This window comes from Chlorocebus sabaeus, chromosome 12 (assembly GCF_047675955.1).
Source record: "Chlorocebus sabaeus isolate Y175 chromosome 12, mChlSab1.0.hap1, whole genome shotgun sequence".
Classification (NCBI taxonomy): Eukaryota; Metazoa; Chordata; class Mammalia; order Primates; family Cercopithecidae; genus Chlorocebus; species Chlorocebus sabaeus.
Window position 1 is genome coordinate 109,573,176 of NC_132915.1, and position 249,876 is coordinate 109,823,051.

Below are 249,876 nucleotides of genomic sequence, written 5' to 3' on the forward strand. Positions count from 1 at the left end.
TAATTGAAATTTAACAATACTAATACAACTTTTCAAATTTCTATTGCACAATGTCAAGGCAGAAAAGAATAAAAGGAAATACGACACATGTTTTTTAAAATGACATGAATGTCACCACTTCCAGATGCCATTCCTATGAAAACACATAAATTCCCAAATCAGGTGGTTTTAGGCAAGAAAAACTACTCTTTCATACATGGTAAAAATGACAACTCTCTGATGATTTTTAGTCATCTAAAAAAAGAGTGATGGCTTGTCTAACCTACTTCTAAGATTTTCAAACAAAAATATTCAGGACAGCACAGTATTAGCAGAGAGATGAGCAAGCAGACCAAGGGGAAAAAAAGTCTTAATGATCCAGCATTTATACGGAAAGTTGAGGAATGATACAGTAGGCACTGTAGAATAGAAAAAGAAATCACATGCACTTTAAAATATGAGGCAAACCAGGTTGGCATCTACTTGGGAACATGCATTGCATTCTTCTCTATTCCATGAACAATAATCAGCTTATTATATATTCAAATATGAAAGATAAAACCAGAACACTTTCAGAAGTCACAGGACGATTTTTTTTTTACGAAGGATTAGTCAGAATTTTTTTTATGTAAGAAAAAAGTGATAAAGGAACAGACAAACTCAAACATATTAAAATTTAGAAAATAAAAAGAAAATAGAGTGGGCCGGGCATGGTGGCTCACACCTGTAATCCCAGCACCTTGAGAGGCTGAGGCGGGTGATCACTTGAGGTCAGGAGGTTGAGACCAGCCTGCCCAACATGGCAAAACCCTGTCTTTTTGTTGTTTGTTTGTTTGTTTTTTGAGATGGAGTCTCACATTGTCCCTTGGGCTGGGGTGCAGTGGTAAGATCTTGGCTCACTGCAACCTTAACCTCCTGGGCTCAAGCAATTTTCTTGCCTCAGCCTCCCTCAGCTGGGATTACAGGTGCCTGCCACCACGCTCAGATAATTTTTTTGTATTTTTAGTAGAGACAGAGTTTCACCATGTGGGCCAGGCTGCTTTGGAACTCCTGACCTCGTGATTCGCCCACCTTGGCCTCCCAAAGGGCTGGGATTACAGGCATGAGCTACCGTGCCAGGCCTAAAACCCTGTGTTTACTAAAAATACGAAAATTAGCTGGGTGTGGTGGTGGGTGCCTATAATCCCAGTTACTTGGGAGGCTGACACAGGAGAATCACTTGAACCCAGAAGGCAGAGGTTGCAGTAAGCAGAGACGGCGCCACTGCACTCCAGCTGGGCTACAGAGCAAGACTGCGTCTCCTAAAAACAAACAACAACAACAAAAAACACTCAGATATCCAGATAAGAGGATACAGACGTGTCCACTGTCATAAATTCTTCACCAAGCTACAAGAGGGGAATTGACATTTTGGTGAATCTTTGTAAATCATCAATTTATCTATCACACTTTTAGTTCACCAGTAGCATTGACAAAGCTAAGTGCTACAATTCCATTTGAAATTACCCTTAAAAAGTACAGACCTTTAAAACTTACTACACTCACTCTGGGGGAGAAATAAATACGAATTTTTAACAAATAAAATACATCATTTTACCTTGCCTCTTTGGAAATAGTATTTTCATCTTTCAAGTTGTACTGACAAAATGTATCTTACAGTCAGTGAAAACCTGAAACTCAAATAAGCGGACAAGCCTTTAAAAGGTAACAAACTCAGGGAGAGGCAGTGCTGACTCCAACACAGACCTTTCTAAGTGTCACAGCAGGCCATTCCATCCCTCGGGACACCCATCCTGTTCAGTAAAGTACTCAGTGACCACCTAGGAGGCACTGGCACTGCTCTTTGTCCTCCTGTGGGCCTTAAGTGCATTTTAATATTCAGGTTCTTGCACATCCTCTCTGGGGTGGGTTTTCCTTGTCCTTTGGGACAGTTTTTCTCTCTTCACAAGTCTGAGACAATCTAGAGAGCAGAAATCATTTCTGCCTTTTCCTCTCAATATCAGCATCCAATTGACAAACCAACAATGTGTCTCCGAGGAATAAAAACTCGGGCTGGAGGAATAATTGTAATGACCTTTCATGACATTACATTGTATTGTCCATTAATTTTAATGTCCTAAAATTTTAACGACCCTAAAGGGTCACCATTTTAGATGAAACTATACCAAGAGATTCCTCTAAGGCCAAGAGCATCCAGCTGCTCCCCTGAGAGACTCTACCCCCTACCTCAGGCTGTCCTTGGGGATGAGGTGACCCCGGGACTGATACTCACTAGACCCTCCAATAGACATGGCCACTGTGGGTATCCTGGGTCATATGTACACTTAGGAAAGATGAAAAGAAGAGAGACACAAAGATTTTTTTACAGTAGAGTGTCAGATTATTTATTCTCTACTTTCCTCTCATGTAAAATGTTTGGAAACAGAAAAATATTTTGGCCAAGGTGGCTCATGCCTGTAATCCCAGTGCTTTAGGAGGCCGAAGCGGGCGATCAATTCAGGTCAGGAGTTCTAAACCAACCTAGCCAACATGGGGAAACCCTGTGTCTACTAAACATACAAAAATTAGCTGGACGTGGTGGTGGCGCCTGTAAGCCCAGCTACTTGGGAGACTGAGGCAGGAGAATCGCTTGAACCCGGGAGTCAGAGGTTGCTGTGAGCTGACACTGCATCATTGCACTCCAGCCTGGCGACAGGGCGAGACTCCGTCTCAAAAAAAAAAAAATATATATATATATATATGCGCATATGTGTGTATATATATGCATATATGTATATATATGTATATATGTGTATATATATGTGTGTGTATATATGTATGGTTTGCTTCCTCATTTACCTTATCAAAGCCTCTCATTTACGCCCCTCTCGTGGACCCCAAACCACAAACCATGACTGCGGTACCCGTTTATGAATCGCGTTTGCTCAAACACGCCGTTTAACGTTTTAACAAAGCCTCAGGTTAATTTTAGGGGGAGAAAGGTGGGACTGGAAGCTCCATGAACCACAGCTCCTCCCACGCTGGAACCCCGCACACCGAGCCGGGCTCTCCCGGATCACCCTCCCGTGGTCACCGCACTACCTGGGTGGGGGAGGCGCAGGGTTCCCTAGAGGGTTCCCGCCGGCGGAAGCGGCGCCCACAGGTACAGACAGGACGCAGGGGTCCCGCTGCCCGCGCCGCCCGGCCCTGCACAGAAGCGGACTGAGGCCCGGCTGCGCCGCCGCGACTCGATCCGCAGGTTCCGCAGCCGATGGCTGGTCCCAGCAGGTTTCACCCAGCCCTCTTCCCCACTTCGGGAAGCCAGGCACAGTCCACTCACCGTTCCTCGGCTCCCCGGGTGTCCCGGCGTCAGCTAGGGATGTCCCAATACCCGCAGGTCACAGGGTGGCAGAGGCTGCTGCAGAGCCACCGGGCCTCCCAGAGCCAGGAAGCAGCAGCGGAGACTCACAGAAAGAGCCTACGGTGGCCAAGGCGAGACAAAGCGCCCGCCAGCCGGGTCCCGGAAGCCGCCCTCTCCTTTCCGGCGGCGCGCCAGATTAAACGGTCCCCACCCCCCAGCGCCCCTGATTGTATGGGGCTTTAGGCCCCGCCCCCTCAGGCCCTGAGTGACAGGAGATTGCGATCTCACATGAGGCTGGATGTGGCCAGAATGACCGTTTTGGCCTAGCGGTTTGTAGGGGGTGCGTCCTTCCTGCGCTGGGATCTGACCACGCAGGGAGCACATTCGCATTTACCCTTGCATACAAGGTTATAGCTATTTTGCGTAATAAGATATAAAATTGCAAGCAATATAATGGCAATTCTGTAACTGCCCAGTGGGTTCACCTTGCCCGCTACCTAGACAGAGCCGGTTTCTCAAGACGGGGGGAATAGCAATAGAGAAGGAGTAATTCATGCAGAGGCGGCTGTGCAGGAGACCAGAGATTTGATTTTTATTTTATCTTATTTATTTTATTTTATTTTATTTTATATTTTATTTTATTTTATTTTATTTTTCTGAAACAGAGTCTTGCTCTGTCGCCCAGGCTGGAGTGCAGCCTCGGAGTTTTATGATTATTCAAATCAGTCTCCTTGAGCATTTGGGGATAAGAGTATTTAGGAAGTTTATTTTGCCAGGGTTCAGGATGCTTGTGCATGACACAGCCTCAGGATGTCCTGATGACAGTTGCCCAAGGTGGTCAGAGCACAGCTTGGTTTTGTTGGAGATAAATGCTCGGTGCCCCAAGGTGAAACCAGCACTCAAGTAAAAGTTTTATCAGCAACGCAATTTACCTCTGCGGAAGCGTGCTGCTGCTCGCATCAATCACAATCGCAAGAGCACACGAAACAAAGGAAAGCCAGGGTTTTCATTCCTGACGCAATCCCCACCTCTGGCATGGGCTGGGGCCAGACCTCAAGATCTAAACTGACCCGGTTGGCTATCTGTGAATACTTTCCCAAATAAGGAAGGGGGAAGGGGGTTGTAAGTTACAAAGATGGAGTGTGTGGTTTCGAAGGGAGAAATGGGTGCAGAGCAGGTAACCAAGGGAACAGATGTGAGTGATTGATTAGAACTGACGGGAGGGAAGGTTGTTTACAGTAACTAAGGGCAAGGAGGCATGGAGAACAAGAAAGTTGGGTTCGACAACAAAACACAAGAACGTTAACATGCCAAACCTTGGAAGAGAAACTGACTGTATCTGACAGTTTTATACATTTTAGGGAGACAAGAGACATCAATCAACATATGTAAGATGAACACTGGTTTGATCCGGTACAACCAGAAGCAAAAGTGGGTCAACTCGAAGCCAGGAGGGGGGTTCCAGGTCACAGGTAGGTGAGAGAGGGACGGTTGCATTCTTCTAAGTTTCTGATGAGCCTTTCCAAAGGAGGCAATAAGATATGCATTCTTCTCAGCGAGCAGCGGATGACTTTGAATAGAATGGGAGGCAAGTTTGCCCTAAGCAGTTCCCAGACTGGCTTTTCCCTTTATCTGAGTGATTTGGGGGACCCAAAATATTTTCCTTTCCAATTCCCCCTTTAGTTTTAACAATATTTTGGAGAAAGCATTTTAGAAGAAAATCAGTCTCTGGTGCCAGGTTTTGTCTGATTTCTCATGGAGTAGCTGGGATTATAGGCGCGTGACACCACATCTAGCTAATTTTTTTTTTTTTTTTTTTTTTTGGTAGAAACGGGGGTCTGCCTCGGTTGCCCAGGCTGGTCTCTGGTGCCCAATGCGGGGCTCCCCGTAATCTCTACAGATAATCCAGTGAAGGAACACCAGAGTGTGGAAAGCTGAGGACGACCGACAAAGGACTCCCGAGTAGGTTTTCACTTCAAGCTCTAGGGTAAGGAGGGCGCTCGGAGAATTCCAGGGAAACCTCAGGAAAATATGGGTCAGGCAGAGAGTAAGTTCACTAATTACTTAAGCCTTGTACTGCAGTTACTGCGCTGCGGAGGGGTAATGGTGAGTACCCAAAATCTCACATGTTTGTTCCGTCTGGTAGACAAGTATTCTCCTTGGTTCCCGGAATATGGAACCATGAATGTAGAAGATTGGGACAAGGTCGGATCAGACTTAAAACCAGCACAAGAGGGCCATGATATTCCCCTCTCTGCTTGGTCTGTGTGATCGGCAGTTAAAACAGCACTGGAGCCCTTCCACACTGAGGAGGAGGAGGAGGAGTTTCAGGATGACATAGGAAAGTTGAATAATCAGGAGTCTAATTATCAGCAAAGTGAACCACGACAGTCTAGTTTTAAAAAAGGGCAAGAAACAAGAAGGTATGTATGCTAATCTCCAAAAACGTAGAAAAGAAACTGTGCCACCTACTGCGCCTTTAGGGGAAGGTCTGGAATGGCCATCTCCATGCCAGACTTAGGAATTTTTGGAAGGGGAGCCTGAGATGCGCCTTGCGTCTCCCATTGTTGCAGACCCCGCCAGTAACTATGGCGAAAGGAAGCTTCAGGCTTGTCCAACAGCCAATTACCATAAGGGAATGATCCAGGCTTGCCCACCTGCTAACTATGTAGAGGAGTGCTGTGAGCCGGTCCAAATACAAATTATGGCACAGGGACAATCCAGGCATCCATTTGCCAGGCACAAGAAATGGGGGATTTGAATGCTTGGCAGTTTCTGGTCGTTATTTCGCCAGCTGAGGAGGCTAGAGAACTTGCTCAAGCATGCTGGGAGCCATTTCCTTTTAAAATATTAAAAGACTTAAAGCAAACAATTGGACAATATGCGCCAAATTCTCCTTACGTTCATTCCTTGTTACAACGTGTGACTTGTAACAGACGTTGAATACGTATGGATTGGGAGGCATTAGCCAGATCCACCCTGTCCCCCTGTGAATTTCTCCAATTGAAAACCTGGTGGACAGATGAAGCAACAAATCAGGCACGCATAAATGCTCAAGACCAATGTCCCGTTAATATCACATCTGATCAATTGCTTGGAATCGGACAGGCATGGAGTACTCTAAATCAACAGATGGTAATGGGTGATAAGGCTGTTGATCAGCTCAGAACTACATGCCTAAGAGCCTGGGAAAAAATTTACGACGCTGGTTCTGCTTATCCTTCTTTTAACACAGTTCAACAGGGTCCAAGGGAGCCTTTTCCAGATTCTATCACTCCTTTGCTGGATGCAGCTCAAAAGGCTATTTCCGATTCTCATGCCAAGAAAGTGATCATTCAGCTGCTTGCTCGTGAAAATGTTAATATAGAATGTCAGGCAGCAATTAGACCTATTAAGGGATTGGCAGATCTAAATGAGGAAAAAACTTTAAGTGAATACACTAAAGTCTATGATGGCATTGGGGGGCACTTATATAAGGCCAGCATCCTTATATAAGGCCAGGGGGAGAGAGGGGGATCCTATTACTCCCGATATCGTGGGGGGTACCTCACCCCACTGTGATGAGGATCTAACAGCGAGGGGGAGAGAGAGGGTTGCTATTACTCACCATTACGATGTGAATCGTAATCATTACTCCCCCTGCAATGTGTGTCCATTACTAACAATCTCCTTTGTTCAGGATATTAGGAACAATTTCACAGGTTTTGTGTACACAGCCTGCGATAGGAGAAGAATACCATCCTTCTCCTATCTCACCTCCGGATATTAGGAACCATACCACACAATGGGTGTACACTTTTTGGGAGATTTGGGGTAATGTCCTCCTGTGTTTCCCTGAATATTTGGAGACATATCACAGGGCGGCTGTACACCCACTACTCTCTTGGCAGGAACATCATACTTTACCTACTGGAAATTAGGAGCAATATCACGGACTGGATGTCAAGCCACTGTCATATTGGAAGTAATATCATGCTCTACCCCACAAGTTATGAGGAACAATAACACGGGGGGTGTGTACCTTCTCCGGTAGTGGAAGTAGTATCATCATCTCTTCCTTTAGATGACAGTGTAACAGGACGAGCCACAGACAAGACTCCTCAGACACCGGATTAAAGAAGGAAGAGGTTTTTTATTCAGCCGGGAGCGTCAGCAGACTTGCGTCTTAAGAACCGAGCTCCCTGAAGAAGAAATACGTGGCCTTTTTGGGTCATGATAAATCAAGCATGTGTGGAAAACATGACGAGGGGCTACATGCGTCAGCTAACAGAACAAAATGTTTTACAGTGCTTTCTCATACAATGTCTGGAATTTACAGATAACACTAGTAGTTTTGGTCAGGGGTTGATATTATCATTATTATTTTAACCACCAGGGCCAGGTGGTGGTGCCAAGGTCGTCTAGCTATTTATCTTATTTCTGTTTCTTTCCAACTTTTGCTTTCTGTCTCTTCTCCTGTCTTATAAACTAGGGAAAAGGGGAGAGGGGAAAAGCTGGGAAAGACAGCAGGAGAAGTGGTGGTCTCATTCTATATTTCCCCCCTTTGAGAATTTTCACTTTTTCAGTGGGAGTTCTCACTCTCATCTTCACTTTCTGAGTCTCTCTGCGAGATAGAGCGATAGTGATTCACATAAAACGCATGTGCTGAAGTTTTCTGATGAACCAAAGTAACAACAAAATTTTTATTATTTGAAAAAGCAAGGGTAATACACAGGGGAGCAGCAAGCAAGTTCCTATTACTAGCAATACACCTACAACGAGGGTTTTAAATCCTGCTATATCTGGAAACCATTTTCCAAATAAAGACTCAGGATCAAACTCATGCCAAACCTGTACAGGCACATGTGCCAACTTTGTCATGTCCCTGACTATGTTTTCAACCACCTGTCCTTGATCATCTATTTGTAGGCAGCAATTGGTTACGTTAAATTTTCCACAGACTCCTCCTTCAGCTGCCAGCAAGTAGTCCAAGGCCAGTCTATTCTGCTAGATAGCCTTTCTTATTTGGGTTTCCTGCCGAGCTAAAGCAGTCAAAGCTCTGCCAGTTTCATTAGTAATTATTTCTAAGACAGCCTGCAACCATATGATCCGATTGAGCATGTAAATGGAGGTCCAGTATCCCCATGAGCCGTCTTGTGCCCATGTGGCAGGCCCATAATACTGTGTGATCCTTTCAGGAGGCCATCATTATCTTTCCAGTTTCCTATAACTATGCCTCTCTTTTCTCGGGAGGAATAGACAGGGAAACCTAGGCGCTCACCCGTTTTTACAGGTAATAAGAAAAAGGACGGTTTAACAGTGCCAATAGCACAACTACCTATCCATTTATTAGGTAACCGAATATAGGCTCTGTGCCCACATATCCAGTATAGTCTAGCAGGAGCCTTCCAGTCCTGATAAGATTCTGTATGAGCCCAGGCAGTTTTTAATGTAGAAAATTTACTGAATGGATTCTTTTCAGTGTGATTTAGGCCCCACCAACTAATTGTTTTTGTTGCGCTGTTGTACAACTTCTGTCCTATACAATTAAGCTTTCCTACAGGGATGATGAAGTCTTTTCCTTCTCTAGCTATACAGCATTGTACAATAATTGAGGTTTTTAAGACCCAGAAGTTGCTAGCTTGGGCCTTCTGAACTGGAATTATATCAGGAGCTGGATCAGTGGGCACCAACTCTCGGGCTTCCCAAGGCCATCGGTCTCCGATAGTGGTTCCCCCGCATACGTAATAAGAAGTAACATTAAGGGAATGAGCTACATTTTCTGCTAATTGGAGAAACAAATTTTTTGTCTTTTTCAGAAGTTCTGGTGCTGGCAGATTCAGCTCCTCCTAAAAGGTTTGAAACACTGGTTTGGGAGAGCGCCTGTAGACCTCCCCTTGGACTAAAATGGCAACGTGGGGGTTTAACCCTGTCCCATCGATCCCCAGGGTTACACGTTCTCCCTTTTTCCAATGGGGGTCTAGGGGATTGGTGATTATTAGTTCCAGTGGGTTATAGTGACCAGCAGCACAGGAGGGGCTGGCTTTCCCCTTCTGAAGATGAACCGGGTCCTTTTGTTCTTTTTTCAAGTAGCCCAAATAACACATGGCCAAAAGGCACAATTTTCACAAACCCCTGACTCAAGACAAACATATTTATTTGCTACTCTGTAGCTCCTTTCCCAGTTAAGAGAACCACATCCTGTTCCTAGCTTGTTACTGTTAATGGCTGCACAAGCATCAAATCTTAAAATTACTTGTTTGAGGATTTTTCCTCAGTTCTAGTTATTATTTTACTTGTATCACCTAGGAAAAGGCCAGTTCTTAATCTTATTTCAAAAACGGTGGTTGCAGGGGACTCAGATGGGTTATAACACACATCAGATTGGTCCTTTCCCGGGCTACATACCTTGTACTGAGTGGCATTATGCAAACAACTTTCTTTCAACGTTCCCATACATTCATAAGAACTATAGAACAGAAAGATTGTTTTAATTTGTTGTCCTACCTCAGTGACCTGATGAATACACTGGGAACAGTCACCAGTTTGAGTAAGGTCAATTGAAGTCCTTACTGTATAAGTCCAAAATTTAAGAAAGATGAATCCCACGATGAGATTCCTCATGTTTCGGCCGTGCATGGACCAGTCAGCTTCTGGGTGTGACTGGAGCAGGGCTTGTTGTCTTCTTCAGGATCACTCTGCAAAGGTTGTCCAGGCTTGGTCTTGCCTCCCAGGTTTCAGGTGCTGCAGGTTTTACACGGCTGTGGTGGATCCAGGATGGGATTCCCTCTACCTTCACAGCGGTGGGAGTGGTCAAGATAACAGTCTGGGGTCCTTTCCACCATGGGCACAAAGAGGCTATGTTCCAGTCCTTGATCCACACTTGATCACCTGGGGAGAAAGGGTGAACGGGGAGAATAAGCTAACAGGGCATCTCTCATTTACCCAGGCTGAGATTGTTTGTGTAATTTTCCCTAAAGCCTGTAACTGTCGCTGTAACTCAATTTCACCTAACTCTCGGGGAGTGCCTGGAAGTCCCCACAAAGTGGGAGGGGGCCTATGATATAATATTTCATAAGGGGAATAACCTGTTCTTTTAGAAGGGGTACATCTAATTTTAAATAATACCATAGGGAGAGCCTGTATCCATTTTAATCCTGTTTCCTGACGTACTTTCGCTAAACCATTTTTGATAGTCCGATTCATCCGCTCCACCTTTCCGGAACTCTGAGGCCGGTAGGCAGCATGCAATTTCCATGTGATCCCCAATACCTTTGCTGTCTTCTGTACCAAGTCAGCCACAAACGCCGGCCCGTTATCTGAGCCGATCCGTAAAGGCAGTCCAAATCTAGGAATAAGATCTCGAAGAAGCACACGGGTTACTTCACGAGCTTTCTCAGTTCGTGTTGGATAAGCCTCAACCCACCCAGAGTAGGTACACATAAGAACTAGTAAATACTTGTTACCTCCACACTTTGGCATCTCTGTGAAGTCCAGGAGAAAGTCCTTTTCTTCTTTAGAATAAGTAGGTACAAGATCAGGTGCTTGAGGGAGCAGGGGGGCTGTGACTGATGCCCAGAACGGGGCAGATGCTGCTTTTCGAGCCTCTGAGTCAGCACGGGAATTCCCCAAACCCACCAAGATGGAAACTCGCTGGCGTCCTCTGCAATGCATAACTGCCACCTTGTGGGGTTTCCATACTGCTTCTAATAATTGTAAGATTTCTTGTTGATATCTTATGTCCTTTCCCCCAGAGTTCAATATGCCCTTTTCTTTATATAATGCTCTATGCACTTGAAGAGTTAAAAAGGCATACCGAGAATCAGTGTAAATGTTTACAGTCTTACCTTCACTGAGTTCTAAGGCCTGAATTAAAGCAATGAGTTCAGCTTTCTGGGCTGAAGTGCCCTGGGGCAACGATCTGGCTTCAACAACAGTGTCCAGGGTTACCACTGCATAGCCTGCACATCTCTCTCCTTGTGGGTTGATGAAGCTGCTCCCATCCACGTATAGTTCCCAGTCTACTGATGCCCAAGGCTGGTCCCGGAGGTCAGGTCTGCTAGAGTAAACTGAGTCCAACACTTCTACACAGTCATGCTTGACAGGGCTCTCTGATACCGGGAACAAGGTGGCGGGATTCAGGGTATTACAAACCTCAATGGTTGTGTGGGGATTCTCACAGAGCAAACTTTGGTACTTGGTGAGTCTAGCATTCGTTAGCCAATGATGTCCTTTAGTGTTCATTAAAGTCACCACAGCATGGGGGGCCTTTATGTTCAGGTTTTGCCCAAGAGTCAGCTTATCTGCTTCTTGTACTAGTAGAGCAGTTGCTGCCAAGGCCCTCAAACGAGGGGGCCATCCTTTAGAAACCCCGTCTAGTTGTTTCAAGAGGTAAGCCACTGGCCTCGACCAGGGCCCCACCTTTTGGGTTAAAACTTCAACTGCCATCTTTTCTCTCTCCGACACATACAATGTAAAAGGCTTTGTCAGATCAGGTAGCCCCAGGGCTGAGGCTGACATAAGTTTTTCCTTTAACTCATGAAAGGCTTGCTGTTGTTGGGATCCCCATTCAAAAAGTTCCCGGTCCGCCCCCTTTGTGACCTCATACAAAGGCTTGGCTACTATTGCAAAGTTTGGGATTCACAGTCTGCAAAATCCCACAGCTCCTAAGAATTTTCTCACCTGTCTTCTGCTCTTAGGCTCCGGTAGATTGTCAATGACCTGCTTTCTTTCTGATCCCAGGCTGTGCTCCCCCTGTCGGATAGTAAATCCCAGGTAAGGTACCTTCTGTAGGCAGATCTGAGCTTTTTTCTTGGACACTTTATACCCACAGTCCTCTAGGTGCCGGAGTAGGGCATCCGTTCCCTTGGCGCACCCGACTGCCGTGGGGTGTCCCAGCAGAAGGTCATTGACATACTGGAGCAACACGCAGCCTATGTCTCTGGTGGAAAACTTCTGGAGGTCTCGAGCCAATGCCTCCCCAAAGATGGTGGGGGAGTTCTTGAACCCTTGGGGAAGCTGGGTCCAAGTGTACTGAGTAGTGACACCTGACTCCGGATCTTCCCACTGAAAGGCAAAGAGCTTCTGGCTCTCAGGGGCTAATCTGATGCTAAAGAAAGCGTCTTTCAGGTCCAAGCAGGTGAACCAGGTGTCCTCAACTGGCAGCAACCCCAACAATGTGTACGGGTTAGGTACTGTTGGATGTAAAGTCACTGTAGCTTGACTAACCAAGCGCAAATCCTGTACTGGCCTGTAGTCCCTGGTCCCTGGCTTCGGAACTGGCAGGAGGGGAGTATTCCATGGAGACTGACAAGAAACTATAATTCCAAAGGTTCTTAGGCGCTTGAGATGGACCTGGATACCTTCAAGAGCTTCTCTGGGGACCGGGTACTCTTTTTGCCTAACCGGCTGGGCCCCAGGCTTAACTTCTATAAGTACGTGGGCTTGGTTGACTGCTAACCCTGGAGGGTTGTCTTCAGCTCACACTTTTGGCCACCGCTTAGCTTGGTCTTATCTCTTGGACCAGCTCAGTTAAGAAAAGCCTCCATTCCTCCTCTCGGGGTACCATAAGGGTCATAATGACTCCCGTTCCAGGTAAGTTTAGCAGCAAAGAGCCACGCTCTGTAAAAGAGATAGTGGCTGTCAGCTTGCTAAGCAAGTCCCTTCCCAACAAGGGCAAGGGACCGTCAGGCATGTACAAAAACTGATGAATCACTTTATGTCCTCCTACAGTACAAGTCCGAGGCAAGCAGAAAGCTTGCTTTGCTGAAACCCCCGTGGCTCCGATTATGTCAATGGTCTTTTTGGATAAGGGGGAGACCGGGGTGGATACTACAGAATGTTCAGCACCAGTATCTACAAGAAAATCAATGTCTTTACCCCCGACTGTCATCCTGACCATAGGCTCTTTGGGAGCACTTGAGCCCGGTCCCCCTCAGTCCAACAACCCTTCTGCCAGGTTGAGCAGGGTCCCTTCCTCTTTGTCTGGGGCCTCCTGCTCTGAGTCTCCTTGTTTTCCTTTTAGCTGAGGGCATTTGTTCTTCCAATGTCCCATTTCTTTACAAGAAGCACACTGGTTACGCTGCAGACTCTGACAGCCAGGCTGAGTTTCTTTCCCAGGGCCGCCCTTCCCTTGCCTCTTTAGGGGGACCCCTCTAATTGCTGCAGCCAACAGGTCGGCGTTTCGCTGGGCCTGGCGTTCATTCTCTTTGCGATTTTCCTTACGGCTTACTGCATCCCTGTTTACAAACACCTGGTGAGCTATTTCTAATAACTGTGATATATTCATCCCTGCAAACCCAGCCTGCTTCTGCAGTTTTCTTCTAATGTCTTCTGCGCTCTGACTACTAAAGCCATGTTAATCATGCGCTGATTTTCAGGGCTATCAGGATCAAAGGGAGTATACATATGATAGACCTCACACAGTCTCTCGTAGAATTGTGCTGGACTTTCTTCTTTTCCCTGAATGACCTCAGAGACCTTGTTAACGTTTGTGGCCTTCTGGGCTCCCCTCTTTAATCCTTCCAGGAGAGCTTCCCTGTATCGGTTCAGCCTTTGCACACCCTCTCTTTCATTTGGGTCCCACCGGGGGTCGGTTCCTGGTAACTGGGTCCTTACATACTCTTGGGGGTTTTGGTAATCAGCTGGTACATGTTCCTCTAGCCACTTGGTTGCTGCTTGGAGCACTCTCCGCCTTTCATCTGTGTTAAAGAGGAACATGAGCAGCTGGTGGCAATCAGCCCAGGTGGGGATATGGGTCTGGATAATAGTTTGGAGCAAATCAATTAGAGCTTGTGGCTTCTCAGTATAGGACGGGGTATTGTTTTTCCAGTTGAGAAGGTCGGCAGAGGTGAGGGGCTGGTACACAAAAACACGCCTCTCCACCATGTGACCATCCTCATCTATCCCAGTATACCGCTGCTCTCTCAGGGGCATTTGTACCCCAGTTTTGGGTCGCAAACAAGCTGCCAAGGGAGGGCTTTCTCCTGAGGCTTCACCTCCTCTCTTATCTACTCTTGGTGGCCTAGGGATATGTTTGTCTTGCAGAGGCGCAAGCTTTGTGGGCTCAAGAGTGGGGAGCCTCTCTCCCTGGTAAGGGGAGGGCACCACTGGGATCACTGGTGCCGTCTCCTTCAATGGATCTTCTGATGTTGGGTCGAACAGAACTTCAGGAGTTGATTTCCCTCAGTGAGTGGAGCGGGATCCTTCCTTGGCTATCTGTCCCTTTGCCACTAGCACTGCTGCTGCTTGCCCTCTTAGCCACTGTGGGGCGTCTAGCACCAGCTGTAACCAAGTGTCTATGTATGGGAACTGGTCTGACTGTCCTAACTTACCAGTTACCTTATGCCATACCTTAGAAACAAGGGACCTGTCCAGGCTTCCTTCTGATGGCCAACCCACTTCTAATGTTGGCCAATCTATTTCACACAAAGTTCTAAGTTTTCCTGGTGTCATAGTAACCCCATAGTCTCCATTAAATCCCTTCTTAAAATTTTTCAACATAGTTCCTAGCGGAGTGGGCTCACTTTGTGTCTGACCCATGTTTCCTACGAGACAAAACACCACGCTCACATCACACGCACGCCACAAAACAAAGAACAGGTAAAAAAGGGCACACACACACTTTTTCAGTTTATACCAAACCAGAATCAAAACCAAAATCAGAGTATCCAGAAATCCGAGCCAGGTCAAAACCAAAACCAAAGTATCAAACAATTCAAGTCAAGTCAAAAACAAAAACCAAAGTGCCAGTACAGGCACGCCATGGGTGATCAGACCACGCTTCCACTCAAATGGAGTGGGCAAGTTCCAAAGACTAGCCTTACCAAGTTTCAGATGTGCAGACTTAAAGTGCCCGTTCCTTCCCGGTGTTCAGTCACTGTGTTGATCCTCCGCGGGGCCCTACTGTGCACTCTGTGCTGTGTACTGGGACCTGAAACAGCACCCAGCACCCTGAGAGCACAGGAATTCTGAGGGTCAGGAAAGAATGAACGCAGCTTCTTATGTGCCCTACCCAATCATCCCAAGTGAAGCATGGACCTGCGAGCTGAAGTGACAAGCTGGAGGTCAGGCAGTTCTGTTACTTAAGCCTGGTTCTTCCTGACTCCAAAGGCCAGGCGCCACCCCATGCTCCTTCCCAGCAGAAGTTGGTTTTCACCTGGTCAGGAGGACAGGATGGCTATTCCTGACCGTTGTACAGCAGTGCCACATCTCCTAGTTTCCAGAACATTTAATGTGCTACTGTGGAGGCCTGACAGCTCTGAAGTAACCCCTTGCGCCCAGGAGAAACCGGGCCTGGAGGGGCGGGATGGGGTAGGCTGAGACTTCCAGTATCCCACGTGGGCATCCCGTTGCTAAGGGCAACCGCCCCTCCCTGGGAGGGTGGGGAAGGAACAGGGAGGCACACCCTTCCTCCCTCCGCGTTTCACTGGAGATGACCTGCTTCCTACCATGGTTGCACGTGGACCAGCCCAGAGGGACTGGAGTGACTCTTCCCGCAGGTGGGGCGCAGCCGTCCTGGGTGCAGGGCCTCACCGCAATCCCTGGACCCTGCCTCCCTGGGGATCTCCAGGGGCTGTCCTGCGACTCGGTGGGCTGGGGGTGTGGGGGACCACAGATGAGGCAGGCGCCTAAATTGCTTGGGCGGAGTCTGGCTGCTTTCTCCCTCCATGCCCCTCCCTGTGTCCTCGGGCCCCTCGGGTCCTGGCAGCAGGCCGGCCGCGGTCCGGTGTCAGAAGTTCGAGTTCAGGCTGACTCCTCAGACGCACTGACTTTGCCTAGGAGAGCTGGGGAGAGGACAGGCCCAAAGTGTCATCTTTGATTATTCTTTGACCCCAAAGCCAGCCTTGGGCGTGTGCCCAGCACAGGGATTGCTGCTGCCTCCGCAGGCTCTGGCTTGCCCTGAGTTTGAGTCACTTTTGCTTCCTCGCCCCTCTCTGCTCTGTTTGGTTTAAAAAACAAAAACCAACACCTGAGGGTGGGGCGAGGCGAGCCTTGACCCACCCGCTTCCGCCCCTGCAGCCTCGGGGCTCCATCCTCCTGCGTGGCCGCACTAGGGGTGCTGGGGGGCAGAGTGAGGACCAGACCTGAGGGAGTTCTGGGTTCGGCTTCCCAGCAGCAACAGCTGGGGCATCATCAGTGGGGCAGGTGACCCAGGATCTGAGCAGGAATCTTCCAGGTGGAGGTAGGGCCACCCTTCTGCTTCCCACAGCTGGCTTCTGCTCTGAGGGCAACACTGGCTGAGAATCCAGTGAAGTAAGGGCTTTGAAATGGCCTTGATTTAGAAAATAATATTTAGCCATTCCTTTTATATATATATGTACTTTAAGTTCTCGGTTACATGTGCAGTTTTGTTACATAGGTATACCCGTGCCCTGGGGGTTTGCTGCACCCATCAACCCATCACCTACATTAGGTATTTTTCCTAACGTTATCCCTCCCTTTCATTCTCCCCCACCCCCCGACAGGCCTGCATCCTACCGTGTGTGATATTCCCCTCCCTGTGTACCTGTGTTCTCATTGTTCAAGTTCCACTTATGAGTGAGAACATGCAGTGTTTGGTTTTCTGATCTTGTGATAGTTTGCTGAGAATGATGGTTTCCGCCTTCATCCATGTCCCTGCAAAGAACATGAACTCATCCTTTTTTATGGCGGCATAGTATTCCATGGTGTATATGTGCCACATTTTCTTAATCCACTCTATCATTGATGGACATTTGGGTTGGTTCCAAGTCTTTGCTGTTGTGAATAGTGCCACAATCAATACACGTGTGCCTGTATCTTTATCATAGACTGATTTATAATCCTTTGGGTATATGCTCAGTAATGGGATTGCTGGGTCAAATGGTATCTCCAATTCTAGATCCTTGAGGGATTGCCACACTGTCTTCCACAATGGTTGAACTAATTTACACTCCCACCAACAAAGTAAAAGCTTTCCTATTTCTCCACAACCTCTCCAGAATCTGTTGCTTCCTGACTTTTCAATGATCGCCATTCTAACTGGCGTAAGATGGTATCTCATTGTGGTTTTGATTTGCATTTCTCTAATGACCAGTGATGATGAGCACTTTTTCATATGTCTGTTGGCTGCATAAATGTCTTCTTTTGAGAAGTGTCTGTCCATATCCTTTGCCCATTTTTTGATGGGGTTGTTTTTTTCTTGTAAATTTGTTTCTTTGTAGATTCTAGTAATTAGCCCTTTGTCAGATGGATAGATTGCAAAAATTTTCCCCCATTCTGTAGGTTGCCTGTTCACTCTGATGATAGTTTCTTCTGCTGTGCAGAAGCTCTTTAGTTTAATTAGATCCCATTTGTCAATTTTGACTTTTGTTGCCATTGATTTTGGTGTTTTAGACATGAAGTCTTTGCCCATGCCTATGTCCTGAATGGTATTGCCAAGTGGTATTTTCTTCTAGGATTTTTATTGTCCTAGGTCTTGCATTTAAGTCTTTGATCCATCTTGAGTTGATTTTTGTAAAAGTTGTAATGAAGGGGTCCAATTTCTCCATATGGCTAGCCAGTTTTCCCAACATCATTTATTAAATAGGGAATATTTTCTCCATTGCTCGTGTGTGTCAGGTTTATCAAAGGTCAGATGGTTGTAGCTGTGTGGGGTTATTTCTGAGGCCTCCGTTCTGTTCCATTGGTCTACGTATCTGTTTTGGTACCAGTTGTTTTGGTTACTGTAGCCTTGTAGTATAGTTTGAAGTCAGGTAGTGTGATGCCTCCAGCTTTATTCTTCTTGCCCAGGATTGTCTTGGCTATGCAGCCTCTTTTTTGGTTCCATATGAAGTTTAAAGTAGTTTTTTTCCAATTCTGTGAAGAAAGTCAGTGGTAGCTTGATGAGGATAGCATTGAATCTATAGATTACTTTGGGCAGTATGGCCGTTTTCATGATATTGATTGTTCCTATCCATGAGCGTGGAATATTTTTCCATTTGTTTGTGTCCTCTCTTATTTTCTTGAGCAGTGGTTTGTAGTTCTCCTTGAAGAGGTCCTTCATATCTCTTGTAAGTTGTATTCCTAGGTATTTTATTTTCTTAGCAGCAATTGTGAATGGGAGTTCACTCATGATTTGGTTTTCTGTTTGTCTGTTATTGGTGTATAGGAATGCTTGTTATTTTTGCACATTGATTTTGTATCCTGAGACTTTGCTGAAGTTGCTTATCAGCTTAAGGTTTTCTGTGGGATCAGTGGTGATATACCCTATATCTTTTTTTTTTTTTTTTTTTTTTTTTTTTTTTTTTTTTTTTTGCATCTATTCGATTCTTCTCTATTTTCTTATTTATTAATCTGGCTAGCGATCTATCTATTTTTTTGGTTTTTTTTTTAAATAGGTCCTGGATTCATTGATTTTTTGAAAGGTTTTTTATGTCTCTATCTCCTTCAGTTCTGCTCTGATCTTAGTTATTTCATGTCTTCTGCTAGCTTTTGAATTTGTTTGCTGTTGCTTCTCTAGTTCTTTTAATTTTTATATTAGGGTGTCAATTTTAGATATTTTCTGCTTTCTCTTGTGGGCATTTAGTGCTATAAATTTCCCTCTAAACATTACTTTAAATGTGTCCCAGAGATTCTAGTATGTTTTGTCTTCATTCTCATTGTTTTCAAAGAACATCTTTATTTCTGCCTTCACTTGGTTATTTACCCAGTAGTCATTCAGGAGCAGGTTGTTCAGGTTCCTTGTATTTGTGCGGTTTTGAGTGAGTTTCTTAATCCTGAGTTCCAATTTGGTTGCACTGTGGTCTGAGAGACTGTTTGTTATGATTTCCATTCTTTTGCATTTGCTGAGGAGTGTTTTACTTCCAATTATGTGGTTAACTTTAGAATAAGTGTGATGAGGTGCTGAGAAGAATGTATATTCGGTTGATTTGGAGTGGAGAGTTCTGTAGATGTCTATTAGGTCCTCTTGGTCCAGAGCTGAGTTCAAGTCCTGAATATCCTTGTTAATTTTCTGTCTTGTTGATCTGTCTAATATTGACAGTGGGGTGTTAAAGTCTCCCATTATTATTGTGTGGGAGTCTAAGTCTCTTTGTAGGTCTCTAAGAACTTGCTTTATGAATATAGGTGCTCCTGTATTGGGTGCATATATATTCAGGATAGTTAGCTCTTCTTGCTGCATTGTTCCCTTTACCATTATATAATGCCCTTCTTTGTCTCTTTTGATCTTTGTTGGTTTAAAGTCTGTTTTATCAGAGATTAGGATTGTAACTCCTGCTTTTTTTTACTTTCCATTTGCTTGGTAAATATTCCTCCATCCCTTTATTTTGAGCCTATGTCTTTGCATGTGAGATGGGTCTCCTGAATACAGCACACTGATGGGCCTTGACTCTTTATCCAATTTGCCAGTCTGTGTCTTTTAATTGGGGCATTTAGCCCATTTACATTGAAGGTTAATATTGTTATGTGTGAATTCGATACTGTCATTATGATGCTAGCTGGTTAATGTGCCTGCTAGTTAATGCAGTTTCTTCACAATGTCAATGTTCTTTACAATTTGGTATGTTTTTGCAGTGGCTGGTACCAGTTGTTCCTTTCCATGTTTAGTGCTTCTTTCAGGAGCTCTTGTAAGGCAGGTCTGGTGGTGACAAAATCCCTCAGCATTTGCTTGTCTGTAAAGGATTTTATTTCTCCTTTGCTTATGAAGCTTAGTTTGGCTGAATGTGAAATTCTGGGTTGAAAATTCTTTTCTTTAAGAAGATTGAATATTGGCCCCCACTCTCTTCTGGCCTGTAGGGCTTCTGCAGAGAGATCCACTGTTAGTCTGATGGGCTTCCCTTTGTGGATAACCCAGCCTTTCTCTCTGGCTGTCCTTAATATTTTTTTCCTTCATTTCAACGTTGGTGAATCTGATGATTATGTGTCTTGAGGTTGCTCTTCTTGAGGAGTGTCTTTGTGGTGTTCTCTGTGTTTCCTGAATTTGAATGTTGGCCTGTCTTGCTAGGTTGGGGAAGTTCTCCTGGAAAATATCCTGAAGAGTGTTTTCCAACTTGGTTCCATTTTCCCCATCCCTTTCAGGTACACCAATCAAATGTAGATTTGGTCTTTTCACAAAGTCCCATGTATCTTGGAGGCTTTGTTCATTCCTTTTTATTCTTTTTTATCTAATCTTGTCTTCTCTCTTTAATTTATTAAGTTGACCTTCAGTCATTGATATCTGTAAGATTCTACCCAGGGCTTGAAAGCTTAAGGAGATGAATAACTCCTCCCTTCTCAGGCCCAGTTGCAAGGTGCAACTAGCGCTAGCAGCGTGCACCAGCGAGATAGCAGGAGCAGGAAGAGAGCAGGCTGGAAGACACCTACCCTTGCCGAAGACACATACCCCTGAAGATCATGAAAGAGGTCATCCGGGTACAAGGTAACAGTCATGTCAGACTGGGACACTTCCTGTTTACAGAGGGCTATAAAACCTTTGCTCCGTCCTCACTTGGGGCTGATGCCATTTTAGGCCTCAGCCCACCTGCACTTAGCTGCTTATTAAAACAGCGTGTTGCTCCACATTGCTTCGTGTTGTCTGTTGGCCCACTCTTGGGGTTCAAACTGATACAAGAACCTTACATCTGGTGCCAAAATCCGGGAGGGGCTCTGGTCCACATCCCCCACAGATATACCCCTCCACCCCAGAGTGCAGGCCACAGCAGCTGGACGAAGGAAGCTCCTTAGCCTCCAGTCACCTCTCTGCGCATGCACATCAGTCACTGATTTTGCCTACTGGTAAGTTTCCCTAGAAGCCCTGTTAACAGGGGAAAATCCGCACAGCCTCTCTTAGTTTCTCTGGTCTGAAAATCCAACGTTGGTCCAAGAAGGCTCCAGTGTGTGCCAGGCACTCACTGATCATCTGGTCTTAGAGGGATGCCTCTAAGTCATTTGATCCCATTCCGGGAATGAAAAAGGCAGTGGTGACAATTGCTCCTTTTATTGTCTCCCTCCGGCTATCCAGGACAGTCTCCTTTTCCCTGTTCTCCTGAGCCTACCCTCCATTATGGGAAACTCCCAGTCCTCCATTCCAAAAAATAGCCCTCTAGTCTGCCTCATAAAAAACTTGCAAACCTTAGGCCTCAGGCAAGATATCCACCCTAAGTGCCTTGTCGTTTTTTGCAATTCAGTCTGGCCACAATACGAATTGGACAGTAGGTCCAAACGGCCCGCAGATGGAACATTTGACTTCACAATTTTAACTGACTTCAGCAATTATTGCCAACAACTGGAGAAATGGGGAGAAATTCCTTATGTCCAGGCCTTTTTGTACTCAGATCACAACCTGACCTGTGCAATTCTTGCTCACCTGTTCAAATCCTTCTCCATTCTCACCACCCTGATTGCCTTTCTCTTTCCGACTCTACCTCTTTTTCCTCGTTAGATGGAGCAGACTGCTGTCCACCCTTCCCAGTCCCTACCTCTTCCTCTCAACTGTCTTATTTAACGCCCTCAAGCCTCCTCATTGTCTTCTCAGCCACCATCTATCCCAGCCGCCATCTTCCCTGTTGCCGTCTTCTCAGCCTTCATCTTCCCAGCTGCCATCTTCCCAGCTGGCATCACCTCCAAAAGTACTCATTTCTTTTCCTACACCATCCTCTCCTCAGGACAGCGTTAGCATTGCCTGTACTCATTCTCCTTCCTCACTGCCCTCTCCCAAAGCCTGTAAAACCATCCTGCCCTTTACACCCCTATCTATCCTCCACTGCCTATCAACTCAACCCCCCTTCCCCCTTCAAACCCTCAGCAGGAACCACTTAGGGCTCATTTCTTCTCTCCCACCCACACTCACTCGGATGCCATATTTGGCCCAAGCCCCACCCTTACTTCAGCGCCTGTGTTAGAGTGCCCTCTTCAGGAAGTAGCAGGAACTGAAGATATTGTTAGCAGTCATGTTCCCTTCTCCCTCATTGATCTATCTCAAATTAACAAAAGACTCGGTTTATCCCAGAAGACCCTACCTCTTATATTAGAGAGTTTCAGTAACTCTCCCAGTCTTGTGAACTAACCTGGCAGGACTTCTATGCTATTCTCTCTTCCATCCTCACCCCAGAAGACCAAGACTGTATCTGGACCCTAGTTTAGGCACATGCTGATGCAATTCATAACCAAGCTCTTGCCCAGCCTACTGGCGCAGAGGCAGTCCCAACCAGGACCCCCACTAGGAGTATCAAGACAGGGCCTCTGGATGCCACCATGGAGACCACACGATTGTGTTTCTCCTTGCAGTACTCAAAAAGGGTGTCCATAACGCAAGAAACTATGAAAAACTTTCAGAAATCACCCAAGGTCCTGACGAAAACCCAGTCCTTTTTCTCTCTCATTTAACTGAAGCCATGAGAAAATATACCAACCTAGACCCAGCCAGCCCAGAAGAAACCACTATTTTAAACCTTTGGTTCATCTTCCAATCCACGCCTGATAATTGGTGCAAGCTTCAGAAACTTGACGACAGCCCTCAAACCCCACAACGAGACCTTCTTAATTTAGTCTTCAAAGTCGTTAACAATCATGATGAGGAAAGTAAAAGGCACAAACAGGCAGAGTTTCAAATGCTTGCCTCTGCCATCAGGGGCCCTGCAGGCCCACAGGGCTGCAGCTCCACACAGAAGCCTCCTAGCAATCCACCTCCACCTGGCACCTGTTTCAAGTGCAGCAATGAAGGCCACAGGTCCAGACAATGCCCAAACCCAGGTAAGCCCACCAGGCCGTGCCCCCTCTGTGGAGGACCCCACTGGAAGTTGGACTGTGAGTGGCCCCCACAAGGACCGCCCCCATCCCTTCCTGAGCCGGCCAAAACCTCCTACTTGGATCTCATCAGCCTTACCGCTGAAGACTAACCGTGCCCTGAAACAGATGCCCTGGCAACTACCATCACTTCATCCGAGCCAAGGGTAACCCTGGTGGTGGCAAGTAGGCCAGTATTTTTTTTTAATTAGTATCAGGGCAACCTACTCTGGTTTACCTAATTTTTCAGGACCCACCCAGTCCTCCCAAGTCTCTGTTGTGGGAATTGATGGACAAGTCTCCAAACACCGAGCCCCACCCTCTACTCTTCTACTCCCTTCACTCCTTTTCCTTCACTCACTCTTAGTCCTGCCCTCGTGCCCAGCTCTGCTCCTAGCAGAGACATCCTTTCAAAATTCCACACCACTTTCCACTTCCATGTTCCCCATAGTACCCAACACATCCACCCAGACCCCTCTGGGACATCTAACTTTCTTCTACTCCTCCAACCTCCCACCTTAAAACATGCAACTTTTCCTTATCCCCCATCTGTAGTTAACCCCACTGTTTGGGATACTTCCACACCCTCAGGCACAGAACACCACACCCCTGGCCGTATTACCCTTAAAGACCCCACCCAGTTCCTATCACAGAAGCAGTAGCTCATCCCCCAAGCAGCTCTCATAGACCTGAAGCCTATCATTTCTCGCCTCCTCGCCAGTCATCTCCTCTGCCCAACAAACTTCCCTTTTAACACACCAATTCTACGCGTTAAAAAGCCAGATGGAACTTAACGCTTAGTCCGGGACCTCAGGCTCATTAACCAAGTTGTACTCCCAGTATATCCAGTAGTTCCTAACCCGTATACTTTACTTTCTGCAATTCCCTCCAATACCACCCATTTTTCTGTTCTAAACCTAAAGGATGCTTTTTGTTCACAACTCCTTTGCACTGTGATTCCCAAGGCTTTTTTGCCTTTACGTGGGAAAATCCTGACACCCACCTTTCACGTCAGCTCACCTGGCACGTACTACCTCAAGGTTTCAGAGACAGCCCCACCTTTTCGGACAGGCCCTTGCTTGCGACCTCTGTACCTTATCCCTAAAACTGTCCATTCTCCTTCAATGTGTTAATGACCTGGTCCTGCATAGCCCCTCTCAAAGAGACTGCAACACCCATACTATCTCTCTCTTTAAAACTTCTTGGCAGAACGAGGGTATTGGGCCTCCCCTAAGAAAGCACGAATATGTACCCCCTCAGTCACCTATCTATGCCTAGCTCTTACCCCGTGAACCCGAGGGCTCACAACCAACCTCATATCCCTCCTCCAGCCCCTCCCGCCTCCGCAAACTAAGCAAGAAATTCTCTCTTTTCTAGGACTAGTGGGATATTTTGGGCTCTGGGTTCCCTCCTTCGCTCTACTTGCCAAACCGTTATACCAAGTCGCTAAGGCCTTCTCCATGAGCCTTTAAATCCTGCACAGCCTATTACCCAACCTTTCCATCTACTCCAGAAGGCTCTCACCTGAGCCCCCGTCCGCACCCTCCCAGACCTCGCCAAACCTTTCTCCCTCTACACCGGTGAACGGTGTGGAGTTACACTAGGTGTTCCAACCCAGTCTAAGGGACCCACCCTCCAGGTTGTTGCCTGGTCCCTAGTCTAAGGGAGCCACCCTCCCGGTTGTTGCCTGGTCCCTAGTCTAAGGGAGCCACCCTCCCGGTTGTTGCCTGGTCCCTAGTCTAAGGGAGCTACCTCTCCAAACAGCTTGAAGCCACACTTCTCGGATGGTCTGCCTGTCTCCAAGCATTGGCAGTAGCTGCTGTCCTCACCCTTGAAAGCCTCAAACTATCTCTCCATGCCAACCTAACAGTGTTTTCAGCCCACAACATCAAAGACATGCTAGCTCCCTGCAGTGTACTAAGTCTCATCTCTGCCCACAGCTCCTCCAATTGTATACACTATTCATAGAAACCCCCCAAATCACCGTGCTAACCAGCTCCTATCTAAACCCAGCCACGCTCCCACCTGAAGCTACAACCTCCCAAGACCCTGCACACTTCTGTGTGAACACTGTTCAAACCTTTCTTATACCTTTTCCAAACCTAACAGACCAACCCCTTCCAGATGCCTCCTTTACTTGGTTTGTAGATGGCAGCTCCTTCCTGCATCAAGGGTGCTGGCATGCTGGCTATGATATGGCGTCACCCGCCACACTATTGAGGGCAATCCGCACCCCCTGGCACCACCTCCCACAAAGCTGAACTCATCGCCCTCACTTGAGCTCTCACTCTAGTAGCTGGACAACAGATCAACATATATTCAAATTCTCATGATGTGTTCCACATGGTGCATTCGCACTCGTCCGTCTGGAAAGAATGCGGTTTCCTAACTGCAAAAAACACTCTTCTCATAAATGGCTGTCTCATCAGCAAGCTCCCTCAAGCTGCCAGACTCCCGCAGAAAGTTGTCATCATTCGATGCAGTGGCCACCAAACCCCAGACAATCCTGTATCAGCTGGAAATGAGCTAGCAGATAGCCAAACAAGTAGCCCTACTACCCATGCAAGGCCAGTTTCTGTCCCTGTCCTTGTTCTCTCCTCTTCACTCCTCAGAAGAAAAGGAGGACTTCTGAGCCCAAAACCTTCAAAAGCAAGGACCATGGTTTGTCAAGGAAGGGCGCTTCACTCTTCCTCACTCTGAAAGAATTCCTATCCTCCAAAGACTCCACAACTCTTTCCCTGTTGGTTACAAACCTCTCTTGCAACTTCTCCGCCCTATTCTCACTTGTCCTCAGCTTTCCAGCCATGTTTGAGAAATTACCCAGTCCTGCTCTATCTGCTACTCAGTGTCACCCCAGGGATCCCTCCGGTCGCCGCCTTTTCCTACCCACCACGCCCGGGCCCAGGTACCTGGGCAAAATTGGCAGGTAGATTTCACTCACATGCCGCGCAATAAACGGCTCCACTGTCTTCTGGTCTTTGTCTGTACTTTCTCCGGGTGGGTAGAAGCGTTCCTGACAACTTCAGAAGGTGCACATATCATCACACAAACTCTCATCATGCATATAATTCCCAGTTTCGGACTCCCAGCATCCATTCAGTCTGATAACGGGCCCACCTTCATCAGCCAAATTACCCAAGGCGTCTCTACATCCGTGGGAATAAAATGGGTTCTCTACACACAGTACAGGCCTCAATCTACAGGCAAAGTTGAAAAGGTCAACTCTGTCCTTAAAGCCTGACTCACCAACCTGGCTCTAGAAACCTGCCACTCGTGGACAAAAAAAAATCTCCCTTTCGCCCTCATGAGACTCTGCGCAACACCAAAAGCACCCTCTTTTTATGGTCCCTTTGACATCATGTATGACCCAACTTTTGTCTTAGGGCCTCCACCCTTACCAGCCTCTGAGCCACTTGGGAATTAGTTCCCCTCCTTAATCCAGACACAGTCTTTCATTTGTGAAGCAGCGAATGAGGCCATGCCTCTCCCTGCCAACACCTCCTTGTCCTCTCAACATAACTATCTTGCAGGCACAGACGTGTTTATCTGCCAAACCAATACTCACAAAAAGCTACAACCAAAATGGACAGGCCCCTACACTGTGGTACTGAGCTCACCAACTGCAGTGAGAGTCCACGGACTCCCCAGCTGGGTCCATCGCACCAGGGTCAAGCTCACCCCCAAGGCTACTCCTTCCTCCAAAACATATCAGCAGGCAACACCCTCAGAGTCCCTGTGTATGATAACTTAAACAGGCCGGGCGCGGTGGCTCAAGCCTGTAATCCCAGCACTTTGGGAGGCCGAGACGGGCGGATCACGAGGTCAGCAGATCGAGACCATCCTGGCTAACACGGTGAAACCCCGTCTCTACTAACAAAATACAAAAAAAACTAGCCGGGTGAGGTGGCGGGCGCCTGTAGTCCCAGCTACTCGGGAGGCTGAGGCAGGAGAATGGCGTGAACTCGGGAGGCGGAGCTTGCAGTGAGCTGAGATCCGGCCACTGCACTCCAGCCCGGGCGACAGAGCGAGACTCTGTCTCAAAAAAAAAATAAAATAAAAAAAATAAAAATAAAAATAAAAATAAAAAATAAAAAAGATAACTTAAACAGAGAAAAGTGATCCTTCAAGGTAGAAGGAAGCCATTCTTTTGGCCTCCGCATCAGATCCTCGAATATTACGTTCCTGCCACTTGGGTGGAGGATGGTTCATGGGCTGATTGCACTCCCATATATATGCTAAATATATAGAATAACCAATGTAGAGAAGAACGTAAATGACCTGATGGAGCTGAAAAACACAGCATGAGAACTTCGTGAAGAATAACAGACTAATTAGACTACTCAAGAATAATTAGACTGCAGGTGGTCCTAGAGATTATCACTAACCAAACTGCCTCAGCCCTGGAAATGCTCCCACAACAACAAAACCAAACGCGCGCGCCAATTTATCAAAACAGGCTAGCACGAGACTACTTATTAGCAGAAGAGGGTGGAGTCTGTGGTAAGTTTAATATCTCTAATTGCTCTCTCAACATAGATGATAATGGAAAAGTGGTTCTAGAAATCACTTCAAACATGAGAAAAATAGCCCATGTACCAGTCCAAACCTGGAAGGGATGGGACCCAACGAGCCTTCTAGGAGGGTGGTTCTCCAATTTACAACGATTTAAAACGCTGGTAGGGACAGTAATCTTCATCATTAGGTTCCTCCTGTTTCTCCCCTGTGTTATCCCACTAATAATGAAAGGCTTTAAAACTCTTGTTGAAACTACAGTTAACCGCCAGACAATCTAGACGCTCCTGCTTCAATGACACGATGGATACCAACCCATCTATCACGAATATCCCAAAAATTAAGGTTTTCTTTTTCCAAGGTGCCCTCGCCACCCCCTATGTTACGCCTAAAGTAGTTATTGAGAAAGACGTCCCTTTTCCCTTTTCTATAACCAAATAGGAATGTAAGATTCTCCCCATGGCCTGAAAACTTAAGGAGATGAATAACTCCTCCCTTCTCAGTCCCAGTCCCAAGGCACAACTTGCGCCAGCAGCCTGTGCCAGCAAGATGGCAGACGCAGGAAGAGAGCCGGCCAGAAGACACCTACCCTGGCAGGAAGACACGTACCCCTGAAGATCGAGAAAGAGGTCATCCGGGTACAAGGGAACAGTCACGTCAGACTGGGACACTTCCTGTTTACAGAGGACTATAAAACCTTTGCCCCATCCTCACTTGGGGCTGATGCCGTTTTAGGCGTCAGCCCATCTGCACCCAGGCGCTCATTAAAACAGCGTGTTGCTCCACACCACCTCGTGTTGTCTGTTGACGTAGTCTTGGGGTTCGAACTGATAGGAGAACCTTACAATATCCTATCTTCCGTTTGGTCGATTCGGCTATTGATACTGGTGTATTCTTCACGAAGTTCTCATGCTGTGTTTTTCAGCTCCATCAGGTCATTTATGCTCTTCTCTACATGGCTATTCTAGTTAGCAATTCTACTAATCTTTTTTCAAGGTTCTTAGCTTCCTTGCATTGGGTTAGAACGTGCTCCTTTAGCCCGGAGTTGTTTGTTATCAACCACCTTCTGAAGCCTACTTCTGTCAGTTCATCAAACTCGTTCTCCATCCAGTTTTGTTTCCTTGCTGGCAAGGAGTTGCGATCCTTTGGAGGAGGAGAGGCGTTCTGGTTTTTGGAATTTTCAGCCTTTTTTGCACTAGTTTTTCCCCATCTTTGTGGATTTATCTACCTTTGGTCTTTGATGCTGGTGACCTTCTGATGGAATCTTTAAGTGGACGTCCTAATCCTTTGTGTTTCTCTTCCTTCTAACAGTCAGGCCCCTCTGCTGCCAGTCTGCTGGAGTTTGCGGGAAGTCCACTCCCAACCCTGTTTGCTTGGGTATCACCAGCGGAGGCTGCAGAACAGCAGAGATTGCTGCCTGCTCTTTTCTCTGGAAGCTTCGACCCAGAGAGGCACCTGCCAGATGCCAGCCAGAGCTCTCCTGTATGAGGTGTCTGTCGGCCCCAACTGGGAGGTGTTTCCCAGTCAGTACACACAGGGGTCAGGGACCCACTTCAGGCGGCAGACTGACCCTTAACAGAGCTCGAACGCTGTGCTGGGAGGTCTGCTGTTCTCTTCAGAGCTGTCAGGCAGGGACGTTTAAGTCTGCTATAAGCCCCTGACTGGGGCTGCTGCCTTTTTCACAGAGATACCCTGTCCAGAGAAGAGCAATCTGGCAGTCTGGCCCCAGAGGACTCGCTGAGCTGCAGCGGGCTCTGCCCAGTTCAAACTTGCCAGCAATTTTGTTTACACTGTGGCCGTAAAAAACGCCTACTGAAGCCTCAGCAATGGCGGATGCCCCACCCTTGCACCAAGCTGGACCTTCCCAGGTGGATCTCAGATTGCTGCTGTGCTGGCAGTGAGAGTTTCAAGCTAGTGGATCTTAGTTTCCTGGGCTGTGTGGGGATGGCACCCTCTGAGCCAGACCACTTGGCTCCCTGGCTTCAGTCCCCCTTTCCAGGGGAGTGAACGGTTCTGTCTCACTGGCATTCCAGGCGCCACTGGGGTATGGAAGAAAGAAAAGCTCCTGCAGCTAGTTCGGTGCCTGCCCAATTGGCCGCCCAGTTTTGTACTTGAAACCCAGGGACCTGATGGGGTAGTCACAGGAGGGAATCTCCTGGTTTGCGGGTTGTGAAGACTGTGGGATGAGTGCAGTATCTGTGCCGGAGTTCCTCAGGCTCAGACCCTCACGGCTTCCCTTGGGTAGGGGGCAAACTTCCCCCGCCCCTTCCGCTTCCAGGTGAGGTGAGGCCGCCACCCTGCTTCTGCTCGCCCTCTGTGGGCTGCACGCACTGTCCAACCAGTCCCAGTGAGATGAACCGGGTGCCTCAGTTGGAAATTCAGAAATCACCCACCTTCTGTGTCAGTCTCACGGGGAGCTGCAGACCAGTGCTGTTCCTATTCAGCCATCTTAAATCTCCTTCTTTTTTTGGTTTTTTGTTTTTCTGTTTGTTTGAGACAGGGTCTCACTCTGACACCCAGACTGGAGTGTGGTGGTGCAATCTGGGCTCACTGCAACCTCCACCTCACAGGTTCAAGTGATTCTCCTGCCTCAGCCTCCTGAGTAGTTGGGATTACAGGCACCCAATACCACACCCAGCTAATTTTTGTATTATTTAGTAGAGATGGAGTTTCATGATTTTGGCCAGGCTGGTCTCAAACTCCTGACCTCAGGAGATTCACCCGCCTGGTCTTCCCAAAGCACTGGGATTTCAGCCGTGAGCCACCACACCCAGCCATGTTTAGCAACTCTTAAAAGTTGTGAATGGAGAATTAAGTCTATTCTTAACATTAGAAAATCTAAGTTAAAATTCAATGACTCTAGTAAGAATTGGCCTTTAGGTGTCCTGGGTCCCCCTCTGCCACTGACCTCTCTCCCACCCCCAGAAAAGAGTTTTCTAATTTTTCTTATTTATAAAATGGGTTTGATTCAAAATGGACCTTTCCTCTTCACAGAGTCTCACAGGTCCTTCCCCAAGTCCAAGAGGCTCTTCTATGGCCTGATGGTGAGTAGCTGCCTAGTCGTGGTAGCACCTCCTGTCACATGGTAAGGAGCCCCTCCCCAGGGCCACACCTGGCAGAAGATGGCTCATGGTGTTAGAAGCTTGAAAATAGTGTAAACCAAAAATAAAATTCTAAGCCCACTCCCCCAACCATCTGAATGGACCCCTCCTCTTGGCCAGGGCAACCCAAAGTTAACCTGAAAAACTGGTTCAGGCTATGAAGAGAAGGTGGGGTGGGGTGGACATGCCTCATCTATGTCCTCCTCCCTTTTGAAATTCAGCAAAGGCTGACCAGCATGGAACATCAACAAAGACCTTAAGTCTAATAAGAGGCATTTACAATCTATTCTTTCTGAAGCGTGCTATGTGGAGGCTTCCTCTGCGTGATAAAACTTTAGTCTCCAAATCCCTTATCATAACCTAGACATTCCTTTCTAGTGATAATAACTCTTCCAAGCAATTGCCAATAAAAAAAAATTTCAATCTACCTCTAACCTGGAACCTCCCCGCTCCATCTTCGAGTTGTCCCACCTTTCTGGACGGAAACAATGTGTATCTTGCATGTATTTGATTGATGTCTCATGTCTCCCTAAAATGTATACTATTAGGCTGTGCCCAGATTGCCTTGGGCACATGTTCTCAGGACCTCCTGAGGGCTGTGTCTCGGGCCATGGTCACTCAGATTTGGCTCAGAATAAATCTCTTCAAATATTTTACAGAGTTTGACTTTTTGTCGGCAATAAGCTCATCAAATTAAAGCTGTTGGAACTTTAAGTTACTTTGAGCCCTGATGGAATGTGATTGTGAGACCCTGGTCAATCTGCAAGTCACTGTGAACTTTGCTTCTCCAATTATAGATTGACGCTCTTCCTTTCTTGATTTGTAAAATGTTATGAAAGACTAAATGGCACCAGATATAAGACCCCTTACTTCTCTTCCTTACTGACCTTTCATTATAGATTAACTTCCTTCTTTATTTTCTTGCTCCCAACTCAGACCAGATGGCACAAAAGACACCATGCCTATCAAATAGCATAAGACAGTATGTTAAATATACTTTTCCCAAAGGGATAAAGATATAACCAAACAAATTGCTGCAACTCATAAGCCAATCTTATGTGGAAAATGTAATCATGCTAAACCTCCTTGTGTTTTCCCATTTAAGTGAAGCCCTAATCCCTCCACCTCAGAGCACCGAACCCATTCCTTTAGTCTGTGTTTTCTGAGTGGTGGTCCTCAAACTTAGAATAAACTCCATAACATTGGATTTTGAGCCTTTCAATTATTTATTTCAGGTTGCAGAAGAAACACACAAACCCCACCTCTTCCTTTGGAGTTCTGTACTGCTCATTTCAAAGGGATTTCATTCTTTCTGTTGTAACCACCCAAGAGGTTCCTCCTGCTCCCTTCCTAAATAAAGACCATGCATTCCAGTAAAGAAAGAGTTTAATAGACACAGGCAGGCCACACCACATGGGAGAGAGAGTTTGTACTCAAATCATTTCATCAAAGGCTCGTAGGTAGGGGTTTTCCAAGGCAATTTGGGGGGTCAGAGGTGGCTAAGTAACAGGTACTGATTGGCTGGGGCAGACATGAACTCATAGAGGGTCAGAGCTGTCCTTCTGCAGGCTAAATCGCTCCTTAGGGAGGTGCCACAGGAGTGAGGTTGGCGGGTCCAGGTAGAGCCATGGGAACCAGACATGCAAAAAACCTGAAAAGATATCTCAAAAGACCAATCTACAGTAGGAGAAATTGTGTATTTTACTAGAGCGGTCTACACCTTAGCTCTTCCCTCTAGTCTCATAGTTTTCATTAGCTTTACAGAGGCAGAAGAGTTTTGGGGGAGACCTGTTGTTATTTAAACCATAAATTAAATGTCTCCCAAGGTTAGTTCAGCCCAAAAGCCCAGGAATCATTAAGGGAAAGGAAAGATGGGGGGTGCCTTAGCTCAGGTCACTCTTATAATTTTTCTCATTGATAGAGTTTTTGCAAAGGTGGTTTCACTTTCAGCGTGGTCCTTCTCTTAACCTCTCCTGCTTCCTCAGGTCCTCACCCCAAACCAGCACCCACCCTGCACTCCCAGGGTGTACCCTCCCTTCCCTCCTGCTCACCTGGGCCTATCCTAAGTTCCCCCCAGGAGCTGTGGAAGGTCCCAGTGGTGCCACCTTGGCCTCCAGGCATCACTCTCCAGCTTCTTCCCTCCTCCCTCCACAGGAACCTTGCCTCAAACATCAGTCCCGCTGCTCTCTGCTGCACTCAGCCTCTTCCTGGCAAGCGTGCCCCTCCCCTCTTGAAAAAGAAGCCATCACCAGCCTCTTGTGCCCTCCCCCATCTAGATCCCCCACTCCTCTCCAGTCTCAGTGTCTCGGAAGAGCCTCTGGGTCACAGGGGCTGGGAAATTCGGCTGGTCATCCCCGCCAAGCAAACACATTCTCCCATCTAGAGTCCCTCAGTGGGTGAAGGCTGAGCCCCAGTAAAGGACAGATCATCGCTGTCACCGGCGAGTGAACTAGAGCAACTCCATGCTGAGTAGGGGCTGGGAAAAATGAGGCTGAACCTTCCTTGCTGCGTTCTCAGGTTGGGCATTCTTAGTCACAGGATCAGATAGGAGGTTGGTAGGATTAGTATCACCAGATACAAGTCACCGAGACCCTGCTGATCCAACAGGAAGCAGTAAAGAAGCTGGCCAAAACCCACCAAAACCAAGATGGCGACAAAAGTAACCTCCAGTCGTCCTCACTGCTCATTATGTGCTAATTGTAATGCATTAGCTGCTAAAAGACACTCTCACCTGTGTCATGACAGTTTACAAATGCCATGGCAATGTACAGAAGTTACCCTATATGGTCTAAAAAGGGGAGGGACCCTCAGTTCAGAAAAATCCCCTTCTCTTTCTTGGAATCCACCCGTTGTTTAGCATATAATCAAGGAATAACCATAACTATACTCAGTCAAGATCCAAAAGCCCTGTCTTGGGGTATGGACTGGGACTCCTTTCTGGTAACACTACTAGGATACATGGAGCCCCCACATCCCAGGGCAAGTGATGCAGAAGCCTAAGCCATCAGCAGCCACACCTGTCAGGCTCCTATGTGGACTCCTTGGTGCAGGGCATTTGGTTTACCAGGCCTGAGAGACCCACTCCTGAAGCGCTAGCCCAGCCCCATCACCGCAGTGCAGACACAAAACTGCAGCGCACCCCCACACCGCAGCCCAGCCCCACACCGCAGCCCAGCCCCACACTGCAGCCCAGCCCCACCACCGCAGCCCAGCCCCACCACCGCAGCCCAGCCCCACACTGCAGCCCAGCCCCACCACTGCAGCCCAGCCCCACCACTGCAGCCCAGCCCCATCACTGCAGCCCAGACACACCACTGCAGCCCGGCCACAACACTGCAGCCCAGACACAACACTGCAGCCCAGACACACCACTGCAGCCCGGCCACACACTTCAGCCCGGCCACAACACTGCAGCCCGGCCACAACACTGCAGCCCAGACACACCACTGCAGCCCAGACACACCACTGCAGCCCAGCCCCACACTGCAGCCCAGACACAACACTGCAGCCCAGACACAACACTGCAGCCCAGCCACAACACTGCAGTCCAGCCCCACACTGCAGCCCAGCCCCATCACTGCAGCCCAGACACACCACTGCAGCCCAGACACACCACTGCAGCCCAGACACACCACTGCAGCCCAGCCCCACACTTCAGCCCAGCCACACCACTGCAGCCCAGCCACACCACTGCAGCCCAGACACACCACTGCAGCCCAGCCCCACCACTGCAGCCCAGCCCCACCACTGCAGCCCAGCCCCACACTGCAGCCCAGCCCCATCACTGCAGCCCAGACACATCACTGCAGCCCAGACACACCACTGCAGCCCAGACACACCACTGCAGCCCAGCCCCACCACTGCAGCCCAGACACACCACTGCAGCCCAGCCCCATCACTGCAGCCCAGCCACAACACTGCAGCCCGGCCACAACACTGCAGCCCAGCCACAACACTGCAGCCCAGCTCCAGCACCGCAGCCCAGGCCCTGCAGTTGTTGTCCCTGCTAGGTCTGTGTGCAGGAATCAGAGAGAACACTCTGGAAAGTGCTGGACACATGAGAGACCCTCAAGGAATGGTGGCTGCCACTGAGAAATCTGTTTCTGTGGTGCTTTCTGGACAGATGGCTCCTTTGCAGATTTTTATTCCAAAACTAAGCTCCCATCACCCAGTCCTGTCCTCCCTGCTGGCAGAGCTTGTCCCTGGATCCAAGCTCTCTCCTCTGCACCAAATCTGGTGGCCTCGAGTCCCAGCTCTGCTTTGCACAGGGGCTTTTCGAAGCCCTGTCTGCCCTGCTGTGAGATGGGGTTACCCAGCTGCCCCCCAGGGGGTGGTGTTGCTGATGGAGCAGGTGAGGACGATGCCAAGAGCTTTGCGTGGTCTGGCTTTCCCAGGCTGGATGTGCCCCTCTGGTCCTCAGTGTCCCCGCATGGAGAATGGTTGATGCTGACCACCCACACTTGGTTCCCCAGAGCCAAGGGGGATCCTCGAGGAGAGGGATCTGACCCCCACATAGGGCCCCCAGGATCTGCTTGACGGAGGCACCAGGCAGTTCTTCCGGAAGGCAGGGCATGTCCTCAGGGCTCTCTGGGGTTGGGTGGGCCTGGGTCATCGCCGCCTCTGCCCACAGTCTTTCTAGAGGCTTCCCCAAGTGCCAGAGCTGCCCTGCAGGGCCAGGGTTACTGGAAAGCCCAAAGGGAGAAAGTCAGAGAGACACCGGCCCACCCAAGAAGCGCAGGGCCTTGGGGACACCAAGGGTGAACTCTGTGCTGTGAAGGGCAGGCCTGGCCTGGAGAGAGGGAGCCTGCGGAGGAGACAGGGGATCTCCCGGTGAGGAAGCCCTGGATCTCCCACTGTGTTCTGCTCTCCTGGGCGGGCAGGTGTCAGGGTGGGCAGGTGTCAGGATGGTGCCTGGCACAGTCGGTTTTGGGCAGAAGCCCCGCCCGTGGCCTGCAGGTTGGGTGTCTGTGGATTGGGTCTTTGCTCTGCAGCCTCAGCAGGTACTGTGACGGGGGATGGCCGGGCAGGGACCTGGCCAGCTCTTTGTCTTAGCTGCCTTCACACGGCAGGGTTTGCTTTGCACATCACATCCCTGTGAACATACAGGTAGGATTCGTTTGCTGGTTTGTGGCAGGGTGATTTTTTCTCCTTCCTAGAAATAGGAGTTAGTGGATTTTTAGCTTCCCGGGTTTCATCTGAACCAATGACTTGGAATTTAAGACAATGGCTACATGCTTTCGACTGGGTTTGGAATTTGTGATCTAAAAGGGTTCTTTGATCATTTTGTTATATGGCTAGAAGATGAGATGATTTTTAGTGGCTTTAAAGAAATATAATGAAGCGTTGGCCACGTTAACATCGACCAAGACCAGAGCAACATTTAAAAAAGGGACAAAATCGCCGGGGAGTGTGGCTTCTTGTTGCTGGGGGGCGCCCAGCCTTCTGCATGGCCGGAGAAAAAGCGGTGGCGCAGGGAAACAGGCATGGAGAGTAGAAAACTGATTTCTGGCCAGGCACGGTGGCTCACACCTGTAATGCCAGCACTTTTGGAGGCCAAGGTGGGCGGATCACCAGAGGTCAGGAGTTCAAGACCACCCTAGCCAACATGGCAAAAACTTGTCTACTAAAAATATAACAACTTAGCAGGGTGTGGTGGCAGGCGCCTGTAATGTCAGATACTTGGGAGTCGGAGGCAGGAGAATTACCTGAACCCAGGAGGCAGATGTTGCAGTGAGCTAAGATCCTGCCATGGTATTCCAGTCTGGGCAAAAAGACAGAAACTCCATCTCGAAAATAAATAAATGAAGAAATAAATAAATAAAATATAATGAATCTGGAGGACTGCATGGTGTCCTATAGCATGATGTTTAAAAGTTGGGGTTTTGGAAACAAGTCAGCCTTGAAATTGCAGCTTTGCTGCTGCCTGAGCCACTGGACCTTCTGAGCCTGGTTTTCCTCCTGTGTCAACTGAGGGTGGTGACTTGGGCTCCTGCTCAGGGGTTGAAAGAGATTCTGCAGCCTCTGGAGCTGCCACTCATCATGTCATCACTGGGTCTGCTGTTCTTGGTACCTGCCTGGGTGGATGTTTCTGTGACTTCTCAACAGAAGTGGCAGTCTCAGGCAAACGCTGTAACAATGGCCATCCCTTGAGGTGCCTGTTTCTTTTCTTTTCTTTTTTTTTTTTTTTTTTTTTTTTTTTTGAGACGGAGTCTTGCTTTGTTGCCCAGGCTGGAGTGCAGTGGCCGGATCTCAGCTCACTGCAAGCTCCGCCTCACGGGTTCACGCCATTCTCCTGCCTCAGCCTCCCAAGTAGCTGGGACTACAGGCGCCCGCCACCTTGCCCGGCTAGATTTTTGTATTTTTTAGTAGAGACGGGGTTTCACCATTTTAGCCAGGATGGTCTCGATCTCCTGACCTCATGATCTGCCCGTCTCAGCCTCCCAAAGTGCTGGGATTACAGGCTTGAGCCACCGCGCCCGGCCGAGGTGCCTGTTTCTTGCTCTGTTTTTATTTAAAGATCTGTGGAAATGTTGAACAGGAAAAATGAACCGCAATATCCAGAACGAAAATAAACTAGGCAAAGTATTCTTGATTAAAAAAAAAAAATTTATATATAATATAAAAATTAGCCAGATGTGGTGGCAATCACCTGTAATTCCAGCTACTTGGGAGGCTGAGGCAGGAGAACCACTTGAACCCGGGAGGCAGAGGTTGCAGTAAGCCGAGATCGCGCCATTACACTCCAGTCTAGGCAACAAGAGCAAAACTCTATCTCAAAAACAAACAAACAAACAAAAAGCCTTTTCTCTCAGGTTTAGGGGAGCATGTGCAGGACTGTTACAGAGGTAACCTCCATGTCTCGCGGGTTTTGTGTACAGGTTACTGAGTCACCCAGGTAATAAGCATGGTACCCGATTGGGTATTTTTTTTTATCCTCTCCTTCCTCCCACGCTTCACCCTTAAGTAGACCCCAGTATCTGTTGTTCCCCTCTTTGTATCCAAGCATTTCTGATTAATGAACCTAAAGAAATAGTGAAAGAACAAGGAAACAAATCTGTTCTCTTTGCTGCTCCACGCCCCCATCTCTCTAGAAAACAACGGTTTTAACCTTGGCTGCATATTAGAGTCACTCGGGGTGCTTTTAAAATTCCCTTTGCCAGGCCCCACACTTGAACATTGTGATTTAGTTGCCTGGTCCAGGCATCAGTATTTTTTTTTTTAAGAGATGGGGTCTTTCTCTGTTGTCCAGGCTGGAATGCGGTGCTGTAATCATAGCGCACTGTAGCCTTGAACTCCTGGGCTCAAGAAATCCTCCCACCTCAACTTATTGAGTAGCTGGGACTGCGGACACGTGCCACCATGCCTGGCTAATTTTTAAAAAGTTTTGTAGAGATGGAGTCTCACTATGTTGCTTAGGCTGGTCTCTAACTTCTGGGCTCAAGCAATCTCCCGCCTCAGCCTCCCAAAGTGCTGGGAATATAGGCATGAGCCACTGTGCCCGGCTGGCCTCAGTATCTTTTGAGGTTTCCCCGATGACTCTACAGAGCAGCCACAGTTGACAGCCATTGCCCTGGAATCATCGTGTTCACTCACATTTCATTTTTACAATGACTGTAATTGAAAAGACACATTTGGTCATGAGGAAGAGGAAACAGACAACTCATGTCTCATACAAATCACAACAAGTACCTCCCGCTGGAAGCAGCAGGCCTCTGGGAAGGTTCTAGAAAGAATGGGTCCCTGTGTCTGGAGCTGTGCTTCTGAGCAACTGCCTGGCTGGGGCGCCCCCGCTCACTGGGTGGTCACTAAGCTTCACACACTCTCCCCAGCTACGCTTTCCTCCTTCATGCTTCCTTCTCCTTGCTTGACTGGACTCCAACCAGGAAGGCTTTTTTTGTTCATGATTAAAAGAGTCATAAGTGCTCATGGGAGAAAAATAAAGTCATATAGAAGAAGACAGGTTGGGTGCGGTGGCTCACGCCTGTAATCCCAGCACTTTGGGAGGCTGAGGTGGGTGGATCACTGGAGGTCAGGAGTTTGAGACTAACCTGGGGAAGATGGCGAAATCCCATCTCTACAAACAATGCAAATTAAAAGAAAAATTAGCCAAGTGTGGTGGCACTCACCTGTAGTCCCAGCTACTCAGGAGGGTGAGGTGTGAGGTTCACTTGAGCCTGGGAGTTCAAGGCTGCAACGAGCCGTGATCAGGCCACTGCATTCCAGCCTGGAGGACCCAGCCAGACCATGTCTCGAAATAAAATAAAATTAAAATTAAAATTAAAAAGGAAGGAGATGAGCAGAAAGTAACCACCCATCCCCAAAATCTCCTCTACCTGGGACAATATGTGGGGGGAGTGTGGCACCCCGGAGCCACAAGGCCCAGGCTCCTGACCCACTCACTACAGGCCATCTCTGTCTCTAACCCCAAGCCTGAGTCTCCTTGCTTGCAAAACGGAGAGGACAGCAGAGCCTGCCCCTGGCCTGGGAATGAGGAGTAAACGAGTCTGAGCATTACCGGCACGTGGGGCAGCAGAAGTGCTGCGTCCTATTTTTACACACATGCACAGCTGTAAAAGTTGTTTTTTGTTTGTTTGTTTGTTTTTTTGACAGAGTCTCGTTCTGTCGCCCAGGCTGGAGTACGGTGGTGCGATCTCGGCTCACTACAAGTTCCGCCTCCCGGGTTCACGCCATTCTCCTGCCTCAGCCTCCCAAGTAGCTGGGATTATAGGCGCTGCCACCACACCCGACTAATTTTCTGTATTTTTAGTAGAGACGAGGTTTCACCGTGTTGGCCAGGCTGGTCTCGAACTCCTGACCTCAAGTGATCCACCCGCCTCCGCCTCCCAAAGTGCTAGGATCCGTGTGCCTTTAATTCCTTCCCTTTCGGAGTCCCGGTGCTGTAAGCAGCACTGCCCCGGGGTAAGTAAGGGTGGACACTGGAGACTGGCAGGGCTCACCAGCTCCCCTAGCTGGTAAGTATGGCAGTCATCGAGCCTGGGGGGCACGGAAAGCAGCACTGGGATTTCTACCCGCTGAGCTGGGCAGGTCTCCCCTCTGCCCAGGGCGCTGCCGTGCCCCCAGAGGGCTTTGGGAAATGTGAGTTGCTTTTGTGGCTGTTCCTATGCCTGGGGAATTTGGGAGAGACCAATGCCATTGGGAGGGACAGAAAGTACCACGCACTGAAGAAGCGTGCCCAGTCCCCCAACCGCAGGATGCTCAGGAGAGGACCACTGGGAAGACAGCTGATGAACATTCCAGATCTGTCTCACTGGGTGACTGGGGAGAGAAGGCGCTCCTGGCCAGCTCGTTCTTGAGCGTACACGCACTCCGTGTTGGAGCCCATTTAGAATAAACATTCAAACCCTCAGAGCCCATCGGAGGGCTCAGGGCCATTCACCTTGACTAAGAAACGATCCCCACAGCCTTGAAGCTGAGTGGAAGCTCAGGTAGGTGGTCAGCGTCCCTGAGTCAGCCCGTCTGCCCAGCTCCAGGCTGGGTGCAGCTCCGCACCGCCGGGCCCCACCTACCGGCCCCGCCCCGACCACGCCCACTCCGCCCCTCGACACAGCCTTGACCCTGCTCCACTGGACCGGCCCCAACCACGCTCCTCCCACTCCTCGGCCCCGCCCATGTCGGCCCTGCCTCCCCCGCTCAGCTCAGCCGGCACTGGGCCTGGACCTCCCTGGTCCCTTTCGTTTTTTTTTTTTTTTGAGATGGAGTCTCGCTCTGTCGCCCGGGCTGGAGTGCAGTGGCCGGATCTCAGCTCACTGCAAGCTCCGCCTCCCGGGTTTACGCCATTCTCCTGCCTCAGCCTCCCGAGTAGCTGGGACTACAGGCGCCGCCACCTCGCCCGGCTAATTTTCTTGTATTTTTAGTAGAGACGGGGTTTCACCGTGTTAGCCAGGATGGTCTCGATCTCCTGACCTCGTGATCCGCCTGTCTCGGCCTCCCAAAGTGCTGGGATTACAGGCTCGAGCCACCGTGCCCGGCCTCCCTGGTCCCTTTCTATCCTCCCCTCCACCCTGTCCTCCCTAACCGAATTCCCTCCTCATCTAGAGCCCTAGCCTGTAGATGGGGCAGGGTTTACAGATCATAAGCCAGGCCCTGCTGCTGACCTGGAGGCTGCGGACAGCCGCCCTTCACCCTGGTGGGGCACCCTGCCAGGAGCTGGCCAGGCCTGCAGGCGGGGCCCGGGGCTGAATTTGGAGTCGCTGCTCCCTCTGCCCACGGTTCTTCCCCCAACCCTGGCCCGGCTCTGCTGGGGGCCTTTCTCTCACCTCTCTCCCTTTTGTTGTTGCTGGAAAATGCTGCTGTTTTCCTCATGGCTAAGTTACATATGCTCTTAAAAAGCAAAGCCTGGCGTGGAGGCTCACACCTTCAATCCCAGCACTTCAGGAGGTGGAGGCGGGAGGATCCCTTGAGCCCAGGAGTTCAAGACCAGCCTGGGCAACAAAGTGACATCTCCAGCTTTCCAGGCAGCAGCTGCCTGAGTAGCGGGTGGTATCTGGGACCAGGAGACCTGATTCTGCCTGGCTGGGACTCAGTTTCCCAGGAGGTGACCTGAACAGGGTCACCCCACACCCTCTCTATGGCACCTGGCTTGGGACTCCCTCCCTCCCTCCCTCCCCACTGCTCTTCCTTCTCCTTACTCCTGGGATCTTCCAGGAAAGTGCTGATCCCAGAGTAAGATTTGGAGGACTGTTCCTGTGCTGGCCTCAAGCCCCCTGTGTACCCCTTCCCCAGCTGCAGAGCGTGGGCGTCCGGTTCTCCAGGAGAACAGCTGGGCTAGGAGCTTAGTGTGTTCCCCGTGTCACGGGGCCTCTTCCACCCCCTGGCTCATGGACCCCATGCTGGCCGCAATGCCTGCCACTCCCCTCCAGGGATCAGCCTTCTGGAAGGGGGATGTTGAGCCCGTAAGGAGCTCCATGAGTGGGGAAGCAGGTGGGGACAGCCGTGTCCACAGCATCACCTTGGCAGCTGATGGGCAGGAGGACAGGTCCAGGCAGCCTCCAGGCACGTTCCTGTTTGTGTGACATTCACCGTGACATGGTGCCTGCTGTGGCACACAGGGTCCTGTGTTCAGATAAGTCAGGGCCTCGGAGGAACTCAGGCAGAAGAGCCGGAACACAAACACAGCGCGACCTTTCCCGGGAAGGAGCCCCTCCACGAATGCGTCCTGGGCCCCCTGCCACGCCCTGGGCCCCCATGGCCAAGTGCCCCTCTCTTCTACCACCCACGACTCCACTCAGCCCAGTTGAGCCCCAGGAGCCTCTGCTGAGCCCAGCCCGGAAGGGCAAGGGAGCCCGGGTGGCCAGAGAGGGCCGAGGCCTGTCGGGATGACTGGGCTCCTTCAGGACAGGCACCCACCTGTAACAGGGACGTGCAGGGACCGCTGCAGCTGTCCTGGTCCAAGACACCCCAGAGGCCACGTGGGCAGGGCCCCTTCCTCCTCCAGGAGGTGGGACTGGGCTGGGTTTTGAAGGATGGCAGCAGTCGGGTGGACACAGGGCACAGACAGGGAAGGCCATGCAGGCCTAAAACACACAGACTCAGGCGGGTGGGAACTTCAAGGTCAAGTCCTGGAGCCCTTGGAGGGGACTCAGGAAATCGATGCTCAGTGGGGGGCCTAGTTTGGAGCCCTGGGCTTGGGGCAGGAGGCGGCATGTCCAGCAGAGGCGCTGCTGCCCGCCATGGCAGGCCTTGCCCTTGGCATTGGCCCCGGGGAAGTGCAGGGTGCAGGAGAGACGCCACAAGGCCCTTGGGTGTCCTTCCTGCAGCTTCCTTCGGTCCCAGGTGGGTGACACATCTATGTCACCGCATCCACACAAGACTCTCTGTTAGAAAAAAGACAGGAAGCCGGCCGAGCAGCCTGCACCCCGGTCTAGGGCCTTCCCTTTCCCACCCAGGAGAGCTCTGGTGCTGGGGAGGTGGACAGACCTGCTGGGAGGCCCCTCTCAGCCCCTCCTACAATGTTTGAGGACAAACTGTGCCACTGAGGTGCCTCGGCTGGAGAGGCCCTGAGGGGGCAGAGGCCCCGGATCAGACCCCGTGGGCTACCAGGGGCAGTGCTGGGTACCGCTCACCTCCTCCTCCGACTGGGGAATGTGATCTGCTGAGCTGGGGCAGAGCTTTCCGCCTCCACCACTCCCCATTCTCTCACCCTCAGATGAAAACCCTCAGATGAAAGTTGAGAGCAAAGGGGCAGTGCTCGGCAAGATACACCTGACAGAGAACGCTCAGTGATGCCACCTGCTGTTATTATTGTTCTAATTAAACACAGAGTAATTTTGGAAGAAAGTGTAAAAGAATAAAATAAGAGCCAGGGGCGGTGGCTCAGATCTATAACTTCAGCACTTTGGAAAGCCAAGGTAGGTGGATCACCTGAGGTCAGCAGTTTGAGACCAGCCTGGACAACATGGCAAAACCCCGTCTCTACTAAAAATACAAAAATTAGCCAGGCGTGGTGGCACATGATTCTCCTGCCTGGTGGTTGAAGCAATTCTCCTGCTTCAGCCTCCCGAGTAGCTGGGATTACAGGCACACACCACCACACCCAGCTAATTTTTTGTATCTTTAGTAGAGACGGGGTTTCGCCATGTTGGCCAGGCTGGTCTCGAACTCCTGATCTCATGATCCACCCGCCTCAGCCTCCCGAAGTGCTGGGATTACAGGCGTGAGCCACTGCACCCAGCTGTAAGGTTCTTATACTAGAGGAAAGTAGACTGTGATAAATTAAAGACATACTATAAACCCTAAAGCACCTGTTAAAGTCAACAAACAAGAAAACAAAAGACTGTCAGTGAATATTACAACAATAAACTGAAAAGATTGTTTTAAAAACTAAAATCAAAAGAAGACCAGTAAGAGGGAAAGGGGCCTGGCGCGGTGGCTCACGCCTGTAATCCCAACACTTTGGGAGGCTGAAGTGGGCAGATCACTTTAGGTCAGGAGTTTGAGACCAGCCTCATCAACATGGTGAAACCCTGTCTCTACCAAAAATACAAAAATTATCCAGGCATTGTGGCATGCACCTGCAGTCCCAGCCACTCAGGAGGCTGAGGCAGGAGAATCACTTGAGCTTGGGAGGCAGAGGCTGCAGTGAGCCGAGACTGTGCCACTGCAGTCCAGCCTGGGTGACAGAGTGAGATTCTGTCTAAAAAAAAAAAAAAAAGAAAAGAAAAGAAAAAAAAAAAGCCATGGCAGACACAGGCCCTGCAGTGGGATTGGGGTGAAAGTTCAGCATCTGCGACCTCAGATGTGTCATATCCTTGCTCATCACGGCTTCAGCATTGATCACACAGGCATTCATTCATTCATTCAAGAGATATTTGCTGGCCGGGCGTGGTGGCTCACACCTGTAATCCCAGCACTTTGGGAGGCCAAGGCCAGTGGATCATCTGAGGTCAGGAGTTCAAGACCAGCCTGGCCAACATGGTGAAACCCCGTCTCTACTGAAAATCCAAAAGTTAGCTGGGCGTGGTGGCAGATGCCTGTAATCCCAGCTTTCGGGAGGCTGAGGCAGGAGAATTGCTTGAACCCAGGAGGTGGAGGTTGCAGTGAGCCAAGATCGCACCATTGCACTGCAGCCTGGGCAACAAGAGTGAAACTCTATCCCAAAAAAAAAAAAAAAAAAAAAAAAAAAGGCCGGACGCGGTGGTTCATGCCTGTAATCCCAGCACCTTGGGAGGCTGAGGCGGGCGGATCATGAGGTCAAGAGATCGAGACCATCCTGGCTAACACAGTGAAACCCCTTCTCTACTAAAAATACAAAAAAAATTAGCCAGGCGCAGTGGCGGGCGCCTGTAGGCCCAGCTACTAGGGAGGCTGAGGCAGGAGAATGGCGTGAGGCAGAGGCAGAGCTTGCAGTGAGCTGAGATCGTGCCACTGCACTCCAGCCTGGGCAACAGAGCGAGACTCCATCTCAAAAAAAAAAAAAAAAGAGAGACAATTGCTGAACGCCCACTAAGTGTTAAGTGCCGGGCACCATTCTGGGTGCGGCCTCATTGCTGGATAATGCAGGCAGAAGCCCCAGCCGTGGAGCGCGTCCTTGGTGAGGTGATTTCCTTGCAGAACTCTGTGAAGGTCAGAGAGGATGGATGGGAGGCCTGCCAGGGGGAGGCGCTCCCGAAGTCTCTTCACCGCCCCCTCCCCACTCCTTCACTCCTTTCTTGTTGCTCCTCTTTCAGGCCTGGGTGTTTGGGGAGCTTCGTTCACTCCTTCCACAGATGTGCCCAAAGCGCCCGCCTGGCCTGCGCTGAGCCTGGCCCAGGTTTGTTGAATGCAGAAGTGCCCAGAGGGGTCACTCCGGCTGCTGGTCGCTGGGAACCTCGCTGCATCTGCCCCGGGCCCAGGTGCTCCCCTTTCACTGGAGCATCAGCCGAGAGCAGTCCCCCGCCGGGTATGGCAGGCCCAGGCCGCAGAGCTTTCTTCGTGAAACAGGAGCTAAGCGTGACCAAGATCTTGCCACGTCCCAGGCGTGAGTCTCAGCACACTGCTGGTGTCATCTCATGAGACCACACAGCCCTTCGCAGCAGGTCCCCGAGTGTACCCTTTCACAGGTATGGACACTGCAGCAGAGACAGAACCCAAAAGTCTGAGTCGAACGCGTGAGTCGCTGCCCGGCAGGTGGACTCACGGCCTCTAGCTGTCTTAGAAGGTCCTTCCCCCATGGCCTGGCTCTGCCCGTGAACCGCTGAAGGTCTCTGCTCCCTTTGCCACTTCGGCCTTCCTGATACTGGGGAACCAGGTCATCTCTCTACTCTTTCCTGCAATCTTCTGTTTTCCAAGGATCACGATGATACCGGGACTGAGAAACTGAGGAGCTGCACAGACCCAAGACAAGCCCTTTCCCACCAACCCACAGATGTCCTGTCCATGGGCCAGGCGCAGTGGCTCACGCCTGTAATCCCAGCACTTTGGGAGGCTGAGGTGATCAGATCACCCGAGGTCAGGAGTTTGAGACCAGCCTGGCCAACATGGTGAAACCCCATCTCCGCTAAAAACATAAACATTAGCTGGGTGTGGTGGTGGGCGCCTGTAACCTCAGCCACTCAGGAGGCTAAGGCAGGAGAATCGCTTGAAGCCGGGAGGCGGAGGGGTTGCAGTGAGACAAGATCACACCACTGCACTCCAGGCTGGGTGACAGAGCAAGAGTCCCTCTCAAAAAAATAAAAATAAAAAAACGTACTGTCTATGTTTACTGATGACTTTATGTAGTTAGTGGATCCTGCCAGCACAGCCAGAGTTCCCGCTGATCTGTCCCGCGGCTGACCACCCCATTTGTGTTTTTGCCCCAGCCTGTATTGCTGGGCTTGAGTCTTCTGTCCTCTGCCTTGTGCCTCGAGACCTTCATCGGGGACTCAGACACAGTTCTTCTGCTCTAGGGACATGTCAGTCCTTGGCCTGAGAGTCAAGGCTCTGCACAGACCGGTTGTCCTCACAGGAACTCTGTCCCCAGGGAAACTCCCCACGTGTCAGGATCTTCCCTTCTTTGTTAGAGAAAACAAAAAATTCTTCCTCTCTTGGCCAGGAGCAGTGGCTCACGCCTGTAATCCCAGCACTTCGGGAGGCTGAGACGGCAGAATTGCTTGAGGCCAGGAGTTCAAGACCAACCTAGCCAACACAGCAAGATCCCATCTCTTTATAGATCTATATCTATATATCATCTCTCTAGCTATATATATAGTATATATAATATGTATGTTATATTTCATATAACAATCGTATATAAAATTCTTCCTTTTTTTTTTTTTGAGATGGAGTCTCACTCTGTCACCCAGGCTGGAGTGCAGTGGCGTGATCTTGGCTCACTGCAACCTTCCCCTCCTGGTTCAAGCGATTCTCCTGCCTCAGTCTCCTAAGTAGCTGGGACTACAGGCACGTACTACCATGCCCGGCTAATTTTTGTATCTTTTTTTTCTTCTTCTTTTTGAGATGGAGCTTCACTCTTGTTGCCCAGGCTGGAGTGCAATGGCGGGATCTCGGCTCACTGCAACCTCCGCCTCCCTGGTTCAAGCGATTCTCCTGACTCAGCCTCCTGAGAAGCTGGGATTAAAGGTGCCTGCCACCACGCCCAGCTATTTTTTAAAAATATTTTTGGTAGAGACAGGGTTTCACCATGTTGGCCAGGCTAGTCTTGAACTCCCGACCTCAGGTGATCCGCCAGCCTCAGCCTCCCAAAGTGGTGGTTACAGGCGTAAGCCACCGCGCCTGGCCAATTTTTGTAACTTTAGTAGAGATGAGGTTTCGCCATGTTGGCCTGGCTGGTCTCGAACTGCTGACCTCAGGTGATCTGCCTGCCTCAGCCTCCCAAAGTTCTGGGATTATAGGCATGAGCCACCACGCCCAGCCAATTCTTCCTTTCTTGAATGCCCTTTTCTGCCATCCTAATTTTCCCATCGTTCGGGGTCAAGGTCAATGGTCACCTTCCCCAGTAAGCCCTCCCAGACCTCTTCCCACTTCCTGTGGGGTAAGCAGGGCAGCTCAGTGAGCTGGAGGCACACGCCTCACAGCTGGGAAGCCCTGGTTTTTGCTCTGACCCCACTGCTTCTGGCTGACCCTGGAGAAGCCATCCACACTGAGCTGCAGAAGGGCCACAGCAGCCTGCACGCAGCCCTCACACGGTGTCTACGGGAGTTACTGCAGCGATGCGGGGCATTCCTTGCGGAGCTCACCGAGCAGGCAGGTGTTCCACCCCAGAGCGTGCTGAAATCATTCCAATGAGCCAAGCCTAAGCCTCCCCACTGCCTTGCCCACTCCTTCCCATGGAAACCACACTACGGGCTCTCAGCCACAGTTCTGCCCTCTCCTGCCTCCTGACAGACTCCAGCACTTCCCCGTGTGGCCCTGTGTGGCATGGAGGTGCCCCTTCTCCCGGAAACTGTAGCAAACTATCTTTTCAATGGCAATTATCTCCTGATCTGGTGGCCTTACTGAACCTCACATCTTCAATAAATACATTGTTTTTTAAGCCAGGCTTAATAGCATGCACTTGTAGTCTCAGCCACTTGGGAGGCTGAGGTGGGAGGATCGCTTGAGGCCAGGAGTTCGTGGCCGTGGTGCAGTATGATTGCAACTGTGAATAGCCACTGCACTCCCCCCTGGGCAACATAGGGGGACCCTGTGTCTGAAAAATAAGTACTGTATTTTAAAAACAAGCAGACTATGCATGGAGTCCCAAGGTGAACAAGTGTCAGGGAGGAAGCGGGAGTGTAGAGAAAGCCAGGAGGAGGTGGGAACAGGAAACCCTCAGGTTTAGCTCAAATTTTTTTTTTTTTTTTTTGAGACGGAGTCTCGCTCTGTCGTCCAGGCTGGAGTGCAGTGGCTGGATCTCAGCTCACTGCAAGCTCCGCCTCCCAGGTTCACGCCATTCTCCTGCCTCAGGTTCCCGAGTAGCTGGGGCTACAGGTACCCGCCACCTTGCCTGGCTAGTTTTTTTTTTTTTTAGTAGAGACGGGGTTTCACCGTGTTAGCCAGGATGGTCTCGATCTCCTGACCTCGTGATCCGCCCGTCTCAGCCTCCCAAAGTGCTGGGATTACAGGCTTGAGCCACCACGCCGGCCTAACTCAAAATTTTTTTAACGACATTTAACGTCAGGTAACGACACTGATTCCTTGAAATATCTTACGACTTCCTTTCTAGACAAAGTAGGTGGTCAATTCCCATCCATGTTCCATATACGCTTGGAAAGGGTATGTATTCTTTCCAGATACTGTTGTGTCTGTCTCCTAGCTCAAGCTCATACCCATCTCACATCTGACCTTTCACGGGGCTTTTTCATCAGTAGTCACTATTAACAGTCACACCAGCTCCCTTTCGGTTACAATCTTCGTCTCGTTAACGGGAGAGTTTCATCAAAAGAATTTTATTTACAGCGGTATCACCCACGTGTCACTAAAATTCACCTGAGTTTATTCAACCTGCATTCATTTTGATTGCCTGGAGCTTTGGATTTAATTCTTCCATTCCATTTCATATCTTCCAATCACTTCACTCTCTCCAGCTTTTACTCTTTCTTTCTCTTTCCCTTGGGCCAATGCACTTGACCCAACTCACACGCGTGGCCTCTGGGGAAGGTACTGCTCTCTCCCTCCCTCTGAATTCGGAGGTGAAATGCCGCCCCGAGGCACTGAGGAACAGAAAGGAATGAGACCCCAACAGGCAGAAGCCAAGAAAGGGGGGAGCAGATGTGGGGTTTTGCCCCAGAAGGCACCATGCCTGGATGTGCTCCCACCACTCCTGAGTGCCAGGTGCCCACACGCCACACCTCAGGGTTGTCCTCTGTTCCAGTCAGCTGCGGACTAACGTGGCTGGGCAGCAGAGGCCACCCTCTTCCGTCCTGTGGCCCCTGCGAACACAGGCAGCAGGAAAGGGGCAGTGACTGCCCACCCCCACCGTTCCTCCTCCCTGACCCTGCAAACCTTGGGGAAGCTTTCAGGCCCGGGAAAGAAGACTGGGCCCCAGTGTGGCTCGCCCTTTCCCCGGGCCCGGGTCTGAAGGCCCCGGACCCTGTTTTGAAGGATGACGCAGAAACATTCTCTTTCACACACGTGATCTGAGCCCTCACAACTCAGCAGAGCACGACAGTGTGCCCCTCACACGCAGAGGCCGCGGTCTGTGGAGATCCTGGGACAGAGCCAGCATCAAGGACTCAGAGGATCCCCTGGAGCCTCCCAGGACAGAGACGGCAGCCCCAGGTGGGAAAGACTCAGACCAGGCCTGCGCGCTCCAGGTCCTGCGGCAGGATGCGGCCCTTCTTGCGAGCCCTGAGCAGGCGGCGCTCGGCGCGGGCCGCCTTCTTCCTGCGCAGGTTCTGCCGACGCCGGTCCTGGCGCTGCTGCATCTTCTCCACCACGCCGGCCGTGCGCTTCTCCCACCGGCGCTGCCGCTGCGCCCTGCGCTTCTCCTTACGCTTCAGGGCCTCCTGCAGCAGGCGTTCGTCATCGCGGATCTTCACGCCCTCTGCCTTGTACAGGAGGTTGGTCCACTTCATCTTGGCCTCCAGCTCCTGCGCCTTCCCCTCATCCTGGTCGCGCAGCTCGTCCAGCCGGCTCTGCCGTGCCTGCAGGCGCTCCAGCAGCTGCCGGTAGTTCCTCCCGGTCAGCGGCGTGAGGTTCCCCTTCACCCTCTGCCTCTTCTCCTTTCTGCGCTGAGCCTTGCTGGCCGGCTCCTCTTCGTTCACCTCCACCTGGGAAGAAGGTATGACATGAGCTCATGCCAGCCCCACACTAGGCCCCAGTCTTGGCAGGCACCCTAAGGGACCTGCGCTGTCTCCGTCACCACCTTACAGATGTGATGAAGTCCGGAGGAAGGTCATGAAGCTAACAAGGGGCAACGCTGAGGACTGAAGCCGACCCAGTCCGCCCCAGCTCCCACTCACCTTATTGAAGATCAGCCCCGGCGGCTCCTGCGGCTCCGTGCAGGCCCCCTCTGGGGTTGGCTCCACCGCCTCCTGGGCCTCCGCGGCCTCCTCAGCCTTCCTGGCCTTCTCTTTCGCCCGCAGCTCCTTTCGCTTCCTCTTCTTCCGGTCCCGTTCCTGCTTTCTCCTCCGCTTTTTCTCCAGGGCGGCAGGGGACAGCTCCTTGGCACTGCCCTGGGGGCAGAGGCGCCCACTCATTAAAGTTCTCTCGACCCCAGGGTCCCCCAGCCTGGCCCACGGTTGAGAAGAATCAGGGCTGGAAGGCAGGTGAGGAAATCCTCACGCAGAACAAGGGGCCCACGGAGTTCAATGTTCCACAACAGAGGATGTTCCTCAAAAATGCAAATAACCCCAAAAGGGAGAAGGGACCCCCAAGTAAGAATCACAGCTTCCAATTCCCAGGCGCTTACCCCATGCCAGGATACGTTACAAACATGGCTCCACATGTTTCACAGAAGAGGAGGGTCAACACCACTGCCTAGAACTTGGAGTTGGGGTCTGAACACCTGTTCTGACCGCTGCCTATTCTGTTCACCAGGTGCCCAAACCAAGCCCTCCCCAGTGGCCCTTCGCATCCCCGGGCCAACAAGAGTCCTACACTAGCCCAAAGGAGGCCTGTGCTTCAGGAACAAGGGCCCAGAGCCTTGATCGCCTCTTAGGAACCATACGCTGTACCTTGGGATGGCGGAGGAGAGTAGCTGGGGACTGTCCCCCACACAGCATGAGGCCTTAAGGAAGGGCCCCAGGGAAAGGGTGGGTAGGGGCCAACACAGAGGGGACAGCACCGTTCAGCACAAAGAGCTGCACTGGTGCTTCTTGTGCCACCCACTCAGCTCAGGTCCCTGCTCAACTCACAGGACTATCACACATTCGGAGAAACAGACACAGGAGGTGCCTATCCCAGTGTCAGTTCAGCAAAGGCAGCTTCCCAGAAGGAAGGAGGCCGATAACTTTGGGGACTGAGGTTCTCCAAGAAAATAACTGCTCTCCCAGGGCAGAGCTGCTGGGGCCCTGGCAGACTCACTGTAGAGGGGAGAACAGGGGCTACAGCCCCTCGCTGAGAGCCGACCCCAGGGAGAACACAGGCAGAGCAGTGACAGCACTCCAGCAAACCTGCCTGCCTACCTGGCCCCGGGCCTCCTGGATCTTCTCATGCAGTCGCTGTCGCAGAACATCCAGTGCAAAGACAGACTCAGGCTCAGTGGCCAGGCCATCTGCAGGGAAGGAGACAGGACTGCAGGGGGCCCTCTCTCCCTCCCTCCCTAGGGCCACAAATCCCTGTCCCACTGTGGCCACTCATGGATCTGCAGGGCAATTTCAGTAAATTCCACTCCACCGCTTCAACCTAGACGGGTTCCTACAACATCCTCCAGGACAGGTAACTGAGCGCCTTGCCAGGTAGGTCACTGTGGTATGAGAAAACACGTCCTACGGCGCCAGCCAAACCACCTCCTCCACAGTCTGTAGCCTGCGCCCCAGAACAAGTGGGCTCTCACGATGCCCCTGCAGAGACCTGAGGGCAGTGAAGCTCAAGTCAAGCTGCTCCAGGTCCTCAGAGAGACACGGCCTTGCCCCCTGACATCCTCCTAGCCATGTGGCCTGGAACGCCACACAGTTCCTTCGGTCCCATCCGCCCTAGCGCTCCCAGGATCACTGCTCTTGGGGAAGTCTTGTGCTATCCCTGTGTGCCTGACAATGCTTTTTTTTTTTAACAACAGAGGGGACCAAGCCCAAGCCCAGCCCCAGCCCCGCCCTGCACAGAACCAACATGTCCTGAGGCCTCTCACCTGCAGGGTTCCCGGCTGAACTGGAAGCCCAAGCTGCTTCCTCTTTGGCTGCCTCAGGCCTCCTGGCCCCAGAGGCTGCTGGAGACTTCTCTCCCAAGGACTTGGCCTTGTGCTCAGCAGCCTTCTCTTCCCGCTCCCGGAATTTCTTTTGTGTTTTCTTCCTTTTCTTTTTTGGGGGCCCTGCAGCTTCTGGGCCTCGAGTTTTGCCCGCTGAAATGCAAAATAAGAAAGAGTTGCCATCCCAGCTGGGCGCGGTGGCTCACACCTGTAATCCCAGCACTTTGGGAGGCTGAGGCAGGCGAATCACAAGGTCAGGAGTTCGAGAGGAGCCTGGCTAACATGGTGAAACCCCGTCTCTACTAAAAATACAAAAAATTAGCCAGGCGTAGTGGCAGGCGCTTGTATTCTCAACCTCTCGGGAGGCTGAGGCAGGAGAATAGCTTGAACCTGGGATGTGAAGGTTGCAGTGAACTGAGATCACTCCACTGCACTCCAGCCTGGGCAACAGAAAAGGACTCCGTCTCAAAAAAAAAAAAAGAAAGAGTTGCCGTCCCAATCTCATGGCCCATTCAATAGGCAGGAAAGGTTCACCAAGGCTTCGATCCTAGGTGTATGCAAAAAGAGGATCAGGATTGGGAGGCAGAGACACACTGATCCTACAACTCAGAACCATAACCTTGACCAAGTAGTTCTGCTTGTGAGAATCCATCATGCACAAAGACCAGGCTTCAAGGACGTTCATCATATGATTTGAGTGAAAAATTAGAAAAACCTGAATATCCACCTCTACTAACAAGTTCTGACCCTGCTTCACAATAAGCTACCATGTTGCCATCAAACACAATGACAAGGGCTTTCATTTTAGCTGCTGGGGGTAATGTTTACTTTTTTTTTTTTTTTTTTTGAGACAGAGTCTCGCTGTGTTGCCCAGGCTGGAGTGCAATGGCACCATCTCTCCTCACTGCAAACTCCGCCTCCCGGGTTCAAGCGATTCTCTTGCCTCAGCCTCCCCAGTAGCTGGGATTACAGGCGTCCAGCACTGTGCCCGGCTATTTTTTGTATTTTTAGTAGAGACGGGGTTTCACCATGTTGGCCAGGATGGTCTCGATCTCCTGACCTTGTAATCCACCTGCCTCGGCCTCCCAAAGTTCTGGGATTACAGGCGTGAGGCCCCGTGCCCGGACAATGTTTACATTTTAAATGGGAGAAATCAGTATGTAAAATAGGAGCTGAATCATTTTAATAAATGAAAAAAAAAAAAAAACTTGAAAAAGGATGAGAAAAGACAGACGGAAGACATACTGAGTAATGAGAAAATTCACAAGATTTTGGATTTACTATCACCAATATACCGTCCTTGAATAAAAAGGAAACCCCGTTTAACCTCTAGTGGGTCCAGAGACCCTGCTGCTCTCCTCTCCTCCTGGGCCCAGACAGCACTGACAAGTCCCCGCTGTCGGCTTCCCCGCCCGATTATCTACTTCCCTTGTGCAGCCTGGTCACCAGGCCACGAGAACCCTAAGCGCAGGAGCCCTCTGCCATCCTCCTCCTCCCCACACCGCACCATGTCCGTAGTGAAGGGACTGAAAGGGTCTTTTCCCACTGACTGACCGTTACTCCTGCCTCTACTAAACCCCCTCTCTACTAAAAATGCAAAAATTAGCTGGGCGTGGTGACGCGCGCCTGTAATCCCGGCTACTCTGGAGGCTGAGACAAGAGAATCTCTTGAACCCGGGAGGCGGAGCTTGCAGTGAGGCGAGATCGCATCACTGCACTCCAGCCTGGGCGACAGAGCGAGACTCCGTCTTTTTCAAGAAAAAAAAAAAAAAGCAATGGAAACGGCGGTAATTTCACAAGTCACTTAGATTTTTTTTTTCCAGTACTTTACAGACTCGTCTACACAGGCTCCGGCCGCGTCCCCGTTTCGCAGGCCCCTCAGTCCCAGCCCGGCCATGTGCGTTACCCCGCGTGCGCGCCTGCTGCTCCGGGCCCGAATGGGAGCAGATCTTCTTGGCCAGGCTCTGCAGGTAGGCGTCTTTGGCGAGTAGAGAGGCCATGGCGGAGACCCGGGTCGTTCACGACTCACACCTTCCCCGCTGCGCGTGCGACTCTCACCACGTCCGCCGGAAACCAACACACGGGCAGGCGCCGCCAGACGAGCGCCGAGCCGCCAGCCCGCGTGCTCGATTAGTCAGGCCTGATTCCGCCGGAAGCGGCGCGCGGGGCGGGGCGCACAGCATTGTGGGCCGAGGGCAGCCAATCTCCGCCGGGAGTCGGTGCAGCCGGGGACCCCGAGGCAGGGCAGCAGCGCCTCCATCACCCGGGTCCCGCACGTGTCCCTGCGCTCCCCTCACCCCCACAGCCGGCACAGCAGGCGCTCATGAGTAGGGGCGAAATGAGGGAATGACCAGCAGTGCATTCATTCAGTCCTTTGGAGTGGGGGCCTCCGGTCTCAGGCGGACGCAGACTGAGCGCCTGGCACGTGGCAGGCCCTAGCTTCAGTCCTAGGGGACACAAGCAGCGTGTCACACACACAGATGTGCTCTTGGCGAGGGTCTGCCGTAGAGGTGACTGATAAACCTGGCAAGCGTGTGGCTGTCAGGTGAGGGCAGCGCCAAAGAAAGTCCCAGGGTGAAAAGGGAGAAGTGTTGGGCCGGAGGGAGCCGGCGTGTTCGAGGAAGAGCCCCTGCGCGGTGACTTTTGCTCTGAAAAATAGACTTACACGCTACGATCTTCCCTCCGCCCCGGGAAAGGAGTCTCGCTCTGTCGCTCAGGCTGGAGTGAAGTGGCGAGATCTCGGCTCACTGCAAACTCCGCCTCCCGGGTTCAAGCAATTCTCTGGCCTCAGCCTCCCGAGTAGCTGGGATTACGGGCGTGTATCACCACGCCCAGCTAATTTTTTTTTTTGAGACGGAGTCTGGCTCTGTCGCCCAGGCTGGAGTGCAGTGGCCGGATCTCGGCTCACTGCAAGCTGTGCCTCCCGGGTTCACGCCATTCTCCTGCCTCAGCCTCCCAAGTAGCTGGGACTACAGGCGCCGCCACCACGCCCGGCTAATTTTTTGTGTTTTTTAGTAGAGACGGGGTTTCACCGTGTTACTCAGGATGGTCTCGATCTCCTGACCTCGTGATCCGCCCGCCTCGACGTCTCAAAGTGCTGGGATTACAGACGTGAGCCACCGCACCAGGCCTAATTTTTGTATTTTTAGTAGAGACGGGGTTTCACCATGTTGGCCAGGCTTGTCTCGAACTCCTGACCTCAGGTGATCCACCTACCTCCGCCTCCCATAGTGCTGGGACTGCAGGCATGAGCCACTGTGCCTGGCCCACACTACGATTTTTAACACAAGATGTGGCCTTTATAATAACTCACTAGGGGCAGGAGAAAGGAGAGGTCATGGTCTGAGGCTTGGACCCACCACACCCCAGTTCCTGCACTGGAAAATTACAGGCTCGTTAAGGACCCAGAGCCCCTTCCAGGGCCACCCTGTTAGTTGAGAAGGGAGAACTTAGTCTTAAATTACAATTTGAAAAGGTGGCTGCTAATGTATATATATTAGAAACAGTAAGAACTGTTGTATTTGAAACAGAACTAAACTTTCTTCCCCTAACTTCTGCCATGAAGTGATTAAAAAAAGTTTTTTTTGGCTGGGCACAGTGGCTCACACCTGTAATCCCAGCACTTTGGGAGGCCAAGGCGGGAGGATCACTTGAGCCCTAGAGTTGGAAACCAGCCTGGGCAACATAGCGAAACCCTGTCTCCACACACAAAAAAATTAAATTAGCCGAGCATGGTGGCCGGCCCCTGTAGTCCCAACTACTCAGGAGACTGAGAAGAGAGGATCACTTGAACCCGGGAGGCAGAGGTTGCAGTGAGCCAAGATCACGCCTCTGCATTCTAGCCTGGAGTTCCAGGCTGTCTCAAGAAACATATACCTTTTTCATTTTTGAAAAGGGCAGTCAAATTTAGCAGTGTGGGGTTGAATGCCAACTACAATGATACTAAGGTTAATTAGTTCTGACATCCACTGCCATTCAGACCAGGCTAGAGGTGATGTTGCATGGAGGATGGGTGTGACGCTGCTGATGACTCCCCTGAACTGCTGGGTATCTTAACGGCATCACCTACTGAGTTCAGAATGGGCATCTAACCCCCCCCAAGCCCCATCTCTTCCTCTAACTGCCAACCCTTTTTTCAGTTAAAGCGGCTCCATCCTTCCAGGTGCTTGGGCCAGACCTTGAAACCACTGACTCTTATTCCCCACATCCAATGCTTCAGCAAATCCTGTCAACTGTGCCTTCAGAGCACCTCCAGAATCTGACTGGACTCACTCCCATCTCACCACCACTCTGGTCCTGTTTTATTTTTTGAAACGGGGAGTCTCACTCTTTCTCCCAGGCTGGAGTGCAATGGTATGATCTTGGCTCACTGCAATCTCCACCTCCTGGGTTCAAGTGATTCTCCTGCCTCAGTCTCGTAAGTAGCTGGGACTACAGGCGCGTGCCACCATGCCTGGCTAATTTCTTTTTCTTTCTTTCTTTCTTTTTTTTTTTTTTTTTTTTTTTTTTGAGGTAGTTTTGCTCTTGTTGCCCAGGCTGGAGTGCAGTGGCCCAATCTCGGCTCACTGCAACCTCCACCTCCTGGGTTCAAGCGATTCTCCTGCCTCTGCCTCCTGAGCAGCTGAGATTACAGGCATGCGCCACCACGGCTGGCTAATTTTTGTATTTTCAGTAGAGATGGGGTTTCTCCATGTTCGTCAGGCTGGTCTCGAAATCCTGACCTCAAGTGATCTGCCCGCCCTGGCCTCCCAAAGTGCTGGGATTACAGGCGTGAGCCACCACGCCCAGCTAATTTCTATATTTTTTTTTAGTAGAGAAGGGGTTTTGGCATGTTGCCCAGACTAGTCTCAAAACTCCTGACCTTAAGTGATCTGTCCATTTTGGCTTCCCAAAGTTTTGGGATTACAGGCATGAGCCACCATGCCTGACCTGGTCCTGTTTTACATTTTAAGACTCCAAAATAACAACCACATGCAACACACAATAAAAACAGGCATAAAAGCCTTGCAGCTGGAACCGCCATCTTCCAGTAACTGGCCAAAATGACGAACACAAAGGGAAAGAGGAGAGGTACCTGATACATGTTCTCTAAGCCTTTTAGAAAACATGCAGTTGTTCCTTTGGCCACGTATATGTGAATCAATAAGAAGGGTGATAGTGTAGACATTAAGGGAATGGGTACTGTTCAAAAAGGAATGGCCCCCAAGTGTTACCATGGCTCAACTGCAAGAGTCTACAATGTTCCCCAGCATGCTGCTGGCATTGTTGTAAACAAACAAGTTAAGGGCAAGATTCTTGCCAAGAGAATTAATATGTGTAATGAGCACATGAAGGACTCTAAGAGCCGAGATGGCTTCCTGAAACGCGTGAAGGAAAATGATCAGAAAAAGAAAGAAGCCAAAGAGAAAGGTACCCGGATTCAACTGAAGCGCCAGCCTGCTCCACCCAGAGAAGTGCCCTTTGTGAGAACCAATGGGAAGGAGCCTGAGCTGCTGGAACCTCTTCCCTATGAATTCATGGCATCATAGGTGCTAAAAAGAAAAGACCTCTGGAATAGGGGAAAAAAAAAAAAAAAAAGGCATAAAAAAACTATTTGGGGAACAACTGAAGAAATCTGAATGTGACTAGATACTAGAGGATATGGAATCATCATCCATTTTGGTTGTGGTGATGGGAGAAGAAGAATGTGCTCAGAGAGGCAAACTGACAAGTACTTCCATGAGCTCAACTGCCCTCAAAATAAAGAGCTTGGGATAAAAGAGTGACATAGACTGAGGATGGGCCAGGGCTTAGGAACATGAAGGCCACTGGTGACCTTAATACGCATAGTTTTGCTAGAGTCATGGAGACAAAACCTGTCTGACACAGGCCCAAGAGAACCGCAAATGGGTATCAGCTACTTCCCCATGGAGCTCTGCTGCCAAGAGCCAGGAGCTGGAGAGGAAAAGGGGTCAGCAGAGTGGCTTGGCTCTAAGGAGAAACGACTTGATTTTCACATGGGAATGATGGTCCTGGTCAAGCAGAAAACAAAACTGACGGCAGAAGGCCTCACTGCTCAGGTTTTTAGGAGCAGGACAAGTGGGATCCCACCACGAAGTCTGGCCAGTCCCTTCCGGGCTTTCCCTTCCTATATGCTTCCATCTGGTTGTAATATTTTTCTTCCTTAGTGGTTAAGTACAAGGCATTTCCACAGCTAAAACAGTGCAGGAGATCACCACACATATCAATGGGGAAATCATCCCTCAGAGGGGAAGCAACTTCCCTAGGCCACCCCAAAAGCCAGACCCAGAGTCAGGGCTAGGCCTCAGGCTCCTGTCTGTCTAGTGCCTGCTGCTTGGCTGTGAGGTTCTCTGGTTCACGTGGTGACGGGTCAGCTGTGTTCTCACCTGTCCCCAAGGCTGGATCCTGGGCTGTCACCTCATTCACACATCGGGGAAGACGATGGCCTCCCCATGAGAAGATGAAGCACATGGATGGTGGTGGAGGAATTGGGGGTGGGGGAGTTAGGGGGCAGGTGTGCTCCCCTCACACTTCCTGCCCAGTGCTGTGACTTCTACATTTCTAAGGTGAGCCTGGCACCAAAAGACACTGGGTCTAGACTTCCATCAGGTTCAAGTTCTGATTTCTGCCACTTCACTTCCTAGGGGTGGGTACACCTCACCCCTTCTAAGTCCACATTCTCTCCTCTCTGAAATATCGGCACTAGGAGCACCGGCTCCGGTGGCAGTGAGGATGAGATGCCAGCAGAGGCACAGATGCCTGGATGTGCAATGATGGCAGCAGGTCCATTCACTGAATACTGGGGACCTACCAGGTGCCAATGGCGAGAGGGTGACTTCAGGCCAGGCTGTCCAGGCAGAGCTGAGGAGCTGCTGCTCGGACAGCTGCTGGGAGACCAAGGGTGGTCCTGAACTGACGAGGAATGAGGAAGAAAGAGGAGCAACACAAAAGGGTGGTGGAGTTTTAATCAAGTCTCATTACAAAGGCAGAATTAGGAATGAGTCCCACCTAGCTTCCACGTGTGTGGGCAGCCGCTGTCACACGCACCTGTTGTGGCATTTAGCCCATGGCACAGACATATGTGGCTCAGGGCAAAAACCAGTGGGTGGGGCTCTGCACAGGAACCCTGGCCTCAGAATGGGAGACCCAGCCTGCCCAACACTGCTCAGAGCCCCTCCCAACTCTGACAACAGGCTCAGGTCAGGACTCCCCTGAAATCACGTGTCCTCCTGCCCCACTGCTGAGATCCCCAACATGCCAGACCTAGCTTGGAAACCTTCTTTCACCTGGTCAGCCAGGGAGGCAGCAAACAGAGATGACAACTCAGGGAATGATGTGCTGTTCGGAAATGGCTAGGGAAACAACTGTTTCCCTACTGTCCTGGCTGGACCCACCCTGGGCTAACAAGCTTCCCAAGGAAGTCCCCAAATGGGAACCTAGGCTGAGAGAAGCAAGGCTATGGCGGCATCCAGAGGGCAGCCTCAGGTTTTGTTCCTGAGAACGAAGGGTGGCCCCAGAGGCTCAGGCATGCTCAGTGGGGCCAGGGCCACCAGCATGAGAGTGGGCAGGGGCTGCCACCTGTAGGGGGCCAGCACTGGGCTCCGGGGACGCCAGCAGAGGGGCCGAGAGGCCATCAGCAGAGTCTGTGTCGAGGTCCAGCCTCCCATAAGCTTCGCACAGAGGCAGGTCATTAGCTTCGCAAAGGCTTGAGCTTTTCCACCACCAGAAACCCCAGGGAGAGACAGGAGCAGGCAGAGAGGAAAGCCAGGGGAGGGGAGAGCAAGACAGAAGCAGAGTTAAGAAAACACGACCACACCCCAGACCTGCCTTTCCCTTTCTCCACTCCTGCTCCATCTGACCCGAGTCAGCAGGCCTGGCAGAGAGAGGGGCCAGCGTTGAGAGCCACCCCAGCATCCTTAAAGGAGGAAGCCGCCCTGGCCCAACCACCAGCAGCTGTGTGACCTCAGCAAGCCCTTCCTGCCCAGCCTCCACGTGGGCCTGGCCTAGCCTGTGCTTCCCAGCTGGTGCTGGTCCCCCTCCTCTTGCAAGAAGCTGTCAGGCTGGCAGCCCTCCCTCCTCCCTGACTGCAGAAACCCCAGTGTCACTGCACTGCAAAGAGCTCTTGGAGGGCCGAGACTGTGTCTTCTTTCTGGGTCGGTCGCTGCCTGAAACTTAGCCTGAAGGGGGCGACAGCTGGGAACACAGGCCCTGGCACTTCCTGGTAGTGCTACACCAGCCAGGTGGCCTCCAGCAGGCGTCCTCACCTCTAACGCAGGGAATCCTCGCGGCAGCCAGGATGCAGGTGAAGAGCACAGCTAGCCCTTCCCATGCCCGCAGCTGTGACAGTCCATGCTCGCCTCGTGCTAACCTGCAGGCAGGGGTCCTGGCTTTCCCACGGCCTGCCTCGCCCCTGGCTTCCTCTCTTGCTCCTGCCCTCAGTGTTCAGTCTCAGAACCGTCCTGGGCACAGAGTGGCATCCCGAGGAAAGCGGAGGATAGGCAGAGCCAGAAAGAGCAACTAAACAGCGGAGAGGGGACAGGCGAGCACGGACGAACAGCTCATGCGGGATGGGGCGGGGAACGGAGCGCCCTTTGGGAAGGGACAGAGGAAACTCAGCCCAGCCCTTGTCGCTTAAAGGCGACGTACAGAGGAGGGAGCAGCTGCTTCTGCCACAGGAGCTGTGTGAGGCCCCCAGGGGCGCTGGTGCAGACAGCATGCCTGCGGGAGGAGACACAGGCTGGCCTGGAAGCCCCTCTGGGTGAAGCCAAGGGACTGTTGGGGGAGGGCATGGGAAGCCTGGCACACACGTCCTGGGTTTGCGCCCTGCTTTGCTGCAGGGCCATGGGCAGCTTCCCTCTCTCCCTGCCCCATGGCAAGGCAGGCAGGCTGAATTACAGGCCCACAGCTGCTCTGTCCAGGGGCCCTCAGCGACAGTGGCTGCCTCAAAGAGACAGACAAACCAAACAGTTGTGGAAGGAGATGCCCAGAAGGGTGTGAAACACCCCAGGACCCCTCTCAGCCACTAGTGTGGAGGAAATGCTGTCTCATATCTGCTGAGTTAATGAGTACTGAAGACCAAATATTCCCCAGAACGCCCTGGAAAACTCTAGAACTACTGCAGCTGAGCAGTGCTACTGAGCCCAGGGCAGGGAAACCAAGTCCCAGGTCATGCTGGCTCTGGACATCTGTGGCTCCCAGCACGGCCATTGGGCAGAAAGGGGCATTTTAAATCCACCACCAGGAAGGTTTGTCCAGGAGAAGGCACAAGAAGGACACAGACACTGCCTCTGCTGGACTGAATCTTGATTTTCTAAGCTAATGGGGCAGAGTGGAGGGCCTCCCTGTCTCCAGCCTAAGTTTACCCCAGGGCCCCACAGAAATCAGAAATCAGAGACTCTGATTTCTCAGGGCCCCTCCAGCTCAAACGGCCGAAGGTTTCAGCTTCTTACATGGCCCCACGAGGGTCAGGATAATGGGTTTTGACCCTTCTGCATCCCCGGGGCCCAGCACGAGCCTTGGAATGTAGGTCGGCTCCAGCTCCGTGGATAAGGCTGAGTGGGTCAGAAACTGGAGCTCCAACGGCTTTCAAGGCCATTCCCTCATTGCCTGCCTGGGCTTCATCCCCCTACACTCCTATGACTGTCCCTGCCTCCACACTGGGGTTTGGTGACATCCACATGGAATTGTAACCCTGGTGCCCTGGACATAGGTGTGGACCTGACTGCCCAAGAGGGGCTGGCCCAGCCTTGGCTGAAATCTCTACATATGGATTCAGAAGCTAACAGGAGCAGCCCAGCCCCAGAAGGCACTGCCTGAGGAGGAAGGCTCTGGGAAGAGGACCTGCGGGGGATACAGCCAGGCGCCTCCCTTCTCCAGACCTGGCCTATCCGACTGGCATTGAGTCCTGTGGTTTTCATCACACTGCACTGTGGGAAAGGCCCAGGGCCCTGGCAGATGGTTGTGAATTGTCTGTCGATCAAATGCTCTGGTCAGAAGCTCTGCTCTGAAACCCAGGCACGGCTCCACTGCCAAGACCAGCAAGAATTTGAAACAGCAGAAGGCAGCCTTGCCTGCTGGCCCGGCCCAGGTAGGCGGGCTCCCGCTCTGCATGGGGAGTCCAGCGCTATTTATACCTGGACGAGTAATACTCCTCCTCCAGCTCATAGAGGTCGATGGAGATCTCGTCTCGCAGCGTGATGAGCTTCCGGTCGCACTCCTCCTGCAGCGCGCGCAGCTGCTGATTGCGCTGGTCGATGGCCTCATTCACTGAGGGGAAGTCGTTGAGGATCAGGAACTGCTTGAGGTCGGACACCAGCTTCATCAAGGACTCGCCAGCTCGGACCTGTGGCCATCAGAACCAGGGCGGGCACAGGGTGAGGGGTGACAGTGGCCCTGCCTGCAGGTGGCTGATGTGGGACAAGAGATGGCCTTTCTGGGAGCCTCAGCTCCTCATCTGCAAAGTGGGACTCTACCCCTGACCTCCACAGGTTCATTTATGAGAATTAACTGAGCAAACTAGGATGTCAGTTCTGCAGGGCAGGCCCTCCCCTCCCTCAGCCTCTGGCTTCCACTCCTGCAGGACTGGCCTCCAGTCCAATCATGCAGGTGCACATTCTGCTCTTGAAAAACTCAAACTCCACAGATAAAACTATGATCCCATTTTGCCTCCTGCCCCGGGGTAGGGGTAGTATGGCTGCCACCTGGGTAGAGCTCCTGTGAGACCTTTTGTCGTGCATTTTGAGCCCTGGACGTGCACCTGCAGGAATATCTGCTTGCTGTGTTTCTCCTGTGATCCGAAGGAATCCAATGGCGCCTACAGTTCCATTCGGCTGTTTGTCTTTTCACTCACAACTGACCTTAGGAACTCGTGAGTTAGCAGGAAGGGCTGCCCTCTTCCCTGCCACTGCACAGCTACAGGATGGGCATGGGCGGCTCCCTGCCAGGGCGGCTCCCTGCCCAGCCCTCCTCCAAGTGCCCTATGTGAGGACGATCTCCTGAGAAATGATTTGCCCCCACGTCATTCTTTAAAGCTGCTGAGTGGTGAAACCAAAGCGTCTCTACATTTGCCTCCTTCTGCTCCTTCTCAGGGGAAGAAAAGCAGACCAGCCCCAAAACCCCCTACACTCCACCCAGGAAACCCCAGCCGGGACTGATGCTCCTGGAGCCCAGGCCGTGCCCTCCACCCTGGCCACTCACAATGTTGGCGGCTCGCACGTGCATCTCGTAATTGTCCTGTTCACCCTGAGTGGCCCGTGACACCTGCGTCTCGTCCTCAATCTGGGGGCAAACAAGAAAACCTAGAATCAACCCAGTCAAGGCATCCACACCCCTGGCCCGGCCCAGCCCAGCTTACGGTAAGTGTCATCTGCCCAGGATGCCCACACTATCCACAACCTGTCTGTGGTGCTGTCTACAGACCTGAGTGCTGTCAGCCAGACCTCTGGCAAGGTTCAGTTCCACCCTCTCTTGTTCTGGCCATGGGAGACAACAGGCACCTTGCTCAAGACAAATGGAGGCAACTCACACTGTTACTGTGCTACATGCAGGGATGGGGGCTTATCTTGGACCAGTCTTTTTGGGCTGTGGGAGCCCTGTCTGGTGGGAACCCTTGTCACTTGCTTGGCATTTGGTAAACTGCTGGATGAGTGAAGGGATGATGTATTTTCTTTTCAGCGACCATTTCCTGATCACTTCCCAGGTGCCAGGCTGTGTCACGCACTTAACCACCATCAGCCCATGACATTTTCACAGAAGCCTGGCCTGCCACCCCTGGTTTATAGGTGGCCAAGCGAGACTGGGACAGACTGGTGTGGGTAAGGAGTCTCAGATGGTGAACAGAGGGGCCAGGAGCCCAGCCAGTGCGTTCGGCTAACCTGGACAGGACTTCCCAGCAGGTCTTGCAAGGGCTCAGCTCGGGGTGGGTGTCAGGTACCCTCAGTGGTTAAGACCCAGACTTTGTGGGTTCAAATCCTGGCTCAGCCAGTTATGAGCTGAGTCACCTTGGGCAAGTCACTAAGTCTCCTGGGCCTGGGTTTCCTCCTGAAATGAAGAGGACAACAGTGGCCACCTCAGAGTCCTCATGAAGATTCAGCAGAACAGGCATAGGCAGCCTCACAACGTGGTTTGACACATAGCAAGCACTTAGTACATGCTAGCGTCCATACTTATCATCATCGCTTATGGAGCCTGCCAGGTCGGCAACAGCCAGGAGGGATCCAGCCCAATCTAGTGCAGTTGCAGCAGTCAGCAGGCCCCAGTGCTGACCGCTCCACCTGCCTGGAGGGCCCCCCACTTCTCCCCTCAGTCTGTTTTTCTCCTGCTCACTGGCTCTGTGCCCAAAGTAACTGTTTTACATAGGTAAACTCACCAGTCATCATAAGGTCATTGTGGGGTCATCATAAGGACCCCACAATGCAGGAGAAACTGAGGTACTAAAAAGTGAAATCTCCACCCAAACCCATACTGTCAGTAAGGGCTGGACTTGGGGCCGCAGCAGTCCAGCCAGAGTCCCCTGTGCTGCTTTGCCAGGACGTGCCATTATTTGGTGTATCTACTGACCAGCTCCCTGTGCACTGGGTGCTTCCTGCCTGGAACACTATCCACTCACGCTGCTCAGCCCCTGGCCTCTCCTGTCTCCATCTCTTCCCAAACCCTGCTCCCCTTGGTGGTCCCCCCCACCCCCACCTTGGCGGTCTTGATGATCTCCGTGAAGTTGTCCATGATGGACTTAATGTCATCCTTCAGCCGCTTGTTGTAGGACTGCAGCAGCGTCTCCTTGCTCTGGGGCAGGGCTCTCTGCTGGGCCATGGCCGAGCCTCAGGCAGCGCAGCGGGAAGACCTGGGACCTTATAGAGTGCAGCACAGACCTCTGAGTGCAGGCAGAGTCAACCCGGGCACCCTCTATGCCCCGACCTTAGCAGAACACGCAGATTTCTGGGGATTCCCTTTCTGCCCAATAAAGTCAATCACTGAAACACAGATGAACTCAGTCCCTCAGCAGGCACTGCAGGGGGTTCCAGGACTCTCCTCTGGCCCCGCCTTTGCCAGAGCAAGCTCATCCTGGAACTCCTGGCCAGCCCTCCAAGCCCTGTCCAGGGCTGCAGTCCAGACTTCATATCCAGGCCCACAGAGTGTCCCAGAGAGGCCTGCAAGCTCATCACCAGCCCCTGGCATAACTTCTTAGCCCGCCGCCACCCTCACCACGCCCTCCCATCGGAGGAGTCCTTCTGCACCGCCTACATCCACGCTTTCCTTCTATTTCCCACTCCGGCTGCCCCGCTCCAGACCTCATCCCTGCACTGGGACCCGCTCCCTTCAGTCTCTGCGCGGCAGAGAAGAGGTCCTAAAAAGTGGTCATTCGGGCCGGGCGCGGTGGCTCACGCCTCTAATCCCAGCACGGGAGGCCAAGGCAGGGATCACCTGAGGTCAGGAGTTTGAGACTAGCCTGACCAACATAGTGAAACCCCGTCTCTACTGAAAATACAAAAATTAGCGGGGAGTGGTGGCGGCGCCTGTAGTCCCAGCTACTCGGGAGGCTGAGGCAGGAGAACCGCTTGAACCCGGGAAGCGCAGGTTGCAGTGAGCCGAGAGCGCGCCACTGCACTCCAGCCTGGGCGACAGGGGGAGACAACGTCTCAAAAGAAAAAAAGGGGGGGTCACTCCACTCCTTCGCTTAACATCCCTCATGGCTCCTCCACCGGGACAAGGGGCTCAAGCCCCGCGCGCCTCTCGGCCTCTGCCGTAAGCCGCACTGGACAGCCTCGGCGCCGGACCTGCCTGGCCTTCGGGCCGGGCCTCTGCGCGCGGTGCTCAGGGAGGGTCCGGGGCCCCTAGGTTCGCGGCCTGGCGCACGGCCCAGCGGACTCCCGGAAGCACTCGCGTTGTTTGAGCCCATTTTTGACGGGGTGGGGGAATTAAGTCACACGTAGGAAAGTGGATCCCCGACCTCTGCGCCTACGCACCCACACACCCCCCACACCCGCCACACACCCACCCCACCTCCATCCCCACTCCCCACCACACCCTCATACCCACCCCGGCGCCCGCGCACCAGACGCCGCGTCCGCCGGGTCGGCCTGGGGCGGGGTGGACAAGCGCCTCTGGGACCCGCACTTTCCCGCGTCTCTCCCCCGGCCGGGCCCGCCCGCCGCAGCGTCTCTTCCCCGCCGCGCCGCAGCCTCTCGGCCCCGCCTCGATTTTTTACATTTATAGGAGTGCTGTTGCTTTAAATCTGAAATCCCGTGCCGGTATGAACTCTCGCGATCTCCAAGGCCGCATACATATTACCCACAATTCCCTTTTCTTTCTTTCTCCTCCCGCCGCCCAAGATGGTGAGTGAGTGCTATTTCCGTGCCACTGTAGCCAGGTCTCTGGTGTATCCGCTGCCATCCTCCTCCAGGCGCGGCCGCGGAGGGCCTCCTGCTCCGCCTGGCGCTAGGAGAGCCCTGCCCGGTGTGGCGCGGAGACATTGAGATGGACTAGAGTCCCGGGCGGCCGGGAGCGGGATGCGTTGATCCCGGTGTTGCTGGGCTGGGGGAGGAGGGCCTGGAGCGCCGCAGTGCGCGGCTCGGAGTGGACGGGGCCGAGGCGCCCGGAGCCTTAGCGTCTCCTGGGCTTCCTGGGGGCCGCTCCAGAGGTCTTGAGCGACGAGTTCTGAGCCCGCCCTGTTGCTTCTAGAACCTGCGGGGCCGCGATCCAGAGGGATCATGAGTTCGGGGCGTCTCCTGGGTTGGCGACGCGAAGAGAGCGTGGCCTCGGGCTTAGCCGGGCTCCGGCCGCTCGGGGTTCCTGGGGGCTGCGTGCTCGTGCTGATGTGAGACACTCCTGTCGAGGGGTGGTGCTGGGGGGCTGCAGAACGCTGCTCGCCGGTCTAGTTCAGGCAGGGGCTGTCGGCGCCCCGTGTTTTGGAGGAGCCAGCCCGAGACCTACCCCGGACAAAGCGAGTGGAGGCGGCGGTTTAACTGACGTTTTCTTTCTGCGCAGCCGAAAGGAAAGAAGGCCAAGGGAAAGAAGGTGGCTCCGGCCCCTGCTGTCGTGAAAAAGCAGGAGGCCAAGAAAGTGGTGAATCCCCTGTTTGAGAAGAGACCTAAGAATTTTGGCATTGGTGAGTAACGGCAGAATGAACACTGTTTTCCCAAGGGAAAATGGTAATTGGGTTGTGTCGTATTTTGTAGGTTTTAGTGGGTGTAAAGTGGTCGCAGTCCTTAACCCGTGTCTCTTAGAGACGGGGGTAATGATGACACGTGCTCCTTGCTTTCATTGGGAGTTGCTGTGTGAGCATTCAGCTCAATAGGGTAGTGACCTTGGAGTCAGCTTAGCCATCCGGAAACAAGTACAGTAGCATTGTCACGGCGAGGCACTAGAACAACAATTCTGCTGTACTTGGTGGCGCCTTGGCTTGTTAGATGAGGAAAAGCATCATGCTCTCGGGTTCTCAGGTGTTTGTGTGCAGATGATGTAAAAGAATATTTGCTATCTGAAAGATGGTGATGACATTTTAAACCACCAAGATCGCTGATGCACCAACACCCTTCTTGGCGGCCCCAGACGTGAACTTGACGTGGGATTTGAACCTCACTCGATGTCACCCTTTACTTCTCAGGCCAGGACATCCAGCCCAAAAGAGACCTCACCCGCTTTGTGAAATGGCCTCGCTATATCAGGTTGCAGCGGCAGAGAGCCATCCTCTACAAGCGGCTGAAAGTGCCTCCTGCTATTAACCAGTTCACCCAGGCCCTGGACCGCCAAACAGGTGAGTTCTGTGGCATGGAAAGAGTTTCTCAGGCAAGGATTCCTTATTTCATCCAGAACATGAGGGTGGATGGCCTTAGGTTTCTTGAACTGCATCTGTCATTACATTATAGTCATCATATAGCAGGACAATGGTCTAGCATTTGTATTAAGCGACAAGGATTAGAACCTTGACTGCAAGCCTAAACTGAAGAGTGTTTTTCCAGCTACTCAGCTGCTTAAGCTGGCCCACAAGTACAGACCAGAGACAAAGCAAGAGAAGAAGCAGAGGCTGTTGGCCCGGGCCGAGAAGAAAGCTGCTGGCAAAGGGGACGTCCCCACTAAGAGACCACCTGTCCTTCGAGCAGGTGAGTAGGCCCCACCTTAGGGTGAACACTAGGGGCAGGCTGTTGGAGTGATGTAGAATTTCTTCACCTGAAATCACTGTGAAGAGCAAAACCAAGCTTTTTAACACTGAGTAAACAGCTGAGCCCAGCAGCTTCTTGTGACGGGAGCAAGCCCTGTGGTTGCTCACAAAGTGGTTGTGTGTTCTAGGAGTTAACACCATCACCACCTTGGTGGAGAACAAGAAGGCTCAGCTGGTGGTGATTGCACATGACGTGGATCCCATCGAGGTGCGTTTGCCTGTTGACTGCTAACCCAAGGGCTTCTGTGTCAGTATTGGGAAGAGAGAGTAGGCCTAATGCCAAGTCAGTGGTGGGACTGAAGTGGGTGAGGACGGTACTGACACAGATCCAGCACATGCGTGGCTCTTGCAATGATGTGAATCTCTCACTGAATTCAACCTTGAAGTGCAAATCCATGAGCTTTTTAACCCTGAGCAATTGCCACCAAGCGAACTCTGAAATTTACTGCTTTTGGTCAAAATACACTCTTCAGCTAATGCTTTCTTCCAGCTGGTTGTCTTCTTGCCTGCCCTGTGTCGTAAAATGGGGGTCCCTTACTGCATTATCAAGGGGAAGGCCAGACTGGGCCGTCTAGTCCACAGGAAGACCTGCACGACTGTCGCCTTCACACAGGTGAACTCGTAAGTACACAGCCTGGCCCCAAACCTCCCCTAGCTCGTTTAATCCATGCCTCCCAGTTGTTTGCTTTTGCCTTAAAGGCATATCTTTTAGTTTAAGAAATACATTTGCCGGATGCAGTGGCTCACACCTGTAATCCCAGCACTTTGGGAGGCCGAGGTGGGTGGATCATGAGGTCAGGAGATCGAGACCATCCTGGCTAACACGGTGAAACCCCATCTCTACTAAAAAATACAAAAAAAATTAGCCAGGCGTGGTGGCGGGCACCTGTAGTCCCAGCTGCTGAGGTAGGAGAATGGCATGAATCCTGGAGGCGGAGCTTGCAGTGAGCTGAGAGCGAGCCACTGCACTCCAGCCTGGGCGACAGAGCAAGACTCTGTCTCAAAAAAAAAAAAATGTATTTGAACTTTTGCCAATGATGGTTAAGAATTTCTTCACCTGAATAAACCATGTGGTCAACATTGCATCTGAGGCAAAAGATCGTCTTGAGCTAAAACTGAAAGTATTTCTGCGTTCTAAAAGGGAAACTAAGAAAAAAAAGCCCCACTTTTGTTTTCCCTCCTGCCTTTTAGGGAAGACAAAGGCGCTTTGGCTAAGCTGGTGGAAGCTATCAGGACCAATTACAACGACAGATACGATGAGGTAAGAGCTTTACACAAAATATTGTCATGCACAAGTCATTTTACCAAATAACTGGCTGGCTTAACTTATGAGAAGTTCTGACGATCAGCTTGTAACAGTCCCAACAGAATAACGCAACTAATAACCTTGAAAATATCAGAAAACAAGTCAAGCTGACCGCCTCTTTCTGTCTTTTCAGATCCGCCGTCACTGGGGTGGCAACGTCCTGGGTCCCAAGTCTGTGGCTCGTATCGCTAAGCTCGAAAAGGCAAAGGCTAAAGAACTTGCCACTAAGCTGGGTTAAATGTACACTGTTGAGTTTTCTGTACATAAAAATAATTAAAATACAAATTTTCCTTGAGCCAGCATCTGTTGAGTATCTTCGGTTGAATCTTATTTGGGGCTAAGTACCCTTTTTTTGAGACAGCCTCACTCTGTTGCCCAGGCTGGAGTTGCAGTGGCGTGATCTCACAGCAACCTTCGCCTCCCAGGTTCAGGATATTCTGGTGCCTCAGCATCCCAGGTGGCTGGCTGATTCATGTTAGCCAGGCTGGTCTCAGCTCTTGACTTCAAGTGAGCCACCACACCTGGTCCTTCCCACCTTTATATATTCTTACACCAGGTGTTTTGTTTCCTAGAGATGTAACTTGCCAAGTTTTGGGAAAGTTCTTTGGACTGAAACCAAGCCAGGATTTTATTATCAACCCTTCATGAGCTCATTTAAGGTAGAAGGCCAGAACTTTATACTAGCAGCACATGATCCAGCATAAAGGCAGTCTTTTTACTTCATTATTCAGGGACAGGGCTTTAGCAGCTGATCTGTCACACACCAGGTGTCCCACGTAGGAATTTCTTAAACCACAGGTATGATGTAGCTGCAGAGAGTCCATACCTTGGGGTTGAAAGAAAGCTAGCATTAGGCTGCTGGGCTGAAGGGGAGGGAGCCAGAGGGTCGCTGGGGACTCACCAGGTCACGATGTACTGCAGATGCTCGTTCCTCAGAGTAACTCTGGTTTGCCCTCCAATGGGTCCTCCAGGGACTGTGCTCTCTGCAGAGACAGCAGACTTGAAGTCCACCCTCTGCTGCCTGCCAGCCTCTGCATTACTTCCTAGTGGTTGTCATTTTTGCGTGGCCAGTTGGAAGTCCTGCATGGCCTTTACCTTGGGTGACCATCCCCAGCCTTGTCTGCTCAGTACTTGCCAAGGTTCCTCTTTGCTGAGTTGCTGCCCCCCTTCCCCCACTCATATACACACATGCGAGAACATAAGCCATGGCAGTGACTGGGCAATGAGAGTTAGGAGGAAGGACAGTTATTCACAAAAGCTACTTATTCCGGGGTGGGCTGGTCACAACGTACGGAAGTTGGCGTCAATGAAGATGGGCTCTGCGCCTGTGATTCTGGCCATAGCTTCCAGGTCCCGGTAATACCAGTGGTTCCTTTCTGGATTGTTCTCGGGGACAAAAGGTTGCCTGGTTTCTGTCAGCCTCACCACCCCAATGAGGTCCACTTCTCCCTCAATCTATAAAGGAAGGTGTGAGACTGCACAAAGCCTGGCGGACTCCCAGAGCCTTCTCTAAAGTAGGAAGAGTCCATGTCCCTTACCTGGCCTTTCTGCCGGGTTTCAGGATTCACTTTCTTCCTGGGAACGAACCCTCTATTTACCAGGATGGTGGTTCTAGGGTAATGAAAGTGCTACGTCAGGTGGGGAGGGTTTTTGAATAAACACGGTCACTCAGGCACCCATAGGAACAACTAGAGCACCAAGGAAGGCTTTTAAAACAGGACTGGCTCAGGGGAGCCCTGGCAGTGCCACACAGGCAGTCTTCCTCTCTTGAGGCCCCTTCGTGGTCAGTAAAAGCCTCCCTGAAAAATGCGGCTTTCCCCTCTATCTCTGCATCTCGTGGTCTACCCACTACAGTGTGCAACTGGTGAGCAACACTGCCATCCAAGAGTAGACCCCACACCTCTCCCCTGAACTGTGGCAATGGCTGTCTCCAATCCCTCATAACCAGGGCAGCCATGAGGAGCAACCCTGTCACCCCAGCCTGCTGGAGATGAGCATTTGGGCCCTATCCCCGGCCTAAAACAGGAACCCATGGGTTAACAAGAGCCCCAGGTATTTTCATTTGTACGTGAATCCTCCAGTTGCCCAGTTAATCACACAGGTGCTCCTGTACCTATCATTTGCTTTGCCCGGAATGTTCTTCCCATCTCTTAACGCCCCCTAGGGAACCATCCCTGCCTCCACTCCCTCAAGGTAGAGCTGAGGTCCTTTCTCTTGAATTCCTCTCAACTGGCCTCTCTTCATAGTCCGCCATCATCTAATGTGTGGGCAACTGGACAGTTCTCCAAAGGAGGGTCCCCTGTTTCATGAATCCCTCCTTTCCCTTCAGAGGTCAACATATAGAAATTACCCAGTCATAAATGAACCAGCTGAGAAGCTTAAGTCAATGTCACAATTAGGGACTTTAAACGATGCAAGGAATTGAATCTTCTGGGTACCTTGGGTTCCTCAGGGTCTTACCAAGGTTTTGTGAAGGGATTGTGAAGGAAATAGTGATGTAAATTAGTATACCCCGACTGCCTCTGCCAGGACAGCCAGCTCCCACATACCCTACTCACCCCAGGTCAGTGCAGTGGAAGGGAGTGACCACATAGGCCCCACTCTGAGTTGAGGAGGAGATGCGGCCGGCCTCCCAGGCCTCCCGGGCAGGGTCCACCATGGTCCGGGGCATCATATACAGCTCCTTGGAGTGGTCAAAGCACCCTTTGACCTTCACTGGCCTATACTCCATATTTTTCAGTTCCACTGGGCTGCATGGAGATAAGAACAGTGGCCGAGCAAGGTTTGGCTGGAAAACGAATCCCCTAATGAGGGTGGCAGACTACACAGCCCACCAGGGCCAGACAAGTAAAGGAGAAAGGCAAAGGGCATGCTCTCTGAAGGGGAAGTGGCCCTCATGCCATGTGGGAATGGGGATCTGCACTGCCAGAGTCCAGCTTTACAAGAGAAGCTAAAAATCTAGACTCCTCAATGAATATGTGGAATTTTAAAAAATATGTGGGCCAAAATCCCAGCTGCAGGCCAAATCTAGCATACTGTTTGCTGCCCTGAATGGCAGATGTGGGTGAATATACCTGTCTCTGTAGGGCATATTCTAGGGAGACAGCAGACAAATCATTTAGGGCACGTTTTCAAAAGACCACCTCACAGTGAGACCTACATTATCTGTCCTCAGCCACAGAGCCTTGGGCCCTGTGGAGGGTAAGTTCACTACACCTGAAAAAAGGGTGACACCCAGGATGCAAAGTAAGACTTTCCTCCATATGTCAGGAGGTGGCCTCAGGTAGCTTCACAAGGGCAGTCATGTGTCAAGAGCAAGCCCAACAGGATGACTGATAATGAGAGCTCCCACCTGAGGTCAAGGCAGTGACTAAAAGTCCTGCCAAAAGGGGCAGGCTGGCCAGCAGAAGCCAGGGCTCCGCTGTTGGACTCCAGTGAGACTGGCCCTGGGGGCAGCCACACACTCACTCTGCTGGCAGAGGGACAGGCTCAGCCAGAACTCGAGACTCCAACTCTGCAATTAGGTTCAGCTTCCACTTCCGACGTTGGACCTACAGTGACAGAGCATAAGCCCAAGCAGATGGCAGCAGGGTCAAGGGCCCAGAGTTACGCACACCAGATGCCCGTCTTTACCTGCCATGTCCCCAAGCCAAAGGCAGTCACAGGGATGAGGAGCAGGACCCACTGAAGAATGGAGTCATCTTCCGCTTTTGTGGCAGATGCTTCTGCTGCAGAACTGCCACATCTGCTTGGCCTCCAGGCCACCCCTGGAGAAAGTTTCACAACACTGACATGGGGCCAGGAGCCCTTGAACAGATACCTGGAGCAGCCAGTTCCAAGACAGACTCCAGTACTACCAAACAAAACCTGCTTCCTAGAGCCAACTAGCAGCACCTGTATCCAGCCCAGCTCCTAACCTAGTGGCCGGGACATGGCACACACTGAGTATGTTTGCCAACTGAGTGAGATCTAGGGCTCAGTGCTGGCTTGGCCACCAACCACGACCCTGGGTAACTCATGCCTTTTTACTCAACAATATAGATGTATTCCACTGCACTAAGATGCACCATTCATCCATTCAAAATGCATTTAATAAACAGCTACAGTTGGCCGGGCGTGGTGGCTCACGCCCGTAATCCCCACACTTTGGGAGGCCAAGGTGGGTGGATCACAAGGTCAGGAGTTTGAGACCAGCCTGACCAATATGGGAAAACCCCGTCTCTACTAAAAACACAAAAATCAGCCTGGCATGGTGGCACATGCCTATAATCCCAACTACTCGGGAGGCTGAGGCAGGCAAATCGCTTGAACCTGGGAGGAGGTGGTTGCCGTGAGCAGACTGTTCCACTGCACTCCAGCCTGGGCAATTAGAGGGAAACTGTCTCAAAAAATAAAACACAAAAAATAAGCAGCTACAGTTACTAAGTAGCTTAGCCAGGCACTAGTGGTTATTGTGTTATGTAGAGAAACATATCAGCTCAGAGTAATGGCTCACAGAGCTCTCTTAACAGCTTTCCATTTTTACAACTCATTGTAAATGTAAAGATGGAAGAATGTACACAGAAGGTGCCTTTAAGCTCTCAGAGGGTGAGTCCCATCCGCTGAAAAGCACCAGCGGCCTTGCGGATGCTATTTATTAAAAAAAAAAAAAAAAGGACGGGCGCGGTGGCTCACGCCTGTAATCCCAGCACTTTGGGAGGCCGAGACGGGCGGATCACGAGGTCAGGAGATCGAGACCATCCTGACTAACACAGTGAAACCCCATCTCTACTAAAAACACACACAAAAAAAGCCGGGCGTGGTGGCTGGCGCCTGTAGTCCCAGCGACTCGGGAGGCTGAGGCAGGAGAAGGGCGTGAACCTGGGAGGCGGAGCTTGCAGTGAGCCGAGACAGCGCCACTGCACTGTAGCCTGGGCAACAGAGCGAGACTCCGTCTCAAAAAAAAAAACACGCAGCTGGCAGGCTTGCACAGCACTCTACACACGGCAAAATAACCTGTGCTGCACACTGAGAGGAACACGTAAGCCGCAGTGTTTAGATGCGCTTTAACTTTTAGAGCCCTGGGCTTTCAGCCTGGGCTGGCCACCCATTCGCTGGATGGGACGTTAGGAAGTAATTCTCGAGCCTTCTCTGTAACACAGGAACGACCAAGGAGCTACCCCTCGCGTTGTTGTGAGGACAAAGCGCTCGCTACATGCCCGGCACACGACCACAGTTCCACTGAGAGCATTTTAATATGGAACTTCTCACTCCCAGGGAACCTCCGCTCAGCCGGCAGTTGGCTCATTTCAATCCCCACGACACTCCTTCAAAGCGCAGGGCAGACAGCAGGTGGCTCTGCCCAGGCGCCTAGATCACCGCCCGGCCTGCGGCCCTCACCTGGGCGCGGGGACACCCCGAGGACGCTCCTCCAGGCGGCGCTGGCAGTGGCCTGCGGACACGGACGGGCGGGCTGAGCTCCGGGACCCCTCCCCTCGCCCCGTACCGCCCTCTCGTCCCCGGCGCCCCACGCTCACCCGTCCCAGCCCCGCCGCCCGCAGCCCCAGCTGCAGCGCAGCCACCGCCGCCATCGCACCCGGCCCGGCAGGCTCTTCCAGGACGCAGGAGGCATCTGCTTCCGGGTCGCCGCCGAGTCCCGCCCAGAGCCCCGCTCCCGGCCCCACGTGCTGGGAGCTGCTTCCGCCGGGGTGGTCTGTGGGCGCCTCGGCCATGAGCGAGTTCCCGGCCGACGTGCAGGCCTTCCTGCGCGAGCACCCGAGCCTGCGGCTCCAACCGGACGCCCGCAAGGTTCGCGGCGCGGGAGGGGAATGGAGTGGCGGAGAAGGGCGCAGTTGGGATGAGGGGGCTGAGGGGAGGGCAGGGGAGAGGGGAGGGCAGGAGAAAGGACGCGGCGAGGTCAGGGGAGGGGAGGGAAGGGGGCGCGGCAGGAGGGGCACCGGGGAGCGGGCGTGGCAGGAGCCCCGGCCCTCCTGACCGCCTGCCCCTGCGTCCGCAGGTGAGGTGCATCTTGACTGGTCATGAGCTGCCCTGCCGCCTGCCGGAGCTCCAGGTGTACACCCGCGGCAAAAAGTACCAGCGGCTGGTGCGCGCCTCCCCGGCCTTCGACTTTGCAGAGTTCGAGCCGCACATCGTGCCCAGCACCAAGAACCCGTAGGTGGTCCGCGGCGGCGTGGGGAGGCCCAGAGCAATTAGGACAGCCCCTCCGCTGGTGCCCCCCGGTGCCTGAGCCCCCTCTAAGGGAGCTTCCCGGGAGGGCTCGGCTGAGGACAGGTCCTGGGTGGTGAACCCCAAAATTCCCTCCTCCTGAGGACTCCGCCAGTGCTGCAGCCCCCGCTCTTTCAGAGTTGGGAGCCCTGGGATCTAGGTGGGCGCCCGGGTGCTGGAGTCACCTGCGATCCTGGCGAGGCCTCTCGGTGAGCTCGTTTGCTTTTCGGTAAACCTGACGTTTGTCTTGTGGGGTGTGGCTGCTTCACAGAGGAGTAGAGGTTTGTGCTTTGTCACCTGAGGTTGTGAACAGCGTTGGGTTCTTCTCTTGACCCCAGAAGGGATCTTTGATTTACCAGGGAACTAGGGTTGGTAATAATCGTCAAAACAGAGATGGGATCTTTCCATTCATTGAGCACTTGGCCAGGTGGAGTCGTCCTCTTGCATGAACTCATCTTGGAGCAGTCAGCGAGGCTGCCATGCCTACTTTTCCGGTAAACATTAAGAGGCTGCAGTCTGCCTGGGTCAGCGGTTCTCCGCCCAGCTTCAGAGTGGAATTGCTCCGGGAGCCTTTAAAAGCCCTATGCCCAAGCCGCATGGTACAACGTCCCCGGTAGACCGTCCAGGGATGAGTCCAAGACACAGCCACCAGTCTGAATCCTTGCTGTGAACTGTCCCTACAAACTTGGTCTCTCTGCTCTGTAGGCACCAGTTGTTCTGCAAACTCACCCTGCGGCACATCAACAAGTGCCCAGAACACGTGCTGAGGCACACCCAGGGCCGGCGGTACCAGCGAGCTCTGTGTAAATGTAAGTCCCAGTGAACCCCCATCAGTGCATCGCCATCTGAGTGCATGCCCGCCCTGCCCCAAATGGAGCGTGCTTGAAGGCAGGTCATCCTTCAGCAATCCGTGTTGATGCACCATGCCTGTTTTTGGCACAATGAAGAGAGGGATGATGGCCCCTGACCCCACAGCTTCTAGTGCAGGCAGGCGCAGAGCCAGAAGCAGGCTTGGGAGGGAGGGGGTGCACGTGGCGATGCAAAGTGTGGAAGAAACCTGGCGAGGGACCTGGGGTGGGCTTGCGGAGACAGGAGGGCTGGGGAGGCTTGCTGAGGGATTCGCTCGAGGCTGAGGCTGGAGGGATGTGGTAGCAGTGGGGTCGGGGAGAACAGCACCCCAGGGAGAAGCCAGGGTCCATGGATGTCTGAGGCAAAAATGTGTTAGCTGAGGTAGGCTCCAAAGGACAGGCTGGGCTAGTGTGCACAGCAGGGGTGGCCCGGAGGCCCGGCCAGGAGCGCTGCAGTGGGTGTGTGGAGAGGGCTGGCCGGGGCTGCGCGGACAGTGTGCGTGGTTGAGAAGGGAGGGCCCCTTGACTGTGGCCATCCAGGAAAAGACGGTGGGTTTTGGGGGAAGAATTCAGAGTCCCTTTGAAGGTTTGAAGCTTGAGCTGTATTAGGAAAGGTGTGTATTAGGGAAGTATCGGGTTTTTGAAACAGGGACACCCATGCTGAGAGCACCCAGCGCGAGTTTAGAGAAGGGAGAGAGGACTGGTCCTGAGCCTCAGCAAGAGAATGGAAGTCCTCCCGTGTTACTGAAGGGAAGATGAGGACAGACAAATGATGTATTTGATAACGTGGAGGCCCCTGGCAACCTTGGTGAGGCACCCGAAGTTTGGCAGGGACACCTGGCTGGAGTGGAGCGTAGGCTGCAGCCCATGAAGGCAGTATCCGGCCTTAGGCACGTGCTGGGTCACCGAAAGGTCTTTCTGGAGTCTAGCTAAGGAGGGAAATGGACAGAGGCTGGAGCGGACAGATTCAGGTTGGCTCGTGGATGGGAAGATGCGTCCACGGGCTTTTGATGAGTCTTCGGAGAGGCGGTCCAGCCCTCCCAAGCATGAGCGTGGATTGAGAAGGCGGACTAGGGTTTCTCAGGTAGAAGGCGGGCACCTTGCAGAGGCCTTGCAGGCACGAGGGCTCCCAGCCTGGGGCTTGGACTTTTTCCAGCTAGTATGTTAGCTGTCGGGCAGTGGGCAGGAAGGTTCTAACTGCAGGCGGCCACGGGGTTCCCATGAAGAGTGGTTATGATGGACCGTGGAGCTGAGACGGGACTGGGGTGCTGAGGTCCCTACAAGGCAGTGGTCCAGAGAAGTCCGAACGTGGCTGTGAGGGGGCTCTGCCTTCAAGTTCTGGTGGTGACAAGGCTGCTGCGTGGCCATGGGGGTGGGTGGCAGAGAGAAGGAGGGCAAGAGCCCTGGAGATGGGCCACCACATCAACGGCTAGGGCCCAGCAGGGCTCGTGCAGCCCATGAGGGACGAGGATGGGAGCTGCGCTGGACTGGAGGGCAAGCCCCAGCAGACCCTCTACTATACGAGGGGACAACGGTGGTGATTCCAGTGAGGTCCTTCCATGGAAGCCTTGTCCCAACTCCCCTCTCACCCACTAAGGGGCAGCAAAGGCCAGGCAGCCAACCTCCACTGACCCCCGCCCATGTGCTGAGGGAGGGCTTCAGGCTGCTGGGGAGAGGGTGGCATCACTGCCAGCCCACACTGCCTTTGAGAGGCCATGCCAACCTAACTGGGGCATAGTTGGCCTTGGGCCACCTCAGTGCCCTCCTAGTCATGGCTTCCTAGGCCTGGCTGGATCCAGGATGAGTGGTCAAGGCCCAGTAGACCTGTACCATCTTCTTGCCTCCTGGTTGCAGCCCTGCCCCACCGCCCTCCCTGCACGCCTGATAGGAACAGAGCTGAGGCACCCAGCAGCTGCTTTGGTTTTTGTCCAGGGCAGTGGGGCTGTGGGGCCCTGGCCAAGTGCAGGCTCCACGGGTTAGCTGTGGCCCAGAGGACCGTGGGGGGTGTGGAGGTGCCCAGCGTGTGCTGGCTTATCTCCCAGATGAAGAATGTCAGAAGCAAGGGGTGGAGTACGTCCCTGCCTGCCTGGTGCACCGGAGGAGGAGGAGGGAGGACCAGATGGACGGTGACGGGCCTAGCCCGCGGGAAGCCTTCTGGGAGGCCACATCCAGTGATGAAGGGGGAGCTCCAAGTGACGACAGCATGACAGACCTGTACCCACGTAAGCGGAACGACCCCTGCCTCTCCCTGACCCTCTCCTGTCAGCAGGGAGCAGACCGTGGTGCGGCGTCCCCTGCAAAGAAGGTGGTGAACTCAGCCTAAAATAACCGTCAGCCAATCCCTGTGTTCCTCCCAGCTGAGCTATTCACCAGAAAGGACCTTGGAAGCACAGAGGACGCGGATGGCACTGATGACTTTTTGACAGAGGAACAGGATGAGAAGGCAAAGCCCCCAAGAGAGAAGGTCACTGATGAGGGCAGGAGAGAGACAGCCGTGTACCGAGGACTGGTCCAGAAGCGCGGGAAGGTGAGCTGTCACCTCTACTCTGTTAGTGTGGCAGTGGCTTCCTCTAGTGATGGTTTTCCATTTGTTTAAAAAAAGAAAACGGCCGGGCACGGTGGCTCAAGCCTGTAATCCCGGCACTTTGGGAGGCAGAGACGGGCGGATCACGAGGTCAGGAGATAGAGACCATCCTGGCTCACATAGTGAAACCCCATCTCTACTAAAAAATACAAAATACTAGCCCGGCGCGGTGGCGGGCGCCTGCAGTCCCAGCTACCCGGGAGGCTGAGGCAGGAGAATGGCGTAAACCCGGGAGGCGGAGCTTGCAGTGAGCCGAGATCCGGCCACTGCACTCCAGCCTGGGCGACACAGCGAGACTTCGTCTCAAAAAAAAAAAAAAAAAGAAAAGAAAACAACCTTTTTCACAAGTGAAATCCCAAGCCAACAACACACAAGGACTAGAAGCCGAGGCCGCTGGCTGGCGGAAGGCCATGAGTGGCTGCCATTGCTTCCCAGCCAGCCCCTTGTGGAAGCCAGGCTCCATGGACCATGGTCGAGACCAGTGGTTTGAGGACACCCTCCCACCTCAGACTATGAGCTGTGGCTTGTTTGTCCTTACTTCTGGGCACAGGGACCTGATTACTAGCCACCACCTTTGCCTTTGCCATCAGGGCAGGAGTAGAGACTTCCCCGCCTTTGGTAGATAAGCAGGACCAAGGCTAGAAGAGGTCAAGGTCCTAATTAGCGTGTGGCATTGCACCATGCTCCTCTAAGGCTCTGCTGAGCGCAGTCTAATCCTGCAGCTGTTAAGGAAACGGGGGCGGAGAAAGCCTCTGTGGGTATTTGACACCAACACCTCTGAGGCTGTACGGGTGGGAAATCCCTGCACTCCAGGGCCCCCTTCTCCATGGGATCAGAAGGGCTCAGTAATCAGAATTCTGTTTATCCCACAGAAGCAGTTGGGCTCGTTGAAAAAGAAGTTCAAGAGTCATCACTGCAAACCCAAGAGCTTCAGCTCCTGTAAACAGCCAGGTTAATAAAAGCCCATGGCGTGAAGTTTCAAGAAAGCCTTCAGATATTTCCCCGGCTCCTCATCAAGCCGCATGTCCTCTGAATGATTGGCTGTCCCCATGTCTTCTCTTCCCACTTACCCTTGTCTCGTGACATCTGTTGCCCTCTAAGGCAGGGCTGAGGGGGTCTGTCCCCCACACCCAGGAAGCAGGAGGGACTCTGAGGGACTAATTCTCTCTGGACGTGGCTTCTGGGTGGTCTTCAGAGAAGCCTGGAGAAGCAGACTCACCCACTGGCATCCTGAGGGGAGCCCCAGTCAGGTTGGGCAACACTGTAGGATCACACTGCATACAACAAATGCCATTATTTATTTTGATGTGTTTCCAAAAATCAAAAACGTTTTCAAACACAACTAAGATATAAAATACAGCATAAAATGAGATTTAGATCTGTTTCCCACATAAAGCAAAAAAATCTTAGAAACTGTTTTGCCAAAACCAATTGGTAGATCCCACTTACCCTCTCCTCCCTGCAAAGGCATCTTCCCCAATCAGGCCCTAGCCCACCCAGGGCCAGGAGAAACAGGAACACCCACTAGGACGGAGGCGCTGCTGGTGCAGAACTGGTGCTGACTGCTCACGTGGCCTCCTTTGGTCCACCCTACTTTCCACCAACCAGCCAACCAACCTTGACCACAGAGAAACCCTGACTTGGCCAAGGTCATTTGATGGGGCTGTCATACGGCACTAATGGGGAGCAGGGTGTGGATCAAGAGACAGCCCTGGTGAGGCTGAAACAGTGAGAAGCCAGTCTTCGTGCAGTGAGCACTTGAATGATCACAGGAGAAAAGAACCCATGTCCTGAAGCCGTTGCTTAATCTTACCAATATTAGGGGGTAAGGAAGTAGGCCACCAGGGGAAGATTTGCAAACGCGTTGGGACTAGCTCGGCTGTGTTAAAAAGTGCCCCCTCCTCAGGGTAGGTGACTTCCAAAAGCACTTATGAGCAGAAACCTGCCTCACCGCTGCCCTGCAGAGCCAACGGACGAGAGGCCAAGCTGGAGGCAGGCTGGGGGCCGGGACGCAGCAGCCCTGGAGACAGGCTGAGCCAGCCTCTCCCCAGATAGGTCTAGGGGCCAGAGAGGTGTTTGACCATCCTTGTGGCATTTACTATGGTGCAGACGACAGGGAGCAACAAGCAGTTAAACCCCCCAAAAAGAGAAACACAGTATAAGGCAGTGTTAGAAAACTTTAAATACAGGATTAAGATCAAATCGGTAAGGCATCACAAATTGTAAAAAGGAATTTTGGCTGCATTCGGCATAGCAAACGGACAATCTGAGTGAGCAACAGCCTCGGGAAAGTGGCGTGTCGGGCTGCCCACAGGGCGAGTGCAGCTGGGAAAGGAGGATGCTGCTCAGCCAGGGTGGCCTGCGCTTTCGAGACCTTGCTCAGAAAAGGCCCCATGTGAGGTAACTGGATTGAGTCCGTGGGTCTCCAGTGCTGGGAGCTCCCGCCACACCCCCTGCCCACAGCGGCTGCAGCTCCCCAAGCTGGTCCGAGGAGCAGCTGGCCAGGCTGGCTTGCGGGGTGCCGCTGCTGGGGCCACCCCGTGTGTGGTCTCACTAGCCCTCCCCACTGCCAGCTCTGAGGCCAGCAGCACCCAGACCAGCAGCTTCCCCAAGGACTCCTTTGCCCCTCGGCCTTGCCTCAAGCTACTAAAACTCCCAAGGTGTTACCCAATAAAACACTTGGCACCAATCCAAGCTGATTTTATGACCGATGACTTTTATCATAAACAGCAGCTTCCACCACCCCTTTAATACTGCATCATTCTTTGGGTGTCCCTAAATGTTTTCACTGTTCCTATAAACTACTACAGTACGGGGCAGAAACAACATTGAAGCCACTGGTGTGATTTTAAACCAGGGAGATTTAACCGTTTGAGGTTTGGCTGAACCACCCAAAATCATGTAGTAGTTTTCGCTAAAAAGGTAAACTTAAAAATAAGAGGGAGGTTGCTCTGAATGGTGATACCAATGTGTCTGCTCGCAGCACAGCCTGAAGGCCCTCCTGCACCCCACAAAACAAACTCAAAAATAGGACTGAGATGCCACAGCCAAGTGGGCTGTTCACTCCAAAGCCTTGGCATGGGGGAGGCCTCCAACTGCCAGGCTGGCCAGCACTGAGGGGTCAAACGCCAGACTGTGGCTCCAGAGCAGACCGAGCCATGAATTCTCAGGTGTCTCTGCAAATAAAGTTCTCAAAACATCTGTGCCTTTACCAAGGGAGGGGAAGGGAAGAGGATACATAAAAGCTGGCAGTTTTGTTGACTCCACCCCAAACCAGTCCTCGACGGCCACGGGTCTTAGCCAGGCAGGTAGGGATCTGTGACTGTTACCACTCCTTCTTCTTCTCATCCATGGAGACACCCCCAGGGCCCAGCGCCACCACCAGGAGCAAGCCCCCGATCACCGACATGGTCTGGAAGAAGTCGTATTTCAGGAAGTCATGCATGGGCTTGTAGACTGGAATGGTCCAGAAGGCGTTGAAATATACGTTGATGGCAAAGAGCCAGACAACAAGAGTCAAAGCAGCCAGCTTGGTTTTAAACCCAATGGCCACTAAAATCATCAGAGCTGTGCCCACGATGTTCTGGACAATCTGCATAGGTTGAAACATAAGAAATTCAAAATAAACATGAGGAAAAGAGATGCTTTATAAACAGAAGTTCCAGCTGCTGCATATCATGAAGTCTCTATCCATCAGGCTGATGTAGCTACTGCTGAGACGGCTGCTGGTACAAGAGGGGAGATAAAAGCTGGGAGGAGGCAGGAGACAATAAAGCACCAGCTTTGAAATGTGGAAGGTTTGGGGAAGATTGAAGTTCCCAACTAGTAAAAGGCTGTGATTTACCAAGATGAATCTCTAATCCATAACTAAATTCCCAAGTGCTTCTTGGCCTACCCAGCCATCCAGGCCAGAAACATCCTCTCTCTTCTCCCCATGGCACCAGGAGCTCTTCCTGGACACTGTCTAGCCAGGGCTCTCAGTCAGCTCCAGAGATGGGCTCTGGAAGCTCCTGGAGGCTGCCTCTGACACCTGACACACAGGAAGTACTTGAGAAAGATATGAACAGGGAGGACAGAGAGAAGAGTAAGGGGAGCCTGGGTGGAGAGCCTTGGCCCTACCAAGGGCCAAGCACACTCCACCAGGGTCAGAGGTTCTGGCCTTCACTTGCTGGAAGGAAGGCTTGACACACAAGAGATTGACGATGTTTTGGTCTGTTTTAATGGGATCAAAAAGTTTGCTCCATTTGAGCAGCTCCCCCAGGTTGTGGTTAGTACCCAACCAGGGAGAGGTGAGCAGGGAGGGGGTGGGGGAGGGACAGCATTCTCTCTAAAGGACAGGAAACCAGACCCATTCAGGCAAGTAGGAATACTTACAGAAAAGAAGCTGGCGTCAAAGTGAAGAAGGGTCATGAACATCAGAACCAGCAAGACCCTGCCTCCAAGCTGCATGTACTGTTTGGGGGAGCTCTCACGCATGGTGGGGACGCCCGCAAACATGCTCTTCCCTTCAGAACGGGATTCTGCTAGGAGCAGCAACAGGCCTCCTCCCAGGGCCAGGTTCCTGAGGAACAGATATGTGGGCTGGAAGCTAAGCCTCACCAGGATCTGGCCTGTCTGTGAGACCAGGTGCAGGGAGAACTTGCTGCCAGTATAGGAAGGCCCTTACTTCCCTTTCTCCAGACCCAGTGATCTGCCAAGCAGGACCAGGCAGGCATGCGCACAGGACCTCAGACTCAAGTTACACCCATGTAAAACCTTACATAGTTCCATACATAGCTGAAGAGACAGAGATGTCTTTACAACTCGACAGCAATAGGCTACCTGAACACACACAGAACCGAGTCCTAGTCACAGCTTCAGTGTTGACCAGCTGGGTCCCCGTGGGCAGGCCTGTCCTCCACTCAGACCCTGAGTCCCCATACCCGTGAAATAAGGGGTCAGAAGAGATGGTTTCAGTGTCTACTGTTATAGGGGCTCTGCAACATCCTCTTTAGAACCTGTTTCTAAGAGGCGGAATTTATACCAGGGGGTCCAATCTTTTGGCTTCCCTGGGCTACACTGGAAGAACTGTCTTGGCCACACATAAAACACACTAATGCTAATGATAGCTGATGAGCTAAAAAACAAAACTTAAAAATTGCAAAAAAGCTGTCAATGTTTTAAGGAAGTTTATGAGTTTGTGTTGGGCCGCATTCACGCCGTGGACCACCGGCTGGACAAGCTTGGTTTGGACCCAAAGAAGTCTACTCCAACCAATAGTTAACTGAGTTTAGAAATACAGAGGGCCGGGCGCGGTGGCTCAAGCCTGTAATCCCAGCACTTTGGGAGGCCGAGACGGGCGGATCACGAGGTCAGCAGATCGAGACCATCCTGGCTAACACGGTGAAACCCCGTCTCTACTAAAAAAAAAAATACAAAAAACTAGCCGGGTGAGGTGGCGGGCGCCTGTAGTTCCAGCTACTCGGGAGGCTGAGGCAGGAGAATGGCGTCAACCCGGGAGGCGGAGCTTGCAGTGAGCTGAGAGATCCGGCCACTGCACTCCAGACCGGGCGACAGAGCGAGACTCCGTCTCAAAAAAAAAAAAAAAAAAAAAAAGAAGAAATACAGAGTGAGTATCCCTAACCTGAAATGCTTGGGACCCAAAGTGTTTCAGATTTTGGTATATTTGCATTATATACTTATCGGCTGAGCATCCTAAATCTGAAAATCCAAAACCTGAAACGTTCCAATGAGCACTTCCTTTGAGTGTCATGTTGGTGCCCAAGATGTTTCCCATTTTGGAGCATTTCAGACTTTGGATTCGCAATGCTCAACCTGTATGAGCAGTGTATACTAAAACCAACTAAAACCAACCAGAATGCACATACCTCATCAAAAACTTCAAGTCCCATAAAATGCTGTAGGCAATCGTCTGAGGGAAAAGAAGAGAGAGACACTTGAGTCTCGGCCTTTCCAAAGGCATTTCCACAGACTTCATAATACATTAGACAGTCTCTCCAATGTCAGCTGAAGTCTAAAACACACAAAGCCACCACAGGAGACCAAGGACAAATCTAAGCTCAAAAATGTGGTTATTTCTCAAGCAATGTGCTATGATGTTCCGGAGAACAAAGTTATTCTGAGACCACTGATGTGGATTCAGATATTCTGTTCCCTGCATTTCATTCTGAATAACCAGATATTCTTCTTTATGAAGCAATGTGGTAACAAGACAGCATCCTGGCTGCAACCAAGCTCAGGACTTCCCTTGTCACGGTAATCACAGGAATGGGACAAAAGATGGTCCAGTACCAAATGACCTGCCTCTACAGCCCTGCTTGGGCTCACGACTTCCCCAAAAGAGAAAGGAGCTCCAGGCAGTCAGAGACATGCAAGGGGCTGAAGGGGGAGTGACACTGAACCCTCAAGGATGTCTTTTCAGAAGCTCTGTTCCACCAGAGCAAAGAGAAGGGAGCCCCGACCACACAGCCCGTGTACCTGCAGAGCTATGATTCCAAAGAGCCCGAAGCAGGCGTACTGCACGAAGTTCCTGCTCAACACCAAGACGCAGCCAGCTGGAGGGAAGGACAAGGGTTAGGGGGCCTGAGGGTGGGTGCTGGGGCTGGGGGCAGCACTGTCTCGGTACACTGCCATCCAGTTTCGTGGCAGAAACTGGTTTCGTCCAGAGGGAGCCAAACCACCTATCCAAGCAAAAGGCAAATTCTAGGAGAATTAATGATAGGCAAGGACCACACATGGTAAGTTGACTAGACTTATCACAAACACCAGAAAGTGGAGCCCTTGCCGCAATAAAGAACGGGCCATTTCCCACAGTCAGCCACCTACCTGAGGCAGGCAATTAACTGCTCTACTGTGGAGCGCTTCTGAACAGGTGGGAAGCGCAAATCCCTTGGCCTGTAATGTACAAAGGAGGGAGGACTGCCACCAGAAGCTGGTCCACCAAGGCCGTAAGGCAGACCTGAGCCAACACGAGCTTCATTCTGGGCTAATGAATGCTCTCCCCTCTCCATTTACCTCAGTCTACTTATCCTTTTTAGACACTTTTGTCTTTGACAGCCTTAGTTCCTCTCTGATCCACCCAAACCAGTTAGACTCCAGCATCTCCTGCTTTGGGTCCCTGACAGACACCATGTCCTATTTCCTTAGCAAGCCCTAAAGCAGTGAGCCCAGGGCTAGAGACTGAGCGTCCCTGCCAAGGCTCGCAGAACCAGACTCCTGGCCTGGCACAGCTGAGCTGGAGAAGAGGGGGACAGCAGTCTCAGGAGACCGAGTTCACACACAGCCTCCCAACTGCTAACGATCACAGAACAAGACGCCCAGTGAATCCTGACCACCCTCAGAGCCACTCACTCAGCTGTCCCAGCAAGTTGAGGAAGACGAAGGATGAGGCCAGCAGGTAGCCGCAGTTCCAGGTGCTGTCGATGTAGTCGCGCTGCTCGCTCCACTGGAACCACATGCGGATGCCGTCCTCCAGGAAGGTGCTGATCAGACAGAGGCGCGCCACGTGGGGCAGGTACTGCTTTGTGACACGGAGGAACTGCAGGGCCACAGAAACCCAAGGGTGAGGTGGCTGCGGCGGGGAGCACCAGGCCGCTGCCGGGCACGTCCTTGGGCGGGGTGTGCGTGAGGAACAGACGCTGCGGAAGGCAAGAGCTCTTGTCAGCCTCCGTGCCTTCCCAGGGCAGACTAGGGGGCTCTCAGTGCTTGCTCCCGAGCGCTACCCTGTGAGTCTGGACACATGCGACAATCCAAGGATCAGTCCCGGAGATGCATGACTTGACAGTAGGCCCTCTGGGGCAGACCCCAGCAGGCGGCAGCCCTAACACTGCCACTGATTTCCCCCGGTGCCTCGGCAGGCAATTACAGTCATCGAAGGTGGCACTGCAGCAAGACACAGAGCTGCTCTTTTCGGTCAAAGGCATTTACAACTTAGGATCACAGAATGACATCTGAAAAGGCACTTAGAGGTCATCTATCCAGGGCTTCTGCACCTCAGCACTACTGGCATCTGAGGCCAGGCCACTCTGCCGTGGGTCATCCTGGGTGCTGCAGGCTATGACGCAGCAAGCCTGGCCTCTGCCCACGACATGCCGGCAGCAGCCTCCCTACTGAGGCACCACTGCACTTTGCCAGGCATCTCTGCTGCTCTGGTCCAACCCCTCACCTTACAAATGGGCATATGAAACCCAGCGGGAAGGGGTTCCCCCGGCTTCGCAGACCTGATGGTGCAATGCCAAGACTTGACCCCAGCCTGCAGGTCACACATGGCTGAGGTGCCAAGGGCCTGGACCTCCCAGCCCGCCCAATGACGCCCAGAGTACCCTGACAGAACAAGGGTTGGCTTAGGTGACAGCCAGGGTGCCAGGCCTAGATGGCCACATGCCTGACTGAATAGTAAGATCACGAGTTTACAGTTATCCAAAAACCTCCAGAGCGCAGGAGGAAGCCCCAGGCTCTGGACAGCGCATGTGTGCTGTTGTAAACCAGGGCTAGCGCTTCCCGGCCCCTGACGGAGCTCTCCCCTGCAAGCTCAGGATCTAACTTGGGGACTGTGTGTGCAGCAACTGTCAGCACAGTATGAAGCTGGTACCACTAATGGCTAGAAAGCACTGGGATTTTGGCAAAGCCTGCATCATCTCGAGCAAATTAAAACACACTAACAAACAGGATGGACAGCTGTTTCAACAGCAATGAAATGCACGTGTGTGAAATCATTGTCAAATGTCAAAGGGAAAGAAAACATTTATGACTTCCTGCTGTGCTGTGAGTCAGGTCATTTATGACGGCTGGGTTAGGTAGCCAACATGCACTACCGATGCCAGGTACAAATGTCACGCAGCTTTACCCCATGCACTTCTCTCTTATCACCCATGCAAAACTGAGATACAAAGTGAAAGAAATCCTGTAACACAGCAAATCCTTCGGAGAAAGATCAGGGGACCCACCCACGAACTCATGTTGCAAAGCCAGAGTCTAAAGAGCACCCAAGAGGCTCACCCCCACGGGAGGTGAGCGAAAGTCAGCTGCACAGGCCTCCTAGGGCTGACTAAACCTACTGTTGGAACAAAGGAAGATGTGCGTGTTTCTTACTTTTCAGCATTTTTTAAAGTTGCTTCAAAGTCCTAGACACTGCTGAAGCTGCCCATCTCAGTTACCACGCCCCTGGGTGTTCAGATCACCCTCCAGCCTGTCAGGTGGGGCCCCGGCTAGGTCAGCACTGTTGATTGGCTCCCGTGTGGCAGAGAGCGAAGGCAGAGATTACAAAGCCAGGTGGCCATTCTCCCCAAACCCACTGTGCCCTGCAGTGTCATTCTGCACTCATTTACTCAGCCTTTGACTCCACAGAAGTGATGGGAGAAATCACAGTGACCGACAGATACCCAGAGAATCACCAAGCGGGTTTGGGAGATGAAGCGCAGGTGGAGGCTCTGAGGCCCTGTGATCTCACCCTGCCCTGGTACCGTCCAGCCAGCACACTGTGTGACCTGGACACGCCCTTTTTGAGAGCATCTCTACTATCCTACAGTAAAGTGAGGTCAGCTGAACTAATGGTTGGTAAGATTCTTTCCAGTTTTACTAGGAGGAAGACCTTGTTTCACTTTTCATTTTTTAAAAGGCCCCAAATACTCCCCTGTGAATTTTAGGGCCAATGCAGAGAACCAGCACAAGATGCCCACGTGCACAGGGTAAGCAACCCGCGTCACACTGGGTGGTGGGAAAGGTGACGCCACACACCCTCCCCAGGTTCTGCCTCATGGCCCCATTGCTCTCTAAATGCCCAGCAACAGTGTAATCACCCATATTCCGTGGAAGAGACAAAGCACACCACCTCGGCACGCGATGTGCCATTGCTCTCAAGTAATGGCCTCACGTCGTGGCCCAGCTGGGAAGCCCCAGCAAGGACACAGACCTTTACCTCCTCTGAACCAGGGGAGAAGCAACCACTGGGAAGGAAGAGCTCAACAAGAGGCTGTGCAGACCTCTGAGATGAGACGGAGCTGTGGCGGGACTCCCAGGGTGGGGTGTGGGTGTGGGGCGTGGACCCCAACAGCAGCAGAGAGGTGGACTGCAATCCACACCCAAGACAGACACCAGAGGTGTCCTGACTTGCTTCTAAAATGACAGCTGTGAGGCACTCACTGGCCTGAGATGAGCAAACCAGCCCAGCCATGGGCTGCGGTCTAAGCTTCCCCCAATTGCAGGACCTGCATTTAACATGCTCATCTGCTACATGCACAGCCCATGAGATTGAGGCAGTGTTTAAAAGTCTCTCTGATGAGTCTGCGACTCTTAATTGGAGTGTCTGGGTCAAGAGGATTAAAGAGCAAAAAAGGGAGAGAAGGTAGGACAGGCAATTCACACCTCCTTCCCTGCGCGAACATGGTGAGGAGACAGACACAGCTCTTGGCTGTGGGGAAAAATATGCAAAAATGTAGGTACTGCATTCTGAACTGAGCACATCTACTGCTTGGTTGTTCTGGTTTTCAAAGGCAAGCCTGGGCCGGGCGCGGTGGCTCACGCCTGTAATCCCAGCACTTTGGGAGGCCGAGGCGGGCGGATCACAAGGTCAGGAGATCGAGACCATGGTGAAACCCCGTCTCTACTAAAAAATAGAAAAAAATTAGCCGGGCGCAGTGGCGGGCGCCTGTAGTCCCAGCTACTCGGGAGGCTGAGGTAGGAGAATGGCGTGAACCCGGGAGGCGGAGCTTGCAGTGAGCCGAGATTGCGCCACTGCACTCCAGCCTGGGCGACAGAGCGAGACTCCGTCTCAAAAAAAAAAAAAAAAAATTAAAAAAAAAAAATCAAAGGCAAGCCTGGTCCAGACTGAAGGCTAACTAGCTGTAAGTCAGGCTGATGCAGTCTCCCTTAAACCAGCCACTATCTACCGAGCATCTGTTTGGACTGAACACTGAAAAAGCCATGTTTAAAGACCAGGGCCCAACATTAACCTTATTTCCTACATGCATATTGGTCACAACTACTTCAAATTGGCCACTGGAACCATGTCATGCCACTCTAGAACATGTCCCAAAGCCAGTGTCCCCTCAGCACAGCAGAGAAGAGCCCCCAACACAGGAAGGACACACAGCACCCCAGGACAGACAAGAGCAGCCAAACTGCAGGCACTCAGGCCATTTCTGGTAGCCAGCACACAGGTGACCTGTGTAAACATGGCGAGCACATAAAACCTGTGACAGTCCCCCTCCCCCTGCCAGAAAACTGTGACAGCAGAGCCAGAGGTGGCTGTTGACCTGGCAGGCTGCAGGAAGGAGATGACACAGTTAGCTCACCTCTGTGGCCAAGCTTCTCATTAAGTCTCTCCGAGAACCGCGCCATCAAGCAGGATATGGTTCATAAGCAGTGACAGCATCTGAGGAGCTTAACAGGAAGACTGAGATTTCTCTCAAAGGGGTGGTTATTTTAGACAACTGAAGGGGATTTTAGAAACGTAATTAATGATATCCACCCTGAGAGATGACTTCGTGGGCATCCAGTGATCACTATCACAGCCACCTGCAGCTCCCACGCCACACAGAAAACTCCACTTTCTCTTCACACTCAGGACAGAAAGAAATTGAGGAAAGCGGCTTACAAATTAGTGGTGAATGAGAACATTGAGGAAAAAGGCACTTGATCACCAAGGATTGGGGCTGCCTCGTTCAAAGCCCAACTCAGGTCCCACACATCCTAGAAATGAGCACCTTCGGCCCAGCAGCTTCCCTCACATCAGCCTGTCAGAGCTGGCTCCAGCTCACTGGCTCACTGCAGCTCCAGAACTTCCCCAAGCCTCCCTCCCGTGCTGCTCCATAGGTTCACACCGCACCCTGCAGGGCCAGAAAAGGTGTCGCCAGCCCAGTGTGGGAGATGATGGCCTGGCTTTACTAAAAAACTGTGTGATCAAAATCCCAACTGTAGGAAAGACGTAACTGAGAACGACTGGGCCCCATGTTCTGGGAGGAGCCTCGCTAACCACAACCTCCCCTGCTTCTCCCCCGCACTCCCCTAAAGAGTGAGGTGGCTGTGTTTTAACCTCCTGTTAAGATCACCGCACAAAGAAAAGTGAGTCAGCTCCTCTTTGCCTTCTCTCCCCACTCCTTCATGGTATAGGGCAGGATATGACAGAGCCTGCCACTGTCACAGGACCTCGCCACACCAGACAGCCACCAGCACGGTGTTCATCGGGAGCCTCGCAGTGCCTGTGCCACCTGTGGGTTCAGGTGTCCTCAGGCCCATCCTCGCTTCCCCAGCACTTCAGCTAGGGCCAAGGTCAGCTCCCAGGGCCCAGGACTAGCTCTGCCACTCTTGAGGACAGGTTAAAAACATCAAAGGCCACACTGGAGAGGAAGGCCCCATGCAGCTTTTCTGTCACCTTGGTGATGAGCCACCAGGCAGAACCCATTAAGTGCTAATATTGCTGTTTATGGGTATAAATTGCTTAGAAGCTACATTTTGCAGAGGGTCTAATAGGCAATGAGGAGCAGCTGCAGGCATGGACATTAGTTTGGATTGCTGAGTTCATTAGAGTTTCTGGCCCCTTCCCATGGCTTCCAAATGCCCAGCTCCTGCATAGAGCATGTCTCAGCAGTTTCTACAGAACATGGCTCCCGGGAGCAAGAGGACACTGTCCCTGGCTGCCAGAGCAAGGAGCTTAATGCCAGAGGCAGAGAGACAAGAGATGCAGCTGGGGGGAGCCTGCCAGCAGAAACTAACCGGACTGCTCGTCCCCGTGGACCAGCCTCTACAGACCAGAAGGAAAGGTCACAGTCCACCAAGCAGTGAGGAACCCAGCCTTTGGGGTAAAAGGATGTGGACTCAGTCTCCAGCCCACCACGAGCCAGTGCAGCCAGCCAACATCCCTCTGCCCATCTGAAGATGGAGACGCTCTGGTCCACCTCCTGCAGTCAGGAAGGTCACACAAGGAATGTCTATCATGCACCTGGCTCAGTGAAAGACTTAATGTCATTGTCATAATATCGGAAGACACTGGGCCTGGGAAACTAAGCTTATTTAGGTCTTGCTTTCAGCAGCCCACACTTTCTGGTCAAATCTTGTCACTTCGGCTTTGCTCGTTTTCTGAAAATGAGAAAAAATGGATGTGTCACTTTATCTGATCAGTGACTTCCATGGTAATCCCCTATTGGCTTCAAATTAGGTCATTTTCATGTAAAACCTGGTCTGGCAGCTTTAAGTACTATGTGGATAAACAGAAACAAAGCCCCACCTGGGCTTGGTCAGATTCTGTCCACAAGAAGCCATATTTTGACTTCGAACCCTATTAACCTGCCTGTGTCTGTCTGATTGAGGTTTGGGTGAGTACAAGTCGCTGCGCTCCCAAGCTGCCCACAAAAGGGCATGGAAGCTCCCGCAGCCATGCTCTGCCACCACCCAGGCGGACTCTAATGAGATCATCTGACGGCAGCAGCCTGCGCTGCCTTGCAGACATGGTCCTAACCCATTGGGTTTTGTATGTGAGCAGCCCCTTCACCCGCTAGTGCTCTTCCCTTGACTTGTGCCAGAAGAGCAACACCAGGGACTGGGGGCACTGGGGACCAAGACCCGGCTTTTCTTCAGTGGCCACAGGCAAGTCTAGGAGCCTGAGTGGGTTTGGCCTCCTCTCAGTAACCTGGGAGAGGTTGACTCTGTACCCCCTCAAGAGCCTTTCCAGTTCCAAGCTACTGCTTCTTTCATTTAAAACATAACAGAACACATGAAGAAGGCTGGACGCGGTAGCTCACACCTGTAATTCCAGCACTTTAGGAGGCCAAGGCGGATCACCTGAGGTCAGGTGTTCAAGACCAGCCTAGACAACATAACATGGCAAAACGCTGTCTCTACTAAAAACACAAAAATTAGCTGGGTGTGGTGGCGCACACCTGTAATCTCAGCTACTCGGGAGGCTGAGGCAGGAGAATAGCTTGAACCCGGGAGGTGGAGGTTGCAGTGAGCTGAGTGCCACTGCATTCCAGCCTGGGTGACAAAGTGAGACTCTGTCTCCAAAAAAAACCATTAATAACAAAACAAGAAGAAAAGGCCGGGCAGGGTGGCTCACGCCTGTAATCCCAGCACTTTGGGAGGCCAAGGCAGGAGTATCACCTGAGGTCAGGAGTTCAAGACCAACCTGGCCAACATGGGGACACCCCGTCTCAACTAAAAATACAAAAAAAAAATTAGCTGGGCGTGGTGGCGGGCACCTGTAATCCCAGCTTTCAGGAGGCTGAGGCAGGAGAATTGCTTGAATCCGGGAAGCGGGGGTTGCAGTGAGCCAAGATCGAGCCATTGCCCTCCAGCCTGAACGAAACCCTGTCTCAAAAAAAAAACAAAGAAAAAAAAATCATCAAGAAAGGAGTATGTGAAGAGACTGGGAACTTTTTTTGTCAGGAGGAGAGTCTGTCATTTGCTAGTGGGCACCAGCTTGACTGGAGACATTTGATCTAGATTTGGTTATGAAATTCACTTGCAAATCCCAGGTTTTCCAGGACAAAGAGTGAGTGTACGTAACTCTCATCCTTCCCTCGGCTATGAGGAGCCATCTTCTTAGGGAGTTGTGACTTGGAGAAACATAAATGGGTCACTATAAATTATGTCAATGAAAACTGACAAAACCGTATCAAAAGTTCTTGAGGGCTTTTGATATGAATTGTTTTTGTAAGGGACAGAGTTTTAAAATTGTGTCTTTCAAGGCTGGGTGCCGTGGCTCATGCCTGTAATCCCAGCACTTTGGGAGGCTGAGGTGGGCGGACCACCTGAGGTCGGAAGTTCGAGACCAGCCTGACCAACATGGACAAACCCTGTTTCTACTTTTTTTTTTTTTTTGAGACGGAGTCTCGCTCTGTCACCCAGGCTGGAGTGCAGTGGCCGGATCTCAGCTCACTGCAAGCTCCGCCTCCTGGGTTCACGCCATTCTCCTGCCTCAGCCTCCCTAGTAGCTGGGACTACAGGCGCCGCCACCTCGCCCGGCTAGTTTTTTGTATTTTTTAGTAGAGACGGGGTTTCACTGTGTTAGCCAGGATGGTCTCGATCTCCTGACCTCATGATCCACCCATCTCGGCCTCCCAAAGTGCTGGGATTACAGGCTTGAGCCACCACACCCGGCCCCCTGTTTCTACTTAAAAAAAAAAAAAAAAAAAAAAAAAAAAAAAAAATTAGCCGGGCATGATGGCGCACGCCTGTAATCCCAGCTACTCGGGAGGCTGAGGCAGGAGAATCACTTGAACCCGGAAGTTGGAGGTTGTGGTGAGCTGAGATCACACCATTGCACTAGTCGGAGGTTGTGGTGAGCTGAGATCACACCATTGCACTAGTCGGAGGTTGTGGTGAGCTGAGATCACACCATTGCACTAGTCGGAGGTTGTGGTGAGCTGAGATCACACCATTGCACTCCAGCCTGGACAACAAGGTCGAAACGCTGTCTCAAAGAACAACAACAACAAAAAATTTTAAAAAAAAATAAAATTGCATATTTAAGCACAAAATCAGGACCTTAGGAAAAAACTGCTTCGTCAAGTTGATACACTTTTTCCCCAAAAGTTTAAAATATTGGCTCGCAGGAAAGTGTTGCAATGAGAACCGATGGTGAGGTCACACTAGAAAGAGAGCACCCCTCAGGAGGAACGGAAAAGCTCGATAGCTGATTAGAAAACGGTCACTTACTCTTTTCTTTTTTTTTTTTTTTAAACCACACATACACAAGCCTTCCAATAAGTCTAGGCCTCAGAGTTTGATGACTCACTACCACCTCCAGAAAAAATTTAAAAATTTAACCATCACTACTTAAAACTCTAGCAAAGCCACACACACACATTAAGTAAACCGAGGAAAGAACGGCAAGTGGGCCACAGAAGGCTCTCCCTGCGGGGATAAGGCTGTTAATCTGTCGACATAACGGGATTCTTTTAGAAGTAAAAGGCATAAATCTGCGTAACCAGCACCACCTTTTTTTTTTTTTTTTGCCAAGCTTAATCAAGAAAGAGGGAAGGGAGTTGCGTGTCCCTTCACTTTGTAGGATCGGATCCTGTCCACCCTGTTTCCGAATGCTCTCAACAGTTACCCAACCGCCTGTTTCAAGGGCTTCCCTGTTGCTCAGAATGCCACCTGGACACTTCTGGAAGGAAACTATCAGGGAGATAAGCTTCCCCTCCTCCCGGGCTGTGTACAGGTCCCCACTCGATCCAGCCCCGGGCAGAGTCCAAACGGCGAGGGAGAGGTGCAGACAGGGTCAAAGGGACCCCAAGAGCCCAGCACATCTGGGAAGGAGAAAAAGTGCCGCGGCATCCTGCAGCTGGGGCGCACGCCGGCGCGCCCCCTTTCCTCCGGGAGGACCCCCAACCCCCGTTCGTCCCCGAGCTCCCAGCCCGCCTCCGGGAGATCCACTCCGGGAGAGGAAAAACGTGCGCGGAACCCCCAGCAGCTCCAAACGCCGAGGCGCCCCCCGCGAGCCTCAGACCCGACCCAACCCTAGGACTCGCGCCGCCGGCCCGCGAGGAAACCCCCACGGCCCGCGCCCCGGGCAGGCTGGAGGGTGGGGGCGGCTGGCCAGGCAGGGCGCCCAGGCCCGGGCTCCGGGAGCGGCCCGGCGGGCAGGGGAGACCGGGCTCGCAGGCCGGGTTTGGGGGTGTCCAGGCCGGGGCGGAGGGCCCCTCTGTGGGAACAAGGAGTCGGGGGGCGGCCCGGGCCTGGCGCCCTTCGCGGGGAGGCCGACTCCGGAGCGGCCCGGGCGGTCTGGGTCGGGGCCGGGGGAGGGGCCCGCAGGCCGCACCTGGTCGGCGAAGTCCTCAGCCGTGCCCATCAGGTCGTTCTGGCCCATGGCGACGGCGGGAGGCTCGGCTCGGCTCCGCTCGCTCGCTCGCTGGCCCTCGACCGTCGGCGCCCGCGCCCGCTGCGGCCTCCACAGGAAGTGCCCGGCGGCCGGCCTCGCTCCGCGTCGGCTGCGGCTCCAGCGGCTGCCACGTAGGCCAAGCCTTAAAGGGGCCGCGCACCGCCCGGATCCGCCCCGGCGCGTCTTAAAGGGGCCATGCACCGTCCCCAGCCTCGCGACCGGTCCGCTCGAAGCCACCCCCGCCGCGCTCGACGCCACGCCTCTCACGCTGGAGGCCCCGCCCACCGCGCGCAGGCCCTGCGGCACCTCCCGGCCCGGCGGAACGCGTCCCCTTTAAGGGGGCAGGCCTGGGGGGTCTGGGGCCGGCGTGCGGGAGGGACGCTTGGATGCCTCGAGGACGCCGTTCGGGCCGGGAGGGTCCCGCGGGTCCCACTGACCCACACGGGGTGGGGTCAGGGGCGGACGATCACCCGTACGCGGTAGCTACTGAACATGCTTGGGCCAGAGACCGATGGCAGGCGCCCCACGCAGGGGGAGCGAGGCCCAGGGTACCCCGGAGAGCCCATGGACAAGTACCAGGTGCCGAGTGTTCCCTGCGGGGAGGCGGGGGCTCCGTGGGGTAACGGTCGCCAACCCTGGAGCTGCGGCCGGCGGTTCCGACCGAGGGCGGCGAGGGACCCGCGCCCTAGTCAGTGTTGGCCTCCAGCTCCTAGGTTGAACCCGGGGGGGCCTCCCACGGTGACCTCCTGGGTGCCCTTTGCCACTCAGTTTCCCCCTTTGTGAATTGACTAAGGATTCTCCAGCCCTGGCTGAGTATTTGAGGGCGTGGGGCAGCTCCTCTATCCTTTGTGCCCGGGGTCTGGGCGCTTGGGTCCACCAAGGCAGGACCCCCGGGAACATCCCGAGTACGTAATTGGGAGCCCCCAGTCCCCTAAAAACACCCCTGCAGCGTGGGTCTTTGAAAATATTTGAGACCTAAAAAATTTACAAAACACAAAAGGAAAGCTGCAAAATAAAAGTGAATGTTTAATTAAATGCTTCTATACATGATATGTAAACTTTATTAGATTCAGCATTTGTGAAAACCGCATTCGCTTGGAAACAGTTTGCGGATTAGATTTTTGTCACTTGGGAAGAATTGTCTTTGTGTGAGAGGACTATAGGGCGTTGCCAGCGGTGACACAGATGAGCTTCTGGTGGCCAGATAATTTTTAAAATAAAGTTACTTTTCAGAGAAAAAAAAAAATAGACCTTTCAGGAATATACCTGCTTTTGGAAAAAAAAATAGACTTGATCCGATATGGGTCCATTTTGCTGTTTAATTTGCTGCCTGAGCCTGAACGCTCTCACACCAGCTCTGCCCTCAGCCCCCTGTGGCTTAGAACAGCAGTCCCTGGCCAGGCTCGGTGGGTCACGCCTGTAATCCCAGCACTTTGGGAGGCCATGGCGGGTGGATCACCTGAGGTTGGGAGTTTGAGACCAGCCTGACCAACATGGAGAAACCCCGTCTCTACTGAAAATACAAAATTAGCCAGGCATGGTGGCGCATGCCTGTAATCCCAGCCACTCGGGTGGCTGAGGCAGGAGAATTGCTTGAACCCAGGAGGCAGAGGTTGTGGGGAGCCGAGATAGCACCATTGCACTCCAGCCTGGGCCACAAGAGCAAAACTGTCTCTCAGAAACAAAACACAACACAACAAAACAAAAAAAACCAGCAGTCCCCAACTTTTTTGGCACGAGGGACCAGTTTTGTGGAAGACAATTTTTCCACAGACGGAGGCGGGAGGATGGTTTTGGGATGATTCAAGCACATTACACTTAGTGTGCAGTTCATTTCTATTATTATATTGTAATACATAATGAAATAATTACACAACTCACCATCATGTAGAATCAGTGGGAGCCCTGAGCTTGTTTTCTTGCAACTAGACGATCCTCTCTGGGGATGATAGGAGACAGTGACAGATCATCAGGCATTTGATTCTCATAAGGAGTGTGCAGCCTGGATCCCTCACGTGCACTGTTCACAATAGGGTTCGCACTCCTATGAGAATCTAAGGCTGCTGCTAAACTGACAGGAGGCGGAGCTTGCGTGGTAATGCGAGCCATGGGGAGCGGCTGTAAATACAGATGAAGCTTTGCTCCACTGCCTGCTGCTCACCTCCTGCTGTGCAGCCTGGTTCCTAAACAGGTCACAGACTAGGTTGGGGACCCCAGCTTAGAATATCCAGCAGGCTGCTCACAAGGCTGGATTACAGACTCCTAAATCTTTTATAGGCTCTGAGAGTCCCTAGGCTCAGGCTTCCATCCTCATATCTCCTCCTCTGGATCCTGCCCGCCCTCCCACAATCCTCGGATGCATGTTAGCCTCCAGCAATCTCCCGCCCGGTCCCCTGCCCCATAGCACTTGGTCTCTGCACAGAGTTCTGACTTGGTGGCCATCTCTCTGCAACTTTGTCTCAAATCACAGGCTCTAAGGTCAGACCCCCAGAGTTACCCCAGGCAGTGTCCTGCTTTCTAGTGACATAGCCTCAGGCAAGGACCTAGTTCCTTGTGCCTCAGTTTTCCCCAATGTAAACACAGAGTAGCAATGGTGTCCACTGCATAGGGTGCCCGTGAAGTGCTTGGCACCATGCCAGGCACACAATGGCTTCCTGATTGTACCAGCCACAAGACCGGTTACTTTCTTGTTTGAAGCCAGTTTGGAGGTGGATGCTGGAAGCTGAGGTCCCAGGGGTCTACAGAGAGTGAATAAGCCCTTTTCCTCTGGGAAGTTCTTGCTCTTGAGTGCCCAGCCGGTCCTCATTGCAGTTTGGGGGAGGGATACAGGGTTGTAGAAGAAAGAGCTCCAGAATCGGCCCCAAATAGGTGAGATCAGAGTCCTGCCATTGAAAGGCTTCTTGCCCTCCTTGGGCCATTTCCTCTATTGCAAGATGGGGTGGAGCCACTTGCTCTGCCAGCCTGAAAGGGGAGTTACCAGGGCCAGAAAAGGAGTTGGAGCTGGGCTTCTGGAAAGGGATAAGTTGTGTGCATTTCCTGAAAGCTTTTCTCTTCCTTGCTGGTAGGTTTTGTACCAACTGAATCCTGGGGCCTTGGGGGTGAACCTGGTGGTGGAGGAAATGGAAACCAAAGTCAAGCGTGTGATAAAGCAGGTAAGAGGCCAAGCCTGTGCATCCCACGCCAGGTGGTTCTGTGGCTGTGATTTTCTCCAACACAAGCTCTTCCCATGTTGGAGAAGCTTCCTGATGCGGCAGCTAGATTCCTCGCTGCCAGCACTCACAGAGACAAATCTGGTTGGGGTAGACGTGGGGGTGCATGAAGCTCTGTCACCTTGATGGGGAAGCAATGCTAATTTTTACTCCATCACCACCACCTCCTACCATTTACACATCACGTGCTGTATGCCAGGCACCGACTCACTTCATCTCCCGTCAACCCTGTAAAGCAGAAACAATGACCCTGTTTATAGCCAAAGACAGTGAGGCTCAAGGCAGCGCCAGACTAGCCAAGGTCACACAATTTCCCAGAGGGTTTGAATTCAGGCCACCTCATTGGGGGACACCGTGCTACCCAGTGCTGGGCCACCAGTTTTACCAAAAGGGAGCCAGGCCCAGAGAGGATGGGGACTGGCTCAAGGTCACACAGGGCTAAGGTCACACACCAGGTCCTGAGCCCTTCCACCGCACTCCTCACCAGGGCTAGCAGGGCATAGGGAGGTGTAGGCCTGCAGGAGGACAGCCCTTTGTGTGTCCGAGACAGGGAGGTCCAGATCAACAGAGGGACCAGGGTGAGAGAGCTGCTGCAAGAGTCCCTGGCACGCCCTCCTCTCTGTGGTGGTGGCAGGGACCCAGCAGGTTTAAGTCTGGCTGTGCAGCAGGAGGAGCCTTGTTAGAAGCCGCTACTGGGCCAGGCCTCAGCCTGTGCAGCTGCGCAGCCTCACCCTGAATGGTTGGGCCTGGAGTCCTTGCCCCTGCCCTGCTCCCTTGCTGGCTGTCTGTGGGGTTGGCCCCCTTGTCTCACAAGCCACTGAGGCAGAGTGGCTGACTGCTCTCTGAGCAATAAAGGAGCTTTTGTGTGTGTGTGTGTGTGTGTGTGTGTGTGTTTTTCGGAGATAGAGTCTTGCCCTGTCGCCCAGGCTGGAGTGCAGTGGTGCAATCTCAGCTCACTGCAACCTCTGCCTCCCGGGTTCAAGCAATTCTCCCGCCTCGGCCTCCCGAGTAGCTGGGACCACAGGCACATGCTGCCACGCCTGGCTAATTGTATTTTAGCAGAGACAGGGTTTCACTGTGTTGCCCAGGCTGGTCTCAAACTCCTGAGCTCAGGCAATCTGCCTGCCTCAGCCTCCTAAAGTGCTGGAATTACAGGTGTGAGCCACCACACCCAGCCTGAGGAGCTTTTAAAAATGTCAGCCGTGACTAGGCATGGTGGCTCATCCCTGTAATCCCAGCACTTTGGGAGGCTGAGGCAGGTGGATCCCTTGAGGTCAGAAGTTCGAGAGCAGCCTGGCCAACATGGTGAAACCCCATCTCTACTAAAAATACAAAAATTAGCCGAGCATGGTGATGTGTGCCTGTAATCCCAGCTACTTGGGAGGCTGACGCTGAAGAATCACTTGAACCCGGGAGGCGGAGGTTGCAGTGAGTCGAGATTGCGTCACTGCCCTCCAGCTTGGGTGACAGAGCCAGACTCTGTCTGAATTAATTAATTAAATTAAAAATAAAAATATCAGCCAATTATTTCTAAATAAAAATTGGGGAAGGAGAGTGTAGGTAGGAGTTTATGGGTTCTTCCGGTCTTTTTTCCTAAGAGTTTATAAATCTTTTTGGATTTAGGAGAATGGTATTGTTAAAGTTGATAGCATGCTTTTTATATTGCAAGCATTCCCACAGCCGCCTCCTCTCCTGGCTCTGGCAGCTGTGTGGCCTCCCGTCTTGCTTGATGTGCTGTAGCTGACCCAAGCCATCCCTATCACACAGGCTGAGCATTGAGCTCGTTCTCAATTTTTCACTTTGTGTAAACAGCTCTGATAAAGATGCTTATAGCATTATGGGTTTTTGTTTTTTGTTTTTTGTTTTTTGTTTTAGCATCCATGATTTCCTTAGGAAAAATTCCTAGGAGTGAGATTTCTGGGTCATACAATGTAACTTTTTTTTTTTTTTTTTTTGAGATGGAGTTTTGCTCTTGTTGCCTCGGCTGGAGTGCAGTGGTGTGATCTCGGTTCACTGTAACCTCTGCCTCCCGGATTCAAGTGATTCTCTTGCCTCAGCCTTCCTGAGTGGCTGGGATTACAGGCATGTGCCACCACGTCTGGCTAATTTTGTATTTTTAGTAGATGGGGTTTCTCCACTAACATGGAGAGGATGGTCAGGCTGGTCTCGAACTCCCGACCTCAGATGATCCGCCCACCTTGGCCTCCCAAAGTGCTGGGATTACAGGCGTGAGCCACCACAGCCAGCCTTTTTTTTTTTTTTTTTTTTTTTTGGAGACGGAGTCTCGCTTTTGTTGCCCAGGCTGGAGTGCAATGGCGTGATCTCGGTGCACTGCAACCTCCTTCTCCCAGGTTCAAGTGATTCTCCTGCCTCAGCCTCCTGAGTAGCTGGGATTACAGGCATGTGCCACCACACCTGGCTAATTTTGTATTTTTAGTAGAGACAAGATTTCTCCACGTTGGTCAGTCTGGTCTCAAACTCCCGACCTCAGGTGATCCGCCCGCCTCGGCCTCTCAAAGTGCTGGGATTACAGGCGTGAGCCACTGTGCCCAGCCACGATGTAGCATTTTCAAGCCTTTCTATATGTTTTGGCCAACTTCACCTCCTCATATGCCCCCTGGGACAGGAGGAAAGGAAGACAGGAGGGCTCACGCAGTGTCTTTGCCCTGGATTCCACGGGACAGTGCCACTGGCATCTCAGGTCTCTCCATAGATCTGGGAACAATTCACTAACTTTACATGATGGTCTGCAATCACCCCATTATAAGAGTACTTCAGGCCGGGTGCGGTGGCTCAAGCCTGTAATCCCAGCACTTTGGGAGGCCGAGATGGGCGGATCATGAGGTCAGGAGATCGAGACCATCCTGGCTAACACGGTGAAACCCCGTCTCTACTAAAAATACAAAAAACTAGCCGGGCGTGGTGGTGGGCGCCTGTAGTCCCAGCTACTCGGGAGGCTGAGGCAGGAGAATGGCGTGAACCCGGGAGGCGGAGCTTGCAGTGAGCTGAGATCTGGCCACTGGCACTCCAGCCTGGGCGACAGAGCGAGACTCCATCTCAAAAAAAAAAAAAAAAAAAAAAGAGTACTTCATTCATAAGTCTTTTGAGCAACATTCTGGGTGAAGATCTGGTATTAGAGCCAGTGGTAGTATACACCTAGGGCCTGTGCCACCAAGCGTGCTGCAGACTCAAAGCTCTGTGCTTCCCTTGCCACCGGGTACCCTTCCCTTTCCATGCCCCCCCCACCTCCACCTGGAGAAGGCACAGGAAAGAGAGAAGAGCACTGCACATTCCATGCATGGAGACAACCTTTCCCATGTGGGTAAGGAATGAAGTGGTGCGATTGATGCTTTCCCAACCAGAACAAGATGTTCCTGTTTAAAGATGGTCTGAAAATGGATCCTTTACTGATTTCTTGGAATTTATATTATGCTGTCCTAAACTTATCTTTGCAACAGGAGCAGAGATGTTCTCATTGCTCTAAGTATTTTTAGATCTCTGCCTTAGGAATATCTTCCGTTTGTGCCATATGGTGGGGGCAGGAATGGTGGGAGCCTGTCACTCCTGCTAAATAATGATAGTGGTGATGATGGAGGTGGCAATGATGGTGGTAGTGGTGGTGATGGTGGTGGCAGCTAGATGGTGATGATAATGGTGATGGTGTGATGATGGTGATGGTGGTGCTGGTGATGGTCATGGTGATGTGATGATGGTGATGGTGGTGGTGATGGTGTGATGGTGTGGTGGTGGTGGTGGTGGTGGTGGTGTGATGGTGATGGTGTGATGATGTGATGGTGGTGCTGGTGATGGTCGTGGTGATGTGATGATGGTGATGGTGGTGGTGATGATGTGATGGTGGTGGTGGTGGTGGTGGTGGTGTGATGGTGATGGTGTGATGATGGTGATGGTGGTGCTGGTGATGGTCATGGTGATGTGATGATGCTGATGGTGGTGGTGATGGTGTGATGGTGTGATGGTGTGATGGTGGTGGTGGTGGTGGTGGTGTGATGGTGATGGTGTGATGATGTGATGGTGGTGCTGGTGATGGTCGTGGTGATGTGATGATGGTGATGATGGTGGTGATGATGTGATGGTGGTGGTGGTGGTGGTGGTGGTGTGATGGTGATGGTGTGATGATGGTGATGGTGGTGCTGGTGATGGTCATGGTGATGTGATGATGCTGATGGTGGTGGTGATGGTGTGATGGTGTGATGGTGTGATGGTGGTGGTGGTGGTGGTGGTGTGATGGTGATGGTGTGATGATGGTGATGGTGGTGCTGATGATGGTCATCATGGTGATGTGATGATGGTGATGGTGGTGCTGATGATGGTCATGGTGATGTGATGATGGTGATGGTGGTGGTGACGGTGTGATGGTGTGATGGTGGTGGTGGTGGTGGTGGTGTGATGGTGATGGTGGTAATGATGGTGATGATGGTGGTGATGATGGTAATGATGGTGATGATAGTAGTGATGGTGACAATGGTGTTGATGGTGTGATGATGGTGATGGTGTAATGGTGATGGTGGTGGTGGTGTGATAGTGATGGTAATGATGTTGGTGATGGCAATGATGATGGGGATAATAGTGGTGATGACGACGGTGGTGTTGATGGTGTGATGGTGGTAATGATAGTGGTGGTGGTGATGGTGTGATGATGGTGAAGGTGGTGATGATGGTAATGATTTTGATGATGGTGATGATTGTGTGATGATGCTGATGATGATGGTGATGGTGATTTTGGTAATGATGGTTATGAAGATGACGATAGTGGTGATGGTGATGGTGGTGGTGATGGTGATGATGGTGGTGATGGTGGTAATGGTGGTGATGGTGATGATGGTGGTGATGGTGATGATGATGGTAATGATGGTGATGATGGCAGTGATGGTGATGGTGGTGATGATGGTGGTAATGATGATGTTAATTATGGTGATGGTGGTGGTGATGGAGTGATGGTGGTAATGGTGGTGGTGTGATGGTGATGATGGTGATGATGGTGGTGATGGTGATGGCAGTGATGATGGTGGTAATGATGATGGTTATGATGGTGATGATAGTGGCGATGGTGACAGTGGAGGTGATGGATGATGGTAATGGTGGTGGTGATGATGATGGTGATGATGGTGGTGACGGTGGTGATGGTGATGGTGATGATGGCAGTCATGGTGATGGTGGTGATGATGGTGATGGTGGTGGTGATGGAGTGATGGTGGTGGTGTGATGATGGTGATGGTGATGATGGTAATGATGGTGGGGATGGCGGTGATGATGGTAATGATGGTGATAGTGGTGATGGTGATGGTGGTGATGATGGAGTGATGATGGTAATGGTGGTGGTGGTGGTATGATGATGGTGGTGATGGTGATGGTGGTAATGGTGGTAATGATGATGTTAATGATGGTGATGATAGTGGTGATGGTGGTGGTGATGGAGTGATGATGGTAATGGGGGTGGTGGTGGTGTAATGATGGCGATGGCGGTGATGGTAATGATGGTAATGATGGTGATGATGGTGGTGATGGTGATGATGATGGTAATGATGGTGATGATGGCAGTGATGGTGATGGTGACGGTGGTGGTAATGATGATATTAATGATGGTGATGACAGTGATGGTGGTGGTGATGGAGTGATGGTGGTAATGGTAGTGGTGGTGGTGTGATGATGGTGATGGCGGTTATGGTGATGATGGTAATGATGGTGATGATGGTGGTGATGGTGGTGATGGTGACAATGATGGTGGTGATGGTTGTGGTTGTGGTAATGATGGTGATGGTTGTGGTGGAGGTGGTGGTTGTGGTGATGATGGTAATGGTCATGGTGGTGGTGGTGATGGTGGTGATAATGGAGATGATTTGCTACATGTTTATTAAGCTCATGCTTTTGTGCCCTTGCAGGTGGAATGCATGGATGACCATCAAGCCAGTCAGGCCCTGGAGGAGGTAACTCTCAGGGTGGTTTCCCCTCTGGAAGAGCTCAATAGAGCATACACGGATTGTGTTCTATACCTTCTTGTTGAGTGCCTGGGTAAAGGGAAGGCTGGAGGGAGGGATAGAGCATCAGCACCAGTTTTGCCTCAGCTGTGAAGCCAGCAGCCCCAGGTCGTGAAGGGAGGCCATGCCCCAAACACTCACTGCTAAATGCAGGTGCCAACAACTTAGAACGCATATTCCCAGAGAACATAAAGTTTAAATATTGGGCTGCACACAGTGGCTCACGCTTGTAATCCCAGCACTTTGGGAAGCCGAGGCGGGTGGATCACCTGAGGTCAGGAGTTCAAGACCAGTCTAGCCAACATGGGGAAACCCCATCTCAACTAAAAATACAAAAAAATTAGCTGGGCATGGTGGTGGGTGCCTGTAATCCCAGCTACTTCGGGAGGTTGAGGCGGGAGAATCGCTTGAACCTGGGAGGCGGAGGTTGCAATGAGCCGAGATCACACCATTATATTCCACCCTGGGCAATAGAGCAAAACTTCGTCTCAAAAATAAATAAATATTGGCCAGGTCCCTAGGTTAATCTACCAATAACTGTTTTTTAAATATTTTTTCTTCAATATAAAATTATTAATTACAGAAGAAAGTTTTTTAAATACAGAATTGGGTTTTCTTTTGCTTTTACCTTTTTTTTTTCTTTAATAGCAATGGAGTCTCACCATTTTGCCCAGGCTACTTTTGAACTTCTGGGCTCAAGCAATCCTCCCACCTCGGCCTCCAAAGTGCTGGGGTACAGGTGTGTACCACCACGCCCATACCAGAATTGTTTAACAAAGCAAACGTAAATTATCCTTCATTCTACCATTCAGAGCGGCCCAGCAGTAGCATGGTCATTTACAATAATAGCAATAACAGCTGCACTTCGGTTGGATTGGCAAAGCCTCTGAGTAGCCTTTCTTTGTGTTTCTTGAATTTCCCACGAGCTTGAAGGTGTCCCTTCCTATCTCATAGTCACTTGTTTGTCTTCTGGAATTGCTGGCTCTGCAGCTTGGCCAGCAAACATTATTCGGTGTATAGTGTGACTGAAGCACAGTGGTGGGCCCAGGCTACTCGGTAACAAATGGGAAGAAAGAGCATGGGGGCCCACCCAGAGCCCCACGCCGCCATGGCTTTTCACGTTGCTGATTCAATTCCACGGCCCACTAGGCCAGCCGCTTTCACACCCAACCTTCCACCACAAGCAGGTGTCTGTCTGGCTCTGTGTCTCTAAGGCAGCCCTGTCTGCTCCTGTTTGGGCATGTTTCAAAGCACTTTCCGCCAGGGCAGGGGGCACTGGGACCTCTCCGTGGGCCCACCTCCCGGTGCTGCACCACCTCCTCCGGCCAGCCCTGGCTGTGGCTGATCCCCACCTTCCTGGCACTGCCTACCACAGCTCACTCGGTCCCCGTGGCATCCCTGTGAGGCAGATTCCACTGGGACCCCCATTTTCAGATGACAATGTGAGGCCCAGTCGCCCAGCACAGCCAGCACATGCTGGACACAGGACTCACATCAGACTGCCTGGCTCCTAACCACCGTGCAGCCTCCCTGAGCCCGCTCCCCAGCCCGGCTCAGAGCCCGAGGCTTGCATGTTTGTTGGGATGTGTGACAGAGAAGCCCGAGCTGAGAAAGGCGTGAAGAGGCGCTGACTTCTCCGTTTCCTCTGCTCTCATCCTGGCAGCTGATGCCACTGCTGAAGCTGCAGCACGCCCACATCTCTGTGTACCGGGAGCTGTTCATCACGTGGAATGGGGAGGTGGGTCAGAGCTCACATCTACGGGTTCAGCCGCTGCGTGGTGGGCTGTGGGACCAAGCCGAGTGAGCCCAGAGCACGCCCACCCCCCACCGTCAGAATAGCTCGTGTGGCAATGGCAGTGACTCTAAACGTGGCCATACCTGACCTAACACTCACTGGGGCCAGGAACCATGCTGGGGGCTTTCCATGCATCGTCTCATAGGAGCCCCAACAACCTCATTAGGAGGGTTTTTTGGTTTTTTTTTGAGACAAAGTCTTGCTCTTGTCCCCCAGGCTGGAGTGCAATGGCATGATCTTGGCTCACTGCAACCTCTGCCTCCTGGGTTCAAGCGATTCTCTTGCCTCAGCCTCCCAAGTAGCTGGGATTACAGGCGCGTGCCATGATGCCCAGCTAATTTTTATATTTTTAGTAGAGATGGGGTTTCACCATATTGGCCAGGGTAGTGTCGAACTCCTGACCTTAAGTGATCCACCCGCCTCAGCCTCCCAAAGTGCTAGGATTATAGGCTTGAGCCACCGCGCCTGGCCAGGAGGGGTTCTCAACCCATTTGACAGAAGAAGAGACAGAGGCTAACAGAAACAAGTTGCTCCAGTTTACCCAGCTAGTTCGTGACCAAGTCAGAGGACCAGGCGAGGTGGGCCTGATTCCCGGGCTCTGCACACAGCCACCGAGCTTGTCCTGGTGAGCCTGTGCCTCTGATGACAGAGTTTCTACTTTCATGGAAGGCTGTCTCCACAGCCACCCGACGCAAGTGCCGTCCTGGGCCCATGCGCCCCTTCCTCCTGCAGCCCCTGTGCAGGTTACTGACCAGCACCACATCCATCATCACGTGCTAGGAGGGCTGCAGGGCAGGAAGCATGGTCCCTGTGCTCCTGATGGGGCCTAGGGCTCTGGTTCAGGAGCTCTCCAAGGCCACAAAGCTAGTAAACAGCTGACTGGGGACAGAGACTCAGGTCCGGCAGCCGGGTCCTGTAGGCTGGATGACTTCTTGTCTTTACAAGGAGCCTGGAGCTTTCCAGTCACTTCCAATGTGTCTGAGGCAGACAGTGGGAGGCTGAGAAGGCACAAGGGTGCTGGAGGTAAAGAGAGGCCGAGAAGCCTTCTGCCGGGCGCCAGCCTGCATGAGACGTCCACACTGGCGTTCCCACCTGGGGCCAACAATCCCGGGTCTGAGCAGGAAAGACCCCTCATCACATGCTCCTTCTGCTCCAGCTGGGTCTCGGGGAGGGGACCTCACGGCATGCACTCCCAGAGATTTTTCTGAGCACCCACTAATGCTCTCAAGGAGGGTGCACAGAAGCCAAGAGGACATTTCCCTATGGGAGGGAGTGCAGAACTGGGGGCCCTGACCCGGTCTGCTGGGGCTCTGGCCAGGGCAGGCTCCTCAGAGGAAATGGATCTGAGCTGAGCCCTAAAGGGTGAGTAGTTATCCCCGTGAAGCGGGTAGGTAGTGGTCCAGGCAGAGGGGTCCAGGTGTGCAGTGGCCAGGGGACAAGTGCAGCTTCCAGGAAAGTCCAAGTGGCTTGGTGTGGATGGAGTGTGGAGTGGGGGTGGGGCCTGGGAATGGGGAGAGGAGAGAGAGGAAACTGAAGGTGGGACAGGAGGGGCTTGTAGCCCCCTCCAGTGGGCAGCGCTCCCACGACCACTGCGGATGGCAGCTGAGTGCAGGGAGGTCCTGGAGCAGGCGAGCCTGTAGAAGCATGGGGGCCTGGGCATCCCTTGGATAAGGGCCTCCTGTCCCAGCAGATCTCTTCTCTGTACCTCTGCCTGGTGATGGAGTTCAACAAGCTCAGCTTCCAGGAGGTCATTGAGGATAAGAGGAAGGCAAAGGAAATCATTGACTCTAAGGTAAGATCCTCTGGGCACCAGGCCTGGGGGCCACCTAGACCTGTGACACAGGCCCTGCAGCTCGGGGCAAAGTGACAGCGGGAAGGCAGGCACCATGGAGTCCAGCCTTGTTTTTTTCTTAAATGTATGCCTCGAGGCATTGCACCCTAGGACGCATGCAGGTCTTAAGTGCACAGTTTGATGCACTCATATAACTTCTACCCAGTTCAAAGCAGAAGGCGTTCCTAAGCACAGAAGGTTCCCAGTCGGTGACCATGATTCCAGATTGTTCTGCCGGTCCCTGAAGTTCACGTAAATGGACTCCTCCGGCATGCCGCGCGTTCCCGTCTGGTCTCCTTCCCTCAGCTGCTGCATGCACCGGCAAATCATCTGTGCTCATTGCTTGCTGCCACTCTGCTGCCTGGCTGCCCCACAGGCTGTTTCCCTAGTCTTGTGTGGATAAGCACCTGGCCTCGCTGCAGGCTGTTTACCTAGTCTTGTGTGGATAATCATTTGGGCTGTTTCCAGTTTGGGGCCATTGTGAATAAGGCTGCTATGAGCATTGCTGGAAGGCACTCACTTTTCTGGGATGAATACCTAGGAGTGGAATTACTGGGTCGTAGAGTAGGTGTATGTGTAGCTTTGGTAGATGCTCCAAACAGATTTCCAGCGTGGTTTGGTTGGCCCCATGTTTACTCTCACAAGCTGTGAGCATTCCCGGTCCACATGGCGGCCAGCGCTTCACTGTGTCAGTCTTCTTGTTGTCGTTGTTGAGATGGAGTTTCACTCTGTTGCCCAGGCTGGAGTACAATGCACGATCTTGGCTCACTGCAACCTTCGCCTCCCGGTTCAAGCGATTCTCCTGCCTCAGCCTCCCAAGTACCTGGGACTAAGGGTGCCCACCAACACACCCAGCTAATTTTTGTATTATTAGTAGAGACAAGGTTTTGCTATGTTGCCCAGGCTGGTCTTGAACTCCTTACCTCAAGTGATCCGCCCGCCTCAGCCTCCCAAAGTGCTGGGATTACAGGCGTGAGCCACCACGCCCAACCAGTTCACTTTCTTAATGATGTCTTTTGACGACAGAAAGTCCTAACTGTAATGAAGTTCGCTTTCCCGATGCTGTCTCTTATGGTTAGTGCCTTTGGAGTCTAGGAAGCCTTTTGTGCTCCAAGGTCATGAAGATACTCTCCTCGGTTCTGGAAGCTTGGTCGTTTTTGCCTTCGCATTTAGATCTTTCATCTCCCCCAGAAGAATGCTGCCTGCTTTTACCCTGAGAACCGTGTTTGGTGGGACCATGTGCCCCTGAGGGTCTCTTCGGGGCACACAGCTCTTCTCTTACCGTGGGCCTCAGAGGCAGGCCCAAAGTGGGTTTCAGACTTTGTGAGTGAAGCCCTTAAAACACGAAATGTTCCCAGAAACCCAGTAAGTGCAGCAGACCTACTCTAACTGGGGAGAGTGGGAGGATGCCCACGTCCTGCCCCCTCAGCCCCTCTCTGACACCCCAGGGTGGCCCTGAATCCAGGGACCCTAGGAGCCCAGCTTCAGAACCACCACCCTGGGTACTTGATGGAGCCTGTCTCTGACGCCGAACACTCCCAGCATTCTCTCTCAGGGTTCTTTTCATTAGAATGACTTAGAGGAGCGAGCTCGTGTAGGCACCGAAGGCTTCCACCCCTCCCGTACCCACGAGGCCCATCTGCCTCCAGCTCCCGGCAAGTGTGGGGCAGCGCGGGCCACAGGGTGGGGTGCAGGGATGGGGCCCTGCAGCACCCGGGGTCTCTGGTATAGAGACAGCAGTGTGGAGTCTGGAAACTCAGAGTCCTTCTGGCCGCCGCCGCGGCTTTACCATCTGGAGAGCCACCGCACTGAAGCCTCCTCCACCCTGAGCGCTTGGCTGGCTTCAGGCCTGTCTCAAGATGCAGGGAGAGAATACGCCACCATCCTGCTGGCTGCTGTGAATGTCACCCCCTGAAAGCAGCACAGGGCGCCCCTCCCATCCTGGCATCCCCTGCTTCTCCCCCAGTGGATGCAGAATGTGCTGGGCCAGGTGCTGGACGCGCTGGAATACCTGCACCATTTGGACATCATCCACAGGTGACTGGGGCCTCTGACCTCCCTGGACTGTTGGGCTGCTTCGGGAGAAAAGGCACTGAGGCCACTCGGGTGCCAGTGCCCGTGGGCAGGATCTGGGGAGAAAGGCGCACTGGGCCAGTGCAGCCAAGATAGGATGGGGACCTTCCAGACCACCTCCCGGGCTCAGGAGAGGCTCTTCCAAGTGGTCTCAAGCCATGTGCACACGCACAGCTGCACGGGGTGTGCGCTAGCCAGGCAGGTTACTCTAGAGTTCATGGAAGGAAGGAGGCAACAGCCCTGCCAGGAAGAGAGACCAGGCTGCCTGCCGTGGGGCCAGTGTGGGCTGAGTGGGCCCTGCTATGCCTTTGACCACCCAGCGGCCCAGCATCAGGCTGGAGAATCCATGGTCTGAAGGGGCTGGGAGATGGCTCCAATTCTGAACACCAATATCTTATTTAAAGAGGAAGAGGGAAACAATGTGGCTGGGCGTGGTGGCACACGCCCGTGGTCCCAGCAACATGGAGGCTGAGGTGGGAGGATTGCTTGATGCCAGGAGCTTGAGGCTTCAGTGAGCTATGATCGTGCCACTGCACTTCAGCTGGGCAACCCTGACTTAAAGCACACAGATACACACACACACACACACACACACCACGCAGACCATATGTACAAAGGGAATGCTTCACATTCCACATTCAGTGTCATGTCACTAGACATCGCACAATGGCCAAAAATCAATACCCAGTCAAGTGCATAGCTGGGCTATCTAAGGAGGTGAACATGTCAACCAAGGGACCTTTCCGGGTACTGGGTGTGTTCCTACTTGTGGTTGGAGATTCTTCCCCCGGTTTAAAATAATTGAGTCCATTTCTGTACATAGGAAACAACTGCTTAAAAAGTAGACTGAGATGGGGCATTTTGTGGAGGGGAGGAGGGTGTGGGCTGCTGCCTGAGAACCGGGTGGGGCAGGGAGCAGAGAGTCAGGCTCAGCACGCACGTTGGTCCCACCTGGGGTCGGGGGTGGTGGCTGCCCAGGCAGCCCCTTGGCACCCAGAGGCGAACCCCCCTCTTGGTTTCAGAAATCTCAAACCCTCCAACATCATCCTCGTCAGCAGTGACCACTGCAAACTGCAGGACCTGAGCTCCAACGTGCTAATGACGAACAAAGCCAAATGGAATATCCGTGCGGAGGAAGGTGGCAGGGGCTCCCCTAAGTCGTGGGAGAGGGGCTTGGCGCCTAGAATCCAGACGGTGGTGGCCACTCTGGGTGCTGGAGTGAGGCAACATCAAACAGCTGTTTGCTCAGAAGGTCCCCACAAAGCCCTAGCCTTGTGTGGACCCCAAAGAGACCTCCTTTGGGTTGTAACTGAGCAGGCGTGCCACCACCAGGGGCAGAGGCAGGGTCCCAAAGACACCCAACATTTGAGAGAAACAAAGTCGTGGTTGTTTGTGGTACCCCAGAAAATGTTGCTTCTCAGGGAGGGAAAAGAAAGCTTTGGAAGGAAGGAAATGAAAATGCCCAGGACGGAGGGTCTGTGGGTGCCACGCACTGACTGCGTGTAGATCACTGAGTCCTAAAACAACCCAGGAGATGACTGGGGTGGGTGGCAAGGGGAGACGAGTTCTCGTTCCTTCGAAAAGATGGCCGGAGAAAGGAGGCTGGAGAGAGTAACCACAGAGGAGGAGTCCGGAGTCCAGAGTCCCAGGGTGGCAGTGGCTGGTTGCACTCTGTCCTTGGTAGACAGAAGATGAATAAGTAGATGGGTGCATAGATGGGTGGGTGTGTGGTTAGTTGGGTGGGTGAGTGGATGGATGGTGGGTGAGTGGATGGATGGATGGATGCGTGGGTGGGTGAATGGATGGATGGATAGATGGGTGAGTGGATGGATGGTGGATGGATGGGTAAGTGGATGGATGGTGGATGAGTGGATGGATGGATGGATGGATGGATGGATGGATGGATGGATAGGTGGGTGGGTAAGTGGATGGTGGGTGAGTGGATGGATGGATGGGTGGATGGGTGGGGTGAGTGAGTGGATGGATGGATGGATAAGTGGGTGGATGGATGGATGAATAGGTGGGTGGGTGGGTGGATGGATGGATGGATGGATGGATGGATGGATGGATGGATAGGGTAGGTGGGTGGGTGAGTGGATGGATGGATGGATAGATGGGTGGGTGAGTGGATGGGTGGGTAGGTGAGTAGATGGATGGATGGGTGGATGGGTGTGTGGTTGCATGGGTGGGTGTATGGGCAGATGGGTGAGTGCATGGGTTGTGGGCAGTTGGGTAGGTGAGTAGATGGATGGGTGGGTGGGTGCATGTGTGGATGGATGGGTGGGTGGATGAGTGAGAGTGAGTGAATGAGTGGGTGGGTGGGTGAGTGGATGGATGAGTGGATGAGTGGATGGATGGATGGATGGATGGGAGTATGGGTAAGTGGATGGGTGGGTGGGCAGGTGGGTGGGTGAGTGGATGGATAGGTGGGTGGGTGCGTCAGTGGATGGATGGATGGATAGATGGGTAAGTGAATAGATGGATGGATGGGTGGATGGGTGTGTGGTTGGAGGGGTGGGTGTGTGGGCGGATGGGTGAGCGCATGGGTTGTGGACAGATGGTTGGGTGGGTAGATGGATGGGTGGGTAGGTGTGTGTGTGGATGTATGTGTGGGTGGGTGGGTGTATGGATGAATGGATGGATGGGTGGGTGTGTGGGTAAATGGGTGGGTGTGTGGATGGATGGATGGGCGGGTGAGTGAGTGAATGAGTGGGTAGGTGGGTGAGTGGATGGGTGGGTGGATGGATAGATGGATGGGTGGGTGTGTGGATGGATGGATGGGCGGGTGAGTGAGTGAATGAGTGGGTAGGTGGGTGAGTGGATGGGTGGGTGGGTGGATGGATGGATGGATGGATGGATGGGGTGTGTGTGGATGGATGGGTGAACAGACAGGCAGATGGTTGTTTCTGTTGGAGGTGTAGATGGCACGCATCCTTGGAGTCCAGCTCTTTACTGTTGGGCTGGCGAATGGAGGTCCAGAGAAGGAGGGGCTGCCTGAGGCCAACCAGGGACTGATGGACTCAGAGGAGTCTGCTCTTTTGCCTCCCTGTCTGGGGTTCCAGTTTAGAAAGTAGGGCAGAGCAACTGTAACTTTGCCCCCAAGGTCCTGACATTCAGAAGGGGCAAGAAGTTTAGAGGGGTGCACAGTTTCTTGGCATGTGCCTCTTCCATCTCCTTCTACAGCCATCTTGGGCACACAGACACACCACCCATATGGGCCAACCTGGTGGGCACCTGCCAAGATGGACAGCTTCAGTGGCTCCAGATCAACGCAAAGCTCCTGCTGGCTGGGGCCTCGTCCTCCCCACAGTTAATATTCTCCACCTCTTCTGACAAGGGGAGCTGCAGGGCTCGTGTTGTGTTTCAAGCTGCCTGTGAGGGGCCACCACAGGGGACACAATGCTAGGCAGGATGAGTCTGTCAAGCCCCTGCCCCCAGGGAGCGAAGGACTCAGGGATCCCACCTTGCTCTTACCAACAGACCCCTTTCATAAGTCCTGGATGGCCCCTGAAGCCCTCAACTTCTCCTTCAGCCAGAAATCAGACATCTGGTCGCTGGGCTGCATCATTCTGGACATGACCAGCTGCTCCTTCATGGCTGTGAGCCGCCCTCCCTCCCCCACACCCCTCTCTATACACCCAGGCCTGGGGAGAAGGCTTGGCCTCACCCTGCCTCCCCTCGGCATCCCTTCCCCTGGCTCCCTGCAGGCTGCACGGAGCCCCCTCCTCCACCTGTGGGGGGCCTGCCCTCCTCAGAACCCCCCAGCATGCAGCTCCTGCTGGGCTCTAGCAGGATGACAGCAGTGGTGATATTCAGACCGTCCCACGCGACCCTCACAGCAGCCCTCCAGGTGGTGTCACTGACTCTTAATGGAAAAAAGCCAAGTTCAGGTGCCCTTGTGAGCATGAAGGCTGCACGGAGTTGCAAGCAACGGAAACCCAGCGTGGACCTGAACACACCCAGCTGCCTCATGCACAAGCCCCAGGCTGGTGTGGAGGCGCCTTCTCTCCTCCTGCACATCCTTAGCACGTAGCTCTTTCTCTCATCCCTGCTGGGGCCCCTGCACCATGGCCACTGCCTGTGGGCAGGAAGGAGGGGAGGCAGAGGGCCCCACTGGCCCCGTGAGCACTCCGAGGTCACTCTGGCTGCAGGGAGGCAGGGAAGTCCAGCCTGTTGCTTCCTACCCTCTATATGCAGAAGAGAAAGTGGGGAAGGCCTGCCATGCCCCAAACAAGGAAGCTCCCCTTCTCCGCAGCACCACCTGCAGGCACCGAGGTCCCCAGAAAGGACAGACACCTGACTGGGCCCAGGTTCCTCATGCTCTCCCAGACCCCCAGACTCCACCTCTGAGAAGCACCTTGCCACTCCCTTCCTTTGGAAAACTCCCAGGGAAATGAGAGCCTTCCCACTATGGAGGCTGTGTGACATCCTGGAGCGTGACCCTGGACACGCTCACACTCTGTGAAATGGGCATGCTGTCTTACTGGCTGGGTCTAGATCAGGGGGCTTCTTGGCAGGACTCTACCCTGGGAGACAACCCGCTGGCTTCTCTGAAACTCCATTTCTTATGGAAGAGCTTGGGGCCCCTGGGGTCTCTGGGCATTCTTGTAGGCAGTGGCCACACCTGGCTCTCCCTGGTCTCCTCCTGGATTTCTTGGTCCCTGGTCGCCCTCTGCCCATGCTGGGGCCTAGTTTCCATTTACTTAAGGTAATGCACAGAGCTGTCCTCTCTCCGTGCAGAGCACAGAAGCCATGTATCTGCGGAAGTCCCTCCGCCAGAGCTCGGGCAGCCTGGAGACCGTCCTGAAGACAATGGAGGAGAAGCAGATCCCGGATGCAGAAACCTTCGGGAATCTTCTGCCCAGGATGCTCCAGATCGACCCCTCGGATCGAATAACGATAAAGTGAGCTCAGGGTCGGGGTTTATTTTAACCTATGGATTTATCTTTCAACATCTCTCCACCCTAATACAAACACAACTAGTTGGCTTTGTAACACCTCAAAGAACTCCATCACAGACGCCCTGATTATCCCTGCACTGCTGGGCTTTTCCCAGTTCTGGCGCTCCCAAACCATGCTGCGGCTAGTGATCCCAAATGCACCTCTCTGAACACTGGGGGGAGCAGACTGACTCCCAGAAGGCACAGGAGGCACAGTCTCCAGGACCCATGACACTTTTAGGGTTCCAGAAAAAAATTTTCATTCTACGTTAAAAAAAAATTCCTAAAGACAGTGGTCACCTTTAAAATTTTCATTCTAACTTATTTTAAAATCAAAAGACAAAAGTAAATACATAACACTGGCCGGGTGCAGTGGTTCATGCCTATAATCCCAGCACTTTGGGAGGCCGAGGTGGGCAGATCATTTGAGCTCAGGAGTTCGAGTGTAGCCCGGGTAACATGGCGAAATCCCTGTCTCTACTAAAAATACAAAAAAATTAGCTGGGTATAGTGGTGCATGCCTGTGTTCCCAGCTACTGGGGAGGCTGAGACAGGAGGATCGCTCGAGCCCGGGAGGCAGAGGTTGCAGTGAGCCAAGATCGTGCCACTGCACTCCAGCCTGGGCGACAGAGCGAGACTCCATCTCAAAAATAAAAAAGAATCCAGGCCAGGCACGGTGGCTCACGCCTGTAATCCCAGCACTTTGGTAGGCCGAGGTGGGTGGATCACTTGAGGTCAGGTGTTCAAGACCGGCCTGGCCAACAGAATGAAACCCCGTCTCTACTAAAAATAGAAAAAACATTAGCTGCGCGCGGTGGCGGGCACCTGTGGTCCCAGCTGCTCGGGAGGCTGAGGCAGGAGAATTGCTTGAACCCGGGAGGCGGAGGTTGCAATGAGCCGAGATCGTGCCACGGCACTCCAGCCTGGGTGACAAGAGTGAAACTCCATCTCAAAAAACAAACAAACAACAAAAAAACAAAACAAAAAACAAACAAACAAAAAAACCCCAACACTATAGCAAGGAATCCAGCCTGGGTCATATCCATCTTTATACCAATGCAGTTGTACAATCTGGGTTTTCATGTTTCCATGGAGGCAGGGGACCACAAGGGCAAAAGTGCCAGGGCCCGGGACTGTCCCCCAGCTCTATGAGCTGAGGCCGTGCCTCCGTGGAGTACTTCCCTGGGTGTGGAATTACTGGGGTGCTTGCCGGACACACTGGGAACACTATGAGAGACCCTGCCAAATGGATCCCAAAACAGTGAGGTCAGTGTCCAGCGTCCGCACGGATGGGCAGCCCGGAGCCGGAGGCAGAGGGAGAGCCCCACGGGGAGGCGGCAGGGGGCGCTGCTGGGTTACTCAGCCCTCTCTGCTCCTCTGCTAGGGACGTGGTGCACATCACCTTCGTGAGCGGCTCCTTCAAATCCTCATGCATCTCTCTGACCCTGTACCGGGAGACGGTGCCCGCGTCCATCACCGACATGCTGTTAGAAGGCAACGTGGCCAGCATTTTAGGTGATGTGATGCTGGGGACACACAGCTCCTGTCCATGGCCCTGGCATCCTGTCGTTTAGTTCCAGAGGGTTCATTATTTATGCTCCTGGCCTTGCTCCACACGCACGACCAGTGGGTAGGAACAGTTTCCCTCCATCCATCCCTACACACTGCCCAGGACACCGCTCCGCTCAAATACCCTCCATAGCTCCCAACTACCTATAACACAAAGTTCCTCTCCAAAGCCTGGCCCCCACCTGTTTTCCCTCCGCTCCTGCTACACAAATCCTCCATGTAGCTCAGTGGCTTAGTCACTGCCTGCGCCTCCCACAACCCTCTGCTTCTGCTTCCACAGCCTGGGTGGCACACAGTGGTCCCGGGGCGTCTTCCTCACACAGCACCACTTCCTGTGTGCCTCCTATGTGCCCGGGATGAGCGGAAGTGCGCTCCACTATTTGTGTACTCCAAGACAGAGACTTGGGCTCTATCAAGGAAAAGTTGCTTGGTCTCAGTGGCCTCATCTGTAAAGTGGGGATGGTAACAGCCCCTCCCTCTCATCCTGAACCTGTAGATCTGAGGAGGGGATACATACACAGCAGCCAGGCCAGTGTGGTGCCCAGAGACAGGGCCCTGAGGCCCTGGTCCTCAGAAAGGTCCCTCCCCTGCCTTCCTGTCCCTGCAGAGGTCATGCAGAACTTCTCTGGCTGGCCCGAAGTCCAGTTCAGGGCCATGAAGAGGCTTCTGAAAATGCCTGCAGATCAGCTAGGTAGGCCTCACCCTGCACCTCTTTCCCAGCTGCTCCCCTAGGGGCAGAAGCTATGGTCCAGCCTGCAGGGAGCTGGGGCTGGCCCTCACCCTGGGCTCTCCTTGCCAGTGCTTTAGTGCAGCGTGGAGGTGTGCATGTGTCCCCAGAAGTGTCCCGTGTCTCTGCTATCCGCCTGGGGAAGGCAGCAGAGAAGGGGAATGGGTGGCGTAGCAGCCCTCACATGATTTTAACGGAGCCATAGACATCCCATCTACCCCACTGTCTCCATGAGGGGTATGTGAGTTGTTCCTCAGTTTCCACTATTATGAATGATACTGGACCAGACACCCTGGTGTATATGTATCTGTGCGCTTATGTTTCTGTAGCACAGATTCGTAGATGTTCAAGGCTGTGAATACTTTAAATTTTCATAGATACAGCAACTTGCCCACCTATTAAGAACGCATGGCCTGGCACAGTGGCTCACACCTGTAATCCCAGCACCTTGAGAAGCCAAGGCAGGAGGACTGCTTGAGCCTAGGGGTTCGAGGCCAGCCTGGGCAACAAAGGGAGAGCCTGTTTCTACAGAAAATAAAAAAAATTAGCCAGGTGTGGTGACACAGGTCTGTTGTCCCAGCTACTCTGGAGGCTAAGGCAGGAGGATTGCTGGAGCCCAGGGAACCGAGGCTATGGTGAGATACGCTTGCGCCGCCGCACTCCAGCCTAGAAGACCCTGTCTCAGAAAACAAAACCAAATTCAAAAAGGTTGTTACTGCTCATTCATGGAGAGTGTTGGGAAAAGCAGTGGTTTTTTTTTGTTTTTGTTTTTGTTTTTTTTTTTTGAGACAGGGTCTTGCTCTATCCCCCAGGCTGGAGTGCAGTGGTGTGATCTTGGCTCACTGCAACCTCCGCCTCCTGGGTTTAAGTGATTCTCCTGCCTCAGCCTCCCAAGTAGCTGGGACTACAGGTGCATACCACCACACCCGGCTAATTTTTTGTATTTTCAGTAGAGAAGTGGTTTTGCCATGTTGGCCAGGCTGGTCTCAAATGCCTGATCTCAAGTGATCTGCCTGTCTCGGCCTTCCAAAGTGTTGGGATTACAGGCATGAGACACCGTGCCTGGCCAATTTTTAAAACATTTGTGTCAAAACATACTTTCATAAAATCAACCTTTTTCACCTGCCTGAACATTACCTTCACACATCCATCCATCCATCCATCCATCATCCATCCATCCATCCATCCACCCACCATCCATCCATCCATCCATCCATCATCCATCCATCCATCCATCCATCCATCATCCATCCATCCATCCATCCATCCATCCATCCTTTATCCACCCATCCATCTATCCATCAGACCTGGATTAGGAATCCACTGAGGTTTGTTGCAGTGGCTCAGGCCTCAGAGATGATAAGGCCCAGCCCTGACCTTCAAGTAGGTGGCAGAGGCCTCATATGGGCCTAATTTACCATTCCCTCCCTCCCCTCCTGCTCTTTGACCCCTTTTGTAGCTCAGCTGTGACCAGGACAGAGTCCCTGGGAAGACAGATTTTGCCTCCCTGGGGAAACTAGGGAAGCTTTTGGGCCCCATCCCAAAGGGTTGGTCTTTCCCAGCACCCAGAACCACACCTCCCTCCACGTCTTGCTTAGAAATGGGCTTGCAGCTGAGCACAGTGACTCATGCCTGAAATCCTAGCACTTTCGGAGGCTGAGGTGGGCAGATCACTGGAGATCACGAGTTCAAGACCAGCCTGGCCAACATGGTGAAACCCTGTCTCAACTAAAAATACAAAAATTAGCCAGATGTGGTGGCGCATGCCTGTAATCTCAGCTACTCAGGAGACTGAGGCAGGAGAATCGCTTGAACCCAGGAGGGGGAGGTTGTGGTGAGCCGAGATGATGCCACAGAAAAGCCTGGGTGACAGAGTGAGACTCTGTCTCCAAAAAAAAAAAAAAAAAAGGTGGGGAGGGGCACTTGCTTTGCTCCGCACTCCGGGTGCCAGGACTTCATCCTTGTTGCTCTCATGAGCCTACAGTGGAGGTATGGCTGCCTGGCCACTGCCCCTCACCAGTCCCCAGCCCACACTTCCTGGCACAGTGGCAGGGTGGATGGAGCCCACCCACGCCCACCCTCAAGGCAGTTGCAGCCAAGGGCTCTGGGGTAGACTGGCTGGTTTTAAACTGCTGAAGAGCAGGCGCTTTCATCCCACTGACCCCAGGTTCCTCATCGGCACAAGGAGGGCAGTCCCGGGAGGGGCCACTTCACAGGGCTGTGGGCAGCACAGGAACATGTACCCGTGGCAGACATGGCATGCACTCCACAGACCTAGCACTCATCCTCGTTGTCCTTCCCCCTTCTATTCATCCACCTAGGGCCCTGCAGGCTCCCACCAGCCTCTGGGGGCCCTGGTCTGCTCTATACGCCCCCGACCTGGCCCAAAATGAGTCTCCCCTGTGCCGCCCACCCTGCCAGGTCTGCCGTGGTGCCCGGAGCTGGTGGAGGTGGTGGTCACGACCATGCAGCTGCATGACAGGGTCCTTGACATCCAGCTGTGTGCCTGCTCCCTGCTGCTGCATCTCCTGGGCCAAGGTGGGTGCCAAACCAGGCCAGGTGGGGTTGGGGAGGCTGTGCGCTGCTTCCTGCAGCTGTGCCTCCTGCGCCAAGGTGGGCACTGGGCCGGGTGGGTTGGGGGAATCCATGCCCTGCTCCCTGCTGCTGCACCTTCTAGGCCAAGGTGGATGCCAGGGCCAGGCCAGATGGGGGAGACACTCTTGGTGGCCTAGCTCTGTCCCCACCTGTTACCTGGTTGGCATCTGACCCTCTGGACAGTCCATACCATCCTGTGCCCATTGGACCCCATCCTGGGTGGCAGAGGGCATAGGCCAGGAGCCCAGAGATGTGGATCCCACCCACGCCTGCCTTTTGCCTGCTCTGTGGCCCTGGACAAGTTCCTGCTGCTCCCGCCAGTTTCCCAGCTATGAAGCGAGGAGCTGGACACGAGGTCCTCTGGAGTGGCCCTCAGGGAGGATGGGTTGCATCCTCTGAAGGGGGCTGGTAGGACAGTGCTGAGTTGATTTCACTGCCCTGATGAAAGAGGCTGGAGCTGACAGTCCGAGCCTCCTATGAGACCTGGGTTGTTAAAAAAGTTGAATTAGCTTTCATGATTTTTTTTAAAACAAAAAGTATTGTTACTTTTCTAGTTTTTGCGTTTTTTTGTTTTTTTTTTTTTTGAGATGGAGTTTTGCTCGTCACCCAGGCCGGAGTGCAGTGGCACGATCTCGGTTCACTGCAACCTCCACCTCCTGGGTTCAAGCGATTTTCCTGCCTCAGCCTCCTGAGTGGCTGGGATTACAGGCACCCACCACACCACCTGGCTAATTTTTGTATTTTTAGTAGACGTGTTTCGCCATGTCAGTCAGGCCGGTCTTGAACTCCTGATGTCGTGATCCACCCACCTCAGCCTCCCAAAGTGCTGGGATTACAGGCATGAGCCACCATGCCCGCCCACCTTTCCAGTTTCACTGTTGAAGTTTGGAGTTCCATACAACATTGAAATTGTGTTCACTGCTGCCTGGTCGGCTCCCACGGACCAGGATGGGTGGCCTGGCCAGGCAGGGCTCCCCTCCAGCCCTTCATTCCATTAGGGCACACGGATTCACGGAGGCCTGCTCTAGGCCAGGAGAACAAGGCAGACCTTGCTTTCCTTCATGCAAAGTAGAGATGCTGTCCCCCAGCCTGTGAGCCTCGTGTGTCTCGTCCCACACCCCAGCTGTGGGGCTAACCCCAGGCGTCTTCCTCTGGCCCGAGCAGCGATGGTGCACCACCTGGAAGCCAAGGCCCTCTGTAACCAAGCCATCACCTCCGCCGTGCTGCGTGCTCTCTGGAGCTACCCCGAGGAGGAGTCGCTCCTTGTCTTGGTCTACAGCCTGCTAGCCATCACCACAACCCAGGGTGTGTCTGCCAGCCACCTCGTGCCCCACCCACACTCCAGGACAGCCCTCCCCAGGGGTCTCGGGAAGGGTTGGTTTGGGGTACAGGTGGGTTGGACAGGACAGTGCGGGGCCTCCTCCTGAGACGCACAGTGGCATTTGGCCATCTTCATTCGGTCACCCCAAATGCTGGTCGCATCCTTTTCCATCTTGATGACAAGCTTCCACTCTTGAAGTCACTGGTTCCCTTTACAGACATGCCAGGCGCGGCTGTGGGCTTCACACCAATGACATCTATTTGCCACACTTCCTGCCCCTTCTGGGAGGCTGGAGGGCAAATGCCCTGTCTCCATTCCATAGGGCCCAGTAGGCTTCCGAAGCCACCAGCCAGGACTGTGGGAAGGAGAGGGCCACACAGAGCGTTCACAGCCTCACCCACAAATCGGGTGGGCACTGTTCTCCCCAACAGGAAGCTGGGCCTTGAGAGAGCCTAAGGACAGCCACCAGGGATCCCGTGCAGCGGGGGTCCGGGCTGGGTCCCAGCACCCTCTTCACTGCATAGACTGGACAGCTGATCATACACAACTGATCTCACTTTTGGGAGTGAAAGGAGGCACTAGGAATAGATGTCAAATGGCACCATTAGGCAAAATGGATGTCAGTTCATCCTACCAGGATAGGGCCCCGTCACGGTTCCATCCTGGAAGGCACAGTCCGGCTCTGTGGGCCCAGGAGGCAGGGCCAGGCCCCCTGGATAGGAAGCTACAGAGGTCAGACCCAGCCTGGTAGTAGGATGGCAGCTATTGGGACTGGTGGCCCACGAGATGGACAGACTTCTCTGGGGCCAGTCCCATGTCCTCCTGTTCAGGGCTCCGTTGAGTGCACATGACTTGGTCCAGAGCAGGCACCCCCCCGATCGCAGGTCAAATGGGACTGCAGTGCCCAAGGACAACAAAGGCGGGAAGGCTTCCTGGAGGGAGGGGCCCTGGGACCCTCATTCTGGCCCACCCACAGAGTCAGAGTCGGAGTCAGAGTCAGTGTCAGAGGAGCTGCAGAACGCCGGGCTGCTGGAGCACATCCTGGAGCACCTCAACAGCTCCCTCGAAAGCAGGGACGTCTGCGTCAGTGGCCTGGGCCTGCTCTGGGCCCTCCTGCTGGATGGTGAGGGGCCCTCCCCCTGCTGTCCCACTGGGGCTGGGAGCCCTCCCCCAGTCGCTCCCCAACTACCCTGAGAGCCTTTGAGGACCTCCATGTCCTGTCCCCGAAGCACAACATCCATGGTCTGGGAAAGGCTCTTCTGAGAGCCTGCAACAGAAGAAAATCAAGGAGCAGAGAGAGAGAAGGTGGGGGAGGAGAAGCCTTCTGGCAGAGGCCAGGCTTCAGGACTTCTTGCCCAATGGGCAGACCCCTCAGTTTTAAGTGCCTCCTGCCCAGGGAAAAGTCCTGGAATTTTCCAGGCAGTCCTGGTTCCAGGGGACAGCGGTAGTGCTTGATTTTTTATTCACAGTAGGGGGGCCCTCTAGCCTGTGCTGCTTCCCCTCTTCTAGACCCCATCTTGGCACTCCAGTGCCCCAGGAGAAAGAGGGCTCCAAACCATGGAAAGCCCAGGAAACCCAACAACCCTGCCAGCACCCAAAGTGTGCGATTCTCCAAGCCTCTCCTGGGCTAACCCCGCAGCTGTCTGAGGACAGCTGACCTCTCCCACCCCGTTTCTGCTCTTGTCCTTAGCTGGAGGAAGGCAGCAGATTGGGGGTGGGAGGCCCCCTGCACACAACCAAGGCCTGGGTGTCCCCTCCATCCCTGTCCTGGTTCCAGGTATCATTGTGAACAAGGCCCCTTTGGAGAAGGTCCCGGACCTCATCAGCCAGGTGCTGGCCACCTACCCTGCGGATGGGGAAATGGCGGAAGCCAGCTGCGGCGTCTTCTGGCTGCTGTCCCTACTGGGTGAGCTGGGTGGGCGCCCTGGGCCCCTGGGGCTGGGAGCCGTGGGCCTCGCGCACACAGCAGGTACGAGGCAGCCGGGCCCCTTTCCGCAGGCTGCATCAAGGAGCAGCAGTTTGAACAAGTGGTGGCACTGCTCCTGCAAAGCATCCGGCTGTGCCAGAACAGAGTCCTGCTGGTGAACAACGCCTACCGGGGCCTGGCCAGCCTGGTGGAAGTGTCAGGTGAGCCTGGGGACAGGACGAGGCTGCCACCTACAGGTGGGGACAAGAATCAGCCTCCATCAGTTATATCTGCCAGGCGCCACAAACCAAAACACAGAAGCAACAAATCAAAAAGGAAAATTAAAACGATCTAAAGTCCAATCATCCAGACATCACCATCAAGACTTCTATGCACACTTGATGAATTCTCCCTCTGCATTATGCTACCCTGTGACCCTCTCTCTGTCCATAAACACGTCACATCTGCACGTTTCCCAACATGCAGGCACACCGTGACTCATCAAAACAGCTCTGGAGTCGGCGTCTCCGATTCCCCACAACACAAACCCTGCCTGTTACGCAGCAAGACAGGCTGGGCCTGGTGCTGAGCACAGCACAACCGAGGCTCAACCCACAGCACAGTCCTTCGGAGAGCACCTGGGGTCCGGCCCAGACCCCAGCTGGTGCCTAGTGACTCCGGGCTCATGGGCTCGACCTCTGTACTACCCAACCTTCCTCAGAGAGTGACGACGACTCCTTTGGCTCTTGGGGGGCTGCCTCCTCTGTTCTTGTGTGACCCTATTCAGGCCATGCCATCCTGCTGGTCCGCCCAAGCTGATGGGGCCTCCTGGGTCTCTTGTCCTATCCCAGCCCCCTGTGTGTGAGCTCTGGGGTACCATCCCATCCTGGGCAGAAGGCTCTTCCCTTTCAGGGGAATAGCGGGGCATGAACCCACTCTCACCCATCCTCCAGAGCTGGCGGCCTTCAAGGTGGTGGTGCAGGAGGAGGGCAGCAGTGGCCTCAGCCTGGTCAAGGAGACCTACCAGCTCCACAAGGATGACCCGGAGGTGGTGGAGAACGTGGGCATGCTGCTGGTCCACTTGGCTTCCTACGGTGAGAACCCCTTCTCGCATCACACCCCCTAGAGCCCAGTGGTCAGGGGTGCCCGCTCCCCCTGTAACTGACAGGCAAGGAGCGCACACAAGACGGGCTCAACCCCACTTCTCAGCCCTCTGAAACTTCCACACATTTGGCATCTTCTGAACACCAGGGGTTGTCCTGGCTGAGGGGGACGCATGGGGCTCCGGAACTGCAAGGTGGCTCTGTGCATGCCAAGCCCAAGGGGGACTGTGACCCACCCTCGTCCTTCTGGGGCTCCTGGCAAGGGGCACAGGAGGGGCTCTGGTCTCAGGACCTCCTTGCTCCGCCCGCAGAGGAGATCCTGCCGGAGCTGGTGTCCAGCAGTATGAAGGCCCTGGTCCAGGAGATCAAGGAGCGCTTCACCTCCAGCCTGGTGAGTGACAGCAGCGCCTTCAGCAAACCAGGCCTCCCTCCAGGTGGAAGCCCCCAGCTGGGGTGCACCGCGTCCGGGGCCTGGAACAGATGATTGCATGGAACTGACCTTGATCTCCACATGTATGGTTTTCAAGACTGCTCTCCCACCTGCCTATCATCCTGTCTCTATGACTGGGCCAAAATCAATCTTCAACAGGAGGGGTCATCAGACCTCTCCAGAGTTTCCTGTCCATGACTACTGGATTGAGTCACATGAGTAACTGCTCCTGGACCCGGGGACTGTCCATGAAAACTGACCCGTCTGCTTCCTCCTTCCAGGAGCTGGTTTCTTATGCAGAAAAAGTGCTCCTGAGGCTGGAGGCGGCCACTTCTCTCAGCCCCCCGGGCAGAGGAGCAGCTCAGCCCTGATGCTGGGGAGAAGACAGACACCCCCCAGGCTCCTCCTCCACGCGTGCCCTCTCCCTGCCCTTCCTTTCCATGGGTCACTGTTTCCCCTGGGGCGGCAGGGAGGGTCGCCTGGGACCAGAAGGCACACCTCACACTCCTCTTAGGTGACTAATAAAGAGGCCCAAGGCCGGTTTCTGCCTTAATCGTTTCTGGCAAGACGCCGTGACTGGCCAGTGGGGTACTTAATTCTGCAGCCTCTATAGACCTCACCCTGGACACGGAAGTCCTTCCAGACCATTCTAGATGAGAGTCAACACTGACCCTCCATAGGTTCCATTCAAAGTACACATCTGCATTTATTTTAAATCACATCCTCGGTGCGTCTGCACCTTTTCTGTCCAGCTGTCAGGTGGCCCAATAACGCCTTGGACTCCATCCCCTAGTCAGTGCCACTGGCTGTTCCTGACTCTAGTTCCCAGGGGAGTCTCAGACCGAGGCCTGGCCAAGCAAGCCACTGGCTGGCGTCACAGAGCTTCTCTAGCTCAAACAGCCCAAGGCCAGCACGTCTGCCGACCTCCAGGAGTAACCGCGGTCACCGTGCCCAGGACACATCCTCGCACTATGGGGAGAAGCCTCTGCTGGGTGACCCACCAGCCAACCCTGGGCCAATTGAGATAAACGCTCAAAGTCCAAACGGCCACGGGAAGCCCCTGATGTAACACCTGTTGTAGCGGCCAGCCGTGTCTCAGGAGCTGACTGCAGACACCGGGTCTGGGCCCCTCAAGCCCAGCGGAGCTTGTTATGTCCCCTAAGACAAAGGAGGAAAATGGGGCCCCCCAAGAGGAAGGTGCTGAGCACTTCACCCCAGGGTGAGTGGTCACTGAAGACGGGTGGTGACAGCACTGTACAAGCTGGCGGCCCACAGGCCCCATCCTCGCCTCGCCCAGGCAGTCAGCAGTTGGTAAAGCATGGCCAGGCATGCTCATGGCAGCCCCTGCTCCCCACCCCGACCATCCAGGTCCAAATACACATGGACAGTAAGACCAGGCCTCAGACCACAAAGTCAACAGGAAGGAGGACGTTCTCAGTAGCACCACGCCATGCCCCTCTGCCGTGATTCTGAAAAGGTTTCACCAGAGTAGACACTGTGGGGAGATGTGATCTGTCCCTGTGACTGGTCACATTGCCTCTGTAGCGGGGCAGCAGCAGCAGCAGCAGGGCAGGGCTGGTAGGTGTGGTCACTGCAGTGGTCTGGAGCGGTCAGCAGGGGACGCCTGTCTCGGGCCATGCTCTCCCACTCCTTCTTCACCATGATGTACAGCCTCATTGCTGCCTGGGCATCCTGAATCTAGACGACACGAAACATCCTAGCAGGTGACAAGGCATAGCTGCGGCCCACAGTCAACCCCGCAATGACTGAGCCCTCCCACTAGCCACTCTGCTAGGGATGTACTGAGTGAGATGTGGACCCGGCCAAAAAATGTCACCAGGATGGGGAGGGAGGACACAACAGAAGCAGAGGGAGCAACGACCTGATGGTCCCCACACTTCTGTGACTCAGACCCCCCTTCCAGGAGAAGAAAGGGGAACCGAAAGAGGAGAAGCAACAAACACGCTGCCTTTTTAGGTTTCTGAGTGCAGGGTGATGGCAGGCTGGGCGCCGGGCACCAGGGCACAAGGACCAAGCAGACGGGCACGAAGGGCCCAAAGTGCTGAGGCCACGCTGCAGGGAGTGACTGCTCCACAGAGGCGAAGCCAGCTACTCAACGGGCCGGTCAGGGCAGGGCTGGAGGGCTGGGGGGGGGGGCTTTGTAATTATTTGGCAACTTTTTCTCCAAATAATGAGAATGCAGTTCTTTTGTGTTGTGTTAAATTCGTTAAATGTGCATATTTAGAACTTAACCAAAATTCCGTAACTCTATTCTGCCATTTTTTTTTTTTTTGACCAATAGCCTCGTAGGAAAAGTAGGTGCCCAGGCCCCTCCTCCCCCATGTCTGTGTCAGGTGACTCACGTCTGGTTCCTGGTGAGAAACCGCCCCAAACCCCATGGACTGCCCCCCAGGACACACTCACCGAACAGTGCTCCGCCTGCTGGACCTGGAGTCCAAGGATCCTCTCTGAAAGTAGTCGCAGGGAAGGCCTTCCACTCTGCAAAGGGGGAAGAGGCGAGGGGGGGCCTCTGCAGGCTCTGCCCACACAGGGTCACCGCACCCAGCAGGGAGGGGTTGGCTACTGAACCTCACCCAAGCGACCTACAGTTTGCCCCTCAGTGGAGGTGCTCATGGCACTTAGGGTGGCAGCCACCAGCTGCAACCTCTTTATAACATGATGGGCTGGTGATGCACCCCATCAGCCAATCAAGGGAGAGGGCCAGGGAAGGAGTCAGCATCCCCATCTCCCATCTTGAGGCCTCCCTGCTTATTTCAAAAGGGACAGCTCTGGTCAGGCACGGTGACTCACACTTGTAATCTCAGCACTTAGGAGGCCAAGGAGGGCAGATCACTTGAGCCCAAGAGTTTGACAACAGCTAGGGCAACATAGCAAGACCCTATCTCTACAAAAAAATGAAAAAATCAGCCAGGGGTGGTGGCATATGCCTGCAGTCCCAGCTATTTCAGACGCTAAAGTGGAAGGACTGCCTGAGCCTGGGAGGCGGCAGTTACGGTGAGCCGAGATCATGCCACTGCACTCAGGCCTGGGTGACAGAGCAAGACCCTGACTAAAAAAAAAAAAAAAAAAAAAAAAAGGATGAAGAACAGCTGTGCCCTTGGCACCCTCTAGAGTAGATACGACTAGCACCAGGCCCTTAGTCAGTGACCCTGTTTCAGAGGTTAGAGTGGAAGTAACTTGCCCTCCGTTGCAATCATTTTTAAGGTCAGCAATTAGCAGAACTCTATTTTTAAACATTCCTTCTAGTTTTAAAGGTTAAAAGGAAAAACAAAATCCCTTTAACCAACAAGTCAGCCACCAGTGACCAGAAACAATGAAGTGACCAGCAAAAAAGAAATACGGTATCTTGAGTCACACTCATTTTAAGTACCTTTACTTGACTCTTGAAAGGTTTATATTTCTGTGTGTCTCGAATCTTCTTTTTTGGATGATCAAGAAACAGTACCTAGAAAAAGAAAATATAATGATAATCATTTTCATTTTTGGTTTATAGTAGCAGAACCCCCTCCCCCCGCCACCTTTTACAAGTAACATCTTTGTGTGTGTGTGACATAGTCTTGCTCTGTCACCCAGGCGGGAATGCAGTGGCTCAATCTTGGCTGACTGCAACCTCCGCCTCCAGGTTTCAAGTGATTCTCCTGCCTCAGCCTCCTGAGTAGCTGGGATTACGAGTGCCCGCCACCACGCCTGGCTGATGTCTGTTATTTTTCAATAGAGACAGGGTTTTGCCAACATATGTTGGCCAGGCTGGTCTCGGAACTCCTGACCTCAGGTGACCCACCTGACTCGGCCTCCCAAAGTGGTGGGACTACAGGTGTGAGCCACCGTGGCTGCCCTGCAAGTAACATCTTGTAGGGAATCCAAGCATGTCACACACACACACGGAAATGAGGCATTGATACGAACTTAAACTCCATGAGGAAATTTATCACACTGACTTAAGCATCATGATGCCCAACAGTCAGAGACAAAAACAAAATCTTGAAATCAAGGAAGAAGGAGAAAAACAGTCAACAATTAACCAGCAACCAACTTTTTCCTATATTATACTTGTATCGTGAGTTGGTTCTGCACATCAGGAAGTTGGAAATAACACATTATAACAGCTCATCTTGCAATCTTAGCATGCAATCTTTTTTTTTTTTTTTTGAGACAAGAGTCTCGCTCTGTCGCCCAGGCTGGAGTGCAGTGGCGCGATCTCGGCTCACTGCAAGCACCGCCTCCTGGGTTCACGCCATTCTCCTGCCTCAGCCTCCCGAGTAGCTGGGACTACAGGCGCCCGCCACCATGCCTGGCTAATTTTTTGTATTTTTTAGTAGAGACGGGGTTTCACCATGTTAGCCAGGATGGTCTTGATCTTCTGACCTCATGATCTTCCCGCCTCAGCCTCCCAAAGTGCTGGGATTACAGGCGTGAGCCACCGCACCCAGCCTCTTTTTTTTTTTTGATAGGCTCTCACTCTGTCACCTGGGCTTCAGTGCTATGGGGTAATCATGGCTCCCTGCAGCCTTGACCTCCTGGGCTCAACTGATCCTTCCACCCCAGCCTCCTGAGTAGCTGGGGCAATAGGCACACGCCACCACACCTGGCTAATTTAAAAATTTTTTACAGAGATGGGGTCTCCCTATGTTACTCAGGCTGGTCTCTAACTCCTGGCCTCAAGCAATCCTCCAGCCTCAGCCTCCCAAAAACCTGCGATTACAGACATGAGCCACTGTGTCTGGTCCTTAGCATAATCTTCAAGAAAGACTTAAACATGTGTTGCACAAGTTACCAGGGATGGAGCCAGAGTCAGGAGGGAAGGACAAGTTACCACAGTGGCAGTCTCTGAGGGGATATGACAGGAGCACACAAGACTTTCTGTGAGGATATTGCCCGGGTGGTTCTCATCTCAGTTTCACCCTCTATAAACAAGCATGAACACCTCTGGCATCTTTAATGGATTCAAGAGATCTCTATAGTGCCATAACGGGAGCACCACAGCAGAGGCTGCTGCTTGACCATTAGCATCTCTGCCACTTCCTTCTGAACGGCTTCAAGTTCCTCACCACACCCAAGTGCTTCAAGCCGGTGCGCAGAGGTGAGAACTTAAGAAGTATCTCTCCCATCTAGCAGACTGGCCTCCCCACTGTTCCCACTGTGTCCTTTAAACCAACATCCAGGCATTTGCCCATAAACCCAAAGTGACCCCCACCCTGTTCTCCTGTAAATACACGCATAGTCGCTCTGCCTGACTCTTTGTTCCTGCCTCGGATGATCAGGGGATGGCGGGCTGCCCTCCCCACCCATGAGACCTGCCCTGCCCAGGGTCTGTGTATGTCTTTAAACTTGTTTCCCACAGTGCTGGGGTCTGAATTTGCACCTTCCATCTGAACAGCCAAGGGCTGCCCCAGGCGGGATTTTCCTCGGGATGCCAGGAAGAAGGCAAAGGCAAGCTCCCAGGGCCAGGGTGACGGTCAGGCAGGCATAACCTGAACACGGGCCACAGGGCATCTGCCAGGATAAACTAGTTTCCTGCAGAGGGACCCTGGTCATGGATAGGACAACTGGGCATTAGGCCCTCCTTCAGGTAAAAGAGGTATCAGCACCTTCATTTCTTGTTAGGGTGGGATTGCCAGCTGCTCTGGTACGGGAACCCCAGTTTTGCTGGGGGCTCTCAAAACAAGAGCCTCGCATGGTTCCTAAAACACAGTAAGAACTCAGCACGTGGTATCTGATATTATTACCAAAGTATTCCTGACACAGGGCACAAACCCAACCATTTTAAAAAACTCCACAACACAGCACAAGGGGGTGAGTGAAACACACACGGAGCAGGGGCAGGCCGAGTCCCCAGGAGGGAACCCAGTACCTTCAGGTCATTATGCAGAGCGTGTCCCACTAGAATTCTGCCCTTCAGCATCTCTGCCACTTCCTTCTGGACAACTTCAAGCTGTTCTCCTGGAAAATCAACACAAAGAAGCGGTTTTTTGCAACACATACATCACCATCATTCTTAGAGGAGGCAGCCCCGCTCCCACCTCTGGCCAGCCCTCAGACAAAGGGTCAGGCCAGCAATGCCACTGTGGAGGGTGACTCGAAGCCACCACACCCACCCACCCCCCTGGGAGAAGTGCCTTGCGGGCCCCTGGCAGGGGTGGCTGCGAGGACCACCTCTGAGGAGAGGAATAAAGTGCTCCTCACAGTCTGCAAAGTCGGCTCGTGGCTGGAGGAGACCATATGTTGAGTGTAGGCACTGAGAAACTTTTAGAGCTGCCTGGCAGCGCGGTTCTGCCTATTCAACCTCATAATTTACTTGGCAATTTTCCTAATGGAAATAAAAACAAAACTGCCCCCACAAAAACGGGCAGAGATGTGTTGCCCTAGGCCCTGGGTTCCAGAGGCAGCTCTGCCTGCTTTTGGGGACCACCCCACCACCAATCCCACCTGTATCTCCCAAACAGGGCTTACTAGACCAAGGGTGGCCTGAGCCAAGCAGGACCAGCTAATTTTTTAAAAACATCTTTTAGAAGGCCAGGCGCGGTGGCTCATGCCTGTAATCCCAGCACTTTGGGAGGCCGAGGCGGGCAGATTACCTGAGGTTGGGAGTTCAAGACCAGCCTGACCAACATGAAGAAACCCTGTCTCTAGTAAATACAAAATTGGTAGGGCGTGGTGGCACATGCCTGTAATTCCAGCTACTTAGGAAGCTGAGGCAGGAGAATCGCTTGAACCCAGGAGGCAGAGGTTGCAGTGAGCCGAGATTATATACTATTGCATTTCAGCCTGGGCAACAACAGCAAAACTCCATCTCAAAAAAAAAAAAAAAAAAGGCTGGGTGCGGTGGCTCAAGCCTGTAATCCCAGCACTTTGGGAGGCCGAGACAGGTGGATCACGAGGTCAGAAGATCGAGACCATCCTGGCTAACACGGTGAAACCCCATCTCTACTAAAAAAATACAAAAAACTAGCCAGGCGAGGTGGAGGGCGCCTGTAGTCCCAGCTACTCAGGAGGCTGAGGCAGGAGAATGGCGTGAACCCGGGAGGCGGAGCTTGCAGTGAGCTGAGATCCGGCCACTGTACTCCAGCCTGGGCGACAGAACGAGACTCCGTCTCAAAAAAAAAAAAAAATTTTTTTAGAAACAAGGTCTCGCCATGTCATCCAGGCTGGACTTGAATTCCTGGGCTCAAGCAATCCTCCCTTCTTGGGCTCCTGAGTAGCTGAGACTACAGGCACGAGCCACCATGCCCGGCTATTGGCCTGGTCTTCAAGTCAGTGGACAGGAGGCAATGAAGTGCAAGGCAGAAATGGGTGTAAAGCCGTCTAAGGATGCCCTTTGTATTTGAAACCCCATCGCCCCAAGAGGAGACAAGACGCATCGAAACTAGCTACAGTGAGTGTCTCAGAAGCAAAAGGGAACAAAAGGGAGAAAATGCATCCAGTTACAACTTTCCCTTCTAAGTTCCTGAGCTGCAGATGACATACCCTGCTTGAGGTTCTCAGGCCGAATCCCACTGACCGCTGTCCTATAGTCCGTCACGGGCTCGGTTGGTTTGACGTACTTATCATAAACGCACTTCCCATACTGGTTCACGATGGACACACGGGCGGCCACGCTGTCCTCCCCCTTAGGGCCCACGCCCACCATCTCACAGTCCAAGGCTAAGGCTCTTGTCAGGCTGAAGGGTAACCAAAGGCTCTAGTTTAATAAACATGGCAGGACACAGGGCTCCAGGTCAGAGCCCCAGGGATCCACGGACTAAGTGTCAGCAAGCTCTCTGCCCCGCACTCATTTGCACCCACGTGACAAGCTCTGTGTGGTCCTGGTTCTTAGCAGGACCCTGGGAGGTGCTTGCTCCATTCACCTCGGGGAGACGAAAGTATCCTCTTCCTTGAAGAAGCCCCGCCCTCTACGGCTAAGCATCCCCAGCAGAGCCCGCTCCCTGAGACCAGCGTACCCGCCGAAGGCCTGCTCTTTCACGAGGCTGAGGCTGACGCTGCCCTCGCTCCGACCCAACTGTTTCCTCGCTATCTTGGCCGCCTCTGGACCTATGGCAGCTTCGATATCCGCCGGGTCCACGTCGTCAAACCAGATGTCTTCCCTAAAAGGCAAAGGTAACAAGCTGATCACCTGAAGTGCAACTGGCGGGGCGGGGCTGTGCGGCTGACTGTGCAGGTGAGTGGGGTGATGGCACGGCCTGCCTCTCCCACAGGCTGGCCCCAGACACCCCGACCGCTGGCCCTGCTGCTTCTGCTATTTTGATTATCTTGACATTTTCCTTTTTTTTTTTTTTTTTTTTTTTGAGATGGAGTCTCACTGGGTCACCCAGCCTGGAGTGCAATGGCACGATCTTGGCTCACTGCAACTTTTGCCTCCCAGGTTCAAGCAACTCTCTTGCCTCAGCCTCCCTAGTAGCTGGGATTACAGGCGCCCACTACCACGCTTGGCTAATTTTTTGTATTTTTAGTAGATATGGGGTTTTATCATGTTGGCCAGGCTGGTCTTGAACTCCTGACCTCCAGTGATCCGCCCGTCTCGGCCTCCCAAAGAGCTGGGATTACAGGTGTGAGCCACAGCGCCCGGCCTCATCTCTTTTCTAATTAAAAAATACACTCATTATTTAAGATTTAGGAACACAGACAAGCACAAAGAATATAAAACAGAAACATATAACCCACCGCCCAGGTGTAATGAGTGCTAGCATTTTAATTATGAAAGGAACAGGTTCATTATCAAACACTTAGGAAACACAGACAGACACAATGCCTGTAAGATGGAAACACAGAACCCTTTGCCCTCCATACTCGGATGCTCACGCAGGTACGTAACACCTGCCTGGGGAATCTGTCTCTTAGGCTAAGGTTAAATGTCATTTCCTTAGAAAAGCCCTTCCTGGACCCACTGAATGGACACGTCCCCCGTGTCCCAGGCTCCCAACACCACCTCCTCACCAGATTTATCCTGACCACACTTAGGCAACAGCTGTGGTTACAGTCTGTCTACTGCACTTGACAATAAGCCTCAAGAGGAAGGAGTGGGCCCGCCTCACTGAACTCTATCCCAGACAGCCTGCCTAGCACAACACAGGGAGGCTCCCAAATGGCTCCTTCCTCAGCCGTCAGCGACCATGTCCTGAACACCCAGGTGACACGAAGCCAGCTGTGACTTACGAACACGTCACCTCCAGTTGAACCATTCAGAGATAGCCACTGACTCCTGGTCCACCCCACGTGGGTGGCCAGCACAGGGTTTATTCTTTTAACTTGTATTTTTTGAGTCTCGCTCCATCACTCAGGCTGGAGGCAGAAGTGCAATCACAGCTCACTGCAGCCTCGACCTCCTGGGATCAAGTGATCCTCCCACCTTGGCCTCCTGAGGAGCTGCCACCACACCTGGCTCCATCACAGGGTTGAAGTAATCACCAGGCACTGAGCCAAGAGAGCCAACCTCGCAATCTCCTTGTGATGCCACCAGGACTAACACAAGGCACAGAGGACGTCAGAAACTTGCCCCAAGCCACCCAACTGGCGAGGAGCAGGGACAGGCCTCAGAGTCGGGTCTTTCTGGCTTCAGCATGCTTTCCTTCCACACACGTGTACTGGCACCCACTAAATGCTGAGCTCTGCTCAACGCTTGGAAGAAGCAGGCCCTGCCTTATCACGCCCACGCTCTAGGGGAATACAAGTAACAGCAAGCAAACAAGGAACAGACGACACTAGGGTAAGGTGATGGAGAGACTGCGGTGAGGCCACCAGCCTCCATAAGGCAGCAGGCCTTGGTGAAGTCGCTGCGCCTCGGTTCTCAGTGCTGAGGTGGCTGATACGTACTCGGTGGGTGGGGCCGGGGCTGCCTCCTTAGCTTTCCGCTTCTTGTGCTTGACGTCCCCCCGTTCCGGAACAATATCACTATTCGTCCTTTCCTTGGTTCCTTTCTTACTGTGCTCTGCTCTGCTGGCCTTGCTGCGAGGCACTGGCGCCTTCCTGTCCATCTTGGAGCCTGAAGGAACAGAGCCCCTGCTGGCCTCTTGCTCTTTTCCTGCCGGCATCTCCTCTCCCTTCACTTGAGGTGAGGTCTCTTTTTTGTTCTGCTGGATAATTTTGGGCTTCTTTTTGGAACCCATCTGAGAGATGACAAGAGGCTTTTCTGGGGTCTGAGATTTCTGTTTCAGCAGCCACTGGGACCCAAAATAAAATACATGCTACATTTGAATTTGGAAATTACACACAGCAGATTGGAAAAAAAACTTACGTGTGTATGCATATACACACATAGACACCAATCACGTCTATACAATTCCCATCCGCATCACTGGAATTCATTTTTAACGGTTTGGAAAAAGCTTTTTCATTCTCATGAGTCACTTGTGGTGAAATGCTGTTTCTTTGCTTATCTTATTATAATGCATTTTACGCCTGCTCCTTCAGGCATACAAAATTTCAAACTCATTCCACACCTTAGGGACCTGTTGAGTGGCTGGACACCGCAGACCACTTCCCTTTTTAGTTTATCTAGAAAGAATTTTGGAGTTAACTTCCCTCACAGCTTGGGCCAACACCCCGCTACACAGAAATCACCTTTTTTTTTTTTTTTTTTAATAAGATTCCCTGGTTTGCTACTGCTGTGAAGGTCTCAGGGAGGTGGGGGTGTGATAAACAAAAAGAAAAGCTTCTGTCCAGCTGGAGTGGCTGAAGAACTGCTGGCAGCCACAGCTTGGCCGTCACCCAAGGAGAGGCTCCTGCGGTCTTAGAGCCCAGCTTCCTCCCTGTGTTCAAATCCCCAGCTGCAGTGGGCTCCACCACAGTGCGATGATGAGGCGGGTGTTACTCACCTGTTCCCGTGATAGGTAAAGAACTGAAGGGCTGACTTTCTTGGATAAATTAGAAAAACTCAAAAGTTTCCCTACAGCAAACATCCCTTCCATTCACTGATTTTGCTTTTCTTTCTTCGGAGAAGAGTTGGTGTTCAAGAAATCCCACAGAACCCTGAGGCTGCCCATGGGAATTTGACTGGTCCCGTGTGTCAAGACAGGAAAATCATTCGGAAAGCCTGCACTGAGATATCGTGCAGAGTATTAGGAGGTTCAAGACGCATTCAGGGAGGCTGAGGTGGGAGGACGGCTTGAACCAGGAGTTGAAGACCAGCCTGGGTAACAAAGTGAAACCCCATCTGTATTAGCTCATTGTGCATTGCTAGAAAGGAATACCTGTGTTTGGTAATCTATAAAGAAAACGGGTTTATTTAGCTCATGGTTTTGCAGGATGTACAAGAAGCATGGTGCCAGCATCTGCTTCTGGTGAGGCCGCAGGAAGCTTCCCATCATGGTGTAAGGTGAAGGGGGAGCAGGTGTGTCGCATGGCGAGAGAGCAAGAAAGGTGCTAGGCTCTTTTAAAACAACCAGCCCTCGAATGAACTAGCAGAGTGAGAATTTACTCATTACTGAGGGCAGAGCACCAAGTCATTCATGAGGGATCTGCCCTCATGACCCAATACCACCTACGGGCCCCATCTCGAACCCTGGGGATCACATCTCTTTTTTGAAAAACTACTTTTTACTTTTTTTAGAGACGGAATCTCACCATGTTGCTCAGGCTGGACTTGAACTCCTGAACTCAAGTGATCCTCCTGCCTGGGCCTCCCAAAGTGCTGGGATTACAGATGTGGGCTACTCGGGAGGCTGAGGCAGGAGAATCACTGGAGCCCAGGCAGCAGTGAGCTACGATCCTAACAGTAGCTTCAAGGGAGCTCCAAGGGATGTGGTAAGAATGTATGAGTGACACACGCGGAAGAGTGTCTGGGAGAGAGCAGGCAACCTCTAGAGAAGCGCCAGTCACTAGAGAGACAGCAGGTACAACACAGGCTTAAAGCATGGACTCCAGAGTCAGCCACCTGGTTCCCAGCCGCAATCTTAGACGATCTATTTAACCTTTTCCAGCCTAATTCCTCATCTGTGCAATAGACATGATGAGAGTGTACACCTCACAGTCTTATTGTGGGGATTGCAACACACATGGCACAGAGCACATGGCAGAGTGCACATTTTAGGAGCTCAATTAATATTTATTTCAAGACCATAAGTGTTGAGGCCGGGCGCGGTGGCTCAAGCCTGTAATCCCAGCACTTTGGGAGGCCGAGACAGGCGGATCACGACGTCAGCAGATCGAGACCATCCTGGCTAACACAGTGAAACCCCGTCTCTCCTAAAAAATATAAAAAAACTAGCCGGGCGAGGTAGCGGGCGCCTGTAGTCCCAGCTACTCGGGAGACTGAGGCAGGAGAATGGCGTAAACCCGGGAGGCGGAGCTTGCAGTGAGTCGAGATCCGGCCACTGCACTCCAGCCTGGGCCACACAGCCAGACTCCGTCTCAAAAAAAAAAAAAAAAAAAAAAAGACCGTAAAGTGTTGCTAGAACCCTGTCTATCACATGTCTGCTATCTGCTTTTCACCTCTACACAGGGATCTTTTTTCTCCCTGTCTTGCTACACAGACCAGTGCGTTCTTTTGTTGTTGTTGTTTGAGATGGAGTCTCGCTCTGTCGCCCAGGCTGGAGTGCTGTGGCACATTCTCCGCTCACTGCACCTCTGCCTCCCCGGTTCAAGTGATTCTCCTGTCTCAGCCTCCCTAGTAGCTGGGACTATAGGCGCGCGCCACCACGCCCAGCTAATTTTTTTGTATTTTTAGTAGAGACAGGGTTTCACCATGTTGGCCAGGCTAGTCTTTAACTCCTGACCTCAGGTGATCCGCCCCCCTCGGCCTCCCAAAGTGCTGGGATTACAGGCGTGAGCCACCGAGCCCAGCCACAAGTATGTTCTTTTCACTGTCCTTGGGTGGTTCATCTGGTTTCAGGATTTTTTTTTTTTTTTTTTTGAGACGGAGTTTCACTCTGTCGCCCAGGCTGGAGTACAGTGGCATGATCTCGGCTTACTACAGCCTCTGCCTCCCGGGTTCAAGCGATTCTTCTGCCTAAGCCTCCCCGAGTTGCTGCGCTGGCACGCGCCATCACACCAAGCTAATATTTTTTGTATTTGTTTAGTAGACATGGGTTTTCACCATGTTGGCCAGGCTGGTCTCGAACTCTTGACCTCAGGGGATCCGCCCGCCTCGGCCTTCCAAAGTGCTGGGATTACAGGCGTGAGGCCCCGCGCCCGCACTGCTTTCGGGATTTTAAGCTAAATTTCTCTTTGTAAAACCTATTCCAGTTAGTTCATTATGCAAAAGGTACAAGGGTTTATCTCTGCTTTTTTTGTACTTGAAATAATTCATCAATTTTATGCAAACAAGTTCGAGACCTCCCTCAACAGGCCACCTTTCTTGTGAAAAGATGTTTACAAGATTTCGATGCAAATCTGCCTTTACAGGTCCTTTCTGGGGCTACCCAAGTCTTTCCCTCCGTCGCGTCCTGCGGCAATGAGCTGCGCCGCGCTCCGCCCGGGTCCCCTCAAGCCTCACCTCTTGCAGCGCCTTCCAGTTTTGAGAAAAGTCTTCTGGCGCCTTTGGAGGTCGCACCACAACACTGGGGCCGCTTCCCGGCTTCTTGCTTACTTCCTGCGCCTTGCTTTTCCAAAACCTTTTTTTCTTCTTGTTTTTCTTCCGAGTGAGCGTCTTGACAGGACCCGGCTTAGCCACCGGGCTGCTGCGGGCGCCCTTGGAGGCGGGGACCTTCGCCTTCACCATCCTGCTGCGGTCCAGCGCCTGGGCCGGCGGCCACCCGAGACCCCGGCCTCCCCGGGCCCGGCGCCGCGGCAGCACGAGGGCCTGCCCAGGCCAGGCCGAAACACACTCACGGCAGCGACCCAGCCCAGGAAAAGACTCCGGAAGTGACCCCGCACGCGTCCAGCATGCCTCAGCGCGCACGCTCCAGTTCCCGGAAGTGCTCGTCTCTCCGCAACCGGCTGGAAACCCGGCCCCCGCCCCTGGTTCCGCGCAGCCTGGGCGGTTCGCCCGCACCGGACTTGGGCCGCCGTCTTAGCCAGCGGCTTCCGGGGTCATCGACGTCGAGTTTGATTGGCCAAGCCGAGGACCTCCCCAAGATCCGGGATGGGGATGAGCGATGCGGACGCCACAAGGGAACTGGTGGGCCGCTGTGTGTGTGGCACCGGGTGGGGCAGCAGCGCGTGGGGGCACTGGGCGGTCGGGCTAGTGAGAGCCGGGCTTGGTCCCTGGACTGCGTCCTGGACTCTCGGGCCTTTCCCGCCTTGGCCTGCTCCACGCTTAGCCTCACAGCGGCTCATCTTCTATATACAGTGGGGAAATTGAGGCCCAGGCACGGGGAGGAGTTCCCGCCAGTTTACTGTGTAGCAGGAGGAGCCGCAGACAAGAACCCCTCAGACACTGAATTGTAGAAGGAAAGGGCTTTATTTAGCTGGGAGCATCTGCAGACTCAGGTCTCCAAAAACCGAGCTCCCCGAGTGTGCAATTCCTGTCCCTTTTAAGGGCTTACAACTCTAAGGGGGTCCGTGTGAGAGGGTCGTGATGATTGAGCAAGCAGGGGGCCCGTGACTCGGGGCTGCATGCACCGGTAATCAGAAAGCAACAGAACCGGACAGGGATTTTCACAATGCTTTTCCATACGTCTGAAATCTATAGATAACATAACCAGTTAGGTCAGGGGTCGATCTTTAACCAGGCCCAGGGCACAGCGCCAGGCTGTCTGCATGTGGATTTTATTTCTACCTTTTAGTTTTTACTTCTTCTTTCTTTGGAAGCAGAAATTGGGCATAAGACAATATGAGGGGTGGTCTCCTCCCTTAACCTCTGTCTCCTGGGTTCAAGTGATTCCCCTGCCTCAGCCTCCTGAGTAGCTGGGATTACAGGTGCACGCTACCATGCTCTGCTCATTTTTGTATTTTTAGTAGACCTGGGGTTTCGCCATGTTGGCCAGGCTGTCTCAAACTCCTGACCTCAAGTGATCCATCTGCCTTGGCCTCCCAAAGTGCTAGTATTACAGGTGTGAGCCACTCTGCTCAGCTGGGAGTGGATAGATTTGATGTGCATGTGTAACAGGCAAAGGTTGATGGAGTAACAGGGAAGTGAGGCTCCTAGGATTTTGGTCTGAGCAACTGGGTGTGGCCATTTATCATCTCAATAAATGTCTGCTGGAGGCAGGGTGAAGTATGGGAGTGGAGCCATGAGCTCCTTTTCACACTTGCTGAGTTTGAATGGGCAGTCACCAACAGAGATGTCTAATCAGCAGCAGGATCTAAGATTCCTAAGCTTAGGGAAGGGTCAGTGCTGGAGATGTAGTTTGGAAATTGTCAGCATATAATTAGTGTTGAAACCATGAGCCTGGGTTAGTTCATTCAAGGAGAGAGTACCAATATAGGGAGTGAAGGGCTAAGGCCAGATAACAGGTGCTTGGGGCTCTCCAGGGGCGAAGCAGCAGAGGAGGCTGAGGGGGAGCAGTCAATGTTGTGGCAGGAGAGGTGGATGTGAGTGGCATTAGAGAATCCAGGGGGAGAATAAACCACATCAGATGCTGCTGAGAGGCTGAGAAAGATGAGTACAGAGAGATGGGAACCAGATACGGCACTGAGATTGTCAACAAGTCCACTGAAAAGGGTTTTCTTTTTCTTTTTTTCTTTTTTTTTGAGACGGAGTCTTGCTCTGCTACCCAGGCTGGAGTGCAGTGGTGTGGTATCAGTTCACCACAATCTCCACCTCCTGGGTTCAAGCAATTCTTCTGCCTTAGCCTCCCGAGTAGCTGGGACTACAGGTGCATGCCACCATGCCTGGCTAATTTTTGTATTTTTTTTTGAGACGAAGTTTTGCTCTTGTCACCCAGGCTGGGGTGCAATGGTGCAATCTCGGCTCACCGCAACCTCCACCTCCCGGGTTCAAGTGACTTTTCTGCCTCAGCCTCCCAAGTAGCTGGGATTATAGGCATGTGCCACCATGCCCGAATAATTTTGTACTTTTAGTAGATATCGGGTTTCTCCATGTTGGCCAGGCTGGTCTCAATCTCCAGACCTCAGGTGATCCACCTGCCTAGGCCTCCCAAAGTGTTGGGATTACAGGCGTGAGCCACCACACCTGGCCTAATTTTTGTATTTTTAGTAGAGATGGGGTTTCACTATGCTGGCCAGGCTGATCTCAAACTCCTGACCTTGTGATCCGCCTGCCTCAGCCTCCCAAAGTGCTGGGATTACAGGCATGAGCCACCGCACCCGGCCCGGGTTTTCTTTTTAAAAAAGGAAAAAAAGTTTGTTCCAGCAGTTTACAAACCAGGGTGATGCAGCCTTCTGTACAAAGGTGCGTTCCAGAGAACAAAGAGAACAAAGAAAGAGGTTGTCTTTTGTAGAGAACTTCTGCTCAGGTTCCCACTTTGGTCCACTTAAGCAAATGAGGAAGGCACACTTGCTTAGTTCTGACTGGTTAATACTTGCTGAGCTCAGATTGGTCAATGTGGGTCACAGTCGACCGGTCGATTCTGGTGGCATAAATAGGAACAGACAGCTATGAAACCATCCCAGAGGTAAGCGAGAGTGGGGGCTTTCCAGCAATGCAGAATGTGTGTGTGACCCTAGTCAGCAAATGGCTTCTAGGTCCTACTTTGAATTTAGACCCAGTTGGTGACTTGGGAACCATCATGAAGCATTGGCTCTTTCAGGGTTCACAAAGTTATTGGTGACCTTGTAAAGATTAATTTCAGTGGGATGTGGGAATTGGAGGCAAGGAAGTGGAGATAGCTACTGAAAATAATGTTTCCAAGTTCTTAAAGAAAGCCAGAAACAGGGCTATGGTGGGAGGTCAGTGCGGGTCAAGGGAAGGTTGTTGATTGTAAGCAAGAGACACCAGAGTGCCTGGGTGTGGTGGGGCTCATGCCTGTCATCCCAGCACTTTGGGAGGCCGAGGCGGTCAGCTCACCTGAGGTTAGGAGTTTGAGACCAGCTTGGCCAACATGGCGAAACTCCACCTCTACTAAATATGCAATAACTAGCCAGGCGTGGTGGCGGGCACCTGTAATCCCAGCCACGAGGGAGGCTGAGGCAGGAGAATCACTTGAACCTGGGTGGCGGAGGCTGCAGTGAGCCGAGATCGTGCCAGTGCACTCCAGCCTGGGTGACACAGCAAGACTCTGTCTCAAAAAACAAAAACCAGAAAAGAGACAGCAGAGTCATGTATGCTGATGGGGTGAGCCAGGTACCAGGATCTCGACATCTAAGCACGCCCCCTTCTCCAAGAGGCTCCTTACCTTCCTGCATAGAAGCACACCCTCCCCTCCAGCCCCCCATTCCTTTATTCTGCTGTATTTTTCTCCGTGACACTTACCACCTTTGAACAGACTACATACACAACACGTGTTTGTCTAGCAACTGTGCTGTCTGGCTCTCTTTCCTAGAATTTAAGCTGTGAGAGGCTGACGCTGCTGTCTGCCTGGCTCGTGGCTGCTTTCCTGGTGTCTAGCACAGAGCCTGGCCTGTTTCAGGGGCTCAGTGAAACATTTGTTGGCTGAAGGAATGAATGAATGGCTCTAGCAGAGGGGCAGAAACGAACGATGCAGGAGAAGAGAGCTGGGAAGGGATCCAGAGCCAGGGCCTGGCAGGGAGTGTAGGTGCGTCCTCCCTGATTGCAGAGGAGGAGAGAGGCTGCACTTTGAGGGGTGGAAACACAAGGTGAATCCCCCTGATGGTCATCAGCTTGTGCGGCTGTGTGGGTGTGAGGGGTGTAAAAGAGTGGTTTGGAGCATGTGAAGAGAGCCTTCCAGGTGGTGAGGGGGATTGCCAGGCGGTTTGTGATAATGTGGAGATCTGGCGCCATGCAGCCTGCTTCTGCGACTCTCCCCATCAGGCACAGGCACAGAGTAGGCGGTGAGTTGAGCCAGAACCGCGATGTCTTTGGCACAGCCTTTCATCTGTCAGATGGGAGCGGGGACCCCAGAGAGAGAGCCAGCCCAAGGTCCTGGCATCCTCGTGAACCGCCGTCTGCGGGTTTCTGGTCCAGTGTCCCTTCTAGATAGATGGCTAGGCCTCCTCTGAGGAGGTGGGCGTGCACATCCGGAGAGCTCTCTGGAGTGCAGGACTGGGCTGCGGGGTACCCTGAACTGCAGCCATCTTAGAGCAAGGTCCAGGCTGCAGCAGGAGGAGCTGCAGGCCGCCCACCCTAGCCACGGCCCCTGCCCTGGCAGGAAGCTTCCAAGAGTAAACACTGCCTAATCGTCCCGCCCAGCGAGCAGGCCTGTCCAGTCCACGCTGGCCGGATTCCTAGTCACCAAGGCCCCCTCTCACTCTGCTCCACTCTGCAGTGGAGTGGGCTCTCCTGAGGATGCACCAGCATCACCCCCGGGCAAGATGCCCTTCCCTCTGCGTGGCCGGAATCCTTGCCTGTGGCTTTCTCCTGGGCTGCTGGGGACCTTCCCATTTCCAGCAGGTGGGCGCATTTGCAGCAGCGGGGGTATTCTGGGAGCCTCTGGGAGCCTCTCGGTGGGGTATTCTGAGCTACCTGGGGCAAGGGGAGTGCCAAACAGCTGACTACATCAGCTTTGGAGTTTGCACTGGGCAGGGAAGTCTGCACTTGGGGTTTTGGGGGATGAAGTGTGCTCACTGAAGAGGGAGTCGGTGTCTCAGTATGACCTGCTCATCCAGTGAAGCTGAACAGACAGATACTAGTTTGTCCCAAACTATGTGGGTTGCTCTTCTCTGCCTCTCCCTTCCTCTCCCGCTCCCTGTCTCTGATTTCCCCCTCTCCTTCTTGGTTGGCCTCACCCACCTCCTGCTTCCGGTCTCTTTCTTCATCTGTCTCTTTTTCTTCCTTCCTTCCTTCCTTCCTTCCTTCCTTCCTTCCTTCCTTCCTTCCTTCCTTCCTTCCTTCCTTCCTTCCTTCCTTTCCTCCCTCCCTCCCTCCCTCCCTCCTTCCTTCCTTCTTTTCTTCTTTCTTTCTCTTTCTGTCTTTCTTCTTCTTCTTCTTCTTCTTCTTTTTTTTTTTTTTGACATGGGGTCTTGTTATGTTGCCCCAGCTGGTCTCAAACTCCTGGATCAAGTGATCCTCCCACCTCGGTCTCCCCAAGTGTTAGGATTACAGGCGTGAGCCACTGCACCCAGCCCCATCCATCTCTTTTTGTCTTGCAGAGTTTTCTTCAGGCATTGGAACCACAGGCTGTGTCTTCTTACTTGAGCTCTGGTGCTCCCTTAAAAGGTACTTGTCCTGGTGTCTTCTGTCCCAGGGAAGTGTCTCAGGACTTTCAAGGGGTAACTCACCATTGAGTCAGTGGTCTGGGATTTTTGGTGGATCTGGCAGGAGAAGTCAGAGAAGCTGCTGTCACCCCTGTTAATTAACTCTGTTACTTCCTGCCAAGTTGATAAAAGCTGGTCTGGATGTTCCAGCCAGGCCAGGGTTCTCACCCTAGCTTCTGTTAAATATCACAAGGGAACGGTCACCGATTGGCTGGCCCCTTCTGCCCCATGGCCTCTGCTGAGCTGGCTGGTTTTCAGGAGCTCTTGGGGTTTCTGGCCGTGGATGTAAATATTTATTCCTTCTGTGGGAAACAAGATAGGTGCTGGCTCAGGCTCCCTCCTAAGGCCATGGATTTCCTTATGATAAAGGCCTGTCCCCGTTGCCCACAGGCCCTGTATGTGACCGTCTCCGGGTGTGAGCCCCCTTCCCAGTAGGGCCATTGACAACTTGACTAATGGCTGATGGGGGCCAGAGGCAGGTGGGCTAGTGGTCAGGGGGAACGGGAGGGCAAGGCCCACCTTGTGACCTGGTTCTTTGTGGTCTAGGCCCGATGCACACTGACCAGTGCTTGGGGCCATCCAGCCGGGGGGGTGGATGCAGCCGATGCTGTCTGGGTATCCCATAGCCTGGGTCCTTCTAGCTCCACCGCTCCTGAAGGACTGGGAGATCATTGCCCAGGGTCCCTGGCCCTCTAAGGGCTCCCTTGGGAGAGGACAGTGAGGGCTGGCCTGGGCCCCTGCTTCCCAAGAGACCACCGGGCTCCACTTGTGTTCAGTTTCCTGTCAGGGTCCATGATGTTACTCATGAAACACCTGTGCCCAGAGCAGGGTCCAGGAGGCAGGGCAGGGGCTTTCCCCTTTGGGCAGAGCCACCAGGGCAGTAGGAAGCTTGTCTTGATGGGGTGACCTAAAGGATGCCGTAGCCCAACAACTCCTCCCGGGCCCTGCCCTTTGCATGCCCCGTCACGAACGGGGTCCAGCTCTTGGGGTGGGGGTGACACTCAGTGTCTTGACTTCGGAAGGCCACCCTTCCAAGACCCGCCAGCCCCTCTCCTGTTAGCTTTCCACTTGCTTTCTAGAACCATTGCCCTCTGCTCTCCCCCTGCCCCTCCAGGCCACCCTCCTTCCCCCAGCTTCCAGAGGCAGAGGCAGAGGCGGGCTGCAGGCAGCATCCTACACCTGGAGCTGCTGGTGGCCGTGGGCCCCGATGTCTTCCAGGCTCACCAGGAGGACACGGAACGCTACGTGCTCACCAACCTCAACATCGTGAGTGCCCCCACGGGAGCGACCTCCAGGGATGGCGCTGGCCTGTGCAGGTCCCCATGGCCAGGGCTGGTGACCGATGTCTGTGGGCTGGTGTATCTGGTGGTCTGAATACAGTGGGTTAAACTCAGGTAGAATGGCTCGGGGCTCTTCCTCTTCTCCCTGCCTCCCCTGGGTGGAGGTGGTGAGGTCCCACACCCCCTCTCAGCTCCATAGCACACGCACACCCTGCAGCCTCTTACTACTCAAGTCCCTTCACCGGGGGCCACCCTCAAGCCTGGCCTCTTCCCCAGTATCCATTTGACCCCCAGGAGGCTCAGCTAACACAACCCTGGCAAACGGGGTGTGGGCTGCTCACACTGCCCTCTGTACCCCGACCCCGCCCTCTCTCCTCTCGTCCCCTACTCAGGGTGGTGAGGACAGGTCACCAGTCTGAAGTCTAAACAGAGACTGCTGGCAAAGGAGATGGCCACCTTCATTTCTTGCTAGCACCTGAATCCCTGCAGCCCCCCTTCACTTGAAAGCTGGGGAAGGGTGGGCAGGGAAGCACCACCCCCCTATCGGCCGTCTCAGAAAGACGAACAAGGCTGGGCGCAGTGGCTCATGCCTATGATCCCAGCACTTTGGAAGGCCAAGGCGGGTGTAGCACCTGAAGTCAGGAGTTCGAGACCAGCCTGGCTAACATGGTGAAACCCCATATCTACTAAAAATACAAAAATTATCTGGGCATGATGGCAGGCTCCTGTAATCTGAGAGGAGTCTGTGGTCTGAGAGGAGCAGCATTTGACCGGAATATCCGACTCGTGACCGTCTGTGTGCTCTCATCCCCTTGCTTTGGAGTTTGTTCTCCTTGCGTTTGTTGGCCTTCCTGAGCCGTGAGCTGAGGAGCAGCAGAGGCACGGCTGACTGTGCATCGCATTTTAGGAGCCCCCGCTTCCCACACATGCTCTCCAGCCCTTCACACCCTAGGGGCCCCTGGGAGTCAGCAGCTGCCTGGGGCTGGCAATGCCTGCCCAACGGGTTACCTCTCTCATTTGCCCTTCCACAGGGGGCAGAACTGCTTCGGGACCCGTCCCTGGGGGCTCAGTTTCGGGTGCACCTGGTGAAGATGGTCATTCTGACAGAGCCCGAGGTAGGCATGGAGCTGGAGCTCAGCACGCCATACAGAGCGGGAAGCCCAAGTCATCACATCTCCATCCTCTTTAACCTCTTGTCCTGGATGCCCCAAGCAGCATGGGTCACAGAACACGTTCAGCCAGACGGACCAGCTGCCCTCCCAGCTCTATCCAGCGCTCAGCACAGGCTGCCTGACTACTTCTCTGAGCCTCAGTTGTCTCACCCCAACATGGGCTAGTCAGAGGGCTGTCATGAGGACTAACTGGGAAACACACTGACCGCAGTCAGCACCATGCCTGGTTGGGGTGTCCTAAACGCAGGCTTTGCTGTGGATCTGCAGGGTGCTCCAAATATCACAGCCAACCTTACCTCGTCCCTGCTGAGCGTCTGTGGGTGGAGCCGGACCATCAACCCCGAGGACGACACGGATCCTGGCCACGCTGACCTGGTCCTCTATATCACGAGGTAGCCAAGCTTTCTGATGGGTGCTGGTCAGCCAGCCTGGGAAGGCTGCACTCTCGGCCTCCTGCCCTCTGCAAAGGTGATCCTGGGGCAGCCACGTGCCTTGGCACCACCCAAGTGACTGTTTTCTCTCACCGAGGTTTGACCTGGAGTTGCCTGATGGTAACCGGCAGGTGCGGGGAGTCACCCAGCTGGGTGGTGCCTGCTCCCCAACCTGGAGCTGCCTCATTACCGAGGACACTGGCTTCGACCTGGGAGTCACCATCGCCCATGAGATCGGGCACAGGTATGCAGCCCCACCAGCTGTCCCCAGGCTCTGGCAAGGAGCTGACCTGGGTACACAGGGCGAAGGTGGTCTTGGCAAGCAGTGGGTCCTTGTAGAGTTTTGCCAGAGGAGCCTGTACCCCTCACCCCAACAGAGTCAGAAGGGTGGGTGTGAGGACAGGGGAACCTGATACTGTTTGATTAAAGAAACTTTTTTTCCAAAAGACAAACAAAACACCTTTAGCAGGTAGAAAATAACTTCTCTAGAAAATTCAGGTAAAGAAAAAGCATGCTGTAAAAACTCTCTCAAATCCCACCATTTAGAGAAAATGTCTCTTCACATTTTGTATTTAATTTCAGTCTTTTCTTTACACACACGCACATATTTTTTATTTGCAAAATTGGGATTTAGTTTGGATCCCTGAATTAAAGGAAAATTGTGATTATGCTGTTCATTGCTTTGTTACTTGCTATTTCTTTTTTCTTTTTCTTTTTTTTTTGAGGCGGAGTTTCGCTCTTGTTGTCCAAGCTGGAGTGCAATGGCGCCATCTCAGCTCACTGCAACCTCCACCTCCCGTGTTCAAGTGATTCTCCTGCCTCAGCCTCCCGAGTAGCTGGGATTACAGGCATGTGCCACCATGTCCAGCTAATTTTGTATTTTTAGAAGAGACGGGGTTTCTCCATGTTGGTCAGGCTGGTCTTGAACTCCTGACCTCAGGTGATCCACCTGCCTCGGCCTCCCAAAGTGCTGGGATTGCAGGCGTGAGCCACTGCGTCCAGCCTTTCTTTTTTCTTCCTAGGGTGAGTGCAGGATTTACCTGCTCTTTATGTAATAATATATCCCAAACGTTATCCCAGGTCTCTTACAGGCGTGTACCGTAATTTATTTAATCAGGCCCCTCTCCTTGGATGTCTAGGTTGCCTGAACACATCTTCCTGTTGTGAACATTATACATTCTTGTGTGCAAACCTTTGCTCCTACCTATAACCATTTACCTAGAGTGATGGGTTTCTTTTCATTTCTTTAGTTTTTTAAGTCTGAAAATAATACCCAATTGTTGTAAAAATTCAAACAGTGCAGAGATTTCTTTCTTTCTTTTGTTTTTTTTTTTTTTTTGAGATGGAGTCTTGCTCTGTCGCCCAGGCCGGAGTGCAGTGGTGCAATCTCGGCTCACTGCAAGCTCCACCTCCCGGGTTCACATCATTCTCCTGCCTCAGCCTCCTGAGTAGCTGGGACTACAGGCGCCCGCCACCATGCCTGGCTAATTTTTTGTATTTTTAGTAGAAATGGGGTTTCACCATGTTAACCAGGATGGTATCGATCTCCTGACCTCATGATCTGCCCGCCTCAGCCGGCCAAAGTGCTGGGATTACAGCTGTGCCCGGCCCAGTGCAGAGATTTCTAAAGTGAAAAGTGAATTTCTACCTTCCTTGCCCACCAACCCCCACCCGACCCCTTTCAACCCCTCTGAGCCTGGGAGGGTCGAGGCAGGGTTCCTGGGTGCGGGGCAAGGCAGGGCTCCTTCTCCCTCACAGGGAGCATAATTTCCTTTTGCTCCTGTGATGCAGAACAGATAAGCCCCCAAACAGGGGCTTAGCCTGGGAGGGTTCTTGGCTTCACCCAGGAAAGAATTCAAGAGGGAGCAGGTGGTGGTAGACGGCAACTTTGATTGACATAGCAGTGGGCAGAGTGTACAGCCCTGTGACTGTGTACAGTGCAGCATAGCCCTTTTGAAGCAGGGCTACCCCATAGACACTGTGCCCAAAGGAGCAGCTCAAAGGCAGGGCTACAGTCCTAGTTATACCCACTTTTAATTATATGCAAATTAAGGGACCAGATTATGCAGAAATTTCTAGAAAAAGAGCAGTAATTTCCAGGTTTTCATCATGGAAAAAGGGCGGTAACTTTTGGGTGTTGCCATGGCAATGGTAAACTGATATGGCGCACTGGTGGGTCTGTCTTATGGAAGGGGGCTTCCCTCCCACCCCTCCCTGTTTTAGCTAGTCCTCTGGTCCCGTGTCCAAGCGGGGCCTCCCGAGTGGAGTCCACCTCCTACCTCACTGGTGCCTGGCCTCTCCCACCTCATTAGTAGTCCTCCATCAGTTCTGCTTTGGGGAAAGCAAGCTCTGTTGTGACAGTTTGGAAACGGTTCACCTTCCTGGCCTAGGAACGCAAACAATGGCCAAGGGCAAGCACATTTTAACTGAACTTTAAAATCGTGCTTTACTCACAGTAGGTGAGTTTCACGCTCAAGATATCCATGTAAACAGTCCCCAGAGCAGCCCCTCAAGGCCCTGACCAGTCCCCCCCTCTCCACAGACTCCTAACACTGTGAATTAATGTGGCTTGCACGTTTTTAAAGCCTTTTGATATTTATTAGCAAAAGATGCGGGAGCCACCCTGCTGGGCTAGCGTTCCCTTCTGGGGAAAACTGACGCAGGGCGCACAAGGCCCTCTGCACTGCGCCCGGTTAGCAGGTGGCGGCGTCAGGGGTCGACCCGGGTCCGAAAACTGGCTGGAGCTGCGACACTAGGGCGCCGGGCCCAGACTCGCCGACCCCGATCCTGTCCCCCCCACCCCCGCCGGTCGCCTTAGCACAGCTCCCCACCTACCAGCTTCGGCCTGGAGCACGACGGCGCGCCCGGCAGCGGCTGCGGCCCCAGCGGACACGTGATGGCTTCAGACGGCGCCGCGCCCCGCGCTGGCCTCGCCTGGTCCCCCTGCAGCCGCCGGCAGCTGCTGAGCCTGCTCAGGTAGCCCGCTGGGCCTCCCGCGCCACCCCTCCTATGTCCCTCCCCACTCCGCATTCAGCCCTTCTTCCAGTCCCCGCCTAAGACGCACCCCTCCGTCCCACCCCAGCGCCCACCGCTCCGTCCCACCCCGCTGCGCCCACCCCTCCATCCCAACCCCTGCACCCACCCCTCCGTCCCACCCACCTGCCCTACCCCCTGCGCCTCCCCCCGCGCTGTCCCACACTCTGTGGCCACCCTTCCGTCCACATTCTCTCCCACTTGCCTACACCCACCCCTGCATCCTACCCTCCTCCATCCACCCCTCCATCTCAGCCCCCTGCACCCACCCGGTTCCTGCGCCCACCCCCTCAATTCACCCCGGTACCCTTCGTCTGCCTCCACCCGCCACCTCCGTCCACTTTCCACGCTCCATCAGCCCCACACCCCTATCTCCCCCGCCCGCGTACATGTACCCCTGCGTCCCCTTCTTACCCACCGTACCGCTCCCGGGCCTAACGTGCATCTGCTCCATCCCACTCCGACCTGTGCCTCCGTTGTCTCTCCTTCTGCTGGCCACTCACCTCCGCGCGGACCGGAGCCTTAGTCTTGGTCCCAGCCTACAGCCGGCTCCTGGTGGGGGTCTCGGGCCGACAACTCCTGTTCCCACTCACAAAAGGCCACGCTTCCAAACGCTTCCATCCCCGTGCACACTCCTCCGTCCTGCCTCCTCTCGGTGTCCACCCTGGGTCTGAGCCGGGCCTTGTCGCAGCGCAGGACGGGCGCGCTGCGTGTGGGACCCCCCGCGGCCTCAGCCTGGGTCCGCGGGGCGCCAGCCAGAGGCGCAGCCTGGCCTCTACTACAGCGCCAACGAGCAGTGCCGCGTGGCCTTCGGCCCCAAGGCAGTCGCCTGCACCTTCGCCAGGGAGCACCTGGTGAGTCTGCCCGCAGTGGCCTGGGATTGGCCATGAGGTTCCTCGGCATCACCCAACTCATCAACTCATGTCCCCGCAACGTGCACCGTGAGCACCTGCTGGGTGCAGTGCTAGGCTGAGGTACCCCCAGGGCGGCTTTGTTTAATGCTGTCTGTGGCCTCTAGAAATTATTTAAAATGTTTGAACAAAAGCCCCAACATTTTTGTTTAACTGGGCCCCACAAATTATGTAGCTCGTTCTGGGAGGGCCCCTGTGCCCAAGGATTCCTGGCTGAGTAAGGACACCAATGTTAAACAGTTACCAAGGACTTCCCATCTGTTGTGGCTGGAGTCAGCCTGGAGGGCTGCCTGGAGGAAGTGGCCTCCAAACTGAACCCACAGCAGAAGTGGGACTAGTAGGGGGAGGGGAGATAAAGGAGAGCAGGCACCCCAAAAGACAGACTTCCTCGCAGGGTTGCATAGGACATTCATGGACTCCAGCCACTTTTGCCTTGGTGGGCCCCTTCCTCCATAAAAAAAATTGAGAATTATATTTTAATACTCTTTTTTTTTTTTTTTTTTTTTTTTTGAGACGGAGTCTCTTTCTGTTGCCCAGGCTGGAGTGCAGTGGCGCGATCTGAGCTCACTGCAAGCTCTGCCTCCCAGGTTCACGCCATTCTCCTGCCTCAGCCTCCCGAGAAGCTGGGACCACAGGCGCCCGTGGTGGGCTAATTTTTTGTATTTTTAGTAGAGACGGAGTTTCACTGTGTTAGCCAGGATGGTTTCGATCTCCTGACCTGGTGGTCCGCCTGCCTGGGCATCCCAAAGTGCTGGGATTACAGGCATGAGCCACCACACCTGGCCGAGTCTTTTTTTTTTTTTTTTTTTTCTTCTTTGAGACAGGGCCTCCTTCTGTTGCCCAGGGTGGAGTGCAGTAGCACAATTATAACTCACTGTAGCCTCAACCTCCTGGGCGCAAGCAATCCTCCCACCTCAGCCTTGGAGTAGCTGGTACTACAAGCACATGCCCCAACACCCAGCTAATTTTTAAATTTTTTGTAGAGATGGGGTCTCCCTTTGTTACCCAGGCTGGTCTAGGACTCCTGACCTCAAGCCATCCTCCCACCTTGGCATCCCAAAGCCCTGGGATTACAGACATGAGCCACCACCCATGCCTGACCAGCAAATCTATTAATATTACATATTACAACATTAATTTGGACCTGGAAGTTCATTTTTTCTTTTTCTTTTCTTTTTTTTCTTTTACCTTTTTTTTTTTTTTTTTTTTGAGATAGAGTCTCACTCTGTCACCCAGGCTGGAGTGCAGTGGCACAATCTTGGCTTACTGCAATCTCCGCCTCCCAGGTTCAAGCGATTCCTGGGCCTATGCCTCCCAAGTAGTTGGGACTACAGGCATGTGCCACCATGCCCAGATAAGTTTTGTATTTTTTAGTGGAGACAGGGTTTCATCATGTTGGCCAGGCTGGTCTCGAATTCCTGACCTCAGGTGATCCGCCCGCCTTGGCCTCCCGAAGTGCTGGGATTACCAGCATGAGCTACCACACTCAGTCTAATTCATTTTTTTTCTTCTGGTTTTATTTTATTTATTTATTTATTTTGAGACGGAGTCTCGCTCTGTCACCCAGGCTGGAGTGCAGTGGTGCGATCTCAGCTCACTGCAAGCTCTGCCTTCTGGGTTAATGCCATTCTTCTGCTTCAGCCTCTTAGTGGCTGGGACTATAGGCACCCACCACCACGCCCAGTTAATTTTTTATATTTTTAGTACAGATGGGGTTTCACTGTGTTAGCCAGGATGGTCTTGATCTCCTGACCTCGTGATCCGCCTGCCTTGGCCTCCAAAGTCCTGGGATTACAGGCATGAGCCACTGTGCCCGGCCTTTTTTCTTGATTTTAAAAGAAATTAGGCCAGATGTGGTGGCTCACAGCTGTAATCCCAGCACTTTGGGAGGCCAAGGCAGGTGGATCACGAGGTCAGGAGATCGAGACCAACCTCACCAACATGGAGAAACGCCATCTGTACTAAAAATACAAAAAATTAGCTGGGCGTGGTGGTGCGTGCTTGTAATCCCAGCTACTCGGGAGGCTGAGGTAGGAGAATTGCTTGAACCCAGGAGGTAGAGTTTGCTGTGAGCTGAGATCACTCCATTATACTTCAGCCTGGGCAACAAGAGCGAAATCGTCTCAGAAAAAAAAGAAAAAAGTTAAAAAAAAAAAAAAAAGAAATTAAAACATTTCCCTGGTGAACTTCAAGTCAGTGATAAGAAAGAAAAAAAGAAAAAAGACACAAGAACCACATTTCCGTGGCCCCAAAAATTGTGGCAGGACCTGGTCATGGTCCCGGTTCCCCATCGATGGGTCGGTCATGCCTTGTCTTTTGAGGGCACCAGGGCCTGCAGCGCAGAATGTTGGCTGTGTCAGTGTGTCCTGCGGTCTGGGAGGGACAGTTAAGGTTGGACACTGGCCTGGAAGGCCCTGGTGGCCCCTGAGTTTGCCACCTGTCCATCCTCCTAGGATATGTGCCAGGCCCTCTCCTGCCACACAGACCCACTGGACCAAAGCAGCTGCAGCCGCCTCCTCATTCCTCTCCTGGATGGGACAGAATGTGGCGTGGAGAAGGTCAGAGCCAAGAGTGAACAAGCAGGCTCCTGTGAGCACGTGCATGTGGGCGCCTCCAGCCAGACCGCCCTATTCCTAGGTGGGGAGGCAGGACCAGTATGGGGCAGAGAGCCTTGGAGTTGGCCTTGGTGACTGTCCTGTGGGTTGGTGGTCTGAACTCTTTACCATTTGCTCCCATGCAGAATGGGAGTGTAGGCTGCCTGTTTGTATGGGGGGTGCCTATGGGTGTGGGATTCCTTTGAGTGGGGTCTCTGTGTGAAGGTCCTCGTGGATATGGGGTGTCTCAGGGTGGGATCCCTGTGTAAGGGGATCCCTGTGAGGGTAGAGCCCCTGTGGGTGGGTCCTTGCATGTATGTTGGGGGATCCCTGTGTGTCTATGGGGCCCTGGGGGGTTCTATGTGTATGTTGGGGAGTCTCTGGGTATTGGAGGATCCCTGTGGGTCCAGGGGATCCATGTTGCTGGGCTACCTGTGTGTGTTGGGGGGGTCTCTGTGTGCGTTGGAGATCCCTGTGTTTTGAGGGATCCATATGGGTGAGTTCCTTGTGTGTGTTTGGGGGTCACTGTGGGTAGGGTCCCTGTGTGTGCTGAGAGACCCCTGAGTATGTTGGGGGACTCTCTGTGTGTGTTGGGTGTCGCTGTTGTGGAGTCGCCGTGGGATGGGAGATTAAGCCGTCCTTGCCTTGCAGTGGTGTTCCAAGGGTCGCTGCCGCTCCCTGGTGGAGCTGACCCCCATAGCAGCAGTGCATGGGCACTGGTCTAGCTGGGGTCCCCAAAGTCCTTGCTCCCGCTCCTGCGGAGGAGGTGTGGTCACCAGGAAGCGGCAGTGCAACAACCCCAGGTACCGCAGGGAGGGGTGCTCTTCTGTCAGGGAGGGTGGCCACACCACATTCCCTAGTTGAAGGCAGTGGTCACCCTCCTGTCTCACCCTCCTGTCTCCTGGGCATTTTCAGACCTGCCTTTGGGGGGCGTGCGTGTGTTGGTGCTGACCTCCAGGCCGAGATGTGCAACACTCAGGTAGGCCTGCGTCCTGGGGCAGGAGGGGGCAGCTGGTGGCACCGGGCCCTGGGGGAGCCAAAGTGAGCATCTGTGGTTCACACCAGGACACATTTGAAAAGGGCTTTGGGGCCAGGTGAGGTGGCTTACGCCTGTAATCTCAGCACTTTGGGAGGCCAGAGTGGGTGGATCACCTGAGGTCAGGAGTTCAAGACCAGCCTGGCCAACATGGTGAAATCCTGTCTCTACAGAAAATATAAAAATTAGTCAGATATGGTGGCGGGCACCCGTAGTTCCAGCTACTCAGGAAGCTGAGGCATGAGAATCGCTTGAACCTGGGAGGTGGAGGCTGCAATGAGCCGAGATTGGGCCACTGCACTCCAGCCTGGGTGACAGAATGAGACTCTGTCTCAAAAAATATATAAAAATAAAAAAAGAGTGAGAAGGACATTGGGACCCCCGTTCGTAAACCAGGCCAGTCCTGCTGATGCCCACAGAGCCCCTGAGGTATCCCGCCTCCCTCCCTGAGTGCCATTTTGCCCTCCAGAGCACATCTCTGCAGGGAGAACCTCCCCACTAGGAATACAGTGCCCTGCTGCATGGCTGCAAAGTAGTTTTTTTTGGTTTTGTTTCGGTTTTTTTTGAGACAGAGTCTCACCCCGTCGCCCAGGCTGGAGTGCAGTGGCGCTATCTTGGCTCACTACAACCTCCGCCTCCCAGGTTCAAGCGATTCTCCTGCCTTAGCTTCCTGAGTAGCTGGGACTACAGTTGCCAGCCACCACGCCCAGCTAGTTTTTTGTATTTTTAGTAGAGACAGGGTTTCACCGTGTTAGCCAGGATGGCCTTGATCTCCTGACCTCATGATCTGCCTTCCTCAGCCTCCCAAAGTGCTAGGGTTACAGGTGTGAAAGTTTCAGAATGTTTCCAGTACTCTGGAGTACTCTGGAGTAAACCCCATATGGTAGGCTGTCACTCCCCATTTCCCCACTGCCACCCGGCTGCCATTGATCTCCCTTCTGTCTTTGTGGATTGACCTGTTCCATGCCACGTACCTGGGGCCAGACAACAGGTGTGCTTCCTGCCTGCCTTCCTCCCCCAGTGGCACGTCCTCAGGGCTCACCTGTGTTGTAGCCTGTGTGAGCGCCTCATTCCTCTTTCTGGCTGAATCATATTCCACTGCAGGGATAGACCACATTTTCATCCAGTCATCTGCTGATGGACGTTGGAGGTGTCTCCACCTTTTGGCTCCTGTGAACAGAGCCGCTACGAACGTGCTTGTACATGTTCGAATCCCTGTTTTCAATTCTTTTGGCAGTATGCTGAAGAGTGGAGTTACTGGATCATATGGGAATTCTACGTTTGACTTTTTTTTTTGAAACAGAGTCTTGCTGTGTTGCCAGGCTGGAGTGCAGTGGTGCAATCTCGGCTCACTGCAACCTTCGCCTCTCGGGTTCAAGCGATTCCCCTGCCTCAGCCTCTGGAGTAGCTGGGATTACAGGCACGTGCCACCACACCTGGCTAATGTTTTGTATTTTTAGTAGAGATGGGGTTCCCACCACGTTGGCCAGGATGGTCTGGATCTCCCGACCTCAGGTGATCCGCCTGCCTCGGCCTCCCAAAGTGCTGGGATTATAGGCATGAGCCATATATGTTTATGTTTGACTTTTAAAGAAACTACCAAACCATTTTCCACAGTACCTGAACCGTTTCACATTCCTACCAGCATTGCATGAGGGTTCCAGTTTCCCCACATCCGCTGCAGTCCTTGCTGCTTTCTGTTTTTTTTTCTTTTCTTTCTTTCCCTCTCTCCCTCCCTCCCTCCCTCCCTCCCTCCCTCCCTCCCTCCCTTCCTTCCTTCCTTCCTTCCTTCCTTCCTTCCTTCCTTCCTTTCTTTTCTTCTTTCTTTCTTTCTTGATGGGGTTTCGCCATGTTAGCAGGCTGGTCTTGAACCCTAACCCCAGGTGATCTCCCCACCTCAGCCTCCCAAAGTGCTGGGATTACAAGTGTGAGCCATGGTGCCTGGCCTGTTTTCTGTTTTTTGATTTTGGCCATCCTCGTGGTGTGAAATGGTAGAAAGATTTTTTTTTTATTTTTTTTGATACGGAGTCTCGCTCTGCCGCCCAGGCTGGAGTACAGTGGCTGGATCTCAGCTCACTGCAAGCTCCGCCTCCCGGGTTTACACCATTCTCCTGCCTCAGCCTTCCAAGTAGCTGGGACTACAGGCGCCCGCCACCTCGCCCGGCTAGTTTTTTGTATTTTTTAGTAGAGACAGGGTTTCACCATGTTGCCCAGGCAGGTCTCGAACTCCTGACCTCAAGTGATCTGCCCATCTCGGCCTCCCAAAGTGCTGGGATTACAGGCTTGAGCCACTGCACCCGGCCAGAAAGATTTTTTTCACATTGAGTTAAATTCTGTCCCCTGCTTGGATGGCCCTGGGTGTGGGTTTGGCCCTGTATGTATTACACGTTCTGTATGGTGAGACCCTCCCTTTCCTCCTTCTCAAAATGGACCCCCAAGACCTCCCCAGGTCACGAGGGGAGGGTCTTTGGCTGGAGCAGAGGGTGGTGGGATTTTGTGGAGGTAGCGTGGTCAGTGTGGCCGTCCAGGGAGTCAACTCCGATTATCTTCTGTCAGTGCATAAAAGTCCAGGACGCCTGCCTGAGTGCAGAGGCTCCGGTGGTGAGGTCTTTGCTCCGTGCTTTGGTTACCTGCCTCTAGGTGCGCTACCTAAATAAAACACATCCCCATCACTGTTTTATTGAGTTCAGGCCTTGGAAGCAGAGGCGCTGAGCGTAATGCTCTTTCCCAGTTTTCTTCTTCGTTGCTGCCCTGTGTTCTTGACGGATTCCCCGGAGTTTTCCCATCAATAGAGAGGGGCAGGCACTTTTGTCACCCCGGTTTACAGAGCAGGGAACTGAGGCACAGCCTGGAGCTGAGGCCACACCCATATCTTGATCCCACACTGCAGGGTGCCATGCAGTCTCCCAGTGACAACACCCCCCTCCCCATCTCCCTCCTCTGCCTGTCCTCTGCCTCCTCCTGGCCAGGCCTGTGAGAAGACCCAGCTGGAGTTCATGTCGGAGCAGTGCGCCAGGACCGACGGCCAGCCGCTGCACTCCTCGCCTGGCGGTGCCTCCTTCTACCACTGGGGTGCTGCTGTACCACACAGCCAAGGTGAGGCCTGCGGAGTGTGGGGTCAGGGGAGGAGCCAGCCCTGGAGACCCTCGGGCAGGGCAGAGTCCTGGGGGGTTGGCCTACTATCCCTCCAGCACTGGGCAAAGCGGCTCAGGCTCTGGTGTCCCACAGACCGTGGATCACATAGTGGCCAGGCCTCGCTGGCAGATCAGGCAGTGACATCCCATCTCTGAGTCTCAATTTCCCATCTGTGAAATGGAGATAATAGCAGTAAGCCCCTCCCTGGTCACTACAAGGATTCAGGGAGATAATTGGGAAATGCCAAGTGTGTTCCTTGGTTCATAATTCTGTTTTTTTGAGACAGAGTCTTGCTCTGTTGCCCAGGCTGGAGTGCAGTAGCGCGATCTCAGCTCACCGCAACCTCCGCCTCTGGGATTGAGAGAATTCTTGCCCCTCAGCCTCCCGAGTAGCCGGGACTACAGGCTTGCACCACCATGCCGGCTAATTTTTTTTGTATTTTTAGTAGAGATTTGGTTTCACCATGTTGCCCAGGCTGGTTTTGAACTCCTGACCTCACGTGATCCGCCTTCCTTGGTCTCCCAAAGTGCTGGGATTACAGGCATAAGCCATTGCACCCAGCCTTCGTTCATAATTCAATACCATTAGTTAATAGATTAGATTAGGATTGTGATTAGGATTATTGCCTTAGGAGGTGGGATGGGGGGAAGATAGAAACCCTTGCCCCAGATGCAAAGGATGAAGCTGGGTGGGGGCTGAGGGGCCTGCCCCTCCTGCTCAGTTCAGGACCCCTTGTTCACTCTGCCCTCCCAGGGGATGCTCTGTGCAGGCACATGTGCCGGGCAATTGGCGAGAGCTTCATCATGAAGCGTGGAGACAGCTTCCTGGATGGGACCCGGTGTGTGCCAAGTGGCCCCCGGGAGGACGGGACCCTAAGCCTGTGCGTGTTGGGCAGCTGCAGGGTAGGCGTGTGTGGACATTGGCGATGGCCCTGGGGCCTGCCTGTCCTATCGGAAGGCTCCTGGGGGCAGGTCGGTGGGTGCTGGCCCCAGTGGAGCTGCAGTGAGTCTGCAGGCGAGTGGTGCTGGGGAAAAGGATCTGGACTGGGAGTCAGCCTGGGTTAAGGGCTGCAGTGTGACCTTGGGCAAGTCATTGAGCCCTCTAAACTTGCTTCCTGGGTAGATGTTGGGGTGCTGCAGAAGTGTTGCTGGTTTTGTGGATCCCAGAACCTCAGAGCTGGCAGGGCTACAGTGTCATTGAGGCCAGCACCCTCCAGTGACAGTGGCCCCCTGTCCTTCCCTTTGCATAGACATTTGGCTGTGATGGCAGGATGGACTCCCAGCAGGTACGGGACGTGTGCCAGGTGTGTGGTGGGGACAACAGCACGTGCAGCCCACGGAACGGCTCTTTCACAGCTGGAAGAGCGAGAGGTAGGCAGCCTCCCTCAGGGCAGAGGCTGGGCTTCCCCCAGCCTCCAAGACGGCCACAGCCCGGAGCCTTGCTGCAGGGGCTGCTCAGGTCACAGGGCCTGCACACTCAGTCAGCCCTGGATGCCTCCTGCAGTGTCAGCATCTCCCTCTTCTACTTTACCACCCTCCTGTGGCAGGCTCAGATTTTGGCCTTGATGCTGCTGGGACTGTGGTGCCTCAGTAATGGTGGCTCACTGTAGCTGTGCTCAAGACTCTGTCTCAAAAAAACAGAATTACGAACCAAGGAACACACTTAGTATTTCCCGATTATCTCCCTGAATCCTTGTAGTGACCAGGGAGGGGCTTACTGCTATTATCTCCATTTCACAGATGGGAAATTGAGACTCAGAGATGGGATGTCAGTGCCTGATCTACCAGTGACATTGGCCGGGTGTGGTGGCTCACGCCTGTAATCCCAGCACTTTGGGAGGCTGAGGCGGGTGGATCACCTGTAGTCGGGAGTTTAAGACCAGCCTGGCCAATACGGTGAAACCCTGTCTCTACTGAAAATACAAAACTTAGCTGGGCGTGGTGGCGGACACCTGTAGTCCCGGCTACTCGGGAGGCTGAGGCAGGATAATTGCTTGAACCCGGGAGGTGGAGATCCCTCTGCACTCCAGCGTGGGCAAAGGAGCGAGACACTTTAAAAAAATAATAATAATCCGGACATCGTGCATTCTGTAGCAGCTAGCCTCTTCTCTCCTGCTCAAGAAATCCCACTGAGAGGGACACAAGTGAACGAGAGGGATGGTAGTTACACTTGGAAAATCTTTGACTTTGGTGTATATATGAGGTCAAAAATCATTTGTAAATGCCAGTGCTTCTATGGAAAGCAGAAACTTGAGCCCTGCCTCCCTCTGGCGTGCCCCACTGTACTGGAGAACCTTGGCCTTGGTCCCTTCTTCCAGCCAGGGCAGAGCCTTGGCAGGTGGTCCTCCAGCCTGCTTTTAATTGCCCCCATGACAGGGGACTCAGTGCTGCTGGAGCCAGCCCCATGGCATTGTTTAATTTTTCCCGACCAGCTAAGATCAGCTCCCTTTGTCTGTGATGTGGTGGCCGTGAGGTCCACACATCTTTCCTTCTTTTTTTCTTTCTAGAATATGTCACATTTCTGACGGTTACCCCCAACCTGACCAGTGTCTACATTGCCAACCACAGGCCTCTCTTCACACACTTGGGTGAGTTGACTGGAGGACTCCCACCCAGTTAGCTAGACTGAAAAGGTGCAGGACACTGTCCCCAAGATGCCCTCACTTCTGACATCACTCGCAAGTTCAAGGGGTTCCCCAGACCACCCTCAGGCTTGATAATTGACTAGGAAGACTCCCAGAGCTCACCGAGAGCTGTGGCTCCTTCCAGAAGGACATGGGTTAGAATTGTCCAAGGGAAGAGATGTAGGCAGAGTCTGGGAGGGTCCAAACAGGAGGCCTGATGTCTCAGGGATGTGACACCCTTCTAGCATTGGAGCGTGGCCATACACATGGAGTATTGCCCATACAGAAAGCCCACCGAGTGGGAGTTGAGAGTTTTTACTGGGATTTGAGTGCAAAGACATGATTGACTAATTGACCACGTGGATACTCTCAGTCTCCTGGTGACCCAAAGCCTCTATCCTAAATCACATAGTTGATCTTTCTGGTACAGCCAGCCCCCGCCCTAAAGGAAGACACTTCTGCCTCGTGCGACCTGTGTCTCCTCTTGGAAGCCAACAGCAAAGGCCGGGCTTCTCTCTGGGCAAGGCCTGCTTCTTTGCTGTTCAGGGCCACGTGGGTCTTTCTTTCTGGAGTGTGCCTGCACCTAACCTTTGAAGCCTTGGTTGCCGGCCCTTGCCGTGGGGTCCCTGAGCCCTGAGCCTGTCGAGTTCTGTGCACGAGTGCACTTGCTCATGGCACTCACCAGGTTGTGGAAAGAGGCACAGAGCCTTCGCTGTGGGGAAGCCTCTGGCTCAGATGCCTGCAACTCCTTAGAGGAGGGCTGGGGACCCTGGGAAGGAGAGTCACTGACATGTGCCTGTGAGGAGGACGGGTGCTCAGTTCCACACGGCTAACAGGGCTGGTTCTCCGACAGCGGTGAGGATCGGAGGGCGCTACGTCGTGGCTGGGAAGACGAGCATCTCCCCTAACACCACCTACCCCTCCCTCCTGGAGGATGGCCGTGTCGAGTACAGAGTGGCCCTCACCGAGGACCGGCTGCCCCGCCTGGAGGAGATCCGCATCTGGGGACCCCTCCAGGAAGATGCTGAGATCCAGGTCAGCAGGAGAGCCTGAGGGAGGCCAGTGGGGGCTTGTTCTTGGGGACTATGGCTGCTTGCGCGTTCGTCCATCTGTCCATTCCCTGATTCGTTCATTTATTCATTCAGTGGCCACTTACAGGGAACCCACTATGTATTGGGCCTTGTGCTAAGCAAAATGCAGCTAGCTCCTCCAGGGGCTTAGGGTCCCACAAATAAATATCCAAATGTGCCTGTGCCCAGAGCCTGTGGGAGAAGGCCCTGCAGTTCTGGGATCAGGTAGGGTCGGAGGGCCCCAGGCAGGGGTCCAGGGCTCCCCGGGAAAGAGTGATGGAGCTGAGGTCTCAGATGAGCAGATACTGCCGGGCCAAGCAGGGAGGGAAGCGTATGGCCAAGGGAACAGTGTCGGTGTGGGAGGGATGAAGGAAGGTCCTACTGTGTGGGTTTGTGGGGAGATGAAGGCGTGGACGCAGGGGCAGTGGCATCTGGGGAGCAGGCCTTGGTGCTGAGGATGCAGAGAACGGATGCTGGCTCCCACTGCTTCTTTGGGGTAGAGTGCGTGGGAACCGGAAGGCCTTGTTCAGGTGTGTCCTCGGTGATGTATGCTCGCCCTTGTATGTCCCCATTGGTGCTTTGCTGAGGAAGGCACGTGGAGGGTGGAGAGACATGAGCGCAGGCTGAAACAGACCTGAGAACCTTGGGAGAGGGGCCCAGTCTCGGCGGCCCCAGCTGGCTGCTCTGGCAGTGTCCTCTGCCCCTACAGCTGCCAGAGACAGCAGGGCCTCCCCCATATCAGGCCAGGCCAGGCCAGAGCAAGCCCCTGTGAGTGGCTCATCCCTTCCCTTCCCCCGATAGGGCTCCCTTCCTCCCCTCCCCTTGCCTGGGACATTGTCTCCAGATGCTGGCTGCTGAGTGCCTCTCCCGTCATCCTCTGCAGTGTGTAAAAGAGCAGATTCTTGGGTCCTCTACATATTCCCTGAATCAAGACTTCCCTGTGTTGGGCCTGAGAAACCCCACTGTGGTCAACACAGGCTTGAGGTGGTGGCCAGATGTGGGCATCGAGGGGGCAGGTGCTGAATGTCACCTCGCCCTGGGCTCTGGCCTCCAGGCTAGCCTCTTTCTTGGGCTGGCCTTGGGCACAGGACCCAGTTACCCTCCTGAAGAGCCTCAGGCCCAGGAACCTGCTGAAATTCTTCCCAGTGCTCTCCAGGCCAGGCCCAAGCCAGTAGCCACAGGGCCCCAGGGATCCAGTTTCTTCCTGCCAACCCCACAGGCCTCAGTTCTGGCTCCAGAAGCCCTTTCTGTGCTGGCCCTGCCCTAGCCCTTCTTGGGCTCCTTAGCTTAGCCTAAGGTGGGCCTGCCTCCTCCATTGTACTTTATCCTTTACCCAACCAGCTTAGGGAGCCTTCTCTGTGCTGCCTGAATACCCTATCCCCTAACCTACCAATGACTTGGTAATTACCTGTCCCCAGCCCTCTATCCCAACCCACTGAGAGCTCCCTGTGGCTCAGCCAGTGTCCTGTGCACTGTGCTATACCCAGAGCCTGGTACAGGTCAGTGTCGGCGATTGCCTGTCATTATTTTTGTTTTTGTTGTTTTTTGAGAGAGGGTCTCACTGTCGCCCAGGCTGGAGTGCAGTGGCACTATCACAGCTCACTGCAGCCTCGACCTCCTGGGCTCAAGTGATCCTCCCACCTCAGCCTCCCAAGTAGCTGGGACTACAGGCATGCCCCATCATGCCCAGCTGATTTTTTAACTTTTTTTTTTAAAAGAGAGATGGAGTCTCACTACGTTGCCCAGGCTGGTCTGAAACTTCTGGGCTCAAGTGATCTGCCTGCCTCAGGCTCCCAAAGTTTTCGGTTTACAGGCATGAGCTACCGTGCCTTGCCAGTGATTGCTCGTTGAACGAAAGATTATAGGGATGGAAGAAGAAGTTGGGAGGCTTCCCAGGGGAGGTGGCCGTGACAATGACCCTCAGGGAACCCACTGGACAAGGCCTGAAGCTCTTTGTCTGCAGGTTTACAGGCGGTACGGCGAGGAGTATGGCAACCTCACCTGCCCAGACATCACCTTCACCTACTTCCAGCCTAAGCTGCGGCAGGCCTGGGTGTGGGCCGCTGTGCGTGGGCCCTGCTCGGTGAGCTGTGGGGCAGGTGAGACCCAGGGAAGGCTCGCCCACAGCATGGCTTGCCCCTACAGGGAGGCAGCCTAGCCCTCCCGCTTCCCTCCCAGGGCTGCGCTGGGTAAACTACAGCTGCCTGGACCAGGCCAGGAAGGAGTTGGTGGAGACTGCCCGGTGCCAAGGGAGCCAGCAGCCACCAGCGTGGCCAGAGGCCTGCGTGCTCGAACCTTGCCCACCGTAGTGAGTGTGGTGCTGTCTGTGCAGCTCCGGTGGGAAAGAGGGTTCTCCTGGGGCTGCTGGGCTCTGTCCCTGGCCTGTGGGGCCCATGTGGCAGGACTGGGCTGAGCTGCTTCTGTGCAGGCTCTCACTACCCCTGCCCACAGCCCTGCGAGGGGGCTCTGTGAGTGCCCCCTTCTGCAGGTGAGGACACTGAGGCCCAGGGCAGACACGGTGACAATGTCAGCCCAGTGGGACCCACACCTGCTGCCACCTTGTCTGGGCCACCGAGGCCTCTCTTGAGCTCAGGTGCTTATGGCGAGATGGAGGTGATTGCCTACCTGGGGATTGTGGGGAGACTTGGGGAGCTCTGGTGCAAAGCCCCTGGCTGTCACTGCACCTGATGGGCACACTGTGAGGGACAAGGCCATCCCTGCTGGGTGCAGGACAGGGCAGCTGCCCACCAGCATGTGATTCGGGTGTCCTCAGGCTCAGCCATCTGTCTGGCAGCCTGGGGACACCTGGAGAGGCTAGGCTGGTCCTAGTGCTCATTGCTTGTCCCAGACCAGGCGAAGTGTGTCAGCACCCACCACCCCATCACCCCAAGTTAGCCTGGGACCTGGCCAGGGCCCCAACGCTCTGTCTCCTTCCTCAGCTGGGCAGTGGGAGACTTCGGCCCATGCAGTGTCTCCTGTGGGGGCGGCCTGCGGGAGCGGCCAGTGCACTGTGTGGAGGCCCAGGGCAGCCTCCTGAAGATGTTGCCCCCAGCCCGGTGCAGAGCAGGGGCCCAGCAGCCAGCTGTGGCAGTGGAAATCTGCAACCCCCAGCCCTGCCCCGCCAGGTGAGCCCAGGGCTGGGTGGGCCTGGGAGAGGGCCTCCCTGGCAGAGTTCATCCCTGCGCTGAGCCCCAGTCCTTCTGAGAATCCCCTCCTCTTGAGGCCTCTGTTGGAGCCTCACCATCCAGGGTGATGGGCAGTGTCACCTGGCAGTTGTAAGTGCCGGTGTCAGAGTTCCTTACTACCCAGGAGAGCCTGGGCCCGTTGTTTCCATCTCTGAGCTTCCGAGCCCCTGCTCTGAACTGGGGATGCTGACCTGCCTGGGGAGGGGGTGGCTTCGAGGCTGAGGTCAAACTGAACGGAGTGGGAGATGTCACTTGCTCATCACCACCATCTCCACCGTGCCCACATGGCTGCATCTCATCCCCTCAGTGTCCAAGTTGGCAGTGGCTTATCATCCTGCCCTGCCACTAACCAGCTGAGTGACAGGGCAAGTCCCCTCCTCTGTGGGCTTCAGTTTTGTGACCTGTCCAGTGGGAGGGGATTGGTCTGGATCATTGGTGGCCCACTCATAGCTCTGGACTCCTTTCCCTGCCCCCTCATCTGTGGCAGACAAAGCAATCACCACTTTTCCCCGCTGAGGCCAGATAGGGCCTCAGAATCCTTCTCAACACGGCTCTCCAGGCAGTCACTCCAGCGCAGGGCCGACTCACAGCTGAAACCCATTGACCACCCTTGAACCCGGTGATCCGATTCCATGTGGCACCTGTTTCTCTGCACCTGCTATGGTGCATGGAGTCAGTGATTGCCTGGCTGGAGGTCGGTCCCTGCCTCTGGAGGGTAGGAGGGATGGGTTCTCTTTTTTTTTTTAAGGACAGAGTCTTGCTCTCTCACCCAGCCTGGTATGCAGTGGCATGATCTTGGCTCACTGCAGCCTCCTGCCTCGGCAGGTGTGCACCACCAAGCCCAGCTAATTTTTGTATTTTTTGTAGAAACAGGGTTTTGCCATGTTGCCCAGGCTGGTCTCCAACTCTCGGGCTCGAGCAGTCTGCTCACCTCAGCCTCCCAAAGTGCTGAGATTACAGGTGTGAGCTACCGCGCCCGGCCAGGGATAGGTTCTGTCTCTGCACCCTGGAGGCAGCGGGGGTGCCTGACTGCTGAGCAGCGAGTGCTTGTTGAATGGGAACCTGCTGGCTGATGAATGGAGAACCCAGTGCTTCAGGGAGAGACCCTGAGCTTCACTTCTCTGTGTGGCCCCCCTTTGGGCTCCTGGATGTTGGGGAGCAGGTCCTCTGCCTCCCTGCCCCTAGCAGCTGGGCTGTACCTTCCACTGGGTGGCAGAGGCAGGGCCTGATGACTGTCTCATGCCATCCTCAGGTGGGAGGTGTCAGAGCCCAGCCCATGCACGTCAGCCAGTGGAGCAGGCCCGGCCTTGCAGAACGGGACCCGTGTGCAGGGGGCAGATGGCCTGGAGGCTCCAGCGACTGAAGGGCCTGACTCCGTAGATGAGAAGCTGCCTGCCCCTGAGCCCTGTGTCAGGATGTCATGCCCTCCAGGCTGGGGCCATGTGAGTGCCCTGGGCATGAGAGTGGCTGGGGCTGTTGAGTCCTTTACCTGGCTGGGAGAATGAGGAGCACCTGTCACCATTGTCCTCCAGGCCAGAGCGAGAACACCTTCCTTCTGTGGGAATGCTGTCTGAGGGCCACCCCTGCTCAGAAAAGAAGCTTAGAAAGAGGGCTCAGGGCCCCTCGGGAGGCTCCCATTCCCCTTGCAAGCCGGGCTGAGAGAAGCATCTGAGGAGAGTATAGTGCAGCTGCTGTGCAGAGAAACGCTGCCGGGCTCCCGCCCGGTGTCCAGGGGCTGGAGGCTGACTGGCCTTGCTCTCTGGCCTGGGTGCTGGCAACCGTCGCCCCTTATGGCTGGGGGGATTGCAGGGCCAGTCATGCTCCCACGTCCCACTCTTGGTTCCCAGCTCTCGGCCAGGCCCACGGTGAGCACTCGTGCTGCCGAGGAGCCTGCAAAGGTGGGGTGTGCAGCAAGGACACCCGCCGGGAGACCGGGGAGCCAAGGGAGCAGGGGAGGGAGCCCCGGTGTGTACATGCCACTTCCTGCTCTCTTTGCTGCCTCCTGAGAAGATTGGGACGGGGGTTGCTGGGTGCTCAGAGGAGTCCCAGACCCATGAACTTGTTGCTGTTCCCCACAGCTGGATGCCACCTCTGCAGGGGAGGAGGCACCCTCCCCATGGGGCAGCATCAGGACGGGGGCTCAAGCTGCACACGTGTGGACCCCTCTGGCAGGGCCGTGCTCCGTCTCCTGTGGGCGAGGTGAGGGCCCCCGGGATGCTCCTGGGGACCAGCACTCATGGTAACTCTCTTATCCACTTGCATCTTGACCCCTTCTAAAAAGCATTTGAAGTGGATTGCAGAAAATCCAGACTATATGGGAACACGCAGTAATACAAGGAGATTAAGTATAGTAGCTGACAGCCACTTCAAATGTGAGCGTTGACTGGCTGAAAAGTAGGAAAAGACAATAATGCCGGGCAGTGTGGCACGAGAGCCATTCCTGACGGCCCCGGCACAGCGGCCAGAGGGGGCCCCAGTTGACGACCCGAGCAGAGAAACCTGAGCTTTAAGAGACACAGTGTCCGGCCGGGCGCGCTGGCTCACGCCTGTCATCCCAGCACTTTGGGAGGCCGAGGTGGGCGGATCATGAGGTCAGGAGATCGTGACCATCCTGGCAAACACGGTGAAACCCCGTCTCTACTAAAAATACCAAAAAAAAAACCCCACAAAAAACTAGCCGGGCATGGTGGTGGGCGCCTGTAGTTCCAGCTTCTCGGGAGGCTGAGGCAGGAGACTGGGGTGGACCCGGGAGGCGGAGCTTGCAGTGAGCGGAGATCGTGCCACTGCACTCCAGCCTGGGTGACAGAGCCAGACTCCATCTCAAAAAAAAAAAAGATACACAGCGGTCTTCTATTTTCCCAATCTTGCTTTATTGTAGTATAACACACATATTATACAATTTACCATCATAACTGTTTCTCCCCGTGCATGTCAGTGACATAAAAGCACAGTCACATTGTTGTGCGGCCATCACCACCATCCTCTCCGGAACTTTTCCAGTTTCCCAAACTGGAGCCCTGTCCCTGTGAAACATGAACTCCCGTTTCCTCCTCCGCAGCCCCTGGCAACCTCCATTCTCCTTTCTGTCTCCAAATTCTACAATTCCAGGGACCTTGTAGAAGTGGAATCATATAGCATTTACCTTTTCGTGACTGGTCGATTTCACTGAGTGTGATGTCCTCACAGTTCATCCATGTTGTAGTATGTGTGTTTCCTTCTTAAGGCTGAAAAAGATTCCATTGTGAGTGTATCCTTTATATGTTTATCCATTTATTCATCAGTGGACACTTGGCTTCCTTCCACATTTTGGCTATTCTATTGTGAATAACACTTCTGTGAACATGGGTGTGCAAATATCTGTTTGAGTTCCTGCTTTCAGTTCTTTCGGGTGTATACCCAGAAGTGTGCTAGCTGGGTCAGATAAGAATTCTATGTTTAATTTTTGAGGAACTGCTGGATTGTTTTCCCCAGTGGCTGCACCATTTTACATTTCCACCAATGGTGCATAAGAGTTCCAATGTCCTCCCATCCTTGCCAACACTTTTCATTTCTGTTTTTTTTTTTTAATTTTTTTTTGGTGACAGAGTCTCATTCTGTTGCCGAGGCTGGAGTGCAGTGGCACAATCTTGGCTCACTGCAAGCTTCACCTCCGCGTCTCAAGTGATTCTCGTGCTTCAGCCTCCTGAGTAGCTGGGACTATAGGCGTCTGCCACCATGCCTGGCTAATTTTTTTATTTAGTAGAGATGAGATTTCACCATGTTGGCCAGGTTGGTCCGAAGCTCCTGACCTCAGGTGATCTGCCTGCCTTGGCCTCCCAAAGTGCTGGGATTACAGGCGTGAGCCACCATACCTGGCCTATTTCTGTGTTTTTTATAATGGCCATCCTAATGGGCTTGAGAAGATACACTGTGTTCTTAAACGAAAACCCTAACCACTTGCTCAGTAAAATGTCAGCCTATTTGAAACCGAGACCAAAAAGAGATTTCTTTTCTCTTTTCTTTTCTTTTCTTTTCTTAGACAAGGTCTTGCTCTGTCACCAGGTTGGAGTGCAGTGGTGCCATTTTAGCTCACTACAACCTCTTCCACCTGGGCTTCCTCCCACCTTAGCCTCCTGAGTAGCTACTATACCCTGCTAATTTTTGTATTTTTGGCAGAGATGAGATCTCCCTATGTTGCCCGGCCTGGTCTCCTGAGCTCAAGTGATTCTCCTGCCTCGGCCTCTCAAAGTTCTGGGATTATAGGCTTGAGCCACTGTGCCCAACCAAGAGATTTTTCTTTTCTTTTCTTTTTTTTTTTTTTTTTGAGACAGTCTCCCTCTGTCACCCAGGCTGAAGTGCAGTGGTGCGATCTTGGCTCACTGCAACCTCCGCTTCCCATGTTCAAATAATTCTCATGCCTCAGCCTCCCAAGCAACTGGGACTCCAGGTATGTGCCACCATACCTGGCTAATTTTTTGTATTTTATTTTAGTAGAGAGGGAGTTTCACCATGTTGGCCATGCTGGACTCAAACTCCTGACCTCAGGTGATCCGCCCACCTTGGCCTCCCAAAGTGCTGGGATTACAGGCATGAGCCACTGAGCCTGCCTATTTCTTTGGAGGCTATTCCTAAAGAAGCGACTTGAGAAAATTGGCCCTAATAACATCTTTATGATAGACACAATCAGAGATTTTCATATTGAGATTTTTTTTTCTTTTTTTTTTTTTTGAGACGGGGTCTTGCTCTGTCGCCCAGGCTGGAGTCCACTGGCGCAATCTTGACTCACTGCAACCTCTGCCTCTCGGGTTCAAGTGATTCTCCGCCTCAGCTTCTTGAGTAGCTGGGATTACAGGTGCCCGCCACCACACCCAGCTGATTTTTGTATTTTTAGTAGAGACGGGGTTTCACCATGTTGGTCAGGCTGGTCTCGAACTCCTGACCTCGTGATCCGCCCGCCTCGGCCTCCCAAAGTGCTGGGATTACAGGCGTGAACCACTGTGCCCGGCCCATATTGCAATTCTCATAATGCCTCTCAATAAACAATAACAGCTACCATTTGTCAAGTATCTACTATGTGCCAGGCACTTTTCATCTCCCCTTTTAAAAATCTTTATAAATGACTCTGCAAGGGAGATGCCATTATCTTTTCTTTTAATCTAAGATTCAGAGGATTAAGTCAATTGTCTGAGGTCACACAGCTGGTAAGTGGCAGAGCCGAGACCCATGCAGGCCTTATGTGCTAGAGCTGCCCAGTGAGCCCAGGCTTCGGTCCTTACTGAGCCCGCCCCTTGGGGCTCCGGGTCTCTGCTTCGTCCATGCAGGCCTGATGGAGCTGCGTTTCCTGTGCATGGACTCTGCCCTCAGGGTGCCTGTCCAGGAGGAGCTGTGTGGCCTGGCAAGCAAGCCTGGAAGCCAGCGGGAGGTCTGCCAGGCTGTCCCGTGCCCTGCTCGGTGAGTGAGGGGAGCAAGACTGTGCAGGGGAAAGTCTGGCCTTGGGATGTGGCCTCCTACAGAGTGCTGGCCTTCTCCCTGCACATGGGAGACCCGAGCCTTGGCTCCATGCCCGGTGACCTGCGGAGGGGGGCAGGTGCCGCTGGCTGTGCGCTGTGTGAGGCTAGACCATGGCCGCCCATCCCCCTACCTCACTCCAGGTGCGGGCCAGAGCCGCGGGCCAGAGCCCCGGCCCAGCCCCTTTGAAGACTGCAGCCCAGAGCCCTGCCCTGCCAGGTGGGCCCCTTCCCAAGGAGACAGGGGGTTCTAGGTCTGCATCCTGGCTCTTCCCTCATCTCCAAGCCAGATCTTTTGACCCTCAGTGTCCTCACCAGTGGGAGCAGGTCATATTGTGCCCCCAGAAGACTGGGGTGGGGGGGCGTTTAATGAAAGGATTAAATGCATGTGAAGTATATGCTAAATGCAATGAATGTAAAATGCATGCTAGATGCAACGCGTGTAAAGTACATTGCACAGGATCTGGGATGCTGTGGACACACGTGGTTGCTGGGATGTTTCTTCATAAGCTGCTCTTTATGGAGCACCTAGGCCCTGGGGCTGTCCTAGGTAGGGGACACAGCAGAGAACAAGGCAGAGAAATGTCTCTGACCTCCTGGAGCAAATGCAGGGGGAAAAGAGGACAGATAATAGTAGGACAGAGGGGGAGTGCAGTTTGATGGATGGTATTCAGTGTGATGCAGCCAAACACAGCAGGAGGGGAGGAGGAGAGAGCTAGCGAGGTGGGTTCCAGGGCAGTGGTCCTGGGATCACTGTTCAAGAAAGACATGCAGGGCCCTTGGGTGCCTGGACCCCTGTCCCCACTGTCTCTGGGATACGACATCTGTCGTTTGCCCTCACTTTCCCTTCTGTAAAATGGGTTTGTCCAAATGTTCTGTCCTCTCTGCCAAGCCTCTTGGTGAGGACACAAGGGGGCCTCCAGAAAGAGAACCTCTCCAGGCCCTTCCCAGCTTCCTGTCTCTTCCTGGTCTGGGGAAAGGAAGGGGGAGACCTGACTCCCCTGGGTTCCCAGGCCCTGGGGCTGTTTGGGGTCCCCGACTTCAATTTGTTCCAGGTGGCAGTACAAGCTGGCGGCCTGCAGCGTGAGCTGTGGGGGAGGGGTCATGCGGAGGATCCTGTATTGTGCCCGGGCCCACGGGGAGGATGATGAGGAGGAGATCCTGTTGGACACCCAATGCCAGGGGCTGCCTCGCCCAGACCCCCAGGAGGCCTGCAGCCTGGAGCCCTGCCCACCTAGGTGAGTCAGCTGGTGACGGGAGGGGCAGCTCCTGGTGTGTGCAGATGCCAGGCCAGGTGCTGTGGTGCGCGCCTATAATCACAGCTACTTGGAAAGCTGAATCAGAAGAATCACTTGAGTCCAGGAGCGCAAGTCCAACCTGGGCAACACAGTGAGACCTCATCTCTAAAAAAAAACAAGACAGGGCCAGGTGTGGTGGCTCATGCCTGTAATCCCAGCACTATGGAAGGCCGAAGCGGGTGGATCACCTGAGGTCAGGAGCTTGAGACCAGCCGGGCCAACATGGTGAAACCCCAGCTCTACTAAAAATACAAAAATTAGGCCGGGTGTGGTGGCTCATGCCTATAATCCCAGCACTTTGGGAGGCTGAGGCGGGCGGACCACCTGAGGTCGGGAGTTCGAGACCAGCCTGACCAACATGGAGAAACCCCACTCTACTAAAAATACAAAATTAGCCAGGCGTGGTGGTGCATGCCTCTAATCCCAGTTACTCAGGAGGCTGAGGCAGGAGAATCACTTGAACCTGGGAGGCCAAGGCTGTGGTAAGCCAAGATCACACCACTGGACTCCAGCCTAGTCAACAACAGCGAAACTCCATCTCAAAAAACAAAACAAACAAACAAAAAAACAAAAATTAGCCGGGTGTGGTGGTGTATACCTGTAATCCCAGCTACTTGGGAGGTGGAGGCAGGAGAATCGCTTGAACCTGGGAGGTGGAGGTTGCAGTGAGCCGAGACCACGCTACTGTACTCCAGCCTGGGCAACACAGCGAGACTCCCTCTCAAAAACAAAACAAAACAAGATGGGGTGGGGGGCTCAGTGGCCCAAGAGCCAGTCTGTAAGGAATAGGGCTACCTGGCAGGCTGTGCTAGGTGTGGGAGGTGAAGTTTAAGCACCGTGCAGGTAGGGTGCGGTGTGGGGAGGCCTGGGGGACAGACAAGGCAGCATTTGAGCAGAACCTGAAGCTGTGAGCACCACCATTCTGATGTGGAAGATGGGAGGGATGGAGGACCCTGCAGGGACACACACAGCCACACTAGGAAACGGGACAGAATCATGTTCAAGTCCGTGAGGTCCAGAGCCCAGTGGTAAAGGGCGAACATTTGCCTACCTCATTTACAATTCTTTAATGGTTTCTTTTTGTAGGTTTGCATTTTTAATAAAGAAGCACTTTTCTACATCATATAGAAACGTCCAGAAAAGAATGTAATGGACATGTGTGTTCCAGCACTCAGGTTTAATAGATAGCACCCTACTGTCATGTTTCCTTCCTGTCCACTTACATTTATTTATTTATTTATTTATTTATTTATTTATTTATTTATTTTGAGACGGAGTCTCGCTTTGTTGCCCAGGCAGTGGTGCAATCTTGGCTCACTGCAACCTCCGTCTCCCAGGTTCAAGCCATTCTCCTGTCTCAGCCTCCCGAGTAGCTGGGAATAAAGGCACACACCACCACACCCAGCTAATTTTTGTATTTTTAGTAGAGGCAGGGTTTACCATATTGGTCAGGCTGATCTTGAACTCCTGACCTCAGGAGATCTGCCTACCTCAGCATTCCAAAGTGCTGGGATTACAGGCGTGAGCCATCGAACCCAGCCAGTCTCCTTAGTTTTAAATACATCCAGTTACAGATAAGATTTCACTTAAATTTAGGCTGGACGTGGTGGTTCATGCCTGTAATCTCAGTACTTTAGGAGGCTGAGGTGGGTGGATCATTTGAGCCCAGAAGTTTGAGACCAGCCTGGGCAACATGCCAAAACCTCATCTCTACTATAAATACAAAAATTTGGGCATGGTGGTGCATGCCAGTATTCCCAGCTACTTGGGAGGCTGAGGCAGGAGAATCACCTGAACCTTGGGAGGTCAAGGCTGCAGTGAGCAGAGATCACACCACCACTGCACTCCAGCCTAGGCAACAGAGTGAGACCCTGTCTCAAAAAAAAAAAAAAAAAGATTTTACTTACATTTAAACCGTGTACTAATGTATTTGCAAAGTAGGGAACAAGGGATTTTTTTTTTTTTTCTAAATTGTTAACCAGCATCTGTTGAACAAGCCCTGATGCCCCCAGGTGGCTCCTCGGTGGTATTGTTGTATGTTAGAATCTATGTCTAGGCTTTCTACTAGGTTTTTTTCTTCTCTTTTTTTTTTTTTTTTTTTTTTTTGAGACTGAGTTTTTCTCTGTCACCCAGGGTGGGATGCAGTGGTGCAATCTCAGCTCACTGCAACCTCTGCTTCCTGGGTTCAAGTGATTTTCATGCCTCAGCCTCCCGAGCAGCTGGGATTACAGGTGCCCACCACCACACCCAACTGATTTTGTATTTTTAATAGAGACAGGGTTTCACTATGTTGGCCGGGCTGGTCTTAAACTCCTGACCTCAAGTGATCTGCAAGTTTCTTTTTGTTTTGTGTGTTTTTTTCTAGCTATCCTCTTGCCCATAAAAAATTGTTTTAAATGTTGTAGCTTTATAGCCATTTAACATCTGTGTCACAAGTGTGTCCTGATTTCTTTGCCTGTGCTAAAGTCCCTTGGCTGTGTGTCCTATTTATTTTTCCACATCACATTTAGAGATGATCTGGGATTTTATGGGAATTGCAGGGTTTTTCACACTGCACGCTGCCTGCATGGTGATTAAACTTCACCTCCCACGCCTAGCACAGCCTGCCAGGTAGCCGTGTTCTCTACAGACCGCCTCTTGAGCCACTGAGCCTCCGCTCACTTTTTTTCAGAGATGGGGTCTCACTATGTTGCCCAGTCCTGACTTGAACTCCTGGGCTCAAGTGATTTTCCTGCTTCAGCCTCCCGAGTAGCTGGGATGCAGGCACACACCACATGAGCTCTGGCTATCCCTCTGACGTTGGTGGCCGTGTTCTCTACAGACCGCCTCTTGGGCCGCTGAGCCTCCCCTCACTTTTTTTCAGAGATGGGGTCTCACTATGTTGCCCAGTCCTGACTTGAACTCCTGGGCTCAAGTGATTCTCCTGCTTCAGCCTCCCGAGTAGCTGGGATACAGGCACACACCACATGAGCTCTGGCTATCCCTCTGACGTTGGTGTAGCCATTCTGGCCTCACTGTCTTGGAACATTCCAGGGATAATCCCCTGACTTAGGGCTTCTGTGCTAGCTCTCACTGCCTGATGTCTTCTGTGGATATCCTCGAGGCCCTGGATATCCCTCCCGGAGGCTCGGCTCAGACACCACAACTCCAGAATGACCCAGAGCCCTCCCTGAGCATCAGTCCAGAATGGCACGCTCGTCCCTCTTGTGACGCTCTGCTTGGCACTTTGGGAGGCCAAGGCGGGAGGATCGCTTGAGCCCAGGAGTTCTAGACCAGCCTGGGCAACATAGTGAAACCCTGTCTCTACAAAAAATACAAAAATTGGCCATGCGCAGTGGCTAATGCCTGTAATCCCAGCACTTTGGGAGGCCAAGTGGGCAGATCACGAGGTCAGAAGATTGAGACCATCCTGGCTAACATGATGAAACCCTGTCTCTACTAAAAATACAAAAAATTTGTCGGGCAAGGTGGTGGGCGCCTGTTTTCCCAGCTACTCGGGAGGCTGAGGCAGGAGAATGGCGTGAACCCAGGAGGCGGAGCTTGCAGTGAGCTGAGATCCGGCCACTGCACTCCAGCCTGGGTGACAGAGTGAGACTCCATCTCAAAAACAAAAACAAACAAAAATTACAAAAATTAGCTGGGCATGATGGCACACGCTTGTAGTCTCAGCTGCTTGGGAGGCTGAGGTGAGAGGATGGCTTGAACCCTGGAGGCTGAGGCTGCAGTGAGCCGTGATTGCACCACTGCCCTCCAGCCTGGATGACAGAATGAGACCATGTCTCAAAGAAAACCATTAAAATAAACTAAAAAATAAAATGTCTGCAATACACACGACAGCCCACACAGCAAAGCAGTATCCAGTCGCTCCTGCCAATGATGCCCAAATGGAGAACAATCCATGCTCCGAGAGGAGGTGGGGTCTGGTTTGGTTCACTGCCACCTCCCAGTGTCATGTAGAACAGCACCAGGCCACAGAAAGCACGGGTCCAAGAGGCAGCGCTGCAGCGTCATGGGGGAGAACAGTATTGTGATGAAGATCCCAGCTCCCTTGCAGGCGCCTGGGTTCGTGTCTGGGCTCTGAAGAACGCGGGCCATAATTAGTTATTGAATGATTACAGATCAACACGGGCAGGGTTAAGGTCCTCGGCCTTCCTCCTCGTAGAACGTGGGGTGGTGAGATCTGTCTCCTGTTACCCAGGGGCTCGCTTCCTGTTGCTGTTACTTGGGTCCATAGGCAGCCCCTGGGGTGCTGACAGGTGTTCTGTGAGAAAGGCGATGAGAGGGGGATGTGCAATTAGGGAAAAAGCAGCCTCTTTCCTCCAGGGCCTTTTGGTAGCTCTCCTGTAGCTGTGAGCCCTGGCCCCAGACAGGAGGGGCTCTGTGGCTGCACTTCCCATCTCGCCTGGCCACAGAAGCTGTCTAGGCAACTGTTCGAGGACACGCGGGTGGAGAGGGGCCCGCGTGGGGCAGTACCGTTTCTGGGGAGACCCAGCCTCTCTTTGGGGTCTTCTCTTCCTGCAGGTGGAAAGTCACGTCCCTTGGCCCATGTTCGGCCAGCTGTGGCCTTGGCACTGCTAGGCGCTCGGTGGCCTGTGTGCAGCTCGACCAAGGCCAGGACGTGGAGGTGGACGAGGCGGCCTGTGTGGCACTGGTGCGGCCCCAGGCCAGCGTCCCCTGTCTCATTGCTGACTGCACCTACCGCTGGTATGTCGGCACCTGGACAGAGGTGAGCACAGCGGGCGCTTGGGATCCCTGTGGGGCTGGGGCGGGCATCAGCTGTGGCTGCTTATGTGTGAGGGAGTCTAGGGGGCATTGGTTCATTGTGTCCCCAGAAAGGAAGGAGAGAGCTGGGTCTGTTGGTGACGGGGCACCTAGAGGCAGATACACAGAAGGCCTAGAGACCTGTGGGCAGCCAGGACTTAAGAGGCTCTTAGGTTTGGGGACACTGGAAGATGAACAGCAGGCCACTCAGCTCTATACAGATAAGGAATGCCAGCTGTGCCATGCACCTGGCAGGGCAGGAAAGACAATGGTAAATGGGGCTCAGGCTGCCCCTGGAGGGGCTCGCTCATGGTGTGGAGGGGGCACGGGCACAGCAGACAGAGACGAGCCGCAGCCCCGCAGGCCTGCTTGCTCTAAGGCTTGGGGAGAGAGAGAGGCCGTGAGGGTGACAGGGACCCAGACTTCAATTCTGGCTCCTCCCACCTACATGACCTGTGGTGGGTGCCCTCTCTGAACCTCGGTTTTCTCATTTGTGGAATGGAGACACTTACCTGCCTCCCAGCTTGTACAAAGATTATATTGGATCACTCCTGGCCTGTGGTTACCACTGTCCTTGTCACTTTCTGGCAGGGTCAGCTGTGACTCCTCCTCCCCTCTCTTGGCAGTGCTCTGTTTCCTGTGGGGATGGCATCCAGCGCCGGCATGACACCTGCCTCGGACCCCAGGCCCAGGCGCCTGTGCCGGCTGATTTCTGCCAGCACTTGCCCAAGCCAGTGACTGTGCGTGGCTGCTGGGCTGGGCCCTGCGTGGGACAGGGGACGCCCAACCTGGTGCCTCACGAAGAAGCCACTGCTCCAGGACAGACCACAGCCACCCCTGCTGGTGCCTCCCTGGAGTGGTCCCAGGCCCCAGCCCTGCTCTTCTCCCCGGCTCCCCAGCCTCGGCAGCTCCTGCCTGGGCCCCAGGAAAGCTCGGCACAGTCCAGTTACGTCCTGTCCTCCTTCCTGCCGGGCAGCTGCTGTAGGAGGGGTGGGCAAAGGTGTCTCCCTCTGGGAAGGACTGGCACAAGAGCTTGGTCCCTGGGATGTGTGCCTGGGAGGCCGGGATCAGGGCTGGCCCTCTTCCTCCCTGGCAAAGCAAAACCTCCCTTTTACTACTATTAAGCGGAAGTAACTTGAAGTTAGGAACCCAGCTTGTGAGCCCCCTAGCCTCTGGGCTGCTCTGCATGTGCCCCTGCTTGCTGGAGCATCTGGAAGCAGCCCTGTGCCCTGAGGGTGATGCCTTGACCTACCTAGCCCCTGTCCCTGTCCTGAGAAGGCTTCCAGCTGGGCCTTGGGGGACAGGGTCCACCCCTACCTCCTGATCTCCTTCCTCAGCTTGGAAGCCCCGGAGCCTGCCCTGCTGGAAATCCCGGAAGCACTGCTTACCTGTCTCCTGCTCCCTTTTCAGGTGCCTGTGGCAGGCAGCACCTTGAGCCAACAGGAACCATTGACATGCGAGGACCAGGGCAGGCAGACTGTGCAGTGGCCATTGGGCGGCCCCTCGGGGAGGTGGTGACCCTCCGCGTCCTTGAGAGTTCTCTCAACTGCAGTGCGGGTATGTCTAGGGCCGTGCAAGCGATGCTGCCAGTTACGGCCCCTGCCAGGAGCCAGCACAACGCTGCATGCCCCGTTCCTGGCAGGAGCCCCATGTACATTCCCAACTTTAGTTTGCATCCCATCTCATGACTGGGGAGTGATGATCTGCATTTTACAGATGAGGAAACTGAGGCTAGGAGAGATTAAGTGACGTGCTCAGTTACTTAGAGTCACATAGCCAGCAGTGGGAGAGGCGGGACTTGAACTCGGCTCAGTCTACCCCGGAGCCACTCCTCTGCTGACCAGGCGTGGTAGTGCTGGACCCTCACTGCCCTGCCGCTTCCTAGGGGACATGTTGTTGCTTTGGGGCCGGCTCACCTGGAGGAAGATGTGCAGGAAGCTATTGGGCATGACTTTCAGCTCCAAGACCAACACGCTGGTGGTGAGGCAGCGCTGCAGGCAGCCGGGAGCCGGGGTGCTACTGCAGTATGGGAGCCAGCTTGCTCCTGAAACCTTCTACAGAGGTATGGCCAGGCCTTCTCCACCTCCCCTGGGTGCTCCGGTCCTGGCAGGGAGGCTGGGTGGGTGCTGCTGGGGATGGGGCCAGTCCCAGTGGGGTAGTGGGAAGATACAGAGGGAGCTGACTGAGATGGAAGGAGCTGGGGTTGGCCAGTGTCAGTCTGTACATGCCAGGGAGAGGTCGCAGGATGAGTGCTACATCCCTCCTCTTTGGGACTGTGCGGCAAGATGGATGGATGTGGGATGTGGTCCACATCCTCAGTCAATCCCTCAGGCCTCTGCCCCACACCCACCCGCCCCACCCCCAACCCTCCAGCCTTTCAAGGCCCTTTAGGGTTTTTGTGGGAGAGCCACTGTCCCTTGGCCCTGTTCTAGTGCACTGGTGTGAGCACACATGCTTGTACATGCGTGTGTACCCACAAGCACACCTCAGACAGAGGATGCCACCTCAGGGACCCCTGCCTTGCCCATGGCCCCCTAGATACCCTCTGATAGCCCTCTCGGTTGTCCTGGAGGGCTTGCCCTCTCCCAACAGTCCAAGCTGGCCGAAGTTGGCTTCCCTAGCCGGTTCCAGAGGTTCCTCGGCTCCCCCAGGTGTCAGGGGCTTAGTGGCAGTGGGCTTAGCCTCTGCAGAGACCTAGTGCGCCTCCTCCTTGCCCCAGCATCTGCCTGAGCAGAGAGCTGTGTATGTGCCTCAGCGCACAGGTGCTGCTGGGTCCTGCCAAAAGGCCATGAGCCCACTGTCACCGTTCACACTGCTTCTTACTTCCCGGCCCAGCCCCACCCACACAGGCACCTGCCTTGAAAGAGGTGCAGGAGGTACAGGCAGGCGGCAGCTCCAGTGAGCTCCGAGGAACAGCAGTGGCTGCCATGGGTGGAGCCTATCCTTGGTGCCAGGTTCAGTGTGAAACACTCTTGCACATGTGACATCATTGAGTCCTAAAGACCACTCTGCTCAGTGCATGCCATTGTTTCCTTCAGTTGCAGAGGAGGCTAAAAAACATTTAGCCTTTGCCTAAAGTCACTGGGCCAGGAAGTGGTAGAGGTGGGGTTCAGCAGGGTTTGCCTGGGAACCCCAATATTGACCACAGTGCCATGCTGCCCTGCACTGCTTCCCGGCTGTGAGTTGCCCTGGCCTGTGGCATCAGTGGTCTGTCTGGGTTTCTATGTCCCACTTGCTCCCCCTGCAGAATGTGACATGCAGCTCTTTGGGCCCTGGGGTGAAATCGTGAGCCCCTCGCTGAGTCCAGCCACGAGTAAGGCAGGGGGCTGCCGGCTCTTCATTAATGTGGCTCCGCACGCCCGGATTGCCATCCATGCCCTGGCCACCGACATGGACAATGGGACCAAGGGAGCCAATGCCAGCTACATCTCGGTGAGGCCCAGCATGGGGACTTGTGCTGTGATTCTGGACAGCTTTCCCTAGGGGGTGCAGGACTAGGGGACCCCCTTCAGTTTATTTCAGACTCAAACCCTCCAAATCATTAGTGAAAGAATGGGAGAAGAGCGCTTCCTCCACATATTCACCAAGAAATGTTTTTTGAGCTGCCTACAAGAGTGAAATAGTGGCTCATACCTGTAATCCCAGCACTTTGGGAGGCTGAGGAGGGCAGATCACTTGAGGTCAGGAGTTCGAGACCAGCCTGGCCAACATGATGAAACCCTGCCTCTACTAAAAATACAAAAAGTAGCCAGGCATGGTGGCGTGTGCTTGTAATCCTAGCTACTGGGGAGGCTTAGGCACAAGAATCACTTGAACCCGGGAGGTGGAGGTTGCAGTGAACCCAGATCGCACCACTGCACTCCAGCCTGGGCAACAGAGTGAGACTTTGTCTCAAAAAAGAAAAAAAAAAAAAAAAAAAGCAAAATGATAAAGAATGGTAAAGACCTTTCTGATGTAGACTGACAGCTAACCCAGGACTGAAGCATAATTTTACAGTCTGATATGACTTGGACAGAGGAGCACCTGCACCCTCCCCAAGGTTTCCTGTGTCCTGGGAGAACTGTGTTCTGCAGGGTATCAGCTTCCCCAGACGAGGCAGCCTGGCCCTGCTCTGGCACCCTGACTGTGTGTCCTCGGGGAAGTGATGTAACTTCCCTGGAGCTCAGTTTTCTGGGTAGAGTAACAGCGTACTCCTAGGAGGGCTTTGTAAGCATTAAATGTGATCCGGAATCTGTGAGCCCCTGCACATTAAGGGCTAATTATCACTTATGGCCGGTCCTTCTGGGCTGCCCCTTTTCTCTCAGATCCGGGACATCCACAGCTTGAGGACCACAACGTTCCATGGGCAGCAGGTGCTCTACTGGGAGTCAGAGAGCAGCCAGGCTGAGATGGAGTTCAGCGAGGACTTCCTTAAGGCTCAGGCCAGCCTGCGGGGCCAGTACTGGACCCTCCAATCATGGGTACCGGAGGGGCAGGACCCTCAGTCCTGGAAGGGAAAGGAAGGGACCTGACGGTCAATGAACATTTGTTACATGTCTGGCCAGCCCTGGAGGGTTGACCTCTGGTCTCAGTGCTTTCCAATTCGAACTTTTTCCAATCTTAGGTATCTACTTTAGAGTCTTCTCCAATGTCCAAAAGGCTAGGGGGTTGGAGGTGGGGATTCTGGAAAGGCAGCCCCCATTTCCTCGGGTACCAATAAATAAAACATGCAGACTGACCGGCGGTTTTTTCTTATAAGCTGTCCAGACCTGGCTTGAAAACCCATCCCATGGCAAGGCAGGGATTCGCTGGCCCCGCTTGGCTCTATCTTGATCTGCGCAAGCCGCTGGACATCCCTAGTTTTCTTCTTCCTATCCAGGAAGAAAAGCCAATCAGGATTCCACTCCGAGGCTGGCGCATTTGCCAGCTCCCTGCGAAGCCCCACCCGTGTGTCCTGGTGTGAGGGTCTGACCCCTAAGGTGTCCGCGCGCCGCCAAACCCCGCCCCCTATGCTAATGAGTGCCCGCCTCCGTCAGGAGCAAGTCTCCGCAAACTGCGGGCCTCCGCCCCCTATGCTAATGACGCCCGCCCCCCTCGGGCGCACCCCTCCGATGCCTGAGAGCCCCGCCCCGTATGCTAACCCCACCGCGCCGCAGCCTGCGGGTCCCGCGCCCTACAATAATGAGCACCTGCCACCCCTCGAGCTCACCTAGCCGCGGCCTGAGGGTCTCGCGCCCTATGCTAATGAGCACCCGCCTCCCCTCGGGCGCTCCTCGCCGCAGCCTGAGAGCCCCGCCCCCTATGCTAATATGCTCCCTCTCCCACAAGGCAGCGCGCCGGTTCGGACGCGGCCGGCTCCCGAGCCCTTTGTGAGGGCTGTGGGCTGCGCCTGACGGCGGCACCATGAGCGGCTCAGGTGGGGCGCCCGCGGCGTCCGCCAGCTCTGCGCCGCCCGCGCAGGAAGAGGGCATGACGTGGTGGTACCGCTGGCTGTGTCGCCTGTCGGGGGTGCTGGGGGCAGTCTGTGAGTACCCGGTCCGGGAGAGGGGGCCGGCCCCGCCGCGCATGCGCGCCCCGCCCCGCTCTGCCCCGCTCCGGCGGCCCCGGGGGAAAGGACCCCCTGGGGGGCGGGGGCCTGCCGGGCGCCTCCCGGGGCGGAGGAGTGGCGGGGCCGCCGGCAGCCGGCGTCCCGGGGTTGCCATGGTTACCATGGTTACCGGCTCGGGCCTGGGCGCCTTGGTACCCTGGGCTGGGCTAGCGCTTCTGGGAACATTTCCGGAGGGACCAGAAACCCCAGGGCGGGGGGCACCGGCCTGGGGCACGTGACTGAGCCCTTCCCTCGCCCCCCAGGGGCTTTTGTGAGACTTTCTCGGTGATGCTCACGGAGCGCATGCCCACCTGGCCCGTAGTAAGCGTCAGCTGTTGACTTGGGCGTAGGTGACGGCAGCCACGTTGCTAACCTTTGGGCGAGGATTGTTGATAAGGGAGGCGGGTGCACGGCCAGCTAGATTTCTGGCAGGAAGCCACCGGGTGGAAGTTTGCTGGGGGTCAGGTGGTGTCAGGGCATAGGTGGCCCCCGGGGGCCTCGGGGCAGTGAGCTGAGGGCCGGGCCTCTCCCTGGGTCCTCTGTCCGCTGTCAGCTCTCCCCCGTTGCTGCTGCCTTAGCCGCCTATCACCGGCCCTCCTCCCCTTCTCCGTAGGCATCCCAGGCACAGACCCTGACCTTAGGCTCCCAGGGAAGCTAGGCTCTTAGGCACAGCCAGAAAAGGACAAAGAGGGAGGCAGGTCTGCTCCAGGAGTGAATGGAAGCTGTACAGCTGGCCTTCCAGGGAAAGACAAGTGTGTCTGAATGATATCCTTTCCTTTCCTGTCTGCCCTCAACCTTGTGAATAACTGGAGTGGGCAAGGTCTTATAGAATGCCTGTCGAGGATGTCTGCAGGGTTTAAACACTGGCACAGAGGGCTAAATCTGGGCCTGGGCAGGGCAGACCCCATCAGCTCTCCTGCCAGAAAGACCATCTTTTCACCTTGGGTTCTACAGCCTTTCCAGGTGGGTGGAGGGTGGAAGGAGGTTGAGGGTGGAGGGATGTTGAGGCAGGAGGGTGCGGGGCTAGGAGTGTGCTGCCCTTGCTAGGCACGCCCTTATCCGGAGGCAACTGAATACAGTAGGGCAGGCCCTACCCCCAAATACAACAAAGAGGCCCCAGGTTTGTGCCACTGCTCTTCAGGGCAAGTACGCTTTTGACTTTGTAGGAGAGACTGGTGGGCTTGAAGTTAGGCATTGGTTCCAGTCCTCTCGTGTCTGGTTAGCTGTTTTCCCCGCAGATTAGGGTGAGCAGTGCAGAGGGGTGACATGGTTAGTGGTGAGAAAGGAAAGGTGCTGACTGTGGCCTGTAGGCCACACCTCCTTCCTTCTTGATCAGTGAGCCTGCCGACTCACAGATGAGCCCTGGAGTCTTACTCAGTTCTGTGTCTCTCAAAGTGAGGTGCCTGTGCCTTTCCCGGGAGTACCTGGGGCTCTGTTGGGTCTACAGATGAAGCTGCAGGGGAAACCTGTGCCATTGCCCTGAGTTGTCAGTTGCATCTGCAGAATTTTGGGGGGCACGGTTATGTGAATATTAAATGCTGTATTCCAGGGTAGAGTGCAAAAATGCAGTGTGTTTTAGAGATGCAGCAGGAATTCAGACAAGGGTTGTGTGCCTGGCTGGTCCTTGGGGTAAGGTTTTCCTTCTCCAGGGTGAGGGGATCAGAGAGAGGAGCTGGAGAGGGTCTACCCTGGGTCCTGAGAGCATCTGGAGGTGATATCTTGGGAGGGGACAGGATTGTATGGTGACAGCCCCCTCACGTGGAAGATATCACCATTGAGGTCCCCAAGTGGACATCCTCCAGCCCTTTATTACTAAAGGATTCCTGGCTGGAGCCTGCAGGTCTGGGTTGATACCTGGTCCTCCCCCAAGGCTGGCTGTGGGTTGGACAGCTGGGGTAAGGTTGGAGCTGGAGGCCAAATGCTGACTGCAGCAGGAAGCACAGCCGAGCTGTCAGGTGAGGCCAGGCACAGCGGAGAGGCAGGGAGCCGTGTCGCCCTTTGGGCACCCTGCTGGGGCAGGCAGGCCCCTTTGCACCTGTGGTTCTGGAACCCCTTGCTGTCTGAAGGCAGATGTCTAAGGCTGTGCTGAGGAGCAGTGCAATGCTTGAGTCCTTTGTTTTGGAAGGAGACCCTGGGGGCAGTCCCACTGCAGTCTGGCTCACTTTATCTGGCTTCCTGGCCTGCTGTCTGCATAAGGTTACCTGGGAAAATGGAAAACGGCAGAATGCCAGACCCAGGCGGAGGGATCAGGTGCAGAGGAGCTGCTGCAAGTTTAATGAGCTGGTTGCTAATTGCTGCCTCCAAGGCCCCCACTCAGCGATGGCCTGGGCTTGCTCCCTGCCCAGCAGCCAGCTCCCTGGACCCTCCTTGAAGGCTCCTGGAGTTCCTGGTGAAGCCAGGCTGCAGGCTGTGGGTAGAGGAGGGAGTTGGGTGCAAGAGACCCTGCTGGTGAGGTGCAGCAGGGAGGCGGGGAGGCAAGGCTGCACATCTGGGCATCAGAGAAGCCACGTTCTGGGGTGGAGGAAGACGCCCCCTCCCCTTCCTGGCCTCATGGCATTTCAGCGGTGTGTGGCTGGGCTGTGGGACTTGCTCATGTGCAAGAGGAGAAATGGGCCTCGGCAGATGAAGATAGCATGCCCGCGGCACAGGGCTGGTGAGGAAGTTAGAGCTGGAACTGCTGCTCGGTCTTACCTGGTTCCCATCTCTGTTCTGAGAGAGGCACCCGTTGTCCCAACCAAAATCCAAGCCACATTTTCTGAGTCAGAGGACTTCCTGTGTGGCTGGCCCTGTGAATGGTGACAAGTGACCCTTGCCAAAGGCTGAGTCTTGGGAGAGCACTGGCCTGAATCCTTGAGGGACATTCTCTCTTTAATCCTCCTTTAATCCTAACCTCCCTTTGAGGTGGATATTGATGTAGCTGGGGTCAAAGGGCCAGCTCCTCTGAGCCCTGGAGCGGAGAGAGGGTGCCGTGAGATCCACCTGCCACCTTGCTGCCACCTTGCTGTGGGGCCTGGGGCAAGCCGCTGCACCTCTCTGCGTCTCCTCACCTATCTCAGATGATAGAGGGCAGGCTTCTGGGTGCTGTGAGAACTGTGTGCTGAGCATCCGCAGAGACTCTCGTCCTTTCCAGTCATCTCCCGAGGCTGCCATCCCAGCAGGCTCCCCCTGACTCCTTGCTGACTCCTGCCCGTCTCTCTTGTTTCAAGCTTGTGCGATCTCTGGCCTCTTCAACTGCATCACCATCCACCCTCTGAACATTGCGGCCGGCGTGTGGATGATGTGAGTAGCACACGGCCGTCCCGCCCCAGGGGTCTCGCTGGTCGGGAGTCTGTGGGGCGCCTCCTGGGGCAGAAGAGTGGCAGGGGCCGTGGGACCGGGCATCCTTGTGGTTGCCATGGTTACTGGCTCCAGCCTGGGCGCCTCAGGGCTTGTGGGTTTCTGGCCACAGCATGCGGCTTCTTCGCCTTCATATCCCCACCACGTTTGGTTTCCTAATGAGAGGTCGGGGCCCAGGGAACGCCCACCCTGGCCTTCATCCGGTGCAGGGGCGAGGCCATCAGTGCTCCAGACATTTCTGGAGCATCCGCGGAGACTGCAGATGCCAAGTCCACTACACTGGGGACCTCGCCCTCTGGGAGCTCCCAGGACTGGAGTGGGGAAGGCCGTTCGCTGGGGCTGGCTGAGGACTGGGTTGGATGGTCCGCTGGGAGAGGACGCTCTAACTCGGAGCTGTGCTAAAGATAGATGGGAAAGGCGGGTTGGAGTTGTCACGGGAACCCGCGGTCAGAACACCCTCATGTGCGTTCCATGCCCACCTCCTGCCAGGGTGGCGCCATCCCGTCAGAAGGGAAGGTGGGGTGAGGGCAGGCCCATGCGACTTGAGGCACATGAGAAGTGCTGTGACCAGGAATTGACTGTCCTCGTGGGGCTTGGTGCCTTGAGGGGCACAGAGCTGGACGCGATTCAGATCCCATCCTCAGTGACCTATGGCCAGTGGAGAGCCTCGGGGGCCTGCTGTGGTGGGGTCCCCAGCGCCTGTGCTGGCCAGTGGTGGATAGGGAAAGGGGATGGACAGAGAGGCGCCTGGCCCAGCTTCAGGGGGTGGAGTCGGAGCCTGGCCGAGTTTGAAGTGGAAGGGGCTGGCCCAGCACAGAGTGAGCCAGTGCTTGGAGGCCTGATGTGTGGGAGGCTTGGGGCGGGGTGCAGTGGTTAAGAGTTGCAAAGAAAGTGCCTGCCCCGGGCTCGGGGTGGCTCCTGGGTGTCCTGAGCCTGCATTTCTGTTACACAGGCATAATGATGGCACTTTTCTCCCAGGCTTGGGGACAGACAGAAGGGCCTGGCCCAGTGTCTGGTAACTGATTGTTACCCACGCGTAGAGAATACCATCACCACAGCAGACACCCTCCATCACCAGTGGCGTAGCTGTTCCCACCTCAAACATGGGGCTGGACGCAAGGACTTGCTAAAGTTCTTCCTCCCCAGCGTGGGCTTCCCCTGGGTGTCCCTGGGCCTGGGGCCAGTGGCATCGGGTGTGTGGGCAGCTATCCGTGACCGTTTCGGGACTGCATGGCTCCAGCTCTCTGCCTCCCTGGTGGGGCAGCCTTCCTGGTGCTGGTGCCACTGACAGCTCTTGATGGCCATGGCGATAATACTAACAGCAGACAGAGGACACAGCTGCCAGCGCTCCATCTGCGGATGAACCCGCTGCAGTGTTACAGCAGTGCCACGATGTGGGGTCCTCTTTCCTCCCTCTCACACAGGAGGAGGAGAAAGGGCAGCTGAAGACCAGGGGCTTCCCTCTAGGAGTGTTCAGTTCAGCTGGGGAGATGGGTGCAGGGGCAGCTGGGGAGTGCTGGAGTCTTCAGCAGAGGCTCTTCAAGGGGTACAAGCAGGTGCCCTGGAGCAGCCGGGCGGCTTCCCAGAGGAGGAGGGATGAGGGCAGGAGGGTGAGAGAGGTGGCATTTCTTACGGTACTGGCACTGGGGGCCGCCCTCATCCTCCTGGGATTGTCAGTTGCTGCTTTTCTCCTGCCCTGGTCCCTGCAGCATGAATGCCTTCATCTTGTTGCTGTGCGAGGCGCCCTTCTGTTGCCAGTTCATCGAGTTTGCAAACACGGTGGCGGAGAAGGTGGACCGGCTGCGCTCCTGGCAGAAGGCTGTGTTCTACTGCGGGTGAGGGGCTACTGGGCAGGGTCCTGTGACACAGTTCCCCAAAACCCCACTGACAAAATAGGACCCAACAGTCAGGTGAGGGTGGGCAGTGTATTCAGTTCCTCGCTGTAGAAGTGTAAACCGGGATTGCCTTTGTGCACAGTGATTTGCTGATAGCTGCTAAAACATGCTTCAGCGGTTCTGTACCCGGGAACTCAGCTGTCGCTGTGCCGTAGTCACCGGAAGGTTCAGAGGTATATGAGCATGTGTGGCAGCATTCCGTGCAGTTGAGAGAAACGGGAAGCGTCTGGAATTTTGGTCCATCCACTGGGAGTTGTTAACTCCCAGATGATAGTAGGTCTGTAGGACATGCTTCTCTGCAGCCTTTGCGAAGAGTCGGTTCATCTAGATGTCCTGACGTGAAAGGGGAGAAGCAGGTTGCAGAGCAGAAAATGTGGTTGCCCTCTAAATACGCTTGTTAAAAATTTTCCCATTTCTAACAATGAAATCAATATGTAATACTTCTCTGAGTCATAAGATGGAACTAATTTCAGGATAAGTTTAATACATGGAAGCTCCTAGAATAATGCCTCCAGTGCACAGGAGGCTGGCGGCAACAGTATTGATTATTGTCTAGGTTCTCTTTAGAAAGAAGTCTAGATGCAAGCTTGCTTTCCCTTCAGAGGGGCTTGGTAGTTTTGATGGTAAGAGCGCAAGCCACGTGCTTACTTGTGGAGCCATCTTCTGCCGTATCTAAGTCACGAAGGACACAGGATCACAAAGCTCTTATCTACACGCAGTGTCATGTCACTAGGGGTTTAAAAAACTGTATTTTAAAAATGCTAGCCATAATAGAAATTCATTAACAATAATTTGGAAAATAGAACAATGTTACTAGAAGCCCACTGCCTGCTAATCTGATGTGTGTGCTTCCTGTCCGCAGGCATTTTTTAAAAGCCTGCTCTTAACACAGTTATAACCATTACGAATAAGTTTGTATCCTGCTTTTTTCACGTAGTGTCATGATACAAGCATTTTAACATCGCCACAGATTTTATAACATTCTTTCAATACAGCAGTGTTCGTTCAGCTGGATGATTTTCTTCATTTCTTAACTGGTGTAACTCGAGCTGTGATAAACATCTGTCTGCTAAAACTTTTTCTGTGTTTATGATGATTTCCTTAAGATCTATTTTCAGGTGTGGAATTACTGGGTCAAAGATTCTGATCATTAAAAATATTTTAAGACGCGTGGCTATGTTGCTTTCCAAAGAGGTCCCTTGAGTCTCTCCCCCGCCCGCACCCCTGCGCAGGGCTGCACACCACTTCACATTTGCATTTATCTATTTCGTTATCTAAGAGGAAAAATATTTTCCCGCATGTTCCCGTTGCATTTTCTGATTTGAAAATTTTCAAGTTTCCTTTTTAACCCGTGGGAACCTCAGTGTTTTGTTTCGCAAGTTGTGTGTTTTCTGTATTAAAGATTCAACGATCCTTGGTTGTATTTCCTGCAACTATTTTTCCAGCCTGTTCTTTACCTTTAATTTTGTTTTTGTCAGAAGGTTCCCCGCTGTGGTCTTTCTTTTTCTTGGTAATTTCTATTCTTATTTTATCATTTGGAAGTTTTTTAATGACAGAAAAATCTCACAACCACATGTCTACAAGAATGGAAATTCAGGTAGAATGCCATGGCCATGAGTCTCGTCCTCCCGCACAGGCGGCTCCTCTAGGGAGGCAACAGGACAGAGCGCTGGTCTCCAACCTGCAGGTGTCCTCCTGGCCCAGTTAGCCCAGGAATTGCTGCTGGCCTGGAAATTCCAGCCAGGATGGAGAATCAGCCCCGGGGATGCTTACGCCCCAGTGGACCCTGCCACCAGGTGACGCCAAACAGCAGCAAGATCGAGGCTGACCCTGCAGATCCCGCAGCCTGCAGCCCTCCCATGATGAGACCCTCCCATGATGAGACCCTGTGTTCCATGCGGTTGAATTCTGGGGACCTTACTTGTGGTGATGTGGCTGGTGTTACTCTTATGACTCAGTGCATTTATTTAATGCCTGTGGTGTTCAGCATTGTGTAGTTAACATGCCTGACCTCAGACAAAGTTTGATCCCCTCTCCACGGTGGAGATTTTGAGTAACTTGCCCGCAAAGCTAGTAGGGCCTGGATGGGAAGCCAGATTCTCTGTCACAACCTCTTTCTGTCACAGCGAGGGCACTGGACCATCTCGTTACTGTTTAGCCCTTTTTGGGACCACAGACCCCTTCAAAAATCTGATGAAAGCGTTGGATCCGATTCCCAGAATGGAACAGTTTTACAGACAAGTTCAGGGCTGATCAAGGACTTTCTGAAGCTGTGTCTCAGTTGATTTTTTGGGATCCTTCCTGTGCCCTGGGTGTCTAGAAAGGGGGCTGGGCCGAGTCTGGGAAGCAGGGAAGGATGTGGTGGCTGTGGGGCCGGAGTGCCCCCCTTGACCTCTGCTTCCTCCCCAGGATGGCGGTTGTTCCCATCGTCATCAGCCTGACCCTGACCACGCTGCTGGGCAACGCCATCGCCTTTGCCACGGGGGTGCTGTACGGACTCTCTGCTCTGGGCAAAAAGTGCGTCTGCTGGGCCCAGGCCCTGGGCAGGGCCTTCCTTCCCGCCGCCGCCTCCCCCACCGAAGTCCCTCAGTGAGGAGGGTCTGAGAGTGGCCCCTTTTAGCCAGTGCAGACTGAGGCAGAGGCCCCAGTGACTCATCAGTGCCTCCAGGGCTCAGCTCTAGCAAGTGAAGACAGAGGATTCACAACACTTCTGCGTGGCCCAGTCTTGCCCTGTCGCGGCCTGCAGCAAGGATAGCAAACATATGACTGGTGGGAGCCCCTCCCCTCCCGGGTCTGCACCGGGCATTGTAGTCAGTTGCCACCCTCTCTTCTGCAGGGCCCAGACTGAGGCTGGTTCCTTCTCAGCCCAGCATCCCAAGAAGCCTGGGCCACTCTCAGAGGGGACAAGACAGGCCTTTGCCACCCCAGCAGTTGTCTCTGGGGAAATCAGAATGCCCTCAGGTCACAGTTGGGTCACAGGGCAGGAACCGGGCAGTAGTCAGGAGGGCTGTGGGCGTGGGGCTGGCGCTCCACGTGACGCTGCCTCTCTCTCTCCCCAGGGGCGATGCGATCTCCTACGCCAGGATCCAGCAGCAGAGGCAGCAGGCAGATGAGGAGAAGCTCGCGGAGACCCTGGAGGGGTAGCTGTGAAGGGCTGGGCACCCCTCCCTCCCTGCCCCCTCCTCTGGCTCTGTGTGAGTCCAAGTGAGGCCTGGACTGTCCACACTGAGGCACAGCCTGGAGAGGGGCTTCTGCACCTGCCCCTACACCTGGAGTCCTCTGCTCCTTTCTCCAGACTTGCTTAAGCCAGGAGCGCCTGGCTGCTGGTATGAGAGTCTGGGCTGCTGGACTTGAGGCAGAGCCGAGCAGAGCCTGCAGCAGCTGTGTGGACACCAGATGGCCTTGCTCCCCCGCTGGGTGGGTCTGCAGACCTCACACCACAGACAGGGCTGCCAGTGACCTGCTGTGACCTGGCAACAGCCTCCCCTGGAGATGCTGGTCCTGGCTTGAGGGGAGGTGCAAGTGGGACCCTGCCACCTGGGCACTGGGCAGAGGGACCTCCCCCAGCTCTCTTGGCAGGTAGAGCCGCAGGGTCCAGGACAGCCTGCCACTGCCAGCAACCTCCCACCACTGCTTAGGGTGCAGCGCCCACTGCCACCCCACCTTCTCAAGAAGCCCATAGGGCCCCTAAGGTACATCCCTGTACCTGGAACTGCAGCCTCGGCAGTGACCGCACAGCTGGGTGGGGGATGCTCCCTGCCAACTCCTGGAACCTTGGACAGGCCACCCCAAGACCCCTCAGCTGCCCCTCCTCCCTGGGCCTGCTAAGGCCCCTAGGTTCTGCCCATCAGCACCCCCCCACCCGGCTGGCCTTGGTGCTAAGGAAGTGGGGAGAGCAGGCTCTCCCTGGCCTCACTGAGGGTGCCCACCCTCTCCCTGGTGTGGCCCCATCATGTCAGCCGCAGCCCAGCCCCGTGAGTGGGTCAGTGGGTCTGACCTCAGCACCCACTCAGGTTCTCCTGCCGGCCTGCCCAAGCCCTGCCCTCAGGGAGCTTCTGCCTTTTAAGAACTGGGCAGAGGCCACAGTCACCTCCCCACACAGAGCTGTCCTCACTGCCCCGGGTGCCAGGCCATCTGGAGCCAGGCCTACCCAGGGAGGACACGGAGAGCTGGTGCCCGGGAAGTGCATCCCCATATTCCCTCTGCCCCGTGGTCTCAGTGCACTGACCTCTCTGACTGTGAGGCTGGCTCTTGGCCGTCGGGCAGGTGCCTGGTCGGGCCTGGCTTAGCCTGGGTGGGGCTTGGCAGAAGCGGGAGGGTATGGAAGATACTCCATCTGGGTCCGACCCCAGGCTGGGCCTGTGCTGAGCTTCGGGAGCAGAGGTACTGGGCCTTGCTAAGTGGACTGTTTCCCAGGAACACCTCTTGGGCCCATCTGTGTCTGAGGCTGGGAGTGGCAGGCTGGAGGCCTGGGTGTGGGGTTCTTTGGGTCCTGCCCAGTACTGCCCTGGGGACCTGTCTGTGGACTCCTGGGTCAGCAGCACCCCACCCCCGGGAGTCTGGCCAGCTGAGCCCCAGGGTGGCAGGGGCATTGTAGCCTGGTGGACACGTGCCTTCAGGGTTCCTCCGGGGCCACTTTCCTCAGGCCAGTGCTGGGTTCAAAGGGCTATGTGTGTGTGTGTGTATATATGTATGTGTGCGTGTGCACGCATTTGTCCCATGTATGCAGTGAGTGAGACCTGTCTACCTCCCACGAGAAGCAAGGGCTCTGACCGCCCTCTGCTCCTTCCTACCCAGGTAGTGGGGCCCCGGGGCCCCTTCTGCCTGGCCTGCCTGCTGCTGCCCCTGCCAGAGGGGCCTCGCTGACAGCCAGAGACAGCAAGAGAAGGGTGGGCTGTGGATCAAGGAAGGCTGCCCCTGTGCCCTGTGGGGAAATGGTGGGTGCACAGCTGGATGCAGAGGTGGAAGGCCCTCAGCCACAGGCCAGAGCGGGCGGGTCACCTGTCCCAGGTTCCCAGCAAGTCTGCAGCTGTGCGGACCTGGGGCTTCTGACCCTGTCTCCCAGGGAGTGTGCTGTCCAGCAGGGGCCCTGCCTTGCAAGGAACGTCTCTTCCAGCGGCTGGGCCACTCCTGCCCCGTCTGGGCTGTGTGTGGCGCTCTTTCCCCCCGTCTGCACCTCTGTGTTCTGTGTGTGTCTTGAGCAATAAAGCGCAGCCGTGGCTCACGTGTCTGTCCTCACTCCCTTCTGCTTTGGTGCCTGTGTGTGTGTGTGGAAGCCAGGCAGGAGCCGCTGGCCCAGGAAATAACTACAGGTCCTGTCCCGAGGCTGCCTCTGGCATCACAGACAAGGAAAGTGACCTGCCCAAGGTCACACAGTTAGGAAGAGGAGCCTGTTAAGGGCGGGCCTCGCTGTGAGCTTCCCCTCACAGCAGCCTCTTCCCTGCCCTGCTTGGCTGTGGATCAGCAGTCAGTGGCCCTGGCAACCTTGGCTGGTTCGTGTCTAGCCTGGCTGCTGTGGGGGCTCCCCTCCTGGAGTAGACCCCACTCTTTCCTCGCCAGGGCTACAGGCCCAGTTCCTTTATTTTTATAAAAGGGTGAACACAGTTTGCGGATAGGAGCTGCCTGTTCCCAGAGGTTGGGCTGGGGCAGGAGGAAGTGGCCACGCCAGGTCCTTTGCCCTGGCTTTTTTTTTTTTGGCGGGGGGGCAGGGGAACGGAGTTTCACTCTCGTTGCCCAGGCTGGAGTGCAATGGCATGATCTCAGCTCATTGCAGCCTCCACCTCCCGGGTTCAAGCAATTCTGCCTCAGCCTCCCAAGCAGCTGGAACTACAGGTGTGCGCCACCACACCTGGCTTTTTTGTATTTGTTAGTAGAGACGGGGTTTTACCATGTTGGCCAGGCTGGTCTTGAACTCCTGGCCTCGGGTAATCCGCCTGCTTCGGCCTCCAGAAGTGCTGGGATTACAGGCATGAGCCACTGCACCTGGCCTGCCCTGGCTTTTGAAGTCCAGGATGTTCCCTGTGGTGTCCACAAGACTTGGGGGGGCAGAGCCGGGTCTTCCTTGCACAGCCAGATGTCACCAGATCAGAACGTGATGATATGACTACGTTACTTGGCTGCCTCCAGCCCTGTCCTCTCAGTCCTCCCCGTAGCCTTCTGTGGGGTGTGTCCTTCACGCCAAGGGTAAAGGACTAGGTCTGAGGTCACCCAGTAGGGCCATGTCCCTGGACGCAGAGTAGTGTGCTCTCCTGCGGCCCATGGCTACGTGCAGCACTGCAGGCCGCCTGAGCTGGGGCTGCGGCTGGACAGCAGTGCTACCTGTCCAGAGCCAGGGGCACGCGCTGCTGAGGCCCCATCACGCCGCTCTTCCTGTGCTCTGGCTGGTGGCAGGGATGACTGCTGCCTCTTGGTCCCAGGGTGCAGGATTGCAGCCAACACAGGCCCAGCCACTGGGGGTTTGGCCCCCTCCAGGCAGAGACCCTGACCTAGCGCAAGAAGGACCTTCTCCCCGTGCGGAAGAAGGACTCGATCTGCTCCAGGGACCGTCCCTTGGTCTCGGGCACACAGCAGCCTGTGAACACCAGGCTCACCAAGCAGATGGCCGCGAAGAAGAAGAAAGGCACCTGGAGGCCGAAGGCGCTCTGTGGGTGGAGAGCGGGCCCGGGTCACAGGGAGAAGATCCAGGGTTCTCCTGCCCCAGGAGCAGCTCATGGGCCCTGCTGGTAGCAACCAGCCGTGTGGGGCCTCATCTGGTCCTTCCTGTGTTCAGAGATAGCTCCCCCACACCAAGGCTCCCCCACTGCCCCCAGGACAAATCCGAAGGCTTTAGCCCCGTTTGTGGCCCTCGAAGTCTGCATCCCGTCTGCCCCTCAGCCTTCCTCAGAGGCTGGGCCCTCTGGCCTCAGCTCAGGTAGCCCCTCTACGCCCCTTACCCAGCGCTGGCGTCCCAGCTGTTCCACGCCGCAGCCTACAGGAGGCCCGCCCCACAGCCTGGTAGGCACGCAGGTTCTTCTTGGACCCTCTAAGCTGACGGACTCACTCTGGGTTGCCTGCCCTCCCGCAACCCCACTGAGGGGACCACTGCGGGGACAGGTTAGGCGCTGGCCTGGGCTGCCCTAGCCAGCTTCTCCCTCATGGGAACTTACCCTGGGCCTGACGGATTCTGGCTGGTCACAGGGCCCGTAGTTTTGAATCAGGAGGCAGGGGGAGTGGGAGGGGTTGGGGGGAGCGTGTGGGAGGGGAAGGGGATAGTGTGGGGGTGCAGCTGAGACCCAGTGCCCAGGAGGGCGGGAGATGGAGCACGGTGGGGAGGTGGTCTTCCTGGGCTCCTGGCAGGGTTCTGGGCCATGTCCTGCCCTGGCCTGGGAGGTAACCTGACTTCTCAGAACAGTCTCCTGAGCCTGTTCCTGTTTCTCGTAATGAAGAGCCTCTGTCGGACTGTCACGTGACCACTCTGGGGCCTCTGAGTTCAGGGGGTGTGTGCTCATCTCCTAGCATCACTGAGAGTTAGGGGCCTGACAGAGCTGGCCTTGGCATAGCCCCTGGCACTGAGAAGGGTCCCGGTCAGTCACAGAGGGCCTGGGGGCCCGGGGCTGAGCACTCACCACCACTGGCAGGAAGGACTTGGTGAGGACGAAGGCGGTGAGCCAGCTGGCCAGCACGCAGAGCCCCGAGGCCACGCCACGGGCCCGCAGGGGCAGGACCTCAGACATGAGCAGCCAGGTGATCGGGCCCCAGCCCATGGCATAGCCTGCTCGGAGGAGGAGGCAGGCTGAGGCCCTGTGGGGCGACTGGAGGCGGCAGTGTCTGTCTCCACTGAGCTGCTGGAGACCCCCTTCTCCAGCCACCCGGACACATCACCCATCCCTTAACACCCGAGACAGCCTGCCCCTGAGCCGCCGCCACACCTACCCATAATGAAGAACATGGTGGCCAGCAGGGGCACAAGGGTGAGGTAGCCAGCTGGTGCTGCCAGGGGCTGTGCCAAGTTCCCCCAGGACTCACTTTCCAGGCCCGCAGTGCTGTTGGGGCTCAGAGGCCTGGGGCCAAAGTGGATGTACAGCCCCAGAGTCAGGTTGGCAGCAAACATGATGGCCGCTGTGGACAGACAGGTGGCCTCGTGGGGCCAGGACCCTCTGAGCCAGCTGTTTCTCTCAGAGTTCTTTCTGCAGAGCCCCTTACTTGCGTGGTCCAGCCCGTGTCTGGGACTAGAGACGCCCGGCAGGGCAGCAAGCTCTGTCTCCAGCCCCGTGTCAGGCTCCCACCATGCCCACCATGGAGTGTCACAGCCAGTGTGTCCACTCGGAGCCCCAATGGACCTTTCTGGAGCCACTGGCCAGGGCCAGGGCCCTGCTGATGCTACAGAGGCAGGTGCCCTGCAGTTCCCAGACACACAGCCCCACCCCGAGGCAGGCCTGCACACCCAGCCCAGCCCCGAGTCATGCGGAGGAGCGGGGCAGGCGGGCTGGCTGCAGGGTGCTTACCTGAGACGAAGAGCAGCACCTTGCGGCCAGCGAGGTCCATGGTGAGGGCGGCGATCAGCACAGACAGGAGCCGCACAGCCCCAACGATGGCTGCGTCATCCTTCGGGGGCTATGGGGAGGAAGGCCACCAGGGCTGAGGGACTTGCCTGCTGTTCCCGTCCCCGTCCAGGACCCAGCTTGTCCCTGCTGGCACTGCAGGGGCTCAGGCCAGCAGCTCAGCGCAGGACTGAGTGGTCTGGCGCCTGCAGCATGCTGGGCATCTACACTGTCCGAGCCCACGGGGCCTCCTGGGCAGGCACACATCTGCTCTGCCCACCACTACCCTCATCTGGCACAGAATCCAAGCGTGATGATGACTTGCCGAACCGTGCTGTTCCTAATCTCCAAATCTCATCTCACTCTGAGCCTTGGGGCAGGCCTACAGAGACGTGCTGCTATCTTCTTCTTGCAGAGGAGGAAGTTGAGGTTCAGAGGGGAAAGTGACTTCCCTCATCAAGTGGCAGATGCCACAGGGCTCTGAACCTGGGGTCTATGGCCTCAAGGGGTCCACGTTTCTATAAAGCTGGTTTCCTTTGTAATCCCATGTATTTTATTTAACTTTAAAAATTTCTATATGTTTTTAGAGACAGGGTATCGCTCTGTCACCAGGATGGAGCGCAGTGGTGAGATCGTGGCTCGCTGGAGTCTCAAACTCCTGGGCTTAAGTGATCCTCCCGCCTCAGTCTCGTGTTGGGATTATGCTAGTATTTTATTTTAAAACATTTAAGCTTTTCTTAAAAACATTCTGAGAAGAGGGGAAGGCACAGGAACTGTCTCCACATGGCCCAGATCTCAGATCTTGCTGTGGCATCCCTGACACCTGGCACAGAGTAGGTGTGGGTAAGGCCGGGGGTTGGGTAAATGTAGGAGCAGGCCCTGCCTCCCAAGCCAGGCCTGCCCTGCCAGCCTCCAGTGGACCCCGTGGGTGGGCGCCGGCCAGGGCTGGGCTCTCACCAGCAGGACAGCAGTGCTGTCGAAGATGGACTGCAGGTAGACCAGGATGGGCGTGATGCCCGTCAGCTGCTGCAAGAGACGCATCAGCAAGGCCACGGCGATGGGCCGGCACACGTGGGGGGCCCGTGCCTCAGCCCACGACACTCGGCTGCTCTGAAACACAAGGCCGCCACTGAGGGCGTTGGGCCAGCCTCTCCAGCAGGTGCCATCCTGCCCTGGACTGCCAAGGGTTGGGTGGGAGACCCCCTTTTTCCCTCCTCCAGGAAAGAAGCAGCTTACCAGGCCACCCAGGCTCTGGGGACAGCCCCCCAACCCCAACTCAGGCACTTGGATTAGTGGGAACTACTGTGGTCCTGTCTTCCAGGAAAAGCCTCCACGGCCACACAGAGCTGAAGTGTGGGAGGCGGGCCTGCCAGGCTTGTGTGCACACCCTCCTGCACCTGTCTCCGGACGTTGTCCTGGATCTGCTCGAACTCCCAGTGGACGTCGGCGTCCGTCCCGCGCAGCCAGGCCAGCGCCCGCAGGGCCTCCTCATCCCTGCCCCGAGAGAGCAGGAAGCGCGGCGAGTTGGGCATGAAGCTGAGCAGCAGGATCATGACGAGCACGGGCGCCTCCCCGGCCACAGCCAGCCAGCGCCACGGCAGCAGGAGGCCTGGGGGCGAGCAGTGGGTGAGGGGCCAGGTCCAGGCCTGGTAGAGCCCTTTCCCTCTGGAGCCTCTGAATAACCTCATCTGCCCTTTAAGGTCTAGTCCAAGGGCCACCTCCTATAGGAAGCCTACCCTGATTGCCCCAGGCAGGGTGGGGCTGCAGGGATTGCTCAGCCCCTGGCACATAGTGGGAAGTCCTTGGAAAGTCTTAGGGCCAGGGCCGGATGAGGAAGGACTAGGCTGGGCAGGCAAGGCCCTGGGCCTCCACCCAAGACCTCCACGCCCCCTCAACTGAGCAGCTGCATGCACTGTGATTTCTTTTCTATCTGGACTTCCCATCTGAGATGGCATTTGATGGACGCTTTCTGCCGTTAAAATATAGTCTGGCGACTGTGGGTCCAGGAGAAGCCCTGGCTGCCCCAGCTAGGGACTTGGCCTGTGGCTAGAGGGGCAGGCCCTGCCTGGAGGTGCGCAGCAAGGTGCTGGCTGAGTGGGGCCGGGATGCCAGATCTCTTGCCTCTCAGCCCAGGATCTGTTCTGGGGCAAATCATTCCCTTTCCACCCACGTCTACCTTGGCGGCACCCACCCCTCCCACCAGGGCCATACTTGCCAAGGGCGTAGAGAGAGAGGGATCCGAACACTGCCATGAGCTGGGGTGTGGCCCCTAGAGCTCCACGAACGCCTGGGGGAGCAATCTCAGACACGTACACCTGCAAGACACAGCCACCGCACCAGGTTTTGCTGAGAATGCAGGTTCCTAGGCCCGGCCAAGATGGGAGGGGCAGCCCCTGTGAACCCCGGAAAGTGGGAAGCGGAGGCTTTCTGGTGGGGCTGTGTCCTGGTCATGACTCACTGCAGGACCTTGGGCGGCCTGCCTGATCTCCCTCTGTCCTCACTTTCCCTAACTGTGAGGTGGGTGGAAGGACTTAGCTCGGAAATGAGCAGCATGATGCTGGGAAGGAGGCCCGAGGGCTCCCAGGCTCCAGGGCTGAGCAGGTGAGTCCATGCCTCCCAGCGAGTTCTGTCTCCTCTGCTGGGCTCACCAGGCCCCGTGTGGAGTATCGGATAAGATAAGAAGGTCCCAGGGAGGGTGTCGGGCAGGGACTTCCCTCTCCTACCCATTGCTCAATGCGGATTTTCTCCAATTGAGTAATACATCTGACCAGTCAAGAAATGGGGTAGAAGGCTTGGAAAGTCCAGAGTGGGGGTAGCCGGGGACCTGGAGGCAATTTCCCCCAAATTAGCTGCCCTGCTGGGGGTGAGCTGAGGGCATCCGCAAGGAAGGCAAACAATTCGCATTGCCCAGAAGGCATGGAGGCCGGCAGGCCTTAGTCAGATGGAGGCTCAGCACCAATACAGAGGCACTGGGGTCCCTGGGTGGGAAGGCTTGGCCTTACCGGGATGCAGGCGGCTGTGAGCCCCCCGGCGAAGCCCGTCAGCGTCCTTCCGAGCAGCAGCATCCAGAGGCCGTGTGCACCCGCCATGAGCGCGTAGCCGGCCGCCGACGGCACCGCTGAGAACATGATGCTCAGCTTCCGGCCCAGGAGGTCATTGAGGATCATGGCACTCAGGCCTCCGGCTGCTGCTCCCAAGGTGAACACGGACTGCAGGGGAACGGGGTGCAGGGCAGATATGTCTGGGCACTGTGCACCCCACTCTCATCAGAGTCCAGGGACAGCTTCTTCTCTAGGCCGACCCCAGGAGCTGGTCAAGCACTTGACCAAGTCAAGCACTTGAAGCAGGGAGCCTCCTGTCTTCAAGGGACAGCCATTTGTTAGGGATGCTCAAACAGGGAGTTCTGCTCTAAGGAAGAGGCACTGCCACATATACACAGTGGTTTTGTCCAGCCTGATGGTTAAATGTCTAATATTTTAATACAGGAGAATTCCGTGACTTGAAGGCCCTGGGCTTTAAGATTTGGAGGTTCTTAAGTTCCCTGTACAGCAGGAACTGGGACCCCCTCTGGACTCTGCTAACTGGTAGTGGGACCCGGGCACATTGCCCAGCCTGTCTGAGCCTCAGTTTCTTGGACTGTCTTATGGGGAGAGCACAAGTGCTACCTCGTGGGGTTGGCCCTGGAAGTCAATGAACGTTCAGTGCCCAACACGTGCCTGGCACATAGGAAGTGCTCAGTAAATCTTATCTTAACTACTATGTTGTAACTACATCTGAGGCTATTAAGATTGTAATTCTAGACTCTGGGACTTTGGGATCTTCCTCTCCATCAGCCCACAATCTGTCCTGCAGACCCTCCTTGCCCCAGCCGGTGCCTCTCCCCACTGACACCTGATACCCTTGCCCCCATCCAGCCAACTGTGGGTGTGGGGACCTGGGGAAGCCTCAACCCCACCTAGTGTAGACCCTGACAGCCACCTCCCCACCTGCTCCTTCCTTCACCCTCTCCACTGGCTTTCAGTTCCTCATTTCAGAGGAATCCTGTAGCTTTACCCCACCCACCAGTGGCCTGGATGGCTGGGGGCGGGGGGACCAGGGCCCTGGAGGGGCTGGTGAATTTGGCTGGAGAATTTGGGAGGTCCCTAGCTGGGGACAAGGCTCAGCAGGTCCCTGCTCCCTGCACCCACCCTCCTCCGAGGATGCTCCTTACCCCGAACCAGGATGCCTGGGATTTGGTCAGATGCAGGTCGGGATCCAAGGAGTGCTCCAGGGCTGGGATGACAGGGGATGTGTAGACCAGAGCATACCCAAAGCTGAAATTGCCGAGCACTGCGGCGAAGGTGGCCAGGAACACCCTTTTGTTCTGCAGGGCCCTGGTGATAGTGGCGGACAAAAGGACCAGGGTCTCTGAGTCCCTCCTCCAGGAACCATTGCCTTTTCTGAACCCAGTGGCTGCCCAGCTCAGCGGGCAGTGCTGGGGAGGCCTGGGTCCAAGGCCATTCAGGTTCCCAGGGCCTGAGCCCCAGCTCCCCTGGGAAATTCCCAGGCCATTGTTAGCTCATCGCCGTGGCTGAGCCTCTGGTGCTGGGGCCTTTTCTCCGGAAGAGGAGGCTCTGGTTCTGCCCCCAGGTCTGCGGCTGGAGGCTTGCTGTGTGACCTCAGGCAGACCCCTTGCTCGCTGGGGCCTCAGTCTTCCTGTCTGTGGCAGTAGGGGGCTGGGCCTGGTACTCCCGTGGATCGTTCCTTCCCTTAGAGGGACCGGTTCCTTAAATAGGAGTAGCGTGTCCGGGACAGGAGGGAGCCAGATGGCCCCTCGGTGGCGACTAGGTCAGGGGAGGCCCAGGGTGGGAGCGTGCCGCCGGCTGGAGGGAACCAGAGCCACCCCCAGGCCCCACCCCCAGTCCCCAACCCAGCGACTCTCACCCGACCCGCGCCCTGTCCCCTGGCGACGGGGGCGGCTTCTCGGGGAAGGTGTCGTAGTCCGGGCCCTCGGCTCCCAGCAGCGGCTCCTGCATGGCCGGGTCTCTCTCCGGGCGAGCGGAGGGCGCTCAGACTGGAGCAGCCGCTCGGGGGCCGCAGCGCCCCCGGCTAGGCCCCGCCCCTCAGCCGCGATTGGCTGCGGGATGGCCCTGCAGAGCCGCGCCGGCCAATGAGGCGGCCGCACGCTGTCCTGATGCTCGGATGCGGACCCGGCTTCCCAGGGCGCGGCCCGCACCGCGTGCGCACCCGAAGGTCCCGCCCCCGAGACGGGATGGGGGTCCCAGGGCGGAGCCCCTGCCAGATCGTCCGGGGTCCTCGCGGAGCGCCGGGAGCTGCTCACCCGGCCCGGGCACCAGGGAATCGCCGAGTGTCAGGGCAGCAGCGGATGTGCGGGACCAAGGAGGCGGGAGGGGCCGGGCGGGGCGCTGTGGGCAGCTGCAGTGGGCGAGGTCTGTATCCTCCACCCCAGGCTCTGATGGTAGAAATAACCTGAACTCGTGACATGTCACCCAGGTAGTAAGATAACATTGAAAAATAAGAAAAGCAGAAATGGAAAATTCCCGGGAAGCCCGTCCTCAAAAAATCCCACAGCACTTCCACCTCTCCCTTTGGGCCTTTTCGGGAAGAGGACGAAATCACGCCCTGCTCTGCTGGATGGACGTGCCACACACGCTTTTAAACGGATCCTTTGTTACTGAGTATTTGGGTCATTTCCCATGTTTAGCTATTAACGTAGTAAAGCATTTTTAAAAGTTAGAGTTCCCCTTATTATGATTGAAATAAAACCATAATAGAACAATAAAGAGAATCACGTCCATCTCCCGTCAGCCTGACCTTGAAGGCATTTTAGCCTCTTTCCTTCCAGTCTTTTCCCCATGTGCCTATTTTGCGTATTTGCTATTGGGGCCCCCATTAAATCCTGTAGCCCCTTTACGTCATCGTTTTCTTGCCATCAAGATCATAGGCTTTGGACTCAGGCACACCCGGTATGGTGATCAGGCTGCACAGTTCTCATGGCCATATATACATATATGTATGTATTTTTACACGCATGCACACACACATGTTTTTACACGCATGCATACACACATGTTTTACATGCATGCACACGTTTGTGTTTTACATGCATGCATGCACGTATGTGTTTTACACACATGCACACACATGTGTTTTTACATACATGCATATATGTATGTTTTTACATATAAGCATATATGTATGTATTTTTACGTATAAACATATATATGTATTTTTTTTTTGAGACGGAGTCTCGCTCTGTTGCCCAGGCTGGAGTGCAGTGGTGCAATCTCAGCTTACTGCAACCTCCGCCTCCCGGGTTCAAGTGATCATCCTGCCTCAGCCTCCCAAGTAGCTGGGATTACAGGCATGTGCCACCACACTCGGCTAATTTTTGTATTTTTAGTGGAGATGGGGTTTCACCATGTTGGCCAGGTTGGTCTCAAGCTACCGACCTCGTGATCCCCCTGCTTCAGCCTCAGAAAGTTCTGGGATTACAGGCGTGAGCCACTGCACTTGGCCTTCTCTTTTTTTAAAATGTATTTTTTTCTTTTAAAATCAACTTTAGGCCAGGCACAGTGGTGTGTGCCTGTCCCAGCATTTAGGAGGCCAAGGTAGGAGGACTGCTTGAGGTCAGGAGTCTGACACCAGCCTGGGCAACAAAGTGAGACCCTGTCTCTACAAAAAACTAAAACAAATTATCCAGGTGTGATGGCGAGTGCTTGTGGTCCCAGCTACTCGGAAGGCAGAGGTGGGCAGATTGCTTCAGCCCAGGAGTTTGAGGCTGCAGTGAGCTGTGATCACACCACAGCACTCCAGCCTGTTGAGTGCTGGAGTGAGAGGGAGAGCCTTCTTGAAAAAATAAAATACAAGAAAAATCAACTTTATTAAGCTACAATTTATATACAGTAAAATGAATCCATTTTAAGTATAGGTTGATGAGTTTTGACAATTGTATAACCCCAAACACCCCCAATCAAGATATAAAACATTTCCACCGTTTCTAAGAAAGAAATTATCTTTTTTTGAGATGGAGGCTCACTCTGTTGCCCAGGTTGGAGTGCAGTGGTGCGATCTTGGCTCACTGCAACCTCCGACTACCGGGTTTAAACGATTCTCCTGCCTCAGTCTTCCGAGTAGCTGGGATTACAAGCGTCCACCACCACACCTGGCTAATTTTTGCATTTTTAGTAGAGACAGGGTTTCACCGTGTTGGCCAGGTTGGTAGCTGGGATTATAGGCACCCACCACCACACCTGGCTAATTTTTGCATTTTTAGTAGAGACAGGGTTTCACCATGTTGGCCAGGCTGGTCTCAAACTTCCAACCTCAGGTGATCCGCCCGCCTTGGCCTCCCAAAGTGCTGGGATTACAGGTGTGAGTCACCGCGCCCAGTCCATTTCCACCCTTCTAGAAGGTTTGTTTGTGCCTCTCTGAAGTCAACCTCCTTTCCCTGCTCACTAGTAAACTATTAATCTGCTTTCTGTGAAAATAGATTAGAGTGGTCTTATAAAGAGAACCTATGTGAAGTACTCTTTTGTCTGCCTTCTTTTTTCAGCATGTTTGTGAGATTTATCCATGTGCCAATTTTCAGTGGTGTGTCCTTTTTTGCAGTCGCGTAGTGTAGTGTTTTACGGATGTAGCACAGTTTTTTGCTAAAAGAATGAGCCGGTGTGAACCTTCTTGCACAGAACCCTGTTTAACGCCTTTTTTTTTTGAGACAGAGTCTCGCTCTGTCACCCAGCCTGGAGTGCAGTGGTGCCATCTCAGCTTACTGCAAGCTCCACCTCCTGGGTTCACACCATTCTCCTGCCTCAGCCTCCTGAGTAGCTGGAACTACAGGTGCCCGCCACCATGCCTGGCTAATTTTTTGTATTTTTAGTAGAGACGGGGTTTCACTGTGTTAGCCAGGATGGTCTCTATCCCCTGACCTCGTGATCCACCCGCCTCAGCCTCCCAAAGTGCTGGGATTACAGGAGAGAGTCACTGCATCCAGCCCTGTTTACCAGCCTTTTAATGTTAAAGGTTGGGTGGATGAACCTGAATTTGTAATGAATCTTCTGTCATGGGCATCAAAGCTGTTTCGAACTGTAGGGGTAGAAAAGGTGGAATCTGTTTCCTCATCCATTATTACAAGACCAGCAGATCCACGTGCCTGCTCCGCAGTGACTCCGTGACACACAGTGCCCCACGGCAGCAGGGTTCGCAGCAGGGAAGAGTTTAGTGATTGTAGGGCTCTGAGCAAGGAGATAGGAGGAGACCCCATGCCTGGCCGGTGTCAGTAGTTTCATTGGTACACAGGACCCAAAAGAACATCTTAAATGGAACCTTTGTCTGGAAGCGGTGCCTCCCGCCTGTAATCCCACCACTTTGGGAGGCCGAGACGGGCGGATCACCTGAAGTCAGGAGTTCGAGACCAGCCTGGCCAACATGGGGAAACCCCGCCTCTACTAAAAATACAAAGAATTAGCCAGGTGTGGTGGCAGGCACCTGTAATCCCAGCTGCTTGGGAGGCTGAGGCGAGAGAATCACTTGAATCCAGGAGGTGGAGGTTGCAGTGAGCTGAGATTGCGCCATTGTACTTCAGCCTGGGCAACCAGAGCAAAACTCTGTCTCAAAAAAAAAAAAAAAAAAAAAAGGAAACCTTTGTAATGTTCCAGTTGTTATCTATAGGGCAGTGAGGGAGAGGTGCAATCTTGTAACAGAGTCTATGTGATTCTAATGCAACGGGCACCAAAAAACTTGGAGGTCAGTGAGCAAGTTGACCTAGTGATGGATGCTGAATGTACTACAAGCCTGGTTTAGTCTCATTTCTCCTCCTCTCTTCCTCCTTGATTAATTTTATAAAGTTTATAGGGATGGTCTCATCATCATCAGGGCCATGGGTGACAGTTCTATAACAAAAGGCAGGTTCACAAGAGAAAAGCACACCAGATTTATTTAATCAAAGCTTTAGGTGACAGGGAGCCATCAGAAGTGGAGACTCAGAGACCCAGGGAGGATGGTTCCTGGGCTTAGAGTCGGTGGAGAACGGGCAGCCATGTGGACAGGTGTCAGATGGCAGGGGATGCCTGTGGGGGTGGACTGTGGGGAGACTGGTGAGGCCAGCTGTGCAGATCCCCCTTGGCCTCTCTGTGCAGTGCTTCCTCCCCCAGGGATGGGGCAGAACCCCCGGAGCAAGGGTCTTACGACCCACAGTCAGACAAGGTGGGCATGGCCATCTCCTCCCCAGAAAGGCAGGGAGGGTTCGAGTCGTGTGTCTAGGTCTCATGGCTGGCTTTTGGGAGACAGTGGCTCTAGTGTCCATGACCCACCTGGGAAAAGAGGAATTCTGGCTTCTGTGACTTGCTGTGGGGGAGAAAGAGGGCGGGAGACAGGAGGGGAGGAGAAGGTTGGAGAAAGACTTGGGATGCACCAGAGGACTTCTGGTTTCCTTTAGTCCTGAAACCTCATGCCAGGCACCCTGCTTGTGGGGATCATGGTCTGAACCCCAACAAACCATTTTTGCTGTTAAAATTAACATGCTGGGGCCGGGTACGGTGGATCACGCCTATAATCCCAGCACTTTGGGAGGCCGAGGTGGGAGGATTACCTGAGGTTGGGAGTTTAAGACCAGCCTCACCAACATGGAGAAACCCTGTCTCTACTAACACTACAAAATTAGCTGGGCGTGGTGGTGGGCTCCTGGAGTCCCAGCTACTTGGGAGGCTGAGGCAGGAGAATTGCTTGAACCCAGGAGGCGGAGGTTGTGGTGAGCTAAGATCACACCATTGCACTCTCCAGCCTGGGAGCAAAAGAGTGAAACTCTGTCTCAAAAGAAAAAAAAAAAAAAGAACATCTTTGTTTTTTAAAGAATGATTTCCTTCTGCAGGGACTGCTTTTGTGACCTCTAAAGCCTGTTTTAACCTTCTCATGGGGAAGCTCACCTTCCTCCTGTCCTTCTCTCCTGGGTCTGTCTGTGGCAGACAGGCTGCTTGGGGACCTGGCCTCTGAGGGGGTGTGGAGGCACCCCCCAATCCATAGTGCTGAGCACACAAAGTGTGTCTGGAAGCCCCTTGCTGACTTGAACTCAGAGTCCTCTCCCCTTCTGTGGCCTCCCACCCCAGGCAGGAATCTCAGTTCAGAGCAGCAGAAAGAGAGCTGGTCTGGGGGGACCCTGGCTCTGCTCTGGTGCCTGGGACAGCCACTGCCCCTTTCTCTGTGCTGGCCACACCCACAGCGAGGTCTCCCTCCTTTCCTGTCATTCCTGCTGGGCCCCTCCCCAAGGAATGCCCCAGGGGGGTGGGTCCTGTAGAGGAAAGCTCGAGGGGGTGCACTCAGCTGCCACTGCCCGCCGCCTGTCCCTGGGGAGCATGGCAGCTGAGGGCAGGCCCCTCCAGGACGTGGGACTTCCCATGGCTGGAAGGTGACCAGGCCTTGCACACCCAGCTGGGGTAAGAGGGAGGGGCCTGGAGTCCAGCTTGGGGGCAGGATCTGGAGGGGGCAGGGCAGAGCATCCCTGGTGCTGGTTTGCTGGCCCAGGGCACTGGGTCTTAAATCATCTGGTCCAGACTCTGCCCTGTTGCAGGGGAGGGGCTGAGGCCTGGCACTTGGAAGCTGTTTCCCAGGTCTCCATGGGGGCTGCTGTAGGGGCCTCTGCCAATCTCTGGGGCTTCTCAGGAGCCACTGGTCCCGCTGAGCCTCACTTTTCTCATCTGTAGGATGGATGTCACCTGTGCCCACCTCACAGCTGCCGTGTAGGGGGAGGGCAGTTGGCTGCGTTGATACAGTCCCTGCAGTTTGACAAAGGTCCCCCCAGACCAGTCTGACAGCTTCCCAGTTCCCCGGAAACGGGCCGAGCTGCATTCCAGGACCTGACACCAGGGCCGAGGTCTCCGAGGGGACAGTAGGGCTGCTGTGTCTTGGGAAGGTAGGAGGCGGGGAGCAGATGCCGGGGGGTGCTCATCCAACCCTTGGGGTCTCCTTCACCCCGTTTTACAGAGGAGAAGACTGAGGCTCAGAGCTGCTGCCCAGGGTCACTTCTGGGTCACGTCATGTCTCCTGCTTTGGCCTATGCCCCCCACGTCAGGCCTGCCTGAGGGAGTGGACCAGAGGGACAGCAGAGGGTGGGCAGGTGGGGTCCTTCCCCGAGGAGGGCCTGCCCCTTGCCTCCTCCTTCCCACAGATGGGCCGCCCAGGGCCCCCAGGGGAGAAGATCTCTGGTGCCCGGCTGTCCGGTGTCCCCAACGTCCCCAGAGATGTCCCTGGTGATGTCATCCCTGACCCTGAAGACTCGGACCTGGTGCCCTCCATGACCCTGGCTGCAGCCCTTATCCTACTGTTCCTCCTGCTCTCGGCCTGGCTGGTGTGGGACGGGCCCTGCCAAGGCTGCTGCTAATGTAGGCTCCAGGGCAGGGTTGAGGCCTGGGCCTGGCACAGAGTTAGGGGAGGCACAGCCGGGCTTCCCAGCGACACCCTGGGCCAGCTCCATTCCACCCTTTTCCACAGCAGTCACAGCAGGACCCCAAGGCTCCCCAGTGGGACCCTGGGTGGCACTAGACTCTGCCACTGAAGGCGGGGAGCCTGCTTCTGGGCACAGCCCCGGATGTTGGGCTGAGAGGCTTGGGCAGCCCCAGTGCTCAGGCAGATGAGGCTCAAATCCACCTCCTCTCCAGGCTGGCTGCAGGGCCTCGGCCCTGTCTGAATCTTTGCAAGGCCCTTTTGGGTATTGCAGATAAAGCCAAGTGACCCCTAGGTATTGGTGAAATGAGCGGGTGAATTGGAAGATGGGGGTTCTAGTACAGGCTCTGCCCATGCTGGGCTGTGACATGGACAAGTGCCTTTTCCCACCTGGATCCTGGTTTCCCTGGTCATCCAATGGGACTTGCAATACCCACTTCTGGGTCCTGTTGGGAAGGCAGGTGCTGCGGGGGCTGGGGCTGGGCCAGGAGGATGCCATGGTCTTTGCCGCCACCTGGTGGCTACAGACAGAATCGCATCGTCTCCTGCATGGTCCTCTCTGGGTAACCCAGGCCAGGGCTGAGATGCTGAAGGCTTTTTATTTTTTGATGCAGAACATTTTGAGTTTGTGGATAAGCACAAATCCTGTTACCCAGAGAGAACAGATTTTTAACATTGTCTATTTATCTTCTTTCCCCATCTCCATATCTATAATCTCCTTAACAAAAGGTAATCATAGGCGGAGGTAAGTTGTGAGCCGGGCTCCCGAGTCAGACAACGCTGCCTGTGACCCTGGTCCAGGGCCCCGGTGCTCTCTTGCCCCACAACAGTTCCATCCCTGACCTCGACATAGGAAGCAGGGAAGCATTTTTAGGGCTGGGAGGAGTGTGGGAGACCTTCGGGCTGGAAGGTTTCCTGGAGGCTCCAAGACCCCCCGTCTCTCACAGAACAAGTACTTGTCAACATTTCTACTGTGGACCGGGCGAGGTGGCTCACGCCTGTAATTCCAGCACTATGGGAGGACGAGGCAGGTGGATCATCTGAGGTCGGGAGTTCGAGACCAGCCTGACCAACATGGAGAAACCCCGTCTCTACTAAAAATACAAAATTAGTTGGACGTGGTGGCGGCCAGCTGTAGTCCCAGCTACTCGGGAAGCTGAGGCAGGAGAATTGCTTGAACCCAGGAGGCGGAGGTTGCGGTGAGCCGAGATCGTGCCATTGCACTCCAGCCTGGACAAAAGAGCGAAACTCCATCTCATTAAAAAAAAAAAAAAAAAAAAAAAAAAAAATTTTAAAAACCAATTCTCCTGTGTGCCAGCCCCTGTGGGGAAACAGGGTAAACAGGATCCCCGAAGGAGCTGGGATCTGACCGGGCATGGGAAAGCTGGGCTCACTGCAGTGTGTTGAGGCTGGACTGGGTAAGCAAGGCCTGCAGGAAGGGGCAGATGAGCTCTGGGGTGTAGGAGGAGTGGGCCAGGGCCGGGATCCCCAGGGGGGCTGTTCCAGGCAGAAGAACAGACTGTGGGGAGTTCAGAGGCCACTCTGTTCTTCTGCACCAGCTACTGCTCCCCTCGGGGAACTGTAGCCCTCTGGAGCCTCCGAGAAGCAGCCACCGAGAAGGGGCGAGTGAGCGGCAAGGCTGTGGTTCCACGTTCCCAAACCAAGCTTTGCCCTTCCCGGGGTCCCTGTAGGTGGGGCTGTTCTCCCTCCTCCAGCTTCCCGAAGCCAAAGTACACACCTCAGTATCCACGATGGGGCAGCTGGGGGGCTGCGTGCTTCCTCTGTCCCTGTCTCTGTCTCTGGGCGGACCGTAGTCCAGCAGGCTGTCCCCGCGGCTCTGGAAAAGCCGAGCCGGGAAGCAGGCGGGGGCTTTAGAGGTGTCGTGGAGAGGGGGAGATGGAGGTAGAGTCTGGAGGTTTGGGGGACCTCCTGAAGCAGTGGGGTGGCCTTTCAGGTGGGGGAACTGAGAGAGCAAAGGCCTGCAGGCTAAACCGGGGCCTCCCTGAGCCGTCCTGCTCCTGCGCAGGACAGGACGTGGGGGCGGGCCACGGAGGCTCCTCCCTTCCCTGACTCTCCTGCCTGCTACAGGAGGGGCACACCTGGAGGAAGGAGGGAGGCCAGTTCCTGGGAGAGCAATGTTGAGGCTGATCCTCCCTGCCTCCCCCAACAAGCCTCTCTATGAGCTTCTTCCCTGTCCCACACACCCACACGGGGGATGCTACCGAGTCAGAGTCAGGCTCCGCATGGCCTCAAGCAGCACATGGCCTTCGGGAGGCAACAAGCACGGCCTCTGGAGCCTCTGGCCTTCTGCCCAGGGAGCAGGGGCCCCTTAGGGGCTCTCCTCTCTGCTCCCGCTGTCACGTCCCTCCCTATGGGTGGAGGAAAGTGGCTGCAGGCGGGTGCCTGACTCCCCCAGCTCCACTCGGCCCCAGCTTTCTCTGCCTCTCCATGTTCACCCCTCAATGCATCTTATCAAATGGAGACCCCGAAGCCTGGGTGCAGTGGTTCAGGCCTTTAATCCCAGCACTCTGGGAGGCCGAGGCAGATGGAGTGTTTGAGGCCAGGAGTTCGAGACCAGCCTGGGCAAGATGGCGAAACCCCGTCTCTACAAAAAATACAAAAATTAGCTGGGCATGATGTCGCATGCCTATAATCCCAGCTACTCAGGAGGCTGAGGCAGGAGAATCGCTTGAACTCAGGAGGTAGAGGTTGCACTGAGCTGAGATCGTGCCACTGCACTCCAGCCTAGGCAACAGAGCAAGACTTTGTCTCCAAAAAAAAAAAAAAAAGGAAAAACGGAGACGCTGAGACCCACCTTCTGAGGTTGGGGGGTGGTGTTAGTAACTCACAGTACAGGCTGTTAGAGTCTGCCAGGGTGGTCTGGGCTGGGCTGTGGGGGATCCCAAACCCACGTCCCTCTTCGCACCCCCTCAGAGGCTGCTCAAGGCAGAGGCAGAACCTGCGGCTTCTTCCTCCCAAGTGCTGAGATCAGGTCCGAAAGTTCCAGGCATTCGCACTCCTAGAAGTGGCTTCCAGCCCTGTCCAGGAGCCATCAGGACTGGGCACGAGGGCTGCAGGGAAGCCCAGGTACGCAGGCTGAGGAGCCCGTGTCTGCCCCGGAGCGGGGCAGTGGGAGGACGGCCTCTGGTCCTTGCCACCCTGGGCCTCAGCCCTGCCTGCAGGCCAGGTGCTAACGAGAAACGCAGGCCGACCAGGGCAGCGTGTGCCTGCTGTGTGCGTTTGTATTTCTGACCAGCGCCCATGAGAAGGCCGTGTGGTTTCCGATGCATTTCCAGGGGCCAACTCATTCCACCCGCCTAGCTCTGGTGGCTCCTGCAGGCCAAGCCCTTGCAGAGAGGGCCTGGGGCGAGCACAGGCATCTGCGTGCAGCTTGGCCGGGAAGGAATCGCATCCGCAAGGAAAATACTGTTCTGTGTAATTCAGCGACCCGTTTTATAAACGTTGTGGTTCTACCTTGGGGTTTTTCCCGCCTTGTCTCCTACCTCCCCTCCCCACCTTCCAGGGGCTGCTGGGCAGCCAGATGCCTGAGGTTAGGAAAGTATGTGCTTTTGCAGGGCTAGACGGTGCAAAGGGTGGCAGGGTGGGCCTGGGGATGGGGCTCAGCCGGCCAGAGAGAGTTCTGGGGTGGGGCTGGCGGGACTGCAGCTCAAGCTGGTTTACAAAGAGGTGTGAGAGCAGGCAGCCCGCCAGAGTGCGTGTGCGTGTGTGTGTCTCTGTGTGTAGGGATGTGTCTATGTGTGTTTGCATGTGTGCCTGTGTGTGCATGTGTGTGTGGCTGTGTGTGTGCATGTGTATATGTGTGTGTTTATGTGTACATGTGTCTTGTGTGTATGGATGTGTGTCTTTAGCCAGGAAGCTGGGTATGGAGTGACACTGGCATCCTTTCTACCAGCCTGGCTGTGGGCTGGTGGGTATTTGCAAGGCCAGGTTAAAGTGGCCCATAGAGGGGCAAGGCAAGCGCCCTGCTCGGGGAAGAGGCTACTCTATGCCATTGTTGAAAGAGCAGGCGTGGGCTCCATGATGGGCTCCAATCCAGCCCATATTTCCAGCACTCCCTAGTTGAGTGGCTTTGGGAAAGTCATTCTTCCTCCAGGTCAGTCACTGGGGGCTGTGGGGCTATACTGCTACCTCCATTCTTTTCTGCTTCCTTCCAAAAGGACCCTAATTTTGCTTGGGGTTGGCAATGAGCCCTCCCTGCGGCCAGGTGGCCACATGTCGGTGCAGTTCATGACGGCTAGACAGGAGGGTCTGGGGCAGCTCTTCCTGATTGGAGAGGTAAAGTCTCACTGGAAAACTTTTTGGGTCCTACCCTCTTCTTCCTGCCTGGAATCCCGTCGCGTGCCCTGGGGAGACAGCTGCTCACTGGTAACCATGAGGGTGAGACGCAGTCATGAGGCTGAGACCCAGGCAGGAGGGTGGGAGCCAGGCTACGCTGCCGGGGAAGGACGCAGGCAGGGGCTCTCAGGCAGTGTCTGGTGCCTGGATGTCCACGTGGAGTGATGGGGCTGGCTTCTGTTTGCTGCAGCCTCATGCACTCCTGCTGGACACCTGATGTCACCTTCTCTTCATCTGGGGATTGAGGCACCTGGAGGCTGGAAGGGGCTGGCTCATGGGTGTGCTCTGGATCTAGGCGCCCTCCTCACTGCCGCACCCTGAGGGGCTCTGGGGAATCGTCCTCAGAGGTGTGCAGGGGTGCTCTCGAGACAGTCGGGCCCTGCTGCTTCAAGGCTGTAGGAGGAGGATGGGTAGGATCTGGAGAGGGAGGAGGAGCTGGAGAAGGAGAAGCAGGGAGGAGGAGGAGAGGGGGAAGGTGAGGAAGAGGAGCTGAAGGAGGAAGAAGAGGGGGAGGAGATGCTGGAGGAGGAGCGGAGGGGGAGAAGGAGGAGTTGGAGGAGGATGGAAAGGAAGAGAGGGAAGAGGAAAAGCTGGAGGAGGGAGGAGGAGGAGTTGGAGAAGGAGGCAAGGGAAGAGGAGGAGGGAGAAGAAGAAGCTGGAAGGGGAGGAGGGGGAGGAGGAAAAGCTGGAGGATGAGCGGGGGAGTTGGGGGAGGAGGAAAGGGAGGAGGGGAGGGAGAAGGAGAAGTTGGAGGGGGAAGAAGGGGAGGAGGAAAAGCTGGAGGATGGAGGGAGGAGGAGGCGGAAGAAGGAGGAGCTGGAGGGGGAGGAGGGGGAGGAGGAAAAGTTGGAGGACAGGGGGAGGAGGAGTCGGAGGAGGAGGGGGAAGAAGGAGGAGTTGGAGGGGGAAGAGGGGGAGGAGGAAAAGCTGGAGGACGGGGGGAAGAGGAGTTGGAGGAGGAGGAGAGGGAAGAAGGAGGTTCCCAGAGAGGTGGGTGGCTTTAGGTCATGCGTTCATCTGAGAGCAAGTACAACCCAGGACCCCGGGGCCTGTGCAGGTCACTGTGCCTCTTCCAGCCTCGGTATCCTCTGGAAAGTGAGAATGAAAAACACCCAATGACACTCAGACCGGACAGGTGCAGGTACGCAGACAGCAGATGGCCAGGTGCACAGAGGTGTCGCTTGCCTTCCTCACCAGGACAGCATGGGGCAGGCCTCCTCCTGCAGGCCAAGCCCGCCTGGGGCTGTGCTCTGGTGTGTTCCCTCTCTTTTCCTTCAACCAAAAACCTGGCTGGACACCCCCGATCCGACACTCTGGGGCTTTCAAGGGGCTTCAGGCAACCCACATGCACTCTGGGCGTCCCATTTAAGGGGAGGAAGAAGGAATTGGACAAGGCAAGGGTGAGGCTGGCCCGTCCCCTCTGCTGGACATCAGCCCCTCCTAGGGACACTGCTCTCCTTGCCCGCTCTGCTCCTGGGGTCCCACCCGGGCTTGAATCCTCGCTGTGTGGTCTTCCCTCCGTGAGCCTTCGTTTCCTCATCTGTAAAATGGTGAGAGGAGAGCGCGGTGGTCAGCCCTGAGCCTGGCTGTCTGGCTGCTTAATGGGCTTCTGTTACCTTGACCACCATCTTCGACAGCCTCAGTTTACAGATGAGGCCCTGAGGCCCGGAGGAAAGGATGTGGGTCGGAGGTCTGATTCTGACCCAGTGAAGTGAGCTCCTGCCCCCTCCGGGGGTCCCCAGCAGGCATTAAGGGAGGGGTCGGACCAGGTACCTCTACCCTGGCCAGATGTGCAGTAACCTTGGGCTGTAACCCTGGGGGGTTCGCGTCCCCCACAGCCTGCTGGGGACTGGCCAGGCCTGGGGGAGACTGGGGGAGCGAGGAGCTGGGAGGGAATACCACCTGGCCGGACGAGGCCCGCACCGCCCTACCAGCCTGGCATCTCTGCTCTCCCAGGCTCAGCCGACACCCTCTCTAGGACTCAGCCAACTATTTGTAGGCTGCTAAGTAGCATGACGGCTGCTTTTCTTGCTAAAGTATGACATTACATTTTTCCGGAAGGCCGGACACTTCCTGGCCTGAAGTGTGCTAAGCGACAGTCTCGCTCTGTCCGGCTGCCCCCCGAGTCCCTGCCCGCCTCCCTGCTTCGTCCAGGCTGGCTTGGCAGGGCCAGGCCGAGACCTGTTCTGGCCTGTTTTCAGACGGAGCCTAGATCAGGCCCCCAGGGCTGCAGGTGGCCCAGGAAACTTCCCCGGGGTTAATTTTGGCCTCTGTGCTGGCCCATGGACTCCCTGCCAAAAGCAATTACTGAATTTTCATCTTGTTTTGCTGATGGTTTAGACTATGTCAAAAATGTTCCACTGGAAGACCTGAGGGCACCTCGGGTGGGGGATGTGGGGCTCGGGAGCCCAGCTGTGGCCCCGGGTCCCCGGAATAGACCTTTGGGTTGCTGACGAGGAGGAGGAGGACGGGGGAGCTGGAGCCTGTTTGTCTGTAGCTGCCACTGGCTGCTTCCCACAGGCACAGCATGCTCAGCTGTGGTCATGCTCCCTGTGCCCTGCCAGCTGTGCGTGTCCTTCTCTCCCACTTTACAGAAGAAACAGGTTCAGGGAAGGGGCCGAGGGCATGCCCAGGCTGCACTCTCTGTTCTGTGGGCTGCCGCACTGCCAGCCCAGAAGGATTTCCCCGGCTCAGGGATGGCAGGGGCGGGGGGCTGGGGAGGCCACGGGGAGCAAAGCAGGGTCTGCCCAGGCCCTCTTCTCACTGCCCGGGGCGGCAGGGGGGTTCTGAACCAATCAGATATTTCCGAAATTAAATGTCTGTGTTTCGGGCTTCGGCCGCTCTGTTCACCCTCGTGGGAACGGCCCAGTTGGCAGCCAGGTGGATGCAGGAGGAGGTTGGGGGGAAGGCTGGAGGTCAGAGGGGTCCGCCCTGAGACTTCTCTCCATCCACTGCAGCCCCACTGGCGAGCATCACCTCTCCAGCGCTCTGGGTCCCTTCCTCTCCCCTCCGCAGCAGCCCTGGCAGGCAGACGCTGCCATGAAACCACGGTGCCCTCAAGAAACCGGGGCACGAGGGGGCTTCCTGCCTGCCCACGGCCCTGCAGGTCATGGGTAAGGGGCGGTGCTGGAGTTTGTACCCTGGCACTTCCATTCCAGAGTCACTGCCAGGACCTTAAGCCATTCTGGAGCTTCCCCTGGCCCAGCGCGCCTGGAGCCCCCCAGGCTTCATGGCAGTGGCTTGCTACGCAGGCCGTGGCCAGGGTGAGGGGTGCCTGGGGCGAGGGGACATGTCACCTGGGGGCCTGGGTTGCCTGACCTGCTGGGGGCCCCTTGTTGCTCAGCTACTGTCTTGCGGTCACAGCTCCCAGTCACTCTGCTCACTTGCAGTTCCTGGGAGCCTGTGGACGTCGTGTTCTTGGGCCTGAAGGACCAGCAAGGCCCTGGGTGAATGGGGCGGTCCAGGGCCAGGGCTTATGCTCACACGCCTGTGCGCATTCCCACACTTCAGCAAAGCAACGCCGCCTCCTATCCGACAGGCTCAGGGTGGCCTTTCCTGGGTATTGTCACCACGTCCACTTGTGCATCAAACGTTTTTGAGGAAGCTGAGGCCCAGCTTCATACCAGGCACTGAGATGGGGGGCAACCCTGCCTCGAGGGAACCCCAGGTCCAGAAGGGAGACAAACTGAAAACCATCACACCCTCGGCAGGCCGGGGCAGGGCAGAGGGCCACAGGCCCCCAGACACAGGAGAGCTGGGGCAGGGCAGAGGGGCACAGGCACCCAGACACACGAGAGCCCGGGTAGAGCAGAGGAGCACAGGTCCCCAGACACAGGAGAGCCGAGGCAGGGCAGAGGGGCACAGGCTCCCGGACACAGGAGAGCCGGGGCAGGCTGCTTCCTGGAGGAGGTGACGCCTGAGCTCAGTGAAAACACAAGTGTGGGGCCAGCCAGGGGTTATGTGGGGCGAGGCTGCCCCAGGTACTTGGGAGGGAGGTGGCCCTGGGTGGGTGTTGGGGCCGTTGGTGGCAGGTGCACCTGCCCTGGTGCCTGCCAAGGCAGAGCCCAGACTGGGTGGCTCAGTGCTAGCCTGGGTGTGGGCGATGCTTGCAGGGGCCGTGTGGGTGTCTGCGTGTGTGTGCCCACTGCGTGTCTCGTGTACCTGTGTCCACACGGCCAGGGTCCAGCTTCCAGCTGGTCCTGTCACCCTGGGTTGCCATATGTATTGTAATTACATCTGAGATTTCAGCGGGAGGAGGAGATAGGGTGCCTGCCTGCCTCCCAGAATGTTTGAAGGCTTCATCTTGGAAGAATGGGAATATGTGCCTGATCATATCAACCCAGCCCACATCAACCCAGAAGCCCGGCTCCTCCTGCAGATAAGAAGTGGGGTTTGCTTCTCATGCCTGGAGGATGGGTACAGGGTTCTGCTGTCCTGAAAGGGACAGGCCTGCAGGCTCAGTTGTAGAGTGGGGGCTGGAAAGCTTGCAGGGGTGTCCCACCCCCATGGCTGGGACACGAACCGACCTTGAACTCACCCAGCCCCGGCCTCCCCTGCGTCCCCCAGGCTGGCGGCCTCACGCTGTGGCTATGTGGCCTTTTCTCTTCCAGCTCCTGGCCCTGTTTTCCTGGGTCCTGCGAGGGCGGGGGCCTTATGAATGTACCATCCAAGTGGAAAAGATGGGCTCACCACACGAACGCAGCTTCCAGACACCTCCAGCTGTGTCTCCCCAGGACCCCTGCACGGAGGTCTGACAGCCCTGGCCTGGGCAGAACATGGCCTCAGTGTGCTCCTGTGGACCCTGGTGGGAGCCCCAGGAGCCGTCGTGATGGGGTGAGTCGGGCGAAGTTCTTGGCTGTTGCCTGTGGCCCATCTACGCCTGCGGTCGGACACCCTTCAGGGCCAGAGCAGGTGCCTCAGTGTGCAGACACTGCCTGGCTCTCTTTCTACGTTTTCTTCATCTGGGTTCCGTTGGGACAACAATCAGGGCTGTCTCGTTCTGTCTGTGGAATGGGCCTCACCTAGCGAGTAGCCCACAGGGGATGGTGAGCCTGTGTGTACAAGTGTGTGCGCTCAAGTAAGCTCATGCGTGTGTGTGTGCGCTTGTGTGTGTGTGCATGAGCTTATGTGTCATGTGTGTACGTGTGCTTGTGTGTGTGTGCTTGAGCTTACGTGTGTGTGAGCTTATGTATGTGTGTGCATGTGCTTATGTGTGTGTGTGCGTGAGCTTGTGTGTGTGTGCGTGTTCGCTTTCGTGTCACGTGTGTGCTTGTGTTGTGTGTGTGTGCGTGAGCTTATGTGTGTGCCTGTGTATGTGTGTGAGCTTATGTGTCGTGTGTGCTTGTGGTGTGTGTTGTGTGTGTGAGTTTTGTGTGTGTGAGCTTGTGTGTGTGTGAGCTTTGTGTGTGTGCGTGAGCTTGTGTGTGTGCGTGTGCTCATGTGTATGTGTGTGAGCTTATGTGTCATGTGCGCATGTGTTTATGTGTCGTGTGTGTGCTTGTGTCGTGTGTTGTGTGTGTGAGCTTGTGTGTGTGTGTGTGTGCTTGTGTGTATGTGAGCTTATGTGTTGTGTGTCATGTGTGTGCCTGAGCTTTGTGTGTGTGTGCCTGAGCTTTGTGTGTGTGTGCATGAGCTTGTGTATGTGACCTTGTGTGCGTGAGCTTGTGTGTGTGGTGTGTGTGAGCTTGTGTGTGTGAGCTTGTGTGTGTGTGCTTTGTGTGTGTGTGAGCTTGTGTATGTGTGTGAGCTTGTGTGTGTGAGCTTGTGTGTGTGTGCATGAGCTTGTGTGTGTGAGCTTTGTGTGTGTGTGAGCTTGTGTGTGTGTGTGTGGGTGTGTGTGTTTGTGAGCTTGTGTGGGGGGGCTTGTGTGTTTGTGAGCTTGTGTGGGGGGGCTTGTGTGTGTGTGAGCTTGTGTGTGTGTGAGTTTTGTGTGTGTGTGAGCTTGTGTGTGTGTGAGCTTGTGTGTGTGTGAGCTTTGTGTGTGTGTGAACTTGTACGTGTGTGAGCTTGTGTGTGTGTGTGTGTGGGCTTGTGTGTTTGTGAGCTTGTGTGGGGGGGGCTTGTGTGTTTGTGAGCTTGTGTGCGTGTGTGTGCATACGCGCGTGTGTGCATGTGCACAGCCCCAGAGCCCCACTGCTGGGCACCGTCCCCAGCGAGTACCCCAGCGAGCCGGGTTCCGCGTTCCATCTGTGGGTGAGGCTAGAGCCACGGTGCTTGTGTTTCATACGGCCCATCAGAGATGCTGTTGCCTCCACCACTTTGGAGCCCCCAGGGCTCAACCCTCCTGTTGCTTCTTCTCTTTCCACAAGACTCTTTCCTATCAGAACAGAAGGCGAGTGCCCGTCGGGCCCCTCTGGTCTTCCTGAGGAATGGAAGTCGTCCCCAGACTGCCTCCCTCCTTTTTGAAAGTCCGGACACGATGTGTCTAAGTCAGGCATGCCACGCCTGGGGGTCTGGCCCTGAAATGGCCAGGCAGGTGGTCTTTGGGTCAGTGACACTCTGGCTTTGAAATCTCCCCCACATGCACTTGGAACAAGGGGCTCATGGGAAGGCCCCCCAGATCTGGGTGGAGCCAGCTCCACACCTCTCTCTGGGTGGCTGATATTTCAAAACTTGTAGCTCTCCAGACGGTGGCTGGGGAGCCTCCCCGTGGCGGGGGCGCGCACCCTCCCTTGGCAGCTTTGCCTGAGCTAGGGAGGCTCCCTGTTGTCTGAGGTTCTGAGAGCCGGGTCCACTGTTGGAGCCGATGCTTTCTCCCGTCTGTCCCGTGTCCATGCACACGTCCATGCACTTACGGTGGTCCTTAGGGTGAGGCAGGAGGAGGCTTCCTGGGATTAGACATTTCCACAGTGTCTGCATAAGTTGAGGGTGGCGCTCTCGCTGTTCAGGGCCTCCCGACTCTCCCCCTGAAGCCGGTTGGCCTGAAATGCAGACTCGATGACCTGGAGCCGGCCCCCGGCCTCTGAGAAGCTGAGCTGCTGTTGAGTTGGCCTTTCCTCCTTCGGGAGCTGATATCCACGACTCTCACCAGCCAACTGGGGGCTGGGGATGGAGCAGCGTTCAGGTGTCTGGGAAGGACTCTAGGGCTCTGACTGATGGACTGAGGTGCAGCCCTCCCAGGAGTTCCTGTCCACCCTGTCTCAGCGTGGGCCGACCTGGAGGTCTGGGATGTGACAGGCTTGAAAAATGATGTAGTGATCCTGCCTGGAGGGTGTTCATGAGAGACGCATGCTAAGACGGTGGGGGTTACTTACAGAAGACAGTGCTGTATGATCCTAATTATGCACAAGACAGGGCACAGCGGTCAAGACTGTGGGCACTGGAGCCTGCTGCCACGGTTCAAGTCCAGCTCTATCACGTTCCAGATGACCTTGACCTTGGACATGCTGCCAAACAGCCCTACACTTCAGTGCCCTCAGCGGCCAAATGGGATGATGCCCACACCTGTCACTCAGGGGTATTGTGCAGATTAAATGAGTCAATACGTGGAACAGACTTAGATTACCAGCCCTACGTAAGTGACCACAGACACAAATGTCTACAGTTTCCGATGATTTTAATGGTCTTCATTTTGTTTATCTGCGTGTTTGAATGTTCCTACAACATATACAAATGACTGGAGTAATTTTGAAAAAGGTAGATGGTTGCTTTGAACAAACTTAGAATCATCATTGATCCATGTGTTGCTTGTGGGGTAAAAAAAAAAGTAAAAATAAAAATAAGAAACATCTGAAAGCTCTCAACCCACCACACACTGGCGGGGTAGCAGCTGATTGTAGTGCTGACGTGCTGGAGGGAAGATCGAGTCAGTGGGGCTGGTCCTGGCTCCCTAGGGCTCTGTCAGGTGGGGGAGACACACCTGTAGAGGTGGGATCCTCCCCAAGGTGAGGGCTGAGTGGAGGGAGGGCTCGGAAGAGGGCAACTTGAAGGGGCTAGTGAGGGGCTGTAGAGGATGTGGACTTTGAGCCAGGTCTTGGAGGACAGGTAAGATTTCGACAGGCAGGGAGCAGAGGCACACACAAAGGTGTCCAGGTGCAGGGAACAGTGCATATGTGTGTGCGTGTGTGCATTTGTGTGTGCATGCATTTATATATATGTGTGCATTCATGTGTGCACATGCATACGGGAGTGCATGCATTTGTGTGTACATTCATGTGTGTGCTTGCATACGTGTGTGATTTGTGTGTGCATGCATACATTATATATGTGCATTCTTGTGTGCATGCATTCGTGTGTGCATGCATGCATTTGTGTGTGTGCATTCATATGCGTGCTTGCATTCACGTGTGCATGCACACGTGTGTGCATTCATGTGTGTGCTTGCATTTTTGTGTGTGCACTCATGTCTGTGCTTGCATACAAGTGTGTGAGTGGATTCATGTGTATGCATGCATACGTGTGTGTGTGTGTGTGTGTGTGCGCACGGAAGGAAGAGGTGCATGCTGGGGCTGCAGTTGAGACCTGATGAAAGACAAGCTGGGAGGAGGGCAGGGAGGCCAGCCTGCTGGAAGGTGCCCAGGCTCCGCACAGTGGTGGCAGGAGGAGAAACCTGGTGCTGTAAGAGGTTCTGGAGCTGGGGCTGCAGGTTGAGGCAAATGGGGCCCTGCTGTGCACGGGGCAGGAGAGCAGTCTCCCTGAATAGCTCTCCCTAACCAGAGGGGAGCCTCGGCTCACGCTGGCATGTGTGAGTCCTGGGACACCCCTCACTGGGTCCCCAGATTTCCCCAAGTGGCTCCGAAGCAGGTTGGTGAGAGCCACAGTGCAGGTTCCAGAAGCTGCAAAGCCCAGCCAGCTGGACCCCTGCCACTCTGGGAGAACACCAGCACCCTGTCCCTGCCGGGCAGACAGCACCCAGCTTGGGAAGACCTAAGAGAAAAAGCTTACATGTTCCTCTGGCTGGGCCTGGAGTCGGGGGAGGCTGCTTTGTCAGGCTGGGACGGGGCCAGCCGAGCCCCAGGACACGCTGTCCCCTGGTCTGGCGTCTGGTGTGGGGTCCGTGCTGGGAATGGCATCTGACCCTGTGTTCCCAGCGGGGCTGGGGCAGTGTCTTCAGGACACAGCTGTGCCCAGCTGTTCCCCAAATGACACAGTGCCGAAAACCCGCCCCCTCCTCTGCAGCTCTGCCGACCATCCGTCACCTTGTGGGGGCCTTTTTGGCGACCCATGACCCTTAGGCTAACAGGACAGAGGCCAAGACCTGCTTGGCTTGCAGAGTTTGGGGAAATGTGGTGACTTCTTAAAGGCCTCGGGGGATATCAGTGGCTAAGAAGGTTTGTCTACAGCCCAGCTCCACGAGATGCCGTACGTTCAGGCTTGTGGAGCTGGGAAGGGCCTGGCTTCCAATGAGACAGATTGTGACTTCCTCACCATCACCTCCAGGGTTACTGGCAGAGAAAAGCCCCTGTTACCTTTGCCCTCCCTAACTCCATGGGTATTTGGCCCAGAAGCTCCTCCCTGAGTCCCTGTTGGAGCATTTGTCTTCAAAGGGAGGAGGAGAACCTGTGAGTTTGTGTTCAAATGTCGGCCAGGCCACAGATTTTGGGAAAGTTGCAAACCTTTGTGCCTCCGGGTTCACGTGGGTTCTGTGAGCTCATTCCTGTGGCTGCCTCCCAGGGGCATATGGGATCTGTCTTGGGGACTTAGTGGAGGCGTCGTGACCTGGAGACCCAGCCTGAATGGCAGCTGTGTGTCCCCTTGGCTGCTGCCTCTGACCCTGACTGCAGGTTCCTCCCGGTGCCTCTGCACACTCTGAGGGGCTCCGAGGCTGGTACCTCTGCACACTCTGAGGGGCTCCGAGGCATCCTCCATGCGCTCCTGTGCCAGCTCCCCCTGAAATGTACACAGTCTGAAGGCAGGAATGCAGCCCTTTTCATTTGGTGCTGTCTGTGTGACACTGTTTGGATCTGTGTCCCCACTCAAACCTCATCTTGAATTGTAATCCCTGTGTGTCCAGGGAGGGAATAGATTGGATTGTAGGGGTGGTTTCCCCGACACTGTTCTCCTGATAGTGGGTGAGTCTGATGAGATCTGATGGTTTTAAAAGGGGCAGTTTTCCCTTTGCTCATGCTCACTCTCTCTCCTGCTGCCTTGTGAAGAAGGTGCATGTTTCCCCTTGTACCATGATTGTCAGGTTCCTGAGGCCTCCCCAGCCCTGTGGAACTGCGAGTCAATGAAACCTTCTTTGTTTATAAATTACCCAGTCTCAGGGAGTATTTATTTATTTATTTATTTTTAGATAAGAGTCTCACTCTGTCAGCAGGGTGAAGTGCAGTGGTGCGATCTTGGCTTACTGCAACCTCCGCCTCCTGAGTTCAAGCAATTCTCCTGCCTCAGCCTCCTGAGTAGCTGGGACTACAGGTGTGCACCACCACACCCAGCAAAGTTTTGTATTTTTTGTAGAGACAGGGTTTCACCACGTTGGCCAGGATGGTCTCGATCTCTTGACCTTGTGATCCGCCCGCCTCAGCCTCCCAAAGTGCTGGGATTACAGGTATGAGCCACTGTACCCGGCCTTAGGTAGTATCTTTATAGCAGTGTGAAAATGGACTAATACAATGTGCAAGGCCTCAAGCTGTGGCTGGCTGGTAGAAGAAGCTCGATAAATGGTGGATGGATGGATGCATGAATTCACTAATTACTGACTCACTTGTTGGGTGTGGTAGAGCATCAGGTCACAGACCTTAGAGCCTGGCTTCCAAAGTTTGAATCTGTGATATACTGGTTCCATAATTTTAAGTGATTTGTGTAATGTTTCCATGCCTCAGTTTCCTCATCTGTAAAATAAAGTCAAAAGATTTCTGTTCTTATCAATATGGCCAGTTAAGAACCTGTACAAACCCTCCCACTAACAGCAGCTAGAGATTCTGGATAGAATGAAAAATGCCTATCTTGTTGATTATTATCTTGAGCTGACTAGGAAGTGTGGAGTATTCAGGCCAGGATGGAGAAAAGATGGGACCCAGAGAGGAAGGTGGACACTGAAGCTGGCTTTGCTGGGAGGTATGAAAAGATGTGGCCACTGCTCCATCTCTGAAACAAAAAGCTGAACTTATTGCTTGTTAAGCATGGGAGAGCTGTAATGGTAAGGCTCAGACTCCCCGAACAAAGTAAACTGCTGGCCTTCATAACATTTCAGGAAGAGTGGAGTTCAGGCATAGGAGGCTTTCAGAAGTGGGAGAGCTTAGGGAGTGATTGATCGTTAACAGAGGGAGACTAGTTATTGGAGAGGGGTTATTGCTGGTTGCTTGATCAAAGAAAGTGGTCACTGGTAGACTGAGATGGACTTTAATGCTGGTGTTTGCTTGTTGCCGTGGCCAGAAAACAGCCTGTCTTTTCTTTCTGAAGTTGGAGAATTGAAATTTTTCATTATCATAGGCAAACCTGAGCATCATTTTTTGACTACTTTTGTGGCTAGAGGTCAGAAGACAAAGCACAGAGCCTGGCCATGCAGGAGAGTCTAGTGGAAGACCATTCCTTCATTATGGGACTGCATGGGCTCCACCTCACTGTCATGGGAAACTAGAAAATCTATTTCCCCATTGGATACGACATCAACACTGCCTGTAGCACACTTTGGTGCCAAGTGGAGGAGGAAAAGCATTCTCTAAGAATTAATAACTATAACCTGACCTTCATGTGTGTGTATGTAGCCTGAATCCACACTTCCTCAATTATCCAAAATAAGGGATTTTAGTTTAAAGGAGTCTCAGATTGGAAGTGCCTCATTTGTTTGACAGCAGTAAATACAATTACTTTCTAAAGGACTCTGCCTTTACCTGAGGCCTCAGAAAATTTCCATAAAGTTCCACAGCAAATGAGCAGTTCAGAGTAAAAAAAAAAAAATCACTAAATATACAAGAAAGCAAGACACCATGACAGAAAGTCAACAGAAACAACAAGCAGTAGAATCAGATCAGCCAAATATTCAGATACTAAAAATATCAGGACTGGAAAATAAATGTGTTTTATGGGAGAAATAAAAGAGGATTGAATATATTAATGAAGGACAAGCATACTTGAAAAAGAACCAAGCATACTCTTAGAAATAAAAACATGACAATCAAAATGAAAAACTCAAAAGATAGTTTAGCTACAGTTTAGACACAACCAAAGAAGGAATTGATGAACTGAAGGATAAGGCAAAAGAAATTAGGAAAGTTGCACTCCTGAAAGATAAAGAACTGGGAAATACAGCCAGGCGCGGTGGCTCAAGCCTGTAATCCCAGCACTTTGGGAGGCCGAGATGGGTGCATCACGAGGTCAGGAGATCAAGACCATCCTGGTTAACACGGTGAAACCCCATCTCTACTAAAAAATACAAAAAACTAGCCGGGCGAGGTGGTGGGCACCTGTAGTCCCAGCTACTCAGGAGGCTGAGGCAGGAGAATAGCGTAAACCTGGGAGGCGGAGCTTGCAGCGAGCTGAGATCCAGCCACTGCACTCCAGCCCAGGCAACAGAGTGAGACTCCATCTCAAAAAAAATAAAAGAACTGGAAAATATAAAGAACATGAGGACTAGCATGCAAATGTAAGCATATTGCTAATTGGATTTCCAGAAAATGGAGAGAGAGAGAATAGGGGTAGGGGCAATATTTGAAGAAGATTATGGCTGAAACTATTTCAGATATAATGAAATATAGCAACCCACAAATTTAAGAAGCCCAGTGACTCTCAAGCAAGCCAAAGAAAAAGGATTCCACACCAGTCACATAAGAATAAAAATACAGAACACTGAAGACCAAAAGAAGTCTTATAAAAAGAGCACAAGAGAAAATATAGATTATCTTCAAAGACAGTTACACTGAGAACTTACTATTCAGGAGCAACAATGGGAGTTAGGAAATAGAGAAATGATGTCTTCAAAATGCTCAGAGCAAACGATTACCAACCTAGAATTCAATATCCAGTGAAAAAATTAAAGACGTGAATGATTGTCAACCTAGAATTCAATATCCAGTGGAAAAAATGAAGACACAAAGGATTACCCACCTAGAATTCAATGTTCAGTGAAAAAAATAAAGACAACCATAGGCAAATAAAAATCAAGAAGGTGTCCCACAAACAACCCTTGCTTGAGGAAGGTTTTTATAAAAATAATGTTATTTTTTAAGACAGAATCTCACTCTGTTGCCCAGATGGGAGTGCAGTGGTGCAATCATGGCTCACTGCGGCCTTGAACTCTCAGACTTGGGTGATCCTCCCATGTCAGCCTTCTGAGTAGCTGGGATTGCAGGTGTGCACCACCATACCCAGCTAAGTTTTGTATTTTTTGTAGAGATGGGGGTCTCCATATGTTGCCTGGGCTGGTCTCGAACCCCTGGGCTCAGGCAATCCACCCGCCTTGGCCTCCCAAAGTGCTGGAATTACAGGTGTGAGCTCACCATGCCCGGCTGCTTGAGGAAGTTTTAAAAGATACGGGCCGGGCACGGTGGCTCACGATTGTAATCCAGCACGTTGGGAGGCCGAGGAGGGCAGATCACGAGGATAGGAGATTGAGACCATCCTGGCTAACAGGGTGAAACACAATCTCTACTACATATACGAAAAATTAGCCAGGCGAGGTGGCGGGCGCCTGTAGTCCCAGCTACTCGGGAGGCTGAGGCAGGAGAATGGTGTGAACCCAGGAGGCAGAGCTTGCAGTGAGCTGAAATCATGCCACTGTGCTTCAGCCTGGGTGACAGAGCAAGACTCCATCTAAAAAAAAAAAAAAAAAAAAAAAGAGATATGTTTGAGCCAGAAGGAAAATAACCTCAGATGGAAAAATTGGGGTATAAGAAGAGATGAAAGTCGAACAGATTGTCATATGGGGGCAAATCTAAACAATTATTGGTGGTAAAAATGTCATGTGGTGTCTAAATGAAGATAAAAGAAAAACACAAGGTAATAATGATCTTAAAGTTAGGAGGGAAATAATTGGAATTAAAAGGTTCTGTGGTCCTGTGGTGTTCAGGGGGAGAGTAAAGATATGAATTTATTACAGACTTTGATGAACTACCACTAAAAGAATGGAATGAGCGTATACATTCTAACCCTTTAAAGGGTTATTATGTATGTTTCCTCCCAGTCTGCTTCTTCATGATGTCTTTTGAAGGGTAAATGTTATAATTTTGATGGTCTAGTTGGTTTTTTCTTTGATGGATCACACTTTTGGTGTCATATTTAAGAAATCTTTGCCTAATCCAAGGCCACAAAGATTTTCTCTGATGTTTTCTGCTAGAAGTTTTTTAGTTTTTGTCGTTAATTTTGGGGTGGGGTGTGAAGAAAAGGTTGAGGTTCACTTTGTTGCCTCGGGACATTCATTTGTTCCAGCATTATTTGTGTTAAAGGCTGTCCTTTGCAGAGTGGGGCATTTCTCTTTTCCTCTCCTTTCTGTTCTTTTCTTTTTTTTCTATTTCCTTCTCCTTCTCCTTCTCCTTCTCCTTCTCCTTCTTCAACCGGGTCTTGCTCTGTCACCCAGGCTGGAGTGCTCACTGCACCCTCGACTTCCTGGGCTCAAGCAATCCTGCTTCAGTCTCCTGAGAAGCTGACTCTACAGGTGTGCACCACCACACCCGGCTAATTTTTCAAATTTATTTTGTAGAGATGGGGTCTCACTGTGTTGCCCAGATTGGTCTTGAACTCATGAGCTTAAACAATCCTCCTACCTCAGCTTCCCAAAGTGCTGAGATTACAGGTGTAAGCCGCTGCACTCAGACTGAGTGGGAGATTTTTACACCTCTCTCTCAGGAGTTGATAGCGAGTAGGCAAATACTTGGTAACGACAGATTTAAGCAGCACCGTCAAGAAGCTTGACTTGACGGACTCACACAGAAGGCCAAGGGCAGGACTACACGGGGCCGTTATGGAAGCTGATCACATGCTGGGCCATAGAGAGAGACAGCTGCTGTGAAGGCTTGCCGTCTCGGAGACTGTGCTTTCTGACCGACCTCAGTACTGGTTAGAACAATAATGATGATGGCGATAAAACAGTTTGAAATCCCCCTTATCTGCAAATTAAGGAAGAAGACATCATCATGAATGTTAGGAGGACAGTCGTGGTACCTGTCTTACAGGGCAGTTGAGAGACCTAACAGCTGCTATCCATAAAACACTTCTTAATTTTTTAAATTAATTAATTAATTATTTATTTTTGAGACGGAGTTTTGCTCTTGTTGCCCAGGTTGGAGTGCAACGGCGTGATCTCGGCTCAGTGCAACCTCCACCTTCCAGGTACAAGCGATTCTCCTGCCTCAGCCTCCTTAGGAGCTGGGACTACAGGTGTGCGCCACCACACTCCGCTAATTTTCGTGTTTTTAGTAGAGACAGGGTTTCACCATGTTGGCCAGGCTGTTCTCGAACTACTGATCTCAGGTGGTCCACCTGCCTTAGCCTCCCAATGTGCTGGGATTACAGGCGTGAGCCATTGCACGTGGCCCGTATTTTAAAATCATTATTATTTTTGTACAGACAGGGTCTCCTTAGATTACCCAGGCTGGTCTCGAACTCCTGGGCTCAAGCACATAAAGCACTTCTAACAGTGTCTGGCAGGCACTGCGAGAGCCAGTGACAGACGACTCAGCCTCCTCTCCCTCCTTCGTGACTCATTTTCTGATTCACATACTTGTTGCTTGCTGGGTGCTATCTGTGGGATCAGTCAGGCACTTGGCTGCCCAGAATTCTGCCCCAATGCACTGTGATGAGCCCAACAGCCAAGATCCCTGCGTGCTCACAGCTCAGGAGGCAGTGCCTAGGGGCCTGGATGGTCCACAGTGAACACCTCCGCTGGGCCATCCAGTGGCAGAACAGGGCAGGACAAAGGAGGCCGTGAGTGCAGTGGACAGCACATAGGACTCGGAGACCCCAAACCTGGGGCTGCGTCCTGGCTCTGTCAGCGCGGGTTCTCACCTGTGCGGACACTCCGTGGATCCTTGGTTTTCCAGCCGGTGAAATGGGGAAGCCAAGGTGACTAAGATGCATGGTGATGAGGAAGTGGTCCCAGGTACGAGAGCCTGGCCCAGGCCCAAAGACCGTGACGGGAGTGATCATGACAGCTGGCAGAACGAAGGCACCACGGGACCCAGCATAGAAGAGCAGGTGTCTGCAGGAGGCACAAGTGGAGCTCTGGGGCCTCTGAGGCCGCCTTCTGTGCTGACATCCTTTGGTTCTGCCATTGCGGTTTCTGGATGGGCTGGCAGACCAGGGGCCAGAGAACGCCCCAGTTTCCTCTGCCCCTCCTCTCCCACCTCTGGAAGGCTCAGGGAGCCAGGGCCAGTGGTCTGAGGCTGCAGCTTCCCGGAGCTCCAAGCCAGCAGCAGACGCTTATCAGCCTGCTGTGGTGGATGCGGGGGGGAGGCGAACTCTGCCCAAACGTCTTCCAGATGTGGCCGCAGCTACTCGTTAGCCTGGCTCCAGCCGGGGCTCTAGGCCAGCGGGCTCCTGTTAGCCGAGCTGTTAGGAAAACAAAACCCAACGAAGGCCCAAGGGGCCCAGCTTCTCGGAAGGGAAGGGAGTGATCGGGCAGAAGCTCTGGCCAGGCCCAGCCACTGGCCCTGAGCTTGGGGTGGTCACGGCCATCTGCTGACTCCTTGGGGCTCCTCCTGGGGTGAAACTGGGCCCCCTGGGCTAAAGGGGTTCCCCTGTGAGCAGGATGCAGCTTTTGTCTCTTTTGCTTCTCCATAGTGTGTGCGGGTGGGGGTGTGGGGGCCATGCCCCTATCACCCTAGACAGGATGGCAGCTTGACAACGTGGTACAGTTTGCTGATGAGACTGAGGGGCCTGTGCACCTCTGCTGCCTTCCCGGCCCCGGGCAGGACTGAACCCAGGCCAGGTTCTCAGTGGCGGGTGGGTGGGCCTGGTCCTTTCACTTGTGTTGTTCCCTTGGATGGCCCCTGTAGGATAAGCAGGTGTCACTGCTAGAAGTTTTTGGGGGTGAAGGGCCTTGCCCAAGGTCACACAGCCCCAGGGTGGATACTCCAGAGCCAGTTCCTTTCCGGCTCATGGCCTGCTCCCGCCTGCGGCCGGTGTGCAGGTCAGCGGGGTCAAGGCCGTCTTCTGTGGTCACTGACTAACTGTTTTTGCATGTGGACTCGTCAGGGAGGCATAAACCTGCCCTTGCCAAGACAGATATGGAAAAATCCACTCATCCATTCATTTGACAAATATTTGTTAAGTGCCTGCCTACGGCCCGCCAGGCGGAGCGCGGGAACGCGATGCTGATCGAGACACTCCCAGCCTGGGCCGAGCTTCCAGGCTTCATGGGAGCACATCCGCCCCTGGCCTGCTGGGCATGGTCTTGGCCTGTGCAATGTAGGCTGGGCCCTGAGCGATGGCTCTCCCGCCACCCCCATCGTGCAAAGGCTGCAGGGGAATGAATGACTAGGCAACTGGGGGTGACCTTGACTCTGTGGCTTTAAGAAGCAGGCCGGCTGTCCAAAAGCTTTGAGCTATGATTGCTGGCAACAGTTTGCCTCAATACCCCTCCCAGACCAGGGCAGCTCCCTGCAGGCTGGGGGCCATGGCTGAGAACTGCAGGAGGGACACATGTCCCAGGTACCACCAGTGACCGGTGACTGGACTTTGCACCACTGGAAAACCAGCCGGGGGACCGGTGGGCCCCCAGCGAGGCCTGCTGATGTCACCTTCACTCTCCCAGCGCCTCCCTCCTCCCTACACTCCTGCCTGGTGGGCTTGGCTCCCTCCCAATGGGCAGCACCCTTCCTGGTCTCTTTCTGCCACCGCCCACCTCTTCGTGGAAGCCAGACCCCACTGTCAGGCTCCCCCATCTAAAACCCTCACATCCTCAGGACCTGCCCGCGGACGCCCACCTTATGCAGTTCCCAGACAAACCCCATTAGATCTTTCTCCCTCTCCCTGGTCCATTGGCCCCTTCTCCTTCGGGTCTCCCAGCAACATCCGCACTGGGCAGCCTTTCTGACCAGCACCTCACTCCCCCGACCCCCTGCAATGGCTCAGTTCTGGGTCTGCCTCCCCCATCAGTCTGTGCGTCATCGGAAGGCAGAGCCCGGGTCTGCTGGACTCGTGTGATTCCTGGGGGTTGGGAAAGCTGTGTGGCACATGGAGACACTCAGGAAGGGGTGACATTTAAACTGGGCCCTGGGACCGAGCCCCCTGTTTCCTGCTGTTTCAGGTCAGGTGTTGGGGTGCCACACAAAGCCCAGGACAGAGCTGGTGATGTGACACAGGGCACGATTCACCTGAGATGGTTGGAGGGGAAGGGTCACCTGTCAGTCCTTTCACACGCAAGGCCACACCACGAGGCCAGCCTGCGTCTGCCTCCCAAGTCCTGCTCATGGGCTCAGTTGGCCACAAATCTTCCCCCTTGAGGAAGGGCAGGAGAAAAACCCAGCAAAGTCACCTTTTTCCTCCGCCTTTGGCCACAGGTGACCATGAACACAGGACAGACACACCCCAGACTCAGTCTGTCTCCCTGTCCTGGGACAGAAGCCAGCAATGGACACACGGTCTCCTGCTGGCACCGTTCTCTCCACGTGGGCAGTGGTGGCTTTCTTGCTGCCCCGATGGGAAGGGTACAGCAGATCTGGGGAGGTTCAGGGCACAGGGCCATGGCTAGACTCAGAACCATGGCATGAAGAAGCCATCATAGACATGGCCCGAGAGTTGGGCATCTGCAGGCTCACACGGTTCAGTCCACTTTGCTTTTCTAGTTTCAGTCTCCAACCACCAACCTTCCTCTTCCAGGCAGCCTTCCTTCCTTACTTTCTTAATCCATAATTAATTCCTGGGCACTTGGTATGAAGCAATTTGTTTCCTTGGCAAATGTGGGTATTTGGTTCCTTAACTGCAGTGAATACTCCCTGATGGTAAGGATCGATACCCCTGTTAAAGTCTAGAGATTTGACTGGGCACGGTGGCTCACGCCTGTAATCCTAGCACTTTGGGAGGCTGAGGCTGGCGGATCATGAGGTTGGGAGTTCGAGACCAGCCAACATAGTGAAACCCCGTCTTTACTAAAAATACAAAAATTAGCCAGGCACGGTGGCACACGCCTGTAATCCCAGCTACTTGGGAGGCTGAGGCAGGAGAATCGCTTGAACCCAGGAGGCGGAGGTTGTGGTGAGCCAAGATTGCACCACTGCACTCCAGCCTGGGCAACAGAGTGAGACTCAGTCTCAAAAAAAAAAAAAAAAAAACTGTCTATATATAATATACACACACACACACATATATTTATTCATTTTTTTTTGCCCTTGACCAATAATAATGAAAATAATAATGATTGCCATAAAAAAAGTCTTTTAAAAAATACTGTGCTGGATGCTTTATAATAAATGTGTCATTTAATCTTAACAGCATCCATACGAGGCAGGCACTATTACAAAAGGGGAAACCAAGGCCAAGAGAATGCAGGGGACTTGCCTGAGCTCCTAGAAGGAGAGCTAGGGTCCTGACCCCCACGTGCCCCATCTCCCTCCTGCCTCTTCTGCCTTTTAAGCTCCCTTAATTTACTGACTTAATTTACTCAAAGGGACCTCCATGGTTGGCAGGGCGAGGCTGCCGTTCCCATTCACAGGTGGGGAACCCGGATGCAGAGCTGGACAGAAATGGCCCCAAGGTCATCTAGACATGGAGAGGTGGCCTGGCAGGGGGCCCCAGGGCTGCACGCACTCTGCTGCCTCTCACCACCTTAGGCTGCTAGCTTTGGTAACCAGCTCACCGGCAAAGGAGATTTACACCCCGGGGCTTCCTGCCGACTCTGCAGAAACATCCCTTGCCCCGCCCCTCGCTCCATGTCCTCCCAGCCAGGCCCCTGTGGCTGAGACCAGGGTGAATTCCTTTCCCGGAGTCCAGTGTGTGCTTGCCCTAACTACAATCCCAGCCCCGACAGCAGGACAGTCTATGAAGTAGATGGGGAGCTGTAAAGCCTTTTTAAAAGGGGCAATAAAAGTTTTGGGTTTCAGATCGTCTTACTGGAGAAGAGAATAACAGAGACAGGAAATTTCAGTAGCAGACACGACAAAGGCCACAGCACGCAGACTGCCCTCAGACAAAAACGCCTCCGCTTGTGCAAACAGAGGACAGCCTGGCGGGGGGCCCAAGCACTGCCCCGTGCCGTGCCAGCCTCACAGCAGCTGCGGGGAGGTGAAGGTGCCTGTTCTGTTTATGTCGCTGTTAAGTGTTTAGAATCGGTCTCCGCGTGGGTGCTGCCCGAGGTGTGCCGCACTCTCCCCTGAGCTGGGCTCCTGCTGTGTGTGCCAGGAGGGGATGTGGTGTGTGCTCCAGCGCGGGGCACAGGCATGGGCAGGCCGGGGTGTGGGGCTGGGGTGTGGCAGACCCTGGCACTGTGATGGGTGAGGCCCAGACTGCTTTTGCTCCTAGGCTCAGGGAGGCTGTTGCTGGGTGTGCGCCCACCCGTCCCCCCAGACTGGGAAATGATCCAGCTGGGGAAGCACATGGCCATTCAGTCACCAAGAGTCCTCAGAGCTGTCCCATCCCTTTTGTTTCCAGCAGATGCACCGTCCTGTGCAGTAACCACCAGCCACATGGACAGGGCTGCCCGATCAAACAGAAAACTCTGGGTTAAACTCGATTTCAGATACGCGATGAATCATTTTTTGGTGTAGGTGTGTCTCATGCAAGTGTCTCTCCAGTAGTTCATGGGGTTTATGCTACGTGAGCATCTGCTATAGATCTGGAATTGAAATGCAACTGGGCGTCCTGTATTTCATCTGCAATGCCACCCATGTGACTTTTTTTTTTTTTTTTTTGGTATTTTTAGTAGAGACGAGGTTTCACAGTGTTAGCCAGGATGGTCTTGATCTCCTGACCTCGTGATCTGCCCACCTCAGCCTCCCAAAGTGCTGGGATTACAGGCGTGAGCCACCGTGCCTGGCCGGATCCATGTGACTATTTAAATTTAAATTATTTAAAATGAGCTGACCGGGCGCGGTGGCTCAAGCTTGTAATCCCAGCACTTTGGGAGGCCGAGATGGGCGGATCACAAGGTCAGGAGATCGAGACCATCCTGGCTAACACGGTGAAACCCCGTCTCTACTAAAAAAAAAAATACAAAAACCTAGCCGGGCGAAGTGGCGGGCGCCTGTAGTCCCAGCTACTTGGGAGGCTGAGGCAGGAGAATGGCGTGAACCCGGGAGGCGGAGCGTGCCGTGAGCCGAGATCGCGCTACTGCACTCCAGCCTGGGCGACAGAGCCAGACTCCGTCTCAAAAAAAAATAATAAATAAATAAAAATGAGCTAACATTTAAAGATTCAGGTTCTTGGTTGTACCAGTCACTTTGCAAATGCCCAGGCACTAGGCGTGTCGGGCAGCCCAGAGCGTCCCCACCGCTAAAGCAAGTCCTCTTGGCCAGTGCTATCTGGGGACTCCTAGTGACATCTAGAACTACTTTTCCAAGCACTGGACTCACAGTCTCCGGGTCTCCCGATCAGGGCCGGGGAGAGGGAGTTCTGGCTGGGGCGGCCTTGGAGGCCCTTTCTCAGATTCCAGGGACACGACAGCCTTGGGGCTTGCAGACACGGATTCAGAGGTGTTTGCGTCTGCAGGCCATGATATTTCTTTCTTGTCATCTTGCAGCATTGGGGTGACCATTCTCGGTGTCAAGGCAGCAGGGTGGCCCCCTCCTGGGTACTCCCTACCTGGCTCCCTGGTCAAAGCCCCCAAGATGTCAAAGTAGGCCATGGTGCCCGAGGCCACGGGAGGGAGACACAGCTGGGGGGACTGGCAAGATCCTGGCACCGTCTCCCACCCAGCAGCCACCATCCCGAGCTGTCTGACATCCCTGGCTCTCCGTGTCCTTATTAGCAAATTGGGCTCAGGACTGTGGCCTGGGGTCCCCGAGGGGTTGCCTGTGTAGAGGAGGGGGCTGCCCCCATCGGGAGGGGCGAGGCTGGGCCTGGAGCCCGGGAGCCTGCAGAGGTGGGCAGGGACTGAGGGCTGGAGCGCGCCTCCTAATTGTCCGTGACTTACAGACTTGGCCAGGCTCCGGACGGCCTTCGTAAATCGCTGCAGTGAGGAGCCTGCCAGTGTGACCCTTCACGCTTGGCAGGGCCCTCGCCGCCGCCCTGCTCGGAGTGGCCTGCCGCCTCCAACTTTCCATGTGCTGCTGGGGGGTGGGAAGGGGGGTGCTGGCTGCTAGCTGTGGCGGAGAGGGAGGCGGGCGGCCACCGTGCAGGTGCCTGCTTCTGCAGGGATGTCCAGGGCTCTCCAGCTGCGGGGCCCCTAGAGCCTGTCCCCTACAATGCCTGGTGTGAGGCTCATGTGGTCTCCACATGGGGCCAGAGGGGAAGACGCCGGCTCAAGGATGCCCTGTCTTTTCTCAGTGTGTGCAGCGTGTGTGGGCGTATGGAGTGTGTACATGTGTGCACGTGTGTGGGGGGTATGTGTGTGGTGTATGGAGTGTGTATATGTGTGCAGGTGCGTGTGTGTGTGTGTGTGGTGTATGGAGTGTGTACATGTGTGCACATGTGTGTATGTGTGTGGTGTATGGTGTATAGAATGTGTACATGTGTGCACGTGTGTGTGTATATGTGGTGTATGGAGTGTGTACGTGTGTGCAGGTGCGTGTGTGTATGTGTGTGGTGTATGGAGTGTGTACATATGTGCACGTGTGTGTATGTGTGGTGTGTGTGTTGTATGGAGTGTGTATATGTGTGCGCACGTGTGTGTATGTGTGGTGTGTATGGTGTGTGGAGTGTGTACATGTGTGCACGTGCGTGTGTGTATGTGTGGTGCCCTCAGGCGGACTGGAAGTCCACAGAGGCAGCGCCATGCCTGCCCCCCAACCCCAGGTCAGGGCACAGAAGTTGGGTGTCTTTGGCCCTATAATGGGCACACATAGGACATGTCCCTGCCCCCCTGTTGGGTGGATGGACTTGGAGCCCTGGATGCTGGAGCCTCAGCTTGCTCATACCCTGAGGGCTGGGGAGAGAGCACCAGCCATGGGCTGCTCTGTATTCAAAGACTCCAGGGCCAGGAAAGGGCTGAGCTTGGCTGTCCTCTGTGCCTGCCCTTCGAGGCCAGGAGGGACGCCAGGTGAGGAAGGGGCAGGCCAGGGGCCCCTGAGACTTGGGCGATGCCAAGCTGTCAGGGAGGGCAGCAGATGGGGCCACCAGGCCAGGGAGTCAGAGCAACCGTATGGAGGAGGAACCTAGAGGGCCACCCTGTCCCCAGCCCAGGAGTTGAGCCAGCTCTCTCCCAGCCCTGGAGGCGAGCAGGGGGTGACTCTAGGACAAATCACCGCCCTCTTTCCATGGGCAGTGGACCTGGGCAACCACTCCCAAGCCGGTGGCACCGTCTGGAAACACAAACAGGCCCCAGACAGGTGTAGGTAACTTCCTGCCTGACAGATGGGCCTGGAATCGCTGGGTGCCGGGGGACGCAGGTTGTGAGGTGATGTCTGGGACCTGCTGCCGCCACCCCAGTCCTCCACAGACAGGACCGCCCACCGCACAGCAGGGAGGCCCAGCCGAGGGAGCCCTGCATTTGGGCCCTGCAGCCTCTGCTTAGGGGCACCGCACCCAAACCCATCACCTTTCCACGCTGGGGACGGCACGCAGGGCTAAAAGCAGCATGTGGGTGCTGAGGACCAGAAGCGGTGCTCACACCTCCCACACCACCCACTCTAGAGAGGCAGCCCCCGCTCCGGGCCCTGAACAAGCTTTTGGTGGGGGTGGGATGACGCTTGGCTGAGTCTTGTTTTAAGGGTTAGGACGTATATAAAGTGTCTGGGACACAGTGAGGTTGATACATTGAGGCACTTCTTATTGGTTATAATTATGAAAACGGCTTGATTCAGGGACCCAGCGGAAGGGATGGGGCCAGACTGGCCTGGGCCAGGGATCCAGCTGGCCCCAGCTTCCTAAATGGGGTTGCTCGGAGCCTGAGGACACAGGACAGAGGTGGTGATAGCAGTTCCCAGGAGAAAACTGAAGACACGGGAGCCCCCCCCGTCATGGCTGGCACCCAGCTGGGACTCCTGGGCCGCTGGCCAGCAGTGGGGTGGGCAGACGCCAGGCCTAGGGCTCCACCAGACACGCCAATGGGTCGTGACAAGGCCTGGGAAGAGAACATTCTTATCTTTCCAGCTTGGTCCTGCTGCTGTGCACCCCGTCACAACGGAAGAAGCGGGTTCTTAAGAAGCATTTAGTGCAGCGTGATGGGCCCTTCACGGACCCCCGGGGGCCTCTCAGGGTATGCAAGAGATGTTTCTCCTGGATGCTCCGGGGCAGGGAAGGACAGCAGGAGCTGCAGGAGGAGAAACTGTCTGGGACTCTGGCCAAGCGTGAGCTGGGGAGGGCAGGGGCTCAGAGCCGGGCTGGGCGCAGCATCAGACGCAAGCACAGCACAGGGTGGAGCAGTCCAGCTTGGCCGGGGCCCCCGGGGCTCCAGCCTTCTTGTTGACCTTGGGCAGCAGCAGAACAAAGGACATGGCCAGGGCACAGTGGTAGAAGCTGTGGACATAGGTGTAGTCCCAGTCCTGTGGGGGGCAGGCGGTCAGTCTGGGGCCTCAGCCCCTCCCCGAGGCTCCTCCCTCTGCAAGACCCAGCCGAGCCCCTCAAGGCCCACGCCTCTTCCTGGGCACTGGGACACCTGCAGGAATCCTCCCCCACAGTCGCGCTCACGGTGGCCTTTCTCTCCACCTAACCCCAGAGCAGTGAGGGCCTGTGCCATTCTCCAGGCTGCACTCCTTCCTTCCTCCCCATCCCTTCTCTCTGCTGTCCTTCTCTTCCTCCATCCTTCTCTCCTTCCTACCCTCCCTCCCTTCCTGCATCTCCCCTCTTTTCTCTCCTTATCCCTCTTCCCCTGCTCCTCCCTCCCTTCTCCACTTTCTCCCTCCTTCCTTCCCTGTCTCCTCCCCTCCCTCCCTCCCTCCTCCAGGTGTCAGGCACCTGCCCCAGGCCTCTCTCAGGCTGTGCTGCCATCTGAGATGCCAGTTTTCTGTAGGCTGCCAGCTTTGGTCTCTCTGTGACCTCCAGGTCCACACAGGCCATGGTGCTGGTGGTGCCGGGGACGGCAGTGCCCCCAACATAGCCCTGGGAGGGGTTAGTGAGCAGGGACTAATGCCTGACTTTGGCCTGGGGCAGTCAGAGTCCCCCCAACGTGGGCACAGCCCTGGTTTCCCAGCTGAGCAGAGCCACGCCGAGTGGGCTCTGGGGCACAGGACACCTCCCCGCTGGGCTTGGTACCTCGAAGAAGAAGCGTAGCATCAGGGCCAGCGCCCCGAAGCAGAGGCCGGGGCCTATCTGCTGGGTGTAGACGCTCTTGTCTGGGTACAGGCCCTTCTTCTCCTTCATCTTCTGCAGCTGCGGGGACAGGAGGCCACAGCAAAGCTTTCAGGTCACAGCACTCAGGAACGCCCCTTCCCAAACCAGCCCGAGAGCCGGCCCTGCACAGGTTCACCCCAGCCCCCTCCCGGCAGGAGAGGCGCCTCAGGAGCCTCCTGCCGCACCCAGCCTCAGATGGCTTCTGCTGGACCGGGCCCTTCACGGTGGGACCCAGCAGAGACCCCACAATGGATGACTGGGAAGGGAGCCTCTGGGCCATGTGCCCCGTGAGGACCCCGCTGCCCTCCTGCCTCTTTGGGATGTGACAACGCCACCCTTGCATGTCTCCTCTCCGCCAGAGGGGAGCCCCAGGGGGACTAGACTCCATGATTGCTTACCACGGAAGGTACTGGACCTGCCAGCCCGGTGTGGCCCATGGGAGTAGCACTTGTGGTGGTCTCTGAGCCACGGACAAGCATAGTTTGCTTTCCTAGTTAAAGGACCTATCTCAGTCCTCATTAGACACACTTGGCCAGCACCGCTTCTCAGGTCCCCGTGCTTAGGAAGGCTCACGTGGCCGTTTCCGCTTAGAGAGGGGTATGCATTCCGAGGAAGATGTGGGAAGGGTGGGGCCACATCCCTGGGACGCGCCTTGTGTTTTCTAGGCCACTTCACGTGGAGTCTATTTGGGATTTTCAAGGGCAGTTTTTTCCTGGAATGAGGGTGGATTTTTCTCCCTGAGCCTGGTCCCCTCTTGGGAGGGGCTGGGGAATGACAGCCTTGTGGGGGAGGAAGGAGGGAGGGTTGGGTGTTGGCGGCCTCAGAGTGGGGCCAGGCCCATGGGGTACACTCAGGCGGCTTTAGATTTCAGTGGGATAAACTGTCAGACACACAGTGTGTGGCACAAGCCCCTGGGGGTAGGGGCAGCACCCCCTAACTGCACCCATTGCTGAGTGGCCTATGCAAAGAGCACGAAGAGCCTTATGCTGGGTCAGGTCAGGTTTTGCCACCCAGTGAATGATGAATTGATGCCCGGCTTTCCGTTTTCTGGAATTCCATTGCCAACAAGGAATTGGGCACCTGCAGTCGCGCAGTAGCGTGAAGACAGCTGGACCGTGTGACCCTGGCTGCAGTGACCAGGGCTGCCAGCCCACCTCGGGCCGGTCCTGCAGTGGTAACACCAGGGAGAAGGGAGGCGCCTGCCTCAGGTCACGCAGCGGGCCTGGCACTATTGAAAGGGCACCATCACCCAACCCTCCCTCCTTCTTCCTGCAGGACTGTCGTTGCTCTACCCCTCCCAAGAGGGGACGAGGCTCAGGGAGAAAAATCCACCATCATTCCAGGAAACAATTGCCCTTGAAAATCTAAAATAAACTCCACAATAAATGGTCTAGAAAACAGCAATTTGAGTCCCAGATGCAGGGAGGTGGGCGGCCCATCTTGGGCTCCTGTGGCCGGATCTGCAGTCTGAGGGCCTTGCCAGTCTCACAGCTCTTGGTGGGAAACCCACCAGCGAATTCTCTTCTGGCCAATCACAGTTCAGCCCAGTTCAGACCTGGCCAAGACCAGCAGGAGGAGCAATCTTTGGGGGCAGAAGGAGGCGAGAGGTGGGTGGCCAGGACCCAGGCCCCCAGCATGCTCCTTGCCGCCACCCACCTTGGTCCAGGCCACTGATGCCCAGCGCTCCCTCTCTCCCTGCCAGGCAACTCCCAGGGGCCTTCTGGTCAGCCCAGGGTTAGCTCTGCTTCCTCAAGTTGGAGACAGAAAGCAGGTCCTCTGTCTCCTGCTCAAAAAGTCAAGTCCAGCCAGGCACGGTGGCTCACGCCTGTAATTCCAGCACTTTGGGAGGCCAAGGCAGGCAGATCGCCTGAGGTCAGGAGTTCAGGACCAGGTGGGCCAACATGGTGAAACCCCATCTCTACTAAAAATATAAAACTTAGCTGGGCATGATGGCGGGCGCCTGTAATCCCAGCTACTCAGGAGGCTGAGACAGGAGAATCACTTGAACCTGGGAGGCGGAGTTGGCACCATTGCACTCCAGCCTGGGTGACAAGAGAGAAACTCCATCTCAAAAAAAAAAAAAAAAAAAAAAAAGTCAAGTCCTGGCCCAGCCACTGCCCTGCCATGATGTCCTGTTACGTTGCTGAGGCCTCCATGCCTTAGTTTCTTCATAGGCCAAATGGCAAATCAGTTCTGTGCTCCTTGGCTGTGGGGACGATTGGGACAGGCTTTGCAAGCTGCCTGCCGGAACTCGATTGCTCTCCTCACAGCCGTGGGCCCTCCTGCACTGACAGCTGCCCTCTGGCTTGCTGGGTACCCCGTGGTCCTGGCTGGGGCTGGCAGTGTGGCTGGGCTGGACCAGGCCAGGTCCTCTCATAGCACTAGAAGCTGGGACCCTGAGACTTCAGGTGGCATCCAAAGAGGTGAAATGCAGCAGACGGATGTTCAGGTGGTACCTGGGCTGCGGCAGGCCTGGAGGGCAGGCTCAGGCTGAAGCCTGCTGGCCCCCCAGGTCTGCGAGACCCCTGCAAAGGTGAGCTCCCTCCTGTTCTGGGGTCCCAGGAGATGCCCCGGGTCTATTCTGCCCTAGGATCCCTCTTTAGCTTGGGCGAGTTTGAGTGGGGTTTGGTCCTCAGCCAGGAGAGCTTTGATAGGACAGACGGAGCAGGGAGCACTGAGGACTGTGTGAGGGCCTCATGGGTGCCTGAGCCTCGCTGCTCTGCAAGAGGCTGTCTGTGCTAGAAGCTCTGGCCCAGGCTTCCTCACTCTCATACCACACTCTCCCTCCTGGCTAGAGCCAAGTCAACGCTCACTCCCTCCAGGAAGTCTTCCCAGATTACCCCAGGCCATTTTCCAAGTTAATGTTGCATCTCTAAAGCAGCTGTAGTAAGAGCGATGATGAGAGTGATAATAAATAGCTCCTATGTGTGGAGCACACTGGAAGCCAGGCTGCATGCCAGGACCTCAGGTGCCTGAACCACCCCATGAGACAGGCAGGGGGCTGTAATGACAACACCTGCTTTGCAGGTATGGGCATGGAGGTGAGAGGTTGGGTAACTTCGGCTCAGTCTGGAGCTGGTGAGTACAGACAAGAGTCACACACCGCACAGCCGGAGCCTGATGGCCATTTTCTATGTGTTTTCACTGAATTCCTGCATCTACCCATTTGCCTATGAGGCAGGAGGTAAACGAAGATCCAAGGCAGGAGGAGTCAGACAGGGCAGAGGTGACGGGCCTCCTGGGTCCCCGTTCATCGAGGCTCACACAGTACGCACCCACTTTGCCGCAATGATGAGGATGGCTGTGCCGATGGGGCCTGAGTACACCCCGTAGCCCCAGCGGTCGTGGTAGATCCTCACAGCAATGGTCAGGACGCCGAACATCACAAATGTTGACCTCTTGGGCTCATCGAAGTCGGCCAGTGCTGGAGGGGTCAGGGAGACACTGGGGGAGGTAAGTGGTCCCTCTTGCTCCTCCTGGCTGCCCCCCACCCCCCAGCCCCCAGGAGGCAATCTGTAGGTGCCCTCTCTCGGCATCCCCTCAGCCAGCGAGAACCTGAGGCCCAGCGTGGTCATTGAGGCAGCCTGCTGCTTCCCCCATGGACACAGCAGCTTGGATTGTGCTCCCAGCACTTTGTTTTAATAAATAGACCACAGCTAGTTGTGGTGGTTCAGGTCTACAATCCCAGTGCTTTGGGAGGCTGAGACGGGAGGATCGTCTGAGACCAGGAGTTCGAGACCAGCCTGGGCAACAGAGCGGGAACCCCATTTCCACAAAAAATTCGGTGGGTGTCGTGGTGCATGCCTGTCATCCCAACTACTTGTGAGGCTGAGGTGGGAGGATGGCTTGAGCTTGCGAGTTCGAGGCTGCAGGGAGCTGTGTTCATGCCACTGCACTCCGGCCCGAGTGGCAGAGTGAGACCCTGTGACTAAAAATCCATAATCACTATGCAAAGTGAATGGGATCGAATCTATCCCATGGGATCGCAGGACACAGACACTAAGATTCACGGGAAGAAGCGAGGCCCCTCCCAGGCCTGGTTGGATGGCAGGGAGCCTTCAGGTCACGGGGACCTTGCCACAGACAACAGTAAGTGGAAAAAAACATGGTGGAACAGGGGGCTTATGAACGGTCCTGCCTCCCAGGCTGGATATCACCTGTGTGTGTGGATGTCTGTATGAAAGTCTGGGAGGCCAATTCCCTGAGCAGTGAATAGCGGTCCTCCCAGGGAAGGAGCGACAGGAGGGAACACTTTCAGTTTTTCCTTTGTCTGCCTCTGCTGCTGAAATGTGTCACAACAAGCTTTTACTAAATGAGTCATTTTAAATGGATAAGAAAAATCGGCATCAAGGCATTTAAGAGGTGTATATTCTTTTTCATAGATTAAACACAACCCTGAAACCCAGACAAGCGAAGAGGTTTCTGGGGATGGGAGTGAGTGGGGCTGGAGGGCTGGGACGGGGCTGGTTTGAGGGGCTGGAGGGCTGGGTGTGGGGACACTGGGGAGCCGGTCCTTGTCCGCAAGGCTTGGCTGCAGGGGGTGGCCACTCACCCATCAGCGAGACCCACATGCTCAGGGCTGTTCCATAGACGCTGAAGTATTCCAGGATGTCGTGTCGCATGAAGCACAGCACAGACAAGCCGGGTCCGTTGCAGGCATGATGGAGCTGCCGGAAAACCCACAGGCGGTCACAGCACAAAGAGGCCGGGACTGGTCCCCGAGCCACGGCCCCCAGAGCGCCAGGCCACGTGCTGGCTGTGAGAAGTCACTTCGGGGTGTCACTTAATGACTGTGTGCCTCAGTCTCCCCATCTGAAAAATGGGGATACTGCCGAGCACTCCCGCAGAGGGTGCTGTGGGGATTAATTGGCTCATGCCAGTGAGGTGTTCAGGGGCTGGGGTGTGCCAAGGGCTCACTGAATGTCACCTCAGCAGAATTCGCTCATCTGCACTGGCAGGACTGGGTGGAGACTGAGTGATCACTCAGGTGAAGCCCCCTTAGGTGGGGCGGTCTCCGGGGGAGTACCCTACATGGCTCTCCCTGGACCTTCAGCATCTGCGCTTCCTGGAAGCACAAAGCAGCGTGTTCATTCGCCAATCTTTGGATGTGAGGCCAGAGCCTCTCTGGGGGCTCCTTTGCTTTTCGGGGGCTCCTGGGGCATTTTCTTGCACACATTACCCCTCTGATGACTGGTCTACACTGCAGCAGCGTTCTCAGGCTCAAGTGGGCGTCGGAACACCTGAGGCCTGGTTTAGACACAGGTATCTGAGCCCTGCCTGAGAGTTGCTGATTCAGGAGGTCTGGGTTGAACAGAAAAACGTGCATTTTGAACAGGACTCCCCATGGCGCTGCTGCGGCTGGCAGGGTCCACATTGAAAGCCAGGCTGCAGCTCCTGGTTTCTGTTGCCTTAATGTGGATGAAGATCTCGGAGACCCCCTCGCAGAAGCTGAACACAGTCCCCTAGGCGCGTCCATCCCTGCCCTACACTCTCGTAGTCGCCTCCCCAACACCCACTTTCATGGCCATTTTTAAAGCAAAACGCTTATAAGGGAGTGTTTTCCAAGCAGTCAACGACTTTTCTATGGAAAACGACTCTCTCTCCTTTTGCATTCGCATTTCATCATTTTAGGTAATATTTAATTACATGACATAATTATTTTGACAGGTTCAACTGGCACAAACAAGCTTGGGAACCAGCACGGGAGACTCTTGGTCAGCCCAGCTCAGCAGGAGGAGCAGGCGTGCTGGAAAGCAGCCCGTGTCTGGAGGCGACAGGGACATAGACGGAGCGGGGGCCCTGGGTGATCTGGGGAGCGGGCAAGTCGGGGTCAAAGTGGAGTGCTCCTACCAATGGCAATTGTACACGGCCTAAAGGGAAGGTGCACCTAGGACGCATTACTAGAGATCCAGCATGTAAAACAAGGGAGGAGGCAGTCCTGCTTCTCTCTGTTCTTGTCAGGTTCACCCAGAAGAGTATGCTGAGCTGTGTGTGGCACCTTTCTTGAAGTGAGACTGGCAAAGACGCGGCTAGAGGAGGGTGACCAGCGGTGGGCATGACTGTTTATCTTGGGGACAGGGAAGCTTCAAGAGGGGCCTGATCAAGGTGCTTACACTTCTGTGGGAGACAGGAGTGAGGAGGACTCCGGCCCTAGGCTGTTCTCCTCCTCTCCTGGCTCCCCCCCATCCCCCACTCCAGCCCCATCACCTGTTGTCTGTGCACCTCCCTGGAGCACAGATCGTCACGTGTGATTAAGGCATTCACTGTGAGATTCCCTTGGCCCGTCAGGAGCAGGAATGGCTCTGTCTGGTCCCAGTTGCAGGGACGGCTCCCAGCATAGAGTGTTTGCTGCGTGTGTTCAGGGATGGGGAGGCCAGGCTCTGAGCAGTCTGAAGCAGAGCTGGCTCACCCTGGGGACCCAGAGCCTCTGCCACGAGGCCCTTGGCTCCTCCCGATGGTGGGAACTTAGCTCTGTTTGACAGGTGGGGAAAATGAACTTCAGGACAGCACTGCCTGCCCAAAGAGGTGGAACAGAGCGGTGCTTGGCACCCTGCCGTCCTGCAGTGCAGGGGCAGACCTGGCCCAGCTGGGGCACTGGCAGGGTGGGTATGCCTGGGGACCCGGTGGGTCAGAGCTCAGGCTTGGGTGTTTGACTTGACAGATGCTCCCAGTGGGAGCTCAGGTGAGTGGCTGGCAGGGGGAGCCTCCTCTGTTGCATGGGGATGAGCACACCGTCTCAGTGGGGTTTGCACCCACAGCAAGGCGTCTGGCACAGAGATGGAGATGGTCATGGGAGGGGCCTGATTGGAAGGAAAGGGACGCCATGCGGACGGCAGAGCTTTGAGAGGGACTGAGTGTGGCTTTGAGGCCGGAGGACATTTGCCACGAGAGGCAGCTGCCCCTGCCACTCTGGGTGGGGTAGGGTGGGGCCCTTGAGACCAGTGCAGAGGCAGCTGTGGGGCCAGCCGAGGCCCAGGCAGGGAGGGGTGGCCTGGTGGGTGCTTGTGGTTTGCTGGGCTAGGTCTAACAGGAGTCTTGAGAATAAGACCCCAGCTTTTCTCCCTGCGCTAAGGCCCTGGGACCTGCAGAGAAATCCTGGCTCTGCTCTGGGCCTCGGTCTCTCATCTGTCCAAGAGGCTTCCTAGCCCTAGCCCAGGCTGGAGTCCCAGAGGAGCGAATGCAGTGGCATTTGGGCGAGTCGGGAGCTCTGAAGAGTTTGATCTCACAGTGGCACAAGTGACTCTGCCTCTCTGGGATTCGGTTTCTTCATCTGCCAAACGGGAATCAAGATCCTGGGCTTACGGGGGAGGTGAATCAGATGCTGTGCACAGAGCCCCGCCCAGTCCCCTACCCTGGGCACTGGCTCTTGAGGTGGAGTCAGAAGCTCCAGGGCATCTGGTTCAACAACGGACCCAGCCTGCCCCAGGCCACTGTCACCCTTAAGAGCGGCACACACTGGAGGGGAGGCCTTGCTCCCAGCCCACGCACACACACTCAACTTCTGCCATTGCAGGCAAAATTGGTCTTGACCAATTCAGGATGCAGGCATAACATGTGAATACACGCTTGCAAACACATGTGGGAGCTCACGGGCCTCACCCGCTCAGGACTGCCTGTGTGCACTCACATGCACTTGGCATTCTTGCCCACAGAGGCCCTGCTGCTGGAGAAGGAGGCTGTCTGGGGAGAGGAGGTGGAGTTTTCACAGGTTGGGCCCAGCACTGCCCCAAGAAGGAGGCTAGTGGGATGCTTGCCTCCCCGGAGCAGGTGTCGTGCTGGGGATTGGGCTGTCATTGAAGGAGGGGTCTGATGGAAGGTGAGCAACGAAGGTTTCTGGAGAGCAAGAGGTGGGGCACCACTTGTAGGAGTCCAGCAGTGAGGGCATGTTAGCGGAGTCAGAAAGACCCAGAGGCAGGAAGGCAGGGGGTACCGAGACACACAAATGATGACTGAATGGAGAGATGGTAATAGATGAATAGATCACAGGTAGATGAATGGGTAGATATACAGATAGATGGAGAGATATATGTAGAGAGAGAAGTTGGAGAGGTAGATAGACACCAGAGAGACACACGGAGAGTCAGGGGACTACAACCAGTGAGGGAGGGATCAAGAGCTTTAGAGAGAGTGAATTCCATGGGAATCGAGTTCCAGAAATCAAAAGAGAACCAGACAGACGGAGAAAGGAAAAAAAGAGAAACAGAAAACTGACACAGAAAACCAATACGAGAAACACAGAGTGAAAGAGACCCAGAGAGAGAAGACGGGGGAGACAGGGGTCCCAGAAACAGGGACCTCAGAAACAAAGACAGATGGGGTTCCAGGCGCTCCACCGAAAGATGGATAAAATCACCCAATGACAGGTACCAGGAAACAGAGAGCAGGAGAGAGCCAGAGAGAGAGAGAGAGAGAGAGAGAGAGAGAGAGAGAGAGAGAGAGAGACAGACAGCGGAGACAGTCAGCCAGCCAGACATATAAATAGAAAGAGAAAGACGGACCCACAGAGAGAGAAGTAGGCCCCAGAAGAGGGAGAGACCAGCAGGCCCTCCTGAGCCAGGGCAGCTCCAGGATTCTGGAAATCAGACTCACTCACCCCAGCCTTCACACTCCCTAAACCCCACAGACCCCTTCCCAGGCCTGGCTTTCTCCATCCACCTCTGCTGCATCGTGGCCTGTGGGTAGAACTGGAAGAGAGGTAGGGAGCGGAGGTGGCCCATGGGCAGCCGTGGGGGCATTGATTAGCAGCTGAGAAAAGGGGCTCCCTGGAAGGGCTTACCCTCAACTCAATGGCCCTGCTCTACCCCAGGCTTGGTCTCACACAGGCAGTGATCCCAGAGCAACTTCCTGGCACAGATGGGGAAACTGAGGTCCAGAGAGGGGAAGGGACTCCCCTAGTCCTCTCTCTTCAGTCTCCAGACCCCACCTGGGCTTGCTCTTTCATTTTCAAATCACTTCTGCCCATCACTCAGTACAAGAATGCTGTGGACAAACAGCCTCTCCTCTATCTCCAGGATGGGGCATGTGCGGGTCTTCCTCCCCGCCCCCAGACTCACCGCCACGAAGAACAGGGTGAAGAGGTAGACCATGGCCTCCATGTGGAACCGCCTCTTGGCCGCGATGCTGACAGTGGGGAGGAAGGCCAGGCTGCTGAGGGTGGGCAGGAGTAGCTTGGCCACCAGCGTCCCCATAGGCCTGGAGGAAAGCACTGGCTGGGGTGGGGTGCGTGCTGGTGCCCTGGGTCCCCAGCACAGGAGCACGAAGGGGGAAGGCCAGCTCCCTTTGGGCAGGGTTCTGATGGCAGCTACGGGGAGCGCCCACGAGAGGGTTTAAATGCTCTGGACGGAGGCGGGGATGTGCGTGCACATGTCAAGCAACACATGGAGAGGGCCGACAGCTGACACGCCACGTGACCAGCACTTGTCTCTGATTTTCTCTTTTCTTTTTTTTGAGACGGAGTCTCGCCCTGTGGCCCAGGCTGGAGTGCAGTGGTGTGATCTCGGCTCACTGCAACCTCCGCCTCCCGGGTTCATGCCATTCTCCTGCCTCAGCCTCTGGAGTAGCTGGGATGACAAGTGCCCGCCACCACACCCAGCTAATTTTTGTATTTTTAGTAGAGACAGGATTTCACTGCGTTGGCCAGGCTGGTCTCAAACTCCTGACCTCAGGTGATCCGCCCACCTTGGCCTCTCAAAATGTTGGGATTGCAGGTGTGAGCCACTGCACCTGGCCTTCTCTTTCTCTCTCTCTCTCTCTCTCTTTCTTTCTTTCTTTGGCCGGAGGAGTTAATTCAAGGATTCAAGGAGACCATATTTCTTTTATCTGAGGCAACAACCTTGGGGAAAAGTCCCCAATAGGACAATCCCTGCCTTCCAGACATTTTCCATCCTGGTCCTCCCGACAGAATGAGAAGCCTGGTGGATGCTGCTGCTTGGGTCACGTGTCCATGGGTGGCCTGAGGTGAGAGAACCCAAGATTTCGCCAATTCGAATCATTAAAAGGACCTTGTAGATAAATTTCCCACCTTACCAGCCCACATACACTTCTCACTCATCAGCTCTTGCCCCACACAGGTTTCCGTGGAGGCTAGACTAATGAAACTAACATTCTTTTCTACTTGGTTACACTGTTTCACATTATAAGTAAACAACCGGGACCATCTCTTTTAGTGTTCCAAGCATCAGGCCGGTGCTTGCCCTCTTGGTGTTTTTTCCGTCTTCCATTGACAACAGCTCTTTGGCTGGCCTTCTGGAAATTACCTTCCCTCGTTGTAAGAGGTCTTGGGGGAGCTGTCTGGCAGGGTGCCCCCTATCCCCTGGCCAAGGAATGATGGGTGTGTGTGGTCTGAGCTACCCAGGCAGACTCTCTTTCCCTGGATTAATTGATTTGTTGTTCGCAAAAGAACAGCTTTTACTTCCATTCTCTTTTTTCACTGTGATGTAATTCACACAGGACAACATGCACAGATTTTACATGTATAGTTTGATGAAAACGCACCTTTGTAACCACCACAGTGTCCATCCTCCCCACCCAGGATATTCTCCTGAGCCCTTTCCAGTGAGCCCCCTGCCGAGGCAGCCACTGATGTGATTTCTGCCCCCATACCTGACTGCCTGTCCTAGAACTACAAACAGACCGTGGACTCTTTTGGATCTGGCTTCTTTTGCTCACAATGTAATGTCTATGCGATTTGTCCCTGTCCTACTGGTGGCCAGTCCCTTTGGTTGCTGGTGAGTGGCGTCCAGTGTAGTATTCCTGCACCTTTGTTCTCCTGGAAATTAGAATCCGAGGACAGCAAGACCGAGGACCATCTCAGCACTGGCCACTCCAAGAGAGGCTGCCGGGCCAGTCCTGCCTTGTGAGGCTCGGCTGTTCCACCTTTCCCTCCATGTGGGAGCTCCCACAGACCTTTCCAGAAATCTCTCTTGTCTTAAGTTGGCTGGAGCCCATTTCTGCTGTTTGCAATGAAACGTCTGACTTGATACGTCTCATTCTCCTGCTTAAGACTCTTCTGAGGCCCCCACAGCCCGAAGGGTGAAGTCCAAGTGCTCACAGAGACCACCAGGCCATCTACGGCCCAGACCCTTCCCCCCAGGCCCCATGCACACTCTCAGACGCTGCCTCCTCTCCTCCCAGCCTCCCACCTCCCCTGCAGGGAGGCACTTCCTGCCCCGCCTGTTCTGGTTAATGCCTTGCTCCCTCTGCCTGCAGCCTAGACAGCCTGTCTGTTGGGAAGGCTTCTGTGACCAACAGCACCCGCCCCCTGCCGCCCCCAAGGAAAGCTGAGGGACTCCACGCAGTGCCCTGTATGCCACGTCGTTCCTGACCTAGCACCAGCCACCTCAGCCGAGATGTTGGTGTTAGGTTGTCTGGACTGTGACCCCCTTGGACTGCAGGATCCAGGGCCCGGGGTTCTGGCCGGCTGGCTCCCTGCCCCGCCCCCGACGCTCAAGCCTGGCACATGGTGGTGTTCAGCACACACTGGCTGAATGAATGACTTTGTTAAAAGAATGAATGAAAGTCCAAGGAGGCGGGGCTGCCGCACACTTCAGTCTGGCCTCTGAGGAGCCCAGTTCCCTCTCCAAATGGGAAAACCAGACCTGCTGTGTGTGCGGCTCTGGTAGGAGGCGCACGATCCCCTGTGGGCCTGTCACGGCGGGCGCCCTGATCCTACTTGATCCTCACCTCTCAGCCCCTCTGCTCCTGCTCGTACTGGGCCCTAGTCCCCAGCCTCTAGTCCAGCTTTCAGTAAGAGTGGAGAAGAGTGGTGAGGAAATACAATTCGATGTCAGGTGCTATGAGAGGCAGTGGAGGAGAGAGCTCTCTGGAGCCATAAACCCCGCTCGAAAGCAGGAAAACATTCCACAGTTGGTTTTGTGCATGAGTGTGTGTGTGTTTTTTTTTGCAGCTGTAAACTCCAGGGCCAGGGCTGTAAGCTTGGGGAAGGGAAAAAGCGAAGGGGGAGGAGGTGGAGAGGGGAGTGGAGCCACACATGTGTTGCAGCGATTAAGGAGAGTGGGGGCCGGGAGGGACAGTCCCAAAGGGGGGGACAGGTGGCTGGGCCTGGGGCAGCCCGAGGAGCCCCTGCAGAAAGGCTGGAACGTGAGCTGCCCTCTGAGGGAGGCGGTGGAGTGCAGAACGGAGGTGAAGGGGGGGCGGGCTGTGTGTGGCTCCCGTCCGAGCCCTGGCCGCCTGGACGCAGACCAGCTGGCTCTGGGGAAGGCGTCCAGCTCTGAACAGGACTGAAATGACCCTCGGTTCTCCCTGGAGCAGGGGAAGCGATTGGCCTGGGGAGCTGGGAGAGGGGAAGGCAGAGTGGAAAAGCCAGACCGGCTGCTGTGGGGGGTGTCGCCGCCCCAGGAGACACAGGGTGGGGGGCGCAGGATTGGGCCAGGCCAGGAGCTGCTCGACCTGGACAGGCTCTGAGCCAGCACAGACGTGAGCTGGCACCCCTGGTCCTTCCCACCCCGAAGCCTCCCATGGCCCCTGCCTGCCGCCATTCAGGAGTCCCCGGCATCCATCCCACGCTTCACCTGCTCCAGGCTTCAGCCAAACCAGATCCCCACAGCCACATGCCCTCCAGACTCTGGGCCTCTGCATGGCCTTCTGCCAGGAGACCCTCCCCTGGTTCCCTGTGTAGCCTCAGCTTCTCCTGACCCCCCAGAGGGGTGTGGGCTCTCCGTGCTCAGAACCCCCATGGCACTGAATGTGTCTTGAAAAGCAATCATGTCCACCGACGGACGGTTGGTTGGCGCTGGCCATGTACCAAGGACTCTTCATACCTTTCTCGTTGGGCCCTTCCAGCAGCCGGGAGGCGGGGTGGAGGCCTCTGTTCTCCCCATTTTACAGAGGAGGAGACTGAGGCCCAGGGAGCAGCAGCAGCCCTCCTCTGCCTAGCAGATGGCAGGCCCCAGTGGGCTCCAACGGGCTGGTCCTGTGCCACGCTGGTGAGTGGAGCTGCCCCGCACTCCCCTTCCCTCGCCCCCACAGCCGCAGGAGCGCCCCTGCTTTATAGAGGCCCTGAAATGCCTGGAATGTCAGGCAGCTCCCGCCTCCCAACAGCTGTC

General features: G+C 54.1%; 13 protein-coding genes, 4 non-coding genes and 2 pseudogenes across 38 annotated transcripts in view; 11 read left to right on the forward strand and 8 right to left on the reverse strand.

Annotated features, from left to right (window-relative positions):
• LOC119623140 (uncharacterized) overlaps window positions 1-3,709 on the reverse strand; it is a 9,943-nt gene extending 6,234 nt beyond the window's left edge. Inside the window, 3 exon segments of the mRNA XM_073022234.1 lie at window positions 3,061-3,157; window positions 3,159-3,331; window positions 3,608-3,709. Coding sequence (XP_072878335.1) covers window positions 3,061-3,157; window positions 3,159-3,331; window positions 3,608-3,709 — 372 coding nt within the window.
• Window positions 3,710-20,629: 16,920 nt separating this feature from the next.
• LOC140713125 (transcription factor NF-E4-like) lies at window positions 20,630-23,170 on the forward strand (annotated as a pseudogene).
• Window positions 23,171-48,457: 25,287 nt separating this feature from the next.
• Window positions 48,458-53,965, reverse strand: SURF6 (surfeit 6). The gene is made up of 5 exons (XM_037986965.2): window positions 53,781-53,965; window positions 51,818-52,027; window positions 51,156-51,244; window positions 49,992-50,204; window positions 48,458-49,799 (listed from the first exon to the last, which is right to left on the reverse strand). Exons 1-5 carry the CDS (start codon window positions 53,872-53,874, stop codon window positions 49,320-49,322), a joined length of 1,086 nt encoding a protein of 361 aa, XP_037842893.2. The 5' UTR covers window positions 53,875-53,965; the 3' UTR covers window positions 48,458-49,319.
• Window positions 53,966-56,372: 2,407 nt separating this feature from the next.
• Window positions 56,373-57,564, forward strand: LOC140712999 (large ribosomal subunit protein eL21-like; annotated as a pseudogene).
• A 1,257-nt stretch (window positions 57,565-58,821) lies between these two features.
• On the reverse strand, window positions 58,822-66,042 carry MED22 (mediator complex subunit 22). 2 transcript variants are annotated; one of them, XM_073022079.1, is made up of 5 exons: window positions 65,909-66,042; window positions 64,559-64,719; window positions 63,071-63,151; window positions 62,008-62,216; window positions 58,822-59,585 (listed from the first exon to the last, which is right to left on the reverse strand). In XM_073022079.1, exons 2-5 carry the CDS (start codon window positions 64,679-64,681, stop codon window positions 59,396-59,398), a joined length of 603 nt encoding a protein of 200 aa, XP_072878180.1. In that variant the 5' UTR covers window positions 64,682-64,719; window positions 65,909-66,042; the 3' UTR covers window positions 58,822-59,395. The 2 variants fall into 2 exon arrangements, with proteins under 2 accessions (XP_072878180.1, XP_037842911.1); XM_037986983.2 differs by having other exon boundaries at window positions 58,822-62,216; window positions 65,925-66,038.
• Window positions 66,043-66,103: 61 nt separating this feature from the next.
• RPL7A (ribosomal protein L7a) lies at window positions 66,104-69,638 on the forward strand. Its single transcript, XM_037986981.2, has 8 exons — window positions 66,104-66,204; window positions 66,857-66,977; window positions 67,476-67,625; window positions 67,831-67,971; window positions 68,159-68,238; window positions 68,521-68,651; window positions 69,222-69,291; window positions 69,470-69,638. Exons 1-8 carry the CDS (start codon window positions 66,202-66,204, stop codon window positions 69,572-69,574), a joined length of 801 nt encoding a protein of 266 aa, XP_037842909.1. The 5' UTR covers window positions 66,104-66,201; the 3' UTR covers window positions 69,575-69,638.
• Window positions 67,321-67,395, forward strand: LOC119620204 (small nucleolar RNA SNORD24). Its single transcript, XR_005236680.2, has one exon. It is a non-coding gene; the product is annotated as a small nucleolar RNA SNORD24 (small nucleolar RNA).
• LOC119620201 (small nucleolar RNA SNORD36) lies at window positions 68,014-68,086 on the forward strand. Its single transcript, XR_005236677.2, has one exon. It is a non-coding gene; the product is annotated as a small nucleolar RNA SNORD36 (small nucleolar RNA).
• On the forward strand, window positions 68,377-68,449 carry LOC119620200 (small nucleolar RNA SNORD36). The gene has a single exon (XR_005236676.1). It is a non-coding gene; the product is annotated as a small nucleolar RNA SNORD36 (small nucleolar RNA).
• LOC119620202 (small nucleolar RNA SNORD36) lies at window positions 69,059-69,126 on the forward strand. The gene has a single exon (XR_005236678.1). It is a non-coding gene; the product is annotated as a small nucleolar RNA SNORD36 (small nucleolar RNA).
• A 301-nt stretch (window positions 69,639-69,939) lies between the features above and the next one.
• SURF1 (SURF1 cytochrome c oxidase assembly factor) lies at window positions 69,940-74,968 on the reverse strand. Its single transcript, XM_008005781.3, has 9 exons — window positions 74,853-74,968; window positions 74,716-74,767; window positions 72,970-73,103; window positions 72,805-72,887; window positions 71,895-72,086; window positions 70,875-70,947; window positions 70,629-70,791; window positions 70,238-70,319; window positions 69,940-70,162 (listed from the first exon to the last, which is right to left on the reverse strand). The coding sequence occupies exons 1-9, from the start codon at window positions 74,904-74,906 to the stop codon at window positions 70,093-70,095; spliced, it is 903 nt and encodes a 300-aa protein (XP_008003972.3). The 5' UTR covers window positions 74,907-74,968; the 3' UTR covers window positions 69,940-70,092.
• Window positions 74,969-74,976: 8 nt separating this feature from the next.
• SURF2 (surfeit 2) lies at window positions 74,977-82,564 on the forward strand. Its single transcript, XM_008005785.3, has 6 exons — window positions 74,977-75,123; window positions 75,332-75,486; window positions 76,246-76,349; window positions 78,431-78,610; window positions 78,746-78,915; window positions 79,845-82,564. The coding sequence occupies exons 1-6, from the start codon at window positions 75,046-75,048 to the stop codon at window positions 79,926-79,928; spliced, it is 771 nt and encodes a 256-aa protein (XP_008003976.1). The 5' UTR covers window positions 74,977-75,045; the 3' UTR covers window positions 79,929-82,564.
• On the reverse strand, window positions 80,252-95,920 carry SURF4 (surfeit 4). Its single transcript, XM_008005786.3, has 6 exons — window positions 95,729-95,920; window positions 86,323-86,509; window positions 85,450-85,526; window positions 84,840-84,883; window positions 83,347-83,533; window positions 80,252-82,564 (listed from the first exon to the last, which is right to left on the reverse strand). Exons 1-6 carry the CDS (start codon window positions 95,774-95,776, stop codon window positions 82,298-82,300), a joined length of 810 nt encoding a protein of 269 aa, XP_008003977.1. The 5' UTR covers window positions 95,777-95,920; the 3' UTR covers window positions 80,252-82,297.
• Window positions 95,921-95,976: 56 nt separating this feature from the next.
• On the forward strand, window positions 95,977-125,691 carry STKLD1 (serine/threonine kinase like domain containing 1). Of its 7 annotated transcripts, XM_037986971.2 has the most exons (19): window positions 95,995-96,367; window positions 98,854-98,940; window positions 104,898-104,942; window positions 106,657-106,731; window positions 108,479-108,580; window positions 110,586-110,656; window positions 111,715-111,830; window positions 114,173-114,291; window positions 115,433-115,596; window positions 117,017-117,147; window positions 117,698-117,892; window positions 120,350-120,466; window positions 121,688-121,828; window positions 122,821-122,967; window positions 123,622-123,750; window positions 123,843-123,971; window positions 124,704-124,844; window positions 125,165-125,244; window positions 125,565-125,690. In XM_037986971.2, the coding sequence occupies exons 1-19, from the start codon at window positions 96,281-96,283 to the stop codon at window positions 125,652-125,654; spliced, it is 2,166 nt and encodes a 721-aa protein (XP_037842899.2). In that variant the 5' UTR covers window positions 95,995-96,280; the 3' UTR covers window positions 125,655-125,690. The 7 variants fall into 7 exon arrangements, with proteins under 7 accessions (XP_072878170.1, XP_072878171.1, XP_072878174.1 ...); XM_073022069.1 differs by lacking the exon at window positions 106,657-106,731 and having other exon boundaries at window positions 95,977-96,367; window positions 108,476-108,580; window positions 125,565-125,691; XM_073022070.1 differs by lacking the exon at window positions 106,657-106,731 and having other exon boundaries at window positions 95,979-96,367.
• On the reverse strand, window positions 121,256-139,122 carry REXO4 (REX4 homolog, 3'-5' exonuclease). 6 transcript variants are annotated; one of them, XM_073022076.1, is made up of 12 exons: window positions 138,731-139,106; window positions 135,112-135,458; window positions 133,242-133,385; window positions 132,769-132,962; window positions 131,156-131,244; window positions 128,675-128,749; window positions 127,708-127,782; window positions 126,356-126,981; window positions 125,090-125,324; window positions 124,693-124,839; window positions 123,690-124,001; window positions 121,256-123,111 (listed from the first exon to the last, which is right to left on the reverse strand). In XM_073022076.1, exons 1-8 carry the CDS (start codon window positions 138,953-138,955, stop codon window positions 126,718-126,720), a joined length of 1,413 nt encoding a protein of 470 aa, XP_072878177.1. In that variant the 5' UTR covers window positions 138,956-139,106; the 3' UTR covers window positions 121,256-123,111; window positions 123,690-124,001; window positions 124,693-124,839; window positions 125,090-125,324; window positions 126,356-126,717. The 6 variants fall into 6 exon arrangements, with proteins under 6 accessions (XP_072878177.1, XP_072878176.1, XP_072878178.1 ...); XM_073022075.1 differs by having other exon boundaries at window positions 121,256-121,701; window positions 121,958-124,001; XM_073022077.1 differs by having other exon boundaries at window positions 121,256-124,001; window positions 124,775-124,839.
• An 83-nt stretch (window positions 139,123-139,205) lies between these two features.
• On the forward strand, window positions 139,206-181,182 carry ADAMTS13 (ADAM metallopeptidase with thrombospondin type 1 motif 13). Of its 6 annotated transcripts, XM_008005775.3 has the most exons (31): window positions 139,241-139,354; window positions 143,069-143,088; window positions 143,523-143,647; window positions 144,346-144,412; window positions 145,565-145,716; window positions 146,762-146,845; window positions 147,170-147,294; window positions 147,431-147,577; window positions 150,172-150,309; window positions 151,058-151,220; window positions 153,731-153,835; window positions 154,523-154,674; window positions 154,787-154,850; window positions 157,877-158,003; window positions 158,796-158,944; window positions 159,292-159,412; window positions 160,549-160,629; window positions 161,519-161,700; window positions 163,699-163,834; window positions 163,914-164,043; window positions 164,675-164,860; window positions 166,173-166,362; window positions 166,999-167,119; window positions 170,221-170,350; window positions 171,462-171,644; window positions 176,226-176,430; window positions 177,092-177,410; window positions 177,876-178,022; window positions 178,351-178,527; window positions 179,713-179,897; window positions 180,770-181,182. In XM_008005775.3, exons 1-31 carry the CDS (start codon window positions 139,332-139,334, stop codon window positions 180,974-180,976), a joined length of 4,341 nt encoding a protein of 1,446 aa, XP_008003966.3. In that variant the 5' UTR covers window positions 139,241-139,331; the 3' UTR covers window positions 180,977-181,182. The 6 variants fall into 6 exon arrangements, 5 of the variants coding, with proteins under 5 accessions (XP_008003964.3, XP_008003967.3, XP_037842896.2 ...); XM_008005773.3 differs by lacking the exon at window positions 143,069-143,088 and having other exon boundaries at window positions 139,209-139,354; XM_008005774.3 differs by lacking the exon at window positions 139,241-139,354 and having other exon boundaries at window positions 139,365-143,088.
• Window positions 181,183-181,723: 541 nt separating this feature from the next.
• CACFD1 (calcium channel flower domain containing 1) lies at window positions 181,724-192,486 on the forward strand. 3 transcript variants are annotated; one of them, XM_008005780.3, is made up of 6 exons: window positions 181,724-181,968; window positions 185,238-185,310; window positions 187,077-187,202; window positions 189,672-189,779; window positions 190,099-190,223; window positions 190,322-192,486. In XM_008005780.3, exons 1-6 carry the CDS (start codon window positions 181,848-181,850, stop codon window positions 190,468-190,470), a joined length of 702 nt encoding a protein of 233 aa, XP_008003971.2. In that variant the 5' UTR covers window positions 181,724-181,847; the 3' UTR covers window positions 190,471-192,486. The 3 variants fall into 3 exon arrangements, with proteins under 3 accessions (XP_008003971.2, XP_008003970.2, XP_008003968.2); XM_008005779.3 differs by lacking the exon at window positions 190,099-190,223 and having other exon boundaries at window positions 181,731-181,968; XM_008005777.3 differs by lacking the exons at window positions 181,724-181,968; window positions 190,099-190,223 and adding an exon at window positions 183,033-184,684.
• A 323-nt stretch (window positions 192,487-192,809) lies between these two features.
• SLC2A6 (solute carrier family 2 member 6) lies at window positions 192,810-209,213 on the reverse strand. 3 transcript variants are annotated; one of them, XM_073022080.1, is made up of 11 exons: window positions 208,956-209,211; window positions 200,705-201,233; window positions 199,992-200,154; window positions 198,784-198,990; window positions 197,997-198,096; window positions 197,179-197,390; window positions 196,739-196,891; window positions 195,746-195,854; window positions 195,174-195,359; window positions 194,867-195,012; window positions 192,810-193,903 (listed from the first exon to the last, which is right to left on the reverse strand). In XM_073022080.1, exons 2-11 carry the CDS (start codon window positions 200,794-200,796, stop codon window positions 193,748-193,750), a joined length of 1,524 nt encoding a protein of 507 aa, XP_072878181.1. In that variant the 5' UTR covers window positions 200,797-201,233; window positions 208,956-209,211; the 3' UTR covers window positions 192,810-193,747. The 3 variants fall into 3 exon arrangements, with proteins under 3 accessions (XP_072878181.1, XP_008003958.1, XP_008003957.1); XM_008005767.3 differs by lacking the exon at window positions 195,174-195,359 and having other exon boundaries at window positions 208,956-209,213; XM_008005766.3 differs by lacking the exon at window positions 208,956-209,211 and having other exon boundaries at window positions 200,705-201,402.
• Window positions 209,214-235,302: 26,089 nt separating this feature from the next.
• Window positions 235,303-246,259, reverse strand: MYMK (myomaker, myoblast fusion factor). Its single transcript, XM_008005765.3, has 5 exons — window positions 245,866-246,259; window positions 241,365-241,479; window positions 240,088-240,236; window positions 236,735-236,851; window positions 235,303-236,025 (listed from the first exon to the last, which is right to left on the reverse strand). The coding sequence occupies exons 1-5, from the start codon at window positions 245,998-246,000 to the stop codon at window positions 235,876-235,878; spliced, it is 666 nt and encodes a 221-aa protein (XP_008003956.1). The 5' UTR covers window positions 246,001-246,259; the 3' UTR covers window positions 235,303-235,875.
• Window positions 246,260-249,876: the final 3,617 nt, after the last annotated feature.

Bases quoted from the DNA above. Each gene is read 5' to 3' on its own strand.
- SURF6 (XM_037986965.2), bottom strand. From the start codon at position 53,874: ATGGCCTCTCTACTCGCCAAAGACGCCTACCTGCAGAGCCTGGCCAAG. The intron at 52,028-53,780 runs GTAACGCACATG...TTTGCATTTCAG, and splicing joins GCAGCAGGCGCGCACGCGGG to CGGGCAAAACTCGAGGCCCA. The intron at 51,245-51,817 runs GTGAGAGGCCTC...CCTTCCCTGCAG, and splicing joins TTCAGCCGGGAACCCTGCAG to ATGGCCTGGCCACTGAGCCT.
- MED22 (XM_073022079.1), bottom strand. From the start codon at position 64,681: ATGGCCCAGCAGAGAGCCCTGCCCCAGAGCAAGGAGACGCTGCTGCAG. The intron at 63,152-64,558 runs GTGGGGGTGGGG...GTTTGCCCCCAG, and splicing joins AGATCATCAAGACCGCCAAG to ATTGAGGACGAGACGCAGGT. The intron at 59,586-62,007 runs GTATAAATAGCG...GTGGTGGAAAAG, and splicing joins GAGGAGTATTACTCGTCCAG to CTCAAGCCTTTGCGAAGCTA.
- RPL7A (XM_037986981.2), top strand. The intron at 67,626-67,830 runs GTGAGTTCTGTG...GTGTTTTTCCAG, and splicing joins GGCCCTGGACCGCCAAACAG to CTACTCAGCTGCTTAAGCTG. The intron at 68,652-69,221 runs GTAAGTACACAG...CCTGCCTTTTAG, and splicing joins GCCTTCACACAGGTGAACTC to GGAAGACAAAGGCGCTTTGG.
- SURF1 (XM_008005781.3), bottom strand. From the start codon at position 74,906: ATGGCGGCGGTGGCTGCGCTGCAGCTGGGGCTGCGGGCGGCGGGGCTG. The intron at 73,104-74,715 runs GTGAGGGCCGCA...AACTTTCTCCAG, and splicing joins CGGGGTGTCCCCGCGCCCAG to GGGTGGCCTGGAGGCCAAGC. The intron at 70,320-70,628 runs GTACGTTGTGAC...CTGTCTCTGCAG, and splicing joins CTTCATTGACGCCAACTTCC to AGAGCACAGTCCCTGGAGGA.
- SURF2 (XM_008005785.3), top strand. From the start codon at position 75,046: ATGAGCGAGTTCCCGGCCGACGTGCAGGCCTTCCTGCGCGAGCACCCG. The intron at 75,487-76,245 runs GTAGGTGGTCCG...TCTGCTCTGTAG, and splicing joins GTGCCCAGCACCAAGAACCC to GCACCAGTTGTTCTGCAAAC. The intron at 78,916-79,844 runs GTGAGCTGTCAC...TTTATCCCACAG, and splicing joins TGGTCCAGAAGCGCGGGAAG to AAGCAGTTGGGCTCGTTGAA.
- SURF4 (XM_008005786.3), bottom strand. From the start codon at position 95,776: ATGGGCCAGAACGACCTGATGGGCACGGCTGAGGACTTCGCCGACCAG. The intron at 86,510-95,728 runs GTGCGGCCTGCG...GTGGCCCTGCAG, and splicing joins CTGAGGACTTCGCCGACCAG to TTCCTCCGTGTCACAAAGCA. The intron at 85,527-86,322 runs GTGAGTGGCTCT...CCTTCCCTCCAG, and splicing joins CAACTTGCTGGGACAGCTGA to CTGGCTGCGTCTTGGTGTTG.
- STKLD1 (XM_037986971.2), top strand. From the start codon at position 96,281: ATGCTTGGGCCAGAGACCGATGGCAGGCGCCCCACGCAGGGGGAGCGA. The intron at 98,941-104,897 runs GTAAGAGGCCAA...GTGCCCTTGCAG, and splicing joins TCAAGCGTGTGATAAAGCAG to GTGGAATGCATGGATGACCA. The intron at 124,845-125,164 runs GTGAGAACCCCT...CTCCGCCCGCAG, and splicing joins GGTCCACTTGGCTTCCTACG to AGGAGATCCTGCCGGAGCTG.
- REXO4 (XM_073022077.1), bottom strand. From the start codon at position 138,955: ATGGTGAAGGCGAAGGTCCCCGCCTCCAAGGGCGCCCGCAGCAGCCCG. The intron at 132,963-133,241 runs GTACGCTGGTCT...GTTACCCTTCAG, and splicing joins AAAGAGCAGGCCTTCGGCGG to CCTGACAAGAGCCTTAGCCT. The intron at 126,982-127,707 runs GTGAGTGTGTCC...CGTGTCGTCTAG, and splicing joins AGCAGGCGGAGCACTGTTCG to ATTCAGGATGCCCAGGCAGC.
- ADAMTS13 (XM_008005774.3), top strand. From the start codon at position 143,019: ATGTGGAGATCTGGCGCCATGCAGCCTGCTTCTGCGACTCTCCCCATC. The intron at 147,295-147,430 runs GTAGCCAAGCTT...TCTCTCACCGAG, and splicing joins CTGGTCCTCTATATCACGAG to GTTTGACCTGGAGTTGCCTG. The intron at 153,836-154,522 runs GTCAGAGCCAAG...CTTGCCTTGCAG, and splicing joins CAGAATGTGGCGTGGAGAAG to TGGTGTTCCAAGGGTCGCTG.
- CACFD1 (XM_008005777.3), top strand. From the start codon at position 184,102: ATGTCTAAGGCTGTGCTGAGGAGCAGTGCAATGCTTGAGTCCTTTGTT. The intron at 185,311-187,076 runs GTGAGTAGCACA...TGGTCCCTGCAG, and splicing joins GCGGCCGGCGTGTGGATGAT to CATGAATGCCTTCATCTTGT. The intron at 187,203-189,671 runs GTGAGGGGCTAC...CTTCCTCCCCAG, and splicing joins AAGGCTGTGTTCTACTGCGG to GATGGCGGTTGTTCCCATCG.
- SLC2A6 (XM_073022080.1), bottom strand. From the start codon at position 200,796: ATGCAGGAGCCGCTGCTGGGAGCCGAGGGCCCGGACTACGACACCTTC. The intron at 200,155-200,704 runs GTGAGAGTCGCT...CACTATCACCAG, and splicing joins GGGGACAGGGCGCGGGTCGG to GGCCCTGCAGAACAAAAGGG. The intron at 193,904-194,866 runs GTGAGTGCTCAG...CTCCACCCACAG, and splicing joins AGTCCTTCCTGCCAGTGGTG to AGCGCCTTCGGCCTCCAGGT.
- MYMK (XM_008005765.3), bottom strand. From the start codon at position 246,000: ATGGGGACGCTGGTGGCCAAGCTACTCCTGCCCACCCTCAGCAGCCTG. The intron at 240,237-241,364 runs GTGAGTGGCCAC...TGACCCCTCCAG, and splicing joins CATGTGGGTCTCGCTGATGG to CACTGGCCGACTTCGATGAG. The intron at 236,852-240,087 runs GTGCGTACTGTG...CTGTCCCCGCAG, and splicing joins TCATCATTGCGGCAAAGTGG to CTGCAGAAGATGAAGGAGAA.